The sequence below is a fragment of the Ciconia boyciana genome, chromosome 23, assembly GCF_034638445.1.
Source record: "Ciconia boyciana chromosome 23, ASM3463844v1, whole genome shotgun sequence".
NCBI lineage: Eukaryota > Metazoa > Chordata > Aves > Ciconiiformes > Ciconiidae > Ciconia > Ciconia boyciana.
In genome coordinates, this window is record NC_132956.1 from 4,779,949 (window position 1) to 5,023,741 (window position 243,793).

The 243,793-nt window shown below is 49.1% G+C and overlaps 8 protein-coding genes across 29 annotated transcripts; 4 read left to right on the plus strand and 4 right to left on the minus strand.

Moving 5' to 3' along the window:
• The first annotated feature begins 4,941 nt into the window (after positions 1-4,941).
• PACSIN1 (protein kinase C and casein kinase substrate in neurons 1) lies at positions 4,942-8,739 on the plus strand. The gene is made up of 10 exons (XM_072844674.1): positions 4,942-4,963; positions 5,217-5,349; positions 5,690-5,846; positions 5,989-6,224; positions 6,389-6,544; positions 6,895-7,070; positions 7,385-7,505; positions 7,589-7,713; positions 8,019-8,212; positions 8,576-8,739. Exons 2-10 carry the CDS (start codon positions 5,287-5,289, stop codon positions 8,683-8,685), a joined length of 1,338 nt encoding a protein of 445 aa, XP_072700775.1. The 5' UTR covers positions 4,942-4,963; positions 5,217-5,286; the 3' UTR covers positions 8,686-8,739.
• Positions 8,740-12,986: 4,247 nt separating this feature from the next.
• SPDEF (SAM pointed domain containing ETS transcription factor) lies at positions 12,987-16,041 on the minus strand. The gene is made up of 5 exons (XM_072844836.1): positions 15,594-16,041; positions 14,339-14,536; positions 14,192-14,248; positions 13,594-13,731; positions 12,987-13,508 (listed from the first exon to the last, which is right to left on the minus strand). Exons 1-5 carry the CDS (start codon positions 16,039-16,041, stop codon positions 13,330-13,332), a joined length of 1,020 nt encoding a protein of 339 aa, XP_072700937.1. The 3' UTR covers positions 12,987-13,329.
• A 10,627-nt stretch (positions 16,042-26,668) lies between these two features.
• Positions 26,669-71,685, minus strand: ILRUN (inflammation and lipid regulator with UBA-like and NBR1-like domains). Of its 5 annotated transcripts, XR_012039546.1 has the most exons (6): positions 71,369-71,683; positions 56,435-56,589; positions 52,577-52,774; positions 49,824-50,152; positions 40,802-41,038; positions 36,619-40,330 (listed from the first exon to the last, which is right to left on the minus strand). XR_012039546.1 is itself a non-coding variant. In XM_072844811.1 (5 exons), exons 1-5 carry the CDS (start codon positions 71,524-71,526, stop codon positions 26,943-26,945), a joined length of 975 nt encoding a protein of 324 aa, XP_072700912.1. In that variant the 5' UTR covers positions 71,527-71,685; the 3' UTR covers positions 26,669-26,942. The 5 variants fall into 5 exon arrangements, 3 of the variants coding, with proteins under 3 accessions (XP_072700912.1, XP_072700913.1, XP_072700914.1); XM_072844811.1 differs by lacking the exons at positions 36,619-40,330; positions 40,802-41,038 and adding an exon at positions 26,669-27,077 and having other exon boundaries at positions 71,369-71,685; XR_012039547.1 differs by lacking the exon at positions 36,619-40,330 and having other exon boundaries at positions 40,719-41,038; positions 49,306-50,152.
• A 469-nt stretch (positions 71,686-72,154) lies between these two features.
• SNRPC (small nuclear ribonucleoprotein polypeptide C) lies at positions 72,155-77,672 on the plus strand. 2 transcript variants are annotated; one of them, XM_072844814.1, is made up of 6 exons: positions 72,155-72,772; positions 73,151-73,193; positions 73,632-73,740; positions 75,114-75,206; positions 75,876-75,980; positions 77,286-77,672. In XM_072844814.1, exons 1-6 carry the CDS (start codon positions 72,765-72,767, stop codon positions 77,408-77,410), a joined length of 483 nt encoding a protein of 160 aa, XP_072700915.1. In that variant the 5' UTR covers positions 72,155-72,764; the 3' UTR covers positions 77,411-77,672. The 2 variants fall into 2 exon arrangements, with proteins under 2 accessions (XP_072700915.1, XP_072700916.1); XM_072844815.1 differs by having other exon boundaries at positions 72,161-72,772; positions 75,117-75,206.
• A 2,080-nt stretch (positions 77,673-79,752) lies between these two features.
• On the plus strand, positions 79,753-116,050 carry BLTP3A (bridge-like lipid transfer protein family member 3A). Of its 2 annotated transcripts, XM_072886314.1 has the most exons (22): positions 79,753-79,880; positions 93,681-93,843; positions 95,462-95,500; positions 95,973-96,064; positions 96,271-96,460; positions 96,909-97,049; positions 97,688-97,858; positions 98,958-99,135; positions 100,210-100,296; positions 100,904-101,068; positions 101,570-101,712; positions 102,483-102,624; positions 103,155-103,348; positions 104,080-105,671; positions 105,916-106,112; positions 106,652-106,803; positions 106,912-107,059; positions 107,591-107,683; positions 108,014-108,285; positions 109,789-109,897; positions 110,457-110,572; positions 111,978-116,050. In XM_072886314.1, exons 1-22 carry the CDS (start codon positions 79,837-79,839, stop codon positions 112,101-112,103), a joined length of 4,554 nt encoding a protein of 1,517 aa, XP_072742415.1. In that variant the 5' UTR covers positions 79,753-79,836; the 3' UTR covers positions 112,104-116,050. The 2 variants fall into 2 exon arrangements, with proteins under 2 accessions (XP_072742415.1, XP_072742416.1); XM_072886315.1 differs by lacking the exon at positions 107,591-107,683.
• Positions 116,051-116,306: 256 nt separating this feature from the next.
• Positions 116,307-119,456, minus strand: TAF11 (TATA-box binding protein associated factor 11). The gene is made up of 5 exons (XM_072844946.1): positions 119,232-119,456; positions 119,004-119,143; positions 118,567-118,654; positions 117,957-118,053; positions 116,307-116,816 (listed from the first exon to the last, which is right to left on the minus strand). Exons 1-5 carry the CDS (start codon positions 119,427-119,429, stop codon positions 116,686-116,688), a joined length of 654 nt encoding a protein of 217 aa, XP_072701047.1. The 5' UTR covers positions 119,430-119,456; the 3' UTR covers positions 116,307-116,685.
• Positions 119,457-121,628: 2,172 nt separating this feature from the next.
• ANKS1A (ankyrin repeat and sterile alpha motif domain containing 1A) lies at positions 121,629-232,076 on the plus strand. 11 transcript variants are annotated; one of them, XR_012046153.1, is made up of 27 exons: positions 121,629-121,870; positions 149,957-150,037; positions 150,840-150,996; positions 152,930-152,992; positions 158,819-159,115; positions 159,798-159,873; positions 160,172-160,273; positions 161,579-161,674; positions 161,775-161,971; positions 163,843-163,935; positions 167,870-167,987; positions 174,971-175,542; positions 193,155-193,221; positions 202,010-202,116; positions 217,885-217,983; positions 218,397-218,549; positions 218,720-218,827; positions 221,602-221,766; positions 222,134-222,259; positions 222,491-222,562; positions 222,979-223,065; positions 223,444-223,581; positions 224,324-224,494; positions 224,964-225,062; positions 225,769-225,866; positions 225,973-226,099; positions 228,925-232,076. XR_012046153.1 is itself a non-coding variant. In XM_072886254.1 (26 exons), the coding sequence occupies exons 1-26, from the start codon at positions 121,665-121,667 to the stop codon at positions 225,983-225,985; spliced, it is 3,561 nt and encodes a 1,186-aa protein (XP_072742355.1). In that variant the 5' UTR covers positions 121,629-121,664; the 3' UTR covers positions 225,986-232,076. The 11 variants fall into 11 exon arrangements, 10 of the variants coding, with proteins under 10 accessions (XP_072742355.1, XP_072742356.1, XP_072742354.1 ...); XM_072886254.1 differs by having other exon boundaries at positions 225,973-232,076; XM_072886255.1 differs by lacking the exon at positions 225,973-226,099.
• Position 232,077: 1 nt separating this feature from the next.
• TCP11 (t-complex 11) lies at positions 232,078-242,954 on the minus strand. Of its 6 annotated transcripts, none has more exons than XM_072886266.1 (10): positions 242,619-242,954; positions 241,870-241,964; positions 241,597-241,729; positions 240,763-240,883; positions 239,794-240,014; positions 239,276-239,412; positions 238,353-238,573; positions 237,852-238,036; positions 237,229-237,392; positions 232,078-233,650 (listed from the first exon to the last, which is right to left on the minus strand). In XM_072886266.1, exons 3-10 carry the CDS (start codon positions 241,704-241,706, stop codon positions 233,412-233,414), a joined length of 1,398 nt encoding a protein of 465 aa, XP_072742367.1. In that variant the 5' UTR covers positions 241,707-241,729; positions 241,870-241,964; positions 242,619-242,954; the 3' UTR covers positions 232,078-233,411. The 6 variants fall into 6 exon arrangements, with proteins under 6 accessions (XP_072742367.1, XP_072742368.1, XP_072742366.1 ...); XM_072886267.1 differs by having other exon boundaries at positions 241,870-242,012; XM_072886268.1 differs by lacking the exon at positions 241,870-241,964 and adding an exon at positions 233,932-234,024 and having other exon boundaries at positions 233,515-233,650.
• Positions 242,955-243,793: the final 839 nt, after the last annotated feature.

Here is a 243,793-nt window from a genome sequence, read left to right on the forward strand (position 1 = left end):
CGCTGCCAGGGCTTGGAGCAAACGCGTCTCCCCTGGCTACTGCACCCTGGCAGCACCTACGGCATGTGGCCCCCACCCCGGCCAGCGAGGTGGGCGTCCTCCCGTCTGCGCATGGGACGTGGCTCCCAGTAACGCTCCTGGATCATTGAACCTCCTTTGCAAATGCTCCGGTTTTGGGGAACCTCCAAGCCCTGACCTGGCAGGTTCCAGCAAGTCTCTGTTGCAGCCGCCCTCCCCCCCCCCTTCCCAATCCTCAGACCCCCCGGTCGATGCAGACAACTTTAATTGAAGCAAGGTGGCTGCTGCCAGCGCATCCCACACAGGAGTCATTGGAAAAGTGGCTCCCAGAAGAAGTTTCCCACCATTACCTACGTGCCACCTCCGGGGACCTGCTGTCCTCACAGCCACCTCGTGCACTGCTCGAGCAACCACGTGCACCAGGTCCCAGCCAGCCCCACGGCGCTGCCCTGGCCCAAATCCCACGGAGAAACACCCGGTGTACAGGGAACAGCCGTCCCTTGCCATCTGGCCACAGCTCGGCTCTTTGCCCCGGGGCTCCAACTCTTCTCCTGTTGTGGCCGGAGGGGTTTTGCCAGGGGATGCAGGATGGGGCCCCGACATGGGCTGTTGCAGCCTGCTCGCATGGAGCCGGCGGCTTGGGAAAGGCCCAGGCTCACCTCCCGCCTGGCCTCGGGGTCTGTTTGATAACGAGAGGGGAGGATACGTGTTCAGGCTCCTCACGCCTCTCCGGCTGCTCAGCCCCGAGCCCCAGCTCTGCTCCTGCCTCCTCGCCCAGTGCCTGGTGCAGAGCCGTCTGCCAGCGTGAATCAGCAGCACCCGCTTAACCGTTTCCTCGCAGGGTCCACGTCAGCTCTGGGGAGGGGGGACGGTTCAGCCACGCCACATCCAAACCCCTCTGCACCCCCCCTCGCTCCCTGGGCTGCGACCCTCGCCAGCCCCATGGGAGCGTTTCCCTGCCCCGGCCCCATGGATTGCAGGGATCAGCCCTGTGCTGGTGGGAAACGCGCAGCCGCCTGGTCGGGTCAAAGCTAAGCAGCAAACCAGACGGCAAACCAGCCTCTTGCAAAGCACACCAGCATCACTGGCTTTGCCCGAGGACCTGCCATCGTGCCGGGGGCATCTCACCCACCCATACTTTGCCATAGCAGGAGCAGCCCGTGGGCATCGGTGCCCGCGCTGGATGCGGCGCTGAGGTCGGGTACTGCTGGCGGCCGATGCAGCAGCGCGGCAGCCTTGGGGTTGTCGCGGTGCGGTGGGAGATGCTGCTGCCAGGCTCCCCAGAGGGTTTGTGGGCAGTTGGGCTCTGCTCATGGCGCTGCCCTTGGCCTTTTCTAGTCCATTTGTCTTTGCCGTGAGTGGTTTTCATGTGGCCATAGCAGTGGTGTGTTGCGGTGGCATTCGGTGCTACACCCCCCAACAGAGCCTCAACCAGCCCCGTGCTGAGATAAGGGAGAGCAAATGACCTTCCCTGCGGCCAAAAACCCAAACCCCCGCCTGACTCCCTCCCCCTAAACCCCTGCACTCATCCTCGGCCTCATGGGCTTACAAAAAGAACCAAAACGTAGCAACTATTTCACATTGCAACCCCATGAACGGTTTGATTTGACAGGCCAGGTCTGTCCCGGCGTTTAATTGCAATAAAACCGGCTCAGATCATTGGGTCCTTTCCAATTGCCGAGCTTCGGCTTTACTGCCGGGAGCCCCCGGGTAGCTACAAGGCAACAGCGTGCAGCGAATTACCGTCCTGTCCCCAGCTCACGTGCTCTGGCAAACAAGGGTCCCCAGTGCCCTCGGCTCGAGCGGTACCAGCCGGGCCGGGCTGCGGCTCCGTCTCCGGACGCTGCGGTTGCAGAAGGGGTTTGCACCAGGGAAATGTCGTGCGTTGCATCGGTTTGTGCTCGGGGTTGGTGTCGGGGAGCTCCCTGCTTGCTCTGATTCCCACAGATCGAGCGCAGCTGCCAGCATGGCTTCCCCCTTCCCCGGATGCTTTCACCAATAATTTGTCGCTGACTCCCCTCCCAGCCCCGTGAGCGCTCGCACTCCCGCAGCAGGGCTCGCACCCGGCCCTCTCCCGTTTACCACGAGTGTGAACCTCCTGCCCCGGGACAGGATGGGGACAGGGATGGGGACAGGGACAGGGACACAGGCTCGCTCTGTGCTCTGCTCCCCTCCTTGCAACGCGTCCGCCACCGTCCTGCCTTGGCAAAGGGCTTTCTGCAGCAGGAGAACCTGCACCGGGAGGCTCTGCAGCCCCTCCTGGCCCCTGGTCCCCAGCGGGCTCGGCCGATGTGCAAGCAGGCAGGGTGGGAGCGCATGCAGGCAGCTGCCTGCTCCCTGTATCACATCATCACCTGCTTTTTGGCTGCATCAGAGGCGCTGGGGCCAGGGCAGGCAAAAAGCTGGAGGCAGAGCAACCTGCCACTGGGATGCAACCTCTCTGAGGCTGGGGCTGGTGCCTGGCACCTCACCGGGGACCCCAGAGCCCAGGAAGGGGCACCCCCATCTGACAGCGCACCCCGAGGCTGCTGCACCGGGGCTTGCACGTTTAACGGTGGTGTTACAGCAAAGGCAAAGCTCCGGCAAAGGCAAAGAGAGCGGGGAGAGTCAGGGCCCTGGCTGGCCCCCCCAAGGGACCCGGCTTGTCCCTCTCGCCCTTCCTGGGGAGCCCTGGGGAGCAGTGGGAGGGAGGCAGGCAGGCAGCGTGGATGCTGGAGCAGTGCTGGCCCGAAGCTCCGCAGCCCCTCTGCGTCCCGGGTGCCCAGGCTCTTCTGCCGGGGGCAGGGGATGGCAAAACGGGGCTGTCTCTGCCTGCCTGGGGACAGGGCACTGCCGGCGAGGGCTGCCGGCTGTGGAGTACAGGCAGCTGCCCGTGCCCGCAGCGTCGGCAGCGCCAGCCCTCTGCATTGCAGCAGCCTCCTGCCTGCGCAGGGTCTGCGGCCGTGTCCTGGCCCCCGTGGAGGGCAGAGACCCCCCTGCAATGCCGGCAGCAGCAGGAGCTGCCCAGTGGGTGAGACGAGCTGCAGCAGTACTCAGCACCGAGCGGGCTGATGGGGAGAGAGCTACAGGGGGCGACTGCTGTGGGAGCAACGCAAGGGCATGCGGGGGCAGGAGCTGGGACAAACTTCACCGTCACTCGGTGCCAAACGCTCTGCGGCTTCTCTCCGGCAGCTTTGTGGAAACGTGGGGCTGGGGGGGGGCGAAGCGGAGCCCCCTCGGCCGCGGGTGCCCAAGCAGCAGTGCGTGGCTGGGGCTGGCAGCTCGCCACGCTGTGGCTCGGCTCAGCCGCTGGCACTGCGGGCGCCGGGCATCACCGCCAGCCGCCTTGATGCGAAGCGATGGGCTGCGCTGGCGGGGCCAGGGCGGCGGGCGCGGGGCTGGCGCGTGCTGCGCAGGCGGCCGGGGCGGCCCAGCATGGCGGGGGGCACGGGCGTGGGCGGGCGCGGATGGTCGTGCATGCGGGTGCGTGGCAGGAGAGTGGCAACAAGGCGGCAGCGTTAGCTGGGAAGTGATGCAGAGCCAAAAATAACCCCCAGGCTGCAGCTCAGACCAGGTAATGGCGAGGAGCGGGAGTTGCGGCAGCCATGTCCCGCAGTGCCCCATGGCCTCGGCTGCTGGCGGCTTGGTGGGGACAGCTGGGGCTGGCTTATGTGCCCGTGGGTCCCAGGGTACCCCCAGCCGTGGGTGTGCTCCCTCCCTGGGGTCCCTGCCCTGGCCTTGAGCAGGGCTGGGGCTGTCACCCCAAGGACGCCCTTGCCGTGCCAGCGCAGCCTCGGCAACAAATGGAAGAGCCAGAGACCAGAGGCACAAGCGAAGACCCCAGCGCTGAGCGCTGCACCGTGCCCGGGGCTTGCAGGAGGGACGGCCACACGTGGCACCCTGGGGGTTGTGCCACCAGCTGCTCTGCCACCGCTGTGGGGGCACCGGGGCAGCCCATGGGTGTTCGGATCGGGCGCTTTCACGGGTGGGGAGGACGGCGGTCGTGCCGTGGGTGCCAGGCAGGTGCGGGCGCCGCGTGCTGCCGACGGCGGGGGGATGGTGCTGGCTGCGCTGCGCACCGCCGCGGTCCCCCATCCATCTGCGTCTCGGCGGCTGAGCGAGGGACAGTCACGCGTTTATTTTTAACTGGATGGGGAGGGCGGCGGGGATTGGTGCCTTCCTGGTTATATCACTAAATCCCTGCCAGGCCCTGTTAGTTCCAGCACAGCGAGCCCTGTGCCGTGCTCCAGTAACCGTTTCGGCCCCCCATCCTCCTGGGGCCGTGCCCTGCCCTGGCCCGTGGGCTCCTCGGGGCCAGCTGTGTGCACAGCTGGAGAGCGTGGGCACCCACCAACTGCTCCCCACAGGTGGGCACTGGGGCACCCCGTGCCCCCCAGCCCTGCCCTCCCACCCCATCGTCCTCTCCCAGCTGTGGGGTGGGATGCAGGCAGCCAGGTCTCCTGCTGCCTGCTCCACCTCCCTGGGAGAAGTGATGGTGCATGGGGATCACGGCCACATCCCGCTCCCGCAGCCCTTTTGGGGATGGGGCAGGAGGAAACTGGGGCAGTTCATGGCCACTTTGTCCCCATCCCGGTGGCCGATGCCATGCGGGACAGGCCCAGCGCTTCCCCGTGGGAGCACTGACTGGAGCTGGGGCAGGACAGGGATGATGAGGATGCTCATGGCCACCGCGGTCCCCTCTCTGTCCCTACGTGATGCCACCCACCAGCCCCCAGCCCCATCCCCAGCCGCGGCTCTCGGCAAAGCGGCAAAGGGTTAAGCTGTGCAGCGGGGCCACGTGATGCTTCGGGGATGCCGTTTTTCTGAAGAGCAGGACGGATTAGGGTGGAATATCAGGACGAGAATTTCTTCGGGCTTGCGTCCCCCGCCTTCGGCCCTGCCACGGCCGCTTGTCCCACGCCGCGGCTCCCCAGGGACGCGTGGTGCCGAGCCAGGCCCCCGGCCGGTGAGCTCCCTGCCGTGCTGCTCCCACGATTCTCCCTCCCAGCTCAGCTGGCTCCGGGGGGGTTAGGATGGCACCTTGGGGTGCGGGGGCACTGGAGGGGTTTGGGGGTCCGTAGCTGGAACGGGCACCGTCCCCATCCCCATCCCCATCCCCATCCCCTGCAGCTGGATGCTTGTCCTGCGGTGCTGCGGGCAGGAGGGATGCGGGTCCCCTGTTCCCCCCCACCCAAGACTCCCCCCTCTTCTCCCCTCAGTGCATGAGGCTGGTGCTTGCCCGAGAGCCACCCAGCGCCTGCACTGACGCCCGAGGCAGCGCCGGGAGCCATGTCGGGTTCCTACGACGAGTCGGCGGCGGCCGCAGAGGAAACAACCGACAGCTTCTGGGAGGTGAGTCCCAGCCGCCCTCTCCTCCCGTGTCCCCCGGGCTGAGGGGGAGGGCGCTGCCCTCCCCTCCCGCAGCAAGCCCTGCCTGCGGGCATCCCTGTCCCAGTGGCTCGGGTGTCCCAGCCGGCTCTGCTGGAGATCTCGTCCTCGGCTGTCCCCAGGGGGTGCAGAGCGATGGAGGGGACTGAAAGGAGTTGGGTTTGAGCAGCCCCAAAGCAAAAGCTCCATCCCTGCACTCCCAAAGTACCCAGTGCTCCCCCTGTCCCCACCCTGGGCCAGCTGGGGCTGAGCCGGGCAGCCCGGCCGTGGCTCCCACGCCTGCCTGTCCCCGTCCCTGTCCCAGGTGGGGAACTACAAGCGCACGGTGAAGCGGATCGATGACGGGCACCGGCTCTGCAATGACCTCATGAACTGCGTGCACGAGCGGGCCAAGATCGAGAAGTCCTACGCCCAGCAGCTCACTGACTGGTCCAAGCGGTGGAGGCAGCTGATCGAGAAAGGTACCGTGCCTTCCCCAGGGGGAGGCTGCCCCCAGGACCCCTGGATCCCATGGGTCCCCATGCACCATCACAACTTCACCTGGTAGAGGTGGAGGGGGTAAGAGCTGTGGAGTGATGCTCAGCTGTCCCCTCTGCCCCCCAGGTCCCCAGTACGGCAGCCTGGAGAAGGCGTGGGGTGCCATCATGACGGAGGCGGACAAGGTGAGTGAGCTGCACCAGGAGGTGAAGAACAGCCTGCTGAACGATGACTTCGAGAAGGTCAAGAACTGGCAGAAGGACGCCTACCACAAGCAGATCATGGGAGGCTTCAAGGAGGCCAAGGAGGCTGAGGACGGCTTCCGGAAAGCCCAGAAGCCCTGGGCCAAGAAGCTCAAGGAGGTGAGAGGAGAAGCACAGCGTGTCCTGGGGCACCCATGCCACCTCCCAGCTCCGGCTCTGGGTGCCTGGTCCAGGCTGGGAGAGCCGGGTGGCACCTCCCTGCAGGCAGAGGGATGGGCAGGGGGCTGTGACTGCTACTCTGACGTCCCTTCTCCTCTCCTCAGCTGGAGACAGCCAAGAAAGCCTACCACCTGGCATGCAAGGAGGAGAAGCTGGCGATGACCCGGGAAGCCAACAGCAAGGCAGAGCAGTCCAACACCCCCGAGCAGCAGAAGAAGCTCCAGGACAAAGTGGAGAAGTGCAAGCAAGATGTGCAAAAGGTGCGAGCTGCTGCCCTGCTCTGGGCTCATGAGGCATCGGGGAGGGAAAACCGGTGGAAATGGCCACCACACCCCTTTTCCCCCGTTCATTCTCATTTTCCCATCCCTATGCTCCCGTAGAAGGGTGAGGACTTGCAGACAGTGCTCAGGGGAGTGTGAGCAGGGCAGAGATTTACCCCTCTTACTGGGGCAAAATCTCTCTGGCAACCAGACTGATTTCACCCACAGAGGCTCTTGGCTCAATCTGGGCTCCCCAGCATGGTGCCCCACAAACCAGACCCTCTCAGCACCCAGAAAGGGCCTCTGAGGTGCTCGAGGTATAACCAAGGCACCCTCCTGCGTCTTTGTAGACTCAGGAGAAGTACGAGAAGGTGCTGGACGAGCTGAACAAGTGCACCCCGCAGTACATCGAGAGCATGGAGCAGGTCTTCGAGCAGTGCCAGCAGTTTGAGGAGAAGAGGCTCAACTTCCTCAAGGAAGTGCTCCTGGACATCAAGAGGCACTTGAACCTGGCCGAGAGCAGCAGGTAGGTGCCTCCTGCGCTGGCTGGGCAGAAAGTGCCCACGCAAGGTCTCCTCGTGCTGCCTGGAAAACAAACCAAGCCCTGGTGCTTCCAGGACAATCCATGCCCTCCAATACACGGGAGAGGGGTTTCTGGCCAACACGATGGTCACCAAGAGGTACCAGAGCGGCAGGAGGGCTGTGCAGGAGCCTGCCGCCCCCCAGTGCCTCGTAGGAGGTGACACAACCTGGGCATGTCCCCGTCCCACCCCATCCCTGGGGCACCCCGCCGGGGTCCACCCCCGCCCGCAGCACCCTGACCTGCGTCTCTCCGCACAGCTACGCCAACGTCTACCGGGAGCTGGAGCAGACCATCCGCCTCTCGGACGCGCAGGAGGATCTCCGATGGTTCCGCAGCAGCAGTGGCCCCGGGATGCCCATGAACTGGCCCCAGTTTGAGGTGAGGCTGGGCACCCCAGTTGGGGTGCTGGCAGCCCCACGGGGCGGCCGGGCACTCAGGGGCCGGTTGCTCTGTGCTTGCAGGAGTGGAACCCGGACCTGACGCACACGATAACACGGAAGGAGAAGCAGAAGAAGGGCGAGGGGGTGACCCTGACCAACGCCAGCAGCACGGGCGAGACGGGGGCACCGGCGGGCGAGCGTGGGAGGTGAGGGCCAGCAGGGAGGGGAAAGGCACGGCATTTGCCTGTGCAAACATTCCCAGTGCTGTGGGGACACCCAAGGGGGTGCGGGATGTCCTCAGTGACAGCCACCACTCTTCTCTGTCCTCCCTCCGTATCTTGCTGGACATGTCGTTAGCTGGGGCTCCTGCTCACTGCAGCCCCCGCTCCCCTGTAACCTCGGGAAAGCCACAGCATCCTCCCAGATGTCGGCGGCACACGGTGCCTGCCCACCCTGCCGTCCCCCCACCCACTCTGATGGGCCCCTCTCCCTCCTTTCCCCCCCACCCCAGCGTGAGCAGCCACGACCGCGGGCAGACCTACAGTGCCGAGTGGTCCGACGACGAAGGCAGCAACTCCTTCAACACCAGCGAGGCCAATGGCGGCACCAACCCCTTCGACGAGGAGTCAGCGGGGAAGGGTGTGCGGGTGCGGGCTCTGTATGACTACGATGGGCAGGAGCAGGACGAGCTTAGCTTCAAAGCAGGTATGGTCCATCACCAGTGCCAGGTCGGCCGGGGCTTGGCTGCCGGAGCTGCGAGTCCCACACTGCTCTGCTTTTTGGTGTAAAATCCCTCAAATAATTTCTGGGTTAACCCAGCCCTTCAAAATGTTGAACTGGCAGAAAGGGGAAGGCACAAGCTGAGCCCAGACCTGGGTGGGACCAGAGAGATAGTGGGATGGGGTACGTGAGGTCTCATGGGTCACCCCTTGCCTTTCTCCTCTACAAACCTTTGCACTCAGAATCGGTCCTAGAAACCCCCAGCAGCTCCATCCAGGGGAGAAATGAGGGGACAGAAGAGGCTCCAACACCTGCAACGAGCTCTCCCCTTTCCACCTTCCTCTCCAGGTGATGAACTAACCAAACTCGGTGAAGAAGACGAGCAAGGATGGTGCAAAGGGCGCTTGGACAACGGGCAGCTAGGTCTCTACCCCGCCAACTATGTGGAGGCAATCTAAGTCTTGTGGTGTGCTCCTCATCGCCGTCAGCAGATAAATCCACCCTCCGTTGTCTCCATCTCTCCACCAGCCAACCAGCCATTTTGCCGTCTGGTCCTTCACTCCTCACAGTTAGAGATTCAGACATATTTTCCGACCAAGCTTTTATTTTTTTAAGAGTTGTCTCCGAAGAGTATTTTGCATAGTCGCTTTCTTCTTCTTCTAAGATAACGTGAAGCGAAAGATGACGTTGTCCGTTCGTCTACGTTAGTTGATTTTTTTTTCCGAGCGAAAAGCCGATACCTCAAGATCTTAAAGCCCAACCAGTGAGAGCTCCTGATTGGTTGGTTTTTAAAGATACTGAAATCATGAGCCGCCTTCTGATTGGCTGGAACTGTTCCAAAATGCACGGCACTGAAGCTCCTGGGACCAATCAAATTCACCCCAAAAAACCCGAGAGGGATGACTCCATTTTTTTGGTGTTTCCATGTTCTTCTCCCCAGCTCATCCTCCCTCCCCGAAGGAAGGGGACGAACGTCCCCTCCTGCCCCACAGGCACCCGGCCCCATCCGCAGGCAGGTCCCTGCTCCCGGGCAGGGCTGGTGGCAGGTTGAGATGTCCAGGTGAGGTGGGACCAGCCCTGCCATGGAGCTTGGTGGATGGCCTGCTCCTCAGCTTCCTCCTCCTCCTCCTCCCAGCCGGGCTGCCAACGTGTCTGGAGCTGGTGGAGGCTCCCGAGCCGATGCTCCACGTGTGCTGCAGGGAGCAGCATCGCCCTTCGCGAGCACAGTTATCCAGGAATCACCAGATCCAGGGTGAGATGGCCCTGAAATCTGCTGCTGTTTGGAGAAGGACCATTGCAGCCCAGTGCTGCTGGAAGCACCTTCACGGAAAAGCGGGGACTGGCTTGGATGCTGCTGGGGATGGTCCCCATCCAACTCCCTTCCTGAAGAGAGGCAGGAGCAGACCAGGGGTGGGGGAGATAAGCCGTGTCCAGCCTTGCACGGTGCCGGCAGGAGCTGCCGCCAGCCGGAGGATGAGGAGGGCTCAGTGCAGACAGCAGACCCCAGCCCAGGCAGCAAAGCAGCTGCCTGGCGAAGAGGGCTGAAAACAAGACACGCCAAAGCAGGGGAACGGCCGCAGGCTTTGCCCTTCGCTTTTCCCCAAGGGGCTCTACCTGTCCTGCACTTGGGCTCTGCAACCGGCCGCGGCATGGACGGGACCCCCTCAGCACCCACGGGCGCTGCCACCCAGCATGGTGACCCCAACCCCTCTACCCGGGGCACATTTGCCATCCCGAGCTCTTCCCTACGGATCCTCTCTCATTGTTTTCCATATTATCACCCTCAGCAGCATCGATGCCATCATCTTCCCGCACGCTTCTCCCGCTCCTCTCCTGCCCGCTCCATTGGTTTGTGAATTTTTTGGCCCCAGGGATCAAGTGTTCTCGCGGAGGCAGGAGACGCACCATGTGCTGGGCACGGTGGGCGAGAGCCGCCCGGCCCCACGTCCCCTGCCAGGTATGCAAACGGGAAAAAACAACACAAAAAAAGTCAGAAAAAACCCAACCAACCACCTGTCTCAGCAATGCACCCCGTTTTTTTGTACATTGATTGTGTAATTTAAGAAGTATATATATAATATATATATATATATATTGTGATTGTATGACCGTGGATACAACAACAAAAAGCAGCAAGCGAAAATAACTGAGCTCTGTAAGCGTCCTCTGGGTCTGGGTCCTCGTTTGCCTCCATGCGCCGGTCTCACCCCACGTGGAGGCGGCTGTCGGGGTTACGGACCCCCTGCCCAGGGCGGGCGCTCGAGCCCCCCGTGCCCTGGGGAGCCACAGTTGCAGCCACTGCACCCCCAGGTAGGGATGCCCCGACCCTGAGGCTTTGGGGTGCAGCGGGATGGGGGGCTCGGATGCGTTGCTGGGTCCTGGGGGACGAGGGGGCTGCAGAAAAGGGGGAGCAGCCGCTGCCTTTGGGGACCCCCATGCCAACCTGCCAGGCAAAGCCTTGTGAAGCCCACGGGGGGGTTCAAGACAAAGCAGGTTTTGGGGCCATTCCCAGCGCCTGCAGAAGCAGCAGCCCCCGACCCAGCGCTCGCCCCTACCCTGGGCAGGGGGAGACGGAAAAGCCCCGGCGCAGCGAGTTGCTGCTGGAAGAGGGGTAGAGTCTCCGGGGCTCCCTACGAGCCTTGAAACCTTGTGAAAAACGATTTGCAGGTCACCCCCCCCCCCAGAGAGCTGGGGCAGCCCCAGGACGGGGCAGCGGCCGAGGGGGACTGGGTGGAGGGAGCAGGACCGGGGCGCGGGGGGCACTCCCTGGGCTCCTGACGGGGAGAGGGCAGAGAAAAAGGATTTATTTTCCCTTATTTAAGGGCTGGAGCTGCAAGGGGTTTTGGCTGTGAGCCCTGCGGCGCTGGCTGCCCATCCTGCTGCAGTGGGCACCTGCTGGGTCAGGTCCCCGAGTCCCTGGGGACACATGGCCCCGGGGCACCCTCCCCAGCTGGCAGCGGCTTTCCTCGCCATTTAACCCCCTTCTGTCCCACTTTCCCTGCAGGGACATGCAACCCCCCGCGCCTTCGCCCACCCTGCCAAAGCACCTGCGAGAGGTACACGGGATTTGGGGCACCGGCACCCCCAGCCCGTCCTCCCAGTGCTCCCCACACCAGCTGCAGGAGCAGCAGTCACCCAAGGAAATCACAAGGCATGCTTTGCTTTTTTTTCCCCTTTTCTTCCCCCCCCCACCCTTTTCCAGAGTCCAAGGCAGTTTTCCTCCTTCCCCTGCTCCTCTCCTCCCTCCAGCCGCCCTCCATCCCTCCAGCCGGGATGCTTGCAAGGCTGGCCGAAGCGCGTCCGCTCCTCTGCCGTGTAAACAGCACAAAATGGGCAGAGCCAAAAGAAAAAGGCAGGAGCTGTTACAGGCAGCTATTTTAAGTTAAAAACAAAAGACGAACAACCAGGTGTTTTTTTCCTTTCCTCCCACAAAGCATCTCCTGGGTACCCGAGCTGCCCATCTACCCTTGTCATTTGAACCTGAACCACAACTTGCTGCCAGCCAAAACTGAAAAGCAAATAAACAAATAAAAAAATTATAATATAAAAGATCAACATCGCCAGGTAACTTAGACTCTCGTGAAATGTGCAGTTTAAGCAATCCCCAGTTTTCCGCCCCAGTCTGGGCTCGGCGGGTTGCCTTTCAGATTTACTGTCCAGAAGGAAATGGCAAAGCTGCCATCTCCTTTTTCCCAAACTCAGGAATCAGGCAGTCCAAATAAAATCATAATCAAGGGAAGAGCCCTGTGCCAGGACCTGGGGACTTCGGGGGGGCTCTGGGTGTCCCCGTTCCCAAGGATGGGGGACCTGGCTCGGGGGACCCCTCACGCCTGCAGGGATGCCCCGGCACGCGTGGCCCCGTGCCCGCATTTTACAGCTGCTCCCTTTGCAAAACACCCATTTTCAGCCCCAAATCCCTGCGGAGGGGAGAAGCTGAGCGTGTCCCAGAGTGGGAAGCGAAGGGGGGATGCGCCCATCCCAAGGGGATGCCTGTGGTCCCCAGGGCACAGTTACCCCGCACCCAGCTCCCATGGCAGGCAGTGTCCCTGGGTGCTGCGGTGCTGCTGGTGCCAGGCTGCTCCTGCGCGGGTCGGGTCAGCACGGGCCCAGCCAAGGGCAGCTGTGGGTGCCATTGTCCCTGCGGGTGCCATTGTCCCAGCTCGTGCCAGGACTTTGTCCTCCCTGAACAATGGCCGGGGCGAAGCCACCCGCAGCCAGCACCCGGGAGAGAGGGGAGAAGGGAGGGGCGAGCCCAGCCACCAACCCCCCCAAAATTCAGGCAGCCCCTTTCTTTGCAGTGAGGGTTGAGGTGCAGCAAAGGGCAGAGCCCCCTGCCATGCTGCCCCCCACCCCAAACAGGGCTGAGGGCCGGGAGCTGCTTGTAAATCCAGAGCAGCCCCTCTGCAGCGCACGGGGTCACTGCTGATGGGCGCCGAGGGCAGCACCGAGGTGGTGGCATGGGGACAGGATCAGGCTGGAGGGGAGTGTGGCCCTCATGGTGTTGGGTCCCCCCCAAAGCAGCCCTGGGGCACGATGCCATGGGGATACTGAGGTCTCCTGCTGGGACGTGCCCTTGGCCCCTCTGTCCTGACGATGCCCTGGGGCTGCGGAGTGAGAGGACAACGTGCCGGGGGGCAAGAGACCTGGGGACAGGACTCCTGCGTCCCCCAGCTCCTCTCCTGGGTGACCCCAGCCACTCTCCCCCCTTCAGTCCCTGCCAAAGGGCACCAAGGTTGTGGGGAGCCCTGTGACAGCCACAATTCATCTGCCTTTATCTCATCCCGATCAACCCCACTGCCCCAAATTCCGTGCCCACCCTCCCCTGGGAGCACTCGCGGCAGACGAGGGCTCTGCACAGTCCTTGCCCTGCACCCGGGCACGCTGGAGGTGGTCCCTTAGTCGGGGTCTCATCCCTCCCCTCCAAGGCTGGGGGGCCAGGGCGGTCCCATGGTCCATCGCTGGTGGCCCCGGGGAGGTTGAGCCTCTCGGCACCGCAGCCGCAGTCCTTAGCGCTGGAAGATGGTTTCTGTGGCTGGGAGGCAGAGGGAGGCGGCGAAGGTCCCCTGTCCCTCCCAGGGCTCAGCCTGTCCCACCGCCGCCGCTCAGACCGGGTGGACAAACTGGTAGACAAGGCGCTGGGAGATGTCGGGTTTCCGGATGATGCCTTTCTTGTAATACTGCCGGATGGAGCGGCTCAGCTTGTCATAGTTCATGGCCGGGCGGTTCTTCCGGATGCCCCACAGACGGGCCACTTGTGCCGAGTCCTCGATCTTGAAGATGCCTGGGAGGGGGAGCAGGGCACGGGGGGTTACAGCCTCGCCTGCCCGCCCCATGCCTGCCCCGGGGCTGCCGGAGCACCCACCCACCTTTCTCCTTGTTGAGCCAGCGGATGAAGCGGCCGTAGTTGTGGGGTTTCAGCAGCAGCTCTTTGAGGAACTGCCAGAGGTGGATGGGTTGGTTGGCGCAGGATGAGTCCACCTCGCTGTCTGCCCAGCTGGCATCACCTCCTGCCACGGGAAGGGATGGGGACGGGTGAGAAGGGCGTGGGGAGAGACCTCTCTGCTTTGCACTGATCCAGGGACCCGCACGAGTCCTTGTCCAGGAAAACCCGGCTCAATGCCTGTGGGTCTCTGGAGATTCAGTCCAGGCACTGGGTCTGGAGGCACCACTTTCTCCTCCCCATCTTGGAGCAGGGAAAACAGCTCGGTCCTGCCCTTGTGCAGCCCTGCAGGGGTGCACGGGGTGCGGGATGGGGCTGGTGAGGGTCTCGCAGCCATTTCCCCTTCATTGCACCTTGCAGACAGCCCAGGGGCTGCTCCGGGGCAGAGGGAGTGCGACCGCACGGATGCTGCTGCAGCAGCCGCTCCAACGCACCAGATAATTGCAATTAAGCAGGGGGCAACCTCTCAAATATCCTGGACCTGCCTGAGGCAGAAGCGAGGCCAGTGGGAGCTGAGTCCGCACAGAACTCACCGCAGTATCTCACATCTCCCGGGGCGGCTTTTTCCTTCATCCAGGCGGCTGGAAGGGAGGAGCGGGCGATCAGAGGGGCATCTCCCACCGCACAGCATCGCCCACCCTCCCCAGCTCCCTCCCGGCCCCGGCACCTACCAGACTTCCAGATGTCGAGGTGGGCGTGCAGGATGTCACCGCAGGTGGGCGAGCGCTGGCAGAACTGCTCCTCGGACATGGCACACAGGTCCTTTCCCGACAGCTCCTGGAAGGACTTCCCAATCTGTGGAAGCCGGTACTGGTGCTCTGTCCACAGGATCCACTTCTGCACATTGCCGGGGCTCCGGTCCACGGGGTCTGGAGGCAGAGGGTGAGTGCGCCCAGCGACAGCCCCGGGCAAAGCCCAGGGAAACTCAGCTCACCCCACAGTGGCCCAGGGAACCCAGCTCCTCCTGCATCACCCACCAGAGCGGGAACACCCCACCCCCAGCCTGCCCTGGTCCCCAAGGACGAGACTGTCCCCTTGTCACCTCCTTCACTTTGGGAAGCTTCATCCAGCCTTTTGGAGCCCCACTTTCTCCCTGCACCATCCTGGGTGACACCAAATGCTTCAAGGGAGCGGGCAGCCTGTGTAAACCTAAGCACATCCCGAGACTGCTTGTGTCACGGCAGCGATGCCCCGAGGAGAATACCCCAGCGGTGCCCAGTGGCAGCAATACCCCAGGGAACTCGGTCCCGGGCAGTCCTGCTCCCCTCGCACCCAACCCCATGCCCAGCTCAGGGAACATCAGCTGGCTCCAGGCTGTCCCCAACCCCACACGCTCATCCGCCCGTTCCTAATGTCCCAGGGAAAACGGGATAGAGAAAAGGACAATAAAAGTCCTGCTGTCTGCTCCTTGCTACTGAACACCCTCCCCAAGAGGTGTGCAAGGCTGAAAGACACCTCAGTGATGATGCCCTGGGAGAGAAGGGACCCCCAGCTCAGGGAAGGGACCCCCAGCTCAGGGAAGGGACCCCCAGCTCAGGGAAGGGACGGGCTCAGCATGGAGTCGCCATGTCCCTGCCCCTCTCTGTCTCTGTGGCACCGGCTGGGTCACGCTGGCACCCCAGACCCAGCACAGGGCTCTGTGTAAAGCTCTGCTAACCCCTACCTCAGCTTAACTCCAAGCCAGCGAGGCCAGAGGGGTATTTTGCTGGCATCCCTGGGCGTCAGCAAACAGCCCTGCCCTGGAGCGATGCCCGGGGGAGCCACCAGCAGCCGTGTGCTCCCCCAAACCCCAGCACCTGGTTGCAAACCCCCGGGAGCTGCAGCACAGCCTTGGTCCCCGCACCGGCGCATCCCTCCCTCGCTGCACCCCGCGGCGGGGGGGACCCTGCCCGCAGCCCCCCCGGGGAGGGCTGTGGGAGCACCCACCTGCAGCGATGTTGAGGAGCTTGCAGGCCGTCTCGATGTCCTTCAGCACTTCGCCCACCACCATGCTCTGCACCTGCTCCAGCGAGTGCTCCTCCAGGTGCAGGCTGGCCTGCAGGTCCCCCTCGGCCCCCAGCCCCAAGCCCTGGCTGTCGATGATGGGACATTGCTCCGGCTCCTTCTGCGCCTCCCCTCGCCCCCCCTGGGCTCCACTTTGGGACGGTTCCCCCATGCCCTTGGTGGCCCAGGCGATGTCCTCTGAGTAGAGCATGTCGAAGTAGTGCAGGCAGAGAGCGGGCAGGGGCTGCTCGGGGGTGGCGGGGGGGCTGGGGCTATCCGGGCAGCCCCAGCTCTGGGTGTCGGGGTCCCGCAGTGGGGGCAGCAGGGCAGCGTCCGGCCGGGCGAGGCGGCTGGGGGGCAGAGCGGTCAGCCCGGGGCTGGCGCTGCCCATCCCTCTGCTCAGCACCGGCTCCAAACCTGCCAGGAGAGGAGGAGAGAAGAGGGGAGGCTCACCCCAGCACCAATTCCTGCCTTCCCGCCCAGCAGCCAGGCACAAAGGGAGGAACTAAGCCTGTTAGAGGGGAAAAAACCTCCAAAGAGACCCACGGCGTCCTGTGAGCCCCCGGATGAATGCAGGCTCAGGGTCAGCCATGGGGCTGGGGGGGCTGGCCTGATTTTGGGAGGACCAGCCGCAGCAGCCAGCAGGGAGAAGGAGCCCAGGGAGCGAGCGGGTCCTGACCACCACGGGCTTTTAGGGTCTTCTCCTGAATGGCACATGGGGTTGGCAGCAGTTCAGTCCCAGCTGGGGCTGAGCACCCTTGCAGGCGGCAGCGGGGGCATGCTGGAGGGGCTCCAAGGCACCTATGTAGGGTGGCCCGTGGGCATCAAGGGCTGTGGGACGCCTAAACCACACAGGCACCTTTCTGTGCACGGAAAACATCACCTGCTGCTTTCACCCGAGGGTGCCCCAGCAGCGACGGCACCCAAACCCGGCTCTCCTGGGCCAGGGACTGAGCCCAGCACCGCAGCACCCAGCTCTCGGCCGCTGCTGCCAACCCCTGGATGAGAACTTTCCTTTTACTCTCATGCAAGAAAAACTACCCAAAATCAGCCCGTCCCCATCTGTCTCCAGTACGCAGGGAGTCCTGGAGGCCGCTGAGAAGAGGATGAGCCTGCTGAATTTCCATGGCAACACCAGGGAACGGCTCCATCCGTGGAGAAATCTCCCCAAGAGCCATCCTGAGGCTTTGGGAAGAGAAAGCCCCTGCCAGGGGAGAGGCCGGTGATGGGCACGGCCAGGGCACCGCCGAGCCTCTTGCCTGCCTCCGGCATTGTTTTTTACAAGAAGAAGAAAAAACCCACCCCAAATAGGTTATTTAAAAGCAGAAAAAGGAGCAGCTTTTGCAACGGAGCCTGCAATAAAAAACGAGCGTGCAAAGCCTGAACCAACCCCAAAGCCCCCCAAAAGAAACAAGGCAGCCCCCAAAGGGGAATGGGACACAGCAGGCAGGGAAAGGGGATCCCTGTTTGCTTTAAATCCCAGCTGGGGGGAAAAAAAGGTTTAAAAGACTAAAGGGGAAAATACACCATTGGTTTCCTCCAGGCAGAACATGTCCCTCGAGGGCGGGGAGCCGAGCAGCCGGCTGCTTGGCGTAGGAGGGACACCAGGGACCGAGCGCCCAGGACGGTGCGTTACCACCCCTGCGGCTCTGCCATGCCAAAGGCTGCTCAGCTCCATGCTGCTGGGCCCAGCTCTGCTCCTGAGGCGTTAATTAAACATCATTTAATAGCCACGCGCCACGGCTCCGTTAACCGCAGCGGTGCTGGTGGGGATGAGCTTGCCCCCAGATTTGAATGCCCCCAGAAGTATGGTTTTTGAGGCTCTGCGTCACCTGCACCACGAGGAAGCTCTGCCCGTCATTTCACCCTTGGCAAAGCCCAAAAAAACCTTGGAAAAATACATGGAGGAACCGTGGCTGCCCAAACAGCACCCACGCCAGCCTGACCCCTCAGGGACCCGGGGAGGAGGCGCGGGTTCGGATCCTGGAGCCCATATCCCCGAGGGGTTTCGGTAGCATCGCAGCGAGGATGAGGAGGGAGAAGGGGTGCCCACGCCACCGAGCTGCCCCCACCGCCCAAACAGTTTCCCTGAGAGATAGCGCCGGCTTCCAAACCTCTCCTTGATTTGCTCTGGATTAAAAGAAGAGCTTTAGCAGATCAGCCTTAAATCCAGCCTCACGCTGCTCCCAGCACAAAAGGGAAGCGGTAACAGCTTGCATGGCTCCAGCCCGCTGCACAGCACCGGCGGCGGGGGCTTTCTGGGGAGGGGACGGGGGTCTCATCCCCAAGACCTCCGGGATGCTCTGGGGTTGTGGTGCATCCTCCACCCATCCCACCTCTGCCAGGCTTCACTCCCGCAGCCACCAGCCAGATGCGTGGAGGAGCAGGGCTGCGGAGCTGTCCCTGGGCACGCGACGGGACGGATGGCCCCGTCCCCAACCCCATCCCCATCCCCATCCCCATCCCATCCCATCCCTGGGTCAGGACCAGAAGGACCCGATCTCTGGGGCAAGTGGCCCCAAAAACCTGAGCAATCACCCGCCAAACGGTGCTGTACTCTCAGGGCGGGGGCCTTTGTTTGACTTTCTCCCGCTCTGGCACGCAGGCGGCCAGGCTGGGTGGGGACCTGTTTGCTCTAAGAAGTTGCTTTGGGCGGCTGTTTCCCTCTCCTCTCTCTTTTTTTTGCTTTTCCCTAGAAAAGGAGAGCTGGAGGAGCAGCCCCGGGTACACTGAGATGCTCACGGGGAACGCTGACTTGCATGGCACCCCAAAAACCTTCACGTTCCCTGCCCGAGCTCAACGGGGCTGAGCTGGTAATTGCATCAGCCCTGGCAAACGCTGCCCAGCATGTGCACGCTGCTGGCGGTGCGCATGGCCCCGGTCCCGTGGGCTTTGCACCGGAGCTCACCTGCGGCAAAGCCACACCAACGCATCGTTGTGCTCATCCTGCCACTCCAGGCAAGAGGGGAAGCGATCAGGGAATTGGCTCTTACAGCACTTTAAACAGCAGCCACCAAGATATAAAAGCCCGCCAGGCACCCGAGGTTTTCCCTCCGTGGGCACACAGGGGCCAAGGTGCGGTGCCAGGGGCTCGGCAGCCCCTGGGGAGGCTCCGAGTGAGAGCGGTGCCGTCCCCGGGGTGCCAGGCAGAGCCCGGTGCTGCCTGCAGCCCCCTCACAGGCAGGCGAGGCTCCGGTGCAGAGTGGCGGCGGAGCAGACCCCAAACCGGGACGGAGCCATCGAGTCCCCCAGGTGCTTCGCCGTGCCCACAACAAAGCTCACAGTCAGGAGGTACCTGCCATCCCCGAGGCCCAGAACGGCGAGTGACCCTGCATCGCTCCCCAGTGCTGCCCACGGGTATGGAGAGGACACTGTGATCAGCTGGGACCTGGGTGAGGTGTCCCAGCTCCCCGCTCTCCCCGGCACCGCGGGAATGCTGCAGCAAAGGGCTGAGCTGCCGGCGTGAGGGCTCGGTCCCTGCGGCAGAGCGGAGCAGGGCGACGAGGAAAAGGCAGCGGCCGGTACCGACGGGCACCCCGACAGCCTGTCCCCGAACGGCTCCGACGGCAGCTGAGAAAACAAACCCAGACGTTGCCTCTGAGCAGAAAGCCCGGTGTGGCAGGGCCAGCAGCAAGCCCAGGGTTTTGGGTGGTGGTGGGTCACGGCTCAGCTCCACAGGGTTGCAGGGACTCAGCCCCATCCGGAGCCCAGGGAAGCAGTGGATGCCGCAGCCGGGGGGGACGAGGATGGGGACAAGGACCTCCCGTATCACCCCGAGCTCTCCTGGCAAACGCAACCCACCATCGTTCAGGTTAGCAACACCGGCACCGGTGATGGGGGAGAGCTGGGATCAGCCCTTGGGAGCAATTAAAAAAAAAAAAAAAAGAAATCCACCCAACCACCACCCTCAAACAATGGGTCCGTTAATTAAAATCAAATCTGCGGTTTAACAGGTTGTGCCGGAGCACGGTGCGGGAAGCCCCGTGGGACCGGCAGAGGTTGGCTCACTGTGGGAGGAGGTGCTGCCCGCGGCACCCGGGATGTGTCCCAAATCCCCAGGCACTTCCGAAAGCCCTTCCCGGGCAGCCGGGCTCGGGAACGGCCAGGGCGGTGGGCCAGGCTCCGGGGTCACCTCCAGCCCCCAGGCAGTGGGGTGGGGACGGGGACAGGGAGGTGTTGTACCATCTGGGGAAGGAACCTGAGACACACGGGATCCCGAGCTGTCCCAGACTGCCTGGAACAGCCCCCTGGGCAGTGGGATTTGTCTTTACCCGATCCTTTCAGCTTCGCCCATCCCGCGTGCCTCAGCACAGCAAGCTGGAACCCTGGGGGTGGGAGAGGACGGGGACCCCACGGACCCAGCAATCCTCTCTTTGCCCAAAAGCCCATCTGGGGCTGCGATGTGGGTGGTTTTCCCCTGTTTTCTGGTCTGATTCAACACCTCTTGCCCCGGCCACCTCCCTGGGCTCAGCTCTCCACCTCGGTCCCCAAGGAGGGGCCAGCCCACGCCGCGATGCACACCCCGAGGATAACCGCACCGGGCATGGAGAGGCGACGGAGCCTGTTGGCTCTGCCAGGTGGCTGCTGGCCAGGAGGAGACACGAGATGTTTTATGGGGCCCAGATTAAGCTGGCAAAGGGACCTGGGGGCCCTGCATGAGCCGGGGCTGCAGCAGACACCTGGGTGCTCAGAGGCTGCTGACAATCTGGTGTCCTGCCAGCGCGTCCCACCCACGCTGCCAGCCTCACCGTGCAGGCTGTGCCACGTCCCTCCCGGCTGCCAAACCCTGCCCGCCTGTGCCACGCACCCCTTTTATCTCTGGGTGGAGGGAGGAGGGATTGGCCAAAATCACCCCACAGCCAGGGCAGGGGCTTGGGACGGCACTCGGGGGGGCTGGGGATGAGACAGCCCGGGGGTCTCGCTCTGGTACCCTGCTTAGTGACGGGGTTGGGGCCAGGGCAAGCCCAGGGCTCATGTTGGATGTATGCATAGGAGGGATGCAGCCCATCCTGGGGGTCCTGGACCCCCAGCTCCCCTCCAGCCTTCTCCAACACCGCCAAGGCCCCCCCAGCTCGTCCTGCCGTTACCTGCATGGGTGCTGGCACGGGGACCAGGCGTCCCCACGGGTCCCCACGCCCCGGGTCAGGCTGCCCTCTCCATCGGCGCAGGGAGGCAAACAGCAGCGGGGGGCGGGGGACGGGCACAACCTGCCGGTGGCCTGAGCGAAGCCCTGGTGCTCGGTGTCCCCCAGGCGAGCAGCAGAGCTTGGTGTTCCCCATGCAGGGCCAGGGAGCCCCTATTTATAGCAGCACCGTCCTCCCCCACGAGCTCCCTGCCCATGAGAAAACCTGTATTGTGGGGGATTTGGCAGCTGAGCGGTGTTTGTGTTCCACTAACCGAGCAGAACCTTAAAAATCAAACCTAGAGCCAATGTGCCTTTAGCACTGACAAAAAAAATACCCAGCAGAAAAGCAGAGCAGCACTGAGATGGTGCAGGTCTGTTAAAGGGGTGCAAAGTGCTTTACAGAGACACCCCCGAGCTGGCAGCTCGTCGACGGCCGCCCAGGGCCTGGGATGCTCTATAAAGGGTCCCGGCTCCTTATCGGTCACACAGTGCCCCAAAGCACGTTGTCCCCCGCCTCCCGCCGGGCACAGGGGCTTGTGGGACCCTCAGTGTCCCTGCTGGTACCGGGTGGGCTCGGGAGGAGCCGGCCCCAGGAGCCCTGGCTCCTGTCCCACCCGAAGGGGGTTGCAAAGACACGAAGTTGGCAAATCCCATTTTATTTCGGGTGACACCATCCTGAGAAGTGCCAGGAACCTCGCGCCAGGGGACAACCTGTCCCTCTTTAGCCCTAATGGCACCTGGAGGTGCAAGGAGCTGTGGGACAGGATGCTCCCATGGGATGGCACCGTGTCCACCCCGAATCGGTGCCAAAAGGGCTGTAGGAGCCCCAGGAGGGAGGGAAGGTGGGTGCTGGTGGAGCGTCGGGCAGCCGGGGAGGGTCGCGGCAGCAGCACGGGGCTTACCTCGAGGGTGTGCGGGCAGCTCAGAAACCGCATGGGTCCCAGAGTAGGGTGGGAAGAGCCGTCCCCGTGGCACTCGGCACGGCAGCCGGGTCAGGCATGGCCCGAAGCGGGGTGCCCCAGCACCGGCAGGGAGGGTGGCCAGCAGCACCCTGCCTGGCTCAATGCCGGTCCCACGGCGGCAGGGCGGCCGGGCCGAGCCGCATCAGCTCTCGGCAGGCACCAGCGGGATTGGGGACGGGGACAGGGGTGAGGACGGGGCACCCTGAGCTGCTCCGAGGGCAGCGGAGGGATGAAGCCAGCCGACGGCCGTGCTGAGGTATGCGAAGGGAAGCCGGCAGCCGAGCGCAAGGAGCTCAGCGAATGTCTCCTTTGCCCATTATATCTAATTCCTTCCTTATTTACCTGAACAAACAAGCTGGGTGCTTACCTCAGCTAGAGGTGTTTGAATAGCCGAGGCCGGGGTTAACCCTTGAGGGGTGCATCGAGGCACCGGGCTCAGACCCGCACGGGCCCTGGGGGGGGAGTGGGGCAAATCCGGGCACCATGAACCCCTCCCCACCCTCATCTGGGACACCCACCCAAGAGATGGGGACGCTGCAGGGGACAAGACCAAAGGCTCCTCCTGGTCTCTGCAGCACAGAGACTTGTTGGATACATGAGAGTCCCTGGCTGGACCCTGCAGCACGACATCGCTCCCCCAGCGCAGGCTGAGCTGTTTTGGGGCCAGAAGCATCCCTGACCGATACCCCAGGAGCATCACCTATGCAAGAGCTGCGGCCACGTGGGGCTTGCGATGGAGACTGCGAGCAAGGATGCTCAGAGCACGTCGGGGCCAAAAGGAGCCCCTCACACCAACCACACCATCCCTCCCACCAGGGATACGGCACCATCTCCTCCCCAGGGTCTGCACTGCTGCTGCCTGCAGGCAGGACGGGGCACCGGGGGCACGGCCGGAACGTGCAGCACTCCAGGCCCGGGTTGTCTCCACCGGCATAAGCAGGAAAAAGCTGTTTTGACTGAGACAGACACAAAGTTGGTATTTATTGTCTTTTTTTAACACGTGAAGAACGCAGGGCAGTTCAGGCGGTTCTCCCGTGCACGTAGCGCTGCCGAAACCAAACTCCCCCATGCCCTAAAAACCCACGTCAGACAAAACCCCAGCCACAAACACCTGTGGTGCAACCCGGGTAGGACCCACGTCACTGCGTCCTAGCAGCCGAGTGGCCGTCACGCCTGGGCTTTGCATCCCCAGCCCATGGAAAGTGCCGTGGCGGAGCCAGCATCCCTTTGCCGCCCTGACCCCAGGGCCAGCGTGCAGCGGCAGCGCGGCACAGCCGATAAGCTGTCCATCGGAGCTGTTTGCCGGGAGGAAAATAAAACCCCGTAGGAAGGCGACCCCTGCATTGCAGCTTCCCCGGCCCGCCCAGCGCGCTGGCAAAGGGCTTCGCTGCGCTATCGCCAGCGCCAGGAGTTTCTGCCTCCCTTTTGAAATGCCTCAATGTTATCTTATCGGTGGGGAAAATGTTCCCCCCGGATTAGGGCTCCTGCCGTCTGAGGGGAGCTTTTCTCCCCTGTTTTGGTAAACACAGCCGGGCCCGTAAGACGTGGCGGTGGGTGGGGGGAGACACGGGCTGGGGAGGACATGGGGGGCGAGCGGCTGCAGTGGGGAAGCCGCCAGCCCCCGGCCGGGCTTTGCCACGGGGTAGGTGCATAGGATGGGGATGTGGCACAGCCAGGAGGGGGGTCCCGGCCACCCAGTGCCCCCCCACCAGCGCTGCCGGCTCACGGCAGCCACAGCACAGCTCCCCGCGCTGCTCGGAGCATCGCCTCTCTGCTTCGGGCAAGGCACCACGTGCACAACCCAGCGCTGCCGCCCCGTGCCAGCAGGCCTGATCCTGCACCCCTCGAAGCCCGTCGCAAAGCTCCAGCCAGCTGCAGCAGGTCGGGCTGCCAGGGCTCAGCTCCCCTGGCTTGCTCTTCCCTGGTTTTGACCCACGATGCTGGGTCCCGGCCAGAGCCACCGCAGGAAGCCGGCGGCAGCAGCGGGCACCGTGCCAGGGCTCTGCCCACCTCAGGGGCTGGTGCACAGCACCCAAACCCGCTCCTGTGTCCCACCCCAGGGTCCCCACACAGGAACCAGGGGCAGGAGCATCCCAGCACAGCCCTGGAGCCAAGGCCGTAACCCTCCAAGCACAGGCACCTTATCATAGCAGGGAAAGGCAGGTGTCTCAGCTGTGGAAACTTAATATACAGAGTAAACCACATATAAACTCTGCACCCATGCACACGCGAGCCACGCTGGGAATCACTGCAGCCATCCCGCACCTTCCCGTGGCAGCTCTGTGCTGCTGCCCCACGGCTGGGCTGCCGGCTCGGGGAAAGTTTGCCGAGCAGGTTACGGTTTGCACGGGTTGTGCGAGCTGGATTTGCACCTCCTCGCTGTGACATCACCCGCAGGTCTCCCTTGTTTATTAGGTTTAATTACTACTTGTTACCAGACCAAACATCAAAACAGTGCACCTGAAGGAGCCAGGAGCAAAGTGGAGAAAGCAACTGGGGACATCAGGTGAGAGCAGGATGTCGCCAGGCAGAGGGGATGTGCTGGCAGTGCCCGGTGCTGGGTCCCTGCTCTGGAGCATCCCAGACCCGGGTTATCCAGGTCTGTCTGGGAACTTGTCGCCGAACTCACATCTGGGTCTGAAAAAACTTTCCCTGCTCCTCTTATCGGTAGCACCAGAGATTTCGATAAGCAAAAGAGATTAAAGGGAAAAACATTTGCTTTGCTGGGCTCAGGGAGAGCTGGCCAGCTGGGCAGCACGACGCGGAGCTGCAAAAACAGGTAAAAGGCCCCAAAATGAGATCTCTGCTTTCCTCCCCAACGCAGGTTTGGTGGCTGCAACCGCCCAGTGTCACCAGCCATGCCACGCTCTTGCTGCCGCCTTTCGCAATCGGCAGTTCGGCACAGCTCTGCTTGCATATGCAAACCAGGAAAAGAAGAGGTTGCAACACCTGAGGAACAACAAAAGAGGGGAAATAAAGTCTGGCTTTTCTGCCCCGTGTGCGCAGTTTTCAATGCTTTTTCCTTGTCCTCCCTGTCAACCCGTCAGCTCCGATTCCAGTGCTTTTTGCCACGGCTGATACTTCAACGCTTGGGAACGCGGCCGGAGGGGAGGGATAGAGAAACAACTCATGAATCAGCCTAGAACAATCTCTCTGCCCACCTGCCTGCAGCTAATCTCTGGCTCCATCACAAGAATAATAGATAAGCAGCCATATAATATATAACTGTTGAAGGCACTTGATGTCACTGCAAAAACCACAGAGGCCATTGAGCCCAATTTGTCCCCGAGCTGAGCGGTGTTTCCTGCCCCCCCTAGCAGCGGGGTTTCCTCTGCTTCAGCTCCTGCACAGCATTCGGGGACAGCGGTGGTCCCCGTGCAGAGCAAACCCACAGGCTTGGGTCCCTCCGAGAGGCCTCCTCCTGCATCCCGTGCCCGTGCCTCTGGGCTGTACAAAGGCGATGCTCAGAGAGGAGACGAATCCCTGCTCCCAAGCTGCAGGATGGGCTCTCCCAGGCTTTTCTGCAACCCAAGGAGACTGGAAATGGTTGAAATGGTTGAAATGCCTTTAACACCCCCCCACACCCCCGGCTCAGTCCTGCTCCACAGGTGCAAACCCACGGGAGCCGCGTCTGCAGCGCTCAGCACCTCAGCCCATGCTAGCCCCAGATCTGGAGGGTATTTTTGTCCCGAGACGCACGCCACGGCTCCAGGCCAGCAGCATGACGAGGAGGGATGCTCCCAGGCTGCCACTGAACCGAGCGTCCTTTGGGCTTCCACCTCCCCAGCACCATCGCCCCTGCCCTGGCACCCGCAGGGCCTCCAGGCGCAGGGGGACGCTCCCAATGCTGAGCCCAGACCGAGGCAGAAACCAGCCTTCAAATTAAGCAGTAACCATCGGGGAAGCACCAGGACGCAGGGAATCCCTGCTGAGGGTGAGGGAGAGCCTGGGATCCCGGGGCTGAAGCCACCGTGCAGGAGGAAGGTCCCAGTGGGAAGCAGTGGCTGCTCACTCCCCTGCTGCTGCCCGTAATCTTAATTGCTCTTCACTGGCTGTTTGCTAACAGCAATTCATTTCCTCCCGGCCTGCATCGAGAGGGTTTATCGCCCTCACTTGTGTGTTATTTCAAGCTAACGCAGGTATGGAAGGTCAGAGCCTGGAGTGCTCCCTGCGATCCTAGAAAGAGTCTCGATGGCAGGAGCGGAGCAGGCAGAGGGCCTGGGAGCCAGCGGGTCTCAGACACGTCTCGCCCACTGCCTGCAAGCTCCTCTTTCCCCAAAAAGGGCAGCAGGCTTGGCAGAAGGTGGGAAAACTGGCCACATTTTCCATCCCAGCTCCCATCTGCTTTGCAGTCCTGACTCAGTGCCCACCCTCGGAGAGGTCCTCTTGCTTCCGCGCAGCTCATCAGTCAAAATTGCGTGTCCTGCTCTCCAGAAAGATGCTCCAGGTGGCTGATTTTTGCAGGGAAGCTTTGGAGATGCTCTGGCAAGAGGTGCCGGTGCAGAGCAGCATCCTCTGGTCATGGTTCCCGCAGCCGGCGTGTCTGCACGGTGTCCCCGTGCCACCAAACCGGAGCAAACAGCAGGAAGCACAACATCGACACCCAGCTGAGCTGCTGCTCGTGCTCCCCTGGGATCCCCCCAAAACCCCCCTGCAAGGGGTACAAACAGCCGCTGCTGTGGGGAAAGGGAGAGAGGTGCTGGCTCAGGCACCCACTGGAACTGGGTGCTCCTGGTGCCCCGCTGCCAAGCGGGGCTGAGCACACCCTCCCGAGCTGGGCATCGGCCAAGTGTTCCGCTACCCTCGGAGGGGACCTGGGAGGGGAAAAGGGCTTTCCGGCAGAGCTGCAACCCCAAAGTTAACCAAAGGGCCAGAGAATGCAAGAGAGTGCATTCACTCACAGGCGTGCACGGAGAAGCTGGCATGCTTTTTATTTGTGCAATGACCCCGTGCAGATCTACCAGGGAGCATCTTCAGAGCTCTCGAACCACTAAGATCACTCCAGAGCGGAGACCAAGTGAATCCTCTTAATTTCCTCCTCACCCCAGTCAAATATACCCATTTCCTGAGCAGCCCTGGGCCAAGCAGGGCAGCCCCTCCTTGCTACCCCCCCGGGCTGCCTTTGCTGTGCTTCCCCATCTCCCAGATGCTGCCATAAACCCTATTTACGGGAGACGCGTGTATGCTCCAGGCAAACAGCCACGATTATTGCTGCTGGCATCCGTCTGCGGGGCCCACCCTGATAAAAGAGCCAGGGCTCCCGGCCGCGGCCGCTGCTCCGGTGCTCGGTCCCTGCTGCACAAGGCAGCTCCCGGCGTTCTCGTGCTGTGGTGGGGGGACCTGAGGAAAAAAAAAAAAAGAGAAAAAAAATGAAGAGCAGCAGCAGGAGGAGTTAATGGCACCACGACCCAAACGGTGTCACCTGTGTTTCAGGGCAGCCCTTGAGGGTGCAAATAGAGGGGGTTGGAGAACCCAGCTCCACCCAGGAGTGCAGGGGTGGGTGTCTGCTCTGCAGTGGTGGCACAGGAGGTGCCAGGGCCATCCCTTGGCTGAGCACAGCGGTGTCGGTGCTCGCTTGGCCCCATCCAAAGGCTCCTTCGCACCCCACGGCAGCAGGAGGTGCCGAGGTTTGGCTGTGGGGTGCCACAGCCCCGCTTCTTCAGCCCAGCCGTGCCTGGCAGGGTGGTTGGGGAAGGACAAGCCGGTGGGGGATGAAGACACCAGGGTGATGCCAGCATGACCCTGGCCTCCCACGCCGAGCCCAGCTCCTGGACCACCAGCTCCCCACCCAAACATACTGCCCTGCCGCCCCTGCCTGTTCCCAGCACCCTTCCCACCCTGCTGCCTTCCCCACTGCCCCCCGGGCACCCATTGGGATGGTTCTCCCATGCCAGGCTGAACGCTGCCAGTGCAAACCCCGGGTGACGCAGGCGGGGAGATCTCACGGTGCCCAGCCAGGCTGGGAGCAGCGGGACCCACCGGCGTGTTTGCTGTTCCCTGCTCAAAGCCCTGCTCTTTTCTTCTTCTGGTTGCGTTAAACTCCTGCTTTTGTCTCTCGGGATTAAAAGCCTGGAAATGGCTGCGGGTCGCCCAGCGGTGCCAGGAAGAGAGGGCTCAAGGTGGCGTGGGTGCACCCAGCTTGGCAGCAGGGTGAACCCTGGCAGAGGGAGGATGAGGAAAGGTCACAGCCCCCCCCCCTGCACTGTCACCGGCGATTTGGGGTGCAGAGGCGGGGGGAACCCATGTGCGGGGATGGCTCCTGGTCTGGGCTCTCCGTGCACGGGCCCTGCGGCTGCTGCATCGGCACGTCAATCCCAAATCCTATCCAGGATGAGAGAAACCCCCCACAATCACCCCCACAAGTACCGTACCCCTGTTTCCTCGGTATCGCCTGTTCATCCCACCGGCGTGGCTGGGCGATGGGGCCAGCACCCCCTCCCCGTGCCGGGGGCTCGGGGCCGTTTGGTGGCAGCGGTTCCCAGGCACTCACAGGCAGCCAGGTGAGACGGGCAGGGCTCCGTGCCAGCGGACGGGATGTTGTCTTTTCACACAGCACCGGTGTGGGGCCAAGTGGCAACAAAACCCTTGGGGCTTTGTTTCCCACACTGGTTGCCATTAAGAAATGCAAATTCATTCTTCTGCTGCTGCTGCTGCGGCTGTTTCTCCCCACATGCAAAACGATCCTCGGGCATAACGGCCCCATGGAGCGGCAGCCCCGGAGACCGTGGGAGCCACTGGGGCAGGGAAACACCTCCCGGGTGAGAGCAAGCGGCACGGGCAGCTCCAATGGTCTCAAAGCCAAGGCGGGCCAGGGCAGCACGCAATGCCCCGGAGAGCAGGAGAGGCTCTTGGCTGCGCTCTCCCCTTCGGTCCATCCCAGGAAAGCCTGCAGGGTGTTTTGTCCCAGGGGGGAAATCCCTAAAAATAACCCTAAAACCCACACTCAGCCCTGTCTCAGCTCAAAGTAAGAGCTGGCGGGGCTGGATGGAGAGGGGAAGGTAGGGGACCAGCAGGGACCAGAGCCACCCCGCTCCTGTCACTCTTGGGATCAGCCAGCCCCAGCCCCACTGAGCCAGGTTTGCAGCTCCCAGGGGAGCAGAGGGGGGACGAGGGCAGGGACCCCACGAGGGACGAGGCTGCTCCACGTCCCGCAGCATCGCATGGAGCCGTGGGTCTGGGGCGAAGGCACTGCACTCCCGGGAAAAACCTGCGGGGCAGGAGGAAGGCTGGGGACAAAGATGGCGCGGAGCTGTGGCAGAGCAAGCCGTGACTCAGCAGTGAGTCACCCGGCTTCGGAGGAAACGTGTGGTTCCTGGTGAGCATCGCCCAGGTCAGGCACCCTTGTCCTGGGGGCTCAGCAAGGAGCCAGGACCTGGGGGTTCGGGTAGACAAAAAGGGGTGCAGGAGGGGGGCAGTACCTCAAACGACGTCCTGTGCTTGGGGACAGGGAGTCGCAGCAGCGTGTCTTGCCTTCACCCCTCCCCAGGCGCTGGGCTGGCTTCGAAGCTTGGAGGAATGAGCTTTTCCCCAGCAAACACAAGCTCTTAAGGGCAGTTCACGGGCATCCTCGGCCTCGAGGAGCCTCAGTTCCCGGAGCCTGACTTGGGGATGACGAAACTGTGACCGATACCGGGAGATGGGCAGGGGAGACAGAGAGCTCTTGGCAGACCTGGGCCACCGGCGCACGCCAAAGCCCCATGGGAGATGGGCAGCATTCCTTGGTGGCATCCCTGGTTTCACTGGACGGGATATTAAAGCAGAAAGCGATTAATGCTCTGCAAGGGAGCAGAGGGCCGGAGCCAGGCTCCAGCCCCGGTGCGGGACGTGACCCAAAATGGCTCCACTTTGCCCTTGAAGGGCTGTCCCAGCCCCAAGCCTGGCTCTCCCCATCCCGGTGCTGGCTCGGGGCACCGGCAGAGCAAGGACATCGCTTCTTTCCTCAGTGGTGGATTTCGAGGGCAGCAAAATGTTTGTTCTGTCAACACGTGCCTAATCCCCAACCAAAAGCCGATGAAAAAAGCCATGGGGGGGGAAGGATGGGAATAAGCTGCCCTTTGAAACAAAGTCCTGATGGTGACAGCCGCAGCCCCGAAGGGGGGGATGGCATCTCCGGGGCGTGCGGCGCTGGTGCTGCTGGGGAGACAAAGGGAATCGGTTCTCCCCACCGGCACCCCAGTCCCGGCAGGCACCCTGCAGCCCCAGCACCCTGCAATGGGGCTGGGAGGGAGGAGCAGCTCTCCAGCTCCAGCCTGGCCCTGCCACAAATCAACGCACCTTCTCAAACCCAAGCAGGACCCCGAGCACCACACGGGAGGTGCGAGAAACATCCTTGCTCTGAAGCGACTGCCTGGCATCAGTAGCAAGTCAAGGCTTCTCTCTGCCTTTAAGCAAACCAAAGCCAGCGAGGGAAGGCAATGCACCTCAGCGTCCATGCAGCGAACCTCGCCTCTGCACAGCCTGGGACATCCCTGTCCCATGTCCCCGCTGACCCGGCACTCAGCTGCGACACCATGAGCCCGTCACGAACGGGCTCAGCTGAGGATTGGCATTTTCAGATAACCCATAAAACCTCTTTCCTGGTGGGATGAAATGAAATTTCGTCATGGCGAGGCTTATTTCCAGGTTGGCTGCGGCTGCAGGCTGAGCAAGCAGCGCTTTCCCTTGCTGCCTACCCCAGGGCAGTTCCTCCAGCCCAGCCCAGCCCCTGACCTCAGCCAGCACCGGCCACACGATCCAGCCCCTGCAGGGACTCACTCCCAGCACTTGACGGCATCAGCCCTGCACCCTTCACCCACAAAAAAAAAAAAAAAAAAAGTACATTTAGCAGTTTCCATTTGTTTGCTCTTTAAATAATTGTTTCCTTATCGCTATTTATTTAGATCCCTTTAAAATTCTGACAAACCTGCTTCTCAGGCACCATCACCCGCTTCCTCCCACCCTGCTCCCTGCGCTGCCCGCAGGCAAGGCAGAGCGGCCAGGCTGCACGGCCGCAGCACGGCTGGTGCTGGGAGAAGGGTCCCCTGCTCGGGGAGGTACCGGGATGCTCCAAAGCCGTGGTTTGGGGAGGTTCGTCCTCCTCTCCCCATCCCACCACGGACCACAGCAGCCGAGACGGATGGGGCTGCCACAGCAGCTTTGGGGCTGCTGCTAAGTCCTGCCAAGCTCGGGCGGCTCGGGGGAGGCATTGCAGCGAGGGGGTCGGGAAAGAAGATGGCATTACACATTCACTGCCCACCACGGAGAGGTCCCGGAGCCGCTGCACGAGGCCTTTGCTGGGGACTGGAGGGAGCAAGGACGAGCCCGGTGCCACCCAAGCCGCCCTCCTCTGCCTGCGGTGCCCTGGGGCGGGTGAAGCGATGGGCGCTTGCCCAGGTAGCCGGAAAGGCAGTGGCAGCAGCTGGCCACAATTGCCCAACACTCCTCCGTGCAAAGTCCAGCCAAGCACCGCTCTCAGCTATTAACAGCACCAATTAGAGCGGCACCCAGAGCTGCTGGGGGTGAAGACGGGACGGGTTCAAGCATCCCACTAGCATGGACAGGGGACGTCCCTGCAGCCTCGTTGGGGACAGAGACCCTCTCTGCTGTCGAACTCCGGAGTGTCGGTCCACAGGCATCTCTCGCTGTCACCTACTGGAGCGGTTCAATGTCCCGCTGGGGTGTGAAGGGCTCGTCCCTGGGGTCACCTCCCGAGGTCCTGTCCAACGCCACCCTGGGGTTTTGGGCTTCGCTACCGCAGGTTGACGTCACAGCCCAGCCTGCAGCTGTCAGAATTAATTGAGGAAACCCAGCCATGGCAAACAACGAGGAGGGAAAACGGGGCAGATTAGATAACGAGGAATGTGAGGTTCTTGTATTTTCCCCCTGGATGGCAAGCCTTGCCCACTCACTCGGGCACAGACCCTGCTGAGCCTGCGCTGCTCCTCGCCAGCAGCACAGGGAGCTCGGCCGCAGGAGAGGCTGAAATCCCCCTTCTGTGGGATCGCCTTCCTAAAAAAGGGTCTGGCGTACCCCAGACCCAAGGTTTGGGTGTCCCATCCCACAGAGCTGTGCATTGCCCTGGGGCAGGCGGCGAGAGCAGAGCATGGTCCCCCACTCCCCATCACCGCCGGAGGAGACACGGGGGTAGGTGGGACCGACCGCTACGAGGGGGCATGGGGGGACAGGACCTGCTGCTTCATCCTGGTGGAGAGAGAGGCAGGGCAGGGTCCTGGCCAGCAGAATTACTGTCCCCGCTGCACCGTAACAGGCACAGGGTCCCAACAAAGGAGAAACTCTCACCCCTTCCTGCCTGGCCGCATCCAAGCCTCCCCATCAGACCAACATTTGGCTCCAGGTTGTGTTACCCAGCCCCCCTTTGCTCCCCAGCAGCACATCACCCTCCAAACTTGGACACAACACGGACCCACTGGTGTTCAGACACCTTCCTCATCCCCACTGATGGGACATCTCTGCCTTTAGAGCATCTCAGCCCTGTGGAGGTCCTGCCTGCGCCGTCCCTGCCCAGCACCCCAGCCCCGCAGAGGCGGTGACAGGCCAGGTGACACAGTGCCACCCCACTGCTTAGTGGGACCAGTGTGGACCACACAGCCCATGCACCCAGGAACGTGCAACCCCCTCCCCAGCCCGGCACCGTGCTCGGTGCAGGACGGCAGCCGCTCCGGAGGTGCGTGGGCATACGGCTCATGCCTGGCTGGCCACAGTCACCAGCAGGTCCCAAAGCCTGGAAAAGCCACTCCAGCAGCTCTGGAGGGTTTTGCAGATGAGGAACAACCTCAGCTCCCTCTGCTGGCACCTGCTTCAGGCCAGGCCCTTCTCTGGCAAACCCTGGTTATAAAGAACATCTCCAAGTGCCATCCCGCAGCTCTCCCTGCCCGCAGGACACGGTGCCACCCGTCCAGCCCAAAGCCGGGGAGATGCTCCCCAGCTCCTGCCACATGCTGCGACCAAGCACAAGCAGCCTGTTAAGCAGAAGGACACACAGCCCATCCGTCCAGCCTGCTCAGGGTATTAATCCTTGTCTTACAGATGAGGAAACTCATCTGTAAGGGTCGGCTGGTTGGTCTGTAAGGGTTGGCGAGGGTCGGCCGGGGCAGCAGCAGAGCTAGCGACAGCAGGGATGAGCTGCAGCCCCGCTGCATGCCCATGCAGAGCTGGGGAGCAAAGACAAGACACCCATGAGCTCTCTTTCTGGTATTAAATGAGCCCTGTGGGACAGTGGATGGTCCCACAGCTGGAGAGCTGCATGGGGACTCAGGACCTCCTGCCTCAGCCTCTCTCACCTATAAAACACAGCGAGCACTGACCTCGCTGGGAACAGACCGGGGTACGCAGCAGCCCAACCTTCCGGCCAGGTGTCTTTCACCAGCTGCAGGGTAAAGCATCCCCGGCCGTCACCACCCCACCAGCAACGCACGTCATTGCCCCCGCTGTAGAGGGGCGGAGGGGAAAGCGCGTGGGCACGATGCTCAGCCCCGACCCACCCTGCTCGACCCACAGTGGCCATGCTCCAGAGCAGCAGCTGGGAAGCAGGAGCCTTGTTTTTAAGTCAATAAAGGGAGATTGCTATGGAGACACCGCAGCCGTCAGCGCCAGTGGCTCTGCAAGACATCCTATATGGCCTTCCCCACCCACGCACCTGCTCTCCTTTTGGCCGTCCAAATTCGGGGTTTGCTTGGAGTTTATGGACACTTTAACAGTGTTTTCAACAGCTGCCTGCAAGAGATCAGTGGCTCTGGAGAGTTTTACAGTGCCTTAGGAGGTGCAACAGCATCAATCAGCTCATTCCTGCAGGCACGCAGCTCTCCCGGGACAGTACGCATGCCTTAACCAGCACTTGGAGTCAGCCAAGCAAGCTAGCACAGGGCTGAGCCCTGCCAGCAAGCGGGAAAGCTCTTGAGGTTTTTATCCTTGTTTGTAGAGATCCTTAATGAATTCCCATGAACAGCAGATCTAGCACAGCCCCAGAGATGAAGAGCTGGCACTCGACTGCTGGAAAACACACACCACTTGGTGAAGGAGAATAATGATGTCCTATCTCCAGCCTCAAGCTTGTTCAAACACCCTCAGCTTGAACGGTAACACACCTCAGCTGGGAGAAGAGCCCAAGCAGCCCCCGGGGGCCTCTGGAAGGTGGTTATCCAACTGGTTTTATGCAGAAGGTGTTCAAACATACAGCCCTGACCGACAGGAGCCAGGACTGCTGCCTCCGGGAAACTCATGAAGTGTAAGAGCCAAGCAGTGAGCTTTTCCTCTGTCTGGAGGATACCCCGTCCAGGTCAACCCCTCCACCCAGGTCCCAGCATCACCCTTTTCCCAACACCGTCACCATGGCAGAAGATGGAGCGGTGATTTCTACGGTGTCACCGACTCGCAGCACAGCCGAGCTGCCTCACAGGATGCTGCACCAGTTACTCCGTTCATTAATAGGTGAAAAATGTACTTTTCCCCCCCCACTTAAGCCCTTTAAGTTATTGTGAAGGTATCACTTCTGCAGGGAAGACATAATAAAAATAAGGAAATACTACAAATGAGACAGCTCTTAAGCCAGCCCTGCTCAGCGCTGCTCTGCAGAGCTGAGCCCACAGCATTCCATGGGGCAAACAAGGCCGGTCCTTACCTGTGCATGCCATCTGCTTCCTCGCTTGGTCTCCGCTGCGTGCTTTTACTACTCAGCTGTTTTATGAATGGGGTAGGAAACATTTGAGATTAGATTTCCTTAAATAATTTCTGTTTAACCAGGTATTTTCCAACGAACACACAGGTGGAGCACATGAATGACAGATTACAGGTTACAAACAGCTTCCAGAGAAAGCCTACACTAAAAGTTATTCCTGACCCCGTGTACGTATGCGCAGATGCCACGCTCCTTCCCCACGGACTCCCTCACAGCATTCCCTTTGCCAGCATGGCCTGGTTTCCCACTTGGCCTCTTAATATTTCACTGCGCATCCCCAAAGGATTTGCAGAGAAGAAAGAGCAGAGGGAAGACGAGATGAAGTGAGCACGAATCCCTGCCTTCGCATCTTGCTGTGCACTGCAGGCTGCGTGCCACGATTTAGCGGGCATAGCAGGTAGAAGGGGAAAAAACAAAAATAAAAATCACAAAACCTGCCCTTTTTTCTCCCTGCTGCAGTTCCAGCTGCTGCTCCTGGAAGGCAGGGTGGTTGCTGGAACCCTCGAGCCCACACCTGCAGGTACGAGGACATGCAGTGACGCTGTGGAGGTTTTGGAGCACATCCTGCACTTCTCTCTGCGGTCAGCCAGGCAAGCAGGGCACCCTCCAGCCAGAAACATCGGCAAAGAGGAGCACGGGCACGCAGCGAGGCCGGGGGGACGGTGCCGTTCGGTCCCGGGCACTACCCAGCACACTGAGCACGCCTTCCTCCCTGTAATTCATCACACACAACCCATACAGGGGAGAACATCCTCCTGCCTACCGCAGCATCGCTTCAGGGACCAAAAAAAGCTGCTTAAAACCAGAATTATTTTTATAACTTTTAATGGACAATGATCTGGTTCTCCTAAAAAAAAATAAGCAAGCAGAAAAAGCAACCCAAGTAGTTCATAGGTGCCTGCGGCAGCCGTTTGACTTGGCCTCCTGCCTTGCCACCCTGCACCACACCCAGCCTCCGCGCAGGGATCACGGTGGTAGGATGACCTCCATTATAGCAATCCCTCAAGTTATTTGCCTGCTCAGGAGATAGTGTTAGAAGGTGTGATGGTATTGTCCCGTACTGGCAGACTTTGACAGGTTGCAACCCTAAAGATAAACATTCTTTCAAGCAAAAAACTAGTAAATGAAAAGTTGGGCAGAGACAAGGGGAGGCAATCTTAACCTACCCAAACAGATCAGTCTTAAAGACACCCGTGAGCACCAAGAGCTCAAGGGGTGCATTCTTTTCAAGGCACAAAATAAATACCCGTAGGCACAGGTAGCAGGATGTCTGTTCCCAGTAAGGCTTTCAGTCAAGCTTAAACAGCACATGAAAGCTCCACGCATTTATTCAAACGTTAAAAGGCAAACCCAGAGCACACGTATTGAGGCTTCTTGCAAGGATTAGTTACAAAGTCACATGTAAGCAAAACAGCAGCTTCAGCTAAGCTGCTCCACAAGGCAAACGTTTGGGCTGGGTGTCCTGAGTGGTAAGGCCTTGCTTGGGAAATAGGATCAGCCCGAGATGACCAGGCTCACCAAAGCAGACACCCTCACGTGCCCCCATCCTGATACACAGGAACACTGGATATTCCCTTAGTGATAGTAAGAAAAGAGAAAAACCAAACTTCCTTCATTCAAAATTCCTCTCTGCCTCGCCAAGAGACTCATGAAACAGCAGGTCTGCTCTGTTTGCTGTTTGACGTCCGAAGCATCACCACGTACCGCACCAAGGCTCCGAGTAAAGTGCCGGGATGTAAATAAGCCACGCAAGGAGAGTTTAAGGACCCGGCTGCGGCTGCAGCACTGCTTTGTGCTGGTCACTAAGCCCAGATTTCCACTCCTCCTCGCATCTCTGGGTGCTGCCTCCCCTCCTGCTTCAGTCCCGATTACAGCTGGAAGGCGCCGGCAGCACGGTGCTGAGCTGGTGCTCACCTCCATCCCCTCCGCCACCCAGCCGGGGCACCGGCACGGCGCTGAGCCCCAGCCATCCCCTCACACGCACCGGCTGAGGACCGGTGCAGGCAGGAGACACAGCATTATTGAGAAGCTACCTGGCCTTATAACGAGGGACATCCACTACCAACATCGGTGAACAGGTATAACCACATGCAGTAACGGTCTGTACCGGCACCGTGCACCCGGTGCAGCCCCGGTGGGAATGCTCCTCCCGAAATGGATGCTGCGGCGAGCCCCCTCCCTCCTTCACAGGCTCTCCTGCCCCATCGCCTTGCATACACAAAAAAATCTGTATGGGGCTCTCGGCCACCCTCGTACCCATCCGCCTGGACTGGAAAGGTTGTTTGATAAACTCAGTATGCACTGAATTTGTTTGGTTGTTTGTTGTTGTGGGGTGGTTTTTTTTGTTTGTTTTAAGTGATTTGGGGTAAAGACAGGGCTAGAACTGGGTTTAAGGACACTGCCTTAGTGTCTGGAAACACCCTGGAGAGAGAAGCAAGCTGGGTACGTTTACCTACAAGATGACAGATTTTGAAGTTTTTGCAGCTTCAATAAAACTCTCAACAGCTACAGAATATTTTTTTCTGTGTTAATTTAATCATACAAATATCATTTATACATTAAGGAAAAAGCTTCCTTTCTTTTTACCCCCAATGTGCTATCATAGGACTTCTCCCAGACTCAATGAGGCAACACACCATCCTGTTCTACACATGCACTCCCCCCGGAGAGAACAGACAGGCTGCAGAACCACCCACGCACTCACACACGAAAAAAAATTAAACACACAACAGAAACCCAAACGTGGGACAGCGTGCATTTCCTAACCCTGCAGACTCCAGCCGCTCTCGTGCCCACGTGCTCTCTGACCACACGGCTTTGCCCCGCAGTGGGGGAGCCGCAGCTTCCAAACCTTGGAGGGATCCGAATCCAACGCTCCTGAGATGCGGGCAGCAGATTCCAGCTCCCCCCCGCCCCCTAATGTGGCATTGCCAGTTTTGGGCTAGTCCTAGGGATATCGTGCTTCGGTTCGCCTAGGCTGAGAGAGGGTGCCGGGGCTGCCATTGCTCAACTCGTATCTGCGATACAACACATCCTAAGTGGCTCACGTTGACACAGGGATCCATTTAGAGACCATCAGAGATGTTCTGCATTATCTTTTGTCTTTTGGAGGGGTGGGGGGGCAAGGAAGATCTCTCTTTCCCTCCTTCTCAGGACTTCAGGACAGATGGGTGTTAATCAGACTGGAGCCAGGTGCACCCTCCCATACCAGTGGGTACCAGCCCCATCCCTCCCCCAGTCAGGAACACCAGCCTCACTGGGATAACAGCCTCTTTACTGGTTCACCAGTCTCAACCCAGTAAGGATTTCCTCCCATCTCTAACAGGCCTGAGTTCTACATGCGTAACTCACCCGGATCGGGTTATCCGAGCCACCGCATACACTTCAGGCTCAACAAAATATTTGGCATTCAGCACTTCTGAAAGATCAGGCCATTTGTTTCATGTATCTGATGTTAAGACTCCGTGAGTTTGAATGCATCAGCCCTACGGAAACCAATACAATCACACAGCCCTGAAGTCACCTGGAAAGAGCTTTGCAGAATGCATCTCAAATGCCCCTATTTAAAAGCTGGAAACCTGACAGCAAGAGCAATTTGAGGGCTGGCTGCACCACGAAGCTCCAAGGAACCAGAGGAGATAAAACCGCCTTTGGCCTCAGCAAAACAGTTTTTACTCGAGGAAAAACCCAGAGGTAGAGCAACCACTAATTCAAACATTCTTCCACTGTCACAGCCAGGGTTACAACCCCAACCCTCAAAGCATGCAGAGCTCTGTGCGATCGTTTGCAGAGAGATCATTCCCGCAGACAAGAGCGCTCACGCTCAGCTACCTGGGGAAGAGCGGTGATGTGAGCAGCAAGAGGTTGCGGATTTCAGCAGCAACTCGGATCTGGCCCGGCCTTTCTTCACATCCTGGAGTAAGTGACCCTTGTCACGAGGACACCACAGACTGAGAACACTCAAGAGAGAGAATTCAGGTCTGTGCAGAACAAGTATGCCTTCTGAGTGGGAAAGCACACGATTACTTGGGGTGCATGCAAGATTTTTTTTCAAGAAAAAGGGAAGATTCAGTCTTAGGAGCAGCACAGGAACACGATGTGGCAGCCATTATATATGGGAGGAGCATACGTGGCTGGGAGCTGAAGAAAGCCAGCGTGGGGGTATCCGAGTTCATGGGTCCCCCAGATGCCTCAGCTGACACAAGGCAAAGGTTGCAGCACCAGCGATAACATACAGACTCAGATCTTAATTTTTTCCCCCCTTCCACTATACAGCTGATAAAAGGAGCTAATAAAGATAAGGAATCACCATGTCACTTGGACAAACAGCAGTCTCCAGTGTTTCACATGCCTTCAGAAGGGAAGCAGCAGTATTGGAAGAGGTGTGATGGTCAGGTATGCGTCCATGCCTTCAGAGCTTGTCACACAAGCCACCTGCTCTGAACGGAGGGACCGAAGAAAGAATCCACTTGCCCACACTACGCTACAGTGATGCAAATCATCCCCTAGATCGAATGCTAAGAGGAGATAACTAATCCAAGGCAAAATGATGTTACAGGACAAGAACCAAACACTACAGCTGCACCGAGCAGCGCAGCACCGCGCCTTCCACGGGTTCACTCTGGATCTTAACACTCACCCAGTTCTAGCAAGCTGCCGAGACAGACCCAGGTGCTCACCAAACTGCAAGTGCAAATGGCTAGTAGTCCAAATCCTGCAGTGCCTCTTTTATGCAGATGATTTCTTACATTATACTTGTTTCTCCCAGCAAACAGACTTTTGAAGGGAGACTTAGATAACAGTGACCCTTAACAACTGAACCTCTGAAATACAAACAAAATCTACTGCCCAATTCTTCCTCTGTCGGATACAAGGAACTCCCACTGTCCTCCACAAGATCCATTTGTATGCACTAAGGCAAGAGAGTCCTTGGTGGCTGCAATGAAAATGAATCCCCCATTCAAAACCAGCCAAAAAAATACAACTAGGCAAGAGCAATCAGCGTAAAGCCACGCACCATGCAGCAAGCCTGCGATCTGCTCCAACAAGGAGAACAAGAGTCTTCACTGGAAAGATTTGAAGAAGGTAGTGGGAGCTTTGCATATTACTTTGGCAGATGGCTGTTCCAGCCTTGTTCACCTTTCTGAGTAAGATGGTGTCCCCTCACCTCGCCCTCCTTCAGCAGGATCTGTGGTGACACAGCACTTTAGAAATCCACCACAGCACTCGAGGCCCTTCTGCCTCCCCTCACACTGGACTTCCCAACCCGTAACTGGAGGAAAATACATTGGAAGAACAGCAGAGCAACCCAAATCTTCAGAGGAGCGATTCCTCCTCTAATACCAAGCCCTGGAGAGCCCATCTAGAAGGTAAGAGCCTCAACGAAGCTACAAGCCAGGATGATAAAGGCGAATGAATACAAGGCGACAGAGTGGAATCCAGCTGATGATGCTAACTCTTGCTCTGCATTCAAAAACGCAAACAATTAGCCTCTAAGCTAATACTTTATCACAGGAGAAATGAATTCAAACTTATACTCTATAAGAGAGAGATGGGAGATTCAAAATTAAAAGGACATGACTTTTGTGAAGCTTTGCAACTACTACCAAGTGAATTACAGCTACAGAAAAAGAGTTTCCTCTTGGCACAAGACTGATGCGCTTGCTTGGTTGCTCTAGGCACAGCTACTGTATATCAAGAGTTAACAAAAAGATATTTTAAAACACTAACCACATAGGACAGCTCTGGAACTTTAATAAGTCTGTTTCTTATTAATATGGGTGCGTATTTGTGTGTACTTCACATACAAGGGGAAGGGAAATGAGCCCTCCATGTTATCCTAGAAGTCCCAGAGTCTTTCTCTCCAACTTTGATACTGAGACCTGGTCTTCAGCATGGTTTCCAACGACATGCAGGACAACTAACAGCAACACCCAAACCAAAAGGAAAAAGAAAAAAAAAAAAAAGAAGATTAAAAAGTTGGTAACTAAACCCAGCAGATGATATCAAAAATGCAGAGCTGGGTGCAGACCCAACCTGTCATTAAAAAATGTCTGACAAAAAGAAGTCACTGCGCAAACCCCAGATGATGTTAAGCAAATTCCCATTCGGTAGCAAGCAAAACATGACAGTTCCATAAAAATGCACGCTGTCCCTTATTTAAAAAAAATATGGACAAACAGAAATTAAACATTTCCTTAAACTACAACCGCTCTGTAGGCAAAATATTTTTTTTTAAAGATGGCTTTTTCATTTTCATTTTTTAAACTTCTTTTTAAGCTACCTAATTATGTGTGAGAATGATTTCTAAAAAAACCCCATGGTGTCGGTATATTTTCTTTCTCATAGCATTTAACAACACTCCTGAAATCCAGCATTCACACATGCATACTTAGATTTCGTATTTTCCTCTGGAAACAGCTAGTCTTAAGTTACGGGGCTTTTGTTTTTTCTTCTTTATCCAGAACACGGAGGCAGAGAAGGGGGGCTCCACGTTGTGTCTGTCTGCCACATGAATCCCCCTCCCTTCCCCCCAAAGTCAGTTCTTTGTTAAATTCTCCTGTTGTCGATACCCGTTTTGTGTTTTTGTGTTTTAAGACTGTCCGAAGGGATAAGGACCGTGGAAACCCTGAAAGAAAGTTGGAGACATAATCAATTTCAATAGGCAAGAAATAAAATCGATGACTGTACGCCTACAAATACTGACCATCCCATCCCAGTACTTCTAAAGCAAATGCAACCCTTTCCCCACCAAGATGACCTTTACTGTCCAGCCTTATGAAACACTCTTAAAACACAGGTTTTGGTGTTTGTAGCTGGTTTCCCCAGAGATGTCAGATGCTAGCTACTTACCTCTTTCAGGTGCTATTTAGGCAGGTAATAGTCAGGTGTTACTGGGCCACAACGTAACTTGTGGTTATTTTCTACACCAGAGCAAAAATCCCCTATAGATGCTACAATATCTGCGAGGTCAAGCAACTGCAGTTTCACAAATCTATTCTAAACATTATAGTAAACAGTTAAGTAAGAGGCTGTAACTGGTAGAAGAGTCTGTTTAAGAAGAAAAACAGGATTTGGAAATCCACACTCCCACAACTGCCACTTCCGCTCTCTCAAGATAACAATACACATTTTCCGCAAGTGAAAATCAACCACAACATTTAACCAAAAAAATCAAAATGCTTACTACAGAATCCATTTTCCCTCCTTTACATCCTGAAGTGAGTCACCGAAATGACAGGTCTAGTAACAGGTCTCAAATTAGCAGGAACTCCTTTCTGTAATTTCTATTGTTCAAATCAGCTATCCAGGGTTCCATCAGGAAGCAAAAGAAAGTGACCAACAGGCAAGCAAGAGATCTCTCAAGTCACAGGGATATAAAGTTTGTCATAATGACAAAGGTACAAACCACACACAAAATCCTCCTGTAAGATCCAGACACATACTCGGGTCAGAAGTGAGACGAGGGAGAAAAGCTCATTGTATTTCAGTGCCAAAATTGGAAGACCATTATGCAAATGCTTTTTTTGACACAGTCCAGCTGCTTTCCAGCATGCTGATGAGTAAGACAGCTGAGAGCCCAATTAGCACAAAGCCATTCTCGGTCTTTAAGTAAAGCTCTGACTTCAGTTTTCACCATTTTGCCGTTAACAGGGCAAATCTCAAAGGAAACACGTTTTCCTACATGTTCTCCTACAACTCTGTAACCACCTCGCTGCATGAGCCACAGAGCCATGAAGCAATGAGTCTTTAACATGACTCATATAAAGTACGTACCAACTTCATTAGCATAAGCCCAGTTGCAAAAACCCAAGTTCAAGAGCTCTGTTGTATATCTATGTTCTAAAGGAAGTGCTATAAGAAGCCTGTAATCTTGCTACAGCTGGTGAGAAAAAGTTAATTCTTTAGGATGTATCAGGTGGCAAAATTCAAGATGATGGTAAAATGAAGCACCTATCAGCAGCTCTCAAAATTCAACCAAGAGAGGAGGATTAGCAGACAATTAAACAGGACATCTCATGAACTGCGTGGGAAGTATGGAAGACTGGAAACTTGGAAATTGGTGTTTGCAGATAGAAATACATGAGAGTGATGGAAAAACAAACACGCTTCTACGCTAGGAATATGCTGCACTCCCAGTTTGTAAAGCTTGCTTTTCAAAAGATAACACCCAGCAGATTCCAGCACAACAGTTCACCTTAGAAAGGAGAAGATCCCACCAAAATCAAGAGACTGAGATATTCGACATTTCCAAAAAATACAGTCACTGAAACAGGGGGAAGGGGAAGAGCAGAAGAGAAACATTAAAATAATGTGAATAGGTGTACAAAAAACCCCCAGAGGACACACACTCCCCCCCCAAAGTAAAACAATGTTATAAGCAAGATCCTAAGCAGTCTCACCTCAAAGGGATTAAACTATTGTACTTACTGCTCTACAGAAGAAAAACAGGATTTGTTGCCGATTACCTGTACAGACCCATTTACCAGAATTTGCTTCATCTTTTAGTTACCTGCACATAAGGGTTTGTTTGCAGATACTGACTGGCAAGCACTCACAAGCCTCATGAGAGTGCTTTCAACACCAACGGCTCCCAGCCGCCTGCCCGCTCTGCTGGGGCCTACGCCTGCACAGCAGAGCCAGCGTTGCACCGTTTCTGTGTTTCACAGTGTGTCTCACAGGCAAAACCTCGTTGAGTTAACTTGTGCACGCCGTAAGCCAAGACATCTGCATCACCCCATGACATAAAAGAATTAACACAGTTAATCAGTACACAGTCCAGAGTCCTCAGCTTAAGTCAGCCACGAGAACAGTTCATCAGTCTTTTTGTATGCAGAGACCCTGCGAAGAGGCTATTAACCTTGTTTTCAGGGAAACCCTCTGGATCTTCAGATACTGCTTTCTGTAGCATCTAATTTAAAGCTCCACAATTATGCTCATCATGTGTTAATTAAAACCAGAATTTAGTTCACCTTCAGAGTGTCAGATTACTAAGTATATGCAGCTTTGTACCACTTGCTACACTTAACAGGCTGACATCTCCAGATGAGCATCGCTCACAAGCAATTCCAAGAACAGTCCCAGAACCTGTGACCAAGGTTAGCTTCTCCTGATGCAATGAATTTCACCAAGGAGAAAAAGCTCAAAATCTTTCCTTGTGGGATTGCCACTCTTCACTGTATTTCACTTACCCGTGAGATTTATTAGTGTATGTGAGAACTTACAAAATTTAAAAATACTTATTTTTCTTTAAGATCGAGTGTAGGCTTGGTTTAACATCAGACCCTGAGTAAGAAACTGTTACTCCTCTTTGTGAAATGAGAATACTTTCTTCTTCCTCAGTAAGATGCAAGCTCTCTGCAGAGCAATCGTTTCTCATTACATTTATTCAACGTGCACAGTGTAAGTGTCTTGATACCTGAAAACTTCAGTTACTGCTGCAATGCAAATACCAAACTCCATTACATGACATTTTCAAGAATAATTATCCCCTGTATGCAATGTTTTACATCATAAACATGCAAAAATAATTCTGCATACAATTGCAGTTTTTCGGAGTTATTTCAGCTGAAGAATTATTCACACTATTTTTGGTGAATTCCCTTCTATTCTCAAAATGAGATCACTGTCTTTATGAAAAGCTCAGCTGCAGCTTTGCAAATTTACTTTCAGTTCTTCCAATATCTTCCACAGAAGTAATTGCTAAGTTGCTAGTGAAAGCATACTTTCTATTCATACAGATAAATATGCGAGAACAGAGGACCGCGTTTTTTCAAGAAAAGACTCTACATGAAAATTACTGGTATAAATTATCATTTGACTTCTGTATCTAGAAGGGAATTTAGACATTTTGGAGAGTTAAAGGCCTTTGTAAATACTGAGCTCTTTAAATGAAGGCACCTGTGCTAGAAATAAAATGGAGATTAAGTTAATCTTTCATAAACCATCACAACACAGGCTTTCAAATAGCTATCTTTATTTCACCTTTGTGACGGAGTCAAGATCAATAAAAGGTACACCTCAAGAGAGACAGGAGTTTCTGATGCACAGCTGCAAAGCAATACAGGAGTCTCCCAGTGTACACTGACAGTAGCATCAGACAACGCTACAAGTCCCCGTTTCCTCGTCACCTCCTGGGCCGCTCCTAGTCAGCGCTTCTCCAAACTACGCAGAGTTCTCTTGACTAACTTACGTAAACTGAACACAAACAGAAGAACAAAGTATTGAGCACTTTTGTTGTTCCATGCATGCTGTGCAAACATGGCGTGGCAGTTAAGACCACCAGGAAGTTAAGAACCTTCTCAGAGTGCAGCCACTCGTAGGGCTGGTTTAGATGCACATAGCTGATGAAGTACATGAGGGCTCAGGTACATGATTAAGTTACCATGCAACAACTTAGCTCTTGTAACTTAATCAATGGCGTGCTTTTAGTCTGCAGAGATAAAAGAACAGGGAAACTGTTGGCCTGCAATGGAGCAAAGTTAAGCTAAAATCAGATCATCTCACATTTCCCACAGTCCAAAAGCACACGGACTGTCGGTTTTCATGGATGAGCTAACATGCAGCATCCAAACACATTAGTCTTTCACCAGATAAGCAAACCAGCTCATGCAACATCAGTTTAGCCTGCAGATGCTATGCAGCAGTGTGGCTGTCAAAGAGCAGCTATGGTAGTTTTGAGTCCAACGTTCTCCCACTTTGTTCTAAATTAATTTAACCATGTGGTAACTAGCCCAGTTTGAAGCCCAGATACCAGGATGGAAGGAGCTTCTCTTCTCCATGGATGCAAACATTTCTGGGGCATCTTCCTTACCCACAAATACAGTTTGGTACCCAAATAGTTTCCAGTGAAAAAATTTCTGTCTAAACTTTACAGAGGTACTCCAAAAATATGCAAATTGGAGTGTCCCAGTTTGGAAGAAGCACGCATTTAGAAGCGGCAGCAACTTTTAAACTCAGAGAGGGGAAGCCAGTTAAAGGCTCTAAGGGTAGAGAGAGGTTTGGTTTCCCCTCACATACAGAAAGCTGTCAAGTAGCATGGATCAGAGTTCAGCTTCACACAGAATGAAGAAAGATGGGGAGCATAAATACAGCAGGAAAAAAGGTGTTAAGATTTTAATTTTGTGAACTTCAAATATGCTTATAGTTCATTGGGCTTTCAAGAGCAGCATGAGTAACAACAGAACAGATTAATATCAGACAAGCTGTAGAATGCCCTTTGCCATGGCGGTCACTATGCAATTGTTCTGTACGGGCAAATCTTTGCAGAATCAGAACTTCTACCTGCAGTTTTCTGCATTACACGGAAAGCAGCAATTCCTCAATTCATATGGGCAACAGATTTAGATATATATTTCTTTTATATATAGGTGACAAGTACAATCTGAACGTCAGTATATGGCTATCCACTTCAGATCTTTTTAGACATTTAAACCTGTACGTTTCTTTCCTTAGTTAAGAAATTTAACTCTAATTCCCCAGGCACTGTAAGACTGCATCTTGCGCTTTTAATGTAAAAGACTGTCACAAGAGAGCAGCAATGACCTCGACAGTGTTGCTATGAGACAGGAGCGAGTAAATAGAAGGAAGCTATATTAGCCTCATCTCTCTCGAGAATACAGAGAGAAAGCGATTGCCAAAGAGGAGAATAAAATACCCATGCATGGGTATATCTGGACTCTAATACAGCTCATCCCTATCTTGAGATAAGCATCCTATCCTGCACTTAAGCACATCTTTAATTCTAAGAACATGCAAAAACTCCACTGGGAATAGATATAACAACAACATGCTTAAAGCAATGCCCTGAACAGAGACCCTGATCTACAACCCTCCTGCAGGTTATTTGATAAGGTGAGCAGGGTGGACCCAGGGAAGGCATACACTACAGCAGGAATAAAGATCACAATCAGTTTGTTTCAACCATATCACCGGTTTCATCTTATCTGCTTATAGGGCATTCAGCATCTTGTTTTGTTTGGTTTGGTTTTTTCCTAGGAAAGTTTGTTTCACAGAGCAGAGGATCCAAACCATGTACTCTATACTGCTGTATAAAAGCATTTTGAATGTTTCCACATGTGAAACATGGATATACTTGTCTAATCCAGCAGCAGATGGTACGTCAGTGTCACTGAGATCCTGATTCCAACAGGGAATTTTAGAGGACAAGTCACACCTGCTCAGTTGCACCAGAGGGAGAACTAATACAGACAAGGCCTGGCAACTTCTAGTATGTTTTACAGCTGCAGATGCCAGAAACTGATAGTTTTATCTCAAAGATTTCATGGTCTCGTGCAACTGCATGACTGAGGTTCTCCACGATCTCTTGGCAGAGGGGAAGCCTCCACAATGATCTGAGAAATATTTAAGGGCTTCTGAATACGGGACATAGACCCTTCTGAACACCTTAACTAGACCTAACCCATCCCCTTTGCTGTACCTCACCAAATGGTGTGTCAAACATGACTAGGGATTCACTCCATTCTCCGGGTACATGAAAAGCAGACAAAAAAAGTAGAGGTCCTGCCCAAGATAGATAAAATCCAGGAATCCTAACGTGCAACTACGTAACCAACCCACAGTACTCTTTTGTCTGCTCCTAGAACTTGAAATAAAGCCTTTCACATCAATATTCAATCACAAGACAACAGCTCCAAATGCAGCAGTTTTCTTTCCCCCTCTCAAGCAGCAGAGTACAGGTCAAGTCCCCGGGGAAGTGGGGAAGATGGGCCAGATATAGCTTTTCCTAACAGGTACTGGAACACCATCTGCTGATCAGGTGGTTTAATACTTCTGACATCACCTCCAATGAGCCCTTTTCCGTGTAGGCAGTATCCCCAGCTGGGGACACTGCTTACACATCACCCCTTTTTAGAAAAATATAAATAATTTCTTTTCCAGATTGCAAGAAGGCAGCATGCAATAGCGCTAGACCTAAACCAGGGAAGGTGAGCATGTTCACCTGGCAATTTCAAATGAGATCAAGTATCTAGGACGTCAAACCTACTCAAACTTGTTCACTACAGAAACAGTATTGTATCAATATAGATATTAAGTCTGTGATATTAAGTCTCCTGGACAGGGAGGGCAAGGCTGGAACAGGACTCTCATCTTCAGACCTACCTTAATAACGGCCTCCAAAGGAAAAGCTAACTTGTTTTATTATGTCACAAATAGAAACACTGTAGTAGAGACAAAACCCCTCAAAAATCAATGAACTTTCACATACCCCACCTCATCTCCAAAAAGGACCATAAAGTTATCCCTTCTGAAGCAAGCAAGAAACAAAATTTCTGCTTTTGTCTCAGATAATCCACCTCAAATCCACCCAATAATATTTTGTAAATACAAAAAGAAACAAAAAAAGCCCCAAACCAAAACAACAAAAACAAAAAAAAGGGGGAGAAAGGCCACCTACCCTATGTCTGAGGTTAGATTCTAATGGCTCACATCTCATAAGAGTACTGATCGTGAACTTTGGGTTACTAGCTAAACCACCTTACTTAAATTTAGTGAAATCCTCTCTGGCGGGGCTTCACTCTCCCTTTTGGCTTTTCTTTTTCACAGTATAGCTGACCTTTGCTGTGTCCTTTGCACCCCCAATAGGTATCTGTTTCTTACAGCTACGTTCTTAGAAAAGACAAAGCATCTACTCCTCAGCCAAGAGAGTCTGTTGGTACACTTTACCTCCTGGTGCCCACACCACTCTCCTCTTGCTAGGAAGGGTAAGGATATCTACCACCAGGAGAGACCGAGTGAAAACTGAAGGCCACGTTACTGCCAAAACCCCACATCCAGAACTTCTACACAGGAACTTTCTCAGAAGTGCATATGTTAGCAGTTCCACATCTATCCACCTGCAAGTGCAAATCAACTACAAAGCAATTACCAAGCTCTGCACTCAGAAAACAGGCAAGGGGAAAAAAAAGCCACCTAAAGGTCAGCCTAAAGCTGACCACCAAAAGTGGGACTGAGTTTTCCCACCTAAATTAAACCTAGTATTTTAGCTATGAAAGGCTTAGGTAAGTTCACTATCTCACCAAAGCTGTACTTAGTAACTGCTTTTTGTTTTTCATCAACTGATAGACAGAGCTGTTACCAGTCTTTGCTGGGATACGTACGACAGACAGCCGCAGAGCAGTACTCCCCACCTGAAGCACCTGAGATAAAGTTTATGCAGAGAAGCTATATCAGTATATAGACAGCCTCTGCAGTCAGACAACGGCCTGTCTCTTCAGGGAACACCGCTATCCACCAAGCAATCACTAAAAGGCAGTGACTTTCAGTCACTGCTAATTCAGGTTGTATTTGAACTGATAGGTGAAAGGCTTTATTTTTTAATCATTTCCTAAGCCATCCATTTCACTTCTAGTGAGCGAGAATCTTGAAGCAGGAGCCAATACAGCTTACAGCAATTTATGTTTGGGGTGCAAAACACAAAAAGGGTGATTGGTAGTTTGTCAAACAGTTAATCCCGCGCATGCCATCAGTAAAAAAATGCATAGCCCTGGTGCAAAGTAGGTCACTAAAATATGATCCACTGGTAGAGGACAGGCAGTTCATCCAGTTAGGAACTAAAGTGCTGTAGGTGAACTAACATTAGGGCTTTATTAAGTCATTCAGCAACCAAGTGTTATTGTCCTACACAGCCTGCTTAAAGTACAGTAAAGCATTTTTAAAGGATTTTAAAAATCAAACTAGTTTGACATACGACAGTACACACCTACACATACTGGCTGCGTTAACAGGTGGATTCTGAATTGTAAATAATCCTGCAATTCATTTTTCACACACAAGCAAATAAAAACAGTCAAAATATCACTCAGACTCATATAGCATCCACCAAGCAAGCTTTTGAGAGAGATTTAAAGTAAAGATAATTTAAAAGTCACCTACAATTATAAACGAGACAAGGACACAGACAGGAATAGTCCTTTGATTGACTGTTCCTGACAGGTAGCTTCTGGGATCAAAATGGTGAGCTCTGTAGTCTCCCCACACCAGCTAAAAAGAAGTTATCTGGTTAATCTTAGGTTTTGGGGGTGTGGTTATTTTTTCTCTTTTCAAAATTACGTAAAACTCAGGAGCACATCTAGAGAGATATTTTGACTTATTTGCACACGCAACTGGAGCAGGCTCCAGCCACTAATAGTTACAGCACCCAGACAAGATTATATAAATTTTAAGAAGGACTTGAAGCAAAAACAAAAAGGTGGATCTGGTAGAGTCTATCAGAGGCAAAAATATTTTAATATAACATGAGGAGTTGGCAGAGTCAGGCAGTCAAATTCAAAACCTTCCTTAGCAGGTCTGGCAGAAGCAGAAGGAAGGGCTTTGCAGTTTGTAACGAAGAACTATTACATACATCACAGTCTCATCACCTACCCATTCTCCTGTTCTCCCAGGGCACCTACCTTACTGTATGTCACTACCGACAAGTTGTTCGAGTGACTGCTGGGGGAGAGATTTACAGAGTTTTGTGACAGTCCATTCTGATCTTGTTCGATTTGGTCAGGAGCAGGCCCCCATGTGTTTTTGCTGATTGTGCCTAGCTCGGAACCCCCAGGGTCTTTTACGTTGTTTTCATCTGGTTGCCTGTTCTTCTGTGGAGAGGCGAACGGGTTAAAGTTTCCTTCTACCTTGCGATGCGGTTGCGTGTTGAACTCTGTTTCAAAGGATGACAGCTGCTGTGTTACACCTAGAAGTCCTCCAACTTCCACGCTGAGGATTACCCAGATGACATCTGTGGAAAAAGACAGACACTCGTGTTGTCACTAGATGGAGTTTATGAAGAAGGGGGCAGAAGGAGAAAACCAGAACATGAATTCCATCCTTTACAATAGCAAGAAAAAAGACTGATTGTTTTTGTGAAGCATCAGAAGTACTGGTTAAACACTAATTTAGCGTCCAATCTTTCAGGAAAACCAGGCAAGTTTTACTCCTACTGAACTTATGTGAACCAGCTAAGAACATATAAAACACAAATTGACATGACAACTTGAAGCTCCATACTTCAGATTACCAACAGGATGCACTGAAAAAATAAAACCTTAACTGACTTTATCCAAGGCTATGCAGCAAGACTGAAATGAAAGCCAGGAGATATCACTGCCAATCTTCTACTCTGATGGTAAAGAAAAGGCAATGTTTTTTGTTTAGCTTTGAAAGGCTTGCCTATTAAAATAAAACAACAAAAGGGTGACTTAGAAGGTAATTATGTTTATGACAATTCACTGCAAAATGTCTCCATTCCAGTTCCAAAACACTCACCGTAGGTGGATAAGATAGGCTTGGTACACTATTACACGAACTCGCAAACTACTGGTTAGAATAAGAAACATATTTACAGTTCATACCCAATGCGTGTCTGTCTCTCGTACATAGATAAGATTGTTATTTTACTTACCATTTCATTTTACACTTCATGCAAACATTATGGCCTATTTCTTGGTACATATCCAAATTCAGTTTTATTGCCTTTTTTTTCCCCCGCCTCTCCATTAAATGTGCTCCAGTTTTGTTTTGCTGCACGGAGAGGGAGAATTAAAAAGAACAGCAGCAATACCTTATCTCATCTCGGCAGATCTAATAACAGCACCTCACGTCACATGTAATTGTTTCCAGGTTTTCTGCAGTCAAGTGTTAACCTACAAGGGGCTCTTTCCTGCTGCCACTGGTGGCCTGGAGGAGGAGACGGCAGGTACTTTTGCTGTTTGGTTTAACCACCATTGCTTCTCAAGCACCACTAATTCACTCAAGCTCTCCTTCCAGTCCCTCCCCACGTTTAACAGGGCTGGGCTCGTTAGTTTGCATTTTACGACCCAATTAGAGACAGCGGGATTTTACCTTACAAAACCACCACTTGCGGAAGGACCCCCGGCACGCTCCCAGGGCTCTAACCCCCCCACAAACACCATTAAGGCCCCACAAGAGCCCAGGCCGCCGCGCCCGCCCCCTGCCGCCCCCCCCCCCGCGGCCGGGCCGCGCCGCCCGCAGCCCAGCGGCGCCCCCTGCCGTCCGCCCGCGGCGCAACGCCCGGCCCGGCCCGGCCGCTCGCCCCGGTGGCCCCGGTGGCCCCGGGGCCATCAAAGCCGTGCCGGGATGAAAAACCGGCGGGCGACAGCCCCGGCTGCTTGCCAGGCCCTCACACAGCTGTTGGGCCTAACCTCTGGGGGTTAACTAGCGTAAAAGCCATTAGCGGTACGGCAGGGGAAGGGCATCTTTGGCTCAAAGCTCGGTAGCCAAAGGGATTTTAATCTGTAGATGGTTTTCTTTCCAAATGTGCAACTTCAGGAAGTTTAGTGAGATCTTAAACGGTCAGCAGCTGGGAAAACCTCGGCTTTCTAAACACACGGGCCCGTGGCAGGCAACGCAAGCTGAACAGGCCTTTCAACCTGTGCGGAGGGATTTATGCCCTTTCTTCGGGGACAAGTTACATCCACTTTTGAGACCGAAGAGCTGTACGTTTACTGACAATTCTGCCAAAACCCTGTACTTCTGAGCAAAGAGTTATTTTTGACTCTGAGTGCTAACATCTCTCACTCAAACCCATGTAACTTGGGATACTCCCAACTGCCAAACCAGACACAAAGATGTTCTCAGTATAAACTAAAGCTGGCTAAAAATGACTGAAAGACTCCAAATGAATGAAGATGTTGGTGGCTCAGGCTGAGGCACCAGGCAAAATATCCAAAAGGGGTTTTTAAACACAGAAAAATGGTTCACAGTAGATGCACCAAGTTATGCAATTAAAACCTGGGCCTTAACTAAACTTCTCAGATGAGGTTTTCACCACTTAAATAGGTTTTATGCCCATATGTAGTTCACGATGTTCAGCGCTGGAAAACTGGTAAAGAATCCCGACAAGGACCAGCTGGGAAAGAGTCTCCAGGAGAACTGTGCAAGTCCCTTTGTTTTTCAGAGCTTTCTGTAATCAGCAATTTGTTCCAGTGTTTAGAAAACAGTTGTGTGCTGACCAAGACAACAAAGCAGCTCACTTGATGTTTTCTCTATTCTATTTTCTATATTTAGTCTCAGAGCTGGCAGACCTCTGCCTTCACCATTTGGTTATCAGGAGAACGTCTGCAAGGGGCCAGGAGCGTCCATTTTGTCTGCGGTGGCAATATCACGAAGAAGAGCCTGAAGTGTCAGAAAAGGGATCACTCACCTCCGTAATAGAGTCCCGTGGCAGTGCACATTCGCCACTGTCCCTGATACATTCCTGCCGTGCTGGGGCTGCACATCTGAACGCTGACGTCTGCAATCTCCTGGGGCTCCAGGGACCTGACCATCACCATGTTTACGTGGCCAAACTGGTCTCCCCCGACATACTTCAGACAAACCCCCGGGGGCCACGCCTCTGTCCCTGGGATTAAACAGAAGAAAGAATTACTGACAGTGCACCAGGAAAAGCTTTGTGTCTGTTTGTGTAAGACTGGATGAAACACGCTTGTTACAACAGTTGTGCAGTTGTTGAACAGTCAAAGGAATACCAAGATACACATAACACAGCCAGCAATGGATGCTGAAGAAGAATACAGTTTTCAGACAAGGCTTAACTGGTCCATTTAGAGACCGGCAGGACAATTTACATTTCTATTTGAATAATCTCTAGGTCTTCTTTACACAGAAGAATTCTCAAAGTCACAGTGTAACAGCTGCAAAAAAAAAAAATCAACTTAACCAACATGCACATATATTTTACCAATGCTAGAGACAAAGATGAGCTCGGACCTAGGTGTCCCCCCCCATTTCTTTCTGCCTCCCTACACGTAGCTCCTGAGCCCTGCAACATCAAAATACATTTTATTAATACAAAGTGCTGGAAACATTTTCTTTCAGGGATTCTTTCTTTTTTAAGCCTGTTAGCAGTCTCAGGAGGAGCTAATAGTTTGAACTATAATTGAAGAGCTAGTACTATTTTCTAAATGGATTTCTTTCCCTTCTTGCACAAACCCTTCTCTCCACCTTGCGCAAAGGTGGAAATGATTGCGAACATATGATTTATTTGTGGAGATCAATGTTTAGACTGCAGACACTGGGACTGACAGCATGACCTGGCAATCTGTAGAGATATGGAACACAGTTAACTGCATGCAAGCACAGCTATCTCCACCAAAGATAACAAGTACTGGGGCAGACAAAAAGAAAAGTGCTTCTGAGACTCATGAAAAATCAGTTTAGCAAAATTTTCTTTTGCTTCTTCCCCAGTAATGTGACATGACTAAGCCAATGACTCTGAGAATACCTTCTGTTTGGCTGAGGTCGATGGAAACGGCTAAGGAAAGCCTGAAGCACCAAGAAGCCTGGAACCACTCTATGTCTAGTCTGAGATGAGAACAGTGGATGCTGATCTGACCTTAGGTTACCCCAAAAAGCATCCTTTGCAACAGCTTGCCTGCTAATTTAATCCCTGTGGATACTTCAGTGAAGACATAGCAGGGACCGGTTTTCTAGTCAAGTCCTTATTTGTGGAATTCACAATCTAGCAGGGAAAGCATGATGTGAACAGGGATATTCAGAGTGGGAGATATATCACTACAGTTGGAAACAGTGCTGAGATAGGGAGGTCTTTGAAAGAGGAGCTGAGTGACTAGCTGACCTCAGACTACGGCGTGTGGGAGTTGAGTATGAAGTCTCATCTGAAAAGGTTGGCAGCCCAGCAACATGGTTCAGTTTAAATAATTTATGTGATTTTTATCGGTTTTAATGGCTTTAGGCTTGCAAGGTGCCTAGAATGCTGCAACTGATAAGCCCCATAAAATGAAATGATGATTATGTCATTCTATTTCAGTACACTCATCTCTCAGGAGATGATAAATTGTAGTAACTGTCCTGCAGAGCCAGCAGCAGCTGGGGGTAGAGTGGGAAGAGGAAATAAGTCTGTTAAATCCTGCTGCTCTTTCAGCAATGGTTCTACTATACAAACTGGTCTTTTGGCAGACAAGCCAAGCACCATCCTGGAAGGTATCAGAGCAGGGAATTAGTTTTTAATAACACATATGAAAACCTGCCTGAACCTAGCTTACTGCTTGCATGCTTAAAACTGACAATCTCTCAGAGCTCTGCTTGTCATACTTGTCAAGACACTAAACGCTTCGGTGACACATGCCTCAGGTATTTCATGTTCTAGAACTGAAGTCATTTAATCAAGGGTTCCTGTAGAGCTGTTAAAAACCTTGGCTTTGCTTCAGTTATCTACCTAACAAGCAGATGTTATCTGGAAACACTACAGTCCTTTGATATTACACCTTAATTAAACCATAAAATGGTTTTAAAATGCTACGTCCTCCTTAAACTGCACAGTCATAACACAGTATGTGAAGTTGCATTTAACATGCCTCAACAGCATGGTTTTAACAAGATCTGGCCTCCAGCACCCCTGTTGTACAGCACCACTGAGTATAGATGTACTTTTTAAGAAGTCAGGCTTTAACCCACACAGAAGCCAAAACAAATGTTGGCCTTGCCAGGAGCTCGTAAGTCAAGATTAACTCCCTTTCCTCATTTCAGAAGACCCATGGACTTCAGAAGGTCAAGCATTCCAAGAACAATGAAACATTGCTTGAACTAGGATGTTAAATTAAGGCTGAATTTGCATGCAGGAAAGACTACATCAGAGGAACAAGAGAGGAAGGAGTCTGAAAGGAGCAAGATAGGGGTGTAGTCATAACACATGCAAATTAAGGTACTAACAGTGGAGAAACAAGATCTGTCAAACTTACTACATTTGTAAGACTTGTATTTGAGACACAGTTATAAAAAAGATTGCCAGCCAATTTTTCACATTACTGGAGTTTAAGCAAGCTATATGTGTCACCTTTCCATTGCACTAAGTCAAACAAAGAGAAGCAGAAAAAGTAAACTGAAATAATTAAGCCCTTTCTCTAGAATAGTCTTTATAAACTAGTGTTCTTAAAGACACACCTCCTCTTCTCACCTCATGTACTGATGAAATACTCCTAGATTTTTAGTATGGTTTTAGTCTCTGTTATATTTGGATATTCAGCACAAACTTGTACAGCACTCGAACTCTGCAGTTATTTACAAGGAGAAATACTAACACAGATGAACTTTACTCGTGATGATTCATGACATTATACCTTGTTGTGCTATCATTCTTCTTCACAAAAGTGCAAGCAGGTCAATTAAATTCAGACACACAGCTTAAACATTCATGCAACATCCTGTCATTGCAATGCTTTGCATCCACGGATCTCATTTTTCTCTCTGACTGCATCCCAACAGATCAAGCACTGAGAATGTATTTTGCCCAGTCTCACTTCCTGGATTCCAGTCACTGTTTTGATTTATTTCATACTGGAATGTGGTCTCTCCAGCCTTGCATCCTCTCAGAGCATGAAAAAGCAATTCTGTCAAAAGTGTATTAAAAAGTAAAGGGTACCTGCCACATTACCCTTGCACAGCTACCTCTTCTCAGGGTTAGATCATTGCATCACTGCCTCCACAGAGAACACAGTTCTACACAGAGCCGAATGACCAAACGACAGGGACGTTCAGAGAAATGGTGATGAAGGGTAGTGGTAATATACAAGCTGGTCATGAGCTAAAAGGCACTGAGATTAAAAGGGATCTCTTCATTGACTTAAATGTATTCCATTTGTTTGCATCAAGTTATCAGAAACATGACTAGCTAAGGATTCTTAATCCATTTTCAGATCTAACTACTTCCATTAAAAACAAACAAACCCCAAACCCTTGCACTGCAATTTCTTTTACCTGCCTCTTCCTACAGAAGTTTCCTAGAGCTTTTGTTTGTGCAGTGGCACAAGGAACAAGACTGGGGAACTGACCAAGTTGCACATCTTGCCACAAAATGCTTGTGCTGACATAAGAAGGGGAATACACACAGGTTGGGAGGCTACCTCCTTCACTAACAGGGTGCTCCCTTCCAAGTTAAGTGCACGTGAACCTCCTGCCCTAAGCCAGCATCTCTTCCATTGGACCTGCCATCCTATCACATAATACGCATGACATGGGTTTTGCTACAGTCTAAAAGCCTTACCTGTGTTTTGTATCCTCCATGTTTTTGTAAACTGGGTATCAGGAGGGATGGACTCTCCTTCACCTATGGTGACATCTTCAACAAAGGACATGGAGGGTACATTGATATTTGGACTCTCAAAATCATAGTAGGCTCCAATGGCGGCTTGTAGATTCCTAGAAAGCAAAAAAGCAGATTACAACCTAAAGTACAGGTGGCTTAGGTCCTTTTCACAGGTTTAGGTACGTCATCCTAAACAGTTAAGCAAAAATATTATCCACACTGTATTAGCTCTGCTGCTCACGTTTTTTTAAAGCTTTTATCTCTATCACACATGGATTCTCCAAGATAACAGAGCTCAAAATATAGCATTTTACTTGCCAGGAACACTATTCTAGACCACTTTTCTACTCTGCTTCTTATTTTCACTGCAAATCTTGGAACTGAGAGTCTTGGAGACCTCTACCCCATTAGCTTGTTATGAAATTTGCCGAAAAGTTCAAGAGAGACTGAGGGAAGCGCTACACAGCAGCATGGAAACAACAGGGCAGTTTCCTTATACCAGCCTTGTTTCCTGAGCTAATTTCAAAAGGACTTAACATCTCCGTTTTATTTTGGCACAAAAGGTCTGAAGGAGCACAAGATGAACAAAACACAAAGAATGCCCTTATGATAACTCTCAGGGCCAAAGGGCATCAGCAGCTACGGACAATAACTCAAGCCTTGCCGCTTTTGAAACATATGGTCATGTATGGGCTACGAGTACTCTAAGACTATTTATTAATCATTAAAGTGCCTGCTCTGCTCTGGATAGTCACAGCTCAAAGGAACTTATAAACCATCTGAGTCAAAAGTTCTTACTGAATAAAGATAAACGACAGTGGAAGTCTGTGATATATTAAGGACGTTCAGAAAGCCACAAACGCTATTGATTCCAGAGTTGTGGTGTAGCTGAAACTCATACGATAATTAATTTGAAAAGAGGAGCAGTCAAACAGGAAGAGGATTCATGAGTCTTAGCTGCCGTTCCACGATATACTATTAAGTTATTATGTAAGTGTTCGGCAAGTCATGTAATTCCTCTGTTTACGCATGTCTCTGAGGTTGTGGCCCTAATTTACATGTTGTGAGTAGGTGCTGTGAGAATGGAGATGAGTAAAATCTCACCAAAAGCAATGGGCATAATAACTGCTTTTCATTCGTGATTACAAAAAAATCTGTGTTGCTTTTTTGAGCAGGATTGGGGGTGGGGGGGGAAACCCACACCACAAAACAAACCCTTCAAGAACTGGGAACCACCACCTAAAACAAAGCCATGCAGAAGGCTAGTCAGAAACTGCACTATATGGGTACAGTGATATATTGAGGGTTTGTATTGTGTGGTGGAGTGTCATGTGTCTAAATCAAAGTCAGAGAGCCAAGGTGAAAGCAAGAGAAACATTTGCAGCATGACCCTGAGAAAGAGCAAACATAGGGCTTTTTGGACTGCTTGCCAGCTGGAAAGAGGCTCGAAACGGTGAGCAAAGAAACTGCCTCCTGTTCAATTCCTACAGTGTTCGAGGGGAAAAAAAAATTAGACATTCTGGATAAAATCAGAACTGTATGGGAGAAGTAGCACTGCTTTCTCCTCACAGAAAACACAGGGGACCCAAAGTGTAGTAGCTAATAGTGCTGGAGCTTGGGTCAAAGGGGTAATAGCAGTATTAGGCAGATCTGCGAGCCACCCGCGATGGGGTCGAGTGGGAGAGGACCTAAACAACAGATGTATCAGTTTGGTAATCCATCACGAATGACAGAAGATAATCACCGCAGGAGTTACGGACACCCTGCTAAGTCTCCCAGAGCACAGCCAGAGCATTAGGAGGCACTGGAGGAATGTTCTGCACAACATGGCCACGGTGATCGATCTGCAAAATCAGCAAACTGAGGCTTACAGCGAGACCTTTCGCCTTCAACACGGAACAGACTTTGATACAAAGGGGAGACAAAAGAGCCACCGTGTAAGACTTCCACGTTTAGAACAATGAATTTCAGACCAGAAGCCATTATTCAGCTTGAGGCATTTTCTACTTAGGAGTGTCAGGGCTATATTTAATACAGCCAGCTCAGTCAAATGCTACAGGAAGGGTGCATGTCACGTTAGCCAATAACTAGAGACAAATGCTCAGTTTTACGTCACCAACCGCCTGTTGCTTATACACTGCATAAGATTTACATAACTCACAACGGGGCTGTGCCAAGAGACTCCTGTTCGCTCAACCAGCTAACACTATGATCTAGAGTTTAGTTTTCACTACGATTTCTTCCTGTATTACAGCAATCCAAGGCAAAAGGTATTCTAAGAGCTACAAAAGACAGCAATACAGCTCTTTCTCTTCCTAATCCACTACTACAGAACTACATTTTCAGACATACCGCAACATCTTGTGAGTTATGATTCTGGAATCAGTAGTAATGACGTTTTATTGACATTGAGAAGAAAAAAATAAAAGTTCCAAGGGGAAGATTTCTACTGTAATTCTTTGTAAGGCAGCCTGCACTGTTTGCTTGGCTGCAAATACGCTTCAAAAGGTAGTGGGCTATTTGTGCACACAGGCCCTCTGCCAACTCTCTTCCCCTCCCTGTGTCATATTTCATTGCTTGCCTTGCCATTGGGAAACAACTCCAGTCCTCTGCAGCGTTTAGTTAAAAACTAACTAGAGAAGAACACATGCCGAAAAACAGATTTGCCACCCTTTTGCGATCAGATATTCACAAACCCACCTTCCTGCTCCCACCATTTTGATCAATGTGCAGTGAGTTTTGTTTGAGGTGAGCCCTTTTGCATGTTCAGATACATCTTGGCCTTCCCACTAGAGAATTAAAAAGAGGCTTCCAAAACCAAAGAGAAATTGAAAGTGGCAAGAGTCAAAGTCAGGATGACAAAGCAAATCTGACTTAAGGTCAAGTTTTGACACAGACAACCCTAAGAGATAGCCACCGAGATGCCGTATGGCATCGCTCTGCTGCAAGAGATACCCACAGCGCTCACATTTTACTCATGTTCTCTGCTTACACAACCAGCAAAGACAGCAACATATCACTGCTAGCTTTGTTTCCACTCTTTCCAAGAGACAGTGCTCCCCCTCCTTCCCTACCCCCAAACCCCCCAAGTATCGGTTTGAATACAGTACTTTGCTTGGGGAAAATCAGCGCCATTTGCAGAGGCAAACTATTTGCAACCTGATTATTTGCAGGTTCTTGAGACTAAGTAGTACACCCAATCGCTCTGCCTTTCTACTATGGGCACAATATTAGTGGGCTTTACAAGCAAATGCAAGCATTTAATGAGAGATGGCTTCAAGGTCAAACACTCAAGACCCTGAAATTAGTGCTTTTATATATATACACTCACACTTTTTTTTTAGGTCTTTACCCTTGTGCCCCGGCTGTAATTGCATAGCACCAACTGCAGATACTTCAGGGACAGGAATGAAGAGTTAGACCTCTGAGAGGAAGGGGTTATCATCTAAAGGCTTCTGCTTTTACTCCTCCTAGGTGTGACTCGCACCACACTACCCCTTCGCTCTCTGCCGTACAAGATAAATTACTATTATAAACCAAACAACTTTGAAATGAAGATGAGTGTGCCAAATCTAGCCAGTGTAATTCACATGACTGATCTCTGCTAATTACAGGGATGGCCATACATGTCTGTCTTAACGCAGCCCGTCAGGTGTCAGGCCCTCCTACCTTTCCTAAATTAAGCAATTTTGCCATTTTTAGAGCACTCCTGGACTGCAACCGTTTGTAGCTCAGCCGTACTTACAGAGCAGGTCTGACAGGATTTAGCCTCAAACTCAATAAAAAAGCCTGCAATCAGAAGTCACCCCAGCGACCTGGTGAGCCTACTTAAAATCAAAACAGTGCTCAATTTTAGTCCTAAGAGCAAGATTCTGGAAAGAGAGAGGGGAGGAGGCAGCAAATAAAGGCTATAGCTCCATATTATCGCCAAATCCGTTCTAACTATGGGTATCCCACTCCTTCCTTTCCAAAGGCATCCCATGACTATTACGTGTCAAGTGCTTTTCCAACAAAATACTACCCGCAGAACCAGAGAAAGTGTTCCTTTTCAGATCAATTCTTTTGCTCTGCTGCTTTGTTTCAAGCCTCAGGAGCTAAATTACAATAGTGAAGTTAAAACCTTCTCTGCTAATAGCTCTGGAGATGTCCCTTAACAACTCTTAAGTGTTTGCAAAGAGGTGGTTTATCTTGAGCCATTCTTTCCCTTCCCTGGTTTTTTTCCAGACAGCCTTTTGTTATGTTAAACCAATATATTTAGACAGTAATTACTCCCAATTAACTAGGTCACCATGCAGTATTCAGAAATAATAAAACTCTTCCAAATCAATTCACAAACTAGAGGCCTCCTTATAAATCCTAACTGTTGTGCAAACAAAAAGCAATATACAGGTAATTGGAAATATTTTTTTATTAATTGAATTAGATTCCTTTTTAGGAGAATGAAGAAACCGAAGCACTGAGGCTTACTCACTGCAGCCTTATGCAAAGCAGGGCATATGCACAACACCTAATCCTTCTGTTACCGATAAAACATACGATTCTTTCGACATGTACAAGTTAAGCATCTTGGAAGGAAAGCAATACAAACAGGTCATCCTAACATGCAAGACAAGGGATATTAGGATCCTGGCAGACACTCACAAAACAGGGGAGAATGAATTGGAGGAATCGTCTACCATCCAGCAGCTGTAACCCTCCCACACACCTCTCCCACCAACCACCCTGCCTGGTTGACACAAGGAACGGTAGTTTGGGTTTGTTTTCAATCCTGCAGCTTAAAGATCTGAACTCAAAAAAAAATCCCTTATGATGTGCAGGTTCTCTCATCTATGTGATGACCCATAAGAATTCCACTCCAAAATAACATTTACAGTAGAAAGCAACAACTTTAAAATTTTAACTATAAATGTTATAGGAATCTGTAAGTTTTCATTTATTGTCAAATTCTTTGATGAAAGAGCCAAAGAAGAAGGTTTGGGTTGGGGTTTTTTTGTGGTTTTGTTTGTGGTTTTTTTTTTTCCCCCCAAGATGGATTTTTTGGGGGGTAAAAAATCCAAATCAAAGCTTAAGCTCAAAATCCAGCCTGCAAATTTTGCTCTTACTAGCTCCTGCCCCTCCTACAGCCACACCACCTATCCCTAGCTAACAGGTGACAGTTTCCAGCACTCTGATTCTCCTGAGCTGCCAGAAAAAGCAAAGGCTAGGCTTCCCAGTGCAATACCGAGTTAGCCTTCAATTTCGAACTTCACACAGGATGTAGCCCTCAGATCATACACAGGCAGTAAGTAAAGGACATTTATTAAGTCAAGTAGAAAGCACCTTGACAAATGGACTCAGTCACTTCGTTGTGCAGAGCAACTGTAAACGCCAAGTTACATTTCTCTCCCTCTGTGGAGGAAGAGAAAAGCCAGGCAAGTGTCCAATCTGTAATGCATGTTCGTTGTATGTCCTCAGCACTCACATATGGCACAATATTTTGTCATGAGAAAGGCAACTTGGGTGTCATTCTCCTGGAAACACGCAATGCAAAAAGTGAGCAGCGATACAAAAGTACAATAACATCTCAAGAACGTGTGTTAGGTAGAACACCTTGTACTCTTTCCACAACTGAGCTCTCAATCTCTACAGCCCTTTCTCTCGTTCTCCAAATGCAGTATGTAACCAGGCACCACAATGCCCCATAAGGTGTCTATTGTTGAACACAAAGAAATATGCAAAAGAAATAGTGCAGCAGATGGATAATTTCTCACTCCTAAATAATGGAACATCTCTACATGATACAGGTGGGAGAGACTAAAAATGTACATGGAGGACATCCAAATGAGGCAATCCTAAATCCACTCTTTTTGTCTCTTAGTCTCTAGTATCTTATTTGGATTTAATTTGCCCCAGCTTATTGGGGAACTGGATTGGTAACACTACGGGCTAGGACATCTCAAACAGCTCTCCTATTGCTCCTGAAGTAGGAGACGCCTCACTCAAAGCCTTAGAGAAAGCTCTCTCAGGGGGCGGGGGACAAGATGCACTCATTACGCCACAGGAAAGCACTTCTACCTGGAGTTTTCAATTCAAACATTTTCAATAGAGATGACACATGGCAATTAAGTGGAAAGTTTCAAGATGTTTTGAAGGGCTGGAATTTTAATCAGTGAATAGCTTTCAACAGACATTGTTTCAGAAAGCAAAATTTGTGTATCAGGTACCTTTCATTCTTGACCTCTCTTATGCTAAACCATGAGGCTGGGAAACTACCTTAGAAGACGTTGGATGATCCAAAAGGACCACTGAGGAAGTCAAAAGCTTTAAGCTGAACTTACACAGCTGAAGAAGGGGGGAAAAAAGAGCTGGCTAATTCAAAGCTTATGTATTTTCTCACATGAAGCCACAGAAAAACATTTCATTGTCTGAGCTGAAAACAGCCAGTTCCCAATACAAGTGGGATGTTCCAGGAAGAAAACAGAAACCTGCGGTGACTAGATGCAATACCGTGCTCTCTGCAGGGGCAGCACGAGGAAAGAAACTGAGGCTACAGAAGAGGCACACCATTTTCAGTGCACCCCAAACCACCAAAGGAAATCACCTTCCTTTAGCAGGCTTTTATGTACATACACACATCAGCAGTTTAACCATTATGGTGGTGCCTTGCGCTTGGCCGAGCACTGTACCTTGCCAAAAAACAGCAAGCAGTCTCAATGACAGAATCAATACTACGATGCTGCTTTAGGCACAAGTCCACACAGCCATCCCCAGCAGCTGAACCCTCCTAAAGCAGGTGGTCCGGAGCTTTAAGTGTGGGGTAAAATATTTTGAGAATGTCACAGCAGGAGCTGCTCTCTACTTGCTGCCATTGAAAACAGGCAACGGCTCTTCCCCGTGGAAAGTAAGCAAGAGCTGCCAGTACGCAAAAGATTCTGTAACTGCTAATTCCTCAGTATAAACTATGTCACCAATCTATAATTGTCTGCATTAAAGTAAAGGGGGATTAAGATACAGAAACTGTCTGAGAACAAGTTCAGGCATGTAAGGCAGTCCAGCTGGACTAAAATTATATTGTACCCAATTCCTTCTGCTACAGTTGTCTGCTTACATTTCCATTTCACATGCACCCAATTTTTAAATGTTTTGTAACTTGGAGCACAGCACAAGTATAGTGTGTTCTATAGTTAAAAATACAAAATAAAAATTTAAAGTCTAGCTTTCATTCAAAATACTCAAGTCAAATATTTGAGTTATTTTGGAGAAAAGGTGTGTGTTTGCCTTTTTTTTTTTTTTAAACGCACTAAATAAAAGCTGTCCAAGAAAATATTTTTCAATTGTTTAACTCTATAATTTTGCTATTTTTAGTAGCATCAGATGACAGCTATGGACACCAGAGATGCAACAGTCTACAATAGTTCACATGTAATAAGAAGATATCCACTATGCTGCAAGTTAGCCGCAATGGATTAAGCAGTTTAAAAAGTATTGTCTGCTCCCCAGCCATAGGGTATGAATGACCCTGTGGGCACATTGCTTAGCAGCAGCCATAACTCAGAGACTGCCAGTCTGTTCTGGGATTTTGGCAACGGTACCTCAAGAGCTACTAGCCCCATTTCTGTGATGTCTTTTCTGCCTGTAAGGACAGCAGGTAATCAAATGTTTTAAAGTAAGAATGCCATCAAGATTAAATCCTCATCTTCCCTCTTCCCTACTACGAAACTTTATCAAAACCCAAATGATCTTTTAAACAAGTGCTTCACCCTTCTCCCCACATTCAGTTCAATTGGTCACCACCTACAAATATTAACAGATAGAGTCACATTAAGACCTAGATCACTTAAAACAACTCCTACGTACTGAGACGCACAAGAATACAATATTGTTTTGGTTTTATCACCCAATCTAGGAAGAAGAGAAGCAAAGTAATACGACTTCCCACCCGCCCCTATCACTTCCCTAACAGATGCCTGGATGAGTATTGAACTAACCCAAAGAAGTTTCCAGGGAAGGAGGAGGATGGACTTGAAAGATCAGGTCTCAGGTTTCCTGCCTCCTCCATGACACAAGGATTCCCCCCCACTGCCCTCTCAAAAGGAAAGGAGTGTCAAGACTAAGCTTGAGATTGATCCAGAACACTGGGGAAGTTTTCCTCAGGTTTACTTGAATGTGGATTAGCAAAAGGGAAGTCACAGGAGTCCCACCGCCTGAGACAAGGAGCAGACAAAACACAGACAGCAGGGATCCCTGGACTCTTCTTAGGTAAAGCACACACACTGCAACTCCCCACTCCCAATGGCATAATGATCTTTGCAGCAAATCCAGCAATGCCAACATGAACATGAGAGAAGGGTTTATATTCATTAGTTCAAGGAAAGAGAAAACCCTACTGTTTGTTGCTTTATCCTACCTTCGACTTCCCACACGTGGAGAAAAAGAGGAAAACTCAGTAAATGTAGCAAGACAGAACATCTATTGAAAAATCAGATGGAGTTCTCTGATAGCAGTTGATTAGTTTACTGGACATCAACAAAAACGTTGCCTGCAAACAGCTGAGGAAAACAAATTAATTTCCTCATGCTTCAGTCAGGATTTCCAAATAAAAGCCATAGAAGAGATCTTGATATAAGACCAGACAAGAATATATATTTTTTCTCCACAACAAGCACAAAACTAACAACATATTACACCGATAATCAGAAGTATTTGATCAGTAATGAGAGATGCATATTTGCATCTAAAGACTGATATAAAAAGTGTTTTGATTTAAGAGACCAACTAAATTATTGGGGGGTTGCTGGTGTTTAAGCAAGGGTTGGAATAAAAATGCAGGTATTTTAATGGCAGCAGTTAGTTGTAGTGAATCCCTCTACCAGGCCAATCATGTAGAGCCATACTGTAATCAATAAAAATGGCTTTTGCTTTAACCACACGATCAAAGGTTTCATGGTGCAGGAGCAGCTAAGGCCACACATTCCACCTCAATACTCATATCCTGATACATAATACCTAAAAAACTTTACGGCTGCACAGTCTGAATTTGCATGTCCTTATATGTGCTTTCTATATATGCTTTTTCCATAGATCTTTGAAACATAACACACAACTATTTGAAGACTGGGGGGAAAAAAAAAAGAAAAGAAAAAAATTTACTATAGGATGACTGGATGTATTGTACCAGCAAACCCTTTCAATACCGTGAGTGCGGGAAAGCTGAGGACATCGAGATGAAGAGCCTGCCCACGCACCACCACTACCCGTTGGCCAACACGTGGTAACCTCTCTGTGTCTGAGCTCAGAAGGAGCATTTCAAACCTGAGTTTTTCCTGACTCACACTTGGAGAGCTTCTTTTGAAAAGCAGTCCAAAAATCTGTTAAGGGAGGACATTGGCATGCTTTTTTTTTTTTTTTTAAATGGCAGTTCTGCGAACACCTGCAAGGTTAATAATCAAGAGCAGGAGTACTAGTGTTACCCATCATGGGAAATGCATCATGTGAGTGAATCCTGTTAATTTGAGTCTGTTATGTTAAATTCTGTGTGTCCTGATGTCTTACCTAAATATACTTTGAGTATTTCTCTGAATAGTACCTACAGTCCAGCACTAATATCAAGTGTTAACAGATACGCTTTCATCCACAGATCCAAGTTTTACTTAAAGTAGCATGCTATCACCTTTGCTAGAAAGCAAAAATTAAACACTTATACAAAGTCAGAGTAAAAGCAATTAAAAAAAACCCTATTAGCTAAAACATGTCCTTAGACTCACAATCAAGCACATCCACTTCTGGGCAATATAGGTGGTTCATTTAATACAAAGAATTTAAACAGCCCACCCACAGAGATAAAAACGTGCATTTTTAAGGCAATTTTAATTTTGTTAAAAGCCAATATTCTGTCTGTTCTCCAAGACCAATAAAACACTTGCACAGAAATGTTAGATACACTTTCCTTGCTATGCTCAAAAATTTCAGATCTCTGATGTAAAAATCGATATCACCACTAGCAAATTCCTACCTCACCTTGGCTCCCCTCACTCATACATACAGAAATGCCCAACATCTTACACAATATAGAAAGAGGTTTTACAGCAGATTTCTGTAGTATTTTCAGAGATAAACTTACAAATATTTTCACGCAAAACATCATCTTTAGACTACTAGTTAAACCATGATACAGCTACAAATTCTTCAAAGCATATGCAAAAAATTGAGGACCTCCAGAAGAGATCTGACTACCTTATAAATAATGACCTTAAAAAGACCTTTTTCACCAGAAAGCTAGATCAAAAAAGTCTAGGGTTTGCAACAATAAAACTTTTTTCCCCCCACACAATGGAAACCATCATTATCTGACACATTTCAATTAAATATCACGCCTACTAGACTAATAAAAATTCAGCTTTCTAAACAAAAGCTAAAAAGAGAATGTAAAGAAATATTACATGTAAATTACTGACATATACATACATTAAGTCTTCCAAATTAGGAATCCCTTCACAGCCAACTGTGTTGAAATATGGGTTTTAAATCCAGCACCACTAGCTACTTCAAATCAAATTAACTCACTTTCTCACAGAATTAAAGAAGCTCCAAGCCTTACGCTGCAGCCTCTCACCCTCAAGGTTGGTATACTCTCCAATTAAAAAAAAAATATTTCCTCTTCCTTGTCACCATACAATCTCCATACCAACTTCAGAGGAATCTAATGACTTTCATGAAACAGGCCTTAACTGAGCGTCAACAAAAAATGAAATGCACATTCTGTGCAAAGTTTCCTCTGCTCTTACATTTACACCAATCCATATTGCTGAAAACCAGTCAAGGCTAGGCTGACACTTGAGAACTTTTGTTTTGCAAGTGTTTTTGGAAAGTCCAGTCTGCCCTGGTACCATCTATCCAGAGACCTACAACCGCTCTTGTGTTTGGAAGACTGTGAGGAGGTATTTCGGCGCAGACTCATTCAGCATCAACCGTCTCACCTAAACAATCCTTATTTTTAAAACATTAGCACAAAGGGTTTTCAGAAGGAGTTTCCTATGTAGGTAGACTGAGTCTAGACAAGTTCAGACATGTTCCCGGCCATACTATCACTTAACATTGAAGAGCTGCAGTCAACACCTGGAACTTAACTTTACCACAAAAATTACTCCAAAGAGCCCGCTGAGCCCCCTCCCTCAAACCTGCGGCGCTGGATGTGCTTCAGTGTGCAGGCAGCCGGGCTTCTGCATTGCATAACATCTGGAGGGGGGAAGGGAGCAGGGAGAGTTAAGCATGCCATTTAATGGAGGGTGGATTTCTATCCTAGAAGCAATGGCAGCAAAATGCCCTCCCAACTAGGCTGCCTGGGTTTTCCTCCCAAGGAAGAAACATTTCGGTGCCAAAACATCGTTTGGAGAAGTTCACTTTTGGTTTTAGGCCAAAAGTGAAAGCTCAACCTCTCACTCTAAAGCCTCACAACTTCTAATGAAAAATAAATAAATAAATGGCAAAGAGGGACAATGTGTGCTGCCTTTAAAGAATGGACAGCCGGGACTCTCAGCAAGGGCAAAGCTGGATTTATGTAGCAGAAAGCCAAGAAGTTAGAACAGCCCACAAACAGAACTCAATGTGTAATTAAAGAGAGGCAGAACTCTAGGAAAGTGTTTAATAAATAACAGGGAAAAAGACAACTCACCAAAGTGTTTAACCTGTATTTCTTGAAGATCAAGGAACAGTCTCAGAAACTTAGGATGCATCTGTTCTACCTGAAGCATTTTTGCAATATTGTTAATAAAACCAGCCAGCAGTTTCTTAGTACTGTCCCAAGTCTGCCAGAACTTTGAAGGCGCATTGAGCAATTCCAGGTAAACCGGAGAAGCGGACAGACTTTAAAAGGCTATTTACAAGTATCTATATTGCTCCCCAATCAACCACTATTTTTTTCCCCAAATTGGCTGAACAAGCTATTTTAAAATAATTCCTCTATTTCAGCAGAACTGCAAATTCACTTTCAATATATTAAATACAGTTACTAACAATACTATTGGAAATAGTCTTTCAAAACACATGATATCTTGGGTTATTTACCACATGATACCTGAAAGGCATACAACAGGGAAGTAACTTCAGGTCTGGAGACTACATAATTATCACCAAAGAGCAGCCTGCCACACTTGTGAAAAAAGTTCTAGTGAAAATTATTTATGTTGTTGTTAATTAACCCATACATGGACATCGCTAAAAAGAACCCAGTCTACCAAGTAAGTGCGCTTCTCTCACGCCTGCTGTGAACTCCCTCACCATTTCCCGCAGATGAAGAGTAATCCCAATGCAGAAAGAGTGAAGGGATCATCACTGCAGAAAAGTGCCATACGTTTAACAAAAGGGAAAGTGACTCGACAGTCTCATCGAGACAAATTATTTGCAGGACAGACTGGTGATAGAAGATCTGACCCTCATTCTAGGCCACAAAAAACAAACCTAGTAGGCCACTGCCTAACATCACCTGGGGCAGTGTGGATTACACAGGGTCCCTCAACATGACAAAGGAAAGGTGTTTCCAGAAAAGGAAAATGTGTCTTGAGTGCAGCTTTTTATACTGACTGAGAGCAGGGTTAGGATATTCAGGCCAATAACCCAAAGGCCATACTAAGAAGCGGTGGGAGCTGGAGAACGGGACAGAAACACAGCAGCAGAACTGCAAGCTGCACAAAACCAGGCACAACAAACGATACCACAGGTCAGGAAAGCAGCGCCCTGGCAAGAACACACGAGAAAAGCGAGCAGCACCTGTCAGCATACCTAACTCAACGCCCTGCTCTGGAAAGGTTAAACTCGCACAGGCTTTAAGCCCACTCTAAGAGTAATCACACCACAGCCTGCGCTAATTTTCATATACGCTTGTACACATTACACCAACTTAACAGATTTCCTTTTTACACGCCCCCATCCAGCTACAAGGCTTATCAACCAATGCTGAAAAAAAACCCCCAAACCTGAAAACTTATGTTTTCAGAACCAAACTAGCCACTAAAGTTGTGAAATTAAAGCTATTTTCATCACTTAAGATTTTCTTCAACTGTAATTAAAAGATTCTTTTTCAAAAAGCCATTGGTTATAAGATTGTGTTTGAGATACTGTTACTTCAAAAAGCAATTAAATACCCCTGAAAGAGAAAGAGCTTCTTCAACAGGAACCAGGAATACTATGGTTATACATAGTATCTTCACGAGTAACTTTTGGGTTCAGCTCTGCTGAGCCTTCTGCTCTCCCAAAGAATGCCATGGAAAAAAACAGTATGACGCTGCAGTGTCAGTAGTTTTATTCATATTATCAACACACGAATAAAGTGGGAAAGCATCTTCTGCTGTGACCCATTTCTCCAAAGCAAACTCCTGAACTCCTCGAGAGACCTTCTTTCGCATTGGATCAGCTTACAAAACACATGGTATTATTTGCTATTCCCTTACTCCCTCTGCAGATGCAGATTTGCCAATATAATTCAATATAGAGCTGTAGAAGGAGGGAAAGATGAAAGGAAGAAGGTGACAAAGTTGTCTTATTACTTACTAGTTCAACAATTCCGCACAAGTTTTTTCCCCGACTGCTGATATCAAGATTTTCACTTGGATTTCAAGTTTCAAACTCGAGGTTTCTGGATTTGATGTTATACCACTAAGAAAAAAATACTAACTACAACTTAGCTAAGTAATCTCTGTTAACAAAATCTGGAACAGAGAACACTTTGCTCTCCTGCATCCATCACAGCGAAGAGATGCAACCCTAACAAGAGGGTCACCCGACACAACAGCAAAACTACTAGAGATGGTTTAAAAGATGCAAGTGGTAATAACGAGTCAAACCCCACAATTCAGACAGCAGCAATTTCACGTTCGTTCGCAGTCACTGGGCTCACTGCACCACTAACACTCCTGGTTTCTGTTTTTCACCATTATATTGCATATTTTCACACGTTTTTCTCAAGCTGCAGCTTCCCTGATAACCTGTACCTGCTTTTTTCCTAGGGCAGTGACAGAGAGACTTTGTAAAGCCAAAACATACACCGAAAGCCAGAGTATTTCGCGAGAGACCCGTAGTTTGCAAGCAGATGCTAAGTTTTTACCGAACACCTAGGCAACTTTCACACAGAGACCGTGGTAGCTTTAAGACTTCCATACAGTTTTCCCTCCTTCTGAAGCTTGCTTTAGAGTCCAGGGCACCATAATCCATCCCTGAATTCAGCTCATCCTCCCGTTCCGCAGAGAAAGCGCCCTTTAAGAGCTCCTGGGTCCGCTGGATCACATGCCCCTCTTCCTATCAATTAGTCACTCTTTAACAGCTTTGCAGCCCTTTGACCGACGAGCTCCACGAACTGGCAAAATCACAACCCCGAGCTGGAGACGGGAGGCGAACCCCAGTCCCTCCTCAGCCCCGACCTGCTCCTCTCCTCCTCCGCGCTGCCATGATAGCTGCCTCCCCACCGCACACACACCCCGCTCCGCCGGCGGCCCACCGTCAGTTCTCCCCGCCATCACCGACCCCGGGGAAGGGGAGGGGAAGGGGGGCCCCGCAACAAACACCGCCGCCCCCCACTCCGCACAGCAGCTCCCCCCCCCCGCCCCCCCCTTCACGGCGGGGCCCCGCGGGCGGCGGGACGGGCCTGCTGCCCCCTGAGGCGGCTCGGGGCGGGGGGAAGGCGGCCGGCCCAGCTCGGTGCGCGGCCCCTCAGCGCCGGCGGCCTCCCGAGGCTCCCCTCAGGCGCCGAGCCTCCGCGGGGCGGGCGGCCTCCCGCCCTTCCCCTCCGCCGCCTCAGCGCCGGCGGCCTCCCGCCGCTCCCCTCCGCCGCCTCGGCGCCGGCGCCTCCCCGAGGCCCGCGACCCCTCAGGGCCGGCCCCCCCCCCAGCCCCCTCAGGGCCGGCGGCCCCCGGTCCCCCGCACCAGTTGGTCATGTCGAGGAAGAAGGCGCAGCCGGCGGGGCTGAGCTGGAAGCCGAGGAGCCGCTGGAACTCGCCGATCAGCACGTCCTTGTCGGTGGTGCCCAGGCAGCTGAACTTCTGCATCAGCTCCGCGTCCAGGTCCACGTCCATGCCCTCCATGGCGCTCAGCAGGCCCCGCCGCCCCGGGGCCGCCCGCTGCCGCCGCCGCCGCCGCCTCAGCGCCGCATGGGGGCGAGGGGGGAGCGCGGGCGCGGGGGGGGGGGGGGGGGAGGGGGCGCGGGCGACGCCAGCCGCCGCCGGCACTGCGCAAGCGCCGCCCCGCCTCGCGCGAGGGGCACGCGGCCTATGACGCCACCGCGCCTGGCGGCGGGCGCGGTGGCGTCACCCCACGCGCGGCGTGGGGAGGGCGGAGCGTCGGCGGCGCGGGCAGCCCCCGGCGGAAGGAGACCCGCAAGGGCGAGGGGGTGGGGGCGCGTATGCAAATGAGCGCTTTGCATACGTCGGCGGGCGCCTCGCCTGACGCGGGGGCTCCGCGCGCACGAACGAGGCGGGCGGAGGCGTTGCGTCACGGGGCGGGGTAGATGTGCACGGCCCTCGGCCGCGCGCTTCCATATATGGAGGCGGCGCGGGCGGCCAGCGCGCGTGTTTATGTATGCAAATTAGCCGCGGGCTCTGTGACGTCACGTGGCGCTATGCAAACGAGGCGGCGCAAAGCCTGCCGGGCCGGGGAGGGGGGCTGGCGCAGCCCCGCTCAGCGCGAGGGATTTTCCCCCCCCAAAATGACGCTTTTTCCGTCATTCCCCTTTTGCAGCCCCGCGGCCCCGTGACCGGTAACGCCGCGCGTGTCCCCTGAAGGCGGTGGAGGCCCCGGGTTCGCGCCCCGCCAGCACCGGCGGGACAGGGGCTCGCACGACGCCCGCTATACGTCAGCGGTTTTAATGTCAATAAACTCTCACTGGTTTTTAACGCAAACCGGCCGCGTTACGTGGAGGTTTTTCCTTCCCTAGCTCAGTCCCGGGCCGGGCCGTCGAGCCGCCCCCCGCCGCGGCCCCGGGCCCCGCTCCGGAGGGAACAACGAGCAGAACGGGCCTCGGCGGGAGCGGGGGGGGGGGAGGGGGGGTCGCGATCCCGGTGCCCGGCGCTGATGTAGGTTTGCAGGTGGATGAACGGTGGCGTCACCGGAGGAGTGACTGAGGGGAGCGGCGGAGGCCCCGCCTGCGAGGCGGGAAAAGCGAAGTCTGCCCGTGGCCTCTTTTGTCCCTTGCGGGCCGCCGTCGAGCACCGAGCCCGCCCTGCGCCGCCGCCGTCGTTCTACGGGAGCCGCCGGAGGTCAAGCGGCGGAAGGTGTCGCTGTGCGAGTGCGTCACTTCCTGGCGGCGCCGGTGGCGGGGAGCACCATGCCTAAGTGAGTGCGGCTTCGGCGGGCTCCGGCGCTGAGGGGGCGGCCGCGGGAGGCAGGGCCCGGAGCCGGGGCGAGGGGCTGCCGGGGCGAGGGGCTGCCCGGGCCCGGCGGGGAGGGGGCCGGTTGGGCCCCGGGCGTGGTTTGGTGACCCCGGCAGGCGGTTTGTGCTTGTTCAGCCTCGGGAAGCGTGGAAATACGAGAGGAAGGGGTCCGGGGTGTCCCGGGGTGCGGGCCGGGGCGCTGGCAGGCTGGGCCCTGGGTGACCTTTTCGCGCAGCACCTCTTCCTTCGGCCGCCCCGGGCGCGGAGCGTTGTGAGGGGCTGTGTTTTAACGCCCACAGTGCAAAGTGGTTTCTTAATGACAAGAGTTTTCCCTTTTCAGGTTTTATTGCGATTACTGTGACACATACCTCACCCATGACTCGGTAAGTGCTAAGTCTTCTGCGTTGATTCCTCGTCTGTATCAAGCGTGTTAAAAGAAAACTTAAGTAGGCTAAAGCCAGGTTACTTGAAATATTACGACATCCTACTTGTTTAACTTCTTTCCTCTCCTACTTCTTTGCAAAAAAGAAATGAGAACGGGAGGAATTTGAGCGTCGCTAGCATTCAGCAGGCAAGGGCAGCTGACGCTCGTGGCTGCCTATGAGTGTTGTGGTGAGTTAGGAGGAGACAGCTGGCTGGGTGTCAGGGCAACCTCTTACTTGAACTGGAGTCTCAACACATAATTTATATGTAAAGGTTTTGCATGTCACCTGTCCTTTGACTGGGTGCAGAAACCATCTGATTTTATACTGCTAAAATGCATATGTTTAAAATTATACAACGGTTCCCAGTAAGCTTTGGGTTTATGTGCTCTTTCTCAGCCCTCCGTGAGAAAAACCCACTGCAGTGGCCGAAAACACAAAGAGAATGTGAAAGACTACTATCAAAAATGGATGGAGGAACAAGCTCAGAGCCTGATTGACAAAACAAGTAAGGCTAATCCTTCTGTGACCCCGGATTGCTCTCCTGTTACTTCCCCTATCTTTCCTCTAGCTGTTTTTCTTCCATGTCGATTCTTCCTCGCTTTCCTGGTGAGTCTTTGCTTTGTGAATTGTGAGTGAAAACTCAGCTTAGAATCTGAATCTTGAACTTGTCAGAGTGTGGGCTTCTGCGTAAGAGACCGAGGGCTCTGCCTGAGGGGCTGTTGCAAGCAGGCATTTACTGCTGTAAATGGTTGTAGATACCACTGCCCTTAGTGCTGCTGGTAACATTGTACAAGGTCACGTAACACATTTTTGCTTTTTGGTAGTAGCATGTTTATGTAAAGAGCATGAATAAGAAATCCAAAAGATAGGAAATGGATGTTAAAATGTATGGATTTTTGCATCTTTTTTTTTTAAATGCTGTAGTTACTTGCCCTCAGTTCTCTAGGGATATTGATTTTTTTTTTCTCTCTTGCTATTAAGGGCTTGAATAAAGTGTGAAGTGTTTCCTGTCAGTTTATAGGATTCTTTTCCTCTCGCTTGTCCTCTGAATAATGGTTCTTTTCTCTGTGAAAAGAAATACAAATGCCAGATTAACTTTATGGCAACTTTCTTTAGATCATAGAATATCTCAGGTTGGAAGGGACCCATAAGGATCACGGAGTCCAACTCCCTGTTCCTCGCAAGACTACCTAAAACTAAACCATATCACTGAGAGCGTTGTCCAGGTGCTCCTTGAACTCTGACAGGCTTGGTGCTGGACCGCTTCCCTGGGGAGCCTGTTCCATGGACCACCCCCCCTCTCAGCCTTTTCCTAATGCCCAGTCTGAACTTCCCCTGACGCAGCTTCATTCCATTTTCCTTGTGTCCGTTTTCCTCGTGATGCTTCCAACTTTCACATCTTTTGCCTTCCTTCTAGTCGATTCCCAGTCTTTTGAATTTCTTCTCTTCCCTCTCACATAAGATGTTTTTCATGCTTTTTGTCACCTAAGTCATTGCCTTATTACCATTTTCAAGATAGCATGTCTTTACCTAATGATCCCAGGTGAAAGCTGCAGCTGCAAATCACGTGATGTATTTTCTCTGCCATCCGCCTTCCCGTTAGGTGTGTGAAATTCATCAAGGAGCAATCTAGTCTCAGCTGGAGTAATTACTGTAATAATTGTCTTCAAGAATATCAGGTGCTTCCGCCATGACAAGCAGCATAAACCAGGGATTTGTTCCAGAGTTAGAACAACTGAGCACGCAGCATGATGTGAAGTATGCTCTGACCGCGTGGCATGAGAAGGAAGATTGACTCAGGAGCTTCCTCAGCCTAGTAACTGGTTTTTCTCCTGGGATTCTTTCTTTCCTTTTTTTTTTTTCTTTTCCCCCCCAATGTAGCGGCTGCATTTCAGCAAGGGAAAATCCCACCTACACCGTTCTCGGCACCACCTCCCGCAGGAGCCATGATACCACCTCCTCCCAGCATCCGTAAGTCTGAACTGGACAGTTTTTGACTGGGACAGCAGCCCTCTTTAGCTATGTTGCATGTTTCCTGGACTTGTAAAGAAAAGTCCTTTTAGCTTGGAATCAAGCTAAGACATTTTTTGCTCGTGAATACCAAAATGTGAGAGAATGCTTTGTAAGAGTGTTTTGGCAACCATTTTAGTCTTTAGTTAGTCTTATTTTAGTAATGTTGAGTACGTTAATAGAAATGTGTGCCGCCTCATTACTTGCTAGCTGCTGTGTAGATAGCTTCATTAAAACTTCCAGCATGGGGTTTGGTTTTGTTTTGGTGTGTTTGGGTTTTTTTTTGTTTTTTTTGTTTTTTAAATAGAATAGGATTGGTAACCTTCTTTTGCACTTCAGCTGGCAAACGGCTGAGATCCCTTTCTGCTTAGAGTCCTGCTGTTGGAAGTGGTAGTCATCTGCATTAAGTATGCAAAGTTGGAAATAATAGCTAGCGTATTCTTTCTCTGGTTCACTTTTTGGCACCTGAAGTCAGAGTTGAAACTGAAAATGAAGGCAGATGGTTGTAAAGCAATCTAAGACACCTTAATTACTAAAATGTCCTGTAAAGTTTATTAACTGCTTCGCATTGCACGTTGTTGATGAGTGGGAAAGCAGCCAGATGCGTAACCAATCTGTCTATGTGTTCAGCTGGCCCCCCACGGCCTGGCATGATGCCAGCCCCTCATATGGGTGGACCACCGATGATGCCAATGATGGGCCCACCCCCACCAGGAATGATGCCCGTTGGACCCGGTAAGTCTGGAGAGAGGTAAATCTCTAATTGAGGTACTGCGTGGTCTGGTTTGCAGGGTGTTTGGGTTATATTTTCTGTCTCGCTGGGCAGTAGGGAGTTGTGAAAGGAACTCGGCGGAAGACGTGAAGCAGCTGCAGTACTTGGGCGCTCGCTGTAGTGATGCGCTCTGTTTATACATGCACTAGTTCATAGCTTGCGTCTCTTCGGACATCATATTAGACGCAGCGTGGATGGACAGCCCCAAGCATCAAGCTGTGGAAGTATTTCAGTTTGCATATACTATGTACACGTGTTTGCCAATCCATTATCTCTGCATGGCGAGACGTAAAACAGTCTTACAACTGCTGATTAAAGTTCCTGTAGTACTTGTTGAGAGTTACTAGTCCCTGTGTACAGCTGAAATTATCACTCTGGTAAATTGTAGCTTTTCTGCCTCTAGTCTTAGCAGTACAATCTTTAATTGTTTAGGAATTCTGTGTTTGAAGCACTTCCATTTTTGCACAAGGGGTACATTTCAGCACTAAATGAATTTTATTGTTTAAAATGTCTCAAGATAATGTGTTCCAGAGAAACGACGTGCCTTAAAGTTTTTTTTTCAGAACTGCAAAGGCAAACTAAAATGTCTTTGATCCATTCCGCTTTTGAGCTTACTGGCATTTGAAGAATTCTCAGAGGACATCTTATTGAAGCAGTTACTGGAACAAATCTAAAGGAATACACACGTGCACACTGAAATTAGTGAAGTGTCTTTGCAATTATTGTCTTGCTGGTAGAAACTGTTCTTTAAGTGTTTTTTAAAGGCATGAAATACGTGCATAATCTGCGATATTAGGCAGCATAGTGGCTGCCCGAAAATTAATTGGGAAGTTGGATGGAAACCATTATTTCAGTGCTTTTTAGTAGAGCGCCTGCTTTTCCTTGGTAATGCTGTTACCCAGCTGTAAGAAGTACACCAGTCTTTTTTTCAAACACACTTAACTGGAGGATTTCATGCTTTTTTCCAAATGAACTTTTCAATTCCATAATTAAGCTAGTGTCTCTCTTGAGTGGCTGAAAATAATTTATCAGTGAATATTGTCAAAAGCGGGCCTATAACCCAGGAGCTGGGTTCTTCCTCTACTAATTGCTAATATCCTTCAGGGAAATGTAATCCATCTCAGCCAGCTTCCAGATCAAAGCTTCCAGACTTGTAACATGAAAGTTGCCTGGAGAATGGGGGAGAGAACCTGCACGCTGTGTTGATGTGACTCGGCAGTCACTACTCCCGAGAGCTCTTCCCTAACGTCCTCTCTTTCCCCTTGTAGCTCCAGGGATGAGGCCACCGATGGGAGGACACATGCCGATGATGCCAGGGCCCCCAATGATGAGGCCACCCTCCAGACCCATGATGGTGCCAACCAGGCCGGGAATGACCCGTCCAGACAGATAAAGGTGGAAATGGAGCTAGCCTTTCTTTTTCGTATTACGATCTTCCATACGATAAAATACCGTAGACCGATGTTCCTAGGATTTTGTATCAAAACAGTGTGTAGAGGAAATCTGCCGTCATTTCAGATTGCAGACGGTTTGACCTAGATGCACACTGGACTGATGCTTTTATACCTGGTCTGGTTTTTTTGTTGGTTTGTTTGTTTGTTTTTCCCCCCATTGAATCGTAAAAGACAACAATAAAACATTGATGCTGGTTTACATACGGAGAATCTGAGCCTTACTCTGTGTGTGGTTTTTCTGCATGGCAGAAAGAGATGTCAGTTCTCTTTGTTCCCTCTCTACCTGTCTTGCGCGGAATTTTTCAGGGTTGTTTTTCTCCTTAGTCCTTATGTAGTCTCTCTTTTTCACGTCATACCCCTCGAGAGGTGTGTTACTATCTGCGTTTTGAGTTCTTGTTTCAAAACAAGTATGCGTGTTTTTAATTAAAAAAAAAAAACCTGACAAAAAGTGACATCAGAAAAGACTGCTGGGACATCTCTAACTGGGGAGACTGCAACATGAAGTGACTTTACTAGCATGAAATAGGTTGAATTTAATAAAATGTTGATTCTCCACAGAGGGAAGCAAAGAGATGCTGTTAAAAGGCTACTTCTTACAGTAATTGTTTTGATGCTGCCAAACATATTTCTGCTTTTCTGTTGCTACTGGGGCATCTGCATGGACACTTTTAATTACGTTATTGGAGCTGTTGCATCAGTAGTTATTAAAGCTCAGTTCCCTTCTTAGCATAAAGGGATGTGTTCTTGAAGACATATCCCAGACCCTTTAGTTTATTAAAAGGATTTTGCTTTTGGTGAGCCGTACGTAATGCAGGTGCACAATTCCAACTGAATTAAAAGAATTTATTCTCTTTGCATCACCAGCTGCTCTCTGCATGTCGCTTGTCATCCGTTTCAGTCTGCAGAACTGTCCAACTCCTTCTCGGCATATTTGCATCCAATGTGAAAGTGCAGGGGTGACTTCCATCTTAGAAGAAAGCATTTGGTGAGCAGAACTGCGAGGGCTCCTTTTCCGAGCTGCTCTCTGCTATGGGACAGGACAGTGCAATCATTTAGAGGAGATTATATTTTTAGGAGCTTGTGTGCTTTCAACAGTCTCCTGTAAAGAATGTGGTGTAGTTGAGACATCAAATATTTAACGGCTGTGTTCGACAAACATTGAGATGAGGCAAAAGTTAGAGGATGTTTCTACAACAGACTTTGGCAACACTAGGGATCCTGCTGCTCTTGACTTTCCTGTGCCTGACAGTAAAGGGGTCGTGGTGCAGCTTCATCTCCTGCGTCAGATACAGAGTAGATTGCAAGGAGCTGAAACGATGGTACCAAGATGTGTCTTGGAAGGTGAATGTTCTGACTGGGGATGTGTCTCCCTGATCAATGATCTGAGTGTTTTTCAGCTTTATGTTGAAGATGGGTTGCTTTTACATCAAACATACAACATGCACCATCAATGTGTATTAGTGACTTTCTCCTGGGGAAAAAAATAGGCAGGAATTAGTGATGGTGATCAGTAGTGCTCAGCACTGGGCTGTGATGAAAGCTCAAGGCTTGTACGCTGCTTGACTTACCCTGCGTACTGTCAAATTAAAACAGAATGTACTCGGTCAAGTACAAAGCACGTGGTTTCCTCACCATGGAGCTGTTAAAGGCATGACTGATCAGCGTGAGGCTGCGGGGCGTGTGCCGTACCTGCAGAGCAGCGTAACCGTTTCGGTGGGGTTCCCTTTGCTGCGCGTCGCCTTGAAAGCAAAACGCTCCCTTGTAATCCAGGCTGAAATCTCACAGAACGGGTGAAATGGTCTAATTCGCTGTCATCCAGCAAAGGGCCACAATGCAAACGTAAACTAAGTAGCGCAGAAACTAGGAGTATTTTTTTTTTCATTTGACAGCCTCACTGCTTACATTGGTTTATATTTAACATTTTTTTTAGTGTGAGCGCCTTTTTTAAAAAAACCTTACTTTTGGCTGACCTGGGATGGTCTTTGCAAGGGAGCTGTACAAAGGAGAGGTGCGAAACTAAGCTGGTTTGTGTCTTTTTGCGGATTTTCGCCTGCGGCTCGAGGCGCGTGAGTAACCCACGGTGTGACAGAGGCCACAGGGCGTAATTAGAAGCTGCCTAAAACCGCTGGCACCTCGCTGGCAGCCCCCTCCCCTCGGTGCTCCCGTGGCACCGGGGGTGCCCGCTGCACCCGGCGGAGGGGCGGTTGGCTCCCGTGGGGCCGCCCCCGCCGCGCACACGCGTGGAGTGCGGCTGCGGCGCGCGCGGCGGCCGCCAGGGGGCGCGGCGGGGCGGGGCGGGGCGGGAGGCGGCGGCGCCGCGATGGGGTCCCGCCGCCCGCGGCCCTGAGCCCCGCCGCCCCGCGGCATGGCCGGCATCATCAAGAAGCAGATCCTGAAGCACCTCTCCCGGTGAGGCACCCGCGCCCGGTCCTCTCCTCCTTCCTCCTCCTTCCTCCTCCTTCCTCCTCCTCCTGCCGGGGAGGGCTGCGGGTGAGGGAGGGCGCGGGCCTGAGGCGGACCGGTGGGTCAGGGCCCGGGCCTGAGGGGCCGCTGTGGGGCTTGGGGACCGCAGGGCCCGGCTGGCAGCCCCGCTGTGGAGCTGCCGGGCCCGGAGGGGGGGAGGATCTGAGGGCCCGGGGGGGGGGGGGGGGTGTGGGTCTGAGGGCCCGGGGAGCTGAGGGCCCGGAGGGAGCGGGCCCGGCTTGCCGCGAGTGGGTCCTGCCGCCCTCCCCTGAGGGCCGCGTCCTGCCGGGGTCAGGCCCCTCAGACCCCCGGGTCGATGCCTCCGGCGTGCGGGAGCTGGGGTGGAGGTTTCCAGCCCGGCCTGGCTCCTGCCGCTGCCGGTCTTGCCTTGGCGGCGCAGGGAAGCGGCTGGCCGGGCGCGGGTTGGTGGGGGGCTGCGTTTGCGGACCCTCCGGGGCAGCTGTGGGCTCGGGCTGCTTCCGACAGCAGCTCCCGCTCGGCTGGGAGCAGGTGAGCGTGAATAAAGGTTCAAGAGAGGAGAATATAAACAGCAAAAGGTACCGAGTCTGAGGGGGAGAAGGAGTGCTGTAATATGTGGTGCTCAGGCACTTGGTTGTTATTTTCATTGGTGTTGTGTCATTTCAATGAAGTTCATTAAAGGCACTAAAAGGTGCACTGAGGAAGACCATCGTCTGGTGCTTTGTGTGTAAGACTGCAAGTCAGTAAGTACAGCTTCAGCTGTGGCTCTGCCACGGACTCGGGAGTTGACCTTGGGCGAATCGTGGTGCCTCAGTTTCCCTGCCGTTTGAAAGAAAAGAGGTGCATGACAGCTAGTGGTTCTTGTGTGATCTCCTGGCCACGGACACGTCCTCCCGCTGCATTGCTGAGAGAATGTGGTGAAGGATAAAGGTGGCATATCTCAGAGGATACTGGTGGAGGCACAGCTTTGCACGGTGCTTTTCCTCTCTGTGCCTTGTGAGCTGCAGATGATCAAGTCCTTCCCATTTCTACTGGCGGAGAAGCTCAGATACAAAGCCAGGGGCTTGAAGTGACTGTGCGGGGTCAGTGCTGAGCAAGGAATTAAGACCTGGGAATCCTGGCTCTCTGAGGCTGGTAGTAAATCCTGAGAGTTTCTGGAACCTTAGAAAAATCCCCGCAAACTTTAAGCGAGCAATCTCCTCAATACAGTGTCTGTCTGTGGCGGTTCTGAGTCACTAGTTGCTCAGTACTCTAGCTTTCCAGGCAGTGTACCAAAAAGGAGTGTAATAGAGCCTGCTGCTTGTTCTGAACAGTGCACTAATTTAAATGAATTTCTGCTAGACCTGACATCACAAATCTCCGAGCTTTCTGTCTCATTCCACCTCAAATCGGCACGTTGTGCTCATTATGGATTCAGCTTTCTTGTCAGGAGGCACTGAAGTATTTATAACAAGGAGAGGTGGATGAGAGCAGTTATTATTGGAGGCTGAAATAGAGCTGGGCTTTATTCCTAGGTACCGCTCCTCCTACGATGAAAGAGTGCGTGTGTTGTTCTTATGGATAATTCTCTTTCTTTAGATAAATACACTTTTCTTGTTGGTGCTTTTACTTAATTTTGCTTTTCAGTCTCCCTTACCTTGCACTATTACAACATGTTCCTGCTCAAAGTGCCCCCTTTTTTCCCTCCGATTGGGCTGGTTGTTAGTGTTCACTTGTGTCTCTCTCCGTGCAGTTCCAGGGAGAACAGGGAGTCATGAAAAATTCTGGAGCTTTACCTGTTTTCCTACTAGCTGGACTTACTCTGTCATTTGGGGTGGTTGGTCTGATCCTGCCCCTCTCTTGCATACACATTGTGGATGTCTTTCAGAAATGCATTTTGAACACAGTTTAATGTTGTTAAGATGATGTTAAAAGAATTTTAACATCAAGAAATGTTAAAAAGATGATGTTTTTCCATTCCGGTTTTGTTTCCTCTAAATACCTCAGCTTCACGCTCCCTTTGGGTCTTTCTTTCAGCTATGCTCATTTGCCCGGACAAATTTTGCCACTGAATCATTAATCTGCCTTTATTTTCTACTTTCCATTTGCGTATGAAATAATTCCTTGTTCCTCTTGTTATGTCTTAATTTGAAGTCATTTCTGCATGGGGTGTGGTTTTGTTCTTCTCCATCTGAAAATTTGCAAGGCAGGGTCACGTGAGACAGCAAGATCAGGGAAATATGAAAGAGTTATTTCACACCAGCTGTTCAGATTAAGTGAATCACATGTCAAATAGGATGACAGTGGTCACTTGCGATGATCTGCAAAGCTGGGCTTTGCCGTCGGTGACAGAGCTGAGTTATGAATGTATTTTAGAAGGCTTAGCTTGTGTTGTGCTTTAGCAGCTTAAATTCCTAGAGCAGAAGAATCTAAAAACTTGCAGTGCTTTCAACCATCTGTGCTTTTCACTCTTTTGTCCTATATTTAGCTTGGGAAGGAAAACAGATTAGGTGGTTTCACTTTTTGGTTCTTCTACGCTGGCACATGGCTGCAGTACTGGGGTGGCAGATTCTGCAGGAGAATGTTTATAACCAAACATCAAACCCTTGTAGCTGAACAAAGGGCTCTCCCTACGAGCTCTCTGAAGCGGCAGCTGCTTGCTGTGTGTTTGAACTTGAATCTGGTTTGAACTCCTCCGAGGCTGTACAAGAAGAGCAGTACTTCGATTGTGTTTACCAGTCTGTAATTATTCATGGAAGCACATCTATTGCTTTAAAATGAAAACAGTGATTTGCCTTTACCTCTTTGTGGTAATGTTTGAAAGTACCCTCTTTTTATTGTCTTTTCTTTTTTAAATAGTGCTCAGTGCAGCTGTAGTAGATACTTGATCTCAGAGTATTATAAAGGTGGTATTTGTCCCCATTTGGTAAGCAGGGAAACTGAGGCAAGCCAAACTGTCTAAACTTACTTAATGTAACACTTCGGGATTTGAGTTCTCAGCCCTGCAGTGGAAATCCTTATCAAAATTATTTTTATTTAATTTCATTAGGAAGCTTTTATCCACTGCTGCATCTGACAACCACTTTGTGACATTTTCTTTTATTATACGCATTAAAACATGTGAGCTTGTGGCGTAATAGGCCCTAATAGACCATGTAATTGCGCACATTACACAGTTTCCAAAGGAAATGCAATGTGTAATCCTTATGTTTGGAAGAAAAGAATAAAAGTTAGGTGGAGAAAATAATCAGATAATAGCTTTGCTTGCTCCAGTTCCAAAGGGCCGATGTGAAAGAGCCACTGAGTCATAAGCCTCTGAAAGAAAGAAAAGCTGGTGTCAGCAGAGGAGCTGGGGTGGGGTTTGGGAGCAGGCTTGAATGCAGGGGAAGGAGACCACAAGTGTATCCAGCTTTGACAGGAGCCCTGGAGAACTGCAGCTGAGGAGGAACTTCAGGAATCTCTGAAAGTAGAGTGAGAAGGAAGCAGAGGAGAAATGAGAGAGAGAGAGAAAAAAAAAAATGGCTGAAGTAACACCAGCACTATCACTAAGAAAATACAGAGGAAAACCAGTATGGGAAACAAGACCTGTTTGCAGAGGGAAGAGTGCAGTGCTTGAGCCACCAGTCCCAGCAGCTGGCCCAGTTGATAACAGCAATGTAGGTGATACTGGGCTGGTGGTTTTGCCTTTGCTAGCCCTGTGCTTGTAAACAGGGCCTGATGTTTGCAGAGACCCTTCATTCCTGAGTATATCAAGTCCTTGAGTGCCACGGAGGTTTTTGCTCTGTTTTATTCCCAGTCTGTTACACTGGAGTACTAGACACGTAGGGTCTCAGCTGCTGTTTCACGTGTTGGTCGGGACAGTATCCGCAAGGCGCTATGTTGCTGTGGAGCAGGACTGGGAACCGTGGAAGGGATTAAGGCAGTGCTTGTAGCAAGGTTTTCTGTGTCATCTTACACCGTGCTTTGCTTCTGTTGGTTGGTTTGTTTCCTCCTTTCCTGGGTTTTGAAGGTTGCTGAATGACGGGTAACATTTTGGACAGTACAACCTCTCCAATGAAGGCTGAAGCCAAATTATCTTTGGCAGGTGCAAGGCTGCGCAGCCAGGTTTATCAGTCGTGCCGTCAGTTGTCACTTCTCCATCCTGATGTCATACAGAGGAAGACACATGGCAGAAGTTGGCAGAACCATCTTTCACAGCATAGTATTGGAGCCACCTTTTTGGATAAATAAGATGGGCTTTAGAAACAGTATATTAAAAAATCCTAGAAACAAAACAATTGAGTAGCATGTGCAGGATGTAATACTTTGAAGCTTGTAGATGTAAGTCAAGTACACAGCCAGAAGAAACAGCATTGTGTAACTCCTCACAAATTCTACTGCATCTTAGTAGAGCCGTTCTTCTCAGCTCCCAGTGGTTTAGGCCATATTTTCCAGACAAGATTGCCTTGCCTCCTCCCCCCTTTCTTTTGCAATTGCACCTAGTTCTTGCAACAGATAAAACCACTGCTGGTAGGTAAGTGAAAATATCAGGAAAGCCTATAGTGTATCTTTAGTTTCTTCTAGATCAATTTAGCAGTTAGGATGTGTGGGTGTTGCAGAGTGTGCTGAGCTAGGAATGCGTAGGCTTCTGTGGGCTGTTGTTTCATAACTTGGATGTAAGAATCTCAGAATCCCTTCCTGGCCCTAAAAACTCATTTTGTATTACCCCTTCCACACAGTTGTGCTACTTTTGTGCCACATGCAAAGAATTCAGAGCTGGCTCCAAGTCCCAGAAATGCTCTCTGTGAACCCTGCCCGTTCCATAGCATTACTGCATTAGCTCTTCAGTTAGTCTTGGAGCTGTTTGTGCCTCCATGCTCAAAAGTATGGGATCTCCTTGCCTGTCCTCTGTCCACCCTCACCATCAAAGACATGCTCTCAGGCTAAGACAGGAAAAGAAAGGCCATTGCAGCTGATGGTCATCCTGCTGTTTGGTGGCACTAGACTCCCTGAGGTCAGGATGGCAGAAGTGAGATGTGTGATCCCGAGGAGACCCATCCTTCTCCTCGGTAAAGACTGGGACAAGAGGCAGAAGCAGTGGTTCTTCAGCCAAGAAAATGGGATTCAGTCTCTTCTGTTCAGGAATCATTGAGATGGGCTCTGTGGCTTGCACTGAGCAGAAGGTCAGATCATGTTATCAGATATGCATCATTTGCCCAACACGGAGGGGTGGGGAATTCCCGAAGTCCAAAGAGCACTTCTTTCCCCTCAGTGCTTAGATTTCTTGGCTAAATGCTGCAATCTGGAAATCACTATAAGAAAATACAGTCTGAATTCTTCGGTGTGCTTACTTCTCACTTGTCCTGAAGTGTTTTGCAGCATCGCTGAGTGCTCAAACGCTGAGATGCAGCTGTGCCCTTGCAGTGACAGTCAAAGTGATGGCACATTCAGTTAGTAAAAGGTGTTGGAAGCTGATTAGCGTTTCTCTGATTAGAAACACCTACCATCAGTATAAGGTGTGTGCTTACCACTTAACCCTTCAGGTTTCTCCAAGTTTCCTGAGCTTGATTTCTAAATTAACTGGAAGAAATTTAAAGAGCGTGGTGGGTAGGGAGGAAAGCAAGGAAATTGCATCTGGGAATGGCCTGATGAAGCTACAGAATCATGGAGTGATTTAGGCAGAAGAGACCTCTGGAGAACCTTTGCCTGGGACAGAGTATCTTTGCTAGAATTGAGACCAACATTGCAATTTTGGCTTTAGCTGCTTTAATATCCTCCTTCAGTGATCAGGGAAATGTCTATCGCTGAAGACGATAATTTGCCTAAAGTAGCTGTTGCGGCTATGGGAAATATGTGAAACCACAAAGCTGCTAGCAGTTAAAAATTGATGATTAAAACCCATTACTTTTCCATCTGCAAAGCATTCTGTTCCTGCTTTTCAGTGCATTCTGTTCAGCCAGGTAATAATTTCTTTGGTGCCCAAGTGCCACAAAGCACACAAGTTGGAATCCAAAGCATGAAGGCTTGAAAAACAAATTGGTAGCTAAAGCCCAAAATAACCCCCTCCTGCAGCCAGCACTCGGACAAACAACAGCAGAGAATAGCAGAGGAGGGATGCGCTTGTGTTCTCACACCTGCAAGGGGCCTTGCACGCATTTTGGCATGGCTGAAGAAGACTTGAGCAACACAAGTATGTTACAGAGAGCAGGCAACCCAGGTGTGGATAACCTTTGTGAATTTTTAACTTCTACATCTTGATCTTCACGGGGCTGAGAGCAGCAGGACATGTGTCTCAAAAGGTGGGAGGGTTTGGGGACGGATGGGAGATGCCCGCAGCTCACCCGCCGCGGGGCTGGGTTGGGTCTGGAGGGCAGGCGGCAGCGTGGTGCTTCGTGTGGCTATGGGGAAGTCGCTTAATCATTTGGTGTCATAGTTTCCCCAGCAGTTAAGTAGAGATAATACTAACGAGCCAGGTTGTACGCTGCTCTGAAAATAGCCCTGGGAACACTGGCAAATAGAAACAGTTTTGGGAATGGGGTGGAAACAAGTTTGTAGCACGAAACTCTGAGCCAATTTATAAGAAAGAAGCTTTGTCAAGTCTCCTTCCCAGCAGCGGCTGCTATTTTGCAGGCCACCAGGCAGAGCCTGAGGTATCCAGCATTGAACCACCGGTAATACGTTTGTCTCTTAAGTTCTTACATGCTGTGTCTAGCAAAGCGTGTAAAGCTGGATGCAAACCCTTTAATGTTGTCATTTGGAAACTTCTTATTTTCCTAGTACACTTTGATGGCTTTTTTACTTTTTAAAACTTTAATATTGAGGAATTCTTGATGGAAAGACGGAACCCCAGGCTATTATGAAGTAAAGTAATAAAAAACTACCACTTCTTTGTTCAAGACAAGGATGGGAAAAGAGAGCGTGCACGTAACAGGACGTGGCATTCTCCTTTCACAGAGAGTAATCTCTAAAATCAGGGTTGCTATGCTGCAGTTTACCAGAAGAACCAAAGCGTCAGTTTTGCGAAGCGTGTGTCAGCTGCTGGATGCAAGGTGTTTCCAACCACTTCCACTCAGCTCGAGAGGGAAGTGTGTGCTGTTTCTGGAATGCTAAATAGACTCTTGTTGCAGCAAAAATAAATTGCACTTCAGTAGCTCAGGAGGCAAATGTGGCTGGATATATCCTCACATCGGCTGCTGGGTTTTGCAGAGCCTTGCACTGGCTGCACGGAACCTCTCCGCGCCACCTCTGCTCTTCAGACTAAGTGATGGGTCAGGAAAAGGGGCTGTTAAACATGACTCTTCTCCCCTTGTCTTATTTCTCCTAGGCTCCTGGAGCTCTTACCTCCTCTGCACCTGCTCAGTGGAGTCTGAATTACGTAATAACATGTTATTTTCTGCAGGTTGGAAACAAAAATGCAGATTGGATTGCAGGGCGAATAATTTCTTAAAATCTGAGAAGTGAAGCTTCCGACTAGTGCATTTATTTATATGTTTCTTCCTAGTTCTCCTTTGTGCGTTATTATTTGCTTGAGGTTTAGTCTTGGGAAATTCCCTGGCAGCTGACGAGGGTTTGCATTCCAGATTTCGGAGCATGGGGCAGCTGGCATTTAAACTTTACTGAGCTTCCAGCCGACGAGCTAGAAATAGTAAAACAGTTCCTCAGCGAGGTGGAGTTCAACCCCTGCCATAAACCCGGCCTCTTTTCCTTTCAGATTAGTTTATGGTTTGCTTTACAGGTCTCCTAGTACCAAATTAGTTGACAGTGGGTGTGGTGCGAGAAGCGCACCTAATCTGGAGCCTTTGCAGTTTTCCGGTATCCAGAATGCTTAAGAGTCCTTTCTGTTTGGGACAAGAAAGTGTCTTCAGGGGCCTAAGTAAGTGAGGATGCAGACTTCAGAGAGGAGTGAGCTGACATTTGTGCTTTGTGTAATAGTTCAGTCTCATTCCTGATCTGTTTGGAAATGTTGATTCCCCCCCCCCCCCCGCAAGTTTAACTTGGAATTGAATTTCTAAGTCTTTTTACCTTAGCCATGTTGTATTGCAATAGATAACTTGGAGCCAAGACAACTGATTACTCATAAAGATGTTTCGTGGCCCATGTGAAACTGCATTTGGCTTTGGGTGGTTAAGTGGTCCAGCCTTTTAGTCAATGTAGTTGAAGCCTGGAAAAACAGAAAACTGATAATTTTAAGCCACCGGTGGCGTATGTATACAGGCACATCAATGCACTTAAATCCACCCTGATAAGGAGCCGACCAGCGTGGTGCTAAAGGCTGTTATCAGGTTACATGGTGTAACTTAAGTAGGGTGAAGTCATCGGGCTTATTGCATTGGGACCTCTTTGTCCATACGGGAAAATATTATTGCCTACCAGTATATCTAGGCTACACCACTACTGTACGCAGTGTAGAGCTGGAGTTATGGAGATGATTTTCAATAACAAGATGTGGTGCTTTCCATCTCCTAAACAATTGGTTAGTTTGGTATTGATCAGATTCTATTACCTTCTAAATGGCTTTATACTAAGTTGGTATGATACCAACTAGATTAGTGCTAGATACCATCTAATACTGTGCATAAATTAGTCTCGTTTTCTGCTAATTCAGTGTGTTTCTCTTCCTTGTCTGCAACTCTGAATCTCTCAATCTTGAGTGCATGCTCCCCAGACAGATTGTTTCACAGTTATACCAAAAGCTTGAGTAAGTAAAATGGCTTTTCTTCCTGAAAGGGCTTTTAGTTCTTCTTCCTATGCATCTTTGCGGCAGCTATTTTTTCCCTTTTTACAGTAGTTTTGATCACTTGCCCAGTTTTATTTCCTCCAAAATTATTTTTCAGTTCATTCTCAGGCACATACTTTGCAGTTAAAGCTTCTGCTGCTGTCTTCCTTGAAAGTCTTCCTGTATTTGGAAGTCACTGACCTTTTCTTTTACTAGTCATGAACCTTTTTTTTCCAAGTAAACATGCTTTTTGGCTCCTGAGATAAGAAGGTTGAATATGAGTGGAAATGTCCTATCACAGAGATTTTTGGATTGTAGAAGATCTTCCCAAGGAAGATGGAAATCCCATTAAACAGCCTGTCCAAAACCTAACCGGACAAGGCTCTGGGAAAGATTTTGGGCAAGGAGCAAATCTGCATTGGCTAGAATATACTTTTTTTTTTCCATGTCTAATTTCTATCCTTCTGCCATAGTTGCTTAGATCACATATTTGTGTTACAAATTAAAGCAGAAAATCTTCATCTCTTCCCTTGCTGTTGCCCTTATGAAGGCACGAACCTTGTCGGCGGCAGTTTCCCTGGGGCCCTTGATATTGCTTGTCTGTTTTCAGATTGCAGCAGACGAGTTACCCCCTTCCTGGCTTGCTTGTATTTGAGTATTTTTCCATCTGCTATCTGCAACTGTGGCTAGTATTGCAAGCCATACAGTTACTTGCTTCTGCCAATAAATGATGCTTGTCATTAAGTAAAATCAAGGTCACTGCTGTACTGCTAATTAGTTCTTGCATATAATAACCATAGTAACAAAGATATTAATAGAAATAAATGTGTTTAGCTGTAGGTAGTGGTTCTGTACAATGGACAATGATGAGTGAATAACTGCAGAAGAAGCTGAGGCAGAAATATCTAGTTTGAGCGTATGGATCTACTGACGAGAGGGTTCCTTTACCATGAGGCAGCAAGGTAATGAGAGATGGATCTGAAAAGAAGTTTTATGATTTCAGACATCTTCTCCTGCATTGTCTGACTATGTATTTGCTCAGTTGGAGACAGTGTGACCAGACAGCTACAAATGTGAACATTAAATTTATTATTTATGATTATGGCCTGGCTTCGGGCCAGCTATCAGATTTGGCCAAACTCCCTCTTGCAATCAGTGAGCTTGTGGCCTCTGGATATGCAAGCTGCTGAATCGGGCAGTCGTTCTTTTAGTAGTGACATCATTTTTTAAATGTATATTCAAGCTGATGACAGAGCAAATAGACTGACACTCCTGTGCCTTCCCCATCTACAACATGAAATGAGGCTTCAGAGCAAACCAAATCATGATCTCAGAAACTGCCCAAGAAAGCTGAGGGTTTCTGTAAAGAACGTTATTCTTTTAGGCCAAATCCCAAGAAGGTGTTGAGGTTTAAATCATCTGGCTGTTGTTAGCTTCTTAGGAAAGAGTGAGGCCTTCAGTCTGCTATGAAATTAGGGTAGCATGTCAACAACTGTATCTGTCTGCTTCTTATGAACGTTGATTGAGAGCCCTAATGCTCGTGTCATCTGAAGTGGAAAGAAACAGTGGGAAACAGACTGTAGGGAAAACTCTTCTTTGCAAACCACTGGGCTACGTAAGAAGCTTGACCTAGCAGGAATTCCCTAGCTATAGCTGTTGCAAGCTTCTAGCTTGTGTTTCCCATTGCCTTGATTGTGAATGCAGCAAGAGCTTTTTAGTCACTTGAAGGCTTCCTATGGATGCTGGTGGCTGCGATGGTCCATTTGGCTATTGTGCAGCAGATCAGCTTCTGGCTGACAGACACTTTCAGAGACTTTTCAGAGACACTTTCATGGTATTGTTAGTGTGGATGCATGCGTGCTCATGTAAGTGTACACAGATGCAAAATGCCCTTGTGACTCTGCAGTGACAATTCCATAGAAGATAGAAAAAGGTTTTCTGGTTTGACTTTTGTCATGGTAATCCTGGCAAGCTCAAAAGTTGTGCTGTCCTTTGAGTTCACTGGCTTAGTGCTATGTGACTTCTGTTAGAGTTGCAAAAAAAAAAAAAAAAAAAGTGGAAATATCCCACACTGTCAGTTTTCCTAATAGCTACCATTTTCATTCACTTTTCTCTAAGCCAGCAATCCATGCTGCCAAAAATGTTACTGTTGATGAGTATGAATGGAGCGAGTCTGCCAACAAATATCTAAAATTGTCTGCTCTCGCTGCTTTTTCCTTCCCCTGGCAGTGACCAAAGCAGTTTCTTTCAAGAAGTAATGAAGATTTGGCATCTATGAACTCCCGAGTTCACAGGCACACATCATCTGTTTTCCTCTTGTAAGCCCCATCTAACATGCATTATATGTATTGTATCAAAATGTCTTAAATGTGAAGATTATTCCCTTTGAAGATATTGGATTCCTTTACAGGGGGAGAAACTGAGAGCAGGGGACTTGGTAATAGGCATAGCTTCAGGAATTTTGACTGTGTGGTTTAAAAGAGAGAATTTGTTTCAGTTTTAGGTTTTTGTTTACAAAACTTGCAGCTTCTGTTGTCCCGTCCCTGGTGGGGTCTGTTACCTCTCCTTCGGGGGTGGAACGGCACATTTTGGTGCATCTAGAAAGCCTCATGAAAAGGATTCTTCTGTAGAGTCTGGTAGTACTCATGGTAGTTTTCTTACCTGCTCAGCAGGATTTCTGCAGCCTTTCCCTCTAGATGATTACAAATAGTTACTTGTTTTTAGCTAGATCATGTTTCATACTGCTCTCTCCACCAGTGTCCTGTTTCACAGCTTTAGTGTCCTTTCACTGTGTTACTGTTGTTTTGGTACACATACACACTAAAAAGTAATTCCCTGATTAGACATGTCCTTATATTTTGCTTCTGCATTACCAGCTGAAAGCAGCTTCCCCGTCTAAGCATGCTTAGCCTGGGATGAGGATTTTGAGACACCAGGGTTTTGATCCTTGCTTTACAAGTGTGAGAAAGCTGCTCTGTGCCTCAGCCTCTCCCCCCGTAAGCTGATCACTACCCACAACAGCCTGTGAGCTTAACAGTGCCAAGTGCTTTTTATTACCTGCCTGTTCAGGTTGTATTTGTTTTATTCTTCGTGTCCAATCCCAGTGGACGTGATTCCAACAGTTTTCAACGGAGCTGGTTCACTAACACCAGACAAGGATGCTCAGGCATTGCCCCTGGAGGTATTTGGTCTAATTTTCACCAGTGTCTGAGCTTGTGGGTGCTCACAGCGGGACTCCAAGCACAGACCTTACAGACACTCAGCTGATCCCTGCATCTCCCCTCCAGTGGAGCAGCTGCTGTAGCACACTCTGGAATATGTTATTTCTTTGTACAGATGCTGAGAAGCAGCGTTGAACTTGGCCGCCTTCCCGGGTGTGTTTAAACAAGAGGGCCTCTGGTTAAAGGGAGTAACGAGTTTAAAGTGAATGTGTCAGCTTGAGATGCTGGCAGGTGTGTTATAAACTTAGTCTTTAATCAGCTGTCAGTGTGTACCTTTGGCTCAGGGGAGGGAGGTGACAGCATGACACAGTAAATGTCTGACTCAGGCTTCTGTGGCAGCAGAAGACTCTACAGTAGCAAGGATCAAGGTAAAAAGCAGTAGTAGGCAAACTCACAGCTGTTTGTGCCACCCTTCTCTTCCAGGAGTTGCTGCATCAGTAGCGTAGGGTTGACATCGGTGGCTCTTCACCATCCGTCAGACTTTCTCCTAACTAAACGCTCGCTTTGGAAAGGCACTTTTCCTCCTGGAAGCCCTGGGTTGACTGACCAGCAGCTGCTCTGGTGTCTCAGCCCGTTTTGTACTACACCTCGTGCTCCTACGGTGGCCGCGTCAGCTGCCATCGCGGCAGCGTTGCTCTGGTTCCTCCTCCCCTCCCCTCTTTGAGCAGTGACTTTGTTGAAGATGCCCTTTGTGCCTTTCACAAAGAAGTAGCCCACGCTGCTGTTGCAGGGAAAGGAGAGAGAATGGCAGCGTGTGACTAACTGTGAACCTAATCCTGCTTACGCTGACAATAGGGTCTTTCTTTCTCTTCCGCTTTCTGGACCACTGTACAGAATTAGAATTAGCATTAGCATGGAGGAATGTGTGGAATAAGCCCTGGCTTCAGTATTGGGTAAGTTGTTTGGCAGGAAGTCTTCAACTTTGAATCCTGTGACTGCGGAGCGTCCTGGTGCGAGCTGCCTCGCTCCCTTGGTGGCGGCCCCTTCTGCACAGAAGGGTTGTTCGATGGGGACAGCCGTCCCAGTGAGGCATTGCTGACACGCATACAGCCTCTGTGGTCTAGTGCCCTCTAAACTGGCTCTTCTGGTTCCTTAGGGGCCACGATGGTTTTAATGAAGTCAGAGGTTTTCAGATTTGCCCCAGGATACACTGCTCTTGAGCAGTCATGCTGAAATTGTTTCATCCATTGCATTTAAATCTCAGACACGTGAGGGCTCTGAAGATACTAGGCTGTATACAAGGGAGGTGGAAACAACAGAACCCTTGGGAGGAGAAATTGCAACCAGAAAGAGTGGCAGCTGCTGGTTGCCAAAAGGAGAAGAGGACAGGAGCTTGGGCTGGTAACTGGGGAGGGGAGTTAGGTTGCATGCTTGGACCTGCTGACGAAAGAGCAGGCTGGATTGCGAGACTGGTGTTTAAAGAGACAGCCGTAAAAGTAATTTATTAATGATCTTTTACTTTCCTGTGTCAAAAACTTCAAAAAGAATCTAGATAGTTAAACTTTTCACCACTGATATGGTACTTCTGGCGGGAGTAAAATTGCTGACCTGTTGCAGTTTGGCTTTCATTGGTTTTGTTCTAGGGCGATTTTGTTGGCTTCCAGGTTCCCAGTGCTTTAGAAGGAATTTTCAGTTTCTCAAACTTCAATTTGATTTAAAACGAAGAAAAAAAAAAAAGCCCTTCAAATGTCAAAGCGTGAAGACATTTTTTTCTGGAGCAACCAACATGCCCTGGGTTTAAAAATGTCAGAAAGGGTTTAACAAAACAGCAAGCAGATTCTTAGTACTTAAAATAGCTCTCTTAAAGGCTCCTCTAGTCTCAGCAGCTTTGCTAGGGGTTGTTTTTAAAGTCTCCTCTTTCTTCTCTTGTAGGTTTACCAAGAATCTCTCTCCAGACAAAATCAACCTGAGCACGCTGAAAGGGCAGGGGCAGCTGACCAACCTGGAGCTGGATGAAGAGGTGCTGCAGAATGTGCTGGAGCTGCCCACCTGGCTTGCCATCACTCGGGTCTACTGTAACAAGGCGTCTATCAGGGTGAGCAGAGGAGGCTGCGCTCGTGTCCCCAGACACAGCTGAGGCCTTCCAGTGGCACCTTCTGTTTGTCACTCGGGAATTTCTGACGAAGAATCATGATGTGATTCAATCTGCATGTCTCAAATCCTGTGCTTTAGGTGTGAGATTTGCTGATTGAGTACTAGGAGATAGCCACAGCAGGTGTCACCAAAGGCCACCTTTGCCAAGCACTCTGCCCCTGATGGTGGCCGGCAGCAGATGGTAGAGGATGCTGAGAGAAGCACAGCAGAAGTGTGCTGTGGTCCTTCCTCACCTTCAGGTGACTTGTTAAGCCAGCAGTGAGGTCTTTGTATTTAATAGCCACTGATGAATTTCCAGGAATTTTCCCAGGTGCTTTCTGGACCCATTTACTTATGTAACATCCAGAGTGTGCTATGGCAACGAATTTCGCAGCTTAACTACATCTGCTTTTGCTTATATCAAGCCTGCATATACTAGTTTTAGTTGATAACCTCCTGGTACTGTTACTAGAAGAAATAGTGAACAATCGTTCCCTGTTCATCACCTCCATGTCACTTGGGATTTTACAGACCTCTCGGTTTGGTCATTCCCTTCCATTTCCCTGCTATTTTGATAGGGGAGGAGTTTTCTGTGTCTTCCCTCATCCCCAATGACTTTTTTTTAAAATGCTAAAGAAATGCTTCCTATTCCTCCAACAGGAATAGGAAGTGGAGAAAAATGGAATGCAGTTCCCTGAAACCCTAATTATGCTGTGAGGTATTGTAAAAATAAACTGAAGTCTTAATTGTTGAAAATGCAGTTCGTAAGAAATGCGTGAATAGTGCCTGTGAAAAGCTGCACTCTCTGCGCTCAGTCAGCCTTTATGCCCACAGTTGTCCATTTCCGTGCATAATTGCTGAAATTGTGCATGCACTTGTACTTTTGTACATTGAACTCTTTTACAAATTCTTCCTCCTTGTGCTTTTTAGAGCAAAAAATTGATTTTTTTTTCAGTTGATATGAAATGCCAGATTGTTTAATCTCAGTTGGTACTAACCACAGTTGCATTACATGAATGCAAAAGTTTTTAGTATATCGAAGAGACTTGCTAAAAAAGAAATATGGTACTACTCTGCCAAGTGACAATAAAAATGAGCCTGTCTTGCTCATCTGATCCGCTCTCTTTTTAGAGTCAGATCTGCTTAATTTAGTAACAAACACTTGTTCTCCCTCCTACGAGAACTGCAGAATAAGTGTTGCTGTAAGAAAATAAAATGAATCTTTTTGGTTTATACACAGTCTTCAAAAGACTTACCTGACTTCCAGTAACAACAGGAATTAATTGTAAACTCCTTAAGGACAAGAATGTTCTCCGTAAAGGAAAATGAAAAATGAGAATTTGACCCACAGAGTGTCTATTACTCATGATGATATGTGAGATCCAAAAGCTAAGCTGGATTTATAGGTCTAGTGGCTGGAATGTCTTTTTGAGCCTGTTTGACCTGGATTTGGTGAGACGTGATGGATTGTTACTGTGGTCATTTCTCAGAGAAGAACTTTGGGCCCAAACGGTTCCCTGCAATTTCTCAAACTTTCCAATGCAAAGATAACTCTTCTAACCTCAACTTTGTTGTTTCAGATCCAGTGGACAAAGCTGAAAACGCACCCAATCTGCCTGGTAATGTTTCCTCTCTTGTTCATTCCTTTTCTTCCTCACTTTTGTTAATCTCTGCTACTTGAGAAAAGTTCTGCGAAGGGAAAATATGAAGTGCATGCTCAAATTTTCATTTGACCTAAATCCTCTAGACCCTTAGCACGTAGGGGAAGGGGAGTTCTGAGAATAGTCCTGTTTGGCGATGAGTGACCTCCCACGAGACCCGCATTTCACTGCAGGATGGAGCTGGGCTGAGCTCTCAGTGAAGTCCAGGGCAACCTTGTGCCTGTTTTTTGTTGTTTGTTTTTCCCTCCACTTCTGGGGATTCGGATTACCCAACGATCCTGGCACTGACGGTGTGAGAGCTTTAACACATGAGACTCTTGGAGAGTCAAGAGACTCCAGAGCTTGTTTATCCCTGCCCTAAAGTCTCAGACCTAAGGCTGGTAGGCTGAGCTTGTCTTGTATTTGTCGCTCCCATGTTCTGTCTTTATAGTACCTGGATAAAGTGGAGGTAGAGATGCGAACATGTGAAGAGCCTCGGCCACCCAACGGACAGTCTCCCATTGCTCTTACTGCAGGTCAAAGGTCAGACCCCAAACCTTGTGGTTTCTTTCTGATACTGGGGTATGGGTGGTCGTTGTTCCTGATGGCTAACCATTGGCCCCTCTGCACTCAGGTTTAAGTGGCTCTAATATTGCTTACAAACCTTGGAGTCTCTCTGCATGTATCCTTATTTCTGCCAGGCCTTTTATTGTAACAGGTGATGACTTTGAGGGATCTTCTCTTTGCAGTGAATATGGCTTTGCTGAAAAGGTCGTGGAGGGGATGTTTATTGTTGTCAATTCCATCACCATCAAGATTCACTCCAAGGCATTTCATGCTTCTTTTGAGCTATGGCAGCTCCAAGGCTACAGTGTCAACCCAAACTGGCAACAGAGTGACTTGCGACTCACCCGCATCACTGATCCGCAGAGAGGAGAGGTAAAGGGTTGTCTTATGTTGCCTGTCATAACGTGCACAGAAGAGTGGCACTTGTGCTACCCCAGTCCTCTGGGGTAATCAGGCTGTTGTCTGAATTCTCGTACAGTGATGGTAAGGAGCTTTGGTGAGCTTGCCTACCGTCCGCTGGAACAGAGCGGGTGAGAGTTGACTTGGGTTCAGGGCTTTCTCTGAGCTCTTCTGATTTGAGAGAATGAAAGTGGAGAAGCTCTGAATACCCTTGTGGTTTGTCTGGTTTTAAACTCAGTGTGAGAGGGTGGGTTAGATGTTACCTGGGGCGTGATTTCATTTTTGTAGTGGGATCACAGAGGAAAAGTGCGTTGAATGATTGCCTGTGGCCTTGTTTCATTCCACATCTTCTAAGCATTTAGTTTAATCCTTGAAGTTGTTGAAAATCTCACCATTTTCCTGTTTTTCTCCTTCTGGGTAGGTTTTGACGTTCAAAGAGCTCACCTGGCAGACTCTTCGGATAGAAGCAGATGCCACTGACAATGGCGATCAGGATCCTGTTACTACTCCTCTGAGACTCATTACTAACCAGGGGAGGATCCAGATCTCTCTCAAGAGAAGGGTGAGAGTTTCCTCCATACTTTGCAGGATACAGTCTCACCGCCTGGTGCAGTGATGATGCATGTTTCCTCCCACGTTCCTCAGCAACCGTTCTTTTCCTTCGCAAATGTTGAGCGCAGGCTGCTATATCGCTCTGTGTTTTCTGTTGGAAACAGCTGTGTTCTTACCAAATGTCAAAGCAGTTTATTTCCCAGGGGAGGATAACATGTATGGAGCAAGTTTTTTAAATCCGTTTGAACATCCCAAGGAGAGCTGTCATCTCTTTACTGGGAGATTAAAGCCTGGTAGCCTTATTTTTAGCTGTCAGCGGAAATGCGATGAAGAGTAGATACAAAAAAGAAATTAAACCATCTTTTTTCTTTTTTTGGGGGGGGGATGGGTTTGTTGGTGGTGTGGTTTTTGGTTTTGTTTTTTTTTTAAACTGGTGAGCAATTTGCCTCCTAAATAGGAGGTAGCTTTGACTACTTTCCCTCTCAGAGGAGGTACTGTGGACGTCCACCAGACAAGTTAACTTCTCTCTCAGATGAGTTTCAGAGCAGCATCTCTTGTTTCTGCTACAGCTTCTGCATAATATGAAGAATGTATGTATATTCATACATTGCAATTCTTAAAGTCCCTGATGACTCCTTGCTGTTTCAGACCAAAGATTGCAATGTGATGGCATCTAAGCTGATGTTTCTCCTTGATGACCTGCTCTGGGTGCTGACAGACTCTCAGCTGAAAGCAATGATGAAATATGCAGAGTCTCTGAGTGAAGCCATGGAGAAGTCTGCACAGCAGAGGAAAAGCTTGGCACCAGAGTCTGTACAGGTGAGTAAGTCATGATTTGGATGTTGGTCTGCCAGGAAAAAGGAAAAGACAAGGTGGAAGAGGCTGTTTCTGTTTGTGTGGTATCTCGCCCTTGCTCACAGAGCATCTCTGACGGGAACCGGTAGGCTTACCTGGTGTCAGGTCAGCATCGTGTGGATTGTGGGCTGTTGTTGGGTGATGAAGTGACCAAAGGAGTTGGATTTGTTGCCAATAAGCATTAGAGGATGTTCACATGTAGTCACAGGCTAGATTCTGTCTGATGGCAGGGAAAAAGCGGTGTTAAGTTGCATGGCTTTCTGGATTTGGCTGGCACATGGAAAGTTGCAGAGGGCCCCATGAGGATTTGAAATAAGCACTAAATATGTTCTGGAAATAATCTTTTCTGCCTGTGAATTACAATCTGCATAGGCCTGGGGGAAGGGACTTTGATATAATAAGTTATGACATTAAAACCATAGTGAGCTGCGATGCTCAAGGGAAACATTGGCATCCAATTTCACTGTTGTTGTTCGGGTTTCTTTTTTTCTTCCTAATACTCTGGAGAGAGCTCTTGATTTTTGCAATTGTTCTTTGGTTCGCATGTAGCTTAGCAGTGTATGAGAACCTTAGAACAGCTGCTTCTGCCAGTGACCTTGAACTTCCCTTACCACTTTCTTTGTTTCCAAAATGCTGTGCAGACTAATTGATTGACGAATGTCACGGGAATAAATACATAGGGCAGAGGACAAAAGATGTTTTCAGAGAAAAGAATGAGGGAAGAAGAATATAGCTGCTGGTAGTGGAAGCCCTGGGGAAGGAGGGCCATGCACATAGTGCAGTGAGATTACATAGAAGGGGGATCAGGAATTCTTAGTCCTTTTTATCCAGGAATCTTAAAGCATATTCCAAGACGTAGAGGAGGCAGAACGACAGACAAAGAATTTTGCTCATGAGAACATATGAAAAGATCCAGATTTCTGGACTCCCAATTCAATTTCTATAAATTGCTGCCTTGCAGTCTGGAAGATTGCACGAGTTGTTTTTAATTGCATTATAACCTCTTTTTTTTCTTCTTTTTTTCTTTCTATTAGTTGTTACCAAGCTTGTTTCTCTCTAACAGATCACGCCGCCTGCTCCAAGTACCCAGCAGTCCTGGTCTCAGCCGTTCGGAGTCAGCCCAAATGCAAGTAGCATTGGTCAATACTTTGATAAGCATGATATGAAAGAGTCGTCATACCACCTCCTCATCTCACGCTTGGATCTGCATATCTGCGATGACAGCCACACTCGAGAGTCAGGTAACTGAGAGAAGCATCGGGAGGATACTGCAGGAGGAAAAAATTAGTCTGGTCATGAGTTTTATCTCTTGAAGGAGGATTTTCCTCTTGAAAACAGCCACCTTTCATGTTACTGTTTCCCAATGAGGCAATAGGCAGTTGTTCAGGCTGATGGAGAGATCAGTTCTGTATGTCTGAACTAGGTATTGGAAAATCTTTCTTGGCTCCCTGGGACAAACATGGGGAAGCCCATCAGTGGATGTGGTTGCCAGTGACCTAGTTGAAGTGATAGAGGATATGCTCTAGGAACAGTCTGGTATTGAGCAATGGGAATAAAGCGTGATCGTTCCACTTGGTGAGAAAATGTTTGTTTTGAGGGTGTTCAGGACATTCACGGTAGCATAGCTACAAGGATTCTTTGCTGCCTTTGACAGGCCATTCCCTTGCCTACCATATTCTTTTCAAGCAAGGCTTTGCTAATTAGTATGTGTTTTACTCCTAGATTCCCCTACTAAGATATACTTCTAAGTACTTTTTTCTCTTTTGAGGCAAATGTACTCCCCTCTCCCCTTTGCACAGCCATCTCTGATCCAAGTTGTACTGTTTGTTTCTACACATCTTCGCTTTAAAAAGGGAAAAAAATTTGCTACCCACACCCATTGCTATTCCAGATTTTTTTAACTGATCTGTGTATCACTGTCTCCTGAGCTGCTGTTATCTACATCTTAGCACAGTTTTGTTGTCTTTATTTTGCTGGCCCTACCAAAACAGTGGCCCTTCAAAATAGAAGTGCTGGTTATTGTAGTGGGAAGTGTAATTGATAGGGGCCTGGGAAGCAACGGGATTTTGCGTTTTGGTGTTTGAGATTCTAGGTCTGGTTCTTATGGTATGAATCACTGGCCTGTTACATTCAGTTGTCCTTTTCCTTGCCCAGAACATGGTTTTCATACAGCTTTCTAAAAGATGATACCCTAATACTGTCCATGGTGACAATCAATCAGCGGTGGCGATCAAAGCAATGTTGTTCTGAATTCTCCTGGATCAGGACTTGGACTGCAGAGCTGATCATGGTTTTCTTTGTTCTGTTTTCCACAGGCGCTTTGAAGCATGGGATGCTGGGAGGTGCCATGCAGCTGACCTTCAGGAGGATGGCTTTTGACTATTACCCTTTCCACAGGGCAGGTAGGGGGGGAACGTGTGGCTTCCCAACTTGAGAAGGGAGATAAAAAAGAATTTGAAGAACAGTGATGCTATATGGCTTCAGGCAGGACTGGAAGAAAGGCTACACAAAGGACTTGGGACTTAAATCCTCGTGGGCAGGGTTAGTCTAATTTCCCTGTCGGTGGATGACTGACAAGTTGCTGGCAGAGCAGAGTACAAAGAGAGGAATGAGTTGATGTCTGTTGTAAAGACATAAAGTTGAAACTTTGGATTCCTTTTCAGTTGCTTAAGCTCTGGATCTGGTTCGTACACGTGCCTAATCAATTTGGAAAGTATAGGATGTATCCCAGGAGAAAATCTGTTTGTGGTTAACTGAGTAATCAAGGAAAAGTGACCTTGGCATTCTTCCCAACACTTGAATTTGGAACACTTGCTGATAGGCCCAGCTCTGTTGTGTGAAAGCCTGCACTTGTTTCACAAGCCCTTAGTATGCTGCATATTACGTATTCCAGATGTGATATCAATAAAGACGAACGCTGTACAGATTTGCATCCATTTGAGGGGCACAGGAGGGTTGTGTGTATCCAGGAACCTCATTTTTAAAGACAAGATGTTTGCTTTCATGCAGGAGATGCCTGCAAGCATTGGGTGAGGTACAGTGAAGCAATGGAAACACGGGGACAGTGGGCAAAGAAGTTGGTCAGTGAATTTCAAAGCAAGATTGAGAAGCTTTATGAAGAAATGGACCCTGCATTTGCCAGGACTCCACTTTCCCCCTTCAAAAGGAAACCAGGTAATGGTATTTGATAAAACTAGTAAAGCAGGAGATGGTAACAATTTTGCTCCATCCAGCAATATCTCTAGTTACCTCTCCCCTATTTAGCAGGCTGATCTGTTGCTGCAGAAATCTGTAGCACACCAAAAATCATAAATATAATGGCCAAGGAAAATGGCTATCATACTGGAATAACACTGCAGCAAGAATGGACAGACTGCAGTGTCACTTTCCTAGCTTAATTATTGAGTTTCTCCAGAAGTAAGTATATAAGGAGTGAATTAAATACTTAAAGCCTGGCTGAAGAACGTGTTCTCTTGCTAGAGAGCACACTCGTCTTTCACAGCATTCTTCCTTCAAAAGTCCTAAGTTTTTTTTTCCTGCCTAGCTGCCCATCTGTTTCTAATTTTGGGGCTGTTAATTCTGCTCTGTAAGCATGTACGTGTTGGTATTGATGGTGGAGATCGCTACAAAGGACATGAGTAAAACCCTGCTGGTTCTGCTTTTCCATCCCCACAGATACTTCCTTGAGTCCTCATAAAAGTCCCTTAGAGAAAGGCCGTGTACCTCCCACAAGTTTGCCACGACTCCGGCACCCTCCCTGGAACCGGCTTCGATCCAGCTGTGTGGTAGTTCGAGTGGATGACTTGGATGTTCACCAGGTAGGGATTTGAGCAGTGTCTGGAGATGTTCTTGTCACTTTTTAAAAAGAAATGTAATCTGATATGATTCAAATAAATCATGCAAATCTCATGTCATCCAAGACAGTCAAAGCTCTGCCCAGAGAACCCAAATGCTGCTAATTATGTTGCATGTAAAACTTTTAAACCAAGTATGAACTGCTGATAATTTTCACATTCAGAGGAAATTGCATGCACAACCACAGAGTTTGTGCACTCTGTGTCTGTTCACATCTAAATTTGCATCAAGCATTAGGCAGGCCCAGGGCAAAAGATTTCATGCATTTGAGAAGTTAGCAAGGATATGGATTTTTGACAGAGGAGGAATAAGTCTTCCCTCATGCTTTCTGACCCAGGACAGGAAGCATCACTAGACGGGATCAGGCCCTATATCCATATACCCTGTAGCCATTGCAAGAGCGTAATCAGTACCAGATACTATAATGGACTTACCAACATGCTGTTAATCTTGAAGGAAGCTATAATAGATTTCAGTTCTGTTTATTCACACCACCTAATTCTAATTGTCATGGCTCTTACTAGCAGTGACAGGAGACATAAAGAACTAAATTCCCTCAAAGGAGAGGAGCTGACAATATTAGCAGGTAGAAAAAAGTTTTATTTTTACTGGAAAGCAGAGTATGTTTGATGTGTAAATGAGATGGATTGAATACGGGAGAATGCAGGGTTACTGGGACACTTTGTTTTGCCAAATCTGAATTCTGCACAACTGCATACCATTGTGTTTTCAGGTTTCTACAGCTGGTCAACACAGTAAGAAACCTTCCACCTTGCTTTCATGTAGCAGAAAATTCTTCAAACTTCCTGATCAGGTCTCTGCAATCCATATTGAATTCACAGAGTATTACTTCCCAGACAATCAGGACTTTCCAGGTAATACACCCAGGTTAGCACCTTCTTTTATAAAAGGTGTTTCTTAAAGAATCAGTCAACTCTTAGCTCTTTAGGTGTGTTAACCCTGTCATATATTCTCTGGATGTCCTTTTTTGTTTAGTTTTCAAATGCTTGCCTTTCTAGTATTTTTTTTGCCTGTGGGAAAGTAGCATAGAGTTTGCGTGGTGCAAAATGTGAAGGCAAAGTTGTGCTTGCAAAATAACGTATCCAGGACTGTATTGAAGGAGCTGCTGTGTCTGCCCAACTCTTGGGGTTCTACCTTATTGAGTAGCACTGGAGTAGGACCGTAGGGTGCTTTGGATGCTCTGCAGATGGCTTGATGTGAGACCTGGAACACCACGTTTCTCTGGTGCATCACAGCTTCTTCCTTTCATCAAGAGATCTGTCTTCCAGTGGGTGTTGAAGCCCTCTGCATTGGTGTTGTCAGTGCAGGTTGTACACTGAGCTGCAGACCGCTTGAAGTGCCTTTCCTGCTATTAGTAATCTGTCTTGATTCTGTTTCATTCTAGTTCCGTGCCCAAACCTGTATGTACAGCTGAATGGCCTGATGCTTACCCTGGATACAGCAAGCGTGCTCTGGATAAACCTCTTCTGTCTGGACCTTTATCGCAGCCTGGAGCAGTTCAAAGCCATCTACAAGCTGGAGGACTCAGGCAAGCATGATGAGCATGTTGATGTTCGACTGGATGGCTTCCGGATGAAGGTACCATTCATTTCTTTCCTTTCCCAGTCTTCAGTGTTCTCTCCCTCCCTGTTGTGGAAGGAACATGAGACCAGGACATAGCTGGAGTTCAGAATGAGAAAACAAAACCTTTGCCTTTCTCTAACTTTCTTCTACCACTTGTGTTAGTTTTGTTTTGATCTATGGGCAGTAAAACATGTGCTTGAGTTCTAGTCCAGAATAGGCAGGCAAGTCAGTATTTATGAAAACAGTTTCAAGGAGAAACTGATGGTTCAAGTAGTCAAAAGTTGTTTTCTGGCCTCTGGAAATCACTTTGACCCTCCTACCATTCCCGATGGGCCTACGTCTGCTGCGTTGATGTCCTATGGTGTTTGTCATTGATTACCCTTGTTAGTAGTTTTGTGAGGAGGCTTAAAGGCCTGAAAGCGTAGTGAGTCCTTGCAGAGAAAGATCAAAGTGAATGTTGTAAGTTGAGCTGCTACGTAAGCCATGGGTGGTAAAAGAACCTAAAATAAAACTCGGTTTACATTCCCTTGTGTCTGACTCCTCTTCCCTGATTCGTAAATTTTTATTTAGTTTTCAGATAGGGATAAATTGAGAGTCTAGCCCAGCTCTTGGGATTTCAGTAGAGACCAAGACTTCTCAATTGTTTATATATTCCACAGCTGACCTTCTGTGTAAATAGCCAGGATAAGCCTCTGCTAATTTCCCTTCTCATGGCTTTATTTGTAATGTCTTTCTCCTCCGTGTAGCTTAACATCCCCGTGGAGAAGAAAGTCACTGACCATCAAGATCGTCCACAGACACTCTGCATTTGCACATCGGAGATGACTGCCACCAACACTCGCCACGCTCCCTTCTGCAGCTGTCAGGACCTCCAGAGCCTCTTCCGTAAATTTGCCAGTTCAGAGTTCTTCCACTCCAGCTACACGAAGTTCCCAAGGTCTCAGGACAATTTCAGCCTCCTCCACACCCTTTTCTTGCGCCATGCGTATGAGGTGGATGATAGGCCTCAGAAGTATCCAGGCTTTCCCCAGCTACTACACAAAACCTCTGCCTCTGAAGATCTGTGGTCTATGAATTTCACTGAGCTTTCCCTGGACTTTGAGGGGGCTGAAAGCTCGAAGGGCAGAGCCCTTAGCTTTATTGACCCTTTTCCCCTTTCCGTTTGGGCCTGCCTTCCTAAGAGATGGGGGCAAGCTCAGATATCTAAACGACAGGAACTGGCTGCCTCTGAGTTGAAAATCAAGCCTTCTGCCAGCTTTAGCAATCACTCCAAGAATGAGAACCTTTCCAGAGAACATGGGGTTTGTCAAAGATCAAAGACTGACCAGGATTTGAAGAATATCTACAAGGTCCCAGAGACAATGGATGTCTTGGGAGAATCTGACTGTGAAATTGATGATGGAGTAGATAATAAAGAGCTGGAAGCCTCTGCCGATATCCATGTGCTTGCGTCCTCATCTGTTCATGTCAAAGTTCGGCTCAACCACTACCAATACTTGGTGCTGCTCAGGATGAAAGAAGTTCTGCAAACACTGCAGGAGCAGTTGGCCCAAGATACCCAGGAAGTGACTGGGTCTCCTTTAGATCCCATGTCTGCTTGTGTAGGAGTTATGTTCCATAGTGCTGAAGTGGCCCTACTCATGAACCCCGCACCAGGGTCTGTCTTGGAACCCAGATCGCTTGACTCGGACACAACAAGCCTGATCGAGTCTGAGCTCTCGCCTTCAGACAGCAAGGAGGGGCTGGTGGCCGAAGAGAAGGGGCTGGTGGCCGAAGAGAAGGGGCTGGTGGCCGAAGAGAAGGAGCTGAAATCGGAGACCAGTTCGGAGAAGGGAGTATGCAGTACCTCAGAGGTCCCAGAGGACAGTGGGATTGAAAATACAGGTACCAGTGTAACCAGTGTACCGCTGGAGAGACTCCCAAGATCCGCAAGTGATGGAGCTCTGAGTACAGCTCCGCGTAGTAAGAGCATAGAGGAGAAAGGTTTGATAGAGGAAGCACATGAAGCTGTGGAAGCCCTGGCTGCAGAAAGACCAGCAGAGACCAGCAGCCATCCTCAGAGTCCTCCTGCCCTCCCTTCTAGCCCAACCTCAGACACGCAGCCCTTGGAGAGAGGAAACATCACTCTCAATGGCCAGGCAGAACTCATCCCTTTGAAGAACATAGAGGTGGAGTTGTCTAGTGCGCTGCATATCACAAAGGATGCCACGAAGGAAGCTCTGCACGTGACTATGGACCTCACCAAAGAAGCCATGTCTATAACAAAAGACGCTCTGAGCCTGAGCCGGGAGAAGATGACCTCCACCATGCAGAAAATGCTCTCTCTCCCCCCAGCCAAGTGAGTGGGCCATTGTCCTGTGCTTCACAATAGCAGCAGCAAGGCTGCAGGGAAGGGGGAAAATGTAGGCCGACTGCTCCCTTTCTTTTCATATTATTTGGATTAGAGAGAGGTTAGATCTTCATCTCCGGGGGTTGGTCTAAGTACACTAAAGCCTGACTTGCACGTGTTCAGAGTCCAGCCCAATATCTGTGTAACGTGGAGGCTGAGCTGTTTGCCTTTATCACTTTTTTTTTTTTGGTAGGGATTCTGCGCCCAAAGCAGAAGAGGGAGCAGTGACTCCAGGCGGGGGTGGCAGCAGCCGAATGCGTTTCTTCTCCATGAAGAGGACAGCGTCCCAGCATTCCTTTGACACCACATCTGTGGATGGGAGCGGCCCTGAGGATGGGCTGTCTGTGGACAGCGATGGGAGTGACGGCTTTGTGATGCTCACAGACTCTGGTAACAAGCACTTGGCTTTATTCTCCCCCACTCTTATTTCACATCAGTGAACAGTTTTCTGCCATGGGCAACCGAGTCATGCTGTGTTTGTATGGAATTCACTTGTGCCACTCATTCTTTTTGAAGGTCATGAGTAGTTCACCCACAATGGCTCTTTCTGCTTTTATAGGTGCCTTTTCTTTGAGATGAGGAGTATAAATGAGTGGGGAGGGTGACCCCTGCACATAACAATGGTGTTCTAAGGCATTTGGCCATACTAGAGCAAGGACTGTAAATGTACGCAGGTAGGTGGATGGTACATAGCATTTAGGAAGGGTTTAGTAAGGGCTGGTTGGAAATAGGGTACACTGAGCATTTCAGTGGACGTCTTTCACTTCAGCTCTGTGTGGCTTAAATTCATCTGAGGAGCTGGAAAGAGTTCCCTAGAGGATGGTATAGGCTGATAGGCCATGAGATTCAGGCAGATACTGAGATCAGGACTTCTTAAAATCAGAAAAAGAAACAGAATTGAGTTGTTGTTGTTGTTACTTCCCTTTCAGAACCCAGCCTGGACCCTCTTCCCTCAGGGCATCTTCCTCAGGTCCACGATGACACAGGCAGTAGGGCAAGCCTGATGGCAGAGGACGAGGGTGGAGCGTCTCCTGAAATAAACAGCTCGACTTCACAGAGTGAAGACCCCAGCCTTCAGCCGGTCAGAGTTCTGTTCCTTTTCACTCTAATACTGTCTCTAAGTGAATCTGGAAGCGAACCCTGCGGTGATGTTTGTTTTAATAAATGAGCTTGTCGCTTGCTGTTTCAGGTGTCTGTCCTCGTGTTGAAGATGAATGAGGTGAACTGTGGAATAGAGGCACGAGGTGATGATTTGTCTGTTGCTTTACAAGTCATGAACGTGGTTCCAGAGCAACTGAACAACGTCGGAATGTGGCAGTATCTGCGTGGCTATCTGGGTAAGACACTGGCTCTTGGAGTCTGCTGCTTTTATAGCTGCACTTTTGTCACTGGCTTTTATACTGACCACCCTCAGGAAATATTCCATTTTAACTGGTACTTCAACGTTAATGTTTGGTGTACTTAGGATTGTATATGACCTGTGTGCGACTGAATGTGAATGCTAAGAATCTTTCTGTCAGTGGTTCAAATCTGGTATTGGAAAGATGTTTCCAAAGTGCCTACACCATTAGCCTCTATGGTGCCTAGTGATCATCGACTGGGATTTTTTTTAATTGCTGCTAGGATGCATGAAACGAATTAAAAGAGTGAATAAAGCTATCTAGGGAAACCCTGAAGTTATTCCTGCCCTGAGAATAAAGCTTCTGGGCTAGGGTACTTCCCCAGGGCTAAATTCGAATTAAAGAAAAAACAAAAAACCCCAACCAAAAAAAACCCCAACGCAACTCCAGAAAAACGAAACCAAAAGCAACTACAACCCAAAGCTTCAAGTGAAGACATGACTTCAGGGTTGGTCCTTCCCTTAACAGTACTGCCTACGGCCACGAGGGGGCAAAGTGGAACACAGGACTGGGTGGTGGCGAGGCCGGTGGAAGGACTGGTCAGCTCTGGAGAGCCGGGTGGTGAGTTTGTGGTCAGCTCTGCAAAACGAAGGCTAGTGTTAAAGTGTGCTGAGGTGGTGAGAGAGAGGGATGGGTCTGGAAGTTTAAACAGTCCAGTTCTGGTGTTAGTTTCTGTGATGTGGACTCTTAGTCTTTTGAAACGTGTGCTCGTTTCACGTGAAGGATGGATGGCTTCAGGCTGCTGTCGTTGTGAACTTGACTCCATTCTGCATCGGGATGGTAAATAGGTATCTTTTCAAGATACCTCAACACTACCTTTTCAAGATACGTATTTTGAGTTTATATCTTATTACTGATGGCATCTTCTGCAATGAGATCTTTCTGCTATAGCTCTAGGAGATCCAGGTATAGAGAAGCCTTCAGTCCCTGAAGCTAGTAAGACCCATCCAGAAGTGTGCTTACGTCTTGACATAGGACCTAATGCTGCTGTGCATTCACCACTCGCTGTTCAGAATGGCTTCCTTCATATGCTGGTCCACAGTTACACAGCAGAGTTCTTCATGTCCTTCCTTACCAACCTTGGCCCCTTTCTTGAGGATGAAATAATTCCAGAGGTGATCCCCATGGAGATAGAAGTTGTGGATGCCAAAATCACATTGAAGGTGAGTGTATGGGGAACCAGAGATTCCCCCCAGGATGGTAGCCTGGGCAGAGCTCACTTGCAAGACTCTGCTGGGGAAAGGATGCTGTGGGATTGCTATGGGCATCTGTAGAGGTCCTGTTTTCCTGATACTGTTTTATTTTGCTTCTCAAAACTGCCTTAGGGATGAACGAGTAACACAATGGAATTGTTGAGTGATCAGATTGTGGAGAAATGGGAGCCTGACATTCAGATTCTCTCCCCAGCTTTGTTGATGACCTGTTTTGCAGACTCAAGGGAAAGAATTACAGAATCGTATAGGTTGGAAAAGACCTTTAAGATCATCGAGTCCAACCGTAAACCTAACGCTACCAAGCCCACCACTACACCATGGCCCTAAGCACCTCATCCACACGGCTTTTAAATACCTCCAGGGATGGCGACTCAACCGCTTCCCTGGGCAGCCTGTGCCAATGCTTGATAACCCTTTCAGTGAAGTAAAATTTCCTAATATCCAGTCTAAACCTCCCCTGGCGCAACTTGAGGCCATTTCCTCTCGTCCTATCGCTTGTTACCTGGGAGAAGAGACCGACCCCACCTCTCTACACCCTCCTGTCAGGCAGTTGTAGAGAGCGAGGAGGTCTCCCCTCAGCCTCCTTCTCTCCAGGCTGAACAACCCCAGGTCCCTCAGCCGCTCCCCATCAGCCTTGTGCTCCAGACCCTTCCCCAGCTCCGTTGCCCTTCTCTGGACACGCTCCAGCCCCTCCATGTCTCTCTTGTGGTGAGGGGCCCAACACTGAACACAGCATTCGAGGTGCGGCCTCACCAGTGCCGAGTACAGGGGGACGATCACTGCCCCAGTCCTGCTGGCCACGCTATTGCTGATACAAGCCAGGATGCCATTGGCTTTCTTGGCCACCTAGGCACACTGAATTAAATACCTCTTCCTCCAAGTGCTTGTGTGAAATGGGAAATATTTGACCTTTTCTGTAAACATTTAGAGAATTACAGATGAAAAACATTATGTAAGAGCCTGTTGATATTTAGGAGGGGGGCACTGACAGAATTTCTTGATTAAACTTTTTTGAAAGCAATGCTTTGGCTCCACTGACAAGCAGGAACCGGTGTTGCTGCACAGCAGCATGAAAATCTCCAGACTAACGGATATTGGCTTTGTTTGGCTAAGGAATACTGACTAGGGGTTTGAATCAGGAATTTGTAGGATGACAACTGTGAGAGGAGCCTTCAGGGTGCTGGTTGTAGGCCTCTCCTCAGCCTTTATTTGGATATGACAGAACTTGGTTCTGATCTGTGGGAGTGCTTTCTACACAGATTAAGACTCGCATGCAGTCTTGTGTATAAAACCAGGCTTTTCCATATGATGGGTGACCTTGGTGAGCTCTGGCAGTGCTGCCAATCGGTAACGCTACTCCTGTGAAGGCTGGGGGCAAGGGGAGTCCTTTGCAGAGTTGCCAGAGCTGTCACAGCAGTTAATCTCTTCTCTGCTTTGTTTTTTTTTTTCCAGGATGACAGCCCTCGAGTATACCCTACCTCCCCTGGCCCTGTTCCTATCACCTTGGCAGTAGATCACGTCATTGTGAAGCGCAGAGACGATGGGGTGTTCTATCTAACAGGTCAGCAACATAGGGAAACTTGTTTTATTCTCCCCTGGCACCCCCCAGGCTGTGCTGGAGGAGACTGGAACTGAAATGTTATGATTGCTGCTGGGAAGGATGGGCTCTGGTGTGCGAGCAGTCCCTACTTCTGTTCTCTGCAGACATTTCTACCAGAATGGGCAAATAATCTTCTGTCTTCAGGGCAAGCACCCAGGTCCTTTGGCTGCTCTGCAGTGTTAATCTCTGGGTGCATGCATTCCTGCCTCTCTAGTTCTTGCTGCTTTTGTTGTTTTGTTTGGATATCAAATTTGATACCTCAGGCAGAATAGGTTAATACCTAAAACAATGAACCGGCAGCCTGAATTCGTGCCTGACATTTCCTTGAGCTCACACAGTCAGGACAGATTACTGCTTCTTCCCTTGCTTTAGTTTTTCCATTTTAAAATGGGAATGAGATTTTGGTTTTTTTCCCTGTTTAAAAAGAGAAAAAAAAAAAAAAGTTCAAGTTATTTTTTTTGTCCCGAGTACCCTGTTGTATAAATGTCCACACCTGAATGTTTTCTATGCTTCTTTCCAGCTCCGCAAGGGGAGGGCTCACCGAAACAGGAAAAACCTGTGTCAGTTCTTCAGGAACAGAAGGCCCCAGCAGAGTGTGTCTTGGCCGCCCCAGCAGCAGGAACACGTGGACTGCAGGTGAGTCACTGCTGCCTGTTGCTGTCTGGACAGCTAGATAGCTGGCAGTAGGCTGGAAAATGAAGTCTTTTGTCTTCATGTGTTTGCAGTTACTGGTAGGTGTGGTGTGTTGCAGATAGGGAGTGCACACAAAAGCAGCCTGTACCTCCTTTTACAGGCATTCTGAGAAGTAAGGATACCTTGCCCAGCATAAACTCTCTTGTTCCCTTTCAGAAATCTTTTTTTTTTTTTCTGATTGGCTCCATCTTCCCCCTGTGCCCAGTTCCTTGTTAGAAAAACAGGAATCAGGAGGTTCCCGCAAAGAAAGCGATGTTTTGTCAGAGTAGAGTAAGTCTTACAGCCAGGGAGTTTCAGGTTGCTTAAAGTTTCTGCTATTCAGTTTGAACTTTCTTTCCATTTTGATCCATATATCTGGAATTCAGATGGCTGGTTTATTTTTAAATATGTACTGTTCTCTAATTATACTTCCTGTTTGGTGCCGGGTCTACTTGGTAAATTGATTACTTGCTATGGAAAAATACATATTAAGGGAGCAATGTGCTGACTAGATACAGAACTGGATGGGGACTTTGGATTCTGTTCATTAGTTGGTGACACATCACTTCCTTTCTCATCTGTCTCTCTTCCACTTCCTGCAGAGGCTTTTTCTTCTTCCTGTTCATAGCATCTTGTGAAACAGGGCCCTGACCAGAACTGGAGCACATAAGCATCACAGTAGCTTAGCTTCAGTTTATTTTCTGATGTTATCGAACTTAATAGGAACAAACGCAAAGGCTCAATTCTTGAGTAAAAATATTTGAGAGCTCAAGAAAAAACCTGTCCTGTGCCATGAAACTGTAGTGGGATCTCACTGGCAATGTTTGAGGACAGAATTAACTTTGTTCATGGAGACAAGAAATAGGAATGCCAGGCATCTGCTTGCTCCAGCTATCATCTTAATTTTAACAAACCTTTAGAGGTGTATCAGGACCCCTTATAAAAGAAGAATGCAGATCAGAGACCAATTTTTTTTTTTCCTGCTCTCTTTGTATAGTCATCTTCAGCCAGAATCGGCTAGCTGCTTTGCAGGAAGAAACTTTGCCCACTGCAAGTCTTGTTCCTGTGCCTAGAAATGTGAAGGGAAGTCTTGGGAGAAAATAGTCATTAGACAGTCATCTCTGGCAGCCTGAGCTGACTCTAGTGACAGGTATGGAAGTCAGCAGGCACCAGTTGGCACATACTTGCTCCTGCAAATCAAACTGGGTCACGTTGTCAGTGAGCTTTGTGTGGTTGTGTCACGTAGCGTAACTCATCTCAAAAGCTCCTGCTTTGGTTTTCCTCTTCGAACAGATCAGTGTAGTCAGATCTGCCCTGCTGCTTACCTTTGGAAACTCCTGGTTTGTTTTCTTCCCTCTGTCTCTTGCAGTTAAAGGAAGTGCCAGAGTTGCAAAGGGAGCTTCAGACCATGAAAATAGCCCTTGCAGAAGCCAACATGGACAAGGCTCGCCTTCTGCAGGAAATTAGGAAATACAATCCCCTCTTCCAGCTTTGACAGTGAAGGTGCAGGCTGCAGCTGCTCAGGAGGAGTGGAGACCACCACCAGCACTAAGGCGGCTAGTTTGATTATATTGCTGCTAAACGGGTCAACCTCCTGGAGACCGATCGCCTCAAAGAATGGAAACCAACTGTGATTGCAAAATGAACTTGAAAGAGGGAGAAAGGAAGGAAGGTTTGGCTGAGCAACGGGGAAGGAATGAGGAGGAGTTACCTGTTTGCAGCCACTTTCCTCTGTCCTGGCAGTATGGTGCTGCCTCTGTCACTGAACCAGGGCAGTGGTCAGCCTACAAACAAAAGGTCAGAAGTTGGGGGGGACACCCCATGTCTCTTCATCCATGAGTGGTAGTGACAGTGTGCTCTCAGCCTTCACCTTTCATACATCTAGAGATGGTCCATGTTGGGGTTTCTGCTTCTTTCAGCCTTCCTCATTGTGTTCTTGCCCAATCATGCATGCCAAAGAACACGGAAAAAGGAGTGTAGTTATGTCACCACATCAGGAGTGACAGAGAATAGGTATGGCAGAAAACATTGCTCGGAGCTCTGATGTGAAAGCATGTGTACTGTCACATGAAAAACAGAACCATAGGAGGCCGGTGGGTGTGGGACATGTGGAAGGGATTTCCCCCCTGTGGAGTAAGGGGGCTACAGCTCACTATTCCCTCAAGAACAGGGTCAGGATAGTAAAGAAATTCCTTCAGACTTCTTCTTCCACCAGTAATTTGTTGTGTCAAGACAGAATCGGTAGTATATTAGACTTAGTCTAGTTCATTCTCACTTAATCCCGCAATGTTTGGCTTTACTGATGCAGAAACACAAAGGAATTAATTTATCTCATTACAAAGCACTGTTTAAACTTTCTTTAATTTTACTGTCAAAGAACAGGGATGAAGGAAGCTGGTTAAGTCACAGAATGAGATGACCTATGCGTTTTCTTTGGGATGCACGCTGTCCTCAAACCATTGCATGCCAGAGTTTCTCCAGTGGAGAGAGGGAGAGCAGTACTGGCTGCACAAGGAAAGAGCTGTCTGCGTTCCTGCACGGTCATGTGTTTTTATTAGCACAGAGCTCATGCCTGCTCTTAAATGTCTTTTCACAGAGATGTTGGTATGTGGGTCAGGAGAAGGGTGGTGACCAGGACCCCCTGGGTGGAGGCTGACACTATTAACTGCTCACTGTGGGGTGCAGATGAAACAGTAGCTGCTGGGTTGAGCATGGTTTGTACTCTCGCCTTTTCTGGAGCTGCTTCCCTGCAGAGGAAGAAGTCTCTCTGATCAGTGACTGACTTAATTTACAAAGAAATAGCCCCTACAAATGTGGAGGGGAAAAAAAGAAAACCCTAGTAAAATATGAAGTGAACACTAATTTAAAAAGTAAAAAAGAAAATGTCACTTATGAACTGCAAGAATCAAATCCACTCCCGAAGGCAAACTGGTACGTGGTTTCTTTGCTCCACTAGCCCAGGCAATACATGGTCGATGTGCTGAAGAAGGAAGCAGCCGTAAGGGGCAGCTGTGAAGGGGGAAGCTGTTCCAGAGGAGAATTTGCTCTGTGTTCTGGTTCAGAAGGGTGTGACTTTCAGCCCCCTCTGTGTTATGGAAGAATGTCTGTTCCCTCCCTTGTTATACCCAGCATCTTCACTGTGTGCCGAGTTTGTTGGATTTTTATCTTCAAACTTTGATTTGGATTTTTCCAGATGCATTTTGCGTTTGTGTACGTGTATCACTTCTGATGCAGAGGCTTTTTAGTGTGTGTAAAAAAAGGTAGCGATTGCCACACACTAAGTGCTAGGAAAAGTGGCAGATCATATGCGATTCCCCTTTATTAATCAGATGAAAACTTCACTTGTCTATAAAGGTTAGGTAACCCTTATTGTGTTTTTTAGCTGAACGCACTCCCCACAACTTTAATCTAATGGATTTTTCTATTTTTTTCTATGTAAGCGTTACTCCACTAAAATTAGTTCAGCTAAAGTAATACGAGATTTTAATCCTGCTCACTATGCAAGGAGCAGCCTCTGATTTACAAGCCATGATGAGTTGAGGCCTGGAAACTACGCAAAAGAAAGCAAATAACGTGGGAGTTAAGTTTGTTTTTCCTGCCGTGCTCTTATATACTTGTCCCTTTGCCCAGCTCTGGAGCTGGTGAACGCTTCCCCTTAACAGGCACTCCTGAGATCATTTTAGTTCTTCTTTCGCTCTAGGGGAAACAGGGACATATTTACAGCGCTAGGCTAGATGCGGAGACACTGCTGTCTGTGGTTTGCGGGAAGCCAAGAGTGAATTCCTTGTGGTTGTTAGCTTTCACTTTGAAAAAAGAGGGTATGTAAGAGAGGGACGGTGATTAAAACAACTGTCACTCTTAAGATCATCATCTTAGTTCCGTGTTTGACTCCATTAGACTGAAAGTAGCTTTGAATAACGTTTGTTGGAATTAGTCCTTGTATGCTAGGTTTGAACAGACAGCCGTGGGGCAGGCTGTACTGCTGGAGTCCAGTATTTCTGCCAAGATCCGACTGACCAGTGCCTACAACCAGATATGACAGCGGCAGCGAGAGCCTGAGCTTCCTTCTAGAACCTCTGGAAGCAGGCAGCCACAAATGAATTAAAAGGAGGAGTACTTGCCTTTGGCAGTAGGGAGCTGAGCTGCAGGAGGCTTCACACTCATCGCCCACTCAGCCTGGGCTAGCTCTGATGTGTGGACCTGTGACTTCTGCCAGTTGCTTTCCCTCTTCCACGGGAGAGGATCACTCCTCCTCATTCCTGTTAGACAACTTGGCTGTTTGCTCTGGAGCATGTTCTGTGACCCATTCCCTGCTCAACGCAGCCTTTGCCTCTGATAGAAAATGTACTAGAGCAGCCTGTCAGGCCTGTTCTCAAGAGGAAAATGCACTTTAACTTTTTAAGCGTCAGCAGGCATTTCTTTCACCAGTACTGCCTCGTGCATAGAAGAATTCAAAAGTGAAAGCAGGGGTTCTGAAATGCGAGTTAGCTTCCGGAGTAAGTAAGACTCTTGCTGTGAGCAGTTCTCATAGCAAGACAGAAAGGAGGTAACAAAGCACCTACGTATCTAGACTTGCTGCGAAACAAAGCTATCTGCGAACAGCTCACTGTAAGTACCATTACAAACTGCGCAAAGCCCACACAAGCAGAAGCTGAACTCTGTTTAGGCAAACCTACGTGCTTCTGTGCTTGCTCCCTCTTCCTGAGTGAAGGAAGAAATATAAGAATGCTTGCCTTGGTGGAATGCAATGGTATTCTTAGTTTTTATTCACTAATTGCTTGAAAATGGGAGGTTTCTTTCTTTGCTTTCAAATTTTCATGACTTTTTGTTTGAGTAGGTGTCCAGCTTGGGAAACGAGTAGGGTGCAAAGGGTTTTCTCAGATGTGGTGCCTACCTGCCACGTCACACACCTCCTTACCGCTCCCTCCCCCGTGTGCAGACTGAACAGAGCTGGGGCCACGTTGTTTACAGCAAATTTCTGGCTCCAGCAACTCAAGTCACCTGGTTTTGTTTAAGAATTAAAGCACTTCTGTTGTTTTGGTTTTAAGTACGAGTAAAAAGTACTGTAAAACAAAATCCATTTCCTTGGTACAAGGCATACGCGTGGGAGGACACAAACTCCCGTATCTCTATAACGACGATTAGCAAAGTTTACTTTATCGAGCCTTTTATGTAAGGGCTCTTTCTATGTTATGATGAGAGCCAACTTAATCCTTTGTGTAACTACAACATGGTTACCCTAGGAAGAGCACATGGCCTCAGCATCTTTAACATTTAGTTAGAAGAAGCGTGCTCGCAGGGGACTACTGTATGTACAGGTGGGTAATGTGCAAGTCTGAACTTGAATTTTAGGCAGTATTGGAACTTTGTTGCAGTATATTTCCACTCATGCATTTATCGGTTCTATGAACCATGAAAAGAAATTAAACTTGTTAACCTCCTTACCGCCTCATGTGTTGTTTTTTTTTTCCCTCCTTTACCTTCTGGATTGTACTGCTTTCTAGACAGCTCCATAAAACCAGCTTAGTGATGACTGAGAAGCATCAGCTTTCAGCATGCGTGCCCTCACTTATGCTAATGGAACAATACATGCCCAAGGCAAGGCGAAGCTTCATGAACATGTTGGGGTTGGTTGAGACAGATCATCACATTGCACTCCCCCTCCTTTGAATCACACAAACACCATTACACAATTAGCTATTCCCAACAAGACTAAGAATATGATAACAAGTTTAATGTACAAAAAAAAAAGACACTTCTGTACACAGACACCACTACATCAGTATGACCCTGGTGGGTGAAGACACTGAAGACCTTGAATGCTCCTGTCCCTGCTCTGTTGAAGCAGAGGAGCTCAAGGCTCCAGGTCAGAGATTTGGCTCCTGCCTGCTTCTGCACAGTCCTCGGATGACAAGCCAGGCTTCAGCAGTGATGGCAGGGAGCCTCCCTGCAGTCACTTAAGCCTACACACAACGCTCCTGAAGGAGCTTCAGTCTTGTAGCTCTGCTGGAACTGTTGGGAGGTTCGCAACAGGAAGCTTGTTTTAACTTGTCTTCTCTCGCTGCTCTTGGGACCCTTCAGTGGAAGATGATCTTCTTATATTTGGAATTGGGGATCTGTCCTCGTGACTTGAGCCTCCTCACCGCCTCTCGCATGTGTTTGGGCTGCAGGGGTGGCAGCTCCCCCCACTTCTCACACACATCCAGTGCTAAACAAAAACGAAGGAGTTCACATGAGGACAGCTACGCTTAGCCAGTCTCTTGCTGTTTGAGCTTTAATTTTAAAGGCAACAGGTAACATTTTCATCCAGGGTTTACAGCTCACGTTTTGTTAATACACAAGAATGAAGCCACTTTGTGTGCTTCTTTTTGGCTGAAAGAAAAGTCACTCCTGGGGGCATTGATACCAGACCAGAATGAACTGCTTTTTAAGCCACTCCAGCTACTATGGAATACACTGGTTTCAATCACGCAAGAACTTACAATCTTAAACCTTCTGCTCTCAAGCCACCCCTGGGCTGGGTGGTGTGTTTTGGGGTTGTTGTGTACAGCAGCGACAGGAAGGTAAAACCTACAGTGGACTTACGGGCCAGTTTCTTTTCTATCATTTACAGTAATTATCATTCACGCCTCCTGCCAAGGACACGAAGCAATTAACAACATGAAGCAATTAACGACAGCAGTGAAGCTGCTTATCCAAACCGCCTCAGGCAACACAGCGCTGCAGAGACAGCAGCAGTAAAGCTGCATCACCCCGGTAATGGTGATCCCGGCACACATAGGCCACGCTTTGCGTGACAAGCCTATGCAAACTTATTGGCATCGAAACCAGTATCACCTCCTCCTCCAGCCCAAGCAGAGCAGGGACACAGCTGGGTCAGCCTCCCACCCGGTGTCCCAAAGAGATCTTGGCTCATCCCACAAAGGAAGACTCTTACAGGTTAAGAGGCTTAAATAACTCATTTCTCTCTGGGCTGAATTTGTCCACGGCAGTATTAACAAGAGATCCTTACTGCAGCCTGCTCACAGGTTGACTTACAGGGCAAGAACTTCTACGTCATCCTCCCTAGAGAGGATCAACCAGGAGGTCGGTGGTCACCAACCTCTGCTGACTCACGGGCAGTGATACTGATTGGATTAGAGGACTATGGGCAACACCACGCTTCACCCCTCTCTTGGCTTAGCCCTTAACTGCAGTGTTCTGCTGCTGCTGGAAGGCCAGAGGGCCCCGCGAGACAGCAAGACTGGGAACCACAACGTGGCCGGTCTTGGTCCACATCCTTCTGCTCTGCTTTAAGCAATGAATTCCCCCCGTATCTTTAACTTTTTAGTCAACATGTGCCACTCACCTTCCTCCACCACCTCCCCAACAAAGACCTTGGAGATGCCAGACATGGCGATAACGACGTTCTGAGAGACGGAGGTGCCGGTGATGGACTGGATCAGCTGCACGAGAGACAGACAGACAGTTGAGCGAGGGACACACAGCAATGGTGAAACGGTTTAACTCATATTTAGCAGTTTGAGCCTGTCAAATATCAACCAACAGCTAATGAAGTGCTTAGAAGAGGAATAATTGATCTTTAGAAATCGGTCCTATAGCTTTGGGCACGTGCTGGCTGTCAAGGTTTAGCTGACCCGTCATTCAGCTGCAGGCCCTGGACCAGCAGTCACTTTTTCCCGTTGCCTCACGGCCCCCCAGGCCCCCGTTATTTAAGATGAGCTCCTATTTAAACTGCGTAAGCCGTGCGAGGGCACTGAGCTAGAACCTAATGGGATAAGGTGATCTGAGGACAACGCTTTCAGCCACGGGGGCCGAGACGCAGCTGGAGGAGGGCGCACCGCAGAGCCAGCTCGTCTCGTGCAAGGCCTAGGCATGACCGCAGCCGGGCTTAGTAAGGCTCAGCCCGCTTGTTCTGCTCAGACTCCTTCTGTGGCGAAGCACTGTTGAAGTCGTACCCGTTTAATAGCAGCTTTGGGGAAAGCAGACCGGCGATACATCTCGTAACGATTCAACTGTTCTTCAGAAAAGGAAGAGACCAGTATTCTGGAGTGGAGAGAATTGATCGTTTACAGCAAAAATAAAAGTCTGAAGCTCTTCAGGCCACTGCCACAGTCCTGCAAAGCCCTTCTACTGTCCCAAGTCTCCTGCAGTACAAAACAGAGCCGGGAAGGGAAAGGCAGCGCTCCCGCGGTGCTAAGGTTTATAATGCAAAACGGCCGGGCTCGTTCGGGAGGGGAGGGATCGGGGACGGAGCTACAGACATCGTTAACCACGCGCTCATAAACCGGTTAAACGATTACTGCGGTTCCCAACAGCGCACCCCGTGCGGGGCGCGGTGCCCGCCCGAGCACCAGCCTCCCCAGGCGCCGCGGCCCGGCGCCCCGGCACTCACTGCATCTTCTGGATCTCGTCCTCGTCCACTTTGTGCTTCTTCTCCTTCCGCTCCTTCAGCTCCAGCTTCACCTTCTTGGCCGCGGACGGCTGCAGGTTGGGGTCCTCCCCGTCCGCCGCCTCCCCCTCCACGCTCCTCACCTGGGCGAGAGCGCAGCGCTCGGCTCGGCGGCCCCAGAGCCCGGCGGGGCCGCGCTCCCCCCTCACAGCGGGGTCGGCCCAGCCTCACCTCCCCGTCCGGCGCCTCCGCCTTGGGCTCGCCGTCTCCGCCAGCCTCTCCCGCCTCGCCCTCGCTTGCCGCCTCCGCGGCCGCCGGCTCCTCCGCGGCCGCCGCTCCATCCCCCGAGGGGGACGAGGCCGCGGGCGGCGCGTCCTGGTCGGCGGCGGCCCCGAGCTCCTCCCGGCCCGCTTCGCCGGGATCCGCCATCGCTTCGCCCAGCGCCGTCGCTGCCTGATGACGCGACGCGACGCTACGGCTGCCGCGAAGGGCCGCGCCTTTCCGGCGGCGGGGCGGGGCCTGTCGCCAGGGCAACGGGCCTGCGGCTGCGGGTGAGGCGTGGGGCCGGGCTGGGGGGGGACTAGGGTGGGGAGGGCTGGGGGACTGGGGGAACTGGGGGACTGGGGTGGAAGGGCTGGAGGGACTGGGGGGACTGGGGTGGGAAGGGCTGGGGCCACTGGGGGAACTGGGGTGGGAAGGGCTGGAGGGACTGGGGGGACTGGGGGAGCTGGGGTGGGAAGGGCTGGGGGAACTGGGAGAACTGGGGTGGGAAGGGCTGGGGGAACTGGGGGACTGGGGTGGGGAGGGCTGGGGGAACTAGGGGGACTGGGGAACTGGGTGGACTGGGGGACTGGGAGGACTGGGGGACTGGGGTGGGGAGGGCTGGGGAACTGGGGAACTGGGGGGACTGGGGTGGAAGGGCTGGGGGGACTGGGGGGACTGGAATGGGAAGGGCTGGGGGACTGGGGGGACTGGGGTGGGAAGGGCTGGGGCGACTGGGGGGACTGGGGGAGCTGGGGTGGGAAGGGCTGGAGCCGGTGCTGGGGCACGGGGGGGCGGCCGGGGCGAGGGGAGATCCGGGGCGAGCGTGGGGTGAGGGAGGCCCTGCGGGGAGCTGGGCTGGTGGCTGAGGGGGGAGGGAGGCTGGGGGCCGGGGGCCGGGCGGGTCCCCTCTAGCTGTGGGCATCTTTTGCGTAGAAACAGAGAAAAAACTGGATGTTAAAAAGGACAGACGTTACAGCGGGGCGGGGCGGGCGTGCACAGCTCAGTCTGGGCCCTGATGGAAGTTACCAACAAGCCAGACCTCCTCGAGGTGTCACGGCGGGTTTCCCGCTGATTTTGTGTCTCGGGAGCAGGGGCCGGTTTGGACAGGCTGGCGCGGTCCATCTTCTCCAATGTTCCCTTCTAACAGGTCCCTCTCCGGCAGCAGGGAGCGAGGCTCGGGCTGCGGCACGGTGTGGGGCAGCCCTGGCACCCACATCCCCGACCACCCTGGCCCCTCCTCGGCCTCCGGATCCTGACCCGCTGCTTGCTTGCTTTGTTCATTACGCTGTAAAGCGGGACAACCTTCACCCGCTTCACAGGACTGCAGGGTTCATTCCGGCATGCGAAGTCCTGGAATGCCTTTGGCTAAAGGTGCTAAATACGTGAAATTTCCACCAGCTCCTTTACGCATCCTCCTCCTCCTCTCTGCGGTTCGGTGGTCCCGAGCCCCCGGCAGGGAGGTAATGCTGCGTGTGGAGACCCAGACGAACACTCAGCGGCGTGAGGCCGGTGGTGCTTTAGCTGGGTGCCGAGGCTGTGATCTCCTGCGAGTCTCCCATGTGTGTGGTGCAAGAGGGGATGGGGACGAGCTCCCTTCACCTCCCTTAAGCGCGAATTGCGCTGTGACGAGCTTCCCCACGCACGGGGATCGAAAACCGCCTGAGTCAAACTGTGCAACTCCCCTTTGAGGGAGAGAGCAGCGCTAGCTGTTAGTGCTGATATTGTTAATATCACGTTCAAATGAACCATCTGGCCGCATTTGAATTATTTTTATGCTGGTTTCTAGCATTATACAGCGGATAAGTGCTTGTAACCGTTTCACTTCCCAGTGTAGGCTGATCCTCAGCCTGCAATGCAAAACACCGCGCCTCCCCAAAGGCTTCCCTGTGGGAAAATAGCTGCGAAATTACCCGTGAATATTCATCCTCCCAATAAATACGTGGAGGGAAAACCCTGGCAAAGATATTCCTCCTTGATATATGTCCTCCTTTATATACATTCTGCTTTTATACGTGGTCTTCTGTGTATACACCCCTGAGCTACTGCCCGGGGGTGTTTTATAGAAACCTGGGAGATGGGATTTGACCAAAAACCGCCTCTTTCACCCTGCAGCACGTGCCGGAATCCCGCTTTTATATTATTCACGCGTTCAACGAATAAAATTAACTCAAACGAGCCAAAAAATGAGGTGGAGAAAAGGGTTCCTTGAAAGAATAACCCAGCGGGGGGGCGGAGCTGCGGGGAGGCGGGCGGGGCCTCTGGCGGGGAGATGGGCGGAGCCTCCCCCAGTCTCCGCCCCCCTCGACCCCGCCTCCCCGCAGGCCCCGCCCCGGAAGGCCATTCGGGGGGCGTGGCTTGGCGGGAGGCGGCGGCGGCGGGCGGCGGCGGCCGGGCCGGGCCATGGGGAAGGAGCAGGAGCTGCTGGAGGCCGCCCGTACGGGGAACCTGCCCGCCGTGGAGAAGCTGTTATCGGGGAAACGTCTCAGCTCCGGCTTCGGTGGCTCCGGGGGGGGAGGAGGAGGTGGAGGAGGCGCCCCGGGGGGGGGAGGCGGCGGAGGAGGCAGCGGGAGCGGCGGTGTGGGGCACCCGCTGTCCAGTCTCCTCAGGTGAGCGCGGCCTGGGAGGCTGAGGGGTTGGGGGCGGGGGGGCTCAGGGCTGTGGAGGGGCTGTAGGGCCGAGGAGGAGGTAGGGGGTCTGGGGAGGGGGCTGCGGGCCTGGTAAGGGGGAGGCTGTGTGGGCTTGGGGGGCTGGTGGGTTGTGAGACAGAAGGGACATATATAGGGGAGGGGGACCGAGAGGCTGCAGGGCCATGGGGTGGGAGATGGCGAAGGTAGGGAGAGTGTGGTTGGGGCCCAGCTCTGTGGGGATTTAGAGCAGTGGGGTGTATGGGGATGGGGTGCTGCAGGGCCATGGGGCTGGAAGAGGGGTGTACGGCCTGGGGAGATTCAGGGGCACGGGGCAGGGGATGGTGTGTGGGGCTGGGGACCTGTAGGGCCGTGCAGCCGGGGGGGGAGCGTGTGTCTGTGGGGCTTGGGGGGGCTGTGGGTGAGAAAGGAGATGTGGGCTTTTGGGCTGTTGTAGAACTGTGGGGAAGGTAGGGAGTATGCAGCCATGTTGATAGGGGTGGAGGAGGCAGGAGCTGTGGGTCTGTAGGGGTGTGGGGCTAGAAGGCATGAGCTGGGGTTTGTGGAACAGGGCTGTGGGCTGTGGAGGAATGAGGGGCAGGGAGGCAGCTGTAGGGGTTTGGATGTGCTCTTGGGGTGGAGCACGTGGGTGAGAGGGCTGTGGGACAAGGGGCTGTTGGAGGTCCCTAGGGCTCAGTGGTGTGGGCTGGAGCCCTGGGGGACGTGGATGTGGGCTGCAGTGCTGCGAGTGCGGAGGGACTGGGGAGGCCGGTCCCCTGGAGGTCTGGGCCAGCGTGGGCCAAAGGAGGAGGCACATGGTGTGGGAACTGGGGGGCCGAGGGGATGGGTTGAGACGTTACAGTGGGCTGTGATGGATGTGGGGCACACGGTGCGTGAGGATGGGGCTGGGGGAGCCCTGAGGGTTTGGTGCTGCCCGTGGGACCAGAGGTGTGAGGAGGCCGTGCTGGAGGGGGCTAGCGGTGGAGCCCCTTGGGCTCGTGCGCCCTGAGGCGAGGAGTGGCAGGGGCCGGCGGGCTGGGAGGGGAAGAGGAGGCTGTCTGGAGCGGGCGCTTCCAGGGCTGGCTGCTGCCCTCGGTGGCATGTCCCCCGGGGCTCGGACTGCTGCAGGCTACGGGGTTGTGGATGCCTGCTGGTTACCTTCGGTAGCTGTAGACTGGTGTAACTGGGAAAACGTGATGCGTTTGGAGGAGGACTCCAGGTCAGGGTGCTAGCAGAGGCTGCTGACTCTGAAGCCAGGACATGTGTAGGTTCCCACGGTGAGGAGAGCTGCTGGATGAATTTACTGGGACAGATGTGCAATCGGGTGTTTGGCAAGGTGTCCTCTCCCTGCTCTTGCTCTGTGCACGCTCGCCCTTCCTCAGTAATTTTCGTGGCTTGCAGTAACACCCTTCTGCTATGGTACTCAAATCGGCGGTGGCCGGTGGGGCTTGGGGGTCAGCCGTGCTGGGGGCTGCACAAGCAGATGGAGGGCAGAGTCATTTGCTTTAACATTTAAAGTACCGTGCTGTGTGATTTGCTCTGTTTTGAAGCTCTTAGACCTTTGTTAGTTTTTTCTTCTCCCCTTTTTTTTGGCATCTCCTGAGGAAACCACTTGCTGGTGCGTTTTTTGAGTTGCATCATTTTGCCATTTCAGCTTCTCTGCTGGAAATGCTGCTGTTCCTGTTCCCTGAGCAACTGGTTTATACTGGGACGGGGGAGGAGATTTGAGTCTAGCGCCGAGTGACATGGTCACTGTGCGGCCTGACTATTAAGAAGGATATGACTTGCCCATTTGTGGCCAAATTTGATCCATTTTTCCTTTCACATAACCTTATCAGAACTCTGCTCTTGCATGTTGAGCTGAATGGCAGAGACCCGCTAACACGGAGAGCTTGTGCTTTCCTGGTGTGTACATTTGCTTCTCTGAAATGTAAATCTGCTCTTGGGTCGAACTTTATTCTTCTCTTTTAATATATTAAAGGCTCTGAGTCCTTGTTTTGAGTGGGAAATGGCTCTGCCCACTTCAGGCTTGTCTACGTTGGAAGATGGATGTACTTGCAGGGTGTTTAGATAAAGTGGAGAGGGTCAGTGAGTTAAATACACACCACGAGTGTTATCAGCCTCTTGTTCTAACAGCTCCGCCGCACTTTCCGACAGTGCGTGGTGACAACAGCGACCTTTTTTCCCCGGTAAGACAACGGCTTGTGATACCAGCTGATTTGTGGAATGGGCAGGCTGTTTGATGTCTGATCAGTTAGCGTGATTTTTCACATGTAAACGTGGTTTCGTGTGTAGACGCGTATCTGAAGGATGGTGGATGTCACAGCTGTCATTCACAGCTTCTGTGTTCATTAACTCGACTGTCTGAAATGTCTGTCAGTTCACACTATAACGATCCATTTCTCCCACCAAACTTCCCAATCCCTGAACCGTTTTCTCTCTGCTGCTGAGTTACTGTCAGGCTTTTTGCATGCTTATGATGGTGGTTCTCGCTCTGGAAGCGTGTTGGTGTTCCCAGCATGTTGGGAGTCATTGCAGCGCATCGTTAACTTGCTGCGTGAAATCTGCAGCATCATCCCTGGATTTACAGCAGTTTGCATGCACACCCCACGTGGATGCTCGCCCTGAGCGTGATTGCAAACCTGAGCAGATCGTGGCCTCAATACCACCTTTGTACGAGCAGTGGCTGCAGTCTTCCTCGATCTCAGCGTTACAAACGCCGGGCAGCGACCGTGAGGATAGTCTGCTCTTACCTGCAGTCACCTCTTGCAAAACTGGCAGTGGGGTGGGAGTTCAGGGGGCCACGGTGTGTGGGGAAGCAGCGGGTAGCTGGGGATTGTTCGAGGGCTTGGGTGCTGCAGGGAATGATGCATGCTGGATATTGAAAATGGACTTTTAACTATTTAGAGGCTTTCTGAGTGTTTCTGGTGCTCTGTCAACTTGTTGGGCTTTTACTTTGGGTTAAATGACTCCACGTGAGAAGACTTGTGCTTGTTTTACAGTGAGGAGGTTTTTATGAGAAACAGCTGCTAAATTTACCTGCAAGGAGAGTCTGACAATTGTTTGGGGAGCAGCTGGGACAAGCTGGGCAGTGTTCAAAACTGTTTTCTGTAGCCTGGGCTCAATCTAAGTGATTGCTTAGCATCCTGGTGTGGCTGTGAGATGGCTCGAAGATGTACAAGCTCCGCTGAAAGGTTTATTACAGTAGCAAACATACTCCTTCGTGTCCCCTTAGTACAGCAGCATAAGGTTGGATTTTAGGGATTGAGTTTCCAAAAAAAAAGTAGCCAGACTAAGTTTCAAAGTAGCCTTAGTGCATTGGAGAAGAAATTTGGACAGTTGTCTTCTGCCTGTGTGTCGCCTTAGCTCTGTTGTGGTCTGTTTTCATTCTGCAAAGTGTGAAATTAACTCTTGCCCCTGGTGCCAAGCCTGATTACTGACTTCTTTGCTCATCTCTTGATGTGCATGATTCCTCCGGAACACCTTCGCCTGCGGTTTCCCTGCTTCCCGGGGGCAGGGAGGATGTTGCAATAAGTTCTTCACAGCAGGCATGGTATTTAATTATAGCTAACTTTGCCTTTCTGTACTCTTTTAAAAATAACTTCAAGGGTTTGGAAACAGGGAATATGAAGTTTTGTCTGCCCGACACTTCATGGAAAGTCAAAGATTGGCAAATTAAAGGGACCTGATGCTGTAGGAGGAGGGTGGAAGGGCAGAGGTAACAGAAAAGACTTTGCGCAGTGTCCGCCCCACCAACCCCTGCCTTCTCCGGAGTATGGCATCCCGAGGTGTGCAACAGGTCAAGAACAACTTTGGAATAACTTTAAAGCTAAAAGGTTTTCTCTTAAATACCCCCCCCCGCCATGATGATTAGATGCATTTTCTAAATTAAAAACAGTAAATATGGACTGGACATGTGCCCAGAGAAAGTCACGGTGCCAATTAAGTGGAAGCATTAATGGAAGTGTTAAGTTGAGGGAGAATGCTAAGGTGCTTCACTTGGTGGCTAACTTCTTATCAAGGCTCTGCAGTGCAGGAAAGCTGCTTAAACAATAGATGTCTTCAGTGCTGGTGGGTAAAGAAATCACAAAATAGGTATCTGGAGCAGGGATTTAGTTTTTGTATGTATGATAAAGCTGTACCTGAGAGAATTTAGGTTACAAAGCTTTGTCATTGAGATTCAGAAGTATTTAGACAAGGGGGTAAGACTGCTTTTATCCTTGCTCAGAAGTGGGTCCTGCTGCAAGCTTCTGGCAAAACGGCCTTGTGCCTTTTATAAGAGCCAAACACGATTTCTTAGTTGGGCACCTGTGAAAAGCGCCTCTGACACCCGTGCCATTGCCTTGCAAAACAGCAGTCAGCCTGCAAGACGAGAGGATGGCCAAAGCTGGTGGGGTAGGGGTCTAGATCAACTGTGAGGAAAAGACAGGTTACTTTAATTTTAAGGTTGTGCGTGGTGTGGGAAGCTTTACCTTTACCAATGCTAGAACATGGGAACTTTTCTTCCCCCTCGGCTGTGGTGGAGAAGCCTGTCCATGGTCAGTTCTGTACATTCCGTGTTTTCCCTTCCTCAAACAACTTCTAGCAGCCTTCCTCCTTTTGCGCGGTGATTTTGATTCCTGGTCCTGCTGAAGCTGCTCACATATTTAAAGATACCTCCTGATAAGGGAGCTGCTAAGCTGTCCTCCACCTCCCAAAGCTCGTTCCAAGAGCAGAGTCGTAAATGCTCGTCTGGGCTGGCACAGCTCCCTTGTTCCTTCCTCCGTCTGATTTCGGGTCTCTTTGATGTCAGCACGGTGTTTAGTTCCTTTTTTTTTTTTTAAAGTCGCACTGTTTGGACTACCTGTTCTCAAAAGACCATCTCCCCTTCTGAGGTGCCGGTCCCAGCTTTTTCTGCGCAGTTCTGCAGCGTTTCAGACATCTGAAAAATATAGTTTTGAATTAGGTACAGAACAGCTATTTCCTGGAAGAAACAGGCATGTTTGTGGGCATGGTGTGGGAAGCTGCATTCCCATTATTACACCTGGTAAGCGTTTGTGTTGAGCTGGGGGACTGGTCTGAGCTGGGACACTAATTTTGTGCCTTTTTTTTTTTTTACAAAGAGAGCAAATGCCGGTCCATAAAGTCATAGAAGATGCCCCTGGCAGTAAATTCTGTGGAACATGTTGTTTTATCACATAAACTTAACTGCCTACCATGTTTATTATAATTTAAATGTGAACTTTGTCAAGGTCTGAGGCTTTCATACTTCCTGCTTAGATCACTGAGCTGAGCCCTTTGGGTGCGAGACGTGCACAAACTCCAAACAAAATCACCAATTTCTGCAGGTAAGCAGGAAGCGAGATGTGATAGACTGTGATAAGCCACACGAGAAGGAAATGCATAGATAGAATTAAAGATAAAGTCTCTCCCTAGGGGGTGAATGTGCCACGATGTAACACTAGAAATGTTAGGCAGGAAAATAAACCTCGGTGGAAAGCTAATGTGAATAAGGGAACGCAAGCGGCAGGTTGAAGTAATAGGAAGGATATGGGGAGGATGAGAAGCAGCAGAGGAGAGGGAGATTGGTTTCTGGCTTTTTCTGAAGCAGATGGTGGGGCTTACAAAGAGGTGGTGGCTTGCCAGGGTTTGGGGGGAGGCTTGGCTTCATGCTGCCGTCCACACAGCCTCTGGGATCTGCTCACGTAGCGCGATCATTGGGATCTGTTCAGGGCCTGGAAATCTGCTGAAAGCTGGGTCCAGGAGTCTGATGCAGATCTCCGCTCCTTGATCGTACCCTAGCCGCTCCATTTTTCAGAAGCTATCTCATATAGCACGGGCAAAAGAATTTCTTGAGGATCAGTGAGCATCTAGAGATAATATCAACTTAATGTAAACACAGCTTAATGCTTATAAGCAAAAGCAAGTCCAGAAATCCCAAATGCTTTGTGAATCCATGAAGTTCCTTGGGTTTTAGGCACAGAGGCTGCAGAATTTGGATTTTTTTTTTTCTGCTTCACTGTGAAGTTAAAGGCAGAAAGCAACAAAGCAATCTGTGGCCTGAAATATCAAGCTGCATTCAGTAGGTTTTGCCAGTAGCAGTAAGGGATGAATTGTGTTAAAGCCAAATCTGCAGAAAAAGCTTTTTATTTTCATCTATTGATGTGAAAAGACTGGATCTTTGTCGACGAGAAGGGAAACTGAGGCTGGTGTTGAGCCTCGGATTGTGTACGTAATCTTCTGTAAGTGTATCAAGGAGAAACTTCTGCTGTGACTTAGGACTTTTTTGTATACATCTGTTGTGGGAAAGGGTTCAGTTGTTGCTTCACAGAAGCCACAGCAAGTGTTCTAGTCAACTTGCAGCAGTTATTACTGGTGAGTATTTTGTTTGGTTTAGGAAATGACATGGTGCAATGGCTGAACATTTAAAGTAGCTTCAAATAGTCCAAATGTGGTTAGAGTCAGAAAAATTATTTCTAGTTTAAAAAAAGTGGGGTTTCAGATTTGTTCTTGTGCAGCTGAATGATTTAAAGAGATTATTTGTTGGTGCTACACGTTCTCCCAGTGGTCTGAGAGTCTGTCTGCAGCCTTTCTGCCTGCTGCATTTCCACTGGGAAGGGAGGTCCCGCTCGGACGGTGCAGCTGACTGGGGGAAAAAGAGGAATTGCCCCATACGTAGTAGAGAAAAGGCTGTTAGTGTGTCTGTCCGTTCACAGGTGTATTGTTATTGTGCTATGTGGGGCCAGGTCTTGTGATTAAGTGGCAAGTCCTGCAGTGTTTGGCTGAGATAGTGGCAGGGGACAGCAGCTCGGCTCCAAGGTCCAAGCTTCCAGGATTGTGTAAAGGTGCAAACAAAATATTTCCCTCTCTTTCCCTTCCCCCATAAAAAGGAAGTCGCTCCTGGTGCGTTTGCATAAAACAGGGCTGTGTTAGAAATCATGACTGGGTCTTTCACTCTTCTTGGTGCTGTGATTAATAATCTCGCCCACTTTTAAAGTGTCTTCTATTCCACACCCTACCATGCAAACAGCTAAGCAGGGCAGATCTCTCTCTAATTAGATACCTGAACGCTGGTATTGCTAAGAGTATTAGTGCCACAGGCATTAGGTGTGCACCGGCTCTTTTTCTGTGAATTGTTTTCTAAGCACTTTTAAAATAATTCAGCAAGGCTACAAGTATTGGCAGTGGCTCTTAAGCGTTTTGTATCTGTGTGATCTTCTAATTCAGCTCTGGAATGTTTTATTTGCATGCCTTGGTCAGCATGATTCTGTGATTAGGGTTGTGTCTGGGGAGGACTGGGGTTTTTGTGCCGTAAACTTGCTGTGGGACCTCGGAGAAGTCACGTTAGCTGTGTCCTGCTTTGCTCGCCTAAGCCGCGGATGCTGTCTCTTCCACTGTAAGAGAACTTGGTCTTTATGTAGCACCCAGGGCTTGCTTGGCGTGCACATGAAAATTGTGTTGTGTAGGTGGCTCCCCTTTCTTTGAAACTCTGTTGGGAAAATTTTGTCCTGCTTCCTTCCAGACACGCCGTGTGCAGTCTGAGGTTTCCATGCCACGCACGCAGAGGGCAGCGACCTGGCGCTGCCTGGTTTGGTTGGCAGAAAAGATGGTTAGAAGTTGGAGGGAGGTGCAGCGGTGCTGTGGAGGGTGTGGAAGAGCTGAATTAAACGGGTAAGGAGTTGGGAGCAGATGTGAATTGACTGAAGTGGTGCAGGCTTCGAGCAAAATGCTCCGAGCGCAGCACGTCGGATAGGAATCTCTCTGTTAACTCTGAGTAATAGTGTCTTAACTGTGTAGGCAGTGACTCAAAACCTCTGTGACTGGCTCTGTAACATAGGTGGGTGTCCAGGCTGGGGTGAATTCTTCTGGCTATTGACTTCCCATCAGTCTTTACCCGGGTGCCGAGTCCTCCAGTGTCCTGGGACTTGCTCTCTTGGGAGTGCCAACGTGTTTGTCAGACGGAGGGTGAGAAGACATTAGCTTAATTTTCACTTTGCTTTGAGAGTTTCTCAGCAGGGTGTTTTGAAGTGCCAAACAGGTTTTGGAAATATCCGTATGCTCATACAGGTTACCTCAAATACTCCATGAGGCAGTTACTGTGGGCTGAGATGTGGTGTGAGGAGCATTAGGTGGGTCAGGATGTTAGGTGAGGAGTGTTAGATGGGTCAGATTGTGTTGAGGATGCTGAGGATGTCAGAGCCAAGGCTGACAGATGCCAGGATTTAAATAGCTGGAGTATCCCCATGCGTTGCTGAGGGCAGGAGCAGAGCTGAGGAGGCAGGGCTCCCAGGGTGATTTTCCAATTGCTAGGTGACACTCCTTCCTAGGAGCATCATTTTACAGCTCTTAGCATTCGCAGGGCTCACATAAGATTTGTGCTCTGCCCCATTGTGGGAGGAACAGTGAAATGCATCCATGACATGCAGTTTACTTATTTTCCATGTCCTGAACAAGACTGGCTCAAGAGCTGGCTGGACTGTCCTAAACAGCTGTAAGAAGCCCAAGGACTGAGAAGGTGGCTTGTGTGCAGGGTGCCCCCAGGAGCGGTTTGAGCTAGGCGCTGATGGTTTGGTTAAAATGCCAGGTGCCATCTTGCAATTTGCATCTTGAAGACTTTAGGGCTCACTTTATTATGCTGGAATTGGCAGCTGCATTCAGCGCGTCCATGCAGGGGGATTTCTCTGTTCTTAGCTTGATGGCAGAGCGGATGCTTGTGAGACTTGAGTGGATGTTTGTGAGATTCCCTCGTGGCTTTTTGATCTGTATACCCCAACTTATTATCCTACCATTGAGCTGTGTGTAGGAATTTCAGGACCAAAACCACAGCTATGCATGTAAACAAATATGGGATGTTTGCGCAATGACATACTGACATTTCCATAGCCTCGTTCCCCTCTACTTTTGTCTGCAGTCCCGAAACTGAAGAAATGTCACTACAGATTTGAGTACATCCAGAGTGCTCTGCGTTTCGAAGGCAGGAGCTACGCCGAGTTCAGCTGGACACCGAATGTTTAACAAACGTGTTTTGGCACTTAATGCAATTGGAAGGCTACAACTAAGCTTGTCCAGCAGTTAGCTGCTGAGAGCGGTGGTCTTGTCCTCCCCCATTTTCTTTCCCTGGTATTCGAGTTGTTGTGTGGCTCTGCCAGAGTGAATCACTCCAGCTGGCTGATCTAACAGAAAACTTTTGTTTTGTGAGGCTGCACGGTTCCTAGACCCAATAGGAGGGAAATAGCAGAAATGTGCAGGTGACAGTACGGAGGAGTAGGTTCTCCCCTTCTCTTTTGCTTGGAGAGCAGTTGTCCTGCTCTCTGCATGCAGTAATTTGTGTCTGCATATGGACTGCCTAAATAGCATGTGTTTATGGAAGTGGAGCTGCTCAGCTTGGTGACGTGGGTCCTATGCTACTCTGGCTGATTAAGGCTGTTTGGCAGAGAACTGAACTTTCCTAAAGATGAATGTATGAAACAGTGTTTGATATATTAGGAGCAGCTGAGCCAAGACACAGTGTTCATCCAGTGGGGTTTTTTTAAATGTAATGCACTGTTTTACTGAGATTGAAGGAAAGCAAGCAGGATATTAAAAAAAATGAGTGAAAGATGTGATACAGAATAGAGGTAATACGTACAGATTACACCTGCGTTCATCCCAGACCCAAAGGGAAAGCCCCCTCCCAGCTGCACTTGGCCAAGGATAAGACAAGTTCCTGGAGGCTGAGCTCCTTCCATCGTAGTGCCCGGAGGGGCTGCTTCGCTGGCCAGCAGCAGATAACATGTGTTAATGCCTCGACTCCCATGTGAGCCCTTTGCCTTTCATGAGGAGCTTACACTGAGCTGAATTCAGCCTCTGTGTGCAGCTCTTTGTGGGGACTCGATGAAGACGATCCTTCTGCCTTTCTAGAGAGTGCTCGTCATCTGGTGGGTGAGCTTTCTGCTGGGTGCTCTGCTGAGCTTTCCCAGCACGTCTGTAGCCTTCCAGGCTGTGCCATCCACTCCTCTGCCGCTTTCCGCTCCACGGATACAGCTGCTTCTCAGTAATGCTCTGGCTATGGGAATCGTTTCAAGGTGAAGTGTCCTCTTGAAATGAGGAAGGTGCATTTAAATATGATGGCTGTTTCCTCTTGTCATTGACACTGGGTACAAGGTCCTGTCCAGTGCTGAGATGGCACTGTCTCTGGCCCAAAGAGCTCGCTCTGGAGTTCAGCTTAGTCATGGAAATGAAATAAATCCTATTTCACAGAAACTGGTAAAAATAAAACTGTTGAGGATTGATTTGTTTCTATAGCAACAGACTGGAGAAGCTAATACAGCTGCTCTCTGCAGAAGGGAGAAAAACATAAATTGAAATGTTAGTCCACCTGGGACGGTAGCTGTCAGCAAAAGAAAGATCTTCGATAGTCTGATGGAGGGGTAAAATGCTTAATTAAAGACGGAGGGCAGGAAGATGTGAGCTGCATTTGGAAGGAAATGGGTGCTGGACTGTGTGAACGTGCCCTCTTTTCTGTGCGAAACCTGGAGAGCCTGGATTATGTCCTCAGAGCTATTTATATCCTATTTAAGGACCGCTTTCTGAACTTGCCTGCCACCCTCTCATGGATGGGGAAATGCCCTGCTTAAAGTAAGGCAGTGCTTTAATGCCCTTCGGTACCAGGGTGTTCATCATGTCAAGTGCACATTTTTAAACCTGAATTTAAAATGACTTTCTGTCCTGCAGTGAATCACCATGGCTTGATTGAGAAATGTTCAAGGTTTATCGGGGAATCTCTTTGTTGCATGAACTGGGAGACAACCTTTGAGAAGTTTGGATGAATATCTGAGCTAAATTTTCTTGATTATCCTTTAACTCAAACTGAATGTGGAGCTGGATGCTCCATAACAACGTGTGCCAGGGCAGAGTTTTCCATAAATGTATCCTGGAAGAAATCCTGTAAAGCACCCAGACTGCTGGATAAGGTGCTTGAATTTAAAACTATTTTTATCTGTGCAGTGTGTAGATTTGTGTAGGTTTTACCTAAACAAAGAGTTGTAGCAGACTAGTACATACAGTGGGGTTGAGGTGGCTGTTTTCCCCCACGGTTAGTAAAGGTGAACTGCTTAAATGTTTGAGACCCTAAGATGCCATGTGCTGAGACCACACATGTATACGTACGTTCTTGATGATGTATCCCACCTTGCATGGCTGTTAAGTGTTTCAGATTAAAATCAGTATATACACCTGAAACTAGCAGGATGTTAATGAAATTACAGAAAAAAGTTGCTTTTAAAAACAGGAGTGTGTGCGCAAGGCTTTTACTGGGCTCTCTGAGAGTGTGTTATTTAGCTTAAGGAAAGTCGGAGCTTGACTTCATGTTGTTTAGGTTTGGTAAACCCAGATTACATTAGCACTCTTCCCTTGTTATTTAAACACTTGGTTTCTTTTAAAGGGAAATTAAATTTAAAAATAAACCTCGAGCTTTTTCCAGCTAAAAGGAAGTGTCTGTAGTGCCGCATCCTAAGGATGCAAGAACACAACCTTGCCTAAAAGTGAGTGGCATAAATATTATGTAAATATATTATCTCATTAGATTTCTATCTAATCCTATTGCCTGCTGTTTTTCAGATTCTTAGGGCAAACAAGGCTGAAGGTGTCATAGGTGGTCTTTCAAATCTAATCTTGAAGTGGGTTGAAAATTAGGTGAAATGACTTTTTGCCTCATCCTAATTAAGAGAGTATGAGAAATCCTTTCAAGTTTGGCATCACAAAGTAAATTGGTTATAAAATATAATCTGATTAAAGAAGCCTGGTGCCTGGTAAGGTTTGAAGCCTTCCCGTGCAATGATACAGATGAGCTCCCCAGACCCTTCCTTACCGCTCTTAATTTCAAAAATCAGCACAATTTTTTTTAGAAAGTGGGAACAGGATTAAGATAAAGCCTTGAACTCTGGAGACTTCAAAGTTTTGCATTCTGGTCTTGGTTCTTTTGCAAGGGTTGTGAAGTCCATCGGATGACTTAAGGGACTATATGTCCCGTGGACTTTGGGTTTTTTGCTAGTACTTCTTTCCAGGGTTTTTTCAAGCCACGGTTTCTTGCTGCACAGTGTTAAGTCTGATAAAGCGTTGGCTGTCATGTAAGAGACATTTAAATGACCTCGATTCATCCTGTGATCCCCCGTGGATGTCTTCTGGTTGTCTTGGAGTGTCGTTAGTAACTACCTTGGCGTGATTTAAAATTGCTTGCGTTCCCCTTGTGACGTTGGGCTCTCTTTACAGCCTCATTTCAGCCTGGTGGAGTCTGAAGCCATATGTCTGAACCCCTATGGCTCATCTCCATTGAGTTAAACAGCTGAAAATACAGAGAACTTGGAGGACATGCATAATTAGTGCTGGATTTGGCATTTTGGAAATATTTCCTTTAACCTCAAGGGGAGTTATTTCACAGAAAGAGCGAAACAGAATGTGTCCTTGACATTCTTTTTTGCTGAAAATAAAGACCTAAAAAGAAGAGAATTGGTTAAAAAAACCCCAAACTGCTGTCCTTCTGATTGTCCCACTTGGAGGATGTCATTTGAATATGGTGTTCGGTGTTTGTGCTGAGGTTAGTGCTGGAAACCGCTCGGCTGCGGGGGAGCTGCTGTAAGGAGTCCAGCCCTGCTTTCCTGTCAAGCCTAGAAATGAGAGCCCAAAGATGCTATAGATTGTAAGTACAACTTCAAAATGACTCAGAAGAGAGGCAAGTCGCTGTTTGCCTTGGTCTTCCTCTTATTTTTGCCACCATTATAGTGCTCGGTGTTTCATCCTTGTGAATGCGGCGTTTCTAACCCAAGCTACTCTTGTCAGGCTTTAATGGTTTCCCATGTCCAGAAGCACCGGGCGGTGCAGCGCGGGCGATGCTGCGGGCTTGTTTGTTGGCATTGTCTGGAACCAGTTTTTCAGATGCAAAGATAAATGGGGTGAATGCTGGCTCTTGAGGTGCTGTTAACAAATACAAGAAATTTGAATCTTGAAGTAAACTTTTGAATGTTACATTTAAATTGTGTGCATAAAAATATAGTAAGCTGGGGTTTTTTTCTTGTGCATTGACCTTAACTGCTTCACGAGACTTGAGTTTTCGGTCTCTGACGTTATCTCAGTTTGAGGGAATGAAAGATTCTGGTTTTCTCCACAACTCACTCATGCTTGGCTTATGCTTTTTATTCTAAATTCCTCAGGAAAGTTGGGTACAATTTAATGGTCTTCAGTGCTGCTCCAAGTCAGCTGTGCAGAGCTGCTGTCTGAGAAAAGGAGTTTGTGCTTTCCATCTCAAAAGCTGTCACTGTCAGTGGTGGGTAAGCTTTTGAAGCCATCTGAAATGCCTTAGGATCCTGGTAGTTATATGGCTGTAAGTTGTTACAGCCGAGATATAATTATTTGCTGGGGTAGAGTTGCAATGACCCTGAAATTGTTTGAGGTAATGGAGAGTTTTATCCCTGCATAAGTTTGTAATTTAGTAGTCTGACTTGCATACATACATTCCTGCTGTACATTAAAAATGTTAGGCTGGGGAAGGCTGTGCCGCTAAAAGCAGATCCTGGCTGGGAGAACTGTATTTAACAGAGAAAAAGCCCAGAATTGGTTTTGTATGCTTTCAAATAAGTGAGCAGAAATATTTTAAGGGGTTTGAAACATATTATCTTATGTTGTCTATGTTCCCCACAGAAAATGTGTTTTTTCCTGGTGAGGAAAAAAAGCTGTTTGAGGCTGGCTTGTCATCTTGGGCAAAATCAGATCTGGCAGGTGGATAAAAGCAGAACTGGAAGCTTAAGGTGTACAGTGAAATGTGTGGGAAAGAGCTCTCTTTGCTGCCTGTTCCGTTATTTATTCAGTTTACCGGTGTTAGGGATGTCTACAGATGTCTCTGCCAGCTCTCTGCGGAGCGGTACCTGCCCTTCTGGCCTTCCCCACAGCTCTTCACAAGCAGTTAGCAGGGAAGGGACCTTAGCATTTAATACGTATCGTTTGGCTGGCTGACTTATGCACTCATATTTTTCAGCTCCTAACCTTATCTCCATTCTACAGATAGCGTAGACAAGTAACGACAGCTTTACAGGAGCTATCTCCAGATCCGGAAATAATTTACTTGCCTTTGCCATTCGCTCTCATGCCTGCTTTTCAATGGGTGGGATTTCACAGATGCTTCTAGAGTAAAAGGATGTCCTTTTTAATTTCCATCCTCCTTTTCTTAACCTTTCTTAAGAACTGTTGTCTTAAATTGATGCTTTCTCTGTTTGCTTGAGGCATGCCAAGAATGAGGAGGAGCTTATCACAGTGCTCTTGAACATGACTGCTCAGGTGTGTCCTTAACGTTCCCATCCAAGCCACCGCGGGGTCACTTTTCTGTTTGCCTTCGTACCCTTACTGTCTTCGCTCTCTCGTTTCCCTGTTACTTGCTCTTTGGGCATCCATTAAAAAGCTCATCAAGACAGAATTTCATCTGGAGTCAGTGCAGTGGTATGTAGTTGCCTTGTTTGTGTCCCACATTGTTGCCAGTTAATTTCTTGCTCAGCTGTGTCTTCCTTTAGCCTTCAGGGACTTCTGATTAAGCTGGAGCACTGAGATTTGATACATGCTTAAATTGAGCTTTGTGGGTGAAACGGCTTGACTGCTGATGTGGGTTGTGTTGAAGGGCAAAGTCTGCTCCAAATGCTTAAGTGGGAGCTTTGTCACAGCTGTTAATTCTCCAGTCCCATGTTCCCTTCCTTGAGGGCCTCTTCTCCCATCCCATTGCATTCGGTCTTCAATATCAGAGCGACTAATTTCCTTTTTACTTAAGCTTAACGTTTCTCCCTGCTTGTCCTGATGCACTGGGATTGGCACCCTGCAAGTCTCTCCCGAAGGCGTGCGGGGTCTCTCCCTGCACGTGCAGTGCCCTCTCCCCGTCTGTCTGAGCAATTAAGCACATCAGTGCCAGCATAAATTCAAAGCCCTCATGTCACTGATCTTGGCAATGTCACAAGGGAAATGGGATGTTATGTGAACCCCTGTCTTTTTTTTTTTGTCTCCCTGAGGCAAAAATGTACTCTAGATGCAGTTATTGGTACAAAATAATTGCGTTTGCTTTTTAATTGATGTAGGGAAGGGGTAATTCAGTCTCTGAATCTTTGTTTCTCTGGCTCTGCTTTACTTGGCCTATTTACCTGTTTCTCATCTACTCCAGGTCAGACACAAGTGTTGTTGTTCAGCGTTTCGGGCATCAGTTCTAGGCAGCAACCAGTCTGAAAAGGAAGAACCCGCTTTGCTGTGGAAGTGAGCAGGCTGGCATGGTTTCAGGATGATAAGGCATGAAGTGGAGATGGCTTTACCAGGCTGGAGGGCATGGTGGCCAAATGGAGCATCTGAGCTTGGCTGCCGTGGGCTGGAGCGAGGAGAGGGCAGGGCTTTTGAGCAGTCTGTTTGGCACTGAGAGATGGGGGTATTGATTTTCTCTGTATAGAGCGTATCTAAGACTTAACCAGGAGGAGGGTGTCCGTGTTTAAATAAGGTATCACCTTTCCTATATGCTTCTAGGTGCAAGGTTCCCTGCTAGAAACCCCAAATTCCCACTGAGATGCGTATTGGATCAGATCAGTGTGGATGCTGGAAAAAAACAGTAGCTCTGACTTGTTCTAATCCTGTTGATTTCATCTGACAATGAACATGGAGCTGTTTTGCAGAGTAGACAGCTAGCAGAGGGTGACACATCTTCTGCCACCCCGAAACACTTAATTGGTGCATCAATTCCCCCCATACAGGGGGAGTGAGAGGCGGTGGGAATGAAGTACACTCTGCCAGAATTTTTGTTGCACAAGCTCCTTTTGGCAACGTTTTTATGCCAGACTCAGACCTTTTGTGTGTCTGTCAAAAGGGAACAGTGCAGATGGACATGTACAGTTCAAGACACGATGCTCTATTTCTGTTGGTAGATTGTCATGTCTCTTGGGATTCTGTAGCTTGTTAAATCATCTCGCAAAAGAAAAGGGGGAGGGAAAATACAGTGCGAGGTTGCCAGCTGTAGCCAGCTCAGCGCTGCAGCATGAGCTGCTTGGTGTTTTTTGATTAGGAATTTGTGGTTTCCCAGGCAGCTTGCTTCCATTTCTCTGGAAGTGCTGGATGGAGGGAAGGTGAAGGGAAAGTCTTGCACCTTTCTAAGGAATTGTGCTTCAGCAGAACCTGGGAGCCTGCACCATCTAGATATGTCCTGCTCAGTTTCTCTGCATCTAAGTCTTTCTTTTTTTAAATACTGCATTTTCTTCCACTTAGTTGCATCTTCTCCAGTACAGTGGAAACAGTAGAGCGTAGCTTCAAATGAAGAGTGAGGAATGCTTACCGTAGCAGTGCTGCTAGTTCCAGTTCGCAATTCTGTGATATTGTCAGCTCCAGGCTGTTTTATATGACATTCATAATGCTGCTCAGCTTATTGAATTTCTGCAGGAATGTTTTGCTTCCTTTTGCTCATATTCCTCAAAACCTCATCTAGTCAGATGCAAAAGAGGAGAATGCAGAGCAAAATTGGTATTTAGTACACCTCATTAAGAGGTTTGTAAGCATTCTGCAAACGTTGTCAAATTTCTGTCCTCTCTTAGAGGTCAGTTTCCCCACCTAGAAAAGGCAAGGCAGCTCTTTCAACTTCAGTGCTTCAGGTAAAATCCTACATCTGCATGTTGGGTGGTCGAGGTTTGCTCCCTGACAAATGTAGGCACTCCAGTTCGAGAACACTGTTATTAAGGTACTGGTGGAGACTGCATCTCACATTGTTACGTGCGTTAGAAGCTAAATGCAAACTCTCTTTTTAAAATTACTCCAGTGAGCATTTTCCCTTCTCTTTCCTTCTGAAATCTCCTCATCCCTTCTGAGTTTTGTCTTCAGTTGAGCTAAGTGCCAAAGTCGTCAGGCGTGGTAGTGTTTGGGAGCTGAAAATGTGAAGGACCTGTGGGTGATGCCATTTTGATGTTCCCTTCCCATTTTCCCCTCTTCCCCTGCCAACGCGCTGCCCTTGGACCGTGTGTGGGGAGGGGGATGCTCCTGACACCGTACATATCAGAAACCAAAGCTCCTGGCCACTCTCCTCTGGAGACACTGCTTGGCGTTCCCTGTGTTGGTGATTGAAATTTTTTGCGCTTCTTTCAGAAAAGCTGTGTTTAGATCTGGCCCCTGTAGTCAGTGCCAGCATGTAGAGCCCATGTTGTATGTGAACTCTGCTCCGTTGCATGTAATCGCCTGGAAATGCTTCCGTAATGGGAGCAGATTGCAGAGCGAGTGTCTGTAATGCTTTTAAGAATAAAGGGCAGCATATGCATTCAAACCAGACCTGGTTTTTTCCCTCTCCTGCAGCTATTTATTTTGCTTCCTGCTCGGAGGGATTCTTTGATGTAGCGTAACATACGCTCGTGACCCATCCTTTCTGTCTCCCGTTGCATAATGCAGGTGACGGAGCCCACTGTCACCCCCCACCATACATTAAGTTTAAAGAAATGCATTTCCACTGCCAGGAGCCATCTGTAAGGCTAGGGCTGCTCTCTTCCTAGTGGGGAATTTTAGCCTGGATGGATGCTTTTCTATTAGCGCTGCCCACCCTATCTTGTTCCTTTATGGCGTGAGCCTGCAAGCCCAGAGGTTAAATGTGTTCTTGTTGTAGTTCTTGCGCGAACCCAAAACAACCTTCTCCTGGAAATGAGGAATGGGAGTTGGTAGGCTGGTTTTGAGAGAAATAGATGAACTTACCTTGTACCTCTTACGGTTCCTGAACTGACCCTTCACAGGGTTGCTGTCACTTTGAAAACTCGTGCAGGTTTCCTGCTGCCTCCTTAGCCAGTCATTGCATCTCTGTAGCAAGTGGTTCTGCTCTGCTCATAAAGAGAAGGAACAATTTGGCCATTAGAGGATCAGCTGCTGCATGGTATTGCTCTGCTCGTTGAAATGCTGGCTTTTTCACAGCACGCTGTTAACCTTACGCTGGCTGAACTGTCTGTCCGTGTTGGGCAATGAGGCTGGAGCTGTTAGCGATCTTTGTAGCTATTGCTTCACACTGAAAATGAGCTGGCAAAGTAGAAGCACTCGAGGGGTGGGAGCTTGGGGTCTCATACTGTGCCTGTGCAGGGGGCCAGGCACGCTCTCTGACTGCTGCGGTGTGACAGCCAGAAAGTCGGACTGAATCAGAGTGTTTTCACCTGAATCCCTTGTCAGTAGCTCTGCCTTTGCTGCTGGGTACCTTGAGAGCAAGTGCCTGATTATGGAGCCGGAGCTCCGGCAGCTCTCGGGCTGGGTTGTGGTGGTGTGCCATGTCAGCTGCGTCATTGTTGCACGTCCTGCCCTTGTTAAGTTCCCCACTTTTCCCCATCCGTTCTGGTGTCATGTACTTGAACTCATGATCCTACGACTTTGAGGAAAATTTACCTTGTTAAACTGTCTTTGGCTCTAATTTATCTGGTGGGATATAGGGAAGGTGTTGGGCTTCATCCTCTTAGTGTTTAGCTCTAACTTTTGTGCCACACACGTGCAAAGTTGGTATTGCCAAATAATCGGCAAGTGCTGAAGAATAAGCCCTGAGCCTTTCAAGACAGAATGGCTTGAAGCTTCTTGTTCTGGTCCTGATGCTGTAGAGGAAAGGGAAGGTGTACCAGGAGGTGAAATGGCCAAAGGTTTGTCTTGCTGCTCAGACTTTACATGGCATCAGTGTCCCCCAGGAGCTGCTTTTTCGGTTGTGCTTACCATCCGCTCTGTCTTGCTTGCAGGTATTAACATGTCCCTTCCCATGTCCCTTCCATGCGTATTTCATTTAGTGCAATAGGATTAAGTCTTTTAATCTGTCTGTCCTGTATGTTTAGTCTCACAGTTTAGCACGCTTAGTAATATGGAAAGTACTCTACCACAGGGAAAGTGAGCCTTCAGTGTGATGTTAGCCATAACTGTAAATTGGAAGTCCTGTGATTCCTACAGGCCAAGCATGTGCCTTTGTCCTTCTGGTGCATTGAAAAGAGCGCCTTTGGATTTTTTGCAGTGGGTTAGATGTGACCCAGGGCTGGAAACATCCAGGATTTCAGTGTGATGGTGGGCATTGAAGAGTCACTTGCTTGCTGGACTTGCTTGTTTTACTTGGAGTAAAAAAAGCCCAGGAGAATTTCAGAAAAAATGCTTTTAAGCCTCTCCTCCAAGTGGTTGGATGTTATTAGCAAGTTGATGTGTAGGATGCGTGTAGTGGTTTGGGGGAGGTGCAGGTACCAATTAAATAGCAGCAGAACAGCCTTCTTGCATGTGCGATGATTGAAGCGGTCCCTGGAGAGCAAGGGGAAAGGAACCAAGTGGGAAGGTGGCCAAAATCCTGTATCGGCCTCAGTGCAGATGGATGCTGCCGTACGTGTTCGGAGTTGAATGTCCATGCTGGCTCCTCGAGGACTCGGTCGGTGATCACCCTGATGCTGTCGTTCTTGGTGCATGCACGTGGAGGTGGTTTGTTTCCTCTGCCGTGTTTGTCACAGACATATTCCCACCACCACCCCTTCCAAACACATGGATTCTCCTCTCTTGGGGAACTTCAGCTTTGCATCCTGCTGTTGGAGACTGGGCGGTGTGACAGCTTCACTCTAGAGGAAGTTATGTTTTTTTTCTCATGTGCCAAACCTACTTCTTTTGGCCAAAATTCTGAAAGGAAAGAAATCCAGATGCATGTAGGAGATCAAAAAGTCACTCTAGTAAAAACTCACCCCCAATTTTTCTTTGTTAATGTAACATTACAGAGCTGTGCTGTGGTTTCTCCTTCCAGCCAAGCTCTCTTTCCTAGCAGGGAACTAGCTGAGAGGGGAGATTTGCTCTCCTGCTCTCTTTGGTTTATGTAAATATCCATGAGTTTTCATGTTTGATGTGATGATGAAATTTGTCTCATGCTCTCACTTAACTGTGCCTCTTCAAAACTTGGGTGCCAGAAAAGTTTAGGTGGTAGTTTCCATTAAAAGTTGCAGATGTGTAGTTAAGATTTGCTGAAGCTGTTGAGTACTTCTTCGCTAAGACCCTGATCTAAACTTGATCTAAAATCTGTTGATACAAGGTCCACTGGGAAGTGTGAGTCGATACTGCAGCTGCTAGATGAGATGAAAGTGTACCCTGCTATGTAGAGCTGTCCGTCATATGCAAACAGACCTATATGTGAGAATTAAAGGGAGTTTTGTGGATACAGCTGTTGAAAACACTTATTACTCCCATAAAACTTACTTGATACACAAATGCAGCTGCAAAATAAACAAATTCTCCCCGTGAACATGTCCATAAATCTGGAAGTTGCTCTTAGGTGAGGACACTACCTGTTCAAGATTTTTTACGCTGCAATGTAATGCTTTCAGCAGGCTTCCACCGAGTTTAGTTTTCCAGATTTGTTAGGTATTTGTGCAAAGAAATGCATGCACTGGGAAACTATTCTTTTTCGTGTGCTTGAAAGGAATTTTCTGGAAAGAGTTGCCTGCAATTAGAGTGGGAAGAAGCACCTCCAGCAGGCACTGAATTCTTCTTTGCAATGTATATACTGCATGTCTTCACCTGTTTGCTCTAATTGGAAACACAATTGTCGTTCCTTGATAGATTGACTGCCTGACTCAGCTCTGCCTACATTTCTGTAAGGAAAGAAGGTATGTTCCGACAATGTGGAAAAATAGAGACAGTAAGATCTCGTGTTGCTGCCTTGTGAATCTCTGAAAATAGCTTTGTTACCTCTACCGTTTAGTCCCGCTTTGCATGGGCTGACACAACATTAATCCCATAGCTGCAAGATCGAGACTTCCGCTGATCGCAAGAAGTGAGTCATCCCCACATTAACAGTGTCTTCTCTGCAGAGACGTTGGCATACTTCTCCCGTCGTGGAAGGAGCCTGGAGTTAGCATGCTTTGTCGGTTTAGGAATGACGCTTACCAGTCTTCTGTGTCCAGGTTCAGCAGTCTAAGTGGCTGCACGTTTAATGCATGTGCCCCTTAACTTTGACTTTAACCTATGCACCATGTCTCAAGTATCCAGATTTCCTGGAATGGTGTGTTCAAATCCCAGTAGGATCAATTTGTCTGCTCTGGCGGTTTCGTTCTTTTCATGTTTGAAAACTGGATGCTTTGCACAGATGTTTATGATCCCGATGTTCTTTCCTTATAGGTGTTGCTTTCCTGCTCCTGTGTGTTAATTGCCAGGAAAATTTCTGCTTTGCAGCCCAGAACTAACGGCATTTCAGTGGTGATTTTTCACATATCGTAGGTGCTTTCTGGAAGGGAGAGGTATTAAAAGCAGCGCGTAAATCTACGCTGATGCTGTAGCAGCTGGGCAGTGCTGCACTCTTCAGTGTGTTAATTCTTGTGCGTGGGGTCAGTGGTCTCCCATTTCCTCTAATTTTGGATTTTTAAGCACAGCATGAGGACCCGGTGAGTTCCAGCAGGAGGAAACATGGGTAGTAATACCTCGTAGCCAGTTTAAGATGACACACTCAGCATTGCACCTTTTGAGTTGTCTGTACACAGTGTCTGTGGTCAGAGGGCTGACAGCCCTGTAAATCCAGATCTGCTCTGTAATCCTTTTCTGATTCATTTTGCCATCAAGATTTATCAATGTAACTTACTGCTTGCAGTGTGAAGGATTTTTCCACGCTTCTCCTGACAGCTTTGGGAATACACTCTGCTCTAACTTCCCTGCTTCTTTCAGTGTGAAAAGCTGGTTGAGAGCTTCAGCTCTCCTGAGGTCTTGCAGGCTGTATGATCTATGGATAGCATCCTTGCTGACAGTTCTTCTTTCATGTGCTTTTCCCAAGTCTAGAGGCACTTGAGAAGCACGTGTAGTATTAGCTCAGATCATTCAGCTTCTTCTCTTTCATTTAAGCATAGGAAGTTGCATTTTAGCCTTGTCAGTCAAGAAGAAAATTTTGTTCTGAATTGTTGCAAAAAAAAAATAATCAAACCCAACAACCCAACTCGGACAACAAATCCAACAAAAACAATCTGTACCTCTCCCTCTGTGGCCCTTTGGCCCTTAACAGAGCTCTTCTACATCAGGTAGAAGGTAATTACTGTATTTGGTTGTAAAATGCTTGGCAGCATCATCACATGTGGAGTGCTAAATGTGAATTACTGTATTTTATTTTTTCCAGTAGAAAAATGGACGCAGAAATGTTAGTGGGAGAATTTTATATACAGCAAATGCTTCCGGCATAGGACTGGAATGTGAAGTGAGACTTCTGCATGCATTTAAAATGCTGGGATTCTCTGCAAAGCATTATATAATTATACTCTATATTAAATGGCCACCCACATTTTTGGTAGTATGTCTGAATTTGTTTTTGTAACTGATAAGATGCTGCAGCTGTAAAATGATAATGCCAAGCGCTTAAATATTGTGCTTTTAGAGCTAGCTTTGCTGCACTTAGTGGAAAATACTAGCAAAGGCAGAAAGCACATTTTTTTGTCAGGTGTTCTATGATAAGCTGAAAGCGGCAGTCAAAATTAAGCTCCCATTGAGCTAGGTGCTGTACAAACTCTTCAGGCCTGAGCAGAACAGACCAGGCAGATGCATAGATTGTATGTTCCCCAGTTTGTTGGGTGAGGGACAGTCGAGCTTGGAAGGAATCTGCTGAACAGAGCGAAAAGGGGGACATGAAAGGGGTAAGAGGATGACAGTGCGGACAAGAGTATAGGAAGAAGGCAGCCAAGGAGTTTTGGGTGGGAGCAATCATCCCAACTGACTGCTTTCTTTACAGCAAAGAAGAATCTGGACAAAGAAGTTGAGGAGCGTAGAAGCCAAAGATCACTGCTTTGGCTTCCTTTGCAGCCTCTCCAATAGCTGGAATCTAACCGGGTTGCTCTCCGCGGTCTTTCCTGAAGCCTGCCAAGAGGGGCCGAGAAAGTATTACTTGGGATCTAGCCACGTTCTCCCCTGCCCCATGAATACTCTGCTTTAATCTTCTCCAGCCTTGCATCAGCAGTTTATTTTTGGAAAGGCTATTGTATTATCTAGTGGTTGAGGCACGCAAGGAAAGGGGTCGCAGCTCTGTTGTGAAGCCCTACCACGCCGTACCCCTTCCCGTCGGTGAGATGGGAGCAGCGCTGCCTTTCTCGCGCTACAGAAACATTTAAGCGCGCTTTCTAAACCTAAAGTCTTGCACAAAGCATTTGAGTTGTTTGTACTACCAGTCTATAAGCAGGAAATACCAAAAGAGGGTTGTGTTAGCATTGCAAGAATCTAGCAGTTGTATGGATATTAATAGCCGAGATGTCTGTATTGACTTGCTTGTGTTGTCCTCGGGGCAATGGACTAGGAGTTAATCTGCCTCCAGCCTTAACTGCCCTCAGGACATTTTGTCTCCAAGGCATTGAACTAAGTCTCCAAACATCTGGGACCAGTTCTCAGCTACTTTAAACTTCCTTTGTGACCTTGGGCCAAGGCACTGATGTGCACTGGCTTCTTGTATCTAAAGCAGTGATAGTACTAATATTGTTCTTTTTGTCTTTAGCGTTGAGTACGTAAATACACAGGGTAGCAATGGGCTCTGCTTTCTGATCTGCACAAGTAAGAGTACCGGTCCCTGAAGTCTCTGGGTGCTTCCGTAATCCACATAAGTGAAACTACAAATGAGCTCCAAAGACTCATCGTTTGACTTGAAAACACTGAGTTGTTCTTTAGGTGGCTTAGCCTTTGCTCTAGCCCACTGCCCCAGATGATTTTGTGAATAAAGTTACTACGGTCAGGAAGAAATAAATGGAAAAGCAAGAGGACAAATATGGTCTTGTTTAAAGGAACTATTGGATTTTATCATGACCTAAAGCAATGTGCTTTATTCAGCAATTTTTACAAACAGGAAGCTTTATTTAAAAGGCTCCAGCACTTGCTGAATCATGGAGCAAGAGAAAACTGAGTGCAAGAATTAGTTTAAACAGCAGATTTTGCAATTTTCAGAGCTTTTCTTACGTCCTTAATGTTCAGTCTTAATTGTCTTAAACAGATACATCAGAAACGTTGTTAGAATACTTCCCTGGTGCAGCAAAGGGAGGTGAAATCTAAGTAATCACTGCGAATATAAAAGCAAACCCCCTCTTTGATGTAAAGGGGTTTTGAGGGATTGGGGGAGAAAAGAAAGCAAACAGCGGTGGTAGTTGAATTGGCTCCAGACCTTCTCTGAGCTTTATTGGAGACTTGTATTTACAGCATTCTCCTTCCTGTGCCGGGATCTGTTTTTCTGTTTAATCAGAAACAGCCCAAAGTCACACTGTACAAAGATAGTACTTGGCTTTGTACTCTGCTTCTCTCAGTGCTGTATTTCCATTTCACAGATGGGAAAACTGAGGTCTGGAAGTAGAGCTTTTCCCAAGGCTATGTAGCACAGCGGGGAGTAAAGCCCTTGTGGCTTCCAGAGTTGTCATCTACACCCTGGCTTGCAAGGCTCGATGAGTATCGCAGTGGTCTGGCATTAGGATTTCCTGCATTTTTGTTCTGTCTTGTCTATTTTTTGCCGAAGGCAACGTTTGTACTGCCCTGTTCTGAATTACTTCCCCTCTGCCTTGTAAAATCAGGGCAACGGGTCTGTAGGTAGGTATTGTTAAGATGAAATGATTCAGGCTTTACCACTGCATGATCTCACAGCGCCTAAGTAAGTGCTCATCTCTCTCACTTCATTTCTCATCTGCAGGCTGTTGGAGGTAATATATTCTAGGTGGAGATGCTGGCCCTGGGCCTTGGTGCGAGCATCTGCGCCTTCGCACAGCGGGAGGTTAGTGACTTGGAGGGGAAGCCCCTCTGAAAGGGATTGAGCCTGCCCGGCTGCTGCGGACTCCTGATTTCCCTGCAGTGATTTTTTTGTGTCTCCATAAAACCCACTTACTTGATTCTTAATGTATAATTTTTATTGTTCTCCGTGTTGTGTAACGTGCTTGTGCTGGGCTGAACCAAGAGGAGTTAGACGCTATTCCGTATTTATTTGTCCGATAAGAGTTCCCAAAGGGGCCTGGCTGAGCGGGGCTCCACATACCCATGAGCCTGACATCTCAAAGTCTTGCTGAGTTGTTCCTGTTGACTTAAACCTCTTTAAATTTCCCTGTCGGGCCTGAAAAGACCTGACAAACTCCGCACTTCAAGAGATCTAATTTTAATCCCAGAGTACCCACCTCTTCCCCAAAGTGGTCTGAGGGGGTTTTCCTAATATTTTAGATTAGAGCCTGGGCTTTGTTTCCTATAGTTCTGCCACAGTTCCTACAGATTTTGCCTGAGATGTCATTCAGATCAGATGCACCAGGCGCTGCAAATAGCACTCTGGGGGAATTGCGGCGTCTTTCAGAAGTAACATCCCTATGCTAGTCTTTTTCCACCTCCTAGTTTCTGCAGACCATAGTGGAGTTATTTTCCTGTGTTTAGATCTAACATGAGAAGCTTGGGATCTTATCTTAGCCTGTCACTTTAATGCTACGCATTGCATAAATAAAAATGGGATGAAAGATTTGGTTTCTGTTAAGTCAGGAGAACTGTATGGCCTTCCTAGCAGAGCTGGAGAGGAAGAGGAGGGAAGAGACTGATATACTTCACTGCAGTCCTCGCATCTAAATATAAATAGTTCTTGGATCCTTTCAGTCTGAACTTCTGGGTGACTTGACCTTTCTTTGATAAAAGCTTTCTTTATTTGCAAGAATAAAAGGGCAAGGGGGAAGAAAGGACACAGCAGATTATTTTTTTTTTTAAATATCTTAAAATCTTAGCAGTTGATTTCTGCAGTGCCCAGTGCTCGCCGTTGAACCAGCTCCATCTTGGACTCCAACTTTTCTCCTCCTCCGAGTCCCTTGAGTGAACTTCGCATTTTACTCTAAAGCATTAACCAGAAGATTTCTAAGGAAGTTTATGGAAGTGTGTTCTCTCACAGGGAGACCGTGTTCTGGTGGAGATGGATATCCTGGGCTCCAGTCCCTGGTCTTGCTGCCAACTGGGTGGATCACGTTGAGCAAGTGACTTGGTTTATGCCCATTACACCGCTAACCTTGGTTTTCCTTACTTCATAACTTCAGCTGAAAGAAATATTTGTATTAAATGGCACTGGTTTTTCATATGTACACCCTGAAGCTTTTTGAGCTCAGCATCAAAACACAGCTCTGTTTCATGTGTAAAACCACTGAACTCTCTGGCTTTGGTCAAGTTAGCAGCCTGCGCAAGGGGATGCGCAGGCGCAGTATTTATAACTGCTCCAGACTACACGCGAGTCTTTCTGGCACTAGTTTTAACCATTAATTGCCACTTTAAATCAGCAATAAATTATTTGGGTAACCGCACTGCATGAGCCCGCTGCCAAAAATAAACCAGAGCCTGATAATTACTCAGGTCCCCTTCGTGCTTCAGGACTGTTGCAGCTGGATGGGCTAGGGCACCTCCTGGACTCAATCTGATCGTTGTTTTGGTGTCTTGTGTATCTTCTGGACATAGTTTAAGCCATCATCCTGAAAATGATGCGAGTAAATGCACTTGACATGCATTGCATGCATGTATTGGTTTGCCGTTTCCTTCTGAAGCGCAGGATGGTGTGTGGTGTGCAGGAATGCCTCTGGATAAGCCTTCTGATCCTTTGCAAATTGGATTTTGTGGCTTCCTTCCCAGCCCTCTTGGATAAAGTTTCCCCTTAGCTGCCTTTCCTCTAGTGGAGCTCGTGTCTGTCTCAGGACTGCAAAGCCTTTTATAATGCTCTGCTGGATCAGGAGTCGCTTGGAGGGGAGAGACTTTCCATTTCGGCGTGCTCCCGAATCCCACCTGAAACGTGCTTGAGAGTAAGCATGCTCCTTAGTTTACTTCTGAATTTCCACTTGGTCTGCACGAGATTCCTGTTGGTTTGGTGCCTTTCCTGCTGGTTTTATACACTGTGGTATAGAGTTTTTTCTGGCTAGGAGCCCTCTAGTAATGACTGTTATTTTAGAAAACCTAGTTACTGCTCTGGGCTGCCTCTGTATCACACAATGAGTCGTAGCGATTACATGCTGGGGAGGAAATGAAATGATCAGGAAAGGCCTACTTCATAAAAAGCAACACTTGACTTTATTTTAAACCAATTAAATTGGGGATTAGAGGGTGCTGTTAAGTTCTACCCCTAGTTAAAGAAAACAAAGCAGGAAAATGTACTGTATTAGCAAAAGCGTGATTGTCTAGGCCTATAATAAATCCTGTATAATTCTTGGAAGTATTAAGTTTAAAACAGGCCAGCATACAAGGAATGATGGGTTGTAACGGAGAGGGCCATCTTCAGGAGAGGGTGAACGGTTTCATTTTGCTTATAAGAACGTACTGGTTTGGTTCACGTGCCCTTTCTGGGAGAGGGTGGGAGCAGAAACCAAACTCCTGTAACAGCAAGCTCAAGAGCAATGCCAGCTTCTTACACATGCGTTTCTCCACTGGTTTAAATAGGACACCTTGCAGGGGTTAGAGGGAAGATTAATCCTCTACAGGGTTAATCCTTAAATCCTTGGTGTTCGTCTTTTGAACAAAGGAGGGAAGTTAACAGTATTCTCAGAAGTGCTCGGAGACCACCTACTCTTTCATATAGACTGCCAACAGCTGACAGATGGAAATGATTTTTGGACAGTAAGAAGTCAGCGTGGAATCACACTGGTGACCAAGAGCAAGCTCTGTATCCCACAGTCTTTGACTTACACCCCTAGTGACTCTTGCCATGGAGGGAAGAGGGTTTCCCAGACCCATCAACATTCTTCAGAGGGGTGTGAATTAGCAGTGGGTTGATGGTTTACTGTCTCTTGTGGTTAACTTTAATAGACACATCTTCCTCTGAAAATGCTTTTTGGCAAGCACATGTATGGCCGAAAGATGTCTAGTAGCAGGAGAACGTGGGAGCTCTGATTTAAAACCAGGATGGTCCGATAAAGCATCGAGTAGTGAATCCCTGTACTGGCTGTGTGCTTTGTGACACTAACCCCTCTGCTCGACGCAGTGCTGTGCGGTCTGTTCTCTGTATTACTGCTCTTAACCACAGCTGTCCAGCCACTGGTTTGCTTCCAGATAACCAACTTGGTGTGAGAACTCTGCTGAAACTTGTCCTTGCCGGCTGTCTGTCTGTTTGGTGTATGCCTAAGTGTTCCCTGTACGTTTTCTGTCTTGCAGCATCTGGAGAGGGCCAAATGTGAACTGCGTTGACAGTACTGGATACACTCCACTGCACCATGCTGCTTTGAATGGTCATAAGTGAGTCATCTTACAATGCCTTTGATCATAGGGGATACTATGTGCTTTACAAGCTACGGTTTCTGTGTAATTCATTCACCAGTCTGATGCCGTTTCCACCAAAAACGTGGCGATGGTGCAGCACTACACCATCTTCAGGAGAAGAAGTGAAGAACATCAGTGCAGTGAAGCTATAGAGGCATTGGCTGCTGCACAGTATGATCATACATATCTTTAAAAATTTGGCGAAGCACTGAGGTTTTCAACCACCCTTTTATTTATAAGCAATTTGGATAAGATATAACAAGATATTAAAGGTGGCTTCTCCAGTAACAGTCCTCTGCAGTCTGTCTGGTGTCCAATGTGTTGCTGTGCCTGCACCACTTAAAATTTGCTTTCATGCATATTACATTTTGAAGTAACTCCAGTCCTCAGTGTGGTAAATCTTGTATTGTTCATTGCTACTTAAGATATTGAGAAATTGGAGAGAGTTCAAATCCTTATTCATCTTCATCGTGCCGGTGCAATTCACTTTTCACCAGAGTGGCTTGCGAATGACTTCAGTCCCTGTTCAGCTCCCTTAGTACAAAGGTAACGGATCTTTCCTGAGCTCATCTTAGCAGTCTTTTGTGTTTGGTTTTTGTTTTGTTTTTTTTTCCCTTGGGCAGCATTTAATAGGAACGCTTTAAAATCACATGTCAAGAGGATCTCTGAAATAGTCCTGTTCAGATGAACTTTTTGTAAAGTACTCTACTTACTGCAGAATGTAAGCTGAGAAACAAGGACTGGATATCTTACGGACTCAAGTTTCCTTCTCTTGCAGGGATGTGGTGGAAGTTCTGCTGAGGAACGACGCGCTAACCAACGTAGCAGACTGTAAAGGCTGTTACCCTCTTCACCTGGCAGCTTGGAAAGGAGATGCAGACATCGTGAAGCTCCTCATCCACCAGGGACCTTCACATACTAAAGTGAATGAGCAGGTCTGCGTATTTTTCTCTAATATGTCGTTGAATTACTTCCCTCGAATGGAGGGAGACTACTTCAACTGACTCCTGACCCTTCCCAAACTAGTAGCAATTGTTATAATGTCCTGCTTGCTAATGGGATAAGAAGGGCACTACCTAAAGCAAATACCTCCAGTTCCGAGTTAGTGGTTGAATGAGTAAGGTATATATGTCTATATAAAGATACAGAAATATGAGAACCACTCAACACGTAGGAAGTGGTCTCCTGCTTTCATACTGGGCTTCTAAAACTAACCCATAGTTTTTCCTTTCAGTTGCTGGATAGCTGAGAAGGTTTCTAGTTCTGTCAAAGGACACATTGGCTCCCTTCTTTGGGAACTAATCAAAGCGGCTTTGTTTAGTCTTTGTTTGGCCATGCTCTCTCAGCTATTCTCCTGGCTTGTCTCTAGCACTTGCTCCAGTTAACTAATTTGTAAGTTGTAAGATAATTTTAACCCTGCTTGCCCCCAGATAAATCCCTAGCTTAATCTTAAAGAATTAGTTTCTCAATCAGGCAAGAAGAAAAATCTGGTGGATTTCTTCCCTTTGTCAAGCTGAGAGGTTTTGGTCTAGGATGCAGAGGGATTGATTTGTATGAGACAGCTACTCTGTACAGCAGCTGCTGTGTCCCCTTTGGAGGGCTGGCTCCCGTGTAACTTCCCGTGGAAGTCAGCAGGTATCTTACCATTCCAGGGAACTTCTGAAATGGTACTGCTGGAAGACCCAAGTATTTCTTTTAAGAGTTTTGGATATGGGAACCAGTTTACTGAGTGAGGCCAGCTGAGCAGTGTTACTGAACCTCTTATGGCTGAGTGAGCTTGGGCCGACATGTGGTAACAGATCCAAACCAGACAGTTAAAGCTACAGTAGCTCTTGGTTGTCCTGTCCCTAAGGCAGAAATATCTAATGTCCCTGTGAATGAACTCCTAAACCACTCAGGTTTTCATCCAGGAGGAGAGGAGTAAAGCAAAATAGGTTTGTCTGCCTTAATACCTCAAGGCTAAAAATGTGTATTCATTCAGAAGTTAATTCACAAGTAGGTCGGATATTTGTGGCTCAAGTTTAGCAAAATCTGTCAAAGTCAAGATGAGCGGCTGGGAACTGTGAGTTTCTGCTGTTTAATTTTGATCTGAGGTGTATACTTTTCAGAAGCTGAGGAGCAAACTCCCTTTGGAGTCAGGTTTAGGAGTCCTAATACTGCTCCCATCCATACTTTGTGGGGACCAAAGTGCCATGCTTAAGTTGTCTGTTCCTCAGTATAAGATGGCTAACTTGATGTATTGGGCTGCTCCAAGGCTAAATGGTTGCTTCTAAAGCACCATGAAATGAAAAATATGGTGGTAAATGGTATTCACTACCACTCCTCAACTGAGGAGAAATAACAAAGAGTGTGTGTTTTAATGTCTTGGTTGATAGTTTTCCAGTTTGGGGCTGTGGTTAATAATGTCTTCAGGTGCAGCTGCTGGCATTCAGTCTGTTCAAATAGATTTGAGAAGTGTAGTTAGCTGTTTGCAATCAATCTGATAAGAACTGACTGAGGGCCCTGAGTGTAAACTGTTCTGCTCTGCGTAGGACAGGTACAGGGGAAACCTTTGCAAAAGATTAAAAGCTTAGTGTAATCCTTACAGGTAATGTTTCATTAATGCCTGTTTAGTAAGAACCTTTTTAAATGAGAAAAGTCAGCCGAATAGCCTGTGCTCCTTGTGTTTGGGGTCTTGTAAATGAAATGCACGGTGGTTCACGTTACAGGAATCGGCAGCTGGAATGGCTTCTGCTGTTAATAGCTTTGACTGGAACAAGATGCTGTGTTCTATCATTTCCACCCCTTGGGAGTCACCCATTGCTTTGTTGCTTTATCTCACCCATTTCATTATCACATTTTTTTTCTTTTTCCTCTTCCTTTTTGTAGAATGCTCTTGAGATCAAAGAACTCAAAAAGTACGGCCCCTTTGACCCATATATCAATGCCAAGGTGTGTACTTTGCTGTCAGCATTTCACTGCATCATTACTCCAAGCTGCACTCGCGTGCTTCCAGGTGCAATGTCATCCAGTTGCAATAATACCTGTTCAGTTTGCAGCTGCTTGGGGAAAAGTAAAATGCGACCATTTATTTACTGTGGGTTTTTTTCTTCAAAGCAGTTATAGAAACATAATTTAAGGGAAGCTTTTCCTTACTTTCCTGGGGGCTCCTTCATTGCTTAGCCTTGTAGGAGTCATGGTGATGGTCAGTTTGCTTGATTTGGCTGGATGACTTCCAAAAGGTAATGTTATTGCAATTAAAATGCTTTAGGTTTTGTTTCATGTGCTAATGTTGCTGGTAAATGCAAAGAGAAGGAAATTTTTTTTCCTGCTTAAACATGGATGTATTTTCTCTGTGGGCTGTTTGGAGGGAATTTTCCTGCCTTTTCTCCTACAAAACGCATAATGCTATATTTGTCGTTTGAATGGACGGTTAATTCTTTTGGTGGTGGTGGGGAGAAGGGAAGGCAGTAATGTTCATGCCTCCCTTCCCAAGTCCTTCATGTCCTGCTTATTGCATCAGTCTCTCTTTTTTGATGTTAAGTGTGTTGTGTCGTCTGACCCTTCAGCCCTAGTCTTCTGTTCCTGTTTTCTTGCCTATTTTGCTCCTTTCTTGCTTTTAGTTGTTCTTGAGCTACAAAAAGGCATGACATCAGCACTTACGATGCACTGAGGCTGAGCAATTGAGGAAGCAGATAAGAAAGTTCCCGGTGGTGTTCTCGGACACCATTTTTCATCTTTATTTATAGTGAAGCTGCAGGCCAGCGATGGCATAATAGTCTGCTGATTTATCATGAGATACTTCTGCTCTCAGCTACCATGCCACAGTTGCTTCCAGCCAATTATTTTGGATCCAGCCATCCATGGCAGATTTCTGTCTCTCAAAGTTTAGTTAAAACTTTCACTCTGCTTGATCTGCGCTACCTTAAACACACATTCAAAGTTCCTGAGCTTGCGAACCGGTGGGAATTATGTTTGTTTTTGCAGACTTCTATTTCAGGAAGTGCTCTAGTGTATACCTCTTGAAGCACAAATATATTTACATGAAGCTCATCCGTATCGGTGATTTTTATTTTTTTTTACAAAAATCCAGATGGGAATTTTACAACAACGAATGTCTTCTGTGGAAACATCACAGTCGAGCAGTTCAGTTGCCTGAAAGGAGCCTTCTAAAACATTGTCAATAACAGAGTGAAATCTTACACACTCCGGCATTAAAATGTGGAGTGAAGAAGGAATATAAAGATGAAATATACAGTGAGCTGACTTTCTTGTGGATTTTTGTTTACGCAGTATTCTAATTTGGATTTTATATTTTTGACAAGTGCCTTATTTTAAACTCTCAGTTCAGTTTTCAAGATGGCTGTGGTGCTCTTGAGAACAAGGCTAGTGTTTTTGAAATCTTTGCCTTGGTTTTAAGGAGAGAGAGATGATTTATACACAATCTGTTAGGTTCAGCACAAGTTCTGGCCAGCTTTCCACTGGTTTCTGACCAGGTTTGATGAAGAGCATGTGGAATCATACCTGTCATGCAAACCTTGATGTTTTCTCAATAGCCTGGCTGCGGGTGGGAGAACCACAAAAAGTCCAGGTGCAAAGGCCTTGCTTAGTTGGTGCTTCCAGCTTCTCTGCTCCCATGCAGGATGGGATGTCATACAGAAATGACTGAAGCGAGATGTTTCATCTTTCCAAGCATTTTGGGATATTTAGAAGAGGGGTAAAGCATTTCTGTAAGGCTGGACTACAATTTAATATCCTGTTGAGGAAAAGATAAGAAAGCCAGAAGCTGCTTGTTCTCCTAAAAGTTAAAGAAATAGTTAACAGCTACTTTTTATGCCCCTTCCTTTTCAACATCTTTTGTTCAATAGGAGGTCCCTGCAATATGTCTGTTACAGGCCTGAAGGACTTCTGAAAAGCAAATGGTAGAAGCAGAGTTAAGAGATGGAGCAGCAACTTTGCTTCAGTAACTCCTGCTATCTTGAATCTGGTTATTTAATTTGTATGAAGGAACCAACTGGTTGAGCAGAGCCAAAGTCGAAAAAGCTGTCACATAGCTCAGGTTTGTGCACTGCACAAACTACCTTTGTCTTTTTTAATTGGAAGCAAATGAATCATGCAGATTGGGTTTAAAGTGCTATAAATCTAAATGGGCTGCTGAGAAAAGTGGAAGCCTACCATCTGGAGTCTGCAAATGAAACTGGGCAGCGAACCCACCCGCAGAGCTCTCAAAAGCTTGTTGGACATATGGGGATCACTTTTTTTTTTCCCGAAATGTGTTTGGCATTGTTGGGCACCTGTAGGAAGGAAGGAGGCCTGTTCATCCTTACTCTGCTCCTGGCAGTGCCGCGCGGGGCACTGATGGAAATTTTGTGCTGCAAAAGGAGGGAAGGAGATGGTACAACTGACGGGGCAGCTCCAGCCAACTCTTCTGGCCTGCTTTGTGCCCGAGGGGTGTGCCTTGAGTGTCACCTCCTGGTGAAGTTTGGATTTTACTTAACGGGGTTTTTTCCTTTCATTTTGGTGTGCCTTTAACTGAAACTTTATGGAGTGGGTGCCAGCGGGACATCCCTGTTCTGTGCTTTAAGATCAGTCATGTCACTGGAGCAGCAAAATAGTAGGTTTTTAATAGGGCGAGCCTACGTTAGACACGCACACACTGACAAAAATCCTACAAAAAAGGAATCCTAGGAACAGGTTGGATGGGACCGAAGGGTTGTGTAGCCTCTTTCTTGAGCCCTGAGGCAGGATCAGGTCTACGTAAACCATTCCTGACCAGTGTTTGTCTAGCAGCTTCTCAGAAACCTCGGAGAGGGACAGCTCTATAGTCTCCCTTGGCAGTTTACTCGACTGTTCAAATCTTTGCAGGTTAGAAAGTTAGAAAACTTTCCTGTATTTAAACCAAGACTCCCTTTCTTCAATTGAAGCCCTCTTACAGTGTGTTAAGAACAGGAGTGCAGGCAGATATACTTTAAGGAGCTGTAGATGCTCCATTTTATTGTGTGATGAGGAGCATAAGGGCTATGGTATGTGGTATCTAGTTACCAGGGCTTGAAAAATTTGATGGAGCCCATATGAAAGCAGAGGCATTTCTGCTAGTGTTCCTGGTTTGTGGTCTGTAGGCGGGCATCGTACAGCCCAGCTTCTCACTCCCAACTGTGAATTGGGGGGGTGCTAGGATTCTTGCAAGAATGCAGCCCCTGGGCCCTGGTGAGTGCTCTATTTTTCTAAGAAGTTTTGAAATTTGAAGCCATATGCCTTCTGGCTGCTGGAAAGGAATTTTCTTTTTCCATCTCCGATAAATATGTATGTCGAGTGCTCATGCTCATTGTTCAGGCTCCGCTCTGGTTTGCGCTTGGAGAGGCGATACAGGGAAGGGAGGCAAACTCCCTTGTCTGGAATGGCTCTAGCATTTTTGGCTGCTCAAAGCTCTCCTAAAATGAAGGCAATAAAAACTTATGCAATAGCGGGAGTTTCCAGTGCACAGTCTGAGATGGGGAAAGACTTGCTGTAATGATTCAGGGGAATTTACCGCTTGGTGATCTCTGTTGCAGGAGGAAAGTCTGGGGATTTCATCCTGAACGTCGGAGCCCTGACCTGCTTAAGGAAAATTAGACTAAATTGCAGTGAAGATGGGGGAAGTCTTCAACAATTGTGTTATTAAAGGATGTTATGTTCCCATTTCTGAGCAGTCAGGCAGGTGTTTGGAGTTGCTGTGTGCTTTAAAGCACCCTTGAGGGATGTGGTCTCTGTGCCAGGGAGGGATGAGATGGGGACAGTCCTAGCAGTGGAAATCCCCTGTAGCCAGGGCTAGCATGGCATGAGCAGTGCATACCCCCCATGGCTCTTTGGCAGATACCTCCTGCTCCAGAGGGGCTGGGGTTATCTACTCTTTCTGCAAAAATTGGCAGGAAGCCTCCCTCATGCTATGGGGCAGGCTGAGGGCCTCGGGTCTGGCTACCTCACCAATACCTGGGTTCCCTTCCCTGTCAAATAAGAATAATGCGATTTACCAACCTTTTAAATGCCTCAAGACCAGCAGCTTAAGCTGATTGATAGGTGTAATCTCTGTAGTTCTCTGTTCTCTCCCCTTCTCGCTCCGTATGTGTATTTTATGTGCAGGCTTCTTTATTCTACAGTAACTTCTGTCCGCTTGTATGTGCCTTCCTTCACCATGGCTGCCTCTGCCACTCCAAGTAGAGCGCCTGTTGTTTGACTTTGAACTTCTGTGCTGACAGCGATGCCATGCTTTCCTTACCTTCTTAAATATCTCACTTCTGCATGTGGCTGTTGCTGCTTCCTGCATCCTTAGCCTTTGCTTTTATACAAGTTGCAGCTGCAGAGAGCCTCTCCAGAACTCCTCGCTTCCCTTATGCTCTTTACGTGGCTGAAAAATGATGCAAATACCAGATAAAAACAAATGGGAGTTTGCATGCATGACTCCTGTAATCTCTAGAAGGACTTAACATGTTAATAGGATTAAAGTACTTGTACAACAGCGCAAGTTCTGCAGCGTGGTTGTGAAATGGTGCAAAATACTGACTGCTCCTACAAGCTGGTATCCAAAAAAGCGCATGTGGTCTGAAAGCAAAAAGGAAGGTGTTTTGATCAAATTCAGTTTCTAAAGTAGTACTTCTAACTCCATCAAGACAAGTACATTCTCTGTTTTTTTAAATGGGAACTGTTTTTAAAATGACAAATTCAATCATGATTCTTTTGGCTAAACTTGAAGTGTGTAACAGTTTGTACTAAAGATTTTGGGTTAAATTGTTAGATAAGTATTTGTTTCTAAAGTCCTTAAACAGAAATCCCTCTGTGTATAACACACAGTAGTAAAACTAGAAACTTGAGGTGAATTTAATTTGAGAAAAGGCTCTTCTAAATCTGGTAATGTTCCTATTTTGCACCTGCAAGTGAAATGTGTTAGGTTGCTTGTCTTTCAGTGCTTTGCATTGCTGATTTTTAACCTGACAGATGCTGCATGCATTAATTGGATCTGGCTTTCACTGTGGAGGTGTTCTCGTGTCCCTTAGACATCTCTTCCCTCAGTTGACCCGAGACCTTGACTACAAGGGCTTGTTAGTGGAGTGATCTAATCGCACTGCTTTCTAATTCACAATCTGCATGTAACTTCATGCACCCTTTCTCTAAACCAGCCAGCTTGCGAGCTTCAGAATTGCAAAGGTGGAATGACTGTTATAATCAGGATAAGTAGGATTTGAAACAATTGAAGTTTAAATCTAAAATGATGACGATTAAGCTACAGCAGATAGGCAAACTGCAGCATGAATTCTATCATATATTGCAGCCTTTTATTTTTATGGCACCCCAGAGTGTGGGATGCTGCCAACAGATAACAGACTGCTTTCCCCAAGTGCTAGCAGGATTAATGGGAGTCCAGATACAGCTCGACAATCCCTTAAACTTTAGCATGGTCCCTTGATTTTGGCCTCAGTGCTTCGAAAGCAGGCTATTCCATATATAGCACCTATTGCCTGTAGAGCAAATTTCCCATATCTGAGTAAAGCTTATTGTTCTGAATGTTTTTGAAGCTTTTACTGGGTGGGTCGGTGGTTGAGTTCACGAGGGGATGTCTGTGCCTGGTAAATGGCTAGTGAGACGGTGAAAACATTGCTCCAGGCTCTGTTTCAAACTGGGCTCTCTGCTTCCCGACTGCTTTTTTTTGTCTTGTTTTTGCATTTAAACTTCAATGGTTTGAGCGAGGCACGGAGCAGCTCTGTTCTCCCCCGTTCTGACGCGCTGGCGTTTGTGACCCCCCAGAACAACGACAACGAGACGGCGCTGCACTGCGCCGCGCAGTACGGCCACACAGAGGTGGTGAAGGTCCTTCTGGAGGAGCTGACCGACCCCACCATGCGCAATAACAAGTTTGAGACTCCTCTGGACCTGGCTGCGCTCTATGGGAGGCTGGAAGTCGTGAAGATGCTCTTGAACGCTCACCCCAATCTTTTAAGCTGCAACACTAAGAAACACACTCCCCTGCACTTGGCAGCTAGGAATGGTCACAAAACTGTAGTCCACGTCCTCCTGGATGCTGGCATGGATAGCAACTATCAGGTATCTAGTGTGTCGGTGTGTGAAGGGCTGGTCTGCTGGGCGGTGGAAAACCCCTGTGGTCATGATACAGAGAGCTCCTCCTAACCCTCCTCCCGGAGGGATCATTTATGAAAGATGAGCGACAGCTTTATTTTCCTCTGGGCTGTTTATTCAGCTCTTGGTTGCTCTGAGAAGCTGCTCAGAGGGATTCTGGCGCCGTGCATGCTTCACGCCTGCTTGGTAGTCGGACAAAGAGCCCCAGACAGATAGCGAGGGAGAGGGGGGAAAAAAGCCCTTTCGCCTAAGCTGTTCTGCCCCGCAAAACCATGAGCTCTTGATAGCAATGGAGGCAAACTGTTTCCCTTCCTATCAAGCCACTTGTGAATATGCTGTTTTCACAGCAATAGCTTGTATGTAGTGGTCTTGTCTTTCCTTTTCAGGACATGACCTCTTGCTAAGCTGTAGAGGGTCCTTTCTTGGTCTCTAACCTGTGCCTTCATGTCTCTCTGAAGTGACCATCCCATTTTCCATTCCAAATTCTCAACATTGTAGTAATATTGATAGTTTGTCCTCAGTTGTAGATATTGTTGCCCACACTTTGTATATGATGCCGTATATTTATTGCTTCTGTAACCTTCTAAAACATGCCTCCATCACCATTCCCCACTGTCTAGCTTCATGCTATTTTCCATTTAATTTGCAGACTGAAAAAGGCAGTGCTTTGCACGAAGCTGCTTTGTTTGGCAAGACAGATGTGGTACAAATATTGCTGGCTGCAGGTGAGAGAATGTTCCCCTTTTGAAGCAATAACATGGTGATCCCTTCACCCAGAGCTTGAGGAAAGCCCTTTATAGTGGCAGCATGTTTCTCCAACCAGCTGTTGAACTGTTGTTCCTTGGAGAGGGTGATAGGAGAGGTTCTCTCTTGGTGTTTGGATTTAAATCTGCCTCTCTAGAGCATTTTTTAGCTTCCCCCTGCAATGATCACAAATGTAAGCTCTAACTTGATTAAAGGTGTGAATTTGCATATAGTTTGAAAATATTCCTGCTTTTGCCTTCTCTACACCTATTGCCATAGGTATTGATGTGAACATAAAGGATAACAGAGGCCTGACAGCTCTGGACATTGTGAGAGAACTGCCTTCTCAGAAAAGCCAACACATAGCAGCTCTCATCGAAGGTAAGTGGTGTAGCTCTGTGCGTGGGCAGGAGGGGAAAGTTTGGGGGGATAATTGTGCCAGTGCAAGTACAGGATTTTGTTCTCTAGTCCTGGAAAGTGCTGAAAGCAAAGCAGCCTCAGGCCAGGTCCCTCAATGAGAGTCTTACAGGTGTTGGAAGGAGTGATGCTTAAATGCTCGGGTGAACTGTCTTCAGAGCAAGTGTTTGCAGGGGCACTTCCAGGGGGGGATTTAGGGGGATTAGCTCCTTTGCTGAAGGAGTGTGGCATGACTTTTACAGTTTAAATGGGCTTAATTGAGCTTTGTTTAACTCACTTTAGAAGTTAATTAAAATTAAGGATAGCCTAAATCTGCTTGCAGAATGCAAAGTAATAGCTTTAGAAATGGTTTTGGATTAACTATCCTTTATGTGTCTGTGTAGGCAAATAGTCGTCCACGGATCTTACAACCTACTCTTCACTTCATTGTGAAGCTTGGGCATGGCTTTTGTAGATGAGATGTACAGAAACGGCCTTGATTACTTGTGGTTTATAAAGGAGCTTGGCCCATTGTGTCTGTCCAAGTTAGGGAATGAAATGTGGCATCTTAGCTAAATTCATACCTTGTAATTAGGCTGTCTCAATTTCCTCTCAGCTGTGGGGAGAAAGATCAGAAGCGTATGCAACTGGTGTGCATTATTCATGCTTAGCATTTGAGTGCTTTACAGGTTCAAAGCACTCTGCAGACTTTTAATTAAGCTTTGCCTGTGAGGCTAGTAGGTATTATCTCTATTCTGAAATTGAAGACAAAGATGAGCTTTAAAACTAAAGTTCTTGCAGGTAAATGCTGTTAGTTTGCGCCCGTGAGCGAGCTAGCTGCATGAGATGTTGCTGTCTGACTATATTCATGTAAGCTTAAGGTTTCTGGCTCTGCCTGTGGTTGGGGGACCACAGATAGAATTGGTTTCTCTGCTGTTTTACGACTCTAGAAGAGCAGACTGCATCTGTTTAGTGATGTAGCTTGTGTCTACAACATGAAGTAATCTGCTCCGTGACATTATGTCCATACAGGAGCTTTGCAGCTTTCTGATTAAAGACTCTGTAAAGGTTCAAAGAACCATCCTTAACCTTGTGCATGTGATTAAAGAGGCCGCCTGCTTCTATTTTGGGATCTGAGCTGCAAGTTTTAATAATGTACTTTGGTTATTTTTTGGAGACTTAATAAGCTGACAGTTGGCCTTCCATCCACAAGGGAGGAAGTACCGTATGCTGAAGTGGACATAAAACTAGATTGACATAAACTGACCCTGTCGCCCCACCTCATTGCAGATTACACGATTGGGAAGAAAAGTGCCAAAGCTGCAGAGAAGACTGTTCAAGCACCGCTTGCTCCAGCCACTGATCCTGTGTGCTGGATATCTCAGGGTAGGCTTCTGTGCAACACAGCGCTCCTTTTCCTGCAAGTGCTGACTTTCCGGGGGCAGAAGCCTCGAGTGATGCTCTTGTGTCTCTCTCCCTCTCGCAGGTGATGTGGAGAAAGCAGTTACGGAACTGATCATAGATTTTGACGTGAACCCAGAAAAGGAGAGCCCGTATGAAGCTTTATACAATGCAACGTCCTGCCACTCCCTGGACAGCCTTGCCAGCGGGAGATCTTCAGATCGAGAGTCTGTGAATAAGGAAGCGGAATCAACTGGTCTCAAAGCAGCAGGAGTCAGGCCTGTATGTAGTTGTGTGTGTTCATCTCTGCTTGCCTTAGAGGGATAGGTAACTTATCTCCGTTTTCATGATTTTGCAGCAGGCTGCCAATCCCCCAGCTTGAGGAAACCTTTAAACCCATCCCTGACATTGATTAGAGCAGGCAGGTACCTCTCCTTTTTCACTGGCCTGTTCACATAACCTCCGTTGCAGTGCCCACGAGTAGCCACTTCTACGTGCCTGATTTTCACCTAACGTTGCATCCTTCTGTTTTCTGGCAGTTGAATACTGGTACCCGTGAATTTTGGTTTGTCAGGACATTGCACTTAGCTGAAGGGCTAACTTATTGTCTAGAAGAAAGCTTTGGAAACTTTTGTGTGGAGTATTTTTCTCATCTGTCTTGCTTTCTGCTTTGCCCAAGAGAAGGGTCTCAAGAAATTATCTTTAATAATATCCTGTTGGAAACTAGTTGGCAGTGGAAACGTGTTTTTTGTGTATTACTTGCAGAGATCTGTAGAGGGTACTCGAGGCTTTACAAGGTAGTGCAAAGCTCCTGGAACTGTCTCCAAAGAAGTCTTCCTCACCTTCTGTTAGTTGCATCTGCTGCCCCCTTAGCAATTGGTGGCAACGCTGCTATGGGGCAGATGGGATGCTGGCCTTGCAGCATGCTGTGTCAGCTTCAGGGTTTGTTTTCTAGTTGGTTTTACAAAGCCTGCTCCATGGATGTATTTTTGGACAAAAGGCAAAGCAGCAATGAACAATTAAACTGCTGGTGGTACTGTAACCATGCTTTCTCTCTCCGCAAAGAGGTGCATCCTTTTTCCTGTACTATTAGCAAATACCGTAGAAATGAGACAAAAGCTTTAGAAGACTGGTATTTCAGCCAGATCTCTCTTTAGGATATGCAGTACAAGATGCGCTATCCTGTTACTAACTACATCTTGGTGGCTTATATCCGTCTATGTGCTGTCCTGCGTTGATAATATCTGATGTGAAATAAGCTCAGGTCTATCACAAATAAGAAAAGACGAGAGGCTGGACTGCAGTGAAAAGGGAGAAGAAAGAGGGATGTGCTCCAGGAGCTTGCTGGAGTTTCTCCCAAGACTTGCTTGAGTTTTTTGGGGCGAGTGGTTCACCTCTGCCGTCTTTCCCTTTGCCATTAGATGGAGCTGTTGCAGGGCAGGAGATGACCTGGAGATGTGTTCAGCTCTGCATGGAGACGAGGCAGCGCAGCTCTAACCGCCCACAGGCAGTCTTGGGATATTTGAGGAATGCAGTGCAGCATTGTGTCTCGATCTCTAGGGTTTTTCACTTTAGAAGGTGCCTCTGGAATCACTTATTCCTGTTACTATTTCATTAAGAGACAAGCGATGAGTCTTCCCTTTCTACCCATTTGCATGAGGTCATTGCTGACCTTCACTGTGAAGTGCTATGCCATTGAGATTACCAGTCTGGGTCTGAATGAACTGGCTTAAGTAATGAAGCAATAAACCTGTGTACACAGCACCTTCCACCCGAGCGGTTTTATTCTCTTGAAAGCATAGTTGGTGCTCACGTGGGTCTGAGCTGGCCTTGTGCAGTGTTACCGCTGCGGAGCAGCAGTGGGTGGTCTGTGTTATCAATAGCAGTCCATCCACAGGACTGCAGTACGGTGAATCTGCAGAAAGGGCTCTCTGTCTGAATAGGTATCCTGCTGGAGAGGAGGAAGAGGAGGAGGAAAGGCAGCAACCATTGCCAAACTCTGTGCTGTTAGGACTGAACTTGTACTCCACCCAGGTTAATTTGAGGAGGTCCTTACCATGCAGCATTCACAGCAGCATGGATGTAGTGTTGGTGGAAGCAGAAGGGGATGTGCTTTAACACAACGCAGTTGACAGTGGTCTTCTAAACCGCAGAGAGAACGTCCACCCCCGCCTGCCAAGCCTCCGCCTGATGAGGAGGAGGATCAGCATGTGGAGAAGAAGATAGGCCACGGTGCTTCCTGTGAGGTACGTGGGACTTGATCTGGGATGTTTTATACGAATGTGGTTTAAAGAACAGTTGTAATAATTTGGGAGGAGCCAACTAGGATATTACCTCCCTTGCAAGTCGGGTTGTGAATGTGAAGTTTTCTTTCACTCCGGCATTGCTGCTGTCACTTGCCATGGGAACTTCCTTAGTGCGGTTCTTCCAGGGCACCTCCGTGTTGACCTTCAGCCTTACTTTCCTATTCTTGGCTGGGAATTCCCTTAGGAAGAGATTTTTCTGAATCACGTTGCAGTGTGGACTGTTGCCCACTTGTAATGATCCCACCAAATGCATCTTCACTTGAGACTGAAACCCAGAGGGCCGTCGCTTCCTGCTTCCTCTTAGCTTCCAGCTGTGGAGGAGACGTGTGGGCTTGTGGGTCCCACTGACGTGAACGGAGATCAGGAGCTTGAATTCAGCTGAGAATCTGGCCCAACATATGTTAAAGCTGTCTTCTGCAGAGGTCAATGCGTGTGAGCTGCTTTTTGATGGAACTAAAGCTCTCCCATCCTGCATTCTTGCTCCTGGGCTTCCTATTGCTCATTTTTATTCACCTGCCTGTGAACCTCAGATGTGAGGGCTCTCTGGGAGACCTGCGTATGGGGGTGTGTGAAACCACAAATGTGTCTTGGCAACTTCTGCTGACACCCAGGAAAAATCTTCAAAGCAAAACCAAATCTTGTGGAGTTCCTTGCTTTTCCAACTAGGTTCCTTGCCTTTCCAGTAGGTTGTATGTAAAAGAAGTGGAGTGTGTGCTGTCTCTAGCTGTCAGAACAGACTCCAGTTCACCAGATGCTTTGCTTTGAATGTGTTGATCTGCTGAATTTCCTACAATGCATAAATGCGATCTGCTTTCTGAAGTATGTCAAATCTACACGAGACATGAGTAAACATTATTTGCTTTAATAGAACTGACTTTTTATAGAGAGAGTGAAGCTCCAAACACTGCATAAACAGTAAAATTGAAATGTGAAACTGTGGACTGATCTCTCCACTGCTGTTAAAATGGTTTTGCAGTGTGTGATAACCAGTCCCGTGGCCGGCTCTGAGCAGAGGAGAGCTGGGTAGCAGGTCATAGCATAATTGGAAAGCAGAACTTGTTTATGATGATAAACACGAGGGAAAGAAACGTGCATTGACTGCTCCTGCTGAGATATCTTGCCATATTTAATTATAAAACACCTGCTGTGTTGTCCTGCCATTAACAGCTTTGGAAACATGATCCATTAAAGGAAATCTTGCTGGCAAATAGACTTGTATGCAAAGTGACTCGCTGGGGAGATCTTGATTTGCAGTCAATTTCATTGATATAACTTACAGGCAGTGTGTCTCGCTGCCTGGAAATGACCTTCTAGATGTTCCGATAAGGCAGTTTGGGGTCTGATTCTTTTTCTTTGCTTGCTACTTCTGGGGTGCTCTGCTTTTCTGATTCTTGCCCATTATCTGCCATCTCAGTACATGTTCTCTCTGGGTTGGGCAGGCGTGAACAGGAATACGCTTAGGGAATGCCATAAACATCTCGGAGCAGCATCCTGATCTGCCATCCTCCAGACCTGCTCTCACATTAGAGCCAGGACAGTTAGTCATTGAATATTTCTGGGGTTGGGCCAAACTCTAGTTTCAAAAGTAGTCTTTTTATTCCATTGCCAAGATGGGGCTATCAGTCAAAGCAGATGTGCATAAACAAGAAACTTTTAACTTTCATCATAGAAAAACATTAGCACAAACAGGCAAAAGAGCTGATTGTTTGGAGGTGCTTAAGTGCTTTCTTTCACTATCTGCAGAAACCTTCTGGGTTTGTAGCTGAGTAAGAGTCTGCATTGTCAAATTAAACTTCAGTTCCATTTGTTTACTACTCATCTCCAAAAGGGAAGTGCAGACAAAAGACACGGTGCCATGATTGTTCCAGCAGTTTGGTCTGCAGTTCTGGTGGGGGAGGAGAGAGAAACGAGATGAGTTGGCCTTTAAAAAGTCTTTCAAAGTCCACTGCTGTGGATTAAGTACACTTTAAAGAGCATGCTCATTATTAACAACATCTTATTTTTGGGCTTTGATAAGAGTGAGTATTTATACATGCTAACCAACAAAGATGAATTGGAAGAAAGTTTTATTTGATTTTTGTTACTCCTGGTTGCAGAGCCTACAGAGCAAGCACGGTTCTCCAACAAATAATGGTCTTCATTTTGAGTGAGTTTGAACCTGAAACTCTATTTAAACCTTGGAAGGATGAGAGGGGGAGAAAATGAAGTGTAACCAGGCGTATAAACACATGCAGAAAAGTTTACAAAGCAAAAGCTGGGAATTGTGTGCTGGTAGGGAGCTACTGCCTTCGAACGCGTTCAGTGCACTTGAAAGAGGACAGCACAATAATCATCATCTGCAGGAGTCTTAGGAGTATACTAATGCCTGGCTTGAGGTCCAGGCTACAACTGTTATGACAGGCTGCTGCTGTGCAGTATTTTTCCAAGATCTCTGGCGAGGGCCTGTTACCTACTGTTATGGTCTGATGTTTTTGTGCCACCATCTGGTCAGAAGTTTTTTTTCCTTAATTTGCTCATTATGAGCTCCTTCACCTGAAAAGGAGCAGGTCTGCTTGACAGCTCATGCTTGAAGCAGGTAGAATAAACACTTTCTTTGCTGGACATGGCCCGTTTCCTCCCATTGAGAAAGTTGATTTAAAAGCCAGCTGGGCTTATGCAGGAACAGTACACAGATGCAGGACTCTGGTCTGTGCTGCTGACTCCTGGGTGTCTTTCCAAGACTCCCTAAGCCTCCAGAGGTCCTGGCTAGACTGCAGTCAGGTAGGTACCTATCTGCCCTTGAGGCAACTCCGATGCTTTCACTTTGGGGAAGAAATTGGAGGTGATGCTTAGTCCGCTGTCTAGACAGCGGCAGTTCCAGGAGCCTGCGAGCAGTATGAGAGCCCTCCTTGGGAGGATGTTTTGTTCGGACCTGTTCTTCCCTGTCTTGGCTGCAAGTAAGGATCACTTGCTTTCTGGCTTGGGTTTGGCCCCACCACGGTTGGCTGTAGGCACACATGGCTCCTGGGACAGGGTTGCATCAACCTGCCAGGGTCTGGCCAGGAGATGGTGCTGAAAGGCAGCTGACCATGCAGGCAGGGTGCCTTGAAGCCCAGTGTAGCCCCACTAGCACTGGGATGGCCTGTGTGGGTCTCTAAGGATGTTGAATGCCTGTCAGCCTTGGCGTTGAGGTAGACCAACATGTGCGAGTCTGCAGCAAAGACTCATTTGGATCCTGCACCAAGACCGCATCCCTGCACATGGATGGTGGCTTTCCAGAGCAGCTTGCTGGAGGGTCTGCGAGTATTACAAACAAGCTCTAATCAGAGGCTTTTGGGGTTTTAAATAAGCACAGTCACTGTTGCGCATCCTGAGGTTAAACTGAGTTTATACAGTGTTGTCTGAGGGCTCTTTAGTCCTAAATATGCTGCGCATCCTGAGGTTAGAAATGCTAGATCTGAGACTTCTGAGGTGGTGGCAGGGATTTGGGCTTTTGGTTTTTTTTTTTCAGCCATGTCCTAATAGAGCCAGCAACTAAATAGTGAGTGACGATGCAAATTCCAATAGCAACAGTAAGTCTGAGTTGGGATGAACAGGAATAACTGTCTCAGCTCTTTTCCCCCCTCCAGGCTGAATGCAGACCTTGTGCAGTGAATCGGTTGGTCAGTGCTAAAAAGCTGTCAGCAACCTTAAATACTAGAAAACAAAGGGGGTTTGGGTGGGTTTTTTGAGCGTGGGGGGGAAGGGAGCATTACATTTTGGATCACACTCCGCTGCGAAGGTGTTGCCTCTGCCAATTCCTTGCTTAAACCATGGCATAAAGAGGCCTTGTGCTTTATTGCCGGGATAAATAGCATTGCTTTGTGGAGCACTACATTATGCTCTTTTTCATTAGGCCTCTGTTGCACGAGGAAAGAGCAGGGGAAGTGGAGCTGAGGAAGAGGAACACCCTTACGAGCTGTTGCTTACAGCAGAAACTAAGAAGCCAGTTGCGGTGGATAGGAAAACAAAAGGTAAGTGACCATCCAAAAAGCAGAGCTGTTTGCTTGGATGCATTTAAGGAAAATATAGAGGGCAGAGAGTAACTGGAACAATTAAACTCTTTGTTGGGTGGGGCGGCTGGGGTCTGGATTGCAATTGTTTTGTTTCCTGGTAATCTTCACTTTTATAAAGGGGAGATCTAAACGTTCCTGTACAAAATGTACACAGAGGAAAAGCAACTCCGCTATTTTGACAACTAAGAGATTGCGAGGACCTACTCTGTTAACTTAGCAAATAAGCAAAGCTTGTGCACAGTCAAGTAAATGCAGAGGGGTGGAAGGCTGTGCCATGTTGTTACAAGGGAGATGAACCAATGCAAGCATTTAAATGAGCCGTATTCTCCATCCAGCTGAACTTGAAGACCTGCTGGCGTTGCATGTTTATATCAGCAGATGATTGGCCCTGCTATCCTGGTCTTAAAATCAACATCCCACTGTGTATTAAAGCTAATTTGAGATGTAAACTAACAAAGGAGGAAAACAAACATGTGTAGAGCAAGCCCCTCTCTGGATCTGACTGAAAATCCACTATATAGGCAGGTTAAGTATCAAACTAGGCTCTCTTCCCCAGAGGGACTTTTGTGCTTTACAGAGGAGCTGGGAACACCTTGTCTCTTGTGTTTGGCTGTTGCTGGGCTTTTTGGCTTTCCTTCAACAACAACAAAAGATTTGTTTAGAGGAAAAACATCTCTTGCTTTATTCAAAAGTCCTGAGTAGGAATTTGGAAGGATTTAGTTTGGATTTTAAACCTGGAAACCATCTCACTTTGAGGATGAACAGAAGATAATGAGGACTCAATGGGATGCCTCACTGACTGCCCTGTAAGACCTGCAGCTTATTTTTTTCCTTCTTGCAGCATGATAGCTTTCATTCCTTGAGTCCTGCCGCACTCCTAGCTTGTATAGAGTGGCACAAGAGGTCATTGTTTTCCCACCCGCATTTGCCAAAGCCACTTGCTGCCGGAGGCAAAGTTAGGATGCTTTTCAGGTTGGTGCTTTGCGGTCTCGGCCAGGAATAGTCCTCGGGCGACAGCCATTGAACCAGAAGCTTTCAGGCTATCTTTTCAGTGTGCACCTATTGCTGGTTATTCAAGTGCGAGCTATTCCTGACTGCTTTGCTCCTTTCTCTGGCTACTCTGTCTAGGTTTAATTAATATGAATGAAGGTGTGTTGTAATTACGTGTCAGATTAAAATAAAATCTCAAAGTAATGCATCTGCTTGTTCTTGATGCAAATCCCTTCCCCTAGACACCTGAAGACCTTGGTACTGCAGGCCGTCTCACCCCATTTCATGGAGAGGTTGCAAGAAGCAACCTATTAAGGTTGCTTAGCCTATTAAGGATCCAGAGCAGGGTCCTGTCTCTTAATGTACAGCTAGAAAGATAATAGCTGTGACTTCAGGGTTTGCAGCCCGTGGAAAGTGTTACTGTGTTTATAACAAACCTAGAGCCCTTTCCATAGTTGTAGCAGGAGAAATCCAAGGATGCGGTTGAGTTTTCTCATCTTCCAGGACTTGTCTGCTCTTTTAAATGCAACTAGCACTATGACCAATGTGGTGTGGAGCCTTCAGTCTGGTGGAGGTGAAGAGCTGCTTCTAGGGGGAAGGGGCCTGGCCAATGTATTTCTCATCTGTTGCATTTCTTAAGCTTGCCAGGGCCATCTCCCATTGCTCTTCATGGTGGACCTGGAGAAAGGGACACGATTGTTTGTCCCCCTTCTCCAGAGGGTACCAGCTGTTTTCCAAAACATCTCGGGGTGATCCCTGTGGCCTGACTGCGTGCGTGGCAGTGGCCCCAGCTGGCAGCTCTCCCTATACTGCAGGAGCAGCTGAGCTTTGACCGGGCCCCATGCCATCCTTCACCTGCTGCCGGTCCTCCCGGGGACTTCAGGCTTCTCAACCCCAGTAGGAAATGAGGCACTGACTATTTTTCTCTTGTTTGGCACTGACCGTTTTTGTGTTGTTCATCCTTGCTTTCTGTTACAGCATTACAGGTTGCTTCTTTCTGCACACGAGTTTCATAACTGCTCTGGAAGTGTGGATCAGCTTTGAAATCTGCTTTATTACACAGGGAACAAAAGGAAACGTTTCCAGCTTTCTCAGCAGTTGGGGTCAGATGCCAGAAGGGCATGGGGAAGCAGGCATAGCTTGAGTATGAAACGTAAGGTATATGCCGATGAGAGGAGGGAAAGAGGCATAAGGAGTAGCAGAGTTGTTTTGGCAAAAAGTTAAACAAGGGCCGTGTGAGGGACTGAAGCCTTAACTGGGGTGTTGGAGAACTTTCCCACCTCTGGATCAGAAGGGTCCTGGAGCATCAAAGGCAGCAGCTCAATCCCAAGACAAGGAACAGCCTGAAGCATGGCTTTGAATTGCTTTTGGCCCTCGATCTAAGAGGCTGGGCTTCTAGATGTTACTTGATGAGTTCTGGAGGAGCCTTTGGTCAGAAGAGGACTCTGATTCTTGCGGGCTATTGAGAAGGGCTTTTCAGGGCAGCTGAAAGGCTGAATTTCAGGCACGCTGTTTTTAATGGTGCCTTTCATATGTGATAGCTGCCTTTGTTCCTCTTGCTGCAAGTTGTCTTGTATCCAGTGACTAGATGAATGTGGTATTATCCGCTTGGCTTTGGTTGCCTTTTGTGTATGTTACAGCAGTTTGCTGTCACATGCTGGAGCACTGGGAAAAGTTGGCCTAATGTTTTGGGCAGAGTATCAGAAGTGGTTTGAGCCAAATGCTTTCCCATCCCCTTTGGTAAGGAAACTACGTGCAATCGCATGCATGAAGTCAGGGCATTCAGACCTTGTAACGGGACTTGTAAATAGGCCAAGAGTGGCGAACTGACCGGGAGGAGACTGTACAGCTCCTGCTGCGTTCAGAGAGACCTGGTGGAGGATGAATGCAGAAAATACTTCTGAGTTTTGATGTCTGTCTTGCTTCTCAGGAGAGTCATCCACAAGTGCTGTCAGCAGTAACCAGCTGCAGGTAGGACTGACTTGGTTCCTTCTGACGGTTATTAAAAACTGGTATTTGTTGAGGTTCTGCTGTGCTGCTTCCACAGGAAGCCCAGCTTGAAGTCCCTACTTTTGCCCCTCTTCCTGCTAGGGTTTTTCTTTATGGTTGTATAGGCTCAACCACATGTATGGCTGTGCTCTAAACCAAGTATCTGACCCAATGATAAGAGACAAAAACATGCTGCTGAGAGATTTAAAGAAAATACCTTTTCACAGAGCCACAGTATGGCTACAGAAGCAGTGGGATGGGTATCACTGAAGGGGATCTATGGGGACACATGGGCATTGCAAACAAAGGTTGAAAGGGACGGAAACCTCTTGGCTTGCCGTGAGATGAATGATAGTGTAGAACCACAGCCTGCATGCCCTCCCGTGGTTTTATCATGGCTGGACGACAGATCCTTTTCCCATTCTCAGGACCAAACCTGCATTTCTGCTGTCATGATATATTTAGAAGCTTCTGTGCAGAGTCACAGTAGTGATCTCTCTGAGCAACTAGGGCAGTGTTTTACTGCCCTTTGTTAAAAGGGAATAGAGGAGGGAGTACAAATGAGCATAAGTTCAGGTAGCTTTTGGAGGATAAACTCTGTCCAAAATGGCTGAGCTTGATGAGACTAGCACAGGAGCGTACTGTACATTTCTGGGTTTGACGTGCAGTACCTCGCTGTGTAAATGAGCCTTTGTTTTCGTTTTACTGCAGTTGAAGGTTATTTTTGCACCTCTAAAGTAGCACCCTAAAGGCCAGCTTCCCTCTCTTCTCTGACCTTCTGTGCCATGGGAGATAGATTTGCATGCTCCTCACTTGACAAATTCTGGCATGACGTGGCATGAGGAACCTTTTCTATATGAAAGCTAGAGGCTAGCATATGCTCTTGCTAGTTTTAAGGGTGGGGAGCTCGAGCAAAAAGCAGCTGCAATAACAGCTTCATTCTCCTAATCCAGGGGCACGAAACAAATCCTGCTGATGATATATAGGGAAAGAAATTCGATCGAGGCAGGGCGGTTGCAGCCTAGCGTTACGAGTTTAGGGAAGTGCTTCGTATCTGGAATCATCAGGCTGCTGGCAGGGAAGCTCTTAATTGAATCCTCCCTGGGAAGCAGACAGTCTGTACCCAGAAAGGGGTTCCTGTTCCCTTTAGGTGTTGGAAGTTCCTCCTGTTGGTGAAACCTGCAGCAGGCATTGGCTGAAGAAGTCAGGACCAGTCAGATGCCTGTGCTTGGGTGTAAAATGAGCTAAGGGAGTTGGACACAAGTCCCTGTGTTAAGGACGACTCCCTTTCTGAGTTAAAAGGTGTAACTGGAGGAGGATGCTTTCAAATCCCTTGAAGTGCAGCAGATGGATAGAACTGGGGTCTCTCTGCTTTTCTAGCACCTAAATATTTTTTTTCCCATTCTCCAAATTCACTACGCCCTTGAAGAATGAATACTGCTCATCTCTTTGCCATGACAAAAGTGATCAGCACATCAGCTGAATCATGTCAGTAACCTATCTCAAAAAGGCACACCTTCCCGAGATGGCCAGGGGTTGTTCTGGCCTCTCCGCTAGCCCTCCTGAGGCACCTTTAGTTGAAACACCAAAAGGTAAGGCCTGGGGAACCCTCGGTGTTCCTGCTGTGTGCACCTCAATGATAAAAAGGAGCGAGATGACCCTTTCCTTCCTACATTAGTTCTTCAGTCTGCAGTTTTCAGGGCAGGCTCTGAAGTGTCTCCTTCAAGATGTTCCTCACATCTTCTGAGCAAGTGCTGTTGCCCTTGCTTCATCCCTTCCTTCCCTGGCAGCTGCCTCGTATTTCAAAGTCCTTCATCGGCTCAAGGATGAATGGGCGGCTGTGATTTCTGTTCAACAGGAGCCCTTTTGTGAGTCTCTGGGGTGGGATTTGGAGCACTTTGTTCTGGCTGGACCCAAGTGTTCCAGCATGTGGCATAAACTTTCACCAGCCGCCTCTCTGCCTTCAGCAGAAATGTCAGTAAAGGTTAAGCTGGGGTATGGAAGAAGTTATTTCCAAGGAAGGAAAGAGGTTGAGAAGAAAAGCTGTTGAATTTGCAGAAGTTGTTCCCTCCCCATCAGGTTAATGTGACTGTCCTATCAATGCTGTGGCCCTCTTACCAGGTCGGTAGCTTTTTCTTACTAATACCAGTCTGTCCTATGAAGGAAGCATGTCTGATGTCTTCTAAGGTTTGTCTCCAGCATTACAGCTTCATAACTTTATGCAAAGTAAGTGAACATAGTCTGGTCTTGAGATCTTCTGATCGGGTGCCGCTGTTGGCACTCCCCAGCCAGTGTTAGGAAGGGTGCTGGTGACAGGACCTGCCCACAGGGGATGTGCCTCCCCCTTGGCAACTTCAGCTGCAGAACTTGTGGTTTATGTGCCCATGCAAGACAATCAACAACTACTTCATTGTCCTGGAATCTTTAACTCATAGGATCCAGAATGAACTAAGCCCTCGCATCACTTGATCCCAGCGAGAAGCGAGGTCTGCCGGCACGCTGCCCTGGCAGTTAACCTCCGTTCAGGCTTTTGCTGTTCCTGACTCAGCTGCCAACTGAGCAAGCTGCTTTTAGCCTTTCTGTGGAGTAAACAAATGCCTGCGAGAGGGACTAGCTTACGCTCATCAAACACAGAGTGCATGAGACCCCAGGACCTAAAGCGGCTTGCAAAGACAAATGACTCATTCAGTCCTTTCCTGCCTCATTTCTGGTGTGAGGACAGACCACCAAACCAGATGGGTGTTAGTGTTTGAAAATGACCTGGTCAAGCCTAGTGCTGGAAAGGATGCTTGGGGGGAAGGAGTTGGTCTCACTGTTGTTGTTACTAGGCTGCTTTTAGTTAAAGATAAGTGAAATTCATTTGTGTATTTTGCCCTCACTGAGATTAGGATTCCTTTGCCTTGGCTTCCGAGAGCTGCTGTCTTGCAAAGCAAGCAATTTCCTCTTCACATCTGAACATCCTCCTTGCACTTTAGAGCCACATTATCAGGGTGCTTTGCCTTAATGCTCCTTTGCAGTGTAGTTTTTTGGTCCTTGGGCCGAAGAGTGTTTCTTCAGCACTAAATGGAAGTGGTTAAAATTTGCAAGCAATTATGGGCAGGTATAGGAATCGTGGGTAAACAGAAGTTATACTTAGCTTTACAAAGTTTTGCTTTTGCAGTTCGAATGTGTGTAATGTGACCAAGGTGAGTAACACGTATGTCTGTGCACATGCTTGGCCATTGGGATCAGGCAATTATTCATGATTTATGCAGGACCCTGGTACCTGATATTTAAGATATTGGTGCAGGAGTAGCTGAGTAAGTGTCATATTTCTGGGACAGCCGGTGCTCCACGCAGCTCGCTGCGTTAGTAGATCAGACCATTCTGCATTCAGTGGTTCACTTGCAAGAAGGAGACTTTTTGATCAAGTTTTTTATTGCATAAACTGTTTCTTTCTCTCCCCTGAGTAAGGAGGAGAGGTTAAACTCGGAAACCACTAGGGAGGAAAGCAGTGGTTTTTTTGGGGAACGGATTTTGGAACTTGCAGGTTGATTACAGTCCAGAAGTTTTCCCACCCTGCAGCTCGTGCCAAGAGCAGGGAACGCTGCTCTAAATAACACTTTGGCCTTTACGGAAATGTATCACATGTTCCAGGAGCCTCCGTCTCTGCTTCTCCTACCTCACTTGCTCTCTCTGCAGGATATAGTTAGCGCTTCTCTTAACCTTATATAGCAAGGCCTGATAGTTAGTGTTAACAGGAATAAAACAACAAGGAGAACTGCCAGATTGCATAAATCAGGCCAGTGTTTGGAATTTCATAAATGCCATGACTTTGGGTACAAGTTAAGCACGCAGAACAATACTGAACTGTTCTCTCTATCTCTCCCTCCCTTGCTGAGGGAGGGCAGGGGGAGAGCTGGAATTTTGCTGCTTCTTCCATGTTTTTAATTTCCCCCCTCCCTGTTTTCATCCCCTCGAAGACCACAGGAGGAGCAGTGGCAGCCGCAGCCAGGACTCTGCCGACAGCCAGGACATCCAGGTTCCAGAGCAGTTTTCAGGGTTGCTTCACGGTTCTTCCCCGATCTGTGAGATAAGTGAGGACCCTTTCAGGCTCGTTTCCTCCACGGAGAAAGGAGGCACGGAAGCTACAAGCCACCCACCTGCTATGCAGCTGGAGGATGCTGACTTACCTGCCTCTGGATCAGTACGGACCAGCTCTCCAGACCAAAACCAGCAAGTGGTCTACGCAACCGTCCAGCACACGCACGTCAACCGGGCGGATCCTGAAACTGTAGTCACGCCCCACGTGCTACAGCACCCCGGCGGTGCTGAGGAAGAGGGGGACAGAGCTGTGGGCAGAGCCCACCCGGGGAGCAAGCCCAAAGCCGAGCTTAAACTCAGCCGCAGCTTGTCCAAATCGGACTCTGATCTTCTGACCTGCTCTCCGACAGAGGACGATGCCATGGGGAGCCGGAGCGAATCGCTCTCGAACTGCAGCACTGGGAAGAAGAGGCTGGAGAAGTCGCCGTCCTTTGCTTCGGAGTGGGATGAGGTAAGGCTTAAGAGCTGCTGTGCCAGGAATGAATCTGTACAGCATGAGCTCCTCTCTACTGCACTGGCCTCCGGAGGGGGTCCTGGGTGGTTTTCACTGCTTTTACTAACTCTCACATCACATTAACAGGCAAATGCTCACTTGTAACTCCTTCAGGTGTTTAATACCAAAAGATAGGCTTAACTGGAGGGGGGGGGGGGAAGCAGAATTGCAAGAAGTGAGTTTCAAAGTTTTTAAGTTGCTCAAATACAGGACTTGATTTCTTTTAGGCAAGCCAGATAAGTTTTTACATCCCCAAAATGAGGGAGAGTTGATAACAGCGCTGCTCACAAATCTTTATGTTGACCTCCTCTTTCCAATTCTTCCCCCGTGGACTCTCCCAGCATCCAGAGATGTTTTGTTTCTGGGTCCCTGATGCTGGAGGGGGTGGTAAGCAGTGTCCTGGGTTCATGGGGATGGAGGAAAGAGAGTAATTGGGCTGGGTTTTGTGTATTTAATAGCTCCCGCTTTCCTCTTCACGTATTTATTTGAGGCTTGTTAGAAGTCACTTTATTATAGTACAGGAGGCCCATGGATAGTTAAATATTTCATGCTCAGAAAGTTGGCCCTAGTGAACCACTCAGGCAAGATTAAGTGTCCCTCTGAAATTCAGCACCGCAGCATTACTGAAACATTCTTTGGAGGTGATTCTCTGCTGGTAGAGCAGCAGCGCTGCAGAAGAGATAAGCTCAGATGAACTGCTCTTTGTACACTGAAAGGAAATAAAACCCCTGGCATGGTGCTGGGGGTGTGGAGCTGTGTGTGCCGGGCATGTAGACTTGTGGGTCGGCTGTGCGCCTGCTCGCCTGTCCTCTGTGCGCCGACTGATGCTCAGCTGCCTCTCTGGTCCCAACTCAGAGATAAAATCATCTTTTTGTGGAAGAGGGACATATTCAAAGATGCTAAAAGCAAAGTGGGAATCTCTCCTCAGTACGAGCCCAGCTTGCAGTTCATACTCTCACTCCCTGCAGTTTTAGGGTTGCCAAATATACCTAATTTCCTCTATAGCTGTTTTGGTTGTAGAGGCTTTGCTGTTAATCACCTGGGTCAGCTGTACTGTGACTGTGAGTGAAAGATTCTGCAGCAGGAGGATTATTTGAAAGAACCAGATAATTTTCACTGTGCTTTTCATGCCTAACTGAACTGTTTACAGCAAATACTGAAAGGGAAGGAGCCCTTGGCTTTAGTGCTGCACGACTTCACTGGTAGCAGAGGTCAAGTGTTGGTGTGCCTGTCCTTCCTCTGCTCAGAGGAATGAGCCCCGCAGATCTGCTTCCCTGCTTGTAAACAAAAAGCATCATTTCCACCCAGTGTCAGCCTAACAAGCCCCAAGAGGAAAATCTGCTTTTCCTTCCCATTATGTTTAGCTGAGGAAATCAAGAAAGAATGTGAAAAATTCACATCTGTCTACAATGGGGCAGGCCTAGCTTAAAAAAATGTGTACTATCAAAACCTGATGATGTTATTTGTCTTCCTGGTTTCTGGTGTACTTTGAACATTCTGTGGAATTGCTTTAATCTGGTAGTGGCATCCTGTGGCCAGAGCACTGATTTGCCTTGGGGTCTCATGGCTGTCACAGACCAGCTTGAATGATTCTGGACAAAGGTTTCTCCTCTCTGCCTCAGTTTCCCCATCTGTGAGATGGCGATAGCCTCTTTTTGCAGAATGTTTTTGTTCCCACTGAAAAACACTGTGTGAGGTTAAATATTCTCATAGGAAGGGGGACAAGCCAGGAGCTGGTGATTCGCTGCCTTTACCTTGATTTGCTCTCATTTCCAAAGACTTAGAGGCATTTGGGGTCTCATTCTGACTTCTGGAGCAATGGTTGCACTCTTGGATGCTGTCGGCAGGAGGGGCATGGTTCATGCAAAATACAGCAAAAGTTTTCTATAGAAGCAGCAGCATAAAAGGGAGCTGCTGATAGTAGTTTATATAGTCAGGCCAGTTCTTGCTATAAAATATCCTAAAGCAGACTCCTATGATTGGTAAGAAATGGTAAAGATGTACCTGTAGGGAATGTTTGGGGTTTTTTTGTGGTGATTTGTATGTGCAGAAAGGGGCTGATCTGGCTGGTCGTAATGGCAACAATGAGATGTAAACATAAATGTAGTGCTGTTGTTGGAGGTTTAATTAGTTCCCTGAGTGGGATAATGCAGCTGCGCTGAATTAGATACAACTTGCAGCTTCTGAATTGACCAGGCTAATATAAAACCTTGTTGAGCCACCCCTGTTAGCAATGATTTGGCTCTTCCTCTGTGTTGAGGGGAAACAATAGCAGATTTATATGCATTATTCTGTTAATTTTAATAGTCTTTATGCAGGCAACTGAGGAGGAAAGTGATTCATGTGCAGCTCTATACAACATGCAGCTGTAGCAAAGAAGCTGAGGATTTAGCCCACTGGCCTTGCCAGCAGTAGGTGTGTCTGTTCGGGGCGCCGGGGACTTGGGGAGCGACCTGTTTATGTCCGTGGACAGATGGGATCCGTGGCAGAGGCTGAGCTATCATCGCTCTGGGCCATGGGTGACTGTGCTCAGCCACTCTCGCTGACTGGGGACAGCAGGAAAATCTGCTTGGAAGTGAAGGGTCACGTCCCTTCCCCAGCCGAGCGCTGCCAATGCCCTTTGTTGGAAGTGGAAGGTGGTGCTGGCTTTGCCAAAAGGGTGGGATGGGGAAGAAATGATTCACTTGGCAAAGCTCGTCCCTCTTCCCAGTTGCAGCTCCCCTGCTCCAAGGGCCTGGCCCAAATAACAGATGCCGACAGCGCTGCTTTGTGCTCCGTGCTGCAAAGGATGTTCAGCGTGTGTCCCGTCTGTCTCCTGACCCACCGGCTCCTTCATGGGAGCGTGAGCATGCATGTTGGTGTCCCCCCATCAGCTGCTGTCAGACAGAAACCCTTTGCAAGCAAGCCAGAGAAATGACTAAAGCGAACAGCGACGTATTGCCCAGGGAGAGGGGTGAGGACCGAAAATGCCTGACCCTCCTCTTGAGTGGGAAGCAAGGTGGGGAAGAGGAAGCATACGAGGGGGGTAGAGCTCCTGGTCAGAATAAATATTTGAATCCTTCCGAACTTGGCTGAGGCCTAAAGTGATAAATTTGTTTTTTGTAATTGGCTCATAAATATTTAGCAGCTGTGAGATGAGCACGCAGCAGTCACAGCTCACTATGAATTTTGTATAGGAGAATAAACTGTGTGTGCACTCCTGAAGGAGGAGGGGACTCTCGGCACCCGGCTTGGCTGCCAGCTCCCTTTTGGGGCGGATTAACTCACATCTGCTCTGCCTTCCTCCTCTGTAGAGCAGCTCCAGCCCTGCACATCGGCCCGGGTTCATGCACGAGCCCTGCCATAGGCAAACCTTGCGTTGTGCAAAATGGTGTGAAGCCCCTTGGAGTTTGCTCAGCAAACCCTCCCACCCACAGGGCGCGATCCAGGGGCTGAGCTGATTTCTCTCTTGATGATAAGCTACTGCAGGTCTCTTTGGATGAAAGGCAACATATGCATGTCTAATATGAACAGTAAGCCGTTTAACAAAGGCTAAGGGGTATGCAACAACTTTGCTTTATTCTGAGCCCGTGCTAATCGCTCTTGGCCAGGTTTAGGTGTTGAATGGTTCCTTCTCCCCCTGCCCCAGCTTCTGTTGTGGGTGTTGTTTTTTTTTTTCCCCCAGGTCCTTTTATCCATTTGATAGATCAGCGTGTCTGTGCTAAAGGAGAGAGCCTCACCAAGACAAAGTAAAACTTTATCACAGTCATTCACTGAGCTGCCACAGTTCCGCTGGGGAAGCAGCTTCCTGACAGTGAGAGTAATTAGCGGGGATGTAATCTCCTGGGGGAAGCAGCGGAGGGACGATGGCTGGGCTTGAGGATGTCGTAAAATAGTCCTCTAGAAACTGTGGTGGCTTCAGAAGAAGGCGGGCTGTGACAAATGCTTTCTGTCTTTTAGATGCTGTCAGGTTGATAAAAGCGATGTACGGGTATTTGGAAGCCGCGTCCTACGCAGCCTCGCTTCTTGCAGGACCAAGTGAGGTGATGAAGTGAAAACCCCTAAATGCCAATAGCAGATAAATGAGCTCTGTTTTGTAGAGGAGGAGGAAGAGGGGAGACGTTTGGCTTCAGCAAAACGCAAAAACGTTGGGCAGTGTCCTGGCTTCAGGAATGGAGGTTTAGTGCCTTTTGTGATAGGTTTCCGATGCGCTTCTGCTCTTGCAATTATCACCGTTGTTCGTTTCCACTTCATACCCCATGGTCCTGCCTGTGCGGCAGCGCAGCCAGGATGCCCTGCTCAGGGGTTTGGCTTTTGTTTTTGAGGGTTGCAATGTGGTTGTTCTCGGTACGTGTATGATCCAGGAGGTGCATCTGTACCACCTGATGTCACCAGCCCATATCTGCATCCATGCTCTGAGCAGAGACGTCTGGAGTTGAGGAACGGTGATGTTTGAGTTTAGCTGCTCTTCTTGGGTCATGGGTATTGGTAAGAAAAATGATCTGTTGAGTGTTCAGGGGCGAAGAACGTGGCAGGCTACTGAGAATTAGCCTCAGACCTGGCTCCTGACATCCCTTAATCCTCCACTTCCAGCTGTCTGCTATCAAGTAAGTGGCTCTGATGCTGAATTTGTAATGAATGCTGGGCTCGGAGGTTCCAGCATCAATTTCACAAAATGAGGTAGTTGCTTTTTGTTCTGTCTTTAGCTCTTTTAGGAAGAGATTTAACCTCCTTCAAAAGAAACTTTGGGAACTGAATAAAACATGCATTTTATTTTAGCTTTTTTTTAGAAAAAAGGAGATGTACAGTTCACCACTTTGGTGTGGCTTTTTTTCCCCCAAGTGAATTAGTTGAAGAATTAATGAATATTCTGTAGCTAATTATGGCACTGGGCAACCATCATCTCCTATGAATAATTGCAGTGGTGCTCTGTGTTTCGCTGTCGCCGCAGAAGGAATTCTTTCCCATTCGCAGTAACTGTGGATGTGGTGCTTCACCTGTTGCTGACCCATTTTTGGGGTCTTAATGTCACATAAGGATGGATGCCAGGACTAAATGGCACATCTGTCGTGCGTTCCGTCACAGGTTTTGAAGAGCTGGGGAGCAAGCTGTTAGAGGCTGGGGCTGCTATGGTATGGCTTTAAATACTTGAGCTCAATTAACCTTGTCAGGACTGCTTGGGTGCTTAAGTACCTAGTGGAATTAGTGCCTTAATTACAGCTTACAGTTGAGGATTAAGAACATTTGCATTGAAATGTGAAACTTTCAGGAAAGCTCTTGATGCAAAACCTGCCACTGCCTTGAAGTGACACCCAGAAGTTGAAATTCAGAGCTGCGAGCTGGTGTTGAAAGAAAATGCAAATATTTCCCTTGTTATTCAGGGGGAGAGCTGCTATTTTTGTGCCTGGTGAAATCGCATCTTGTAAAAGCTCACTGGTTTTTGTTCTGACAAGCTCATGCAGCTTACCTGCCAGGTAACAGCTCCCGTATGGCCCACGCTGTAGATCCAAATACTGGTGTTTCGAGTGAGAAACGCAGTTGAGAAAACAGTATGTTCAGCCTCTCCATATTCATACCGCTTGCAGCATGCAGGCTGGCCGTCGCATCTCTGGCTCAGCCCCATGCGTTTGCACTTGCGTGGTCCTTGCATGGTCCAAGGACATCCCTGCCGTGGGGGTCACAAGGCTCCTTCCTTGCTTGCCAGCAGCCTGTGCCTCCTAAAATCTTTCATTTATTCTTTTCATTCAGGTGTTTAAATCTTAATGCTTCATTTGCCCCAGGTTTGGCTTGTGGGACCAGGCAGAGCCTGTTTTCACAGCGAGGTGTGCTTGGCATGCTTTTCGGCCGATGTCCCTTGCCTAGAGCTGGCCCTCGTTTCTAAGCGCTCATTCCAGCTTTCCCTTTGCCTGTTTGAAATGTTTTATAGTTTTTTTCTATTTAGGGGAAAAGCAGTAATGTGGTCAGTATTTTTGTTCTGATTTCTGCTATTCTAAACATGTCCATCAGGATCCTAATCAACTTAATTATTGGGCTGATTATTCTATTATCTCCAGATCCCAACGTTTCCTCTTGTTTTTCCTGTGCTAAGGTCAGGAATTCTTACATCATCCCTCGTGTTGAATCTCTTTTTCCTTTGCCCCCAAAGGCAAGATGTCCTTCATCCTGATTAACTTTTTAAAGTGAAAGGTTTTGCGTTTCCACCTTACAGGTTTGCTATGTATCTGTTGCAAATGGCCAGCCTGTTAAAATTATAAACCAATACTGAACTAAGCCAATCCAAGCCAAACTAAGACAATTTACCAGTTTTGTAGGTAAAATCAGTTGATGGTCTGGTCTGAAAAGCGAATGTAAAGACCAAGTATACTTTATTCCTGTATTTAGCAGCAAGGTTTAGGCATAACAAGAATTATACTTGCCAGCTCTTTGAATCTTATCAATTCATGTGGGACCGGACAGGTATCCAGGGCAGCTCTCCCTAAGGCAGGTTTGCAAAATACAGCGAAAGTAGCAGCTTAATCGGCTGCCCTGTGTGTGGAAGAAACTTTCCATCCACGCATTCAAAAGGATTTGTGAAAATGCCCTCAATACAGATCTAAATGCACAATGACTTCTTTCTCCTCTTATTTATAGGTCACCAATTACAGGCTGAACGTGGATCTAAATTAGCGTGTGCGCATCCAGTGCACTAGAATAATACAACAATTTCAGTCCGCTGCTGCTGTGTGTTTCTGTTAACTTTTCAAGTGTACTAACTCAGTATTTCTGAATCAGAAGCTTTTGATTCTTTCATGTAAATTATTCGTGCTCTGACGGATATTTTGGTTATGTAACGATCTTGTGATCGTTAGCATTTTCGGGAGTCTTTTTCAGGAACAGAAATGTCCGGCCTCAGTGTCCTTACTAAATTCAGTCTTTCATTATGTTCTCTTCCACTTTACGTCGCATCTTCCAGCACTTCAGAAGCTTTTATTTTTAAAAAAGCATTTCTGTAGCTCTGAGTTCTCCAAGTGGGCTTCACCATGTTGCGTTGCGTCCTGCACGCTGGAGACAATCTTTGCACCAAGAGCCAAACAAATAATTTTTGGCTTTGTGTGTTAGGATGCGAGAGTATGAAAACGTAGCTGTGAAGTCAGTGAACTGATTTGATATTCTTAAGGGGTTTTTTGCCTTTTTTATTTTAAGTTTAAAATAACCAGCATCCAGCCATTTCACTGTTACGAGCGGATGCTTTGTCGCATTTGGCCATCTTTCTTGTCATGTTAACGTCGAATTTTACTGCGTATTTGTCAAAAAACATTGATATTCGGAGGGCTCTGAAACTGCAGATCTACCGCACACAGGTTGTGAAATACAAATTTATACCGTAAGTTCCTTTCCTTTTGGTATGTGTTCAGATTTCTAATTCTGGGATTTGTACAAAAACACAGACTGGAGAGTGGTATGAAGCAACAGTCCCTGATCCCGATCCAAATGAGTTTCTCAGAGACTGTATTAAGCCAGAAAATCTGTGTGCCTTTATCACTAACGAACAGTTGCAGAATGTCTTGAAATAAATAACAAATTCGGCAAGCCCTCGCGTCGTGTGTGGAAAGCACATGCTGCTGGAGGAGGATATAGCATGGGAACTCTGAAGTTTAAGTGTTGAAATGTGCCACAAACAACAGGCTTGCTTTTGTAGTTTAGGTTTGAATGAATAAATTGAGCTTTATATTTTCCAGGCCTTCGGTATTTGTTATGCTGAGTTCATAACACAGGCTGGTATATTTGTATATGCAGAATATACTGAGCGATGAAATATGAGGCTTCTGCTCTATGGGATGGTGATGTTGAGAACATAAGCCGAAGCATCATAAACAAAACCAGAAGTGGTTTATGTGCTGTCACCAATCTAGAAATGAAATTCGTGGCCCAGATCCAAATTTCCCAGGACTACACTTGCGCTAAGGAGCCAGCAGGTATTGTCCCAGATCCTTCTCTTGCTCTTAATATTTGCAACTCCATCCCTTTCAGAGATCCTGGTGGATCCAGCCATCCCTCTGCTCCCAGGACCTACCCCAGCGGGGTCTGAGCAGCCTCGCTTCCACCTTCAGGGATGCAATGTCAGTCAGTAATATCAGGTATCCATTAACCAAAGACTTTTCTGGGGAAAATGCCTTGGATCACTGTCTTGCATCAGCAGGATAAACAGGGCAGCAGGCAGGACCTAAGTGCTTGCTAAAGCAGCACCTGCTATATTTTCTCCTAGATGAACGTCTGCACGCAGCATCATCTTGGCTTGCCCGCTGCCTGCGAGTGCCCTAATCACAGTGGTATTTTGAGCCTGCGTCGTGTTGGCTTTTAGAAAAGCTGCCTTTCTGTTGGCTTTGGCCCCTCTGTTGTTATCTGTGCTATTGTCACGACAAGCCTCAATTATTGTCAATCTGCAAAATGCTTGGAAGCCGCAGCGAGTTCAGTGTGCGACCCTGGGCGCTCACCATGCCCCGCTTTACTGGGCTGCGGGCTGCAAGAGCAGCAAGTGCTTAGAGATACAGCTAATAAATGTGAAGCAGCATGTCATATGTAGTGGACTTCATTTCAGTGTGGCTGCTGGGGAAGGCCATCTGAGGTGTCTTTTCACCACGGGTTTCCTAAACTTGAAATGAGAAGCAGGAGGAGTTGGGCCACCGCGATTATCACTGCACTGAGAAGCCTAGAAAATGTCGAAGCATCAGCTAAGGGGCATTATTGCCATTTACAGGACTCGTGGTGTAAATTGGGCGTTAATTTTGAGGTGCCCAAAAAGGCTAGTTAAAGCTGTTTTTTCATTCAGTCTGTCGCTCTTGTGCAGGGTGTTGGTTTTCAGCACCGTTGTGCAGTTGCCACTTGGGTCATTTGCTTGTGCTGACCTCTTCCGTCCCCTCCGGACCGTATACCGCACCTCTTGAGAGATGATTTCACAAGTCAGCAATTAAAAAAGAAAATCCTAAATCTTGATTAAATAGCTCTGCTTTCTTTTTCCTCCCAGCAACCCCAAAATAGCTTGTTCTTGTTCACTAGAAAATCCATAAAACAGTTGGAAACGGCTAGCAGCATCTTGTGTTCAGCTAGACTGGTCTCGTAACTGTCTGACACAAACTTTCGACCGTGATATTGAAGGTTGAGAGTCAGGCTTTGTGTGCAGGAGGGATCATCTTTTTCAGGCAACCGTACAGCTCATGGGTGATCCTACTTTTGCTATATTTGGGGTTTGTTGCTGCAGCATTGGTACAAAATGGAAGCATCAGATGGAGGCATTCTCTGCTTCCCCAGCATTGTCCATTGACCTAATGCACCCTTATTTTTCTCCCCTGCTTTTTCCAGCTAGCCTGTTAGGCTGTAATGAGACTGGTCACTTTGTAATTTGAGGTGTGTTGGACTCAAAGGGGTTTTTAAACTGTAGAAGCAGCTTGTCTGATTATTTTATAATTTTAAACCAAATTTGCCCCATCCCTCAATTGCAGAGCTTAGAAATAATGAAGTCTTAACCCTTGACACTTACTTGGAATTGCAGAAATTTTAAATACTGATAACCTTTAAACCCAACTTTGTAAGTAGCTTTCAAGAATAAAATATGCTGCTGGAACTGCTATCTTGTCTGCCGAGCTCTAGCCCCAGGCAAGTTTGTACAATAGGTTATGAACCCCTTAATAATAAGGATTTATAATGGGAATCCTGATATATTCCTAATTATGCTTATGCTGCAGGGTGTCATTATAATGCACTAATACCATACATATGGTAGATAGTGTGCCATTTGTTTCTGGGTGTTTTTATTTAATTATAGACTTTTATCTGAATAACTTTATTGCTGAGTGTTTCTGTTTCTTTGACGCATGTGCAGGCGTGTCATAGCTTATCTTCCTTGTGACCAGGCTTCTGGACTGGTGATTTTAAGCTGCCAATTTGGGAAGGGGCCACAGAGGAAGCAGAAGGCATTGACCCCACACAGGGTTTTTCCTTGCTATGTGCAGAGCTCAGAAAGAGACGAGCAATGCTGTGTGGTACCAGAAATCCTATCGTAAGGGAAGGTAAGCTCGGGAAGCACCAGGCAGGAGAGGTTTTGAGGAGAAACCCTGTTATGCTCTCCCCTAACGCTCTTGGTGATGGCACAAGCTGACAGTCCCCCCAGTGTCGCAGGGGTGGGGATGCTGCTGTCACCTTTGGGTGAACTGCTGAACCACAGAAAGCACCTCAAGGAAAAAAAAAAAAGTCGTTTTCTGCTGGTTTGGTTCCCAGAGGCAACATGCTGTAGTTAGACGTGTGTGCATACATGTATGTGCACATGCACAGACACACCTTCAATGCTAAATCATCCCCGGATGATAACACGTAGTTCCCTATTCAGGCTTCCCAGGTATCAGGGGCTGATGAGGTGCCTGAGAAGAGCAGTAGAATAAAGCAGTCTGTTACGTCTCGTTCTCTTCATACCTGATTTAACAAGTCTGAAGTTGTTACAGTGATTTAAAGGGAAAATACTTCATTGGAGTTTTTCTTCAGTGCCCCTGAGTTAACTCTAAAAGCTGTTTTTCCAGGATAAAAGCATCAAAGGGGCTCTCCTTTGTATATCAAGGCATATCTGGATTTTAATGGTAACATCTGGCTTCTCAGAAATAAGCTCCCTGCAAAGGAGCGAGTGTCTGTGTGTGCATGAGGGAGGTGTTGGAAAGAGAGAGCGCTGCGTGGAAAGGTTGGCCGACATAGCCTGGTGTCTTAGGCAGGCTTCCAACCTCCTAGTTAACATACACAAACCTACCCTTCTGGTTGGCCGCCTTAATTTCGAAGCGGGGAAGCATGCATTTACTCTAAACAGAGCTGGTTTGTGGGGTTCAGAGCCTAACTATGGAGCTTGGTTGGGGATGCAAGTGCCGGGTGTTACGCCCGCGGAGCTGCGGAACAGCGGTGCAGATCACTGTCCGAAGCAGCTGGGTGCTCTGACCACCTATTGTTCTCAGAGGGGATGGAGGGAGAGGGAAACCCCGCTTATAAACCGTCTGGGGTAGGGTACGTAGCTCTCGGCAATATCTGGTCATCCAAATGCTGGCATGCATGTGTATATCTATTTTTTTTCTTCTCCCAGGACAACCTTTCTATGTCCTTGGGAATCGCTGATGCTGCATGCAGAGACTGAGAACAAAACTTCTGCATTTATAGTGATGGTAAATGTAAGGGCTTTTCAGCCGTAGGTGAGGTTTTACTAAGCCTCTTCCAGAAAGCTCCAGTAGCATAAAGATGCCCCCGAACCTGGGTGAGCGTCACGCTAGTGGAGTGCTGCTCAATTTTGTGCTTTCTGAATGAAGTTTCCTTTCCCTGCATGCAAATGAGTTGCTGCAGACAGCTCGTGTTGCATGAGGCTGTCTTTTATTTTGGTGATAAAAGACCCCAGGACTTGTTTAATCATCCTGTCTCTCTCAATGGACTCGCTGGCTCCAAACTTCACCGTTGGCTCTGGGGAGGAAAAACTGGAGAGATTAATACAGCCACCGCGGCTTCACGTCCATCAAGGCAGGGGAGTGGAAACAAAGCACATCAGAGCTGGCTGCGGAGCGATGCCTCTGCGGGGCCGCGCGTGCCCTCCGAGGAGAAGGGTCCCTGGAGGCTTCGAAGCCCCGTACCTGGCACTGCTGCCTTCACAGAAGATTTGGGACCTGTCTCCTGCTGGTCGTGCAGGGTGGTATCAGAGGAAAGGAGATATTTTGCATCCTACTCACGTTGAAAGCCATTAGGTGCTTCTGCCACGAGTGCTGCGAGGTTGGGGAATTACTTTGCAGGACTCTGGTGTTGAAATGTCCTCTGTCTTGCCGGCAGAACAAACCTTGGCATCCAGCATGTCCTCCAAGCTGGCTTGGCTTTTACTGGCCTTCTACAAACAAATACCTTTTTCTCTATTAATCAGAACTCCGTCACTTGGGATAGTTTGTTTTAAGATAAAGTTCTGTTTTGGAGTAAATTGCCAGTTGCTATGTTTTCGTGGCTGCCTGCCTGCGTGGAAGAGCTTACCACTTCCCCAGCCACGGGATGACTCTCAGCCGCACCCAGCTCCTTTTTTCAGGGTATTTTTATTCTTCGGCAAAACGTAGGCAAATGTGAAAATATTTCAGTGTGCTTCAATCCTGGTAGCTGCTCTGCGATTCCTTCCCACTGCACCCCTTGCTTTGGGGTTTGCTGAAGGGCGGGCGCTGTCCCATCCTTGTAGCCTTTCCTTCTCCCAAAGTATTTTAGCTTTGCAATAGTTTGTCTCCTTTCTTGGTAGGGTTTCAGGCCTCATTGACTAAAATATCTTTATAGCATGGAGCCAGCTGCCCCTCTAGATTAGGAATAACAGATATGATTGTATTAATTTAGGAGGAAAAAGGATTTTGTGGTTTTATTTCTGTGGGTGTAAAAAAAATTTAAAAAAACCAAACCATAAAAACCCACCCTGCAACCTGTTCAGGGATGGATGCTTGGTGCTTCAGTGGAAAAAAACAGGTTAAGCCAAAACAAATCGGAACTGAGTGTTCAGGCTACAACTAAGTCTGAACTGCAGCGCTATATTTAAACATGGTATTTTTGTATTTTAATAATTAACCACTGGGAAAGAACAGCCTAAAAAACTGTAGCATAGGCTATTTTCAAGGTATCTTCTCTTCCAGTCCCATCTTAGTGCCATAGAGTGCAGCTGAGGACTGGTTGCGAAGGACAGGGATTTGCAGAGTTCATTCCCTCTTTAGGTTTGTGTCCTTCCCCTGTATTCTTATCTTTGCAACCTCTTAACAGTTAAATCGAGATGATCAGCAATTAAAGCAGTGCTTGAGCTGGTTGGTGACTTGGGAGAGTGTTTTCTTTTCATGGAGAGCCGAGGGCATGAAGCAGGATTTCCCTTTGCGTTAATTGTTGTACGATTTTGACTGTGCATAACCGTGACCACCTCCAGATCAAACTGATGTTTAGCAAAGGATGGGTTGTGAAAGGTAATCCTTTGCCATGCGATTATTTCATTACCGTTCAGTTTTATATAGCACAAGGCAATTCTCTGCTTTTGAGGAAAAGTTCAGGGGTGTTTTAGTGCTGAAGAAGCACCTGCAAGTCCTCACTGCTGTGTTGTGACTGCAGAGCTGTCAGTGCTGGGGACGGAACCTGAAAAGCATCAAGTCTCCCTCGCATTAGAGGAGGGCAGTGCGATGGAAACAAGTGAACTTGGCCTGGCACCCGGAGTTAATTTGCACTTTGGATCCAGCTATGGAAAAGGGATGCAGGGAAGGAAGCAAATTTTTCACGGTGTCAGAGCATGGTGACCTGCCCTGGGCAGGGGAACTCATCCAGTCTGAGAGCAGAGTGGGTTGTGATCTGGATCCACGTTGTCCTCTTGGCTGCAGCGTTGGGCACCTGTTACCTCCATCCGTGGGGGAGAAGTTGTTTTTAGAAAACTCTTATCTACATTTAAAGGAAGTGAAAAGACGGGGAGAGTCCTTTTATCCTGCACCGTCCTCTCCAGGGCCATAGTACTGCAGTAGGCATTGCTTCTTCCCAGCAAGAAACACAGCAGAGGAGCTGGCCTTTCTTAAAACCAGGTTAAAACTTTAGCTTATCCTTCATCCTGCATTGTGAAAGAGCAAAACTGCAAGTGGGGAGGGGTGGAAGAGGGCATCCAAGCATGGAGTGTGGTGGGGGAGGGTGAAATGCTGGCTCTACCAACGCAAAAATGCTGGGAAATAAATGGGATTTTTTTGTAAAAAGCATCTGATGGGAGGGAGCTTACCTGGCTCTTGCCTAATAGCATTCAGAGTCGTAGCTCTGACCAAAGAGGGGCTGCAAATGTGGGGTTTGAATCTGCCACGGAAACATGCTGTTGTGCTCTTTGCCTTTCCCAGCAGCACCGGCAGCAGTCCCCGCACGTCTTCAGAGCTGGGTCCCGGCACAGCGTAAGAGATCCGCAAAGCGCTTTGCCTCTGTTGCTGGGAGACAGTCGGAGGGAGCTGGGGCTGCTTGAACAAACACGCTTTTCTCCTCGCCTCCTCTCTTCCTTCCCTCCCCACCTTTTTTTTTTTTTTTTTCTTCTTGGTGACTGGTTTTAGGAAAAGCTTGGCTGGAACCAAGTGATTCTTGCTCCAAATGATCCCACGAGACTAAAGAACTTCACAGGCTTCCAGATCCGCTGAAGTAAACGTCTCTTAGATAAAGATCCCAGACAGTAGGTACAAGAGCGGCTCCAGCTTAGCTTCATTACAAGGTATATTTCTAACTGACATAAATCTTCAAAGCTTAATGCCCTTAAACTTCTGGAGCTTGAACTGAATCGACCGTAAGACCCAAATTCCGCAGCGAGCCCTCAGGGTTGTGGCAGTATCCCAGAAATCCTGCCGCAGCTCAGGTTCGGTGCCTGCCTATGGAAGTGAATAAAACAGTCGGTACCAAAGCCCTTGGTCTTATTTGGAAGTGAGGCTTGTTTTGCACCATCCCTATATTCCCCTCCAGTCTTGCATGGCCTTTATGTACTGGTGATACATAAGGGCACCATGAAATTTTGAGGCTTTGCTGGGGAGCATTTGCTGCTTTGGAGGGGCAAAAGCAGATAAAGCAGATGGTTCTTGCCGAAATGGTGACTCGCAAAAATGTGCATGGTGAGACCTAGGTTACCTCTGGGTTCTGGTCAGTAACCTCTGCTGAGAAATATGAGGCAATTAATACGTTTCAGTTATTTCATGTTGTCTGCAGGCTTGAGCAGAAGCTGCTGCATCGCTCGCGTGTCCTTCAGGCTCCATCACAACTAATGAGAAATGGAAAAGTTCTTTAAAACCGAGCCTGTGGAGAGGAGCGGGGCTGATGGAGTGAAGGTGACTGCCACACGCCTCCGACGGAGGGAAACAGTTAAAAGGTGTAATTAGGGTAGAAGAAAAACTCAGCATCACAAGGCAGACTTTAAATTAAGTTTTTTCCTGTTAACTGGTTCCAGTTTAGCTGATCCCACACTTCTGTTGCTGATACTGCAGAGTTGCTGATTTACACAAGAGCCTTAGGTTAGCTGACAAAAAACCTCAACTTTTCCTTGCAGTTCTCAAGACTGTATTTCTGGGGCTTCCTTATTCAGCCACAGTGAGTCTAAATAGCAAGATCAGATGACACGATGACTAGCCGTGTAATTTTTATCTGAAGCAGTGGCTAGTGATGTGAGCAGTTGCAAGATGCATTTGATTTTTGTCATTTAAGGGCTGCCTCTGTCCACTTGAAATCAGGATATTTTTGCCTTTTACATGGCCTCATCCTTTTTTAGTGCATCCTTTTAAACTTGAGCTTAAGACAAAATCCCATTCTTGTACCGATAGCTTGCAGCTTTTGATTAAAGTTCTGAATGACTTGTCTGTAAGTAAAAGCTTTCATGTCCCAGGCTATCATATCGATTCTCCTTTGTCATTTTTACGCTCCTGTGAAACAAGGGATCTGATCGCTCATCCTTCCACACTGCTAGCAACTCTGTTAACCCTCGTGTCAGCGTTTGATGGCGTCTGGCCTTTGTCCGAGACCTGCACGGCCCCAGCAGCCCGATGGAGAGCCCGGCGTTGGGCTCGGGTATCTCCCCGCTGTCGTAGCAAAGGTCACATTCGAGTTCTGGTTGTGTCCAGGGGCAGAAGAGCGATGAACGCTTTTGCCTTACGTACTGCAGGGCAGCGTGCCGATGGCAGGACCCATGCATCCAGCAACTTCAAAACCCTTCCTTTAACTGCAATCTCTTTTTAGAACACACTTCACTTTTCTTCCATAGATGTTTGAATTCCGATTATTGCTTTTTCAGGCTGGTCTTCAAAGCTCCCAGTAAACTAGCATTAAATATATTTCAAGCCCAGTAGAAGTGCTCGTCCTCATGGTTTTCTAGGGGCAGAGGATCCACGTCCTTTAATGACTCTTCTATAGATCGCATGAATGCCTTCTCCCTGGTGAGATTTAATGCTACAAGTGCACTGCCTGTCTGTTCCCCGCAAACAGGAAGGACTTCATTGGAGATCTGACTTGGCAGGAGCCTTTTAAGACTGTCTGGTTTTTTTGTTTCACCAAAAAAAACCCTCCCTAGTGGAGTTCAGCTCCAAGCTGCCGTTGATTTTGATTGGAAGTCAAACTCCCAGCTCCCTGCAGCGTTTCCAGGAGTCCCGCTCGCCGGCCCGGCAGTCTGGGGAGCTCATGCAGCTGCACCAAGCAAAGCATCGCCCTGGGATGCAGGCAGTGCAAAGGCAGCTGGGGGATGAGATCCAGGAAAACTTGGGCTCCTTCCCCAAATCTATCCTTAAAAGACCAGGAAAAAAAAAGTTCTGTAAGAGTTGAAGTTTATTTCCCCCCACTCTCTGTTGCCAGTCGATGTATCAGCTTTGCATTCAGCAGCAACCGCTCTGAAGTGCCTCGCAGGAATATTTTCTTGGGAGATTTCTGTTCAGGAATCTCTCACTGGGATGTCTTTTTTTTTTTTTTTCTTTTTTAATTATTATTTTCTGCTTGGTTATAGATTGAAGACTGGGGTAAGCAACCAGACCTGAGCCTCTTAAGTGTCTCATTGCTCTTTGGAAAATAGCAGGCTTTAGTGCTTTAGATGATTTAAAATTCTGAATTGACTAACTGAGGTGCAATTTATCAGGTCTTTCATCTTAACAGAATTAACCTAGTAATTGTCACTGCTGGTTTTCCCTCTGCGGCATTGCATTAGAAAGCCTCGATTTACAAATTCTGCTCAAGAATTGTTTTTGAAAAGTTTCTATTCTCATTTAAGAAACTATCCTGTAGGTTGTATGAAAATTGCAACTTGTATTAATTTTTCTTTTGTGGCCAATGCAGTCATTTATATGCAACTCTTAAGTGGACTTGAAAAGACACCATCTCAGGCAGTATTTTTTACCTTTTTTCTTCATTGCATGAGGTTTGCCTTGAGCTATTGACTGTGAATTGCTTAAATCCGGGGATGAAATTGTCTTTAGCTCCCTCTCCTGGGTAGTTAAGGCATTTGCCCCCATGATGCTGCTTTTGCAAACGTGATCTATTTTCAAACTCTTTCTAAGCATCTCTGCTCTCAGTGGAAGCGGTGAGGAGCACAGCGTCCATGCCCAGGATTGGGAAATGTGATGGTTTACAAAAAAAAAAACAACCAAAACAAAAATACCCAAGAAAACCCAGGCTGAGGTGAAGCCAAGTTTACGTTCTCCATGCTGTGAAAGAGTTAGTGAACTGCATTTCTTAGGCTTGGCTGCTGGTGAAGGTGGGGCTGCATGTTTGTACAGGGTGAGCTGAGGAGTTTGGGGTTCCTTTCCTTCTCCCTAATTTTATGCTCCAGAGGGATGGTTTTGTTGGAGCTGTTTATTTTCAGGCACTGGCAAGTTGTGGAAGGGAAGGCTCTGTGGAGTCCCAGCCTCTCCGCGTCCCTTCTGAGTCATCCATCCTTACGAAGACTTTTCCAGGCAAGGTGTTAAGGGTACTTCTTCTGGGGCAGAGGTATCTTAACATCCTTTCCTGGATTTCTTCAGCAGTTACACGGCAGGTGAAATCCTGGGGCTGCCTTTAACTTTTCCTGAGGCTTTATGAATAATGCAGCGTGTGCTTTTTTTTTATATTTTCAGATTGAAAAAATCATGAGTTCCATCGGCGAAGGCATTGACTTTTCTCAGGAGCAGCAGAGGATCTCAGGTAGCGTACTCAGCTTGTGTGTGTCTGTTTTGATTGTGCTCTGTACAAAAACAAGGTGCTGGCTCCTGCGTGCAGAGCTCTTTAACCTGCTTTGGCTCCCAGAAGGGAAAGGAAGGCTCTGGCACAGAAGGAGCAGACCTCAGCTTCCCACCGTAATGTTCAGTACTGCTACCAGCAATTTTAATTCAATACTCCCCTAGGTAGATTGATTTAATTTTATATAGTGCAGCTGTCCTTCCCTCCCAGCAGGCTTTTGGGGGAAATGGGCTGGGTGAAGAGCTTTGCAGCTGGTACCCCCAGCCTGATGGGAAAGGGGGGGACCCTGATTACCCCAGCGTTGATTAATGCTCACCCAGTGACAGCAGTGTGTCTGTGTAGGGGGTCTTGTTTCTTGTTGAAACTGCCTGTTTATAAATTTTGGGGCTTAGTATTACTGTTTAGGATATGGTAAATTTTGCGGTGATGTTTTACATCTTTGAATAGCTTTAAACAAAGGCTTATTGCTGGGAATTGTGGAGGTTTTATTAGTGCCTTCCGATACCTGAAGTGACTCCGTATAGTCCTTCCTTTTAGGTGGAGGTGAGTTGCTGGCTTGCGTGAGTGGTCTGGGACACTCCTTGTGCTCTTCTGCAAGCTTGCGGCAGTAAAATCGGCCCCGGAGTGGCCGGCTCATTCCCCCTGCTCGCACAGCCTAATAACCACTGTGTTCTGATACTTGAAACTTCACAACTAGTCTAAGCTCAATGTGTAGGAGGAAGATCAGGTTTTCTACACATACAAAAAAAATCTAATTTGCAGCTGAAAGATGGTGTAAGGACTCCAGCCAGTATCCTAGGGGTAGAAAGTTCTACTGATCTGGCTCCTACAATTACTGTTGTTCTCGACATAGCCTTTGAGAAAGTCGAACCAATTGCTTACACTTCTCTCCTGCCTTTCAGAATATGTTTGTGTCAAGTTTCTGTTCTTCTCTGGTGGATAGCAACAAAATTTTCATTAAGCAGTCAGTCTGAAACAGAGCCGCTGCATATTTGTCTTCTGGCTGGTCTCTCAATCTCCACAACAATCTTGCTTTTGTTTCAAAGACATAATGCAGTAGCAAGATGCTCTTTTTCTGGCTTTTTTTTTCGTTATGTAAGTGTGGGTCTGTCCCTTTGGAAATGAGCAGAATCTCTCTATAGCCCTCCACATTCTAGTATTTTGTTCTTTAAGGCTCACAAAATCTTTTCAGCCCTGGGAGGATAGGATGGGAATTTTGTATTTAGAGTCGTACAACAGTGACTATAACAAAGATATCAAATATCCCCGTTATCTCCATGGCAATTCACCCATCCCGGCTGCACGTTCACTGCTGGGCGTGTTTGGAGATGAAGCCGCTCTGCGGGCACGGTTGGGATGGGTTTCCCCTGGGTAAGGCGGCAGCTGATGGGGAAGCGCGGGCTCAGAGGGGCTGTCTGGCTGCCGGTGGGTTCAGTGTACATTGGGTTGTGTGAGAAGGTGTTCTTTAGAGGCTGTTTCTATTTCACAGATTAAGAAACGTTTCCTGGGGACCAGGAACGCTTGAGCAAAGCCTGTGCAGGGCGAAGGGTCCTGCTCAGGCAGTTTGTCTTACCTGGAGCTTACCAAGGGCCAGGTTTTAGTTTGGTTGCAATAGAATAAGGTGTAAAGAGCTGCTTCAGCTACCCAGCCTCTAAAACAAACCGTCCAGAGTAGCTGGAGTGTTGCGGCAACTTTTCCAGCAAAACTACTGGTTTTTTGCAGCCCATAAAATGTTTTTGCCAGAATACTTTAACATTTCTTCTCCAACTTTCCACCTGTAAACTCTAGATGCCCGATTGTTGCTTCAAATCAGGTAAAACTCATCACAATATCTTTTCTATATATTTCACCTACATACTTCTGTGACCTTGAAGTATGTAGTTTTATTAATTTGATAATAAAACTTTATAAATAGCACGTGAGATGATTTAGTTGTGCATTTTGTCTTTGCTTTTTCTAATTTCCGTAAAACAAGGTGAAGAAGGAATCGTAGTGTCATTTAGTGCATTGATTTTCCTCAAACGGAGCAACGTCCTCCTCCAGCCATGTTTGCAACTGTTATAACTCTTATCTCCGCAATGCAGCATCAGAGCGACAGGAGACGATCCTGGGTTAAAACACTCTCATTTCCATAAATGTTGTAAGTAGAGGCGGCTGGGGTGTGGGGGATAGCGAACCCTGTGCCGCGTTTGTGTTCAGGATCCAGACTGGAGCAGCAGAGAGAACCAAGTCTCAGTTAAAAATCTTCCTCCGTTGCTCCTGCAGTAACCGCGTTGCATGCCTTGGCTCTGCACTTCAAACAGGATCATTTTGCCAGCTTTTTTCCTATACTTTTTGTGCCTTCTTTTGAGGAAAGTAGATGTGAAGGGGAGGTGGAACTAATAGAGGAAGGAGGCTTTGATATTGGTGCAAATATCCCTAGGCGTGTCTCCATACTCTTTGCAGAGCAGGGAAATAACCTACCCCTTTCCCAGCGTTGACTGTCTCAACGCTTCTACGTTTCAGAGCTGCTCGGGAGGTTTATTTTAATTCTTCTCTTCCCAGGATGCAGCTTCCCTCTGGAAACCAGCAGTTTAAGGAACCCATCCTCTCCACTGCTGCAGGCAGAGCCGTGGGTCCTCGGGAGCGTTGTCTCCTGTATGGAGCCGAGTCTGTGGCCTTCAAAGGAGGAGATAATTGCTTGGCTTTAATGGTGCCTTTTGAAACGGAGCTGTTTGTAGTGAGACACGGCGTGCAGAGCTTGATTAAACGGATGCCGATGAACTCTGCTGTCTGGGGACCAAAGGTGCCTAAATGTCTTGTACTGCTCAAGGGTTTTAGAAAATCTACATCTTGAAATTGTTGTAGGAAATGCTTTCTGATGGTGAGACCAGTTCAGCAGTGGCAGTGCTGTCCTCTGAGATACTTCTTGGCTGACCCAAGTGCCACTGTCCCAATAGCCGGGAACAGTCCTGCCTGTTTGGGGACACGGCCTTCTCCCCATGGCTCTTGGATTGTCTGGGGGGAGGATCGTCCTCCCCAGCTGCTTCTGTCAGGGCAGCGGCTGTGCTGGGAGCAGGACTGGGGTGATGCCAGTTGAGGGTCAGCACGGGTGTTGTGGTGGCCATGCTCTTTGGATGTGGTTAATCTGCCATGTGCCTCAACGAGGGTGATGCTAGGCTTTTTCTGAGTATTCCTGTAGGTATCGATATCCACTAAACAAGGCTGCTTGCAGGAGAGGTGCTTCCCCCTGTACTTTAAGCATGAATTCCCTTCTCTGCCTTTAAATGAGGAGCAAAAACAAAAGCAGAACTCGAGAGCTTGTTTGCCTTTAGTGCAGAGTGATGGAGGATGCTGGAGAGCTGCCACCGCGAGGGATTCTGTCCTTTTAAATCCTTCACCTCCAAACTGCTGCATCTGAACTGCTCCGGGTGGGCAGCGTCTCCTCTTGATGAGATGCTAATATGCATCCGCACACGCAGCTCATGCCTGCCATAATAAAGCTTATCTTGTATCCATTTGTCACTTGGATTTTTGCTTTGGTGAGGAGGAATCCACCATGCATTCCCAGTGAGAGTTTAACCTGTGCCTGCCCTAGATACTATGTACTGGTTAGGGCTTATGTTTTCTAGGGTCAAATGCCTTTGCAGCAGGATGCGAAACAGTGTGTGGTTTTTGGTCTAATGCAATGGCAACTATTTAGCATCCTGCTTTGTGACCAGCCCTCCCCTCCCCAAGCCGGTCCGTAGCTGTAGCAGTGTGTGTGATGGATCGATATCGTTAGTGAAGAGGTCTAACATGGAGGGGAGAGGAGGAGCCAGCACTTCAGCAAAAGCTGCCATTGTGCAGGGAGTTTTCAGCAAAATGGACACCCGTCTCTGGAAGCAGGCAGACCCAGGAGCTGCCTTGTCCTTAAGCCGGGTGTTTTCCCGCGGGCTGTGCTGTGTTACGCTTGGTTTGGGATCCCTCGTATGTAGATCAGCTGCTGTACATATTCCCTGTTTCTCCTTCCTTTCCTATGAGCGCAGCTAGACAGCGAGCGGGCAGTGCTTTGCCAGCCCCTTGCTGCAAGGATGAAGGGTATCTTGGGGTGCGTGCACCCTTGTTTTTGTTTTCTAGCAGCGTTTAGCTTTTGCTCCTCAGGACTTTGCTAAGGCTGTTTTAACACTTCAGATCATATCACAAATGTGCAGGGAGCTGCAGGGAACTCGCCAAATGCTCTCACATCCTCAAAAACGGATGGGCTTTGAGGATATTGGGGCTCCTGACTAGTTTTGTTTCCGGAATGACTAATTTGCCTGGAAAGGTAAGATGCCCTGCTTGGCAGTTACTGCGGAGATAAGTGTGTTTGGAGTCTGTTTATACAAGCAGTTATTGCATACAACTGACTTAGGTCTAGGGAAAGCAGGGACCCTTGGAGTCATGCTGGAACAAGCCCAGGCCCCGAGACGCTCGGTTTCAGGTCCCTGCCATGCCCCAGACTTCCCATACAAATTTGGGCAAATGGCTGGTTTCTGTACCATCAAGCTTTTCCCCCATAAAACAGGGTAACAAACCTTCCGTGTCTTGCCATGCTGTTATGGACGAGCACATTAAACCTCTGAGGCCCCTGGATGATAAGATAATTAGATGCCTTTTGGCATCTTTATAGAATTTGGAGCTAGAATCTATTTCTTGGCCAACAGGTTCGACCCTCTGATTTCCTGGTAGTTTTTAAGAAAATCTTCCTAATGTCTTTCCCGAGGGTGGGGTGGTATAGGTGGGAGGAAGGGAGAAGTCTGTCACTGATCCGTGCTGGTAAGTGCTTTTCGGAGACTGGGGAATCAAGGAACGCTATCTCTTAAAGGGTACCGGATTCCTCCTAACCTTTTTCTTAAAGGGATTTTTTGGCCTGGGAACAGACAGTTTGTATTCAGCCTGTGTCTCTCTGCATGTGTGTTTTTAGTCCCTCATTTATTTAGCTCCAGCAATGCACTTCTGATCATCTCTTCCTTCCAGATGTGGGTCAGAGGGGTAGGGGAGCACAGGTCTCGCAGCAGAATCTCAGCCCCGCTGCACCGCAGCGTCTCATCTCACTGCTGGCTTTGAACAAGAAACCTGGGTGTTGCTCGCTGGGTTACGGTGATTTGTAAGGCAGCGTTTCTCTCCCCAAAAATAGAGGAGATGAGTGGTCTCTGCTCAATAAATCAGCTTGATGCAGGCAGGAGGCATGCTGCACTGGACAGGGAGTGCATTTGGGGCTTGGTGAGTTAGCTCTGCCGTTGACTTGAGACGTGAGGAATGTGCTTAGCATTTTACTTGACAAAAGAGGGAGAAATTTGTTAGCAATCTGCATTTGGCTAATTGATCTTAGTTCCAGTAAAGTCGGATGCTGGCTGTATTTCTTGCATCTGCTAGCATTAATGACTGCATTCTCCTTGCCTATCCATCTTGCCTAATGCACTGCCTGAGTTCATAGCCCCCTCAGTGGATTTAAGGACTTGCAGCTGATGATCATCCCCAGCTGTGGCAATAACTGCCTGACTCGCTTGTCTTGCATGCTCACTTTGTGTGTGGACCGTGGTTTCATCGACACTTGCTTGGACTTGCAGTTTTTTCTTCCCGGTGAAGCTTGGTCCTGCGTCTTCAGGCCACAGCAGGTCACGTTAAACTGTTAGCAGTTTCCATGAGCAAACGGGGTGATGCTTTTTGTCCGGCATGGCCCACGTACTTATTTCTTCCTCCAAACAGACTCAAACGTTACACCAAAGGTCATTATTGAAATGATAACTTACAGAAGGACCTTTCTGAGCCCTGGTAGCCCTCTCCCTTTCCTGTTTTCTTTGAAGCATGCTGTGTTACTTGAAAAATGTCTTGCAAGAGGAACGATTGCTTGGCTTGCTTTTTTTGCAACTTTTAAATACTCTAATTATTTCTAACTACACTCTATTGACTGTTTCCCCCTCTGCCATCTGCAGACCTTTTAAAGGTAGGATTCCTAAAATGTGGAGCATAAGGAGAAGGATGGAGCTGAGAATTAGGAGTTTGTTTCCATCAGAAGTTGTGATGGGGCTCTTGCTGGGGGGCACAGTGACTGGGATTCATTTGCTCCCGCGTCGTCTTTGTAACATGCAAATATCAAGTGTATTGTGGACTTCCTTGTTTTCAGTCTAGGATGTTTCGGGGCATCTGTTCTCTTCTTTTTTCTTTTTAAAGTAAACCCCTCCATTCCCCTCCCTCCAAATCCCCCCCCTTCGTTTTCTCTTGATTTGAAGTGGTTTTAAAACCAGAAAACCTGCACTTGGTGTCACTGTCGGTTTCCCCTTTAAAAGCAGAAATACATTTACGAGTGTACAAAAGGCTGAGTAGAGTAAATAATTTTTTTAAAAGGAAATTCAGGAGCTCAGAGGAAGGAACTGCTGTGGTTTCGTTCCCCCTGCCAATACCCCGACTGCTTCCAGAAATGCTGTAGTAGGCAGCAAGCAGTTTCCTCACCTCTCTCTCAATAAATTAATGCTGAGCCAGCCACAAATCACTTGGAACTGTCAAAGCAGACCTGTAACATCATTTTTTTGAAAACCCAAGCCGTGTAGTCCATCACTGAGTAAATATTGAGAAGTCAGTAATTTCCACTAGAGAGTTATAAAGCTGCTGTCTCCCTCCCCTCTCCTGCAGCTTCTGCTGCGAAGGCTGCTCACTGCTTGTACAGTGGATGGAAAAGCTGGGAGGGGTAAGAGGATGAAGAGAAGGGAGGGACAGGCAATGCGAGAGCAGGAGACAGGACTGAGAGTGGAACGGCAAGCGTGGAGCTCGCTGCCTTCAGACAAAGCACGCCGCTGCAGCGCTCTGCAAGGACGCACAATTGCTTGGTGAGGGGACACGGCTGCCTGGCTGCGGGCGGACCAGCAAGGATCGACGGAAGGGAAGGATGGAGACGCTGGGCGAGCGGGAGCTTGTTGCATAGATTCCAGGTTTAGATGCTGCCCTTCTGCACAGGCTGTGTTAGGGGAGGGAGACGGAAACCTTTTGTGATCTCTGCGTTTCTCGCGCTGCAGCGTGCACTAGAAAGACTGGCCAGCGCTCTCGAACTCGCCGAGCGCGGCTCGCCTGGCAGAGGAGCTCTCCTGTGGACCAGAGCAGCAGGATCCCTTACCCCAAGAATTTCCAGATACCACCGTGAGCTCTGCGTTGTGCAGCCATTGCAGCAGGCGCGGGTGGGAAGGGTGGCTTGGAAGGTACCAAACAGCTTCAGCTGACTTGAAGGTTCAAAGAAAGCAAACCTGGTTTTCCTGATCATCTTTTTATTTGCGTATGCCCTTGAAACAGATGTACTAAGAAGCCTGAAAAATTCTGCCTGTCTTGCATAGCAAATTCCCTGATGAAAAGGAGAGCTCTGAACTTTTTTTGGTCATATTTAAGGTCTTAAGCTTTTCTAGAGGAGAGTAACAAGTCACTGGACTCTCTTCCCAGGGGTGAGGGAAGGGACAGCTTGTCTGCACAGCTTCTGTAGGGTGTTGGGAAGAATCTCATTCATCAGAGGCTGAGAGGAGGTGCCAGGGCATGTCTCGGACTTGAGCTGCTGCAGGAAGAGGAGAGAGTGTGCTTGCATTTAGTTTCTTTTTGTTTTGACGTGGTTTGGAAGCAAGGAACTAAAATGCCTCCTCCTCCAGAGCTGCTCCCTGTTTGAGTGAGAGGCTCAGATGCAGCAGCGGCGCTTAGCTGAAGAAAATGAAGGAAGGGCAAACACGAGCATGCACCAAACACCGGGCAGGACTGAATGTATTGGGTGAAAACCATACTGATTCCTCTGTCTCTCTTGCTGTCACCCAGTGCAGAGGTGTAGTTAGAGTCTCCAGTGCAGCCAGCCCGGTCCGAGCAGCATGCTGAAATGCCATGCGTCCGGATAGGTGGTAAAATGACAGTGCCAGCACTCTCAGACTCGTGCTCGGGGTCGCTCACACCTCTGCTCCTCTTAACACCGTAACGGAGAGAAAAAGCCCTTACCATGGTTTGCCTCTTTCAGGACTGCTTGGGGAAAAAAAGTATAAGCCTTTCTTTTCTTCTGCTGCAGTTTGTGTGCTTTCTTTGTCTTGCATGTCTTCCTGTGGACAGCTGCTCTAGCCTGGCTTCTGCTGCTTTTCTGAAAGTCCGTCGTGTCTGTTTTGTGTCTCAGCTGCATGAAGATGTATTTTCTCTCTAGCTGCTTTGTGCCTCCAATGCGCCTGGCCCTCTCCGCCGGCCCGCTGAGCAGGGTAGTGCATCCGAAGTTGCATGGACGAGAGGACCTGCACAGCTCTGTGCGTTCGTGAGCGGCTCCACTCCATTCCCTCGCACCTACGACTGGCTGGGAATGCCTTGGGTGAAAGTTTGCTGCCCTCCTCCCGCCCCCTTCAGATGAGCCAAGGAGTGGATCCGCATCCCCGTGGGGTTGGGCTTCATGTGTTTGCCTGGCAAGAAACTCGCCTGAGCCCTGAAAGCAGTGCATGTGATGTCGTGGTCCCAGGAGTGCTTCTAAACAGTTTGCCCGGGCAAGGTGTTTCTTTTTCTGAGTGTTAACTGGGATACAAATTAAACCCGGAGCCCGCGGAGGCACTTGGAAGCTTGTTGTCCATGTTCTGTGCACACAAGAGGAATTGTCTGCCAGCTGATTTGTTGTACTCTGAGCATAATTTTTTGAGTTTCTTTATGGTAATGACTATGATGTGGCAATGCCATCTGTCTTCCTCAGAGTGCCGCTGCTACCGCCTTAACGGTTTTTCCCTTTTCAAGCGTCTGCCGATTCCTCTCTCGTCAGGTTCGCGGATGCTGGAGCAGAGTGTCGGGGAGTGGCTGGAGTCCATTGGCCTGCAGCAATATGAGAGTAAGCTGCTTTTGAACGGCTTTGATGATGTCCGCTTCCTGGTAAGTTGCTGGGTGGGACCCATGGGCTCTAACAAATGCGTTGGCCAAACCTTTACTTGTTACCGATGCCCCGTGTCGGCTGCAGAGCGGAGCTGGGTTCGGCAGCCCAGCAGAATGGTCTTGGGGGTGTGTGGAAGGTTAGACGAAAGGAAGAAATGAGGGTTGTGTTGGGTCAGGGCCATTCATCTTCACATTTAATTCAGGTGTGGTAGTTTTTTTCCCTGTAATTTTGATATAAAATGTTATTTACTCTGCACCTTGAATCTTTACTGTCCCATTTACTCCAGAAGTGGGAACTGAAATTCGCTAGTGTTTTGAAGAAATCACTGAGCAGTCTGTCTTCTGGACTGTGAAGGAGGTGGTAGACCTCTTGTTGGAAGCATGCTTCCTCTAAACATGCAGGCAGGATGTTAATGAGCTGTATTTAATTGCATTGACACTGTTGGCTCTGAAACCTAATGATGACAAGATGGTAATGCTTAATGTTGAGGGGTTTTTAATAAGCGGTGTCTAGAAACTTAAAGCTGCATGATGTAAAAACCTGAGAATTCGTATGGAACGATGAACTCAAAGACAGAAAGTCTTGGTGCTGTGTAGAGGATTCTTCCTGCATGGCTTAAAGAAATGCTTTTTGAGTGTGGGCTCCCAAGTTCTGCAAATAAAGGATTTCTAAAAATGGATGTAAACCTTTGGAGAAGTCATTTGGGCTAATGTAATACCCTGCCTTGGAAAGGGAGTGGAGGCATCTCTTTGGTACTGTGGACGGTGCGGAGAGGTGATGTCCAGGAGGATGTGTGCTTGGCGGCTGTATTGTGAGCTGGGTGAAGGGGGTTCGGAAACACAGCGGCCATCCGACAGTGCTGAGGGTACGTGGGGGGCAGCTGGAGAAAGAAGGGAAGGCTGGATAGGGCGTGGATGGAAGGGCAAGGAAGTGCACATCGGAGCAGTGTCAGTAGGGGTACTTAAAGGCAGGATGTAATTACGCTGTTAAAAAACGACCTGACCAGCAGGATAAATGTCCCTGTGAATGTCGTGGGATCTCCAAGCCCCTCTAAAAGTTGAATACTGTGGCAGTATCCAGCCATACCTCCTGGCCCCCGTGGCAAGCAGCTTATCCCTTTGTCTCCCCTTAGCCTGGCAGGGCCCACGCTCCCCTAGAGCTGGATTTTACTGTGGCTTATGCACCTTCAGCAGAGGAACTGCCAGCGACAGGCGATGGTCTTGCCATGTACCCTTCTGCCTCTACCGTATCCCGCTCCTACAGCTCTGTGTGGCACCTTCCCTCCTCCCTGGGGAGGATTTGGGGCGAGCTGCCCCCGCAGAAGCCCTGGGCACCCTCACCGGGCTCCATCACCGCCCGCAGCCGTGCAGGACCAGGGACCGCTCCCGCTGGCCCTTCTCGGTGGGCTCCGGCCACCCAGTGTCCCACCCAGCTGGTCCCAGCCCTCTGGTGGACCCTCGGCTGCTGGGACCGCTGTGCTACAGGCAGGTGCATTCAGCTCTGTGCGAGGTTTCAGCGTCCCCTGCACGCTGGGGCGGTCTGATCCAACTTCTGGGATGCTCTGGAGGTGGTACAATGAATTTAAATTAAATAACACCCCATAGATCCCTGCTCGGGATGCTCTGCTGATGGATCTTTGACCTCTGTGGTATCAGATCTCACTCCAGCGGTTAGTAGATAAAAATGCCTTTACTCCGACTGGCCCTGCCTGACAAGCGTGACGGACAAACTCCTCTCAGCACAGAAGTTTAATAACGAAGGAAGTTAACTTCCCACTTGTGCCCAGAGAGGTGGGAGCTGGAGGCTCGGAAGCAGGAATTTTTACTGACTGTGCTTATTTGCAGTAAATAGCAACGCTTAGTTGCAAACTGTCTGATGCAGAATTTTGTCATTTATAAGATGAAAGCAAAGGCTCCTTGTGCATGTCTCATAACGTGATTTTATGGTGTCTGTGGTAGGAGTTGCTGGATCATGGCTGGATGTTTTTCTTCCCCATCCAATTCTGGGTAACTGCTCCCAGTGTAGGAAATCAGCTTCTGCTGGTTTCAGGAGGTGGGACACGCACCTCACTCACTCCTCACAATTTTAAAAGGTCAGTTTAACAAAGATTTCCTGCAAACCCTGGCTGATTTCCGTTTTGCTGCTTATCCCTTTTACTAGGAACTTGACTCTGGCACCCATGCCAAGACTGGCTTTAAATCCTTTCATCCAAGTCCCGGGAACTTCAGGCTAATACAGTCAGCCCAGTATGAAAGTTTAATTATTGAGAATCTTTTCCTCTGTGATGTTACTTGCCTTCAGCTTCTGATGTGGGAGTAAAACCTTCAGATACAGTACAAATGAGGAACAAGTAGTTAATTTGGTTTTCATAGTGATTTTGATGTTCTCAGATGAATTATTAAAGTTGTTGTAAACACTGAAGCTGGCTAGTGCAGTGATTACTGAAAGGACCTGGATGCTTGGCTCCTGGCGTGGCAGGCTGCCCATTCCTTTTCTTTTTTACGTAACAATTTCTTTAACTGCCACTTTCAATCACTAATGAAGAATATTTCGAACTAGGTGGCATTATTTTCCTGGAGTTAAATGGTTTCTGTGAAAGGGTTAGTCCCTATTAGGGCCTCATTATGTTAAATATTTCAAAGTCCAAAGAATGCTGAGTAACGGTTTGCAAATTGCCAGATGGGCTATGAGGCTGTGTTTTAGTAGCAAAAATTAAGAAGTTGGAGTCTTTTGATACGGAAACGCACTTGTTTTCTGTGTAAGATTTTTGCATTGCATTGCATACCGTGCTGCGGGGTTTTTTCAGTACGCCAAGGATGCTCCCTTTGCTGCTTGAGTGCCCAGGTGCCCATTTGCGAGCAAGCAGGAAGCTTGTACGTTGGGTAGGCAAGAAAAGCATTGCAAGAGCAAACTGTTAGATGTGCGGTGATAGTACAGCTGTAAAGCAGAGGCAGCGTCCTAGAAGAGCTCTTTAATATACTTACGAAGAATGCTCAGCCTGTGGTAGATAGGAACTTAAAGTAGGATTAAGAAAAGAGTCTAACAAAGAGCATGTCCTGTAACTGCAGGGGGGACTGGGTGAAACCCGGTGTTTGCTGGCACAGTGGCATTTGGTGGTGGTCTTCACCCAAGAAAAAGAGATGTTGAAAATGTACTGTCCGCCCAGTAGGTAGTACAGAGTTGGCGAGATGCAAAAACTGGAGGGTGCGGAAGCCTGTCTGGTGCTTTTAGTGCTCTTGTAGCCCTTAGTTTAGCCAGTTCTGGCTTCAGGAATTCCTCATTTCCTGTGTATTTTCAGTTGGCTCTTGTGCTAATTTGCACCCTCTATTATAAAAGCCCTTACCCCCCAGATCAGGGAAATGATCCATGAATGCACAGTATGGTAAAGTGATTTTGAAAAAGTGCTCTGTAAATATATTTGGTTTCTTGATTAGATGTTAATCTAGGACAGCAGAAACATGCGTTGTTTCCAAGAATAATAATTCCGTTCTCTTCAGAAATGCAGAGATTCGTTATTAGGTGATTAGCTGTGCTCTCCGGACACGCGACCGGCCATCTCGCTGGCGATGGCTCTGTGCAAGGCGCATCTCCGGCAGCACCAAGGAGCACGGGTGAGCGGGGAGGGGACACTCATCCCGCTCCTCTCGGGGTCTGCTCGAACGCTTTAACAGGCGGCATGGCCAGCTGGAAGAGACTCTGGAGACCTGCAGTTTTCACAGGTTTACGTTGAAGAGGCAGGGTTGGAGATGTAAACCGTAATGTGAGCCGTGAACATTTTACAGGTTTTCCTATAAAAAGGGAAGGTAGAAGTGTATTTTAGCAGATAGCTGGGGTGGGCCGTCCATGTTGAGCTGAGGCTTTTCTGCTCGTGGGAAATCCAGCTCTGCATCTGGGGCAAGGTTTTGGTAACTGATAGCTGGAGACCTTGTGCTCCAGCAGGACCCGTTGCCCACAAGCTTGCGAGATCAGCACTTCAGTTGTCAGCAAACTAAAAATTGCTGTTGCAGTTCAGATCTGCTTTGGTAAGAGAGTGATGGCTGCAGTCAGGACTGACCCTTCTCGTGTGCGTGTGTCTCTACCAGTGCTGTTTCTCTTTTGGGGGAATTCAGGACAAATAATAGAGTATTACTTGTAGTACCCGTTGGTTCTGAGCGGCGTCAGACAGGGCTTGTTGGGAATATTCTCACTTTTGGAACTTGCAGTGATCTTTGAGGGCTTGTGAATTGGTTATCGGGGAAGAACAAGTCGACACAACCGTGGTCAGGAGAAGGGAATCACCGCTGTTAATGCATAAATGCAGTGACTGTCGTCCTGCCTGGACACGGCTACTGGGTGTGTTAGGAACTGGAGCTGGAATGGGACGCTGCGGATGGGCTGAGTTTGCAGCACTGGCCTCACTGATGTGTTGCTTTGTTCCAGCACTGAAAGCAGAGTTTCTTGATCAGTGTTTCCGTGATGTAAAATTCCTGTTGAAACTGCAGAAGAAAACAAAATGCTGCAGCGTTTGATACGGCACACGAGAGCATCTCGGTGACGCTGACCGGTTTCACGGTCAAATGCAAAACCAAGAACGTTTATGACTAGTTCAAGGTAAAGGATCTCGATCGAGTATTGACTTCAGCCAAGGCTGGGTGTTGCTAACACAAGTCAGCAGGATTATTTAAACATCAATTTGACGTGACGTTAAAGCTTACTTGCCAGCGTACGTGTTTCTGGGAAGGGACTGAAGTCACATTTATTTCAGATTGTGTGTCATCTTTTGGCTTGGTTGAGGGAAGAAAGGGGCTATAAAAGATGGATTTAGGTAGCTTCGTTTTCTAAAAGACTGAGTTCTCTTTCCAAATACTAACATCTGCATATTGGGCCTCATTTCTGTGTCTGGAGAAATTCTTATATTTCCTTTAAGTTGCCTACAATAGCTTTGTTGTGTTTATGGGCAATGCTAGGAAAGAGGCTTCCCCTGTTTTTCTTGCTGTTACCTTCCAGCACGAACCCCGCAGTCCAAGGGAGCAGCTTCTTTCGCTCACCCTCTCCGTTGCCACTGAGTGACCTTCACTGCCAGCATTGCTGGCTTGGGGCAATCGGACTATGACACTCAGCTTCTGCTTTTAATATGGGGCTTTAATTCGAAAAGCAGTCTGTTCAGCCAGCCGGGGATTAAAAAAGGCTAAAATGGAGATGGTGCTTCAAATTCTCCTTCTCTGCTTCGCAGCCTACTGGAATCCTTTCATTAGAGGGGAAAGGTTTATTTGTGCGATGGGTAAACATAACTGAATTGAAGCTGCTAGCCGAGTATTACTGGCATTGGCTGTGCTGTCCTTGACCTAGCAAAAATACAGCTTTGCAAGTAGAATAAAATCCTCAGCAGAATTGCATGCCAAATGTTAACAGTACTAATGGACCGAGAATACCCCACCACCCAAAAGAAGCCAGCCCTGCTACCTCCCACGTGGAGGAATGCAGCCCTGTGTGCGCGCGGGGTTTCAGGAGACCCGTTGCCTCATCCTTCACCAGAGGAGGAAAAGAAAAGGTCAGATCACAAAACCGTAGCAATGAGTGAGCGGTGTCATTCAGAAGAATGCACTATAAATCGACTTAATTGTCCTTGACCGGTAGTGAGCCAGGGGAGCTGTAAGAGTAGGAAAATTGTCACAAGAATATGGACCAAGAGGGATTCTGCTGCTCCTAGAGCTTGGTCCCGTCGTGTCTCCCGTGATCACCAGTGTCCCTGCAGCAGATGTTCCCTTCGGGAGGTCCACGGGAAACTGGTTTTGCACCGAGAGATGCACAGTGCATCCACACAGCAATGACCTAGAGCGAAAGGCCAGGCGGGACTCTGCTGGGTTTTGGGAAAGAAAGGACGTTGCCAGTGTAATAAGAAGGAATTGCAGTAATTCATGGTGGAATTCCCCCGCAGAAGTGGGGAAGGAAATGTCATTACCTGCACCCTCGCTACAGTATTTTGTGATCCCGCAGATCCCATAAATGTGTCTGAGATGCTTGCAAAAGCTTTTCCCTTCCCTTGGAGGGCTGAATGTTTGCTGCTACCCCAGACAACTTTTCAGGCTGACATCTGAGAAGGGCAAGCCTCACATGCTCTGGCAATTGTACCGTTATTCTGTAGTTGAACTTTTTATTCAGTCCAAAGATATTTTGATTCACAAATGAGCAGGTAAAACAGAACATAAACCACTTTTTATGGCTTTTTTTTATTGTTCAAGCCTGGATTCCCATGGAGTGTGTGGAAAACAGCTAATGCTGATTCAATGAGACAGCGTCAGAAACGGAAATCTGTTCTCCTTGTGTAGTGCCGTGGGCTCCTCTACTTTGTTGTTTTTTTTTGTTTTGGGGTTTTTTAGATTTTTTTATAATTAGGGAGAAGTGGTAGAAACATGATGGCATTGGAAGAACGGGGTGTCTGCAAATAATTGAGAGTACTGACATTAATTTGTTTAAATGTAATTCAGTGCCGTGTTAGACTAGCCTGCAGTGGTCTTCGTTACGAAAGAACCTTTCTCTTCTCTGTGTGTGTGTGCAAGCAAATGGTTGATTAAAAAATATAGAGCTGAGGCATTGGCTTGATGTCTGAGCAGAGCTGAAGCGCGGCTCAGTGAGTGTCTGCCAGGCTGGGTCTGAGGACCGAGCGTCTCCCAGCTGCCGAGGGTCAGGATGTGCACGGAGCTGGGTCTCCTTCACCCTGCAAATCCCCATGTTTTGGGTGCTGGCTGACATCTGCACAGTCTTCATTTTCACCCGATACCTGTCCTGCTGGAGCACGGGGCATCTCCTGGTGTCCTCAGTGAATCGTAGCTCTGTTTTGCATGATCCACTTCGTAAGTACCCAGCTTGGCTCGCAGATGCTGCTCCCCTGGGCAGCAGCCAGGCTTTTAGCATGCTCTGAGAATGTGTGTGCCCCAGAGCTTTTTTCTATTTTCATATAAAACTTGTCATTTTATAATATTCATCTGGGAAAAACTTAACTGACATATTCCAGTAGTGGTTTGCACCCAGTAATGATCTATGAAGAGCAGTGACCTATCAGAGATCCCACAGACAAGGTTTTACTGCTTCTACACTTGGTGAAACGAAGAGAAAATCTGGCGTGTTTGGAGAATACTTTAGCGCAGACCCAGGTAAGCCCCCGCGTGTAGATTGCGCCTGGGCAGGTAGGCTTGGTTTCAAGCTGAAGCAAGCTCTCTTCATCCAGGCAGAAGCTCTCGTGGTTGGTTCTGGACTTGGTCTTCCCAAAGCCTGTGCTGCAAAGCTCTGCCCTGCAGTGGCATTCGGTGACGGGGCTTGTAAATTGGTGTGGGTGGGAGTAAATACTTCTGATACCCAGAGGTGCTGGCAATCCGCCCTTTAACGATTGCTGATCAGATTTGGGGATCTCTTTGCCCTGGTTCACGCCAGCTGGCAGATTTGTTACTGAAATGGCTTTCACTTATTTTTATGGCATAGGCAGGAAGTCCATCAGCCATGTTACATGATATTGTCTGCTGTTTATCATTGCTGCCAACCTGCTGGAAATGCCTTTCTTCCTCGGTCCTCAGACTGATTTTGATGCCCTGGATGAACACCCCGTAAGAGTGGAATTGGACCCTTGTGTGAGGGTTTCTGCCAAGCGTCTGAGCGGGAATCAATTCATACAATGAAATGAATTTTTTTTGACAGCTCTCCAGTGGGTTTCAGATGCTACTTGGGTGGTTCACAAGGACTGTGCTTTGTCCACGATGGTATGGTTTTTTGGGGGGTTTTCTCTGGAAGGGAATGGTGAGAGCGGAGGCGTGCAATGATCCGGAGTTTGAGAGAGCGTCTCGGCCACTCACCCGTGGCTCTGACCGGGGAAACGTGGCAGAGCTGCGCTGAAGCTCCCCAGATGATGGAAATGGACTTCATGGAGAGCAGCGAGTTCAGAGTGGATTTTGAGGAGCAAAGTGGGTGGACCAGTACTGGCAATTTAGAGGATACTTACATTTGATTCATTAGTAGCTCCAGGCCCAATAAACGTTTAAAAAGCCATTAAAGTAGCAGTTAATTTTTTTTTCCTCTCAATAAAATTGCCTGAACTTGACAAGCATGACCGATTCCCCCCGTTGCCATTGTCACGCTGCCAGTCTGCATGGGGAAGAAAATTAAACAAAAATGAAGTGCTGTGTGCTAATCTAGGATTTATTGTAGGTTTTTGTATATGAGCCCTTTGCACAATCAGTGCTCTGTGAAGAGCTAGGGCTTCGTTGTCATGCCCTTAGCTAAACAAATACTTCTTTTCCCCTAGTTTCCACTGAACTGGCTCAAACTGCAGATACCATTAAGGGAAGGCATGAAACCCTGTGGATCATGAGGCCAATTGCAAATACGTATTTGTGTGACCAAGTGCTGGTTCCCTGGCTCTGAAATTGGGGTGTGCAGGTCCCAGCTTTGGGGTCATCAGCCTGCTCTGAGATGAATAAGCCACTGGTGCAGGTTTGTTGGAGGGGCTGAGCAGCCAGAGACGGCTGACGGAGCTGTAGGTATTCCGCATTGCCTGTAATCAAGGCTCTGTTTTGGGAGATTTTAGCTCTTTTTTGTCTGTAAAAAGGGGTGATGCTCTGCGCTATCACCGAGGGTCTCGGGTGGAAAGCCCCCAAGCGCAAATCATGCAGGTATGCAGACAGAACGCAAGCTTGTTTCTAGGACAAGCTTATAAATTAGTCCATTAACGAGACATTAGCTGCTCTTGTCCTGTTGAACAAGATATATTAGCGGGGCTTTTTACTCCAAGTGCAATCCATACAGCCCCTGCTGCAGTAAGGGGGTCGAGGCTGGCCAGGCTCTGCGGCGGGAGCAGGGCTCGGCGGGTGGCTCCCTGCACCCTGCTCAGATGGGTTTGAACACACAGCCCGGAGGGGTTGGAGGAGGCCAAATGTGCAGCCTCCAACCCCTGCAGGGAAAGAGGCCGCTTCGTCAGTAACTACTAATAGATTTGGGGACGGGGAGCTTGTTGCCGGCTTGCGGTGGCTTTGTCAGCTCCCAGGAATACCTTTGCTATAGCTCATCGTTCTGAATTTCGCTGCCTTCCCGTATCCTCGGATGCTGCCCGAGGCTGCAGGGCCGTGAAGCCCGGCGGCTTTTTACGAGTCTGGCAGCGGGAGTAACCAGGAGCTCGGGCAGAGCCACGGGAGCTTTGCCAAATCTCCTTGCTGCGTATGTAATTGAGCCGCTATATTCTGGACTGCAAACCCTGTACTGCCTGCTTGCATTAAGTTCCTGAAAGCTGCATCTAGCCGGGTACCAAGATGACCGAAACGAAGGTTCCTGATCCTTTTTTCATCTGAAAAGGAGAACTCTAAGTGGTGTTGAGGCTAAGGAAGGTGCAGCCTCTGTTTTCAGGCCTTGCTGTGTATTATCCTCCTTTAGGCTGGGTCTGTGGTGAGCTGGATGTGGCTCCATCTCCCACATCCAGGCTTTTGGTTGCCAAAAGTAAAGCAATAGCAGTGGCAGCAAAATCCTTGACAAGATGCAAAGTGTCTTGAATGTACGGAGGGGAAAAAGAGCTTTGTATGCATTAATCTAAGAAAAAATGAATGCTTTGGCTCATCCAGCTGAAGGCACTCTGCTATAGACATTTGCAGAAGCCTTTGTAGTCTGGAAAAGCTGTGTTTGGGTTTTGCATCTGTTGCTTTTAATAGCAAACACATTCTGGTCCCCGTCTTCCCTGCAGTCCGTCGCCTGTCTTTAATACAGGGTTTAGTAACAGAGGCAGCACTTGTGTTAGCGTGAGCTTAGTGAGACAGTCGGGATTCATTAAACTGCATCGCTGGCTGGGTAAGACTACGCGTCCTATACGAAACTTTCTTTGCCTCGGGCCCTTCCTTAGCTGGAGAGAGAGGATGGACTGAAGCCAGGCTCTGTGCCAGAAGCAGCATCTGAAAATTGGGTAGTTAAGTGCCTGCAGAGTGCCCGGCTGGAGGAGGATTGCTGGCACATTTCAGCAGCTCTGATTTTGGCACGCTGGCCTTCGGGGTCACCTAACTAGCAGGAGGGGACGCTACCTTCCTACAGTGTAACCTCTGACTGTGTTGGTTTTTTCCCCTTTAATGAGAAACCCGGAGCCTTGCAGGCTGTTTAATTACAGTGCAAGATGTGAAGCATGACTAAAGCAGACCCTTTCTCTAAAAGCTCGTGTTTCTGCAGGCGCGTCGGCTGCACCAGCGTCCTTTGGGGCTCCCCGGGGCAGCCCAGACGAGGATGCGGGTCACTGGCAGATCTCTGCCCTCCTTTGGGGCAACGCAGAGGACAGAGACGGGGTTCAGAGGTGCCCCGCATGGGTCGTGTGTATTTGTGCCTTTCCCCGGAGGGAGCTCTCTTCAGCTCTGAGGAAGCTGAAGGCCAGGTTGGGGGATGAAAGCCCCTCCGGACTGTCTGGCAGCCGGTCTCTGCCAGTTTGGACCCAGGGAGTGGGATTCACCTTGCCCAATTTCAGATGTCTGTGGCTGGGCTGATTGTTCAGGCTCTCTGGATTGCCAGTGGGAGCGGAGGAGGACTCATCTGGGTGATGCATTTCACGCCATTGTAGATACACTTGCACTGGAGAAATACGCCCTTCCTCGACCTAACGCACGTGTGTGCAGCTGAAGGTTAGGGGGGAAATTGTGTTCCTGCATCCGTTGCAAAAAAAATTTCAGCCTCTGCTGCTTGGTGGATTTTTTTAGGGGTCTTCCCAGCGTTTCTGGGAATAAAAAATTGCCAAAGATTTTTCTACCAAGACTGATTAACATGTGCGCATGGTGCTATACTAAAATCTGGATTAACACAAGGATGTGTGTCCTAGGAACAAACCCTGAACGAGCCACCTGCAGTGCAGGAAATGCTGAGAGCTAGTTCCTGATGGAAGTGAGGAGAAAACGGTGAGGTGTTGGGATGAACGGGGCTTTCGGATGTCCCCGGCTGCCCCGGCGTGGATGGGAGCGAGAGCTCTGACCCGGGCGCAGCCCTGAGCTGCGCTCGCTCCGCTCAGCCCCGCAGCTGGGAGAAATGCGCAAGGTAAAAAGCACTTGTCACAACGAGTAAAGTCTGAAATACATCTTTGGAAAGTCTTTTTGATTCTAATTGACGTTTCGGAGGCTGCCGCTGGAGGATCATAGAGGACCGGGCTAACAGCAGAGCGAGTCCCTGTGAGCGTTCCTCTCCCCCGCCTCGGGCTTTTGCTGAATTCGTCCTCAGAGGACCCGGCGAGGGGCTGACCGCAAGCCCGGGGTCAGGCTGCCAGGACTGCGCTGCAGCCTTCAGCAGGGTGCCTGGGAGATGGCATCTTTGGATCGGGTTGCCAACCTGTGTCAGCACCAAAGGGGACCTTTGTTTAAAAATAAACAACAAAAAAAACTAAGAGAAAAAACCTAAAAACGAGCAAACAAAAACCTGTATTGGGATATTGTTTAAAAATCAAAACCAAACTCCCCCAAAAGCCCGTCACGGCAGTTTTTCTGAAATTTTGCAGCCCTGCGTCAAGGCAGTCTCCCTTTGAGCAGCCCTTTGTAACGAAGAGGCTTTGTTTCATCTCGGTGATGAATGCCTTGTTCCCTTTTCCTCCACGAGCTGCTGGGTGTGGATGTGTCTGCGGTCACCCCCTCCTCGGTACAGCAAAGAAATGGCTCTTGCCTGGTTCAGGGACAGACCGAAGACCCTTCAGCAGCCCAGTGCCCGGCGTGAGCCAGGGGTGCGGAGGTCGGGAAGGACGGGGCTGGCAGTGAGAAGCAAGCGAGACGTGCCGGGAGAGGCAGGGAAGGACGAAAGCCGCGGCAGACCCCAGCTGGGTCTCCGTGGCTGGAAACCCTCCTTGCTTAGGGGGCTTTTTGTGCTAAGTCATTAGTTGCTGGTTGAGCAGAGAGGTGGTTTTGCAGGCGCAGGAGCCTGCGCAGAGAGCAGGGCGCTAACCAAACCTGCGGCAATTGCTGTGCCGGAGGAGCGTGGCTCGGAGGCAGGTGGCAGCGGTGGCCCAGGCGGAGCATCTCTGCCCCTTGGCTTTTGTCTGAATAGCATGTTAAATGCAAACAGGTTTAAAGTCTGGTTTAAACAGCTCATCTGTTCGGTTGGCAAAGGTTAAAAGATCTCCAGTGTGTTTGCATTTAATTATCTATTTTAGCGGCAGATTATATTTTGTCATAGGAGATGAAATCCGGATGGGTTCAAAGGACGTTTCTCTAAGCGGAGGCTCATGCACAATAAACCGTAATGATTTATTCGGGGCTGCTATGCTTTGTCTATCCTTGTTAAGTACCCTGAGAATACAGACTGGCACTGAGGGAATTTGATGTGACACATAAAAATAAGGAGTGTTGGAGAAAGCTGTAGGCTCTACAGTACTTAACTAGCTTGTATCCTTGCTACATAGCAAGCAATTTTCCTTGAATTTGAGATGCCAAAAGTGGGAGAACACCTATTGCCTTGCCTTGAGTCTGGCGCTGGCTGTGTCAGCATAAAGCAGGCATCCTGGGAGAGCGTGAGCTGCCAGCCCTGCGCTGCTGGTTTGGGAGCGTGGCTGTGCTAGCCAGGCATTGCTGTGCTAAAGTGGATTAGCACCAAAAAGGCTCAACATTGGAAAATAAGCATGAGTAAAAATGTAAATAGGATCAGCAAGCTTGTTTAATTTTTATACGTGAAAATTACACATTATTATTGTCACAGCTCATTTGGGTGCGAACCGTTCTTGCTGTCCTGGTTGGTGCGTGAAGGGTTTGCTGTCAGCCATGCCCTTGCTAGCATCCCCCTCGAGCCCCCGCGCCTGCTGCAGCTCTGACACCCAGCTCTGTACAGAGGCATTAGGCAGCAGAGCACCAGGATGGGCGGGCTGGGGGAGCAGAGCGGGCTGAGGTGTCGGGAACGGCAGGTTTCGGGTACCCGAGGTGTGACATTAACCTGCTGCAGGGACTTCGGTGAGTCGGTCCCTTCCTGTGCTTCCCTTTGCCTCCCCCAGGCAGGGCAGTAATGCTTTGCTCTCCAGGCTTACCGGAGAAATTCCATCACTTGCTCTAGCCTTCTTCTGTCCATTTAAAAAAGCCCTTTAAAAGCCATCTCCCTCTAGGAGATGAATTCCTTGCACATACGCTGCCTCCCAAGGACCTTCTGGCAAGCCCTGTAGCAGAGCTGTAGCATGCGAAAACGCTTGTGCCAGGTAAGGTGCCTGTCAGGGGAGTTAAGCTGCCTTTAATCCTTTCCCTCTTCCCCTAAGCTGAGCACACAATCTCCCGCTGTTACAGGAATGCACATTAAATATGGCTTTTTGGCTTAAAATTTGTGAGCAAGAAAGGGGAGGGATGTTTTCTTTTTTTTTTTCTGGTGGGATGCTGCTGCTAACACGCTGGAGCGATCGCTGCCTCTGACGGCGGCAGCCTCTCTGCTTTACTCACGCAGGGGGTTTGCTCTCATTGCAACGGAGCCTGCTGCTGCTCTTGCACCAAATGAGCACCCTCGGAGCTTTCAACCAACAAAAAGCCTCTTTTTTTTTTTTTTTTTTTTTTAAATTTACTTTGTGTAATTGAGGGGCACGCAGAACAGCTTATATGACATAGTTACATCCTTGCGCAGGAGCTTTGTGTGTAGCCTTCTCACTCCGCTGAGACCCAGGGCTTTCACATGGCCTGGCTTTGCAGGATGGGGCATGCAATCCAAGAAGGGCAAGGCAGGTATCGGTGTGGCCCCGGGCCCCTGCAGAGCTGCCACCCACACGCGGTGCTGTCTCGAGCGGTGGCAGTAGCTCTTTCCAGCTGGCAGCGGGCAGCGGCACTGCAGACCAGCGCCGCAGCCGGCTGGTATAAACTGACCTTTTGGAAAACAGGGAGCGAACCACCCTAATCGGCTGCAGGGTCTTTAGTCCCGGCTCTTTCTGCTGTTTAAACAACTCTTAGAGAAATGCTTTTGTACTGCATCTGTCTGCTCCAGATCTGCGGTCTCGGTCCCCCCACGGCCTGCCAGGAATTGAGGGCGTCGGGCATCCCTGTCTGCCAAGGGAGGATGGAGGCAGAGGAGCCTCCGCCTCGGTGCTGTGGGTGCTGACGGTCACGGAGTGTCTGCAGGGCCCTGCTTCCCCGCCACCCACTGCTTTAATTCGCCACTGTCATTTGCTAAATAATTATTTCTCTGCAGTCTGACCTCTGAGGGCATCTCTCCCAGCGACGTTGCTTCGGGCATCTCTTATCTGCAGCGTTAATTCTCTGTTTCTCTGAGCACTTATCTCTGCGGCCGAGGGGAAGAGCAGCTCTCGGGGGCGGAGAGCCGCGTGGCATCCTACCCAGCAGTTATCACACTGGGCCGTGGAAGTGGCGGGAGCGATGCTGCCCGGGCTTGGTGCTGTGGTAGACCAGGCACAAACCAAGCAAGGCAGGAGCAAAGTGGACGCTGGCATTGCCGGGAGCGAGCCGGCCGGCGTTTGCCTGCAGGACTGGCATCTGGCTCCGTGAAGTGTACCTGGTGACTCTCCTAAAGCCATCGCCAAAGGCGAGCGCTCCCCGCCCTGGCTGCAGACGGCCCAGGTGCTTGTCCTGGAGCATCCGAGAGTGGACGGGGCAGTGGGAAGGGCCGTTCCTGCTCCTCTGCCCTCGCAGGAGGCAGCGTCGCTCAGGTGGGTCGGCTGCTCGGAGAACAGCTCACTGCTTTCACGTGTGGCTGTTGTATTTCAAGCAGGTAATACTTAGCAAAACATACGTGCTGAAATGCTACAGAAGGTGCAGGGTGGGAAGGAATATAAAACATTTGCTGCCCTTTAAAGAGGATACTTGGCAATCTTCCCCTCGCCTTTCCCTCCCGAAGCCCTGGCCGTTCAGCCCGCTGTTCCTGCAGCCTGCGTGCCCCTGCAGCAGCGTATTGCCCAACAGCCAATTTTAATTAGGTTTCTCTTATAAAACCAAAATGTGGAACAGCAAAGCGTTGTCAGCTCAGACCTTCAGCTGTGACTCTCCTGAGAGCAGAGGGAGGCAGGTCTGGGGAGGGGGGGTCTGGGCTCAAGCCGAAGCCCTCGGTCAAACAGCAGCGTGGCTCTCCCAGCCATGGGGAGACGTGCCCGGGCTTCCTGCTGAGCTCTCCCCAGGTACGAGGGGCAGGGAAGCAGGTTGTGATGGAGGCTCTTGAGAGGGGGGTAAAGCCACTGTGCTCTGCATGCGTCCGCTCTTGCTCTGCAGGGGAAGGGGGGCAGAAAATGGGCTTTAACAGAGCGGTGTGCGGCGACCAGAGCATCTCTGCCAGAGCGGGGTGAGCTGCCTCCCTGCCCGGGGGACAGAGGATAAATCTGACCTTCGCCAGGTTGCCTGCTCTCACGGAAAGAAATTCCGATTTCTCTGTGGCTGTGGAGGGAGGCTGAGCAGAGCCGAGTGCCGCTTCTCAGGCACCGTGCGTGGAGTGGGGCTGGGGTTTACTTGGGCGTTGTTACGCAGTGATTAAAGCATCTGTGCATCAAACCGGAAGGTTGCTGTAAGCGATGGTCTGAAATCTAATGGCTGGAAAAGATGGCGCAGAGCAGGCTGCGGGAGGGGATGGCAGTGCTCTGCCCCACCGATGCTGCGTGTGCCACAGCCCCTCTCGTGTCAGCCTTCTCGGTGCCCGAGGTCGGTACGTGGGGCAGAGCTGCCACCCTTGGGAGCCTTCCTCCTCCTCCTGCTCCTCCTCCTCCTGCTGCTGTGGGGATGTGCTGGGAGGTGAGGTCAGCAGGGTGCTGTAACGCGCATGATCTCCGCTCCCGCACCTGATGTGGCTTCTGTTGCCCTCTGCTCCCAAGTCGCTCCTTCGTGTCCCCGCAGGGCTGTAATGTCATGGAAGACCAGGACCTTCGGGACATCGGGATCGGTGACCCACAGCACCGTCGGAAGCTCCTCCAGGCTGCTCGCTCCCTCCCGAAGGTCAGCACCGACACCCCTCACGTGAAGCGGGGACAGGGCATTGCCCAGCACGGCTGTGAAAGCAGAGGAAACAAAAGCCAGTCCCTGTGACTCCAGCCACGTCCCTGTGACCCACGGAGGGCTCGCAGGGGCTGTGGGAAGGGTTTTAGGAATAGCAGGGAGGAGGAGGAGGAGGAGGAGGAGTATATTGGTCAGCCAAGCTATGTGGATGGGATGACTCCGTGCTGGGGGGAGGGTGGCTGTCCCTCCTGCCAGTCTTGATGCCAAGTGCATCCCCTGTTTATACAGTGGTTTTTTAACTTTAAAGCTGCTAGTGGAGATGATGATGGCCTTTAAACTGATTTTAATTGGCGCTGCATGCCTTGGGATCCCAGCCCCCTGGGGCTTTTAACCCCTTTCTTGTGCTTTTACAGTTGAAACCCCTTGGCTGTGATGGGAACAGCCAGCCTTCAGTTCCCGCATGGCTCGACTCTCTGGGGCTGCAGGATTACGTTCAGTCCTTCCTCTCGAGTGGCTATAGCTCTATTGACACTGTGAAAAACCTCTGGGAGCTTGAAATAGTAAACGTGAGTATTGCCTTTCTCTTGCCATGGCAGTGAGGTCCTGCCCACGTTTCCTCCGGGGCTGTGACTTGCAGGGAGTCGTGTTAAATGGGAACAGCGCTGCTCGAAGAGGGGAAGCTTTGCTTGGGGCCGAGGGCAGGAAAGCCTACAGTGACCGTGGTCTCTCCCTGCAGGTGTTGAAAGTGAATCTGCTTGGCCATCGGAAGAGGATCATCGCCTCCCTGGCAGACAGACCGTACGAGGAGCCACCGGCAAAGCCGCCGCGGTTCTCGCAGCTGAGAGTGAGTCACTGTTTGTGTTCCCTGCCTGGCTGATATGTCTGTGCGGAGCGCGCTCGGCAGTGGCCAGGGTGCTTTCTTCTGCCCTGGCTCTCCTTCGCTTTCCTCGCTTTCTTTCAGAGAACTAAACCTGGGTCTGTCAGGAGTAATTGTCCCCTTTCTGATTAGCAGCTGTCACCTCTGGGGGACTCAGAGATCCGTAGAGGATGTTTACTGAGAGCTCAGGTCCTGGATGGGTATCCAGGCTCAGACAGGGAGGCACGTTCAGCCTTGCTCTGCTGCTTTCATGCACAGGAAATTCTGCCTAGCAAAATCAATAAAAAAGGGAAAAAAACCCCTACAATGTCAATATTTAAGTTAAAACTCCTTTGAAGGTAATTATTGAGAGTAATAAGCATAGAGAGTGATCTTTGAAAATTGCATTGCTTTTTAAAAAAAGAAAAGGGTAAAACCTATTGGCTCGTTTCTTATTAAAACAAATCGATTTGACCTGGAAGCTGGGGTTACTCCTGGTTCTCAGATACTTGGTGGTTTGGGAAGAAAGTTCTTGAAGCATTGAGGCAACTGCACATCTGGCTGTGTGGAGGAGTGTTTTGTGTTCAGCAGTTCCCATGGATGCACCTTGGTGGCTGCTGGAGGTGATGCAGAGCCCAATACTCCCCCTCCAAGCATGGTCAAGCAGAACTTGGGAAATGTAACAGCCAGGCTGGCTCTGACTTGGCCAGAGCACCTGGAGCACTTGGGCAGAGTAAAAACAAATTACAAATTTGATGTTGTGCTGTACAAATTCTGCTATGGCTGGGCCCCACAACAGCAAACGTCACCGTTTGTTTGGACAGACACGCTCTAGCTGAAGTGGTGGACGAGTTTACCGACTCTTAGCTTTCTTCTTTGCGGGTCAAACTCCATCTTCCCTGTGCAAAACAAAGTTGAAGCGTGCGAACACAGCAGTGCTGGGAGAAATCTTAACGTGGCCAGTTGTATCCATTCAGCTTTTCACCTTATCAGCTCCAGTGACCCAAGCAGCGAATACTCGCGCAGGCATGACCCTGCTATTGAAATGAGTGGGGGAAGATAATATTCTGCCCTTGCAGGTCAAATTCTGGATGCCTGCCCCATGGGAAACCTCAGGCAGCTCCTTCGGACCAGGTGCCTCCATGCAGGGTGGGTGCCTGCGCTGAACGGGTGGCAGGGCGCTCCTCCCACCTCTGTGCCCTGCACCGAAGGGGAATATACTGAGCTGACTTTCTTCCCCTTGTTTCCTGGCCAGATGTAAGGCAGCCTTCCTGCAGGCAGGAGTGTGACATGGCTCAGCTGGTGAGATGGGATGCAGCTGGGACCTGGTGTTTTGATTGTGCCAGTTGGGAGTTTGAGATCTGTCTCCCTGGGCCGGCTGGGCTTCTCTAGAGCTCGAGCTCTTGCTGCCAAATAGCACTCGACGTGATTTGTGGATGTTGATTTTTTGCTGCGGGAGTGGCAACCTTTGGATGTCAGGCCCTTCGTTAGCAGGGTTGGCTGGGAGGCGAGCCGTCGCATTTGCTGCTCTTCCTGAAAATCGACGTTTGAGAGCTGAGTTTGGCAAAACCCGTTGAGCTTGCAGCTAACCTGTGAGCTCGGGAGCAGGGCGGCGTGCCACGGAGGGCAAGCGTGTCATGCTGCTTCCTCCCAGGGTTTGCAAGTCAGCTTCCTGGAGCAGGAATTGGGAGTGATTGGAGTTTCCCCATCCCAAACATCTGGTCCTTGCCCTGCTGCAGAGCTCTTCCCTCTTGCCTTGGATACCCAAGGCTTTTCAACCAAAACAGTCTTAGCTGAAGCAAGTTGGGCTGCTGTGCCCTGCTTGCTCACACGGGGTTTTTTAGAAACTGGGGTTCAGGTGTAAAAAAAAAAAAAAGAGAGGGTTCACGCTGGTACTGCACTGAGCGCGTGTGCTTGGGAGCCAGGAGGGTGCCACGTACAAACCCTGCACCTTCGCCCCGCTGCTCAACCGCCCCCTTTTCAGGCAACAAAAGCCCGGATGGGCAGCAGCCAGCTGAGGATCTGCAGTTCTCTGAAACATCCTCTTGAGACCGATGAGACTGAAGGCAGGGTTGTTGCGGGGGAGAGGAGTCCTTTGGTGCAGCATCAACTGATTGATATGCTGGACGGGGAGGCTGTGTAAGAGAATGGGCCATTTGCAGCATTTCCTGGTGCTACAGCTGGTGCGATCCAGCGCCTGGCTCCGGCGTGGGGAGCGGAAGGACGTCAATGGCAAATTAAGCAAGTCCGTTGAATAGGACTAATGCGTGTTGCAGCTGTGAGCTTCCCGCATTGTCTGCCGGGCCGGTTGGCACGTACAGGCAGCGAATCTTGCCTGCAGTAAGAGCCAGACTGTCAGGCATCTGGGCTGATCTCTCGCTGGGCTCCCAGGGCTTTTCTCCTGGGGTGGCTGATCGTCAGCGGCTTTGAGTGCTTTGCTTAGTGCTTTAGCGGAGCCTGTTCCTCTATAAACACCCTGCCCGCAGCTCAGCGTGTCTCCTGCCCTACTGGGATGAGCTCACGGGAGGCAGAGGCGTGCTTGGCAGAAAGGGCTGCCTACCTGCATGAAACCGTCCTGGAGCAAATCAGGAGTATCATGCGGAAAATAAACGGTGTGATTGACGACACTGAGGCAGGAGCCTGCAGAGCAGGAGCTGACCCTGTTAACTCTGTTCGTTGCACCCTTTGTGTCGGGCACTGTAAAGGGGAGTGAGGGGTGGGCACGGCTGGCCGGGATGGTTATTGGTGTCTGCCTCTCTCAGTGCCAGGACTTGATGTCCCAGACATCGTCGCCCCTGAGCCAGAACGACTCCTGCACGGGCAGATCTGCCGATCTCCTGCTGCCCTCCGGGGACACTGGGAAGAGGCAACATGACCGTGGCACCGAGGTTGCTCCCTACTCCAGAGCTGAGCGCTACAAAGCACAGGTCAGTGGGTGCTTTTGGGTGTCCTGGGGGCCCCTCTGCTCAGTTCGTGCTCAGTTCAGTGCAGACTCCCCCTTCTCTGGAGCTATCAAGGAGTTAGGGTGATGCATGGAGAGCCAGTCAGGCACAGCTTCCCTCAAGCATTAGAGCCAGCAGCTCATTTATGCCTCGGTTGCACCTTGAAAATGGGTGGCTCGCACTTCCATCAGCACTGGCACCTTCACCCGCAGCGTGCTGCCTCCACCCTGCCCCTGAGGGATTTGGCCATCGCGAACCTCAATTGCATCAGCCCAGAGAGCCCTCCTGGGATCTGTGTTTCAACCCAGGTTGGACCTGTTGTGGCTTCACATCCATGTTTCTTCCCTTCCAGGAGGACCGTCGGGAGTCAAAGCTGACCCTGCGCCCCCCCAGCCTGGCTGCCCCATATGCCCCAGTCCAAAACTGGCAGCACCAGCCGGAGAAGCTCATCTTCGAGTCCTGCGGGTACGAGGCCAACGTAAGTGGCTTTTGGCTTGTGGGGGTGGTGAGGATGAGGAGGTTCTGGGGTCAGGTTGTTGCATGTGGAGTTGTCACGCTTCCTCCCCCTCCCTGGATGACCTGTCCCTCCCCAGCCACGGCTGCTGGCCACTCACGGGGCCATGGCATTGCCTTGGGGTTGGCAGGGTTTCCTGCCTGAAGCCTTTAGGATGTCTGGGAGCACATTAACATCTCCCCCTCTTCCAAACAGTACTTGGGCTCCATGTTGATCAAAGACCTGCGAGGGACGGAGTCTACGCAGGACGCCTGTGCCAAGATGAGGGTACGGAGGCCACGGGGACAGGGAGGATTCACTCACACCCAGTGGCGGATGATGTGGAGAGGGGAACGGGAGGATCTCAGTGAAGCCATGGTTCCCCAAACCCTGCAGGCTGCCCCTGTGCAGAGCAGGGACCCAGACCACCTAACAGGCTGTGCCGCTGGTGAACTGCCCCTCCCCAGCGCTTTTCCCCATAGCTGGAAGGTCTGTGCAGTGGGAGAACGGGTGTTTTCACTGGGGAAGGGAGTGCTGTGTGCGCTTCAGGTCCCCGTCCCTTCCCCTCTGCTTCCACCAAGAGTAGGCTTTCCTCCTCCTGGTCCAAGGCCCCCAAAGCCTGCTTTTGTGGGGCGGTGGGCTGGGGCGGTGGTGAAGGGAGCATTTATTCACAACTGGTCACTTGAATGTTCTTGTTTCCAAAGAAATCCACAGAGCATATGAAGAAGATCCCGACCATAATACTGTCCATCACGTACAAAGGGGTGAAGTTCATCGATGCCTCTAACAAGGTGAGCTTCAGATGCCTCGAAGTTGGTGTCTGGAGGGACAAGACCTGCAGTCCCACCTGCCTGGGGGGCTGCAGGTAACATTTAGTGGCTCCAGAAGCCACGGCTGGTCCTGAGGAGCTGCTAGGGCTATGGGAGAGCACCAAGGTGGCAATGGTTACCCGAATCCCAAAGGCCTGGCAGACTGGCTGCTTGTGGACCACGTTGCCATTTGTTCCTACCATGGGAGGGAGCTAGGACTGGTCTGTCTGGGAGACTCCCCCTCCCTGCCAGTATCTGTTTTGCTCCCTGCTCCCAGTACACACTTGCCACAACTGCCGCTTGCCAGGTGTATTTGCCATCCCCAGAAGGGTGACGGGTGCTTGTGGTTCACCCTGGCAGAATGTCATTGCTGAGCACGAGATCCGGAACATCTCCTGCGCTGCTCAGGACCCTGAGGATCTCTGCACGTTCGCCTACATCACCAAGGACCTGCAGACCAGCCACCACTACTGCCACGTCTTCAGCACCGTGGATGTGGTGAGTGGGTTATCGCATCTCATCTCCCAGCACGCTGCAGTCCTTTGCAGTCCACTTACTTCATCATTCAGCTTTATTGGCAAGTCATAGAACAGGATCTGGTCCGTTCTAGGGCTCTCTTACCTGTTTCTACCCTAAAATACTCCTTTCAGAGTCCTGGCTCAAAATACTTTTACTTTGGAGCTCTTTTGACAAAGAGAATATTTGTCTGGCTTCATTACTGCAGTCTCCAGTGCTGAATAAAGCAGGGCAGGAGTTTTTCCCTCCTGGGGAATATGCTGTGAACAAAACCCTAATACACTCTCAATTATGTTGAGCGTAATAGGCTGATTTAACAGCCTTTTAATTCACCGAGAGTGTGGAAGCATAACTTGCTTTTATTCTTGGGCAGAATCGGCTGTACAAGACGTTTGGGCTTTTTCTCTTTACAATGCAAAACGCTGCTGAACCGCGATGCTTACGGGGCTGTAGCAGGCTCGCAGGTGGTCCCACCGGCCGGGGCTGTGCGAGCGTGGAGGTGGCTTAGTGCCGGCTCCCCTGCGGGGCAGGAGCTCAGCACTGCCCCACGTGTGCAGAGCGGCTTTGCCAGGCACACGGCAGGATGCGACCTGCTAACGGAAAGGCCATGGGCTCTGCCGAGGTCTGCATCTCCTCAGCAAGCTGCTGAGCGCGTGGACTCTGTGCAGGGCGAGGTAGCTCGTATGCACCTAACGGCTTTGTGTTTTCTGTGGTCTCTCTGAAGAACCTGACGTACGAGATCATCCTCACGCTGGGGCAGGCGTTCGAGGTTGCCTACCAGCTGGCCCTCCAAGCCCAGAGAGCGAAGCCTCTGGGTGCTGCAGCAGGAGAAATGATCGAAACAAAATCTTCCAAACCGGTGCCTAAACCACGAGCCGGCATGAGGAAATCTGCAGTACGTATGTGCGGGCCGGCAGGCTGCCGAGTGCAATCTGCGTGGTCTGAGCTGGGATTTCTCTTGGGCACCACATGCTTAAACCTCCCCCTTTGTGGTGGGGGGAGCCCAGATGTGGACACGGTGCCTGTAGCTTCAGGCACCGCTGATATTGCAGTGTCTGTGGCTCTGCTGGCAGTCCTGCTGCGGTGGTAGGGCTTCCCCTCGTAGGACGAGGGCAAGCAGAGGTGGAAATAGCCCCGGTGGGATGGGGGTTAAGTGCCCTGCTGGGTCCAGCACAGCTTCCATGTGCAAACCCTGCAGAGCCGCAGTAAGATCAGTAGGTAACCTGCGGTTTGCAGCACGGGAGTGCCCCTGTAGCCAAAACCAGCCAAGACTGGAGCTGCTGAGGAGCAGGGACTGCTGCATAGGCCATTGCCTTCCTTTAATGTCTCCTTTTGTCTGTGTTCTGCTTGCTCCCCCCGCTCAGGTGCCGCTCCCTCCTGACACTCGCTGTTGTTACTGTCACACCTGTACAACACACCGCCCCTCCTACCTGCCGCTGCAGTCTGTTAGTCCCGGAGCTAAGGTCTTTACCCTTCTTCCTGCCATCTTCCATTACAAACTGACCCGGGCTGCCCCAGCTGCCACCGGTCCGCCTGCCTCCCCGCTTCCCGCGTCTCCTGCTGTGGTCCCGTGTCCTGCCTCGCTGCTGTCTTCCCTCCCTGCTCATTCCAGGGCCGTGCCATGGGCTCAGATGAACCCCAGGGACAAATGGCTCATATCCGTCCCCGCTGATGTAGAGTGGCAGCTCTCCACTAACTGCGTTGCTCTTTCTGGTGGTGTTAACCTTCCTGTAGGATCCTGATTTAGGAGGACAAGATGAAAGAGCTTTGCTTGATCAGGAGAGTAAATCACGTGGGAGCTCACCTGCCAGGAGCTGTCTCCCTCTCTCTCCCTTTGCCTCTTTTTTTTTTTATAGTGCCATCCTATAGCGCTGAATTTTTCATGCTTGTTTGTGAGATGAAGTGAAGCTGTCACTAATGGTAATAGGGGCTCGCAGGCCTAACTCAGGAAGTCATCTCAGGGTGCTGGGTTGGGACTGATGTGGCTAGACATGTTTTAGCTGTGAAGGACTCAAATGCCTCTCCAGTGAGAGCTGCTTCCCCGCACACGTTCACGTTTTTGGGATGGGCATTAGGCAGAGCAGCGGCCTCTCCGTACTTTGAATCCCCACTCATTCTGTCCCAGAAGCACGGGTAACCTAACATGCCCTTTCTTTCCTTATTTTCTAGCTGGAGCCCCCTGAAGTGGACCAAGACTCCCAGTCTCATGCCAGTGTCTCCTGGGTCGTGGACCCCAAACAGGACCCCAAGCGGACCCTCAGCACTAAGTATGAGACCACTATCTTCTAAAGCAAACACACCCCGTGTCCACCTAGTCTAACCGTGCCTTTGCGATCTGATCTGTCTGCTGTTCTAAACTCCCTCTTCCTCCAGCTGCTCGCACTGAGCCCCGCGTAGGCACTACGTCAAAGGCAGCAGCACTTAGGAGACTGTAGACTTAAACGGCTTTTGTACCTGATCACTACTGAACACTGTGAATTCTCCTTACTCGGAAACAAGGGTAACACGCTGTTAGATGTCTGTGAGGTGGGAGGTGCAGAGGGATGCAGGCTGGGGGAATCGGAGATGTGGATCCAGGAAGCCGCCTGCCGTTTTCACGTCTTTCCCCTCGCTCTGGCACTGTGAATCCCTGGGGCAACGTGACACTCCCCAGGCCTCTTTTTCTATTTCACCTTCTTATCCTTGAACTGATGGAGACCTCTTGTCTCTGCGGTGCACGCACTCCCTCCTCCTAGATCCTCTTCTTCCCGACTGAGCCACGGCTGCGTACTGTTCCAGTGAACTCACCCCTCTTCTTACCTGCCATTCGAATCGACACTAACCACTGTGATGCTGTCTGCAAATAACACACGTTCACTAGATTTCCTCACGGGGACCCTTGCCCACAATCTCTCCCCTCGAAGCCTGGAGCAGAAAACCTGCTCTGACGGGAGCGCTGGTTTGGGCCGGGTGTGATCGTTCCCACTGTGAGCTTTGTTCCCTCTCAGAGATGAGGTGCGGTTTTGGTTGCATGCATTTCAGTCCCTTGTAGGATTTTTTCCCCCCCATAGTCCTTCTGTTTACACTCACCAAACTTCTCATGAGCTATGGGCGTAGTTCTCACTTGGCAGATTGTGAAGAGGTTAAGCTTTTAAAGGCACATGTTGTTAGCCCCGTGCTGGGAAGGAAAGGTGTTTGAGAGGGGCTAGATACTGATAGCGGTCTGATAAAGCAGACGGAGCTCTGCTGTGTTCAGCAGGCTTACTGCGGTTGTACTTTTTTTGCTGAAGGGAGAAATGTGATTGAAATCAGTCTGCTGCTGATCCCAAAGCTTGTTTTTGTCTACAAACCATTGCATGATGAGGGCTATAGAGATCTTGAAACATCTGCCACCTTCCATCCTTGAGAGCGAGGATTTCACTTAGAGATGGCCCTGCGTCAGCAGGCACCTCTGCTTTTTCTGGCTGTTTCTCAAGTGCGCATGTTTTTCCTCTGGGAAAACATCCTCATTTCTGTGTATCTCAGTAGAAGCAGCTTTTAATTCCAGAATATGACTGGGGATCGTTTGCATGAGACCGCAGGGCACTTGGCACAGGTCGGAGCAGAGCTGGGACAGGTCTGGGAATGCCATACAGCAGTTCACGACCCCGTGAAAGCCCCAGCGAGCCGTCCATGGTCCTACCCCTGGTTCCTTCGCTTGTGTTTGCAAAGCTCACTGAGAGGAAACTGAGGATGAGGAGGAGTATGATCTGATGAATAACAGCACTGGGAGGCAGGACTCCTGCCCTGGTGCTGCTTCTCCCTGACTTGCTGTGCATCCAAGGAACTTCACCTCTCTTTACCTCCGTTTCCCCATGTACGGGATGGGGACGTACTTACCTACCTCTCGGGGGTGCAAGGCTCTCTCCGTTTGCAGAGCAGTTTTTTAAGACCCTTTAGTGAAAGGCGCTGCTACTTCCAGACCGTGGCAGCAAACCCCCGACGCTCAGCCTTGCTGTCCTGACAGATGAAGTACTTCACTCGCACAGACGGCCTCGTAGCAAAGCTGCGTCTTGGACCCCGACCAGCTCCTCGCAGGCAGCGGCTGTCGCACCTTTCCCGGGGAGAGAGCTGAGCAAATGGGGCAGCGGGAGAGGGGCTGCAGCCCTGCGGTAGTTGGGCTGCACAAAGCTCGCTGATGTGCACCTTGGTGTGAAGTGTCTGAACTCACCGTGGGTTTCGCATCTTGGCAAAATCCCCTCGCAGCCCAGTTTTGGAGAGCCGGTGGCGACAGTGGGTCTGTGTTAGAGAGCTGTGAGGAGAGGTGGACGGCAGCTACCTGCTCACCTCTGCAGGAGATGTCTGGGTGGACATCTTAGACATAAATGGGGAAGAGGATGCACTCAGATCTCCAGTAAAGCTCCACTTCCAAAATAGCTTTTCGAATTTACCCCAAATCTCCCTTCGCGATCACCAGTTGGCATCAGCAGGGAGCGGTCAGAACAGCAGCCCTGGGCTATTTAGGGGCTAGAACAAGCTTGTCCAAGTTTTGCCAGGGTTTTAGATCTGTTGCCTGACAGCTTCTGTTTCCCCAGACTTGTGGTGAAATCTGATGTTTCAAAATCTTTATTTAGCTCTTTCTCAGGAACGGGTTTGATCTCCCAAGTCCTTTGTGGCTTAATGGCACAGAGCAGCACGCTGACTTCAAAATAAGGGCCAGGCTAGTGAGAACCCAAGTGAGAGGACTAGAAGGATTGTCTTAAAGCAAAAAAAAAAAAAAAAAAGAAAGGAAAGCTCAGTCTAGTACATATATTTCATATGCCATGGAGCCCCTTAACATAGGTCGCACTGCAGTTGCCTGAAGTGCTGCAGCGCCGTCCTGCCAGCCAGAGCGTTGTGGGTGACAGTACTGCTGTGTCCGAAGTGCTCCGAGAGGCTGGGTTTGGGTTTGATCAGCATCTTTCCAAGCTGTAAGAGTGCCCTGAGGGTTTCTGTATCCTTCCAAGAGAAACCGAATCAATGGTAGCGGTGGTAGCGCAGTTTCTATGGGTAAGCATTTACCAAGCAGTTGCCCACAGGTACGCCTGATTTTAGAGGGTGTGAGCTCTTGCGTCTTCCCCTGCCTTCAGCTGGGAAGGGCAGGTTCCTCAGCACCTCCTAAAACCGGGTCACTAGAGCATGTGCCTTTCTAAGGATGACCGTCCACAGGCAGCCCTGCCTAAACTACAAAGCTTCCGCTGTGTGTCCATAACCCTCACGGTTGTGTCGCATCTCCTGGCCGTACGCCTCGTCTTTCCCAGCACTTGTTTTTGTATGACTCGGAAATCATTCATTCCATTATCTTCCTTTCTGTTTGCCTCTAAAAAGCTGATCTCCGGGCAGCTGTCTCCTACCACGGAAATGTAGTAACGGGGCAGAGACCTAAGAAGCAGTGGCCTGCTGACACGAAGATCATCTCCATCTGGCACTGGTGTCTGCCTCGGAGTGGGTGCATGGCTGCTCAGTGAGGGCTCCCAAAGCAGAGGGGGGAAAGGGATCCCGGCCACCAGCTGAGAAAAGCAGCTCTCTCCATTTCTAGCAAAGGAAAGTTGAGACTTCTGAGGCCGAGAGCGATGCCACCTTTTCTAGTTTGAGACAAACGTCTTTCGACCCGTTTCTTTTTTAACGTGCAAAATGACACAGAGCAAATCCAGTTCACAGTTTAAATGTAGCACTGCAGTTTTTTGGTGAGGGAAATATATATATATATATCCTTATTTACTGAGAATCCACGCAGTCCGGCAAGGAGTACAGTAGAAAGTCTTAGCAGTGGGAGTGGTGTGTGCATCTCTAATGGTACTTAAATTTGCTTCAATTCTGGGTGAACAGTAGAGAACGCCAAATTCTTGGAAATAACTTCCTCCAGTGTGAGAAGCCTTGCAGGGTAAGTCTGCATCCTTTGTTTTGAAAGCTACTCCACGCTTTTATAGCAGATGGAAATAACTTAAGGAAAAGAGTCTGCAAAGGATCTTTCACCCCAGAGTGGTTGTGGCCAAGTATTACCGATGGTACAAAGTTTGCTTCCCCAACAGAGAACTGTTGCATTGCAATACTTGACATTTCTATGGCAAGGACACAATTTCTTCCCACTTACGCACTGAATACCTGGAGACGCCGCCCTTCTCCAGCCTCTTGTGCACCTGTCTTGTTTTTAAATGCAGTTATGCCCTGAAGGGTTGGGGTTTTGGTTTGGTTTTTTTTTTTAAGTATATTCAATTGTGATTTAGCACTTTTTTGATACTAGCTCATTATTTAATTAGTGCAACAGTTTCAGAAGATGAACAAATAAGGAGTTAAATTTTGGGCATTACACTGAAACAGTCCCTACCCGAGGATAAATCATATCAACCTGGGCACAGCTTGGCCCCCGTCTAAGTCCAGTATCCCCAGATACCACCATCTCAAAGGTGCTGCCTGCTTACTTTTCTTTCAAATTACCGGAGTATTTAACAGTAGTTTTGGCTGTGACTGATGTGTTTTCACAGTACTGTTCCCCTCAAAGGAGAGATGTTAAAATGGTTGCGATTTTAATTCTTCAGATGCAAAAATGTAGCGCAGCACGTTTGTTATAATCTGGACAGGCATTGTAATGGTTGGGGAGGTGGTACCCTGCTGCTTGACTAGAATGATATGCCCGAGTAATTTCTGTTTAACTCCAGTTGCTGCTGTATGTCAGGATTTCATTTAGTCTCGCTAGCCAGTAAGGCTGGGAGAGAAGTGAACCGTAATCCCAAGGGCATAGACCTGTAAATGATTAGGAGGGGGAAGTGGAGAGTTTTTTTAAGTTGATGAATTTAGGAAACCTAACATTCCTTGTTATGCATATGTTGCAATTCATACTGGTGTAAGTGTAAATATTTGGTGTGTTGGCAACAAGTCTTTTTGGAGAGATTGCAAATTGAACCTCTGCTTGGGAGGAGGGACACCTTTCTTTTTTTGATGCATGAGCTTTTTGAAGGTTGGCTTGGAGGTGAAGTGGTGATGAAGACTCCAATCTCCAGGGGACTGGGCTTGGTGACCCTGGTGGTCCTTTCCAGTCCTGCGTTCAATCCTATGGTTGTCTTTAGTGATCCAACAGTTCTTTAGCCAGATACTCTCTTTCTCACTGCATAGACAAAGCAATTGTTTTGGCAATGCATCTCCCCTTTTATTTCGATGGGTTTTCTCAAGGTACGTGCATGCTGGAGACCGATCCTGGACCGTGCCACTCACTGACTCCAGTAATCTGTTAACCCAGCCATTGCACAGTGTTCTGGCTCTTCCTCCCTACAGGGTTTCGTGGTATCTGGAGGAAAGTGCCCTAAATTTCTGGTGCTGAGTATGATTTTGTATCGAAATGCATCTGCTGTATTACCAGCCTGGGGAAAGGCAGAGCTGCCCTGGGCCTCGTTCCCCTTTTTAAGGACAGATTGTATTTTACAGACCTTGGTTTGTGCATGGCATGAGTCCAGGCCGAGAACTCAAGATAGGTAAACTAAGATGCAGAGTTGTTGTCTGTCTTTATAGAGGAAGGGATGGGTTTTGGTTTTTTTTTTTTGTTTTGGTTTTGGGTTTTTTTTTTTTTTTTTCAAATCGAAGCTGCTTTATCCTTTTTCATTTTGTATTTACAAAAAAAGAAAAAAAGCTCATCTTAGCTGTTCAGCTGTCTTTGAACTTGCTTTGGGATTGTTCTTTTTAGAAGAAATTATGCAATTTTTGCGGGGTATGTGCCTGTCCCCCTCCCAGGGAGAAGATACGGCACCTTCCAGGATGTACCTCTAGTGAAAAGTTTGTACCTTCACGAGGCTGCTGAGACAGACCAGATGCCAAATAGTCCCTCCGAACACGTCCAGTCCTGTGTGCAGCTGAAGTGGAGTCATTGCTTTAATGCTCCTTCTGCCCCACTTCAGAAGTTTCTAGCAGCAGAATTTCCCCTGGCTTTCTTCTGCTCACATCATTTCCATGTAATCAGATCTTTATTTTAGAGCAAGCACAGTGTTTGCAATGCTGTCTTGTTGCAAAAGGTCTCCCTTTTAGATCTCATATTGGCATCAATTACTGCCTTTTTTTTTTTTTCCAAAAGGAAGTAACTGTGCTGCTCTTGCAAAGTCGATCTAGCTCAAACGTTTTTCTTACCCATGGAAGAAATACCTGAGATTCCCTAACAGGGCAGAGAACAGTCGAGTTCAGTTTGCAATGTAGACATTTTTGCTAATTGTGATGTATGGCAGTGGGACTGATTTGTAATACAAATGTTATTTAATCTGTCTGTATTTTGATACTTGAATTTCCTTTTATTTCCTGTATATACAATTGTTAATCTGTTCAAATTTGTCTGAATTTTAAACATCTTGTGGTACCAAACATAACCAATCTGTGCAACAACATAGACTGACCTCACTACAACAAGGCGAGATTGTAAATATTCCTGGGCTTCCAGCAGTCGTTTTGTTGTTTTCATAATTGTACAACTTAGAACAGACCGAATTAATAAACAAACTTAGACACACATTTGCCCCGTTGTCGCTGTGACCTCAGTGTTATACCGAAGTCTCCTGGTCGTCTGTGTTCAAGCAATGCTGCTCTCATCCTCATCTAACGGACCTGTGAAGGTAAGAGAAAAGGGGTGAGGGCAGGCAGCTGTGTGGTGTTTAATTAGCTCAGTCTAGCACTGTACCTGCACTTCTCTGCTTTGTAAATCCGAGGAAGGAGAGAACGTCGGAGCGTCGCGTGGCGATGGTGTGCTGCGGTTGTGGAAGCAGAGCACAGGAGGCCGAGAAGCTGGGAGCGGTCCCACTGTAGTTCTTCGGCAGCGGAATAGGGGGTTTGTGCTGTCCCGAGGCCTGTGGCGTGCAGGGTGGGGAGTCCTGGCTGCCAAGTCGCTTTGGTTGAAGCTGTTCTTTTTGCAGTTAGTCATAACGACCCCAAATATTGAATATTATTACTTTGAAACAAAAATTTATGCATAAAAACGCATCCACATGGTCTGTTAAAGATAGACCTACCTATAGCACAAGGGTCTCCAACTGCTTTGTGTATGTTCTCCACACAATGGTGAGAAAAGCTCATTTTTACCCCCACTAACGTACATCTGCAAGGATTGTTCATTGGGGACGGTCAGGACCCTAATTGACTCGTGCTAAACACTAAAATCACTTTTCTGCAGCAAGTGGTTCATGTAACAACTGCAGCAGTCTGGGCAGCCATTGTATAGAGTATTTACCCAGCAAAGATTTTTGGCTTGCCAAGAAGTAGGACATTTTCATTATGTAAAATTAGAGCAAGAAATCCAGACATTTAAATACAGGTTAAAGTTCAGATTTTCATGTCAAGTAAAATCTGGCTGATGTAAAATACTGAATACACCAGGGATTGCTAAATTTATACCATATGTTCCATTTCTAATAATTCAGTAAGTCAGGTTTTCAAGCTAACATTGAAATACATTGAGCAGTTTTAATGATTTTAAATACCAGGTGGCTTTATCAAATGCAAACAGCGTCCCTGGGCTGTGACTGATGTTTCAGCAAAGTAGGTTACAGGCCGACGGCAGAATTAACACCTTGAATTAAAAAAAGCATAAGCTGCACTGCAGTTTTATGAGCTCCACATCCCATTGCCTCCCCCACCAAATAGCGGCAGGTTTTTTTGGGGAAAAAAAGCCACTATCTTTTGTAGTTGAGAGGTTTATTCAGGTACTGACATGCCAAGAGTCACTTCCCAGTAGTAATGCTGGCCCCAGTGGATTTGTCCGATTGATTTTTACAAGCTGAGGCATGATTTGAGAAACTGTTGGAGAATGCGTTCTACCCCTGCCCGGTACATGGTGAAGATGATCAGAAAGAATCCATCCCCACATCCGAGTCTGGTTCTGCGTCTGGGAGAAGCATTTTCTTGAGGATTTCTGAGTAGTAAGGTCCAAACACCTGCCTGTTGTGGTGGATCACGCTTCCAAACCTGCGCCCAACTTCCAGCAGCTCTTCCTGAATGGGATCAAGGCCCTTTGGGAAATCTTTTTGAGATTTCTGTCCATCAGGGGAAATGAAAAGGCTGAGGAAGGAATGAATCCGCTGTGCTGTAGGGAGCAAAAGTATGAAAACAAAAAAATAAATCGACACAACCTTTGCACAGAAAGCTACTTTTGAGACAAAGGCTTTGTCACGCAGTCAAGAGCAGATCTGAGGACAGCTGCATTGCGGCAGGATGTTGTGGACAAGTAACACTCTAGATCGACCCAGGGGGCCACTGGATTAACTTATTCCTCTTCCAAATACTAAGCAGATGAAACAGCATCCAGCACAGGAACCACGGTGAAACTGTGACGCACAAGAGTACGCGAGTATCAGGTGTACTTGCCTTCACTTGTTTTCACTTTGTCCTGGGTTGCTGCTGCTAACGATGGCTATCGCTGGGCTACTGGGCTGAAGGACTTGGTCAAATCCATCAAACCTAATGTTAAAGTGGAGCAGGTCAACAGTAAAGATTTTTCACCCACTGTGAGAGGTTTTGTACTGCATTGAAGTGTCAAGCGTCTTAGAAGCATAATGGCAAATAGAACTTCAGAGCCCGGGATTTATCTTGCCTGCCACAGCAGCGTTGTGAAATTGAAAGCATTCAAGAAGCCTCTCGGAGGAGCACAGAGCTGAGATTCCACTACCCGGCTGCTTCAGATGTTCTTGCACTTGAAGTGAGAACGTGGAAAATGTCGATAGTGGCCAAGAGTGCAGGCAAGACACGGGTTTGATTTTTAGATGTGGAGGGGGGGAAGCTGTCTAGTTCTGGAGCTTCTAATGCCACACCATCGGTAAATCATTGCCATCACACACTGCCCAGCCTGTAGTTTATTGAGGTTTGGTTTAGGCTATTAATTCAGCCTTCTGAATTACATCAAAACAAAATAGCCTGCTCTGACATGGAAAGAATAAACCCAAATAAACAGTGTGGTGGAGTCCACACGGGCGGGGAAGGATACTTAACTAGATGAAGCAGTGGGCAGGAAGAGCCTCACCTTATTTTCGTAGCTGATAAAAGCTAGTCTTCCATGTGGAAATAATCTTTTCCTAGCTGCCTGTGGCACCGCAATCTGATGCGGAGTTAGCAACCAGCTCTTATCCAAACCATTTGAATAAACATTTTGATGGAGCCGCATTATAGGGCTGCTGGTTAGCTGAATAGCAAGGAGTGCACTCTCTAGGGATAACTTTTCAAGTTATCTCTAGGGATAACTATGGATGGGACCAATTTGCAGCCGCCCGGCCAAGCCGGGGGCTCTTTTATCTTGGAGGAGACCACAAGAAAAAAAGGGTAAAACAAACTGGTCTCAGTGGGGTTTTCTGGACAGGTTACCCCATTAGAAAGAAGGAAAAAATCCATCATGCACTAATTCTGTGTTTTGCACTGCTGCTGTCAGTAGCTTCCCAGGCAAGTGGCCACGAGGTTTACTTAGAGTCATAGGTACAGTTCCAATTTGTCATAAATTTACCATGACAGGTTGTCCTGTCTGTAATGCTATCAGATATTTTCTTTCATCAGGAGGCAGAGCATCAGGTTTAGTTTCTGTAAAGAATGCTCAGCTCACAGGGCTCCCAGGGGGCCTATGTCGATTACTCAATTGATCAAGTAGTTTGGAAAGCAGAGTATCCCACTGGGCCTCATGTGGCTTAAGGCTCCTTTGCAGTAAGCCATTAGCCCTTTCTACCATCCCATTTGATTGAGGGTCGTAGCGGGAATGGAATACCCACTGAATTTGGAATACCTGTCCCAGGCCGGCACCAACTTGCTGGCGGCATTGGCCCACGCCATCACTGGCTTGCTGGTGGCATCTGCCAGGCCAGCGCCAGCTTGCCAGCAGCGGCTGCCCACGCCATCACCGGCTTTCTGGTGGCGTCTGCCCACGCTGTCGCTGGCTTGCCGGTGGCATCCACAAGGCCATTGCCAGATTGCCGGCTGTGTTGGCCCATGCCATCACTGGCTTCCTGGTGGCGTCTGCTCACACCATTGCCGGCTTGCTGGCAGTGTCCATAAGGCCAGCACTGTCTGCCAGGCCGGCACCAGCTTGCCGGTGGTGTCTGCCCACGGCAGTGCCTGCTTGCCGGTGGTGTCTGCCCATGCTGGCACCAGCTTGCCAGTGGTATCTGCCAGGCCATCACCAGCTTGCCTGAGCCTTCTTTGGTCGCTCAGGCCCATTCAGGACCCCTCTAATGGTGTCACGATGCCTATCAATGCCTTCAAGGTTGCCTTTAGCACACTTTCAGCTTTGTAGCTGACCTTGCACCCCTCTTGTTCCCTCAGAAGACTTCCTGAGTCCGTATCTGTGGCCCAGACCAGTCATTCTGCCCTCTCTTCCCTCTAGCCGTGCCTCTATTCGTTCCCTGGCCCTCTCACGACATGTTTACTCAGTTCAGATCCCCTCTGGATTTAATCATCGTGTCCCCAGTTCTTTTGCTGTCTCTCTGGCTCCCTTAGGGCATTTATTTCTCCCAGTCATGATGCCTCCCAAGACCTTCCTTGTGCTCCACATCCATCTTGTAGCACTCACTTTTTCATCTACATTATCTAGGTTTCCTGTGTTCAGTCCCTGGCCACCCGAGACCATCTGTACTCTAAGACAGATTGTACTAAGGTAAAATTGTACCAACAGTCCGATCTTTCAGAGGCGCAAAGTTTCGTATCTTTTGCTATTGGGTTTGATGTAATGTTGTACACAGCGATTTGTGATGCCTTCTCATAGGTGGATCCATTGATTATCCAGCATTCTACTTTTATTTCCTGGCCTGTCACTCCCCAGAGTCAGAGAAGTCAGTCAAAACCCTCAGGATCCTTCCTCCATTCATTTTCTAAATATACTTCAGTTCTGTGCATTACTACGATTAAGAGGGCTAAGTCTCTATTAGAATTTGGTCCCATACTTCTGGTATATGTAACACGGGCTTGGGACCATGGCCTCTCTAGGATTCTTTGAATAAGGCTCCTCAGTAAAACGAGGGGAGTATTCAGAGTAGGCACTGACATCATTGTGATAGGTTTAGTGATTCTGAGAGCTATTGTTCCTAGTATTACATTGCATCCCTTCAGAGCGTTCCATCTGCATGATATTTTAACATCATAATGTCCCTTCACTGTGTCATGGATTGAGCAATGACTTATGTTACAGCATTTTATATATGGCCTGTCAGAGTTACTGTGAATAATCATAACATACATATATCCCTCATTAAAAGATCTTAGCATGGTGCTTTACTACAGCCAGTGATTAAGCTCTCACTGTACATCCTAGCCTGAAGATTGCAACACTACCTAGGAACAGACCTTGCACTTGGGCCTGTTTAGCTTTTAGCAAGTATGGGAGGATTTAGGAGATTTTTCAAAGCAACTACTGTTTGGGAGCGTTTCAGGGTGGAATAGGAAAATCAAGGGAGTTTCTAAACCTAGCTTCCCTGACCCTCCTTTGCTGTGCAGACTATGTGGAGGGGCCAGACAGTGAACTCGGCTCCCACCCTCAAGCAGTAGTTCTGCTCAATGCAGACTCTGCTTTGCTAGGACCAATCCTAGACCTATCCTGCATGGTCCAGGGTCATTAGCCTAAACCTAAGTTGTGGCCTACGAGTGCAAAGTGGCTTCAAGGTCGAGTTAGACATAAGCTCAGAGACTCACCGACGACATGCTGGACTGCGTTGCCCTTGTCCGCGATGCTTTTTATCTGGCCTTTCAGGGAAGCGCATTTGTCAGTGGTAAAAGCAGCATAACCCAGATGTGAGAGAGTCCTGCTGACTTCCTGGAGCACTTGGTTGCTGATGTCTTCTAAAGCTTCTTCATACCTAAATCATGCAAAGGTTCATGCACTCCAGCCACGACTCACATTGGTTGGGGAAGGGGCCTTGCAGGCACAGAGCAAGGGAGGAAGTCTCTCCACGTGCCCGTGGAGTGTCATCACAGCCAGCTAGCACAGGGCAACCAACATTCAGCTAGAGTTCTGTGAACTAAGCTTCCCTTCCCAGCTCTTTGGCAAGCAGTAGGCTGCCCTGTGGCTGACTCATTAAATAGTGATCAGCACTACTAATTTGCCCCTCTAATCAAGAAGGGACTATTGCTCTAGAGAGTTAACTCCCAGCTAAAAATGCTGGCTGGCTTCCCCCACTCCTTGCAGTAGAGCTGGCTGCTATTTGGATCTCAGATCCTCTTCCACTCCCGGGGGAGATTCCCGCTGCTCATCCCACAACCAACCAGTGCCTGCATACTCACTCTTCTCCTGGAAAAGAAAACTTAAAGTAACCCACCTGGTACAAGACAGCCCTTCCAAGAGGACCTTTGTTACCCGTTTCAGCCTAGCTACAAACCCAGGTGAGCCACATAAGGTGCTTCCACACATGCCACTGGTCACTAGCAGGACTGCAGCTATGATGGTAAGCTGATTCACCTGCGCTTGTACTTCCTGCAGTCGGGCCTGATCCATAAACAGTGTCTGTGAACAGAAACCAAATCAGCCTGTGGGTGTAGAACCAGCAGCTGTGATAATTCAGCAGATCTCAAGCCATGGCGCAGGGCTGTAACATCCCCATGAAGCTGAGTGGAAGGCAGCTGCCTGGCAGCAGGGAGGTTTCATTTTGTGAAAAATCCCATTTGTTTCACATAGGGAAAAACCATGTGCAATGACTCATGGTGCAGAGGGGACAGAGAGTCTGGCCAGTTCTTTCTATAGAAGATGCAGAACTGGTACACTTGTTCATTTTGTCCGTCTTTATGAAAACACTGTAAAGGTGTCCAAGCACTTCTCCTACCTCAGGGTATTCCTTTTGCCCAGGCTCCCAGCAGAGCAGATTCATGTATCCTCGATTTAGCACAGACGTGAGATTTGGCACAGTTGTGCTACTGCTGACAGCCCCCGGCGAGTGTGCGGCCGGTGAGCCACTGGCTGCAGGGTGAGGTGGCAGCTGTGAAGAGGACACAGACACTTCTGCTGCTGCTTTGCACAGCCACTCTCTCGTCCGATCCAGGCTATCTGCAATGAGGTAACAAACATGGATGTGTGCAAGAACAGACTGGTCAGGCTAAGTCAGTAAGAAGCGGGTATGCTATACTGCCAGCTGAAGGGGATGTGCATTTGGAAGGTGAAGGCATCGTGCTGGCTCCTGGAACGGTGGGGAATGGCTTACCCCATCACTAACATACAATATTAATGTCCTGTTGCTCAGGGCACAGCGTTAGGCCACTGAGACTGGTATACGGAGAACATTATATTTCAGAGAGGATTTCAGTCTCCAAGAAGTGCCTTTAATGGAGTCTGATGAAGGAGAGAGGCAGCCAGAGAGAAATCTTCTACAGCCTAGCAAAAGAGATGTCTACATCAAATGCAGGCTTTCCTCTTTAAATATGCCTCCTAACAACATTTTGCTCATTCCTCTGAAGATCTCAAAACACTTTAAACTCGTGAGAACTTACAGTTCCTCATGATAAAGCTATTAGCTCTGTCTTACGCATGCAGAAACTGAAGCACACTAAGTAACTTCTTTTCTGCAAGGTATGTTAGTGAAGAGCCTTGAGGAAGGGACCCAGGAGTCCTCCAGCTTTTAGAGGCATTTCTCTCATCTGTTACTGAGCATGTGATGAAAGCGTCACCTTTGGAATACTAAAAGTTCCCTTTTAGTGCTTTAAGAGCTCCTGTAGAAGTAGCAGTTCTCCTCTCCCTTCCCCTCTGACTTACTAGGCAGCTTATCCAAGAGCTCCTGGAATTTCTTCCGTTCATACTGGACAGTGTGGTCTTGCAAGTGGGTGCGGAGGCTCTGAATGGTAAAATTCAGCATATCCATTTTCATCAGGCCCAACACCCGGAAAATCTCCCTGGAATGAGACACAGTGAATTGAAGGTTTAATACTGCAGTAAATGCTGTAACTGAGGCCACTTTAGAATGCTGAGAAAGGGGAATTCAGATCCTCTGATTTAATTCCATTTTGTCACAAAAGGTTGTTCAGTCTAATTGCAGTAGTCCCTAAAAATTACTAGATAAACCAGACTTACTTCACTAAAGACTCTTCTACTGTCTAAATTGCAGCTGGGCAACAGGAATATGTCTACATTGAAAAAAATAAGGAAGTCAAATCCCAGAATGCACAAAACGGTCCTTGGGCTGTAATTCCAAGCCAGTTTCCTCTTAACCCAATGTTTTATGGTTGAAGGTTTTGCCGGTCTGTGTAGACCAAGGCAGACTCAGCATCACGCACCTGAGAAGTTGAGCTGGGTCCGTGAGGCTTTGCAACCCTCGTACTTCCTCATCTCGAATGGGCGCGCACAGCCTTGCCATTGTGCCGAGGACGTACACGGTGAGACCGTGGATATCCAGAGCCCCATGTTCAGCCTCCTGTCGAATCAACTCCATGTCCAAGGCCTCATCAATCTGGCTTCGCAGTTGGTTGTGCTGTGGCAGCAGCAATGAGAGCAGGGCCTGCCCAAAGAAGCAGCAGTCTCTTTTTGTTCCAGGAACTCAACAGTTCTCCAGAGCTGCTCAACAGGAATCGAGGTTGTCCTTGTATTGAGACTAAGCTAACTACTCAGTACACAAATTCTGGGGCACACAATCACTTTAAGGTAATGCTTGACTCTAATGACTCACTTCAGGATGTCTGGCTACTGTTTCAAATCTTGCAAAACCTCCTTTACTGTCATGCATGAAAGAAGGGAGTTATCTGTCTGGAGCCTAATGCGAAAGCACAGACTGAAAAAGCAAACTATACACAACTTCACGCCCTGCTAAGAACGTATGTCTTTTAGTGCTAAACCACGTTCTTCCTCGTACTCTTAAGTGTACTCATTGTACACTTAAATAGTCGATACAGCTCCTGATATGCCCGAAGAGGTGTGTTTGTATAGAGAATTGCACTTTTTGGTTGGCAGACACTATACCGGGAACAGCCTATGGCTGTTACTATAGCCAACAGTTCAAACACAGGCTTTCCATCCTTTTGGTAAAGGAGGTGTTTTAAAGACCTGGCACCAGAGATGAGTTTCCTTCTCAGACAGGTTTTAGAAGGTGCAGCTGTGTAATTTGTGTCTCCTTATAAACCAAAGGGAGCCTATTTTCTCCTCCCTCTTACGCATGTTCACATAGGAATATTGGATGTAAGGGGTGAGGTGATGATTCAGAGAAGACTTATTCTAAGGTAACCATCTTCTCTGGCTCAGGAACAACTCACCTCTTTTATCTCCTGCAGCAGCTGGATTGCCCGAGTGTAGTCTGGGGGACTAGCAGAGAGCTGTTCCTCCAGGCTGTCCCAGAAGGCTTTGTGCAATATCTCCTTCACTCTGTTTTCCAGGCTAAGAAGAGAGGAGGGGAGGGGTTTTCTATTAACATCAGACAACCACAGCCTCTCAGGTCGATGGGACCATTCCTCTTGGCTTTCATTGCGGCTCAGGTCTTTGGACATTTTCTTTCCTTAGGCTTTACTCCTATCTGGCAGCAACACACCTCACCTTTCCCTAGCTCATGGAAATCTCTCTCAACCTAAGTTTCCTATTCTTCTAAAGTGGAACTCCTTCCTTTCAACCCTGTTCATAAAATGCAGCACTTAACCTGTCTTAACTGAGGGGTAAAAAGAGCATAGTATTTTTCAAGGAAACTCTCCAAGCCCTCGGAGAAGATCAACAGAATGTTTTTCTAGCTAGTGCTTGTTTTTGCAATGAGAGAACGTCAGAGAACTTAAACAGATCTTCAACTGAAATGTAGGTACCTCAGAGGAGATCTTCACTGAAAAGTCTGCTTTGTTCATGTCAAAGTCACAGCTTACGCACCTGAAGCCTCTAAATCTTTCAGTGTTAGTGAGTCATATCTGACGGTCATCATATTTAAGAACTTCTTAGTAAATCATGAGGCAATGAATAAATAAAACAAGCTCCAGTATTTTTTTTTATTTCAGGAGCTATCTTATTTTCTTGTTACTTCTACAGTCAGATCCAAACCCACCCCCTTTCCACATTCTCCTGTTTTCTGTAATGTGACAGACAGAAGCCAAGCCTGAATATATACATACCTTTTTGGGGAGAAGCTGGCTGCTTGCAGTTTGAAGTCACTGTTGAGTGCAATTTCGTGCACAATGGTCAGTTTGGAAATGTCATCAGTTATTTGCTGTTGCTCGTTCATGGAGAGAGCTTGTGGAGGGCTAGCTGTTGAAAAGCAGAATAGAAGTGAATAGAGAAGGAATGCTAACCAGAGTCTTCTGAGAGAAGAGGGTTTAAAAAAAATTACTGGACAGCTTTTTGAGTGACAAAGTGAAAACGTGCGTATTTGTGTATAGAAAATATACCTCACTTTCCGTACGTGTGAAGGGATCTTCCTCCTTTGAAAGGTCTAGAGCACAAGGCTGATGGGGAGCGGCTGAGGGACCTGGGGTTGTTCAGCCTGGAGAAAAGGAGGCTGAGGGGAGACCTCCTCGCTCTCTACAACTGCCTGACAGGAGGGTGTGGAGAGGTGGGGTCGGTCTCTTCTCCCAGGTAACAAGTGACAGGACGAGAGGAAATGGCCTCAAGTTGCACCAGGGGAGGTTTAGACTGGATATTAGGAAATTTTACTTCACTGAAAGGGTTATGAAGCATTGGAACAGGCTGCCCAGGGAAGTCGCCATCCCTGGAGGTATTTAAAAGCCGTGTGGATGAGGTGCTTAGGGACATGGTGTAGTGGTGGGCTTGGTAGCGTTAGGTTTACGGTTGGACTCGATGATCTTAAAGGTCTTTTCCAACCTATACGATTCTGTGATTCCTCATCAACACTCCCCGCACGCCCCCAGCGGAGCCCGGAGCCGGCCGAAGCCCCGCTGGCCGGTCCCACGCGGGCGCGGGGCTCCCACGGAGCGCGGCTGACACCTAGTGACGGCCGGGCGCGGCGGTCGCACCACTACTCCACTCCGTGGGAACACTAAATTAAATATCCAAATATTACTATTTAACCCCATGTAAGTATTGGCGGCAGGGCTGGGGGGAGAAGCCCCGAGGCCCCCACGTACGATGGCCCCGGCAGCTCGCCCCGCTTCCCCGCTCCGATCCCCCTTCCCCGTACCGGCTGGCGGGCCGGCGACCGGCAGCTCCTCGCCGCTGTGCCCGGCGTCCTCCCGCGGGGACTGCTCGTCGCCGGGCCGGGGCTGGGGCCGGGGCTTGGGCATGGCGCTGCTCCCGCGGGGCGGCGGGGCCCGCGGCGGCACCTCTCCCCTCACAGAGCCGCCGTTGGCCCCGCGGCGCGTGCCGGCCCCGGCCCGCCGCACCTTCAAACAGGGCCGAGCCACGGCGCGGAGGGCGAGGGGGCCCGAGCCCGCTGCCGTCGCCTCGGGGGGCGTCCCGCCCCCTTCCTTAGGGCGGCCGCACCTCGCTAGCACCAGCCCGCCGCTGCCGCTCCGCGGGGCGCCGGACAGAGCCACCGCCTCCCGGGCGTGGCCTCGCTGACGGATCCCGGAGGGCCGAGCGCCCCTCCGCGCTGGCGCCGATGGGCCGCCCCGCAGCGGGAACGGCCGCAGCCGCAGGGTCCTGTCGTCGTGTCCCTCCCCCCCCCCCCCTTCCTTTGCGAATGGAACGCTCCAGGCCCCGGGCCGAAGCGGCGCGGCGGGGCTCTCCCATTGGAGGCGAGAGGGGGGGGGGAGACGGGATGGCGGGTGTGAAGAGAGGGGCGGCGGCCAGGCGAGGCCTCGCTGTGGGGTGTTTCCACACGCAGCCGGGGGCTCTGAAGCCTGTGAGGGGCTGTGACTCAGTGTCTGTCAACTGCCAGGGTATCAACCTCAGACCTGTCGGAGGGCACGAAGGGAAAACGGCGAGTCTGTAGTGCCAGAGAGGCTCTGGAGAGCACTCCTGGGCTTGCACCGGCTGTGGTGTCCCTCCTCCTCACTTGGTTCATCGGGGTTTGTCCATTTTTCTTTCTGGTGGGCCCAGAAAGCAGTGGCTGACTCCGGTCACCTACCCGTGTGCTATAACCTTCCTTTGACTTTGCAGGGACTGGGATTAAATCTTCTGTGGGACAAAATGCCCAGTCTGGGATGAGGCTCCTTGTGTGCCCGTGAACAATTTGCCTTTCTTCTCCCTTCAATCATTTATTTCCCTCCCCAATTTGTTTTCTAAGCATCCAATAACACCCACCAGCGCAGTCGGGGGCTGGAGCTGGGAGGTTACAGAGCACCGCGGGGCCACGGGCAGGGGATGGGGGGTCTCAGGGTCTCGCCGTCCCCCCAGCGCCACACACGAGGTGAC

What these genes read in the sequence shown, in the direction of transcription:
- BLTP3A (XM_072886314.1), top strand. Translation starts at nt 79,837, where the DNA reads ATGGCCGGCATCATCAAGAAGCAGATCCTGAAGCACCTCTCCCG. An exon ending in ATCCTGAAGCACCTCTCCCG is followed by an intron (nt 79,881 to 93,680) that starts GTGAGGCACCCG and finishes CTTCTCTTGTAG; the next exon opens with GTTTACCAAGAATCTCTCTC. An exon ending in CCCCTTCAAAAGGAAACCAG is followed by an intron (nt 101,069 to 101,569) that starts GTAATGGTATTT and finishes CCATCCCCACAG; the next exon opens with ATACTTCCTTGAGTCCTCAT.
- TCP11 (XM_072886264.1), bottom strand. Translation starts at nt 242,721, where the DNA reads ATGCCCAAGCCCCGGCCCCAGCCCCGGCCCGGCGACGAGCAGTCCCCG. An exon ending in TGCTGCAGGAGATAAAAGAG is followed by an intron (nt 240,015 to 240,762) that starts GTGAGTTGTTCC and finishes TTCTTTGGGCAG; the next exon opens with GCCCTGCTCTCATTGCTGCT. An exon ending in CGCAGTCCAGCATGTCGTCG is followed by an intron (nt 233,651 to 237,228) that starts GTGAGTCTCTGA and finishes TGCTCCCTACAG; the next exon opens with CACAGCGGATTCATTCCTTC.
- ILRUN (XM_072844811.1), bottom strand. Translation starts at nt 71,526, where the DNA reads ATGGAGGGCATGGACGTGGACCTGGACGCGGAGCTGATGCAGAAGTTC. An exon ending in TTCCTCGACATGACCAACTG is followed by an intron (nt 56,590 to 71,368) that starts GTGCGGGGGACC and finishes TTTGCTTTCTAG; the next exon opens with GAATCTACAAGCCGCCATTG. An exon ending in CACGGGACTCTATTACGGAG is followed by an intron (nt 50,153 to 52,576) that starts GTGAGTGATCCC and finishes CTTTTTCCACAG; the next exon opens with ATGTCATCTGGGTAATCCTC.
- SPDEF (XM_072844836.1), bottom strand. Translation starts at nt 16,041, where the DNA reads ATGGGCAGCGCCAGCCCCGGGCTGACCGCTCTGCCCCCCAGCCGCCTC. An exon ending in GCTCCTCAACATCGCTGCAG is followed by an intron (nt 14,537 to 15,593) that starts GTGGGTGCTCCC and finishes CTCTGCCTCCAG; the next exon opens with ACCCCGTGGACCGGAGCCCC. An exon ending in CTGGCTCAACAAGGAGAAAG is followed by an intron (nt 13,509 to 13,593) that starts GTGGGTGGGTGC and finishes TCCCCCTCCCAG; the next exon opens with GCATCTTCAAGATCGAGGAC.
- ANKS1A (XM_072886253.1), top strand. Translation starts at nt 121,665, where the DNA reads ATGGGGAAGGAGCAGGAGCTGCTGGAGGCCGCCCGTACGGGGAACCTG. An exon ending in TTGCTTCGGAGTGGGATGAG is followed by an intron (nt 175,543 to 193,154) that starts GTAAGGCTTAAG and finishes TTATATTTTCAG; the next exon opens with ATTGAAAAAATCATGAGTTC. An exon ending in ACGCCTGTGCCAAGATGAGG is followed by an intron (nt 222,563 to 222,978) that starts GTACGGAGGCCA and finishes TTGTTTCCAAAG; the next exon opens with AAATCCACAGAGCATATGAA.
- SNRPC (XM_072844814.1), top strand. An exon ending in CATACCTCACCCATGACTCG is followed by an intron (nt 73,194 to 73,631) that starts GTAAGTGCTAAG and finishes GCTCTTTCTCAG; the next exon opens with CCCTCCGTGAGAAAAACCCA. An exon ending in ACCACCTCCTCCCAGCATCC is followed by an intron (nt 75,207 to 75,875) that starts GTAAGTCTGAAC and finishes CTATGTGTTCAG; the next exon opens with CTGGCCCCCCACGGCCTGGC.
- PACSIN1 (XM_072844674.1), top strand. Translation starts at nt 5,287, where the DNA reads ATGTCGGGTTCCTACGACGAGTCGGCGGCGGCCGCAGAGGAAACAACC. An exon ending in TGAACTGGCCCCAGTTTGAG is followed by an intron (nt 7,506 to 7,588) that starts GTGAGGCTGGGC and finishes CTGTGCTTGCAG; the next exon opens with GAGTGGAACCCGGACCTGAC. An exon ending in CCGGCGGGCGAGCGTGGGAG is followed by an intron (nt 7,714 to 8,018) that starts GTGAGGGCCAGC and finishes CCCCCACCCCAG; the next exon opens with CGTGAGCAGCCACGACCGCG.
- TAF11 (XM_072844946.1), bottom strand. Translation starts at nt 119,429, where the DNA reads ATGGCGGATCCCGGCGAAGCGGGCCGGGAGGAGCTCGGGGCCGCCGCC. An exon ending in GACGAGATCCAGAAGATGCA is followed by an intron (nt 118,655 to 119,003) that starts GTGAGTGCCGGG and finishes TCTCCACTCCAG; the next exon opens with AATACTGGTCTCTTCCTTTT. An exon ending in TGGGGAGGTGGTGGAGGAAG is followed by an intron (nt 116,817 to 117,956) that starts GTGAGTGGCACA and finishes GTTTTTGTTTAG; the next exon opens with CACTGGATGTGTGTGAGAAG.